This window comes from Chelon labrosus, assembly GCF_963514085.1.
Source record: "Chelon labrosus genome assembly, chromosome: 8".
NCBI classification, from domain to species: domain Eukaryota; kingdom Metazoa; phylum Chordata; class Actinopteri; order Mugiliformes; family Mugilidae; genus Chelon; species Chelon labrosus.
The window spans coordinates 18,314,391-18,522,788 of record NC_140358.1 but is presented as its reverse complement, the minus strand read 5'-3'; the positions used below and the strand labels follow the sequence as shown (position 1 = coordinate 18,522,788).

At 42.8% G+C, this 208,398-nt stretch overlaps 13 protein-coding genes across 17 annotated transcripts; 9 read left to right on the top strand and 4 right to left on the bottom strand.

Annotated features, from left to right (window-relative positions):
• Positions 1 to 2,493: 2,493 nt before the first annotated feature.
• clint1a (clathrin interactor 1a) lies at positions 2,494 to 15,978 on the top strand. 2 transcript variants are annotated; one of them, XM_084549704.1, is made up of 12 exons: positions 2,494 to 2,858; positions 6,205 to 6,309; positions 8,174 to 8,270; positions 8,685 to 8,793; positions 9,689 to 9,853; positions 10,026 to 10,212; positions 10,432 to 10,651; positions 10,770 to 10,860; positions 11,444 to 11,509; positions 11,999 to 12,300; positions 13,955 to 14,129; positions 14,262 to 15,978. In XM_084549704.1, exons 1-12 carry the CDS (start codon positions 2,818 to 2,820, stop codon positions 14,609 to 14,611), a joined length of 1,908 nt encoding a protein of 635 aa, XP_084405830.1. In that variant the 5' UTR covers positions 2,494 to 2,817; the 3' UTR covers positions 14,612 to 15,978. The 2 variants fall into 2 exon arrangements, with proteins under 2 accessions (XP_084405830.1, XP_084405829.1); XM_084549703.1 differs by having other exon boundaries at positions 2,495 to 2,858; positions 11,996 to 12,300.
• Positions 15,979 to 16,983: 1,005 nt separating this feature from the next.
• On the bottom strand, positions 16,984 to 22,461 carry lsm11 (LSM11, U7 small nuclear RNA associated). The gene is made up of 4 exons (XM_084549596.1): positions 21,962 to 22,461; positions 19,985 to 20,124; positions 19,808 to 19,891; positions 16,984 to 18,435 (listed from the first exon to the last, which is right to left on the bottom strand). The coding sequence occupies exons 1-4, from the start codon at positions 22,395 to 22,397 to the stop codon at positions 18,097 to 18,099; spliced, it is 999 nt and encodes a 332-aa protein (XP_084405722.1). The 5' UTR covers positions 22,398 to 22,461; the 3' UTR covers positions 16,984 to 18,096.
• A 739-nt stretch (positions 22,462 to 23,200) lies between these two features.
• thg1l (tRNA-histidine guanylyltransferase 1-like) lies at positions 23,201 to 27,745 on the top strand. The gene is made up of 6 exons (XM_084550250.1): positions 23,201 to 23,497; positions 23,580 to 23,756; positions 23,840 to 24,009; positions 24,102 to 24,190; positions 25,476 to 25,583; positions 27,378 to 27,745. The coding sequence occupies exons 1-6, from the start codon at positions 23,304 to 23,306 to the stop codon at positions 27,537 to 27,539; spliced, it is 900 nt and encodes a 299-aa protein (XP_084406376.1). The 5' UTR covers positions 23,201 to 23,303; the 3' UTR covers positions 27,540 to 27,745.
• Positions 27,746 to 30,044: 2,299 nt separating this feature from the next.
• On the top strand, positions 30,045 to 45,432 carry adam19b (ADAM metallopeptidase domain 19b; the record flags this gene model as incomplete). Its single annotated transcript, XM_084550249.1, has 22 exons — positions 30,045 to 30,405; positions 30,638 to 30,750; positions 31,076 to 31,146; positions 37,537 to 37,615; positions 37,710 to 37,786; positions 39,212 to 39,413; positions 39,524 to 39,589; positions 40,805 to 40,876; positions 40,984 to 41,150; positions 41,246 to 41,330; positions 41,458 to 41,597; positions 41,702 to 41,879; positions 41,968 to 42,057; positions 42,225 to 42,420; positions 43,064 to 43,172; positions 43,270 to 43,480; positions 43,704 to 43,781; positions 44,217 to 44,325; positions 44,438 to 44,567; positions 44,679 to 44,772; positions 44,871 to 45,242; positions 45,331 to 45,432. The coding sequence occupies exons 1-22, from the start codon at positions 30,288 to 30,290 to the stop codon at positions 45,430 to 45,432; spliced, it is 2,859 nt and encodes a 952-aa protein (XP_084406375.1). The 5' UTR covers positions 30,045 to 30,287.
• A 12,141-nt stretch (positions 45,433 to 57,573) lies between these two features.
• Positions 57,574 to 59,702, bottom strand: gpr151 (G protein-coupled receptor 151; the record flags this gene model as incomplete). The annotated part of the gene is made up of 1 exon (XM_084549707.1): positions 57,574 to 59,702. Exon 1 carries the CDS (start codon positions 58,903 to 58,905, stop codon positions 57,574 to 57,576), a length of 1,332 nt encoding a protein of 443 aa, XP_084405833.1. The 5' UTR covers positions 58,906 to 59,702.
• A 112-nt stretch (positions 59,703 to 59,814) lies between these two features.
• ppp2r2ba (protein phosphatase 2, regulatory subunit B, beta a) lies at positions 59,815 to 101,827 on the bottom strand. Of its 2 annotated transcripts, none has more exons than XM_084549706.1 (10): positions 101,141 to 101,827; positions 73,268 to 73,365; positions 71,579 to 71,744; positions 70,590 to 70,702; positions 67,405 to 67,582; positions 66,612 to 66,776; positions 63,741 to 63,910; positions 63,090 to 63,181; positions 62,874 to 62,997; positions 59,815 to 61,705 (listed from the first exon to the last, which is right to left on the bottom strand). In XM_084549706.1, the coding sequence occupies exons 1-10, from the start codon at positions 101,217 to 101,219 to the stop codon at positions 61,550 to 61,552; spliced, it is 1,341 nt and encodes a 446-aa protein (XP_084405832.1). In that variant the 5' UTR covers positions 101,220 to 101,827; the 3' UTR covers positions 59,815 to 61,549. The 2 variants fall into 2 exon arrangements, with proteins under 2 accessions (XP_084405832.1, XP_084405831.1); XM_084549705.1 differs by lacking the exon at positions 101,141 to 101,827 and adding an exon at positions 81,010 to 81,886.
• Positions 101,828 to 103,011: 1,184 nt separating this feature from the next.
• Positions 103,012 to 106,301, top strand: rpl26 (ribosomal protein L26). The gene is made up of 4 exons (XM_084549708.1): positions 103,012 to 103,048; positions 103,726 to 103,897; positions 103,996 to 104,136; positions 106,136 to 106,301. The coding sequence occupies exons 2-4, from the start codon at positions 103,730 to 103,732 to the stop codon at positions 106,262 to 106,264; spliced, it is 438 nt and encodes a 145-aa protein (XP_084405834.1). The 5' UTR covers positions 103,012 to 103,048; positions 103,726 to 103,729; the 3' UTR covers positions 106,265 to 106,301.
• A 2,363-nt stretch (positions 106,302 to 108,664) lies between these two features.
• Positions 108,665 to 110,670, top strand: atp6v0e1 (ATPase H+ transporting V0 subunit e1). Its single transcript, XM_084550161.1, has 4 exons — positions 108,665 to 108,949; positions 109,491 to 109,538; positions 110,067 to 110,190; positions 110,307 to 110,670. Exons 1-3 carry the CDS (start codon positions 108,846 to 108,848, stop codon positions 110,158 to 110,160), a joined length of 246 nt encoding a protein of 81 aa, XP_084406287.1. The 5' UTR covers positions 108,665 to 108,845; the 3' UTR covers positions 110,161 to 110,190; positions 110,307 to 110,670.
• Positions 110,671 to 111,051: 381 nt separating this feature from the next.
• LOC311492261 (vesicle transport protein SEC20-like) lies at positions 111,052 to 115,341 on the top strand. Its single transcript, XM_084550496.1, has 6 exons — positions 111,052 to 111,136; positions 111,802 to 111,894; positions 111,994 to 112,085; positions 112,230 to 112,331; positions 112,494 to 112,612; positions 113,607 to 115,341. Exons 1-6 carry the CDS (start codon positions 111,056 to 111,058, stop codon positions 113,801 to 113,803), a joined length of 684 nt encoding a protein of 227 aa, XP_084406622.1. The 5' UTR covers positions 111,052 to 111,055; the 3' UTR covers positions 113,804 to 115,341.
• Positions 115,342 to 116,750: 1,409 nt separating this feature from the next.
• nkx2.5 (NK2 homeobox 5) lies at positions 116,751 to 118,158 on the bottom strand (the record flags this gene model as incomplete). The annotated part of the gene is made up of 2 exons (XM_084550494.1): positions 116,751 to 117,367; positions 117,777 to 118,158. 2 exons carry the CDS (start codon positions 118,156 to 118,158, stop codon positions 116,751 to 116,753), a joined length of 999 nt encoding a protein of 332 aa, XP_084406620.1.
• Positions 118,159 to 160,603: 42,445 nt separating this feature from the next.
• On the top strand, positions 160,604 to 166,969 carry stc2a (stanniocalcin 2a). The gene is made up of 4 exons (XM_084549787.1): positions 160,604 to 160,870; positions 162,977 to 163,119; positions 163,700 to 163,911; positions 164,019 to 166,969. The coding sequence occupies exons 1-4, from the start codon at positions 160,732 to 160,734 to the stop codon at positions 164,392 to 164,394; spliced, it is 870 nt and encodes a 289-aa protein (XP_084405913.1). The 5' UTR covers positions 160,604 to 160,731; the 3' UTR covers positions 164,395 to 166,969.
• A 3,678-nt stretch (positions 166,970 to 170,647) lies between these two features.
• LOC311491801 (cytoplasmic polyadenylation element-binding protein 4-like) lies at positions 170,648 to 181,692 on the top strand. Of its 3 annotated transcripts, XM_084549834.1 has the most exons (13): positions 170,691 to 170,747; positions 171,730 to 171,755; positions 171,850 to 172,846; positions 172,928 to 173,026; positions 173,727 to 173,817; positions 174,959 to 175,009; positions 175,838 to 175,861; positions 176,237 to 176,413; positions 176,558 to 176,647; positions 176,740 to 176,858; positions 177,615 to 177,729; positions 177,820 to 178,001; positions 178,160 to 181,692. In XM_084549834.1, the coding sequence occupies exons 3-13, from the start codon at positions 171,986 to 171,988 to the stop codon at positions 178,385 to 178,387; spliced, it is 2,037 nt and encodes a 678-aa protein (XP_084405960.1). In that variant the 5' UTR covers positions 170,691 to 170,747; positions 171,730 to 171,755; positions 171,850 to 171,985; the 3' UTR covers positions 178,388 to 181,692. The 3 variants fall into 3 exon arrangements, with proteins under 3 accessions (XP_084405958.1, XP_084405959.1, XP_084405960.1); XM_084549832.1 differs by having other exon boundaries at positions 170,648 to 170,747; positions 171,730 to 172,846; XM_084549833.1 differs by lacking the exon at positions 175,838 to 175,861 and having other exon boundaries at positions 170,648 to 170,747; positions 171,730 to 172,846.
• Positions 181,693 to 192,725: 11,033 nt separating this feature from the next.
• LOC311491549 (homeobox protein MSX-2-like) lies at positions 192,726 to 194,246 on the top strand. The gene is made up of 2 exons (XM_084549484.1): positions 192,726 to 193,132; positions 193,596 to 194,246. Exons 1-2 carry the CDS (start codon positions 192,829 to 192,831, stop codon positions 194,042 to 194,044), a joined length of 753 nt encoding a protein of 250 aa, XP_084405610.1. The 5' UTR covers positions 192,726 to 192,828; the 3' UTR covers positions 194,045 to 194,246.
• The last annotated feature ends 14,152 nt before the right edge of the window (positions 194,247 to 208,398 follow it).

Here is a 208,398-nt window from a genome sequence, read left to right as displayed (position 1 = left end):
TTTCAACAATAAAGCCCTCTGCCAGGTCAGTTTTTCCCCCAGCCTGCAAGGCATTATTTAAAACAAAACACACAAGCATTCAGACTCACCCCTGCAAGCACACACATGCACCCGACATCAGCGTACAGAATTCTGATCTTTAAGGACACAAGGGTTTTTTTCAATCAAAGCTTTGATTGAATACTTTGCCATCCTCAGCACTCACACACTCACAAATACACACACGTTGTTGACAGAGAGTGTCTTGAGCAACATCATTTACCACTTAGGCCCCTCCCCGAGGACCGTGCCATTCCTAATGCGTGGCAGATAGGTTGATAGCTCTGGTTTCTGTCGAGAAGTGCATGTCAATCAACAGCTCGCGTCAACGTCACCAAGGCAAAGTGTTTCTGAAAGATCTTTTTACTGAGTGCCTTTCTATCCATCCTCTTCCTACCCACACACACAAACAAACATACTCACACATGCACACACACACACAGCCATTTCCATCTCAGCAATCACTTCTCTGAGTTCTCCTTTTCGGACGTGTAACAGTAATTGAGGTTGTTCCCCTGGGTGCAGTGCATTCTGGGCCGTTAAGTGCTGTTTCTTGTTGTTTTTTTCTCAAATGGGTTGTATTTTGGCTATTGTGTTGTTTCTTCCTGCTCGCCTATAGAAGTGTAAGCAGTGGGCCGTATTTACATGTATCATTAGAGAATAGAAACCCTGTCAAATGTAGGCCATCCGAGGGCTTATCCTGCCCCCTGGAATATCAATCAATACGACAAAGAGTCTAAATAGTTTTTGCACACGCCTAGTCACAAGAGGATCAAAAAACAGTTTCAAGGCGAAGGAAGCGACCACAGCCAATCATTTAATTCCTCCGCTACAGAAGTTAACCATAGAATTCCACCTCCTCTCACTCATAAGCCGACCGTGTCTATATTTAATATGACACTCAGTCAGTCAAGGGTGTTCACTTGCTACACTGACCTCTCTGCTCGCCACATCAGGCCTGGCTTGAGTACACCCTGTGACCTTTCTGCGCGTTGATGACGTTGTCCGTCCAGAAGAGGGAGTGATTGATCTGGATTGACACAAACAGGCAGTGGCCTGCCTGGCCTGTCACACAGCATCACTGGGTCATTGTAGCATGCCTGAATGCCAGATGAGGAGCGATGGTGAACACACAGGGTGGCGACCCGCTGACTATGATGTAGGCCACAGTTTTGAGGAAGCTGGAAAGCATTGGGACAAAAGGAACAGTTTTTGCAATACTGCAATAAGCTGTGTGAAGTAAATGGCAAAAAAGTAACTTCAAATTAGAATTAAATAACAAATTAAGAGATTTACATGGCAATGCAGATAGGGATACTGATATTTGACAGTTGAAAAATACCTGTAGATATATTTAACATTCATTCATTTTCTGTAACCGCTTGTCCTGCGAAGGGTCGCAGGGAGGCTGGAGCCCATCCCAGCTGTCATTGGGTGAAAGGCGGGGTACACCCTGGACAGGTCTCCACTCTATCGCAGGGCTAACACAGAGAGAGACAGACAACCATTCACACTCACATGCACACCTACACCCAATTTAGAATCACCAGTTAAAATAACGTGCATGTCTTTGGACGGTGGGAGGAAGCTGGAGTACCTGGAGAGAACCCACACAGACACAGGGAGAACATGCAAACTCCACACAGAAAGGACCCAGTCGGCCTATATATTTAACATTCTCTCACTGTTTTAAGGAAGCAACACCATTGCAACACCGCCAGTCTCAGAAATATATTTCTCCACTGCAGCTTCTTTCTATTGGCTGATATTTTCAATTATGTCAAAACACAGTGTCAGGCAATATACCAGCTGGCACCATGCTACACAAAAAGGGTTAGGGTCATGCATCATAATATCTATATACAACCAATGATAATAATAATACCTTTATTTATATAGCACCTTTAAAAACAGCGTTTACAAAGTGCTTTGACAATCAAGCATGAATAAAATACTCAGGCAAAATAAGAACAACCAACAATATTTGAGAAGACAATAAAAAGCAATTAAAAAATAAAATAAAATAATTACATAAACAACCACATAACAAAAATAAAATAAAGTAAAACACAGTAAAATAGAATGATTTAATTCAAGTTAAAAGTTTAAAAAAAGAAAGTTAAAAGACAAACCTCACATAAAAGCAAGTCTATAAAAATGAGTTTTAAGAAGTGATTTAAAAGAATTCACTGATCATAACACACTAGCATATTGATGTAACATTTCCACACTTGGGTCCTTGGAATTCATTTTATAATAGTTGAGTGCAGATATTGTCATGGGGACTCAGTATAAGAGTTTATTGTCATTAAAGGTTGTATAGCCGTGTAATCGATATATTTTAAAAATAAACATGTCAAAAGAGATAGTAACTAAACAGTGTTGTTATTGTTGTTTTTAATAATGTATGTTAAATGCAATGTTAACATGTCACTAACTGAGTCAAACCCAAGAGGTCATTGGATTAAGTTCTCAGAAAATAACATTTCGTCATCTGTTTATTTGGGAGGTTAAAGGTATACTTACACAATCAATGGCGGTGTCAGGACACGCATTAGAAACTACAACTCCAATGCTGCCTCACGCAGGTTCGATGACGTTACGCGGGCATTTCCCGTAATAACCTTTCCTGTCTGTCTGCTGCTGGTGCGTTTGCGCCTCCTGTCTTGAAAGAGAGGTGAAGAATAGTTTACTTTCCAGAGTTCAAGGTTTGGTTTCGGTGTTCGCCCGGAGTAAAGGGTTTTGCCGAGGCATTAAGCCCCTCTTCACAGAGCCAAGATGCTGAACATGTGGAAGGTTAGGGAGCTGGTTGACAAAGCGTGAGTATCTCCTCACTATATTACGACTATTTCGTGTTGTTTGTGGCTGTAGTATACCTGTTCGAAAGAGACACGTACCCAAAACTTTGACGTCACGTCCAACAAGTTAGCTAGCATGTATGCTACTAGCGAGTTAGTTAGCTGACTTTGACAAATAACTCTTTTGTCTCGAGAAAAATATACTTTTTCTTTGACACGCCTTCTCTGCCCCGTCGCCTCGTCGGTCGGCTGTGGTGTTTGCGATGTTACGATGTGTGTGAGCGTGTCGCCCGTACGTGTTTCACCGACAGTGCGAGCTAACTCGCTAAGCTAACAAGCTAATTATGTGGGCAGGTTAGCTAGCTGACTCGGCTAGCCTGCTAAGCTAGTTTGACAGCTCCCCCCACTGAATAATAAAGAGGGATTGTTTAGGTATTTTACTTTGTGGTACACATTGTCCAACCGCCGTTTTGCCTCTCACTGTCTTGAGATATTATCGAGGATTATTGTTCAGAAACGCTTTACTGTCCCGTGTGACCGTTATGACACTTGTAGCTAAGTTACACTTAGCTTTACAGCAGTTAAACTGTAAGTTGTGGTCAGTTGTTAAACTTATGTGAAGTTTCTCTCAGACACGTTTTCTGACGTCATAGCCTGCTTATCAAGTGAAACTAGATAGCACTATAAACTAACAATTAAACGTTTTCAAGCGTGTTTACGTCACTATATACAGTAAAGTTGTCGCTACACTGTAATTTATAGGAACCACTGCAGAGCACTTATTAATCAGTGACTAGTCATCTGCAGTGTTTTGCAACGTGTTGGTGGATATCTAGCTGCTAGCTTTAAATTAAAGAAGTTGCAGTCATGGCAAGTCACTGTTTACCTTTCCACCAAGGTTCAACTTATAATCGAGATTGGCAAATAACTGTGGGGCTAAAAAAACAAACAAACAAAAAAAATATGCGCAATGAAAGTTGTTGGTGTGTGTGAGCATCTGGAGAAACTTTTCACATTTTGATGCCGGCAGTAGTCCAAGACTGCATGGCCAGTAATTTAGTACCTGGACTTATATACCTGCCAGCACTGAACTAGGGCAACACCTTGGGGTATGTGTGTGCCTTTTGTTCTGCTTTGGACTCTGGTATAATTTCAGCAGCTGAAGAAACGTGCTGTCCTGGACTTATAAAGGCTGTAGTAAGCTATTACGCAATTGTTCTCCCTCTTCAAAGGTCTAGCGGCTAATTTTGCAAACCCAGACAAGAGTATGCTCATAAGTTTACTCAAGAACTTTCTCTGCGGAGTGTGACCTTTCGTAACACTGATCACTTTGGTGAGATGCTGTTAGTGACAGGAAAACGACAAGAGACAGAAAACATAAAAGGTGTGAATTCCTACGAAAGGGAAGGGAGTGGCCGTGTTTATTTTGTTTGCGAGTTTATATGAAATTGCGGTTGATGAAAGAGCTTTGACACTGAGGGTGTCATAATGCAACATTATGACACCATATATAATTAAGTTTCTGCTGAGACAAGAAATGAAAACATTACCTCAGTCCTGTGTGGATTGGCTCTTGTAATGAATGAAAGCAACATGCATTATAGAAAAAAATAAGATGAAACGGGGTTCATGTGTAACTGCAAGGGAATTTTTTTTGACACAGCACTATAGCAGCGGAAACCTGTGTGATAGTGTGTCACTGTGAGAGTATCACAGCTTCCGCTTTATCTGGCTGATATCTGGGGCAGCAGAGAAGAGATAAAAGTTCGTTTCACTACATCACATCCTGTTGTGTTTTTCTGTCAGCTTTGCAAAATAGCTTAGCAAAGTAATCCAATTCATAAAAAAACTAAATAAATCAAAATGAATCCTGAACTTAAACCGGTTGGCCACTTTTCATAACATGGATTTCAGTGGTCCAGCTTGGAAACTGATTTTAAAACACACCTGGCACAGTAACTTTCAAATACTTCTCATGGCACAGACCAAATTTTACAAAAGAGAGTATGTTGTTAACCATACCCTCCAGATAGTAATACAGCTTGTCTTTAGAACCACAGAGAGGGTGTATCTTGTTTAACCCTGCCATTAAATCAATTCCACTCTTTCAGGACCTATACATGTTATTGCTGATGTGGCAGTAGTGGGGCATGAGGAGGACGTGCACGCTTCACATTCCTTTTTCCACTTTGCTATATTTGACTAAAGCTGTGTGACAGGGCTTACTTAGTTAAATAGAACAAGATGCCTGTTTGGTTATTGATTATACTTGTGTGCTCCTGTATGAAACCATTTTATTGCAAGCTATGGACAAAAAGAAAAATGAATAATGCACCGTAACTGTGGAAAGTGGCTTGGCTATATGTTACGTATACTCTCAGGACAATGTATTGGAACTGGAGGCGCTGTTCCCTGTGACGCAGACATTGCTAAAATTGGCTAGACAACCAGTTTGTCAGGTTGTTGCTGAATAGATATCAGATATCATGTTGTAGTAAATCTCTATTCACAAATCATGGATAGTCAAGTTGAGATTCATAATCTCGTATACAGAGGTGTCTTCGCCAAACAGTGTCAAATAAATAAATAAAGACACTAAAGCAGCAATAATGGACACGCCTTCATATTTCAGTAATATTCTGTCCTCAGAAAATCCTTTTGTTTCTCTCAGCATCTTGGCACGCCTCTCATACAAGCTTGACATAGCATGGACATGTTTTCTCTTCTACAGCGTGTGGATTATAACGGAGAGCATGAGCACACACATTGTAAACCAAAAGACAAAAACTGCAGCAAGTCTTTTGTGGTCAGATTGAATAGATAAAGACCAATGGTTTTACTGAGTTTCTTTTCTTATCATCGTGATTCTGTATGTGTTTGCAGGCCTTGGTGAGTATGTATGTTGAGCATAGCTGTTGATTCTGGCATTCTTTACATAATCCCTCACTTCCCTTAATTTTGGAAACAAATTCTGATAGCCTGAAATTGTTAGAGCTACCATTTGTTGTGTCTTTATCTTCCAATTTGGGTTCATTTCTTCTTTCTGTAGTTCATTAGGAAGTCAGCAGACAAGAAGTCACCCTCAGTCAGCCTGACCCAGTTTTAGTCTGCCATTTCATACATGTGTTTATATTGGATGCAGATTGGCATTTACTTGTTTAGTCCCCTGTTTTTGGTTAGGACAAATAATTTCAGAAGACACGCGCAATCATTTACTGTTGCTTCTAAAGGGACAAGTGCACGGGCGTGACTGTCACCTCGATCTATTATCAGTCTCAGTGATGGCCACTAATTTTGAACTGACCTATCAAATATATGTAGAATACTTGATTTATTAAGTTTAAGTGTTTTTTATTTTATCATACAGAACCAATGTGGTGATGAACTACTCGGAGGTGGAGTCTAAAGTCAGAGAGGCCACCAATGACGACCCCTGGGGACCATCAGGACAGCTGATGACTGAAATTTCAAGGTAAGGACAACACACAGTGTACCATAACATGTCCTGCTGAGAATCGCCAAGGTTATTTGAACAAAAACAAACATCAGAAAGATTATCTGAAAGCCATATATTAATTTTTGTTTAGGTTTTTTTTTGTCACTTATTTTGAGTTGAGACCCTTCGCTTGAGTTTGGACCGACCTACAAAACTCCCTGTTTCCAAGGTGTTGTTGTTCTGCCAGCCAGAAGCTACTGTAATGCTTTTGGCAGTGCCGAGCACAAGCCACATGACTGCTGCAACATGTGTACAACATTCCTACGAAGCAAAAACACCACAGAAGTACAAAACACTGGTATTATCAGCATTAGGTAGTACATTGGAATTTTAAATTGGTGTGTTTCCATTGAGACAACTAATTAATATTGATACCTAAGAAGGTGTCCAGTGGTAGAAAATAAATTGAAGACTCAAACTTTACTTGTTAATTGTTTCATTCTGAGTAAATACCAAAAGCAGAAGGAACTCGCTATTTTAGAAATAGACCTAGGGCTCTATTCACAAGATTCTTATCTTACCAGTAGGGCTGCTTGTAAGCACTCAAGTAAATGCCACTAACATCTCTTCTACTAAGAATAGGTGTGGTGCTGTAGATATGGATAACATGTCCCAAAATGAACTAGTTTATTTTTTTAGGTCTCTGTCTCTCTGTCATTAACCAGCCAGCCACATTTTAATGACTTCCCTAGGTTATCATGTTGTTAAAGTAAAAGCAGTATCCTCTGCTCTGAATGTTGCAGATGTGTCTGCTGTGTTATGGTCCACCATAATACGTACTATAATTACATAAAAACGAGCAACTTGCATTACAACTCACTGGTTGGCATGTCCGCCGACATCTGGTGCCATCGTCTGCAGTATAGTAGGACGAAGACCAGAGAGGGAAATCATTAGTTTGGCCCAATTCACCAGTGACAGTGTGTGTCTGTGAATCCTAATTGTTTTCCAACTAAAGTGCATCAGGGCTGATGCATTTGCAGGACAAATACATAGCTACCCAGCAAGCTGTAAGATATGTGTAGTAACCACTGACGCTAATGCACTCTAGTCTAGCTGTTATAACTTGGTCAACATAACAGTGTTTGGGTCCAGTGTGTCATATGACTCATCGAATCATAATTTCTGGCAGTAATTGCATTGTAAAACCTATACATTGGTTTAAAACTGCTAAAATTTTAGGGTTCCCTGGCATTAAAAAAAAAATAAAAATAAAATAAATAAAAAATCATATGCTCTAAAAGCTTTAATTTACATTTTTGGATTAATACATTTGACAGACAAGTTCATGTGTACATTACATGATTTAGATTTGTTTTTGTGGTGCAGGGTTGTTAACTGGTGTGTAAGCTAGCCATTGTTTATGAACAAAATTATTTAATTCAAATATTCGTTATTGCTGTATATGTCCATGACTTCTGTGTCAACATACCATACAATTACCTGTTGTATTTGACTGACATTAGTGGATATCATAGTTTCAGCATTTAGGGATATGATTTACCTAATCCTTGCAATTGTGTTTATGCAGTTGATGCAAATGTGCTAACCTGTAGTTCCACAAACCAGTCTGAGGAGCTTTGTAAGCTAATAGGCAGTGAGCGTAGCTATCTGTGTTGGCAGTCTGAAGCTTAAAGTGATCTTGTTATCTCACAAGTATCACGAGAATCCAGCTTTCTCGCAAGGTAACCATACTTCAAGAAAGTCATTGGCCTTAAGCCGTCAAAGGACAAACGAGTCCAATTGTGGTTATGCATTGTAAATGAAAACTTCTGTAAAATGAGTGAAATTGTTCTTTTTTTTTTTGTTCTTCCTTTTTCCCCTTGTTCTTTGCAAACAGAGCCACCTTTATGTATGAGCAGTTCCCAGAGGTGATGAACATGCTGTGGGCCCGCATGCTACGGGACAACAAGAAGAACTGGAGGAGAGTTTATAAGGTCTGCCACAGTAGCAGGATGCATCATCCCACAATGACACATGCTTAATAGTGACACGAGGTTTAAAGGCCTAAGCGCTATGACTGGGGACGTAACCCGACTGAAAGTAATATGGATATGATCGTAGTGTGGTTTTAAGTTCCGCTTCAAACTATGCACATTCAGACAAGAATCAGATATCCACAAACGGGCCTTAACATTAGGTGAAGACATTCATTTTCTATAACAAACTTGCTTTTCACACAACTTAAGCAGTAAACCCTGAATATAAATATTTAGATGCCTCACATTTACCTCAGTCTGAATTTAAAGAAAACTATGCTGATCTCCTTTGGACAGAAGTTGCAACTTTAACAACTTCAAGATAAGAATCAGGCTTTTTGTTCTAACTACGGCTGTGTATCTTTTTCTCAGTCGCTGCTACTGCTGGCCCATCTAATCAGGAATGGATCAGAGAGGGTCGTAACCAGCACTAGAGAACATCTGTATGACCTGAGATCATTAGAAAGCTACCATTTTGTTGGTAAGATGTCATCCGTTTATTTTTTTCCCCCATCTGTATCTCTTGCATTTATACCGAAACAGACTTGTGAAACAAAAACAAGTAGGGTGCTTTACACCCATGTTCCGAAACCAGGAGCGTTTCCCTGCCAGGTTGGTTCATTTGGGCTGATGTGAACATTGCATTCTGTTTCGGAACAAATCAACTGAGCTGAGCTATAAAGAGTGGTTTCAGCTCATTTGCGATCGCTGTCCCATGGGCCGATACGGCTGCCTTATAATTACATAACCAGGTATAGTTTACCTGATGTGTCTTTGGAAGACTGTATACTGCTGCGCACCTGACAGGTGTGTGGCAGCAGCAGCGCACCTGCTCGTCATATATGCATTAACGTTGTTTTCTACACATAGCCTGGATGACTGATCAAGCTGAACATGTTGTTCATATATGAAACACTGGTACATGAAGCACAGAACAGCAATAAATGCCTCGAAGGCATGACAGCACTTTGTCTGAATTGTTTTGTCTCAATTTCCCAGTGAACACAAAGTGAACCAAGGTTAAAAGCAGCACTGAAACAATATTGTATCAATTGGTCCCTGAATCAGAATGAGATATAGGTGTTAAAGCACCCTACAATGTTACTTTGATAAGGTGAGGGCTGTATGCACATCAGGATTGTAGTGTTTAGCGTTTATTAACAATAGTTTCAGTGTTGGCTGTAATGAATGGGTGGAGGCCTTAAGGCCCGATTAGTCCACAAACGCTTAAACCTTCACACTGCCCTAAAGCTGCTTTCACTCTTCCCAACATTGTGTGTGTGTGTATATATAAGGTGCAAGCAGGGACAGTTGGTGTTCTCTGATGTTCATATATACATTTTTGTTTTTCACCGTTTTCAAATCTCCGTTTCTAGATGAGAATGGCAAGGACCAAGGTGTGAACGTGCGTCAGAAGGTGAAGGAGCTTGTCGATTTCGTCCAGGATGATGAAAGGCTCAGGGAAGAACGGAAAAAGGCAAAGAAGAACCGGGACAAATACATCGGCGTATCCTCTGACAGTATGGGATACAGAGGATATTGTAAGTCGTCAGTTAAAACAAGCATTAATTAATTCAACAAAGGCTTCTGGTTTTTTATTAAATTCATATCACTGTTCAGTACAGGCAGCTAGAATTAATGTGTTTAAACAGACAGGAAAAATCACATCCTTATGCTTCTTGCTCCTATCTCCTTTTCCACCTGCTTCTCTAGCGGGGGACAGGTACGACTCCAGTGGGGAAAGCCGGGGAAGGTGGGACGACGACTGGGACAAGAAACAAGGAAATTTCCCCTTCAGCGAAAAGTTGGGGGAGATCAGTGACAAAATTGGCAGCACCATTGATGATACCATAAGCAAATTTAGGAAAAAGGACAGAGATGATTCACCAGATCGATTCAGGTAGGAGACGGAACCCATATTATTTGGCACCATATGACATTTACCATTACAGCTTTCCATATATAAACAAAAGATAAATTTACTGATGCTTTTAAAGGTCCTTACATCAGCACTGCTTTTGATCACCCAGAAAACACAACAACTTTTAAAGGGTAGAACTAATCTATGTTTGTCCTCACACAACTAGTCTTCATACCTGACGTGAGATTTTCTCTGCAGTGACAACGAGGAGGACCGGGGTCGTCCTTCTCGCAATGGCCAGCAGCCAAAAGCGTTCAAAGATGAAGAGGAGACTGTTACCACCAAGAGTGTACAAATTGTCCAAGCGACTGAGACGACGGCAACACGGGTGAAGAGAGGAGGGGAGCCGTCCAAGAAAGTTGACCTGGGTGCTGCAGCCCACTACAAAGGAGACAGTCCAGCTTCTGCTGCCAAACAGGTAACAAAAGCACACGTGAGCACATAAAACAGACTTCATTCATAAAGGTCTTATGTTCGTGTGTTATGTTTGCACAGTGTCCTAATATTTTTTTTATTATTAATGCTGATAATTCCAGCCCCAGCCAGCAGCAGCACCCCAGCCCTCGAGTACTGGCCTAGCTGACTTACTCATGGTGGACACAGCACCCAGTCAGCCCGCTGGCACAGGTATAAACACCAACTTCTGGGAGCACCCTGACATTTTTTATAACACTCTTGTTAGCTGTCTTGCCACAAGATCGATGAGAATATTATAAGTTGCGCTTCTTTGGTTTCAGCAGATAAATTGGACTGGAATCCAATAGTCTGGGAGAAACCAATAGTCGCTGCCCGAAAAGAAAAAAATATGCCTACCAGTGGCAGCAGATTTGCCAGACGCCAATAGACAAATCCATTAGTTCAGTGTCACAGCATCACAAACAAGAAACTCCACAGTGACTACAAGCACACACTAGACTGTGTTGAATGTGACAGTGCCCAGCTGCTGAGACTAGCCGATTCCGATTTTGGGGACAGCAGGGGGAGGGAGTTGATGTATAGGAACTAAGTGCACCAGATGTTTTTGGAGGAGTCCCTAGTGCATGGAGAGGGCGGTAGTGCTGAACAGATGTTTGGTCTCCTCCACCTAGCCGCTGCTCACCCCTCCCCTCCCTCCAACACTTCTGACACTGAAGGAATGCTAACTACGGCAGAATGACACCTGGGCTCACTTGTTTAAATTTGACGTGTTTATTTCTGTTTCTTGACGCAGACCTGATCGGTGGATTTGCTGACTTCTCCTCGTCTGCTGCCTCCGCTGGACTGTCCGCTGGACCTGGTAGGTTTTAAGAGGGTTTTTTTTGTTAGTGTGTGCATGTTTATGCTTTCCTGTTGCAGCCACACTGCTAGAATATTCAGAGGGATGCTGAGAGGGAGCCCTGACCATATGGAGCCTGCTACCTGCTCTGCATAATAAGAACAGACACACATCAACTCCTGTTATGGATGACAAGGAGACAGGGACAGAGGAAGAAGTTGGTGGGGGTGGAGGAAGCTGAGGCAGAGACAACAAGCTGGGCCAGTTCAATGAAAATTTAAAGCGTGGCACCGGTGGTCACTGAGAATGTTCTGTATACAGCTGAACTGGCGTCATTGAAGATTCAGCTTTTTATTCGTTGTCGCTGTGACAGGTTCAAATTTGCTTGTGTGACTTCTGTTTGCCAGATCTTTTAATAATTTACACAGCTCACAATACAAACATCCCAGTTGGAATGGCAGGGACAGACATTCATGCAGTTACCTTTTTTTTTTTTTTTTATTGCAGCAGCACCAGCCTCTAGCACCAATGGAGAGTTTGGAGAATGGAACGCCTTTCCTGGAGGTCAGATGCCAGCATCTGCTCAGGCTGCCGGCATCAGTGGGAATGACCTTTTTGGAGCCATGACAGCGCCTCCTGCTCCAGCCCCCGCCCCCGCCCCAGCCTCTGCTCCAGGCTCTGGTCCCGCCTCAGCAGACCTGTTTGACTTGATGGGGCCGACTCAGTCTCTCACCTCCTCCCAGAGCCTCAACTTTAGCATGAGCAGCACGCAGAGTATGAGCAGCACCGCCCTGCCCCAGTCTAACTCACAGGTACGCATGATCACACTCATGCACACGCACAGATCCTTTTTTAATAATCCACAGATAAACAGATCACAACATGACTGGTGTATCCGGCTTACGTGGAATACAGGTAGCATTTCACCTGTGTGCCATACAAAATACTGTACTGTACACTTAAAGGGGAACTGCTGTTTTTTTACAACCTGGACCTTATTTCTGGCATAAAATACCATCGTTTACTCACCAATATCACTTTTGTTTTATTTGCACTTGTTCAGGAGATAATTAGATCAGCATATATCCATTTAGCGAGAGTGATCAGGGCACCGCAAGGCAGCCTCTAAATAACGCAATATCTGCCGCGAAACTCGTTCATTTCACCAATATTTTGTTATGATACGCTAGTGCTATTCCCCATTGAGTCCGGAGTTACCTGTTATCTTCTGTCTGTCTTCTGACCTGGATAATGTCATCTCTGAGCGGCGCGCGCACCCGCGACGGTCGGCTTGTTTACCTGTAATTTGCTAAACGACAGTAGTTCCCCTTTATCCGTTATCGGTGCAAATTTGTTTTCTACTATTACGGATTACTTTTTCGTTGATTCATTTATCACAAACAGTTGTTTTTCCTGTATTTTGGAGACATTCATTTGAATGTGCATTTATATAACTAGAGAAATTAAGTATTATCAGGCTTCAGTGTGTTTAAATACAAGTAATGGTTTAAAAAGTCTTTATTCTTATGTTTGAAAAGACTTTGCTTTGAACAAATGACAAGGTAATCAATACTTTTCAGTTGCAGAGCATGAATGCCATCTCCAGCAATGAAAATATATACCAGTTTGTGCACCAGATGGTTTATTCATTATTTATTGTTATATATAAATGGTTAGAGGCTCTAAATATCTTCCGCAGTGTTTCTGGCTTAAATATTTTTACAGCCAAATAACAGGATCGATCAACAAAAGAAACTGTCTGTCCGTTGTTTTTTGAGGTATTGTTTATTCCAACTGAAATGAGCAGTTTCAGTCAATTTAATTAGTTTACGTTATTCTAACCGCTTCGCTCCCAACATTTTTAATTCTTCACACATTCATCCTCTTGCTCACAGTTCACACTGTGGCCGCAGTCAGCAAGCTCGTGTAATAGAAACATACCCCATGTGATTGAAAGACGGGGGACAAGCACGATGGTGGAGGGTTAACACGCAGCCTCACCAGATGTTCATCCCCCCCTGAGACCGCCCGCTAACCACCCACTCCTCCTGTTACTGACAGAGAATGAGAAGAATGAGATTTGAGTTACAAAAACATTAAAGCCCCAACAAAAGCTTGCATATGTCGACTGTATTTCCGTGTTAAAAGGTTGTTGGCCTACTTAAAAAAAGAAGTAATTCTTTGTTTCGCTGAGAAGACACCCACTCTTACTCTGGTTACTTTAGATGGTATGTTTTTAATGAGTTCAGAATGAGATGCAGCAGATTCCTCTGACAGTGTCGGGGTTAAGTGGGTCAGGCTAAAGGTTTGGGGCCTTGAATTATGAAAAAAAACACACCACTATTCATCATGTCATCTGGTATTGAAGCTTTTATGCGTCTCATCACTGTATATATGTGTGATTTCGATATCAATCCTCCAACATCTTGTCTGTGCTTACATTTATCTTCTTCTCTGCAACCACAGCCTATGCAGCCCCTCCAGCCTTTTCAGCAGGGAGGGGCCCCTCAAGGTGTAGGAGCCAAAGCAGCCCTCCCACCCACCTGGTCAGATCCTTCAGTTAACATCAGCCTCGACTTCCTGTCCCCTGGCATGCAGCCCCCCAAGCCTAGCCAACCAACTCTCAACACCCTCCAACATGGTGAGTTAACCAGTAGATTTATACTGAATGGCAGCAGCACTGTGATCTGGCTTCCATTAAAGGATCCTGCCAATCAAATGAGACTTAAGATGTGATACTTTAATTCACTTAGTTTGTTTTTTTTACTTCCAGGCAACCAGGCACCTCCCAACATGCTCTCCCAGGGATTTTCCAATATGAGTCTTGGACCTACAGCAGTCCGACCACCTGCTAATCCCATGATGCACCCTGGTGCTGGCATGGGAATGAGCATGGGCATGGCTCCGGGCATGGGCATGGCCCCGGGCATGGGCATGGCCCCCCAACAGGGCATGATGGGGATGGGCATGAACATGGGGATGCCACAGGGAGGTATGACCATGGGGATGCCTGGTGCTATGGGGATGGGGATGGGGATGGGAATGGGCATGGGGATGAACCCTGCAATGGTCCAACAGCCCAAACACGATGCCTTCGCTGACTTCGGCAACTTCGGAAAGTGATGAAACTGGAGAGCAAAGATTTATCAGGAGGAGTGGTGGCAGTCTCTCCGTCCACTGGTGAAGGATTGTTAATGAGCTGCAAACAAAGAGTACTTGAATAATGTCAACTATCTAATACCAACACCCTGCAATCTTCCTTATTTTTTAAAGCAATGTAGTGATGGGGATCTAAATGAATGTGTGTATGCGTGTGCTTGTGTTGTTTGAACCAATGATCTGTCTGGTCTGGGCTTGTGGTCAGACAGACACACTGATGACAGTGTGTCGTGTTGGTTGGTTGTGAGTCAGGGAGGGGAAGGAAGAGAGTGCCACTGAGAGAACGTCAGAGGGATTCGCTTTATAACCTCAATCAAGTGGAATCACCAGAATAGCGAAAACATATATATACCAGTAGCTGTATACATTTTTTTTTTTTTTTGAGATGCGTTCTTAATAACTTTTCTGAATGATAAGTTTGAATGACATGATCAGCCATTTTAACTTTCTAACGTACATTGAAGAATGTCAAGTTACCTCTTTGTTTTTTTTGTTTTCGGTCCTCGCTCTTCCTTTCACCTGTAAATAGAAATCTGAAGCCCTGAAAATAAGTTATGAAGTTCACGTGAGTGGCAGTGTGAGGAGTTGTATTATGCAGACCAAATCTGATACAAATTAAGACCTTTATCTAAGCACACCTTCTCTTTGTACATAAGTGTCCACACTCCAGACGTGGCTGCGAGTGCTACAGCTGGAGCCTTTAATAATTGTTTGCAGTGAAACCTAATGATTCATTTTGAGGAATTTCTCCTTCAACAGACCATCATTTGTGGCCTTTCTTATTGGTATATATCTATATATTTTACTTATGAAGAATATTGTAATCTGTTTGCATCCAAATGAGATAATCAGTAGCTAGAATAAAAAGCCTCAAACAGGGGTTGTGGATTATTCATTACAGCACATAGTGCCTGAAAGACCTTTGCCTTTTCTCTTCAGTTAACCCCTTTGAAGGAGTCGGTGTGTTGAACATAGCTGCCAGGAGGGAGCTTCTGTACTGCGTACAAACATAATGTATGTTTGCTCTCGTGCCTCAAGCCAAGTGTACTCTCTGTACAGGTATCAGATGCAATTTTATAATTGTTTCATTCTGTTTTCTTCGTCCCATTCTCCTTTTTCTTTTATTTCCTAATCTGTTCAGGCTAGTGGTTACTTCAGACCTACAAAAAAAAAAAACACCAGGATGAAAAGACCTATCAAGTCAGCACCTTGTGTCGATCCAGACTGTTAATGATTGTTCAGTGCATTTGTCTTGTTAAATGCTGCCTTCCTTCCACTTCCACCTTCCACCTTCAGTAATGTTGAACATTAAAACAGAAATCTTGAAAACATTGTCACGGTCATACCTGTCATCAGTCCACGTCTGTTTTATAACTCATCAGGTACTTTAGGATTGTGTGAGAGGAAGCACTTTTACCAGCTGGGATTGTACACAACCCTGTGTGTGTGTTGTGGGGCGGCACGTCACCGGCAGTCCCACTCAGCTGGCCACCAGCTACGTTGCGCGTTGAGACGTACGCAACACTGCTCTTCAGTGGTTCAAGTGCCTGCCGACTGTTGCCTCCTGACCCTTGTTATAAGTGATTGATAATCATAATTGAATCTTGGCTGCCTGACATTTTTGGTATGTCAACGATGAGATAAATAATTCACTGAGCAGAGGAGAAGGCAGTGGATTCTGGCAGCCACAGGAGGATTGTGCTTTCTGCTCTCCCAGGGGCTCGAGAGGCTGAGCACACTAACACAGAGTAGCCTTGCATCAGTGTCTGAAGCATTAAAATGACCAAAATCTGTTTGTTTTTGTTTTCTAATATATAGATCAGTAGAAGCTGTTTTATGCATTTTGTTTTCTACTTCAAATCATTTTGGTTCTCTCTAAAACAGGATTGTTAAAATTGTTACTGAAACACTATTATATGCAAATGTGAAAAAAAAAAAAAAAATAGAAAATCCTTTGGAGCAAATGAATTTTTGCATTATTCCCGTTTTGATTTGATTTACACATCAAGATTCTTTACAACATTAAACAGCTGATTGAAATTTGTTAATGGTGTGTGTTATTTGGTGTGCTGTGTCATTAGCCTCATTCGAAAGTGCTTCGAGCAGCAAAAGTGAAGCCGCGGCACATGGCTGCGGAAGCACATTAGCTCGGCGCGAGTTTAACTTCACTGTTTGAGGTGATAGAGGCCTTCGTGGCATGAAACGCACAGATTAACAAGTGTGTCGGCTATTTCAGTGTATTTCAGAAACTGAAAGGCTGAACGCAACAGATGTTTCGAAATCTCAGATCTAAACTTCCACATATCAGTGTCCTTTGAAAAGCTTTCGGTGAAACTTCTATGCCCTTAATGCCTAAATAATTCTTTAAATGTACGGTTTCTCCTAGTGAGAGGCATGGCCTGATTACTGTGGTGTGATACACACAAGAGACAGGTTGCAAAGTCTAATTGCGGCTCGTCTCCTCACAATCAGCTCCGTGCCCTTCTCATATTGTATCAAGGTTTGTTGGAATAACACACTTATGTGACAAACACGACTAAAACAGCTTACATTAAACAATTGACCCCATTCTTCCTCTCTGGAGAGGACTGTTAAATAGGCTATACTAATAATATTCTGATACATTATATGAAAAGTAACAGTATATATACAGTGGATGAACCAAAAGCTCTGCTACTGATGGAGTATGCCCCACTTATGACATCAAATACATGGAAAGAGGGTCAGCTAATCTTTGCAGTCAAATTAAGAGAAACTAAAAACTCTGAAGCGGATCCAGAAACACTGCACGATCGTTCCGCGCCGCTTGTCATCCAAAACTATCCTCTGTCATTTAAAAAGAAAAGAGAAGAAAAAAACAAAAAAAAAAAACAAGAAACATCTTTACAACTTCCACGAGACGCAGTAAATTGTGCTTTTATGGGTAATGTGCCCATTAAAGAGTAAAAGCAATCTGAGACGTCAAGACAAATGACAGCTTTTGAGTGCCATCTGCAATCTCCAGCTTCACAAACTCAATTATTCATAATGCATTTATGAAGTCCGCTGAGACTGCGCTGTCATTCTTGTTCAAACTAACTGGGAAATGCAACATAAAGGGACAGGCTCTTTGAGATGACAATGGCCTGGTAAGATGGCTCTGGTGGGTTTATGCTGCCACCTGCTGGACAATAACCATGACACAGACTTCCCCTTTAGAGGGTGACACATAAAAAAGAAATAACACATGACTACAATCACAACTAAGAAGCTTTTATTCCTCTATAGCAATATCATTTCTCTAGTGGGCAGAGAGAAACCTCCATATCAATATGATACAAGAGTTGTCTGTGTCTGATTCATTCGAATCTAATTAAATCCAACCAATCTCTCTGGCCGCTTTTCACACCCGTTAAATACAGATGCTTTTTTTTTTCTGTCCTTGGCAAGTGTCAAACAGAAACCAAAAATCAGAGAGGCTGCGGGTTAACCAGGACCACGTTCTCACCACGGATGAAGAGCTGGTTTATGTGGCGTGTGTAAACCTTGCCGTACGTCTGGGAGTCCTTCTTCTGACGAGTCTGAGAACCTTGAGCCTTGACTGAGGCTTTGTGTTTATCCTGTTTGGTTTTAACAGCTTCTGACAGCTTGGACTCTGCTGTCCTGCCGTCCCCTCTCGCGCTGGTGGGCTGAGCAGAGCCAGTCTTCGGAGCGGTTTTGGGATCCGCGGGCGGATGATCGCCGGCTTTTTCCTTCTTTACTGGCTCATCACCTCCCGAGCTTCCCTGGAGACTCAGCTTCTCAAAGAGCTGCACAAAGAATTCAGTCGCATTAATATTTGGGGGTAAAACTTAAAGCATACAATTAAGACTTTGATTACATCTAATCACTTTTTTTAATAGCATGTGTGGTCATTTTTCTGCAAGCAGGTGACGTGACAAGTGGAATAAAACAAAACAGGAGCAAAACAATAAGTTGGTCCAACTAGTGTTTGAAAAGATGAATGAAATCAGAATTGATAATGTAAACTGTTAACTTAGACAATATAAATGTAGCCAATGTTACTGGGAGAGTCTGCCATTTACGTGCAAGATCCAAATTACCCTTCTGTGCGGCAAGAATTCAAAGAGGCCACGCATGCATGCCATCCAGTAATACTGCTTCTCCTGATGCCTTTCTTAGAGCAGTAATTCTTACTGCTGCTTGCTCACATTAACCCATTTGGACCAGATGCAACATATGCGTGTGCTCCTTTAAGAGCGGGTGCGAGGTTTGCGTGTTCCTCTTTTTGAGAGCCGGATACGATGTGAGAGAGTTTTATGTGATGGTGCTTTTAAGTTTTACAGAAAACCCTCAGGTTTTAGGTCGTTTTCAAATAATGCTTTTTTTTTTTTTTTTTTTTTTTTTTAAGAGAGTGCCTTAGGTCTTAATGATTTAAAAACATCCGATCTGCAAAAACAAGTCTGACTTTTATTGCGAAACCCGTAACGGGGCACGCAGCGTATTTGTTAGATTAGTGGTGACAGTGATCCTTCACTAAGAATGCATCTACAAAGAAGAAATAGAAATAGCTGAGAACTGATGAAGAGGTGGCAATAAAAATAAAAATAAAAATCGTCCCATCTGCAACCTCTCAACCAGGTAACCTTTTACTGAGGAGTATTGTCAGTGCTGTTTTCAGCATCCAATTATTTTGGACAAACTTCTTTAGCAAGCCAAGTGAATTCCTTTGTCCAAATCAACCGGATTTAAAAACTTGAGGATTATACATTTAACTATAAATTAGGAGGAAATATGCACTCGCTTGCCATAACATCAGGTACAACAGTGAAAACGAATGCATTCTAATATAACAGTCCTGAACTAAATGTTACTATATAATTTTCATGTTAAGAAAGGTGGTGATTCCTGTATGATCATTTTGGAGGATGTAGTTTGTGGTGCCGTTAATTTATTGAATAAAACACAGAAGCGTTTCTGTTATTTTGGCTAGCCCACTGACCACAATGGGGTTGTAAAAATAATGTGTCAGCACAACACATGTGCAATAGTACTACAAAATGAAAACACAGTTGAATCAACAGCTTTCTTAGTTATTTTAACCGAATGCTGAATCTAAGACTCAGTGCAAAAAGCTAGTCCACACTGGGCATGGACTAAAAACAAAAAACTAGTCCGTACCCGGGTAATAGTGAGGGCTTTCTCATGGTAGAATGCCTCTCCAAATAGAGGCTCTCTGTATGTCTCGTCCACATCCACCATTGCCTGTCAAAGAGAGAAAAAAAAAAACACAAAGTTGAGACGCCACTATGAAGAAATAAAGTTCATGGGCACAAGTACACAAGTGGGATTTCTCACCATGTTCCAGAACTTGTCGAAGGCCACGACAAAGCCGGAGCACACACCCCTCAGTCCTTTAAAGGTCCGGATGTGAACTTTGACTCTTATCCTCTCCTCAACGCAGCGGTACAGCTCCCCCAAAGGACTGCCTTTACACACTGAAGACACATGACAAGAAGGTTACACAGCGGTCTCTACGAATAATAAATCATACAAGAAAACTCATGCAACACAAAGACAGGAGTTTTTTTTTTTCTTTTTTCTCCAAGATAAAGCCTGGAAAAATGTATAAATAAATTAGAGAAACATAACATATGCAGATGCTTCCATTTGGGTCAAAATTATCTTTTGATTACTACAGAAATGATGCGACTCATAGACTGCTGCCTTCACAGCCACCAGAGCGCAAACCAATCGAAAACATAAGGAATATTTTGGAGAACAGCATCCTGCACCGCCATCAATAAATCACTCAATAGGGAAATATGTTTTTGTTTCATGTTTCATCTCCAGGAGAGCTCCAGAGACTTGGAGGATCAATGCGGAGGAGTACTGAAGCAAATCTGGAGGCTTGTAGTAGCTCGATACCTTACTAGAACAGTTTACTTTATTTTGTTCTCTCTTTCAGACTCACCATCTTGAGCTGTAATGTAATGCAATCGGTCAAGCTAAAACATCATTAGTATTTGGTTCCAAGGGCACAATTCCAGTTGTTATTTATTGCTGAAAAATGACAAACATTAAAGGATTCCAGCTGCTTTAATATGTCAGTTCACTACTCTCTGGTTTGGCATCATAAATGTTGAGTTTCTTTGGGATTTCAGATGGTTGGTTGGACAAAGTAAGTCATGCAAACGTATCACATCTGGCTCCAGGAATTGGCACTTAGGTTTTTTTTACATAAGTATCTCACTGTAGGGTTTTCTGACAAATATTGCGATTTAAATTGCAAAGTAAAAAGGTTTTTGTTAGTTCAATAATCCTCCCTTCTTAAAGAAACCTGCAATTCATGACCTTTACTGCAGCATAACAATCAGGGTTGTCACACCGTCTGAATAGTTTGCATGAAGCATTGCACAGTTAAATAATTTTAATCATTGTTTTGTTTTTTTAAGATTCTAACAGGCATAACTAGCATGTGCGTAATCTACTGTGTCAAGGCAGCAGAGAAAATTATTTTTCAGAATAAATTGAATAAATTCTCAATAGTCAGATATCTCCTATTTTTATTTTAGTAAATAACTTTTTTTTGGTGAAACAAAAATGAATTAAATCAGACTTCATCATACAAACTTCATGTCGCACGATTCAGAATATATTCTAATGTTTACTTAGACACACGGTTTCGGTTCAGTAGGCTTTCACAGAGGTTGTGATAGGTTAACTTTCAGTTTCTTCATTTTGAAAATGAATAATTCACCCTGCACGTGCATAAATAAGATAAAGAAATTGCAAAATGATGTTAAAGTACGACTTGTTGCAGTCTTCACCTGTTATGGGATCAGATGCAACATCTGACTGAAGTATTAATTGTGCACATTTTATCACATATATGCATGTTACAGCAGTTTGGGTAGGTAGCTGCCAGATTTGAGTCTTATCAAAATGACACGGTCTTTGAGAAATGCATCAATGAAAACTTAAGGATATGAGTTGCTTCCAATTGTGTATATGTTTAAAGTTTGCATTCTGTAATCATGTTAAACAAAGAGAGAATAAGTATAAATATATTTTTTAAATGTTTCAGACGTGCTGCATTTAAACAGATATTATAATTCTGGCGATTCCTTAATCAGAATTTCCATATGGCATCGATTAATCAGCCCTAGTGCGTCGAAGGTCTGACATTCGATTATTTGAAATGGATAGATCGATCGATCCTTACGATGGAGTTATAAATGATTGCATGGGACGTTTTCAGTGGCTCAGACACCCCCAGCTGAACCAATACAATGTAGCCGACCAGTATAACAGTGTTGTGGTTACTGAACCTACGGGGCATCCTGGTCAGGACATTTTTCTGAGGTTTCTGCCTCCTTCTTCTCGGTGCTCCGCTGCTCTCCCCCTCCTCGGACTCGGCCACCGGGTTGTTCACCATGAGCTTCCTCAGCCTCTCTATGCGCTCCGGGTCCGCCACTCCCTTCATCGCCTCTCGCCGCCTTTTCTCCACATTCTCCGGCTTGGCTCTGCCCCGGCCTCCCTTCAGAAAGCTCTCGTACTCTGCCACATTGTTGAAGCTCTTGATGTTTGGAACAGGAAGCTGGACGGCTGGAGAGTACAAGGCCAGCAGCGGGTCAAAGCTATCGGAGCAGACATTTAATTTATCCGCGTCATCGTCCCCTGCTTTGCTGTCTGCCTCCGGTTTATCCCCCGGTGCTGATACCTTCTCTTTAGTGCATGACTTCGCACACTTTCTTTCCCTCTCCTCCATGTTTTAAAACAGCCGCAGCAGAGCAGCGGTGAAGCGAGGAATGCTGGGAAATATGTGGTCCACTGCTAAGGCTGAACCATTGGCTGAACTTAGTGTGTCGATTAAGTTGCACATTTAAATCCTGAAAATGTTATCCTGTTGTGGTTTTCGTTTATTCCTGAAATAATTCAATAGCAGTGCTACACATTTTCCTCACAGTCTATGAACTCAACGGAAACGGCTTGTCCTTCAACTGGACTACAAGTCCCATAACCCCCTAGCGTTCTTGGATCGTACCGGTTGCACTCTAAGATTGTTCCACAAGATGGTGCTAAAACACAAATGATGCTTGAAATAATCTCAGACAATCAACGTGCCTCAATCGATTATCTTATTTAACAACACTAAAATATTTCTTTTTAACGATTGTGATTTTTTATAAGATGGCTTGAAGCAACGGACAGTGATTAACTGTCATTATTTCCTGCTTGCGCTCCGGAACTTTCTATTCGCAGAGCTTTAGTTACAACTCGGATATAATTCGGTGACGGACTGTACACAAACCAACGTGTGTAAGAGGCTTTTTTGGGTAAATTTAGATATTCATTAATAGAACACATTGTATGTCCAACTAAATCAAATACCAGTGTTCGTGTGAATAAAGAAAACGCACACTAAATCGGCATCCGAGAAGCTAACTTGCCTTTTACTGTCGAAAATTAACACCACACACGGATGACATCTATGTGTAAGTGTTACTGATGGATGTTTAACAGTAATTATTCCGTTGAGAGCAACGATTTGATGTGTGCTTCTTTGCAAATAGACTTTCATGTAAAAGTAGAGTTATTGTGGTCCAGTTTTTGCCAACATAATAGCCAGAGTAATGTGTTTGTGCTTGTTTCTTTTCTTTTCAGGCGCATCCTTATGGTGATTGGAACGGGCTGTAGATTTGGTGGGGTATTTAGGTCTTGTGTGCTCTCACCATCTGCCCGTCCCTTTACCAGTTCCGTCAGCATGGCCAAAAGCAAGTTTGAATATGTCCGCAACTTTGAAACAGATGACACTTGTCTACGAAACTGCTACATTGTCGTGAGACTGGATGGTCGCAACTTCCACAAGTGAGCTTTCATTTCATTCTGTGAGGTCATGCACCATACGTTTGATTTATTACTTTTAATTTCACCCTGTATTTAATTTCAGGTTTGCAGAGCAGCATTCATTTACAAAGCCCAACGATAACCGGGCTTTGGGGCTGATGGCCAGGAGTGCACGCTCTGTTATGGAAGAACTAGAGGATATTGCCATCGCTTACGGTCAAAGTGATGAGTTCAGCTTTGTTTTCAAGAGGACCTCCACCTGGTTCAAAAGGAGAGCCAGGTATGGATTCCTCACTTTCAGTCTCACACAAACTTCTTTTAGCGTTTGTCTGACTTTATTTTTTCTTTATGTTTCCCTGCCAGTAAGCTCATGACCCACGTGGCCTCCCAGTTCTCCTCCTCATACGTGTTTTTCTGGAAGGAGTTTTTTGGAGAACAGCCCCTCTCCTATCCCCCGAGCTTTGATGGACGCGTGGTCCTGTATCCCAGCAACCGTAACCTCAGAGACTACCTCAGCTGGAGGCAAGCAGACTGTGCGTGCATACTTTGCTCTGATTGGTTTACAAAGCCCACGTTTAGGATAACAGGTGTCGCTTCACTGTACGTGTGCTTTTGTTTCTTTCAGGTCACATAAATAATTTATACAACACGGTGTTCTGGACATTAGTACAGAAAGGAGGACTCACCACAACACAGGCAGAGGATCGCCTGAAGGTGAGAGTGAAACGTAGTCGGAAGTTAATTAATGTTTTCATTAGCAGAGGTATGTCAAGTCTGTGCAAATAACAGAATTAGACAAAGAATAAACAAAGCAGAGTTATAAGAACTCCTGCATATTTAGAGGTTATTAAGCATGAATAAAGACAATACTTTCAATTCGCATACAGAATTGTCCTCATGGTTCCAGGAACGATGCAGCGAGCAAAATCAGTGGTTCTGTCTCTCTGTGTGTACCCCAGTGAGCTAGAGAGTGCATGAAGAGAGGGAGCGGCGTGAATCTGAGAATTAAAACTATCATTTGTGATAGTTTTGTGGTGGTTAGATCATAAAGCATGCACGAACAAACACCGCCACACAACCCTGCGGCATTTGGACTTCCAAATGGCACGCTTCATACTCTCCACTGTCTTGTGACCTCTCTGCTTCACTCTGCTATGTGTGTGTTTACATGTTTATGTGTGTGTAGCTCCCCCCGGCCTCAGTCCAACAGACGCACAGACATGCATCTCTTTATATATCTATGACACAGTTAGAGAGCCCAGACAGACAGACAGGGACTGTGATGTCTGTTGGTTTTTTTAGAGTCCGGATCAAAATGTCTGGGGGCTACACACCCAGTGCCCAAAGGTTGCTGCTCAGAAATGTCTTCAGCATAAAAATATAGAAGAAAATAAGAAAATCTAAACAGAGGACACGGTCTCTGTGATAAATACCCCACCATACACTACTAGTAGGTCATCAGTGATGGTTGAAACAGACTGTATAAGCCTACGTATCCTGATTACTATAACTTTAATCCATTTATCAATTTTCAACCTGAATACTCAGATATTTTCAAACTCTCCGTTTCTTAACATGCCCTTATTATAATAGGTTTATTAATGGAAAGTCTAACAAAGTGTGTATAATAGATTTGACCAGTCGCTGTAGGAATTATTTATTGTTGTGTATGAAAATACTACACAGAATATATCATCAGGTCTGTCTCCGTTTGTGGCAGCTGCCAGGGATCGATGCAGCTGTTCTCTGGAAGTCACTTCACTCTCCAGTGGGCTGTGAGGAAAACAGCCGATGAGTTGTGGAAATGTGCATTATGGCTGCGTGTTTAGGAAACATGAGTTATTTGGAGCTCATCGGCCTGTTGTGGTTTCTAGTTGCTTCATCATGGGGGACAGAAAGAAGTGAGAAAGGAAGGTGGTTTTATTGGTGGAATTAGGCGGTAGAGGAATTTTGGTAATATTTAAATGCAGATGTCCTAACTGTGTTTCTCCTCTTTCAGGGGACATTAGCTGCAGATAAAAATGAGATTCTATTCTCAGATTTTGACATCAACTACAACAATGAATCTGCCCTCCACAGGAAAGGCACCACCCTCATTTGGGAAAAGGTAAGCCGACCAAGATGGGTTAAACCTGCGCAATTATTCCTCAGAAACTCCCTCAGATGTTGTTTTACTATCTTGGGTTTCCAGTGAAAAGTGTTAAATCTTTAAGGCACGCACTTATACATGTGTTCAGAATAACACAATTATTTATTAATACTTTAACGTGTGAATTTTCTTTGCAAAACAAAGCTTTCCAAACATATAGGATTATAGGATGTTTTCCAGAAATGTGAGCAACTTGCCCTTTTCAACATCAGGGTTGCCGCTGGTTGAGGGATTGTCTTTCGGCCTCTAATCAGGTTTCGTCCCATATTATTTAAAATTGCTGTGTCAATGACATCCCAGTCTGAAACGAAGATGATCATGACATCTGTCTTTTGACTCAAAGTTACGTCATTGTCAACAATGTCAAAACTTAACTACAATCACAGACACCGAGAATCTGACACATCGAGAATCTGTGAGCTTTGTGTCTTTGACAGTCTGTTAAGATAAGATAAGATAATTCATTCATTTATCCCACATTGGGGTAATTAAATCACTGTCTGGATGCATAAACACACGGTCCCTATGCAGTATGGACTTAGATGGCAGCAATATCCAGGTGTATCCAGGTGTATCCAAGTATAGAAAAAAAGAAAAGAAAAGTATTCCCGGTGATCCTGTGCAGCACTGCCTACAAGACAGCTCTGAGCCACATTATTGTGGAAGATAATGTAGCATGTCCCTGGATTGCTCGTAATACATCACAATACATCACAAGTAGTCAGTTATTAAGTTGAATATAAATGAGCGATGCGGTCACGCGGTTGTCAGAAGAGTTCACAGAGTATCTTTGTCATTGTCATGCACACAGCGAAGAAACATTTTTGCACAGCTGTTTTTTTTTTTTGTGTGGAGAAAACAACTATTGAAAAATGACTTGTGGAATATGTTGAGGGGAAATAATAATGTGTGTATAGAGCTGAGGTCCTCTTTGGCCAGACGAGTTGCTAACTGCCGTAGCATCGCAGTACTTTTCATTTAACTTACTGTGCAAGTTAACTGAAACGCAGCTTTGCATGAACTTAACCAAACTTATCTGGGGTTATTGTTAGTTGATTTGCATGAATTACAGCGATTAGAGCTATAATCTTCTGACAGTTATTTGAATACATCATAGAATACTGTACACAGGCAGAATGGAACTAACATGTTAACATTTTAAAACTGTTTAATCACATAAAAAACACGTTGCTATTTGGACTTAGACATCAAATGTGGAGAAGTCTGGGATACTTTTTAACATGTAGTTGCTTGGACTGCATAAATACTGATGTTGCTTGACAAAAATTAAAAGGTTATGAAACGTGCACTATGGAAGAACACATATTTAAAACAACCTCAATGTTTTAATCAGTGTATCTTCGTATCATAATGAAATGGATGGTGTGTAATCGCTGCTTGTCTGGTTTATAATAACACTTGAAGACTTTTTGCAGCAGTACGTTAATGTACACTAATCAGCCAGTTCATTAGGCACACTAGTTTGTTAAATATGACAGAGGTGGTTGACCTACGAGATTGTCTGGCTCTGTACAGCATCTAAAGTTCACTAATTAAAACATTAATTCATTCATTCATCTTCTGTAACCGCTTCTTCCTGTTAAGGGTCGCGGGTTATATCTTAATTAGTTCATACTGGAGTGGTGCATCTAGGTAGATAGGAGTTAGTACTCCCCAAAACGTTGAACTATTCCTCTAAGCCTTAGGTACCTTTTAACTCCATTAGTCAAAGTTTCCATTTATTTTATCCAGCGAGATGAAACGATCACTAAACGCATGAAGCTACCGAACGAAGAGGAGAAGGACGTGTCGGTTACACGGAGCAGGAGGAGGGTGGAGGCCTACCACTGCGACATCATAGGAGATCAGTTCTGGGAGGAGCACCCCGACATCCTGGAGGACGACAACTGCTAACGGCTCCCCTCCTGCTGTCGGAGAACTTCTCTGAAGTCATCTGACGAGAGTGGTGGATATGGATTCATTTGAGCATACAGCCCCTGCTTCATGTCAAGCAACATATTACCCTGAAGCATGAAGGGTTAAATGAGACTGACGACAACTGACTCACAACTGGAACATGTTCTTACATTGTATTAAACTCTGATCATATTTTTCACCGAGCTGGAACTTTCCTGTTTTATTTGCATGATGATATTGGTCAAACGGAAGCAGATCATTTAATAATCTTAGTATTAAGGGCATGCACAGCGGTGTGATTATAGTCTTGACGCAGGCATCTGCTTATTCCCCTGTAGCCTGGTCCAATACATGTAGCTCTCCTAAGGTTGCTCTTCCAAAAATACATCCCCGTATGATATTATGAATGGCATTTAGAGTACTATCAACCGTTCATCTCGCAGCCTGTTTAACATCTTTCCTCTTGGCCCCGTGCTGCTTTCTTCGCCGAGGGTTTTTCGACAGCGTGCGCCTATTTTCAATCTCGGCTATCCTCTTTTCTAATGCTTTAAAGTTAACTTTACAGGAAGCGTTTCCGCAAAGTGTTCAATATCACTTACAGCGTGTAGTAAGAGTAAGATTTATCGGAGGCGCAAATAAGCAGAAACCAATACCTCGACAGGAACACGCGGGCCTTGTCTCCGAGCCAGAGCACCATTTAGAGATGTGAATGGATTTGTCGGCCTGCACTGTCATCAGCGCTAAGAATACCTCACACACCCTGCATACACTCTATCCTCCTGACATGTGCTCTGTGGCATATTTATCATCGCACTTATAAATGACCGGCTCAGTATGAATGGCTGCTGGACGCTTGCAGAGGTAGAAGCCCGTACTGTATTTTGTTACTGTAGTAGGCTCGGTTACTGTCCGGAGTTCAAGCTGTATTTTTGGGTCTGTGACCTCGTTCAAAGCATGTAGCTGCTGCACTGTACTTTATGTAACTAGAAGTGATCTCTGCATTCGTCAATTTGGAATTTTATTCCTTTATAAAGGCCTGTTTGTTTTAATTTGACATCAGTAACTTTCTTTAATGAATGAATGAACGCCAATAATAATAATAAAAAAATCACATCATTGGCATTTTCTTGATTACATAAAAGCTCTTTGTGCTTAAATCAATTGGGTTGTTGACGTAGCCGGTGCATACTGTGACTCAACCTTCAGGAGTAAAGTATTCCTGGAAACCGCAACGTGTCGAGGCAAGTGGTGCAGATATTTAAAGACAGCATATGTTTACATGCCAGGTCTATACATAAGCCCACTGGGCTGCACCGGCTGGAGTCAAAGTCAAGGTTTTCAGCTGCAATATCTTCCTCTTGCTGGGAAGAACCGTTGCGAGACATGGCCAACATAACTGCACAGCCGCCATTTAGCAACCACAACTAAGCATCTTGGAAACATCCATGTCATGTACAGATGGACCAATGAGAAGTTCCACTGTTTCTGCAATCCCTGTGTGACTGCAACATCACAGGTACATTTCTAAGTCCATTTCACTCATAAAAATAAGCTAATTGGTAAAAGTAAGCTACAGCTCAGGTAGAAATTTGTGATAATAATGTCCTCAGGATTCTCTCAGATTGGGCCATAAGACTGGAAATGTGTAACCTGTTTGTAAAATCAGACTATGTTGGCTTTAAAGGATGGACTTCTAAGACCGGGAACCTTGCTGGGGGAAATGACTGAATTAAAGGAAATAAATGATCTAGGATTTTTTAGGTGACTAAAAGTTAGGATGTTCTTTTGCTTGTCATCCTTCCAACTTTATAGAAATTCTTCTGGAGTGTCCTTTTTAAGAAGTTATGCTCATCACAAACAGGCTACTCATTAAATACTCCATTTAAGAATGAGAAATATATCCTCCTGAGACCCGAGATTTTGTTTGCCATACATTTATTATTTGGGATTAGTAGAACCTAAGAATTATAAAAACTAAGCATCATCTTTAAACAGGAAGTCCTTTTTGAAGGAAAAAAATGATGTCCTCATATGTGGACATGGGGATATTACAATCATCAATGCATAACACAATGTAAAACTGTTCATTTTAATATCTGGACATGGCTGAGCAAAGACAGAATTTAAACAATGAAGTCCCAATGTCCTCAAACAAGTACTTGCAGAATTTGCGTCTCATATGATAGGCTGTAGAATTAATCTGCTATTATATTTTTATACCGACTAGTGTATTGACCCTTTGCTACCACTAGATGAAAGACAAAAGCGTCTTCCAAGTTTAAATGAAGCAGAATAAGTTGCCACAAACCTAAAACTTAATGTCCCCATATGAGGACACAGGGTCTATATGTTGTAGAGTCCTGTCCTCGGCATGTCATTGTGTTTCTGTCGCAATCGTGATTTCGTTTTGCTCACTCCTGCATCTTTTCATCACATCCTGGCGCGTCTTGCTTCAGCTCAACAGACAGTGCGTCCCTTTCTGTAACGAAGATGAAGGGGAGGGGTTGCGAGCGATACGGAGATGTGCGCCCCGCAGGCTTGCAGGCATCATCTCATTCAGAGAGAAGCCAGCAGCAGCAGCAGCAGCAGCGGCATCGGCGGCTCATCGCGATGTCACACCGGCGCCGTTCACTCCTCTGACGTGCAACACCCGGGTCGATTTTTTTTGTTTTGTTTTGTTTTTTCACCGCCGTTTACATTTATGCGTCAGTTTGGCGAGTCTGCTCGGAGCCGTGTGTTTTTAGAATGCGTCCAGGAGCGCGCAACCCTCCTCTCGATGCTGTGCAGTCCTCTCTGTGCCTGGTAGCTCTCCTCCACTGTGTCCATGCTGCTGCTGCTGTGTCTGAAGGCGGTGTTTACAGTGGTGAGTCTGGCTCTCCCTCGGAGCGATGGCTAACATTGAAATTCCTCTAGGAACAGATCGATATTGCATTGCATTTGGATGCGTTTATGTCTAAAACGCATGTGTTTTCTGGGTGTATGCACCATGTCAATAGCATTTTTTTTTTTTTTAAAGTGATACAACCAGAATCCCTTCCATGCCTTATGTGGTATTTTTGTCACATTTTCCTCACATTCCTTCTGTTTGCCATCAGGAGAAATCAGACCGCCTTCGGTGAAGAGCATCCTTGATCACGTACAGAGTTATGAGATTACTTATCCCATATGGCAGCATCCTCTCAGACACAAGAGGTCTGCCAACAAAGAGGTGAGTCCATCTGCCTGTCAGCTCCAAACCACAATGACAGTCATTTAATCTTTAGATCCAGTTAGTCATGTTTGCTTAATGATTTGCTCGGATGATAAGTAATCAATGGAGTAGACTGGGAATAGTGGTTAAAGAAGTGGACTTTGGGACTGAAGGGTTCAAATTCCCTCAACATCCATGGCTGCAAGGCTCCCTGGGTGCCTTGTAAGACTCCTGACTGCTCCAAGTCCTTGGCTTAAAAGAAAAGATTAGATTCTTCGTAGGCGTGCATAAAGCTGACCAATAAAGCTTTTACATCTAAATGTGTTTGATGTTTTCCTTGCAGCATCCTGCAGAGGCACAGGTCCTGATCTCGGCTGAGGGCCAGGAGCTCAGACTACATTTGGAGAAGAATGAGTGAGTAACCTAAATGCACTGCACCACAACATCTTTATGTTTAATGCACAGGATTAAAGCTGGTCCAAAGTCTGCAGGCTAGAGGAGCGCCTTGTTCGTATATATATATAAAAAAAAAAGTCAAGCATTTTAGACACCGGTATTGTCCTGCGTGTCCTTCACGAGACGCCCTGGCTAGTGCTGTTTATTTGACCAGATGTTAGCTGTCACATAGACGCATTTATAAGGTCAGTGCCCCCCTGGGTGCCGAGAGGGGGGTGAAGGGAGGAAAGAAGGACGGTGGTTATGGACGACAGAGGGTCGACACCCGATCTGTGTGCCTTGGGCAAACAGGAAGTGAGATTGTGCCTCATCCTGTAATCTGATGGAGCGGTTCCTGTCCAGTAACAATAGGATGGATATAGGAAAGGAGCTGAGTGTCTCACCAGTGAAGTAGATAGTCCAACAGCTCTTAGGGATAACAGGGGGGGGCTGCAGCTCTTGAGGTATGAGTGTGACAGCCGAGCCGCGGTTTATCACTTTTGGATTTGAGCCAGCGCACAAGTGGACTGGGAAGCTTTTATGAACATTAGAAATTAAGTCCATTTTTCCCCTTCGAGTCTACGCAGTCTCAGTCGTTCATTCACTCACGCTAACAAACCATGACTCCACTGTGTCTGACTGACTGCCCCCTGAGGGATTTGCCCCCTGCTCTCGCGGCCCGGCAGGTGGTCACGCTGCTAGATTTCCTCCTGGGCAAGGAATTTTCATCAATCACAAACTGTCTGGGTACATGTGTGGTACATTAGAGAAGGAGTGACAGGAAGTTAGATTTGATAGAACAGAAAAAAAAAGGGGCTAACTGGTAAAAGACATAACCACAAATTGTTCTTAAAAAAAAAAAAGAGGAATTACGATGCTGTGGGAATAAATTAAATTCCTCATAAGCATGAAAAATATATTTTGTAACAGTTTTCGTGAAACTTGTCATCTTCCTAGAACAGGAAAGATGTGAACATTTCTTCATTTGTGTCAAATCACTTCTGCTACAGTTACAGTTAGAGTGCACAGTTGTGAAACATTGCTTTGTTGAAACGGTAGTATTAAATTAAAGTAAATAAAAAAGTTTAAAACGGCTTATTAATATTGTTTGTTGTTTTTATTGACTATTAACTTAAGATTTTTCCATTAATCCACTAAGGGACTGTTAAAAATACGACCGTTTCTAATCTGCAAATTGGAGGATTGAGAGTTTTATTGTGAGTTTCAGCTCATTGTTCAAATTTCTGGCTTGCAGTTTGTCTTTTTTGGTCGACTATCAGCGCTTACAGAGCATCTCTAGTTGTTGCCTGCTCTGCGTTTCTTCACGACCCTGACGCAGGCTACGAGCCAAAGCGCGTCAGTCCATTAAGATAAAATATTTGTATATACTACATGTATAGCTGGAGTTTTGACCTCCTTAAAGAAATACCAATACAAGTTGCACCCCCTCCCCTCTCCTCCCCACCACAATCACTTGTCAACAGTCCCTTACTCTGTGGACTTAATCAGAGAATCCTCCCTTACTGCGTTGCTATTTTGATTTGGTCCTCTGTTGGTCTAATGTGGAGACGAAACTCTGTATGTGAGACAACGGGCCGGGCTGGGGAAGACAGCAGCTTGTGTCAGCCAAGATTAATGTCTGATTTTGGAGAGACGCCAGAGAGAATTCTGCCAGTGTCCAAGCCCTGTCTCCTGGCTACTCCCTTGTGTCCTTGTTGCACCCAAAACTGTGTTGCTCGGGCAGCAGATAAGGGTGAAGCCAAAGTAGCTGTGAGACGGTCTTGATCCTGTCTGTGTTTATCTCCCTGCAACGTTTCACATCTATTTTTCTCCAGCTGTCCTCCTTTTAATCCTCGTCCATCTCACGCACTCTTCTCTTAACGTACCACTTCGTGAAATCTTGGAGGAAGACAGACCTGTGGAGTTTTGCGAGTCCCCGTGGCCATCATTTATGTCCTCCCTGGTTGTGGTGGTCAGTGTGTGTGTGTGCGTGTGAGTCTTTTTTTGGTTCGTTCTTCACTGATGTGTGTACGAGTGTCTGCCTGAGCTTTTATCTTAATGAAAGGCTGCGGTGCACACGCAGAGTGCCGGGCGTTCTGCGTGCTGACTCAGAGAGCAGGAAAAGATGTAAAAACAGAGGGAGAGGGGGAGGAAGCGGTGCAAGAAAGTGAGTGATGGAGCAGGGGAAAGGGTTGAGGTGAGAAAAAGTCATGGACAGAGGAAAGCAGGCGACAGTCGGGGTCAGTCTGGGTGTGAGTTATATCCCTCTGGTTCAGACGTGAATCGTGTGGATATTCTTGCATCCTCCTCTGCATGACTTTCTCTGCTCTTCTGTTTAATGCCCTTCCTGCACACCCTTAAGTGCATGAACCTGAATTAAGCACTCCCTTGGGAGATGTACACAATAATGTTTCTCCTTTCTCCCTCTCCTGTAATCTTGTCCTCACCTCGTATGTCTTTCCGCTGTCCGGCTTAAAAACGAGCACCCCCGTTCTTTCCCATTCCCTTCGCTTCTCTCACCTCGGCTGACATTCCCCAGGGCTCCAGCACAAATATACGTCTCCCACAATCCCTCTGGGGGTCGGGCTCTGGGAGACCGCGGCCACACGCAGACAGATGACACAGAGACACACTTATGCGCGCACGAGCGCGCACACAGCACCCGAAATGAACACAAACAAGACTTAAAGCTCGGTGCTGATGGATTGCAGGTCTGAGCCGGGGGGACGCTTGTCCTTATTTCCCTTGTGTGTATGTTTAGTCTCACAGTGGCGCGGTGTCTGTCTGCTCAGATGTCTCAATCTAGGCCTCTGTGTTAGCCCGTGTTCACACGACGGAGCGTTAGCCTCCCTTTGCAATAAAAACCTCTTCATCATCCGTTGCTGAGCGGTGCTTTGACTTTGCATCAGCCGTCTCTCTCCCGCTCTCTGTCCGTGTGCGGTGATGTCATCTGATACTATGAGAGAATGCAACCCACTGACCCTAATGCATTACCCAGCCCCCCCCACCCCCCCTTCACTATCTTCCAAGTACATTAGTATTACTCCCCCACCCCGTCTTTCTCCTCCTGAGTCTGAACCAAGCCTTTGTCCAAGCCTCACGGCCAGACAGTCAGCATTGCGCTCCTCAATCACAGCATCTGTGTGGACGCTGGACAGCATCCAAACACTGAGTGCTCAACGCCGTCACACAGAGGTCTTCAGAGCCTTGATTTGAAAGCTGTCACAGTGTTTGCCAGAATACAATTAGGCATAAAGCTCTGACGTGCTCCGAAAGCGTTAGAAGTGTTTCACTCCGGTTGACTCGAGGCCTGGCAGTGAAATCAGGTCCATGCCACCCACCGCTGGACATGTTACGATGGAGATAAAGATCGCGAAAGAGTGTGTCTGTGTTTAACCGGGGGGTTTTCCCAACTGTCACTGATTAAAGGCTGCCCTTATGTTCAGTAATTGAGGTGAAATGACAAGTTGAACAATTGATTGTTTGCCCAAAATACAACTCATCAAAGGGTATTTTCTATTATCATTTATCCAGCAGGAATGTTAAACATTTTTTAGTTGCATTTTTTAAATTATAAGAATTGTCTGCTTTTATGAGCAGTAAAATGATTATGTTTTACTTTTGGTTGGATGCAAGAAGACATTTCAAGGTGACACCTTTGGTTCTTGGTGACTGCAATGGAGTACATGGATATTCACACACAACTTCAACTGGTCCTCTTGTTCCAGATAATGACAGGCACAGCTATCCTGCATTCAGAGGCAAATGCCAACAAAGTTTGTCGACCCAGTGAGGATATTTTAAGTTTAAATTAAGAATAGCAGACTCTCATGGGTTCAAAAAACACATACAAATACATACAAGCCCACCACTTTTACTGTATCACTCTTTCTTGTAACTGCGCACCACCCTACAAACAATCTGGGGCGTTTAAAATGAAACTCATCAGTTTGGTGATCACACCTGTTGGTGGTTCTTGTGGTGTTTTTCTTTATGTTCGCCTTATTCACCTTTCTTTCCGTTCAACCCATGGGTTAAATATGGAACGCAACATGCCCTGCCTCAATGATTTATGCAATTAGCTGATATTAAACGGTTACGTTATAGAAGTCAAATCAAATAATAGGGTGTTACGCAGTTAAGCCGTAAGCGTGCTAAACCATCAGTGTCCCAAGCTGTGGCAAATTCATGGCTAGCTTTAGACTTTTCATGTGAATTCATGGTGACGTGATTATCCGTTAAACGGCAACTATATAGCCTTGTTAATAGCATGTTGTGTCTGCATGTCACACGCTGGCAGGTTACCTAGCCATCAGTCTACTAGAGTACACACAGCGTTATCCCACAAGGAGCAGTAAATCAGCGCAGGAACAGAGCTGCTGACTGGCATGTGAGGATGAAGGAAGGATGGGGAGTCGTTACGTGTTTCCCTCATGGAAGAAGTGATTGCTCTTCTTGTATAACAACAGTGGAACAGCAACGGGGTGAAGTTCAGTCAGTCATCAGTTATTCTGCCTGCTAAAGCGACAGGGGTGGTAACGGAGATGAGAGGAGAGAGCGTGATGGGAATATTCAGGAAGCTGGCGAAGCTGGGAGACTAGAGGAAGGCCAGATATGAGTGAGGTTAGGGGGTCAAATGACAACACAGTGGGGGTCACCGCGTTTAGGGCGACATCAGAGCGGATACATTACCACCGACTGATCATTTTTAAGTCCCCTCTATGACTTATTTTGCTCCTCCCAGTGATCTGTTACAAGGATGAAGCAGCGGTATTCTGTCGTTGGCTAGAATCAACAGGCTGTCATTGTTTCAAGAGCCTTGTCTCCCTGAGGGCATCTGATGGGACAGAAAAGAAAAATCCCCATCTTCCCTTCATTTGTCTTCATTGTCCTTTAAAGGAAAGACATTTAACATTTTGGGAAATCTGCTGATTTGCCTTCTTAAAGATGACTGTATCATGTCTGTACGAAATATGAACCCTACAAATCCTCTGAAACTGAATTCTGAAGTCACGGCGACCAGCTAAGATTCATTTTGCACATCCGCCCCACCGCTATGAAACCAAAATTGTCAGAATGAAAGTACTGGCAGGCAGTTTTGGTGCGCCTTGACAGAATCAGCCTACAACTGTCAGTTTATAGGTTTTTCATGAGTTAGCCAGGTCCTGTCTGACTTTTTTGGCATAGCATTGTTTAACTTCAACTTAGTGTATTTCACAATTTTTAAAATATGAATTCAACCTGTGCATGGCAACCCGATGGCCAAGTGACTGGGGCAAATACAGATGACGGCAGAGACAGTTCAGATAAGAGACAACTTCTAAGAAAGGAAGTGTTTAAAACTTCCTACAGTTATAGTGGGTTATATTTGTGCATGTTTTTCCCCTGTCCTCTTCTGCATCTTCCTGTCTCTGTGCCTGTCCCTTTCAAAATAAAAGGAAACAGCATTTTTAAGAAAACACGTTAAATAAATGAAAGCACGCCTTTAATAATCAGCACCAGGAACCGTGAATGCACGCAGCTTCCTGTGCACCTTGATTTCACGGCAGCCGCTCCTGCTGCTGCTGCTGCGAGTTTGATGGATCTGAAGTCGACCCAGGGAGGAGTGATGAGAGGAGATTTTTGAAAGATGGCGTAAAAGAAAACCAGCTGCGAGGCGGACAAAGTTTATGAATGAAGACAGGAAGAAAGGATTGAGACAAAGCTGGAGGGAGAAAGGCAGGAACGCAAGCATTAATACTGGGTCCAAAGACACTCCCTCAGATACAGCGCATACAAACAAATGGAGAAGGAGAGGAAACGTATTACCCAAATAAAATTAATGCTCCTCCAGACATGTGCATGTTTCTGTGATTTATCAGCCTCTCCAGCGCAGTCGGCCTTGTGCACGAATTGAGAAATTTTGGTATAGTAAAGGAAAAAAAAACTGGAGCACAGTGGTAAATAATAGCCCTGTCAAACAAATGCGGTCTGGACATACCAATAACTCTCAGCATAGGGAACTTATCAACTCCTTCAGCTATACTCTCCAGGAAGTGCAAAGGATCAACTGGGAAAGGTACATATGGGTTTTATTACAACCATTTTCCCACAGTCTTCTTTGTGCTTTCTTATCTCTGAAAGAACCTTTGTCTAAACCTTTAAAGCAGTTTGGCTTTATAGAGTCTCCTTGAGAATGAATGTTTTATGAGCTGTGGGCTGCTGGAGAGAGTCTGTCTTCCTCTGTTTCCCCTTTTCCTTTAGCTTTTTTTACCATTTTATATATATATTTCTCCATTACGCCTCCATATTGTGGCTGTTTCCGTAGATTAAATGTCTAACACTATATATGTTCTTGTCCCTGACTGTTTTTTCTTTTGCTTTCACCAGGCAACTTTTGGCCCCTGGATATCAGGAAATATGGTACACCCCCGGTGGAGCTCGCAAGACCTCATCCCCTGGCAACACTGTGGGTCTATGACAGATTTTGATGATCTTTTAAGTTGAATTACTGTTTCCCTAGACTAGAGAGCTGTGCGTTGAGTCGTGATTTTGTCTTCCAGGGACACTGTTTCTACCACGGCGAGGTTCTGGGCGTGGAAGGTTCCAGCGTTGCAGTCAGCACTTGTTCGGGACTCAGGTATGGGAAAATATTTATAGCTGTTCCCTGTGGTGAAATAAATTTCAAACAAAACTCTCTTTGTGAAGACAACTCCTACAGTTAAGAAAACGGAGCAGGACTTTTTTTTCCGAGCTTTAAAGTTTCTTCAGCTGAGAGAGAATAAGACGGGCGGAAATGTTTTTGCGATACTCATAACAGGAAGTTAGCCGATAGAGATTTGATTGTGCAGTGATAATGTTTAGATAGTTCTCATCTGATGTGTTTGCATGGCTGTCTCTGCGAATCATCAAAGCTATTATGCCATTAATGCTAATTGTTCAGTCTCTGTTCATCTTCAGAGACGTGCAAACAAAATACAATTAATGGATACAAAGCACTTGCCTCACTGTTGTCAGACTCCCCGAGTCTGCAGTACGTGTAATAGGTGGTTAGCTGCTGCTGAGCATTTCTTATTTTGCTAAATCATCCTTGTGGATACCTTGAATTTCACACACACATGATGTCAGATAACTGAGGAAGTCTGTCTGTAACCCAGATACTAATGTTATATGCAAGTAGCTAATGCAATAGCTGATAAAAAGTCAGATTACAATCCAAACGAACAATGGCAAGTCTGTCATATTTCATAGAGTCTGCATAATCATTTGGCCTGATCTCAAACCCTGGATGAATAGATAAGCTGATAGGAAATAGTTGTGCATCTTGTATCTCATATAGTCCATTAGGTTAGTAGGTCATAGGCTCCGGAGTTGGTTCATCGAGTACAACTCAGTGTGGAGATCCTGTGTTTTCTCCTGCTGTGGCTCCAGAGCGGCTCCCTGCCAGAGACGCTCAGAACGGAGAGGCGGAGGAAGAAGCAGCTCGCACTGACAGAAATCGTAGCCATATGTGTGTTTTTGTTATCGGGGTCATTGCTCTGCTTGTGGAGGAGTGAGTGAGTGAATACATCTTCCCACTAATGTAGAATCTCTGCGAGAATGCAAACGCAGCATAAAGAGGCATTGACATGGTGGGCGCCCAGATGTTTTCTGCAGCTGCGTGACCTGCTGCTGCGTGTGCAGATCGGGTGTCGGCGTCTGTGCTCGGGAGCGGTTTTGCGAGGGGGCCAGAGGATTGTGTACTCCTCTGTCTGCTCCAGCGGATCTTCCTCTGTAAACAGCTGTAAATCACCTGAGACGGGCGTCCATCTGCTCCACCCTTTCATAAAATGAGCTAAATTAAAAGCAAAAAATAGAAGCGTTTCCCACGTTTTAGATTAAAATAGTGAGCTGTGATTATTTTTGAAAATTGCATTTAGTATTACAGTTACAAGAAATGACCGGGGTTATATAAGGACAACGTTTGCAAGAATGGTTGACAGAAAGACAGCAAGCACTAAGGCGCACGTTCATTTCTTTAAGCTGATTGGATGGAACCATCAGTCGTGCGTTGTTGTTTCCCCAGGGGACTGATATCTCTGAACACAAGCGTCAGCTACCTGATAGAGCCTCTTCCTGTCACCGCGGATGCTCAGCAGCACGCCGTGTTCAGAGCCGAGAGCCTCCGTCTGCCCAGGGGTCGCTGCCTGCATCACCATGGCGACGAGGAGCAGGAGGGCGGGCTTAATGAGTTCATCCACGGAATGATGTCACCACGGAACGTGAGGGTGAGTTCAGGCGGGGGGGAAAAACAACACCTTGATACCCTTTGCAAGCTTTGCAAAACAGTGATGTCTCTGATCATTCAATATTCAAACTGTTCTGTTTCCTTTTTCAGGTGAAAAGGGAAATGAGTCAGAATATGAAGTACGTAGAGCTTCTCTTAGTGGCAGATAAGGCCGAGGTGAGGAAGCTGGTGTGGATGTTCTCATACATGGTCATTTTATTTTTTTTTGTATTATACCACTGAATGTGGAAGTGGTTTATGTGGCTGTTCGAAGAAAGTTCAAAGGAACAGAGCATAATTTTTATGTCTGACGTACACCAATCAGCCACAACATTATGAGAAATAAATAACATTGACCATCTTGTGACAATACAATGTTCTGCTGGGAAACTTTTGGTCCTTAGACATGTACCACCCACCTAGACCAGACAAGGCACCCCCACTCCATTGCAATGACACTCCTTGATGACAGCAGCCGGGGTGCAGCCTGACACAGGCACACACACACAAAAACAGTTCGAAACAACTAAAAACAAAAAAACATGAAAAACAGCACAAGGTGTTGACCTGGCCTCCAAATTCACTAGATCCCAGACTAGATCCCTCAACCTAACAAAATCCTGTTGCCAGACACCATAGGACACCCTCAGAAGGTCCATGTCCATTCTCTAAAGCAGGGGTGTCAAACTCATTTTAGTTTGGGGGCCACATACAGCCCAATTTGATCTAAAGCGGGCCGGTCCAGTAAGATAATAGCATAATAACCTATGAGTCCATTTGTTTTAGTGCAAAGAAGATCAAGTAAATTAGGAGAATGTTTACATTTAATGAACTACCCTTCAAAAAAAACAATGAAATTTTGTAAGAAAAGTAAGTGCAATTTGAGCACATTGCGGTGTGCTGTTTAGTCCTGGGTCTCTGTGTTGTGTTCTGTCCACTTCTCCTACTAAAACAGTGGATACATTAGGGATAGCAGTTATTTTCATTAAAAAATTGCAGTCTTCTATGTAACGTGGCAAATTGGAGGCACAAAGGAGACCTACACAATATTAGGTCGTTATGCCTGATCGGTGTATATATAAATATATATATATATATATATATATATATATATATATATATAGAGAGAGAGAGAGAGAGAGAGAGAGAGAGAGAGAATGCATTTCTTTCACTAGTGTACCTAATAAAGTGGTGGGTGACTGTATATCATATGTTTTTACCTTATACAGTTGCTGATGGATCTAAAAAGTACCCATCACTATTTGCAGAACTAGCAAAAATAAAACTCTGATTCATGTCCTGTTCTTATTTTAAGTGTGGGTATTCACCATTTTACATATGAAAATGTGTAGCTGCAGATGTGGGTGACAGTGTGGTTTATTTTCCTTTCAGGTTGAGAAGCACGGGGGTAGCCTCGAGAAGACCAAAGAGAAATTACTGGAAGCGGCCAATCTGGTCGACAAGGTGTGAAGCATGACGACCTCAGACACACATCCATCACACCTATTTTTATTCACGACTAAAGCCGTTTTGTGTCCGTCACTCTTCCTGCCTCTGTCTACTGCCAACAGTACTATAAGGCTTTGAAGATCCGCGTGGCGTTAATCGGCCTGGAGGTGTGGAGCAGCGAGAACATGATCACCGTGTCTGATAACCCGCACAGCACTCTGGCAGCATTCCTGTCCTGGAGACGCAAACAGCTCCGCGTTCTCCCTAACGACAACGCTCAGCTCATCACGTCAGTGTCTCCCACTCTCTTTTTCATCTCCTGCTTAGTCTGTCCCCCGTGCCCCGTCCAGCTGAACTAATCGCCAGTGGCATTTTTGTCTCCAGGGGAAAGCCATTCCAGGGGACCACCATCGGGTTGGCACCTCTCAAAGCCATGTGCTCCGACTACCAATCTGGGGGAGTTAACACGGTGAGAGACAAGCGAGTAAACGCACATCAATCCTCTGCATGTCTTAGCTGTCCAAAATAAATATCAACTGAGACTCTTTTGCGTCGGTTCCAGTTATCTTATGTCAACTCCTTCCTCTGTTGAACAGGACCACTCAGAGTCCGCAGTCGGTGTCGCCGCCACCATGGCCCACGAGATGGGCCACAACTTCGGCATGAGTCACGACATTACCGGCTGCTGCCAGGCGAAAGCAGAAGACGGAGGCTGCATCATGGCCGCCGCTACTGGGTACGGTGCATAAATGCGACAACATTAAAATAAATTGCAGCCGTTGACCGAAAAAAGGGAAACGATGAACTGTGAAATTTGACTCTTCCTTCCCTCTCCCTCAGGCATCCATTTCCACGTGTGTTTAATGACTGTAACCTGAAGGAGCTGAAGCGCTACCTGAGCTCCGGAGGAGGGAAGTGCCTCTTCAACTTGCCAAACACCAAAGTGATGTATGGAGGGCGGCGGTGCGGCAACGGGTACTTGGAGGAAGGAGAAGAATGTGACTGTGGAGAAGAAGAGGTCAGTGGCTGTCTGTATACAGTTTATATGTTTCTCTTGATGTGTTTTCTTTTCTATTACTCCTGACTCTGCTTCATCTTCTGCGTAGGAGTGCACCAGTCCCTGCTGTAATGCCAGCAACTGCACCCTGAAAGCTGGAGCCGAGTGTGCCCACGGAGTCTGCTGTCATAATTGCAAGGTACTCACATTAATCAGATGATCATAATCGTGTTCATCTGGAAATAGCAAACCAAAATTAGTTTTGGCCTTGCACAAATTCACCCTGTATCATCCTCTAACACTTCAGAGTCAGATACAAGTTCTTGTTTTTCATTTCTCTCTTTCTCTTCGCCTCTCGCCGTGAAGCTGAAAAGCCCAGGCGACCTGTGCCGTGCTCCCTCCGGGCCGTGTGACCTGCCGGAGTACTGCGACGGAACAGCGGAGTCTTGTCCTGCTAATTTTTATTTAGTGGACGGTACATCGTGCGCAGGCGGGCAGGCCTACTGCTACACCGGCATGTGTCTGACCCTGGAGCAGCAGTGTCGCTCCCTCTGGGGGCGAGGTGAGTGAACTGGATGCTGCAGATGAGCGTAAATGATTTAATCACATACTGTATAACATATAGGCTTAGAAAGGTGACATGTGTTAAACGCATTCTGATAAAACAGCGGCACTAAATCACCCTTCATGACTTTTCTGATGTTCAGTTCATATTACAACAGTGTAGGAAAGGTGTACCTAATGAACTGGCAATAGAGTGTATATTCTGGGCAATTCTGAACATGGTTGCAGACAACAGGGCTACATTTGCAGATCACAGCAGAATCAGGTCCTTACTTTGTTATAAGAGTGCCTGAACCAAACAAGCTGTGGTTTCTTTCCTTTTCCGTGGTCCATAGAATTGGATGTACTGTATGCAAGGGGTTAAACATCAGGTGTTCGAAGCAGCTTGACGGAGTTAAAGGTGAGTCCTCAGTGGGCTGCAGGATTAGGGACTGTTATTGGACAGTGTCCATATTCATGTTGTGACAGAGCCTTCCTGGAGAGCCTTTGTAGTACCACAGGAGCCACGCAGAACAGTGAGGGAGGCCATCTGGTCTCCATCAGGTGGCCACGTAACACACTGTGCCTGCATGTTTGTGTGTTTTTGTGCGTGCACGAGTTTTCATATATTTTTATAAATTTTCTCCCTCTTCGAACCACAGATGGTCACGTGGCCCCTGACCTGTGTTTTAAGAAGGTGAACGTAGCTGGGGACATGTACGGGAACTGTGGCAGAGATCTGTTTGGGAAATACAGGAGCTGCAATGACAGGTGAAGAAGAAGAAGAAGATGCTCGGCTAGCACGCCCAGTACACTTTCCTTCACTTCTTTCTCAACTCAAGTGTATTTATATTTCCTCTTGTGCCAGGGATGCCATATGTGGGAAGATCCAGTGCACAGCTCCAGTCTTCAAGCCCATTGAGAACAACGCTGTTCGCATAGAAACCCACGTCGTTGTGGGCAACAGGAGAATTCAGTGTCTGGGAACGCACGTGTACAAGCTTGGGGACGAGGAGCCGCAGGGGGACACTCTGGACCCTGGCCTGGTCATGACGGGAACCAAATGTGGTGATGACTCGGTGAGGCTCTTAAACAGACGTGGCATTTAGCATGCACGTAGAGATCTACGTGAAAATATAAGAAAGCCGAGTCTTTATTTTTAATTTATTTCCATTAAGTAAATTCCACCTCTCCTTTCGAATCACTATGAAGAGCATCACATTAGTGAAAGTGGATGAGTTATTTTTACTCTAACAACTCCTGTGATGTTCCACCACTCACACCCACTTCTTATTATAACAGATATGCTTCAATGGAGAGTGCCGCAATGCATCTTTTCTCAGAGCCGACGAGTGCAACGCCAAGTGCCGCGGACATGGGGTAGGTTTCTATGCGCCACGGCCGGGATCGTGGTGTGATGGATTTCAGGACGTGCGGGGAGGATTTGGCTGCCTGCCTGTTATTATGGAAAGAGGGCAACCTTGGCAGCGGTGCAAGAACTATTCAGATCACCTAATTAAAAGCTGCAACACAGCAGTGTGAAATAATAGTGCAAGGTAAAAGTCTAGCATTCAAACGTAGCAGGTGGCAGGACGGTTCCTTCCTCTAAGTATTTACCTGAAAACTAATCATAGTTGGATAAATGTAGCAGGGTAAAGTGTACGCACATTTGTTCTGCAATGCAAGTACAAAATATAGTAGCAAAGGTAAAACTGTATTTTAATAAGCCTTTACATTGCTTGGAATCCTTCAGTCGTATGTCAGCTCACTTAATACAAACTGAAATATTGTCATTCGTCTCTGTTCTCTTCCCAGCTATGCAACAACAACCACAACTGCCACTGTGATCCAGGCTGGGCTCCACCTCTGTGTGACCAGAGGGGGTCAGGAGGGAGCCTGGACAGTGGACCTGTCATCAGCCACAGTGAGACGCAGGCTAATGTTTTATTTGCCTAAAAATGAAAGGAAACTGAAATATTTCTTTATGATCATTCTATTTTCTGACTCTTGCCTTTTGTTTTTTAATATTCCCAAAGACAGTCTCCTTCCAGTCCTGCTTGTTCTCCCCCTGGCTCTCTTTGTGGGTTTGGCTGCTGTTGGACTTTGGTGCCGCTACAAACATATACTCCGTCCGCTGAAAGCTTCCGCCCCACCACCAGTGCCAAAGTATGTAATTGTCGAGAAATGCTGATAGTTTGTTTTAGTTTGTAGCTAAAATGTTTTGATATCCAAGGCTTCGTGTTGGGTTTTTAATTTTTGTTTATTTTTCATCCTCAGTTTTCCAGTCCAAGTTGAGGAGAAATCTCCGTCTGCCAACAGTCACGTCAGCGGTCATTCCAACCCAACCTTCTTGCTAAAGAATAAGGATTTGGTAAAGAAGCCTACAAATATAATACAGAGATGATGTGGCTGTAATGTTTTGAATAAAAGGAAGTAATTCCGTTTAATTATGTGTGTGATCGTCCACAGGGGAAACCTTCTCCCCGTCCGAGCCCGTCTTGCCCGGCTCGGCCCAGACATGCTGGCGTGCGTCCAGCGGTGAAGCCTCCTCCCATACCAGCTTACGCCGCGGCGCAGAGAGAGCAGAGGCAGCAGCCCCAGATCCAGCCCGCGGTGTCTCCTCAGAGGCAACACTCTCCTCAGGACTACACTCCCCCTCCTTTTAAATCTGCCCAGCTCACTGCGCTCAGACCGAACCCGGCTTCTTCACCGCCTTCAGGACCTCCACCTTTACCTTCCCTGGATTCCAAAGACCAGTCACAGCCTTCAGCGACACCCAAACACCGACCGGACCCCCCAAACAGGCCTCCACCGCCTTGTCCTGTCAAAAAACCATCAGTGGTGAATGCATTTCATCTACATTTTCATGTAAAGCCATGTGTGTACTTTAGTGAATGTGAAATGTCTAACTTGTTATGTATGTATGTAGGAACAAAATCATGTGAAAGGCCTGCAGGTGACCACGAGCGCCCTGCAGAAAGGAAAAGCTGTTTTGGCTCCATCTGCTGGACAGAAAAAGCCAAACAGGTAAATTGATATGTGTTTTTTTTATTTAAATAATATCTGTCAATAGAAACTTCTCAATAACTTGACATTTTCTTACAATTCTTCTTTCTAGAGACTAAACTAAGAGCTCAGGGAGGCAATGGGGACCACCACTCACATCCAGGAATGGACTGCCTCTGTCTTTTTTGCAGCTAGCTATAAATAGTGGCACTGTGGGATAAGATTAATACTTGAAACTGTATGTACACTGATGTGCATTGAAGGGAAGTGAGATTATTACAGGCGGTTACACACACACACACACGCGCACACGCACACTGTATGCTTTAAGTTTACAGTTTAGGCTAATCAGTGAATCTTTCCTACATGTGTCTGTTTAATTCGCCTGATTTAAGTGCTTTTTATTTTATTTTATTGTCCCAGATGTTGATGGAAATGTGAACATTTTTCCATGAGTATTTATTCGCAAAGAGAAATGAATGTTTACAGTGCAGCCAATGTAACAAACATGGTGCCTCTTAAGCGCCTCAGCTATTAGGGGATATCTTATATTAAGAAAAGACGCCAATACTGAAGTTCTTGTGCTTCTTGTATGTGAATAATAATGGGACAATAATGGGTTGTAACTGGACGAAAGGGAACCAGTGAAAAGTCTACGTGCATGCTGTAAGTACACGCTTATGTTGAGAGATACATGTCCAATATGTAGCAGGAATTATGAGGGATTTTTCAATTTATAATATTTCTTTCATTATTATTATTTTTTATATATTGTTGTAGTGTTGCACTAACAATCATATTAGTGTTAAACACTCCCTTAAGACATTAAAGGTACTTATATCCTTCATCAAAGTACCAACTGGTAACATTCACCTTTCAATCCAACAAAATAAGAATATTTAAATGTTACTTTAAGGTGACTTTTTAAACTTTCTTTGTCCGGTCACTGACAATCAGTGATGAAGCTGCCTCAGATAATTTCAGATTATGAGCAAAAGATGAGCCATAATTTTGTTTACTTGTACAAGGTCAACATTGCACCATGAATTTGAATGATTCAGTGTGTTTGTCCAAACATGTTAGCTTAAACTGTTCAGTGGCATTTCCCTCTCTATTGGCCTGCTCTCGATGCTACTCCTCTTTTTGTGAGAAAGCTGTGTTATACAACTGCAGGCTATGTAACAGTGATGCATTTGGGATTGTTATTAGGTACTGATACATGTTAGGATCCACTTTGACTGCCTGGGGAACTGTAGTATGTAACCAGCTTCCACGTTTCACCTTATTACCAAACCTATGCAAACACAGGGGATGTGCAAAACCCTGCGTCTGAAACTGGAATTCAAATGAACGGAGAACAATAAAAGTTACACTTTTTAATTGGTCATGTTTTGTCAGATCTTGTTGATTCCAGCATTTGATACCTCTGCATTCGAGTTTTGTCATTCGTCGTAGGTTTGAGTTGGACACTATTGTGCATATCATTAATATATCTGCAAGAAACAGTTCCTGCGCACATAAAAGGTGTTTCTGACCACTGACTAAAATGAGGTTATAATAATAAAATCAATGTTAGTTCATTAATGAAAACACAGCTGAATCATAGTCTCTCTCAGTTATTTTAAATAAATACTGGCCATCATAACCTCCATGAAGCTAAGATTTAGTTTAGGACTATTGCATTTGTTTTAACTGTAACTTGTACTTAATGAACTGGCAAGTGTGTGTATATTCTGGGCAATCGTGAACCCGATCACAGACAACATTTTAGCAGTTACTGCCACATTGACAGCCAAATTAGCTAACCCATGTCCAGTAATGAACAAATGTGAAACTACAGTTGCCTGCATTATAATCAATAGTATTTATAAACCCCCTGCTTTTCATTCTCGTCTGGCAAAAAGACGTCACGCAGCATCTTGAGGCGCGCTTCTGGAATCCTGCTGGGACGGACAGGTGGAGCAGCAGCTGAGTTCGGCGTTTTAGAGTAGGAAAACAAAAGTGGAGGTAGTTAATCCCTCGTCATCCTTTGTGTTGGCTGAGTCCTGACTGGCACCCCACAAATAAAATAAAATAAAGTAAAAATAAAGTAAAAAATAAAGTAAAAGTAAAATAGAATAGAATAAAGTAAAAAAATAAAGTAAAAAAATAAAATGGAATAGAATAAAGTAAAAATAAAGTAAAAATAAAACAGAATAGAATAAAGTAAAATAAAATGGAATAGAATAAAGTAAAAATAAAGTAAAAATAAAATGGAATAGAATAAAGTAAAAATAAAACAGAATAGAATAAAGTAAAAATAAAGTAAAAATAAAACAGAATAGAATAAAATAAAGATAAAGTAAAAATAAAACAGAATAGAATAAAGTAAAAATAAAACGGAATAGAATAAAGTAAAAATAAAATGGAATAGAATAAACCTCTTTAACATTGGACCAGAATGTATTGGCAAAAAGAGTTTGATTTGATTCCCATTTTGGCCACTTGGTGGCAGTACAGTAACCTGTAGGTAGGGGCTCACGTCCACCACTGGCCTGGATGAGTTGACCCCTAAGCATTCAGTCATTCATTCATTCATTCATTCATTTTCTATAACTGCTTGTCCTCTGGAGAGTCAGGGCGGGCGACCCACCCCTAACCATGTTTCAGCAAAATCATCCTGGATGTACTGGCTCACAGCTGCTTTGACTAAATCGGTGTAGGCTGAGAAGAATGATTCAAGCTGTGACAATGCCCGATGCTTCCTCAGGCAGAAAGATTACAGTGGTGTTGACACAGATGATTCTCCAGTGTGCTGCCAAGATGCCAAATGTGTTCTCTGAAGTGATGATAGTTGAAGAGCCGCTGGTTCTTGGTCTTGTTCGTCTCTATTTGTAGAACATAAAACATGCAAAGTATTAAAAATAGGTAATCATTGTGCATTCACAAACATTTAGAGGAACTCAACCTACACACTGAGACGTTTGCAACCAATTGTGCTCTTTCTGAAGATGTCCTCGTCACTTTCCTGTCAGTACGCCCCCAAAATATCGGTACTTTCTAAAAAAAAAGTTGGTCGCAGATGTGGGTGACCAGACTTCTAATATCCTTCTCGAATCCACAGATGTAAGTGTTTCTAAGTACCTGGGGGTTGTGATAAGGTACTTTAGTGACACCAAACACACAATTGTCTCAACATTTCTGGGGCTTGTTGAGCTGGAGGGAGGAGATGCCAGATCTATAATATATCTGTATTTGTATTATGGAGTGTGAAATGTTGAAGTGTTGTGAAGATTGTGTGAAGTCTTTGATATCACAGATATGTGTGAAAAGTTAATTGCCTAATGTTTGATGAGCGGAAATTACTGATGTGAATACTTACTTGTTCCCAGAGGAAAGGGGGATCTTCCCTGCTGTTTGGTTGGTCCAGGTGGATTCGGTCTTCTTCTCACAGATGGCAAGGGGAAGTTCAGTTCAGTGTGGTGTGGCAGAGAGAGGAGCTGCCACAAGTGCAGGAGAGTAGTGATGGCCAATCAAGGCTTTGTTGAACTTCCACATGTGATTCAAGAAAAGGTTCATTACTCTAGGCTTCAGTGACTCTGTGATTTATTTTTTTTATTTTTTTCAGTCTTCATTGTATACTTCTTATATGATACGGTATTTGTTGAGAAGCTGCAGCACATTTTGCAATATATCACAAGAGCTGTAGGGCCTGAGTCGACCTAGTCAGGGCCTATGGAATCAGATGCGGCTGCAGTCAATGAATACAGTGATGCAAAGCACTTGAAGGAGTGGCATCCAATTTAATAAAATGCTTTTAATATGATTATAGCACCACCTTGTGGTTGACATGTATGAATGTTATCATAAATGTTATTTTTATTCATTCATTCATTCATTTTTCCATCCACTTAACCGAGGTCGGCTAAGGCTAAGTAAGGAACTCCAGACGTCCCTCTCCCCAGCAACACATTCCAGTTCTTTCCGGGGAATCCCAAGATGTTCCCAGGCCAGACGAGATAATCCCTCCAGAGAGTTGTGGGTCCGCCCCCAGGGTCTCCTCCCGGTAGACCTCTAAAGAGAGGCCTAAATTTAACATTTAGATTTAACATTGAAACACTTAACTTTTTTTTTTTAAATTTACCCTTACACTACCCCTAATTATAGTTTCTCATACATTAATGGTTGTATATTTTCCATTTGAAATGTTTCTGTTCATGAAATTCAGGAATTTCTATTATATGAAATAAAATAAAATGTGAATACTATTGTTGGCTGATACGCAAATATTTGCGTATTATTTTTATCAAACAAATATTATGCTCCCCTACGAAACATTTGAAGTAGGTCAAATTCGCCAAAGAAAACTAAACAATTTAACCAACTTTCTGTTTTTTGACATTTCATTGACAAGCTGTCAAGTCATCCTGCAGTTCCTGAAAGAAGCCAGCAGGCTGCGGTAGGGAGCCACCACTTTCTTCAGGATGAGCCGGGTTACCCTCTTCAGTGACAAGGTAACCCGGGTGATTCAGGAAGCAACCAGCTCTAGCATGAGTAGAGTAAATTGATCACTCAGCTGATGTCCTTACTGTTCTCACTGAAGATGATCCTCATCAGAGTACAGAGTCACTGCATCTCCAGTCCACTGCCATGATATTGCAGTCATGTATTCCGAAATGCAGTTGCCAGTGTAATGTCAGGGTGCAGTTTGTGTGAAGTAGTCGGCACTAAATGAAAGTTAAACAAAGTTAATGAATTAAAGTTAGTTAGCACTACATATTCAAGTAATAGTCGCATCATATCACATCATATGAAACTGCAGTACACTGCAAATTCTAACATGGTATTTAATCAAAGGAATTTAGTGGTCCTATATTAGTCTTTGGACATGCGCAAATAAGTGCACTTCTATTTGCCACCTTTTTACTTGTTTCATTTAAGCTTTGAGGAGAAAATGACAAATGTACTAGGTCAGTGGCAATTATCCGAGCTTGTCAAATCTTTTGAATGAAAAGTCTATTTAGATTATTTGAATGGGTATATATACAAACTGAGAGTGAATGAAGAGTACATCTGATGAAACATTTATTACATGGTCACAGTCGGCCTCAGTCAAGGCGGTGAAGACACTAGGGGCCTCTGTGCTTTGGTGTTCTTCAGGATCGTGTCTGTCCTTCTCAGGGACAATTTAAGTAATAGTGGCCCACCTCACTTTCAATGCAGCATCCACAGACATTTTGGAGACAGCAGTGAGGAAGCGTTCAGCGCAGCTCCTTCCTGCTGAGAAGATGTGAGCTGCTCCAGTGTTGTCCACTAGCTGGTGCAGGTATGCCATGCTCTCTCTTACAGTGACACAGTGATGACTGAGGAAAGACAAAGACAGAGGATTAAGAGACACACAAATCAAGTGATGACGTTTCACTACACTTCATTATTTTTACTGATAAGAAATGCAGCCACTCTCTACAGGTATGGTCAAAGTATTTTGTCTTCAGACTGCAGTCACTGTTATTATTTAGGTCTTATTTCCTTTTTCAGCAAAACATTTCTTACTCTCCTTTCCCCTTATTTAAAACATTAAATGCAATGTTGCAGCTTAAACTGTTCAAAAGTTCAAGAATACAATTAATGAATGTTCAGCTCTACAGCTTGTTCTACAACTATTCAGGAAAGACAGAAAAAAACTTACTTGCTCCACTGACAACCTTTGCAGGGTGCAAGAAAGTCCGGGGTTGTTTTATTTATTTATTTATCTATTAATCTTAGACCCAAGCAGAGCTTTAACTCATTTGAAACCCTTACTCTTATTCTTGCTCATCCAGACTGGAAAATACAAAAATAAATAAATAAATAAATAAATTATTTTTGCTCCTTATTCTGAATTTGTAGCTGAGTTTTTATGTGATTTAGTGCTTAGAACAGATAAAGTCGTTATAGTAGGTGACTAACATCCAGATTGATGTTGTCAGTGATCAACTCACTGTTTTAATCACACCTCAGATCTTGTCCTAATTTACGGCATAGAAACTGAAGGTCCGACCATTTCCTCCTTGAATTTACAATAATGGATTACACACAGAAATTGCAAATACACTTCATTACAGTAGACGCTTATCTGATGATGCTGTAACTAGATATTAGTTATTCCTTCATTATTTACCTCAGTGTCATGTGACAATGTTGTGGGCGACAGCAACCAAAATTTAACGAACCTTATTTTGTTGATAGCATCGCTTATGTAGCGACTTCGCAAATCCAAAGAGTCGCTGAGAGACAGAAGATTGGCCCATATTGTCTGACGCGCTACAAAAGAACCACTGAGACTTCGAGCCTAAATTTAACCGTTTATTAACAAACAAAAGATGATCAACTCATAACATGCTCTAAAATATAACCAAAATAATCCACTTCCGCGTTGTTTGGAATGCAAACTGCGATTAGAGACAAGAGCCAATTAATAACGTCACTCGCCACCAAGTGGTCAGGGGTGTGAATTGCAATCTGTCAAAATGACAGGACCTTCAGATATTTCCCTCACAGTTTTTTGTTTTGTTTTGTTTTGTTTTTAAAAACGGTCAATGGCGGAAAATATTTGGCTAACACGACCTCTTGGCACACATATATATTTTAAATTGTTTATATATTGTTTATGTTTATACTGTTTATCACTGTTAGATGCTCTGTCATCACAATACTGTATTTTGTCACCCATTCTACATACCTTGACAGATCAGTGTTCTACATGCTCTTGTAAAATCTAGCAAAAATAGCTGTGATGACAAGGACTGACAAAGAGTTCACAGTATACAAATGTGTGAATCTTTGCTTTCAGGCCCAACATCATTGTAGAGCTCCGGTAGCTGACGTCATCCTACACCGGAAATCACAACACCGCCATATTGTCAGGAAAGCGCGCGTTTCGATCGTTTGGAATGACTATTCAGTTGACAACTGCAAGCAACTAACTAACTTGTCCTTGTACCAGTTGCATCCAAAAACTGATCGACAGCTGTTGTGCCCGAGGATACCAGAATAGTCAGGGACAAGCAAAGGGGGAATCGTTTTATAGGATTCCCAAAGATCCCGCATGTGGATTACCGCAATAAAACACGTGACTTATTTTTTGTTGACACCGCCGTATTGACAGGGAAACTCTGAGGAAAAATGAATGGCGCTGGAGAGTCACTGAAAGCACACAATGAAGAACTTTTCTGAGGAGGTTCATGACAGTAACGTAAGTGTTTAATCTTGAATTTCTTTCTCATTGTGAGTAGTTTTACTGCTGAATGAACATAGTGTTAAAAACATGCTAAATAAACAAGACATTACACTTGGAAAAAGTGCAATGGCCATAGGTGTGAGTGTGGTTGTCTGTCTCTGTGTTAGCCCTGTGATAGACTGGTGACCTGTCCAGGGTGTAGCCTACCCTGCTTCTCGCCCAATGACGGCTCTGTTGAGTCTGTAACTGCTTGTCGTCCAGAGTACAAGGAAATTAATGAATGAATGAACACTACTCCAATGTAAAATAGCAGAATAAAATAAAACCCACACAAGACCATCTGAATTGCATTCGTTTATATATGACCCGAAGACACAATCACAGGTACATACTGTACAGTAGCCATGTTCTACCTGCACAGAACACACAAGATACACAGAAGCTCAATTTGGTCATGTCCCTTCAGTCTCCAGGTATCACTGTCCAGAATCTGATCCACCCTCAGTCATGTACCTTCAGTCTCCAGGCATCAATGTCCAGAAGTGTTCTACAGGGACATCTGTTTTTACCCAGTCTTCAGGTAAACAAATGAATTTTCCTTTTCAGCCCTGCTACACTGTTGTTACTATTGGTAGCCAACTAAGAACCTCACCCCCACTACAACCCGTTCTTAACATAAGGTAGGTTACATGACAAAATTGCCCAAATGCCACAAGATATAGAAGAAGGAAGCTAAGACAAATTGGTGTGTCCCTATTCAAAAATGGCTGTGGTGATGAAAACCTTATTAGGATATATTACTGGCCTGATCTACAATGTAGGCTCTTGACATGTAGGCTAAGTATAAACCAAGCTCTGTGTTGTTAACATTCATCAGCCTTGTTTTTGGGTGCCTAACAAATGTTAAATCCTTTGGTCACTCTCCTCTAAGTCTCATATTGGTAGCCCTTCCCCAGCAAAATATCTAGCTCTTTAACCGATAAATGATTTACTGTCGTTTTGTTCTCTAACTCGGTGGTTTGTCTGAGCTCATTTCACTGAAAACGGTCGCCTACTTTAATGTAATCAACATTAGATTGACCCTCAGTAATCTGAGAGTATAAGAACCACAACCATGGGCTAAAAGATGCCAAAATGCTTTGAGCAAAAAGTGATCACTTTCATATGATGTGTACATATTTGTTTTGGGTTGGAGCAGCTTTAACTGAACCTAACTGCATCTGTTGGACTGACAAAAGTCAACAGACATACTATGAACACAGAGGGAAAAACAGCATTTATCCACAAAGTGACCACAACGGTTGTAATATTCAATCGCCTGTAACAAATAAGCCCAATTGTGTTTTCTTTTCGGTTGTGTTGCTACCGAAGGCCACACATACCCTGCATCCCTCATTTACCTGTCAGCAGCTTATGTGTACATTTGAATGACACCTGCTCTTTGTACTGATGGCAGTGCTGAAAGGTGCCTGCCCTTTAGATCTCCACATCCTTCACTGAGATGAAAGCCCTCTGATTTATTCTAATCAAAAGACTGTTAAATACCAGGGCCAGACCCCCTGAACCAGCCCATCTCCAACACCAAAATAACCCACCCCCACACCACACACACACACACACACACACACACACACACACACACACACACACACACACACTCCCTGGTTGACTCTCTACAGACTTAAGAGCCAGGTGATCTTCCCCCAGGACCAAAGGGAGGTGAAGGTAACTGTGACTCAGAGGGAGTCGCGGCATTGCCAGGCAAAGGTTTTAGCATGTGGCTTAATTGCAGCCAGTCCCCTCCCGCTGAGCATAATTAGTGTTCGCTAGCATGTCACTTGCTGTGGAGTTTCATTTATAAGAGATGATGATTGGCTGAGGGATGAAACGCAGGGGTGACACCCCCGCCTCCCCACGCAGCGGGAGGAGGACACAGCCAGGAGGCCAGTAAAGAGAGGATCTCACCTGCTGAAAGCTCCCCTGCCATGCATAATGACCTAATTAAGGCCGAGTTGTTTATGACACTCATTTTTTTCATCAGGTTTCTCTCAATCGGTCCCTGCGTTGCGCTTTTAGTCCTTCTTTAGTCTAACTCCATTATCAGATTTCCTTATTACCGTGAAATATTCTGCAGCTGCTTTGTGTTTAACTATTATTTCAAATTACACTCATTGTCATGCAGTGTGCATTTCGGTAACTTATCCATTTGTATGAGCCATAACAGTGGGTGGGATATATTAGCCAGCTAGTCAACATCTTGTCCTGAAAGTTAATGTGTGATAAGCAGGGAAATATGGGAAGTGGAAGGATTTGAGCAACTAATTTTGATCTGCATCTCTTGTGGGGTGTTCCTGGTCTGTGGTGGTTCAACGTAGGAAAAGAGGTGAACCTGTGACAGGGTCATGGACCGTGTGTCACATCCAGCTCTGTGGCACCTGGTTTCGATTAACGGTTTCTCTGTGTTTTGGGCATTTCTTCATGTTAGAAACGTTCGAGTCTTTTCCTAGTGTGCTTTCTGCTTTTCTGTTCCCATGTTATTTTTTTGGACTTTGTCTTTGCCTGCTTTTGAAGTAAAGGCTTTCTATCCACCTCCTGATTCATGCCAGGATCATGCACCCTGTCACAAAAAATAAATGGTTCAGGGATGGTTTGAGGAACACAGTGAGTTCAAGGTGTTGTCTTGGCTTCCAAATTCACCAGATCTCAATCTAATCAAGCATCTGTGGGATTTTCTGGACAAACAAGTCCAATTCATTGAGGCCCCAGTGCACCTCTTGGTGCCAGATACTGCAGGGCACTTTCGGAGATATAGTTGGAGTTCATGTCTTGATGGGTCAGGGCTGCTTTGGCGGCAAAAGTGGGACATAAGTTGTCCTGTCTCAACAGATCCAACCGAACTAACAGAAGCATTAGTTCAAGTGCAAGTGATAACACCTGGGATGTGTTTTGGGTGTGTAGGTAACTTTAATTCTACAGTGTGATAATAATAAATACACTTCAATCAGCCAGTATAATGATGATGTATTTTTTTTTTAGAGAAGGATGCATGTTATTGTGCCACATTGCAACATGCAGAGAAAGACTATGAGCTCTTGGTGGTGGTGAGGACGATATATGATATAAAATAAGTTGTTGTTTTATATCTTTGTTTGTTCTTGTTAATTTAAAATGACTGTATTTCATCTCTTACCTCATTCCCCGTGTTGGAAATCGAAGGACAGTTTGTTCTTGTCTAAACATCCCTGGTCTAATCAGGCAGTGGAAACGTCTGGGCTGGTAAACCATGTTGGACTTTTTAACTGCATTTCATTTGTCTCATATATGGGCCAGCTGGGTTTGTACCACTTGTCTGCCAGCGATTTAGCTGCTCCAGGGCTCTCTGTTGAAACTGGATAAAATCCCACAGCAGATTTACTGGCTCACTTAGAATAAATGCCAGAGCACTGACAGAGGTGTCAACATTAAAGGCTGGAAACAATGGTCATATAGTGTATTTAAATATCAGTATTACAGCTATTGTGTGAATGCTGTACAGTAACATTTCATTAGTTCTCTGGTTAAACAGTGAAGCTTAAAATCTCAGTCCAATAATTAGCGAGTAGCTTTTTATTTTTGCCAGTGTTTACGGCCAGGTCACTACCCCAGGGACTGATGGTGGGTTATATAGTTAAGTGCTGCTATGATTGAGGTACTTGGCATTGGCAGTGAAAGGTCAACATAAATGATTAATGAGTGGGAAATGTCATATGGGAGGGGATGGAGAAAAAAGAGTGTTAGGAAACTATGGGATGACTACATCCTCAGTGGTCTTCTGCTCTCCTTCTGCTTTTTACAGACATTTTATGGTGCAAGACATTTTAAACATGTGTAAAATAGGGAGTTGAGGTCTTTCATCAGGTTGAAAATGAGCATTATTTACATGGGCTTTAGTGATCATCACAGCTGGATAGCTTTTACAGCAGACAGACAAATCGATCACAGCTCAGCTGTGGCACATTTCCTCTCGTGATGTTTATCCCTTTAACTGTGAGGTTTTGACCTATCTTGTGCATTCAGATCAATGAAGAGAGAATTCCTTATGAGACTCCCGCAGAGGTGAGTCCACTGAGAATACATCTGAGTCTTTCCCCCCTAATTAGAACCCGTGGCAATTCTAATGGTTGCCCTTATGAAAAATAATTTAATGACTCTGCGTCAGCAGGAAACATGTCTGATCTATCCCGTTAAGACTCTGCTGTACGTGTGGACACGGGATGACACTAAACACCTGCACCGCTGTTGTGCTTTTGCTGTTGTGATGTTTTTAATAATTAAATTATTTTTGACACCATGAGACACACACTCCAACTACGTTTAGACAGTTGTCTTTATTGTAAACACTTGTCATTCAGATGCACAATGATGACAAAATACTCTTTCACTGAAAGAGGGCAGTAAACACAGACTTTTTCACCAAAAAGAATGCCTACTTCCACATCACTTTCTAACAATCAAAAGGCATATACTGTACAAACAATGACTGAACTCCAAAATATAGTCATAGCACCAACCTCCAATTAAGATTCTCATGTTTAAACTCTAAGTGAAGGGTAGTCTTATATCAGAATACTACGATCTGCTGCTTATTATATTGATTTAATATGACACACTGAAGATATATATATAAAGACATCTACTGTGCTGTATACAATATACCATGTCATGCTTACCATAAGCTTTAATTTACAGCCACAAATAAACAACAACAATCCAGTTCTGCTTCAGTAAGCAACGAAAATACATGATTGCAAAGTTTATCATTTATGCAGATGATGCTACTCTATTTGTAGTCCGCACTCGCTCTGGTTGTACTTCTTACCTTTGAATAATATCATAAACACAGTTGACAGGATACCACAGGTTGACGGCGCAACTCTCAGCAGTCCGTTCAGCTGAGGTCTCTTGATTATCGGCTGTAAAGGAGGTTAGTTATTTTTTTTCCTCATTGTTCTGGTGCTCCCATGGCACGGGATCATTTTCGTCTGTGTGCAGTCCGGTCTCCCTCTCGTGCCAGAACTGCTCCACATCAGGCAAGACAATCCCATCTTTGAGGCTTACCGTGTCTGCCTCCTTCCCTCCTCCTCTCCCTCCACCTTGCTCCGACTGAGGCTGAGCCTCTCTGTTGGGTTCCTTGATGGAGCTTGATTGAATGCTACACTCCCTCCCCAGCTGGCCTGAGGTCTCCGGTCTGGGACAAGGGGACTTGAGAGTGGTTGGGTTGTGAGGTCCAGGCTTTGCTTTAGGTGGAGATTGTTTGCGTAGGGTGAGGCGCCTCCACAGGCCCCTGTAACCCTCCCTGAACTCCTCGGAGAGGGAGAGGACAATGAGGGGGTTCACCAGTGACAGAGAGAAGGTGAGCAGCTGAGCAGAGAGGGTTAGAAGAAGGGGAGGAGAGGAGGTAAAGGGCCGAGCCCCTTCTATTTCTTTCTCTGCCCTATGACGCTCCCAAACCCACACCACCCACTGAGGAAGCCAGAGGATAGCCATGGCCACAGTAAGGCTAAAAAGCATTAAAGTCAGCTTCCTGGATCTGATCTGGGCTCGTAGGTTCTGAGTCTTACTGGAGCGACGCTGGCATTGGCCGTAAGCCTTCCAGAAATACATCAGGGCAAAGCTGAGAGGTGCACAGTAGACCCCTAGAGGGTATGTTTTGACATACACAGACATGAAATCCCGGGCTTCAGGAGGAACCATCAGCACACACACCAACCCCCGGATCGCTCTGTGCAGCGTAGCAAAAAGCCAGTGAGGGATGGTGACGGAGCAGGCAGACAGCCAGATGAAGAAGAGCACCACCAGGATGGAGCCCAGGTGGACGCTCACCTGCTTGGTGGGGTTTGACACGTAGCGGTAGCAGGCTTTGGCCATTATTGCCACTGTGAAGCTCTTCGCTGCCATGCAAGATTGGAGGAACCAGTCAGCCGTCTTGCACACCACCCAGCCCAGGTTCCAGCTAGCCTTGGAGTAGGAGGCAGCCTTGAAAGGGACCGTGAACATCAGCACCAGCCCGTCTGCAAACATCAGGTTGAAGATGAGGGAGTTGATGAGAGATAGTTTGCCCTTATGTGCGTTTGAGAACAGGATGACCATTGCGGTGAGATTACAAGCCACACCCAAGACGCAGATGACTCCCAGAATAGCTGGCACCAGAACCCTGAGTTCTCCGGGGTCCAGGTGCTGGAAAGAGCCATACTCATTGAAAGGCCACTTGTCTATGGAGCTATTCAGCACAGTCACATTGTTCCCACTCAACTTATCCATCTTTTCCGAGACAGTTCTGATCTGATATGAGAGAAGAAGAAAAGTCCGAGGCAGCCTGGAGATGAAAAAGGGTTCCAAGAACTTCCACAAACAAAAGAGCTGTATTTGATAAAATGAGCCTTGGAGTCTAAACCTGTGAAAACAATCGCACCAGAGAAGGTAGTGATCAATGAGTGATCACAGTGACAATCAGCGATCACAGTGGAGCTCCTGTCTGTCCCCTGGTTTATCCTGAGACGCGATGATGCCAGCTTCTGTGGCTAGTTATAAAGATGGTGTTTGATTGACAGCTGATGTCCCCAGCTGGCAAAATGTGCGTAGATGGCTCCCTCGTGGGGCCAATTAGGAAAAACTCTGTGCGCGGACGAATATATTAGATTTCTAATTTGTCTAAGTGATTGTGAATTAATGCTGATTACAGTAAGGGTATGAGTAATTAGATGTTTTATATAAGTGCTTTTAATGCGTAATGAGGATCCAAGGACAACCCGTTGATGAGAGATTTTTGATTTTGATGCAAAAATCAATCAGTGCAGCGTTTTACAACATTAAATGTGACATCCACCAACAATCCGGATATATCCTGTCACTTGTTTTAAGCTGGGTGCAGCTACTACTCTCAAAATGACAGAGTAGTTACTTCTCTGTCATTTCAAGATTACACTACTCGATGGTTTATATTAATAAACACAAATAGTTCAACTAAATTAATAAATCTTTGACAGTAGTAAGTTTGAAATCAGCCACCAACCAACTCCAGTCGATGAAAATCTTGGTTTCCTTCGTCGTACTGTTTGTCCACACGAGGGCATCCTTATACCACAGGCAGCAATGATCATGGTCAGGACATGAAACTTGTGACACACATTTGATTATGCAGCAGTTAACACAGGAGGTCCAACCAGCGGCAGGATTTGAACTTGCACATCTTTATTCTTTTTTATTCAAAGAAAGTCCAGTAAGCATAAAGACTGCATGGTAATTCATTGCATTTCAATACATTCTGAGCTATAAAAGTTTTGTTTCAATTAGAAGTGTCACAAAGGAGGTTGTTTAGAAGACATTACCATTTAAATGAATCACACTTAATTATTCCCTGATTTCACAGAGTTCAGTTAGACCTTTGACTGCTTCGCGTTATGGGAGTAGGCTCATCTGAGACAAGCAACCATCTCCGAACTAATCCGAGCGCTGAGAGACGACCTGCGACTGCTGTTCCGTGTCGCCCGTCTTCCACGAGAGGGGAGACCTGAACAGGAACTGCAGCAATCTAAAACCAAACATTGTCAAACATTCTGGAGAGACAGCCAATTACTTTAAATTGAATAGTGCCTCAGATGATCTGTAGATGTTCAAATAACTATATGCAGGCTGTCAGTTTCATCAGATCCAACACATGCAAAAAGGAGCTATGCTAGCATCGTTACGCCAAAATAATCTCAAGTTTAAGTTCAGTATTTCAACACGATAAGCTTACGGGTTTGCCATCTGCAGATCATTTTCAGTACTATCCAAATCAGGTGAAAATGCCGCAAGGAGTTTTTTATTCAATTTATTTTTTCATCAAGAATTTTGCAAAAAAACAAAAGAACTAATGTGGCTTTGACTCATCTCTTGCAAAATGATGACGTCTGACTGACAACTGCAATGTGAGAGCAACAGATAATTTGTACATATCACAACGTCCTCTCCTGAGCTCACAAGCATGTAACCGGTGCTATAACTTAATCTTCACTACATTGCTTCAAGCAGTTTTTCCACTCGGGACCTTGCTTTTTTTGTTTATAGGGAAAGAAAGAAAAAGAAAGAAAATATCCTAAGTTAACATTTTATGTGAAACATTCACACTCCCGCCTTGTACTCAGTCCCCTCCCCCCACCCTCCCCTCCACTACATCGAACCCCCACATACCAAAAGAAGGCACCACAGCTTCTAAACAGACCGAGAGAATGACTCAACAAAAACAACAGCATTAAATTAAAACCATTGACACGGCCTGGACGGGCTTCATTCACATTACAGACTACAGCAGTCTCACACAGAGACACAAAATTGGTACTACAAATACTGACCGTGTTGTGTCACGGGCAGAGAAAACTCTCAGTCTGTGGGGTCAGAGATTAACAGTCTCTTCTTCTTCTGCAGTACGTTTGCACTGTCCGAAACCTCACCCCGGTTGGAGGCCGCAGGGTGGATCACATGCAACTGTAGCATGAGCATACTGAAACACAGGGGGCACTGTTGCTACATGACAACGAGCCACCATCATGTAAGGTTGGTTTCTGTCTGTGTGCTCTATTTTATGTACCCACATTTGGCCCTTTTCTTCGGGGTCCAGAGTGCTGCTACATCCTATTAATCATGCAGCAATTGTGCACAAGTGCACAGGATTCAATTCTCCAGGGGTCCGCGTGGCTAAATAAATTAAATTAGAAGTCAAATTGAAGAATGAAAGTTCATTCTTGATTTCAAGGAACCCTTTTCCTCGAGTTGTATCCAGGTTGTATCCCAAAATTCAAAACTGTCTACTTCCCCACTTCAGTCACTGGATACTCAACTCTGCACTTGCTCAGCAGAGTGGGGGGGGGGGGGGATCCAAGACAGCGGCCCCTCACATGTGCGGGGTCAGGGGTCAGACTGCCCTTTAGTTGACCTTGTCTTGGAAGATGTAGAGGTTGTTGGTGGCCGCTACAGCAATGATGTTCTCATGTGGGTGCCACGTAGTGTGGAGGATCTTCTTGCTGAAGTCCAGGCTGTCTACGCTGATCTCATCCTTACGGCGTTTCCCACCTACGCACACCTGGAGGACAACATCAGGGATGAAGAGGCGTTAAGATGAGGGAGTGTTTATGCAGTTTCAGCACATGTAGCACTGATTTCAGGGATTTAAAATAAGTGTTAACGGATTCTTTTCGCCACTTATGACATTTTCTCTTCTTTCAGTCCTGTCGTTACTAACGCCTTGTCTCATTGCTGTTTGGTAGAAGGCAGGTCATGAGTTTACGGGAATTTTGTTTTTGTGAAAACAGCTGCTGTGTCCATGCGGTGAACTGATACAGCTACATGCTCAACAACCAAAACAAAGAGCTGAAAGATGCTAAAATGCTCTAAGAAAAGATAAGTCAGGTAATAATTCTCTGTGACAAAAAAAAAGATTATGAACCAAACGGGTAATTTTGTTGTGATACAAAAACACAGAACACGAGCTAAACTACTAGCCTCAACTACAATTTTTTCTGCTAGAGGTCAAACCTAGAAGATGAAATCCACATTTGTCTTCTTTGTTGGTTCCCTACTTTGTTAGTCTTACAGTCACACAGGGTATTTTGTAATGCCATGTCTGGATTGTATCATAATTACAATGCTCGAGTTACAGGACATGTAACCTTCAATGAAAGGCAAGTGGATTTGCTGTATTTAGAGATGCAACAATTAGTTGATTAGCAGAAAATGAATTGGCAACTATGCTGACAGGTCAACAGCTGCCATGCACAGGTTTAAGCTGGTTGAAAGTGTCATCTCGACTGGGGGAAATCATAGCAAGCTTTTAGACTATTTTATAACATTTAATAGACAAATGATCAAAGATCAGATTAATCTAGTTTTCCAGCTTCATCCCTGAGCTACTGTTATCAGTTACCTGATGCCTCAAATACTTGGTGTATAACGCGCCAGAAAATAGTGAAATTGTCTACCACAAGTTCCTGGAGCACAAATTGAGATATTTAAATCGACTGATTAACAGTCCATATCCAAAGATATTCAGTTTTACTATCACAGATTTGACCTATTATAAAAGAGACCCAACAAATAATCACACTTTAGAAGAACCGGTGAGCGCTTGTGTCAGCTGCGGCCTCGTCTGTTCTGTTCTGTCGTCCTGATTGGTTCGGGAGTCGGGGATTACAAAACTAAATCCATTTTCTGTGAACTGATAGAATAACTTGTGTTCGTGAAAGGCGATTTACCTTGCGAGGCTTAAGAATAGCTCTGGGTTTGCTGTTCTCTCTGGACGCTTCCAGTGTGACGTCACGTTTGGTGTTGCGGTCAAACATTCGGAAGAAATTGTTGTAGGAGCCGGTCATTATGACGCTGAGGGGGAGAGGAAAGGAGAGTGGAAGGTTATGGAGAGGGATCAGTGGATGCATGTATTGATTTATGGATAGATTGAAGAGAAGTCTCACCTGTCTGATCCGTTCCAGACACACTCAAACTTGTCAAAGATGCAGTCATTCTCATAAAGAGAACAAAGCTTGCCCCGTAAGTAGTCGTGGACCTGAAAAACAATGAATATTTGAAGTGGTTGTTAGATTACGACCACTCTTCACCAGCGTCTTAGTGGACGCGGCCATAAGCTGCAACTCCATATGCTCCACTTTCAGTAATCCTTCCAGACCTGGTGACCTACACAAAGATGCTAGGTAGCAGGTGGAATTGGACAGAGAATCCCCTGAGCCAAGCTGATGGCCTTTATCAATCATGACCTGCCCTAAGATAGCTTCCCCTGATCAGGCAGTGCGGATCTGACCCCGATGACCACTCAGTGGGAGGTTTTACCCTTCACGTTGCATCACTACCAACACTATCTATCTTCTAATGGACGCTCGGCTCAATAAACCCTCCCGGGGTGGTTGCTGAAGATGACACGGTTACAGATTGTGTGGGGTGACAGTGAAACAGGATTATGTTGAGTGATTAGCCTGAAATCAATACCTTTTGATTTGATCTGGGCCAGGCTTTCATTTACTAACTTCACCAGCTGACAACAATCTTTGGAGGATTCAAAATGTCCAACAGGCAGGAAAAAAATAAAAAAAATCATGACAGAAGCGTACCTGGTAAGTCTCCAGCGGCTTGTTCTCCATTTGAAGGTCCCACACCTTGACAGTGAGGTAGTCCCTTGTCATCAGGTAGCGTCCATTGTGGCTGAACTTCACGTCGGAGATGGATGAAATGATTTCAGAGAAAAAGGACCGCGTGGATGGATCCTCCGGCTCCTCAAAGTCTACAAGTGAGAGGAAGACAAAAAGCAGTTATCTTGTGACAGAGATACTTTTACGCATTTTACACCATGGGACGTTACTCCCCCCTATCTTTAAATCATTTTACAGCAAAGACAAAAAAGCACAAAGCAGGATTGGTTTGAGTGGGGGGGGGGGTTGTCATTAGCAAACAATAACAGCCACAACAATGCCTGGATGCCGAGGCTTGACTGCCGCAGCTGCATCTCTTCACGGAATTACTTGTGTGTTTAGGGAGACAGTCGCGGGTCAGCATGGTGGGTAAATATTGGTTATGATTCATATTGATTCTGGCAGCTGCTGATCTGTGTGCAGGCCAGCACGCTGGGGATAAGAGCCAGGCATTCCATCGTTAGCTGTCAAGTTATTGTTCCCTCCCCCTCTTTTCCTCCCACCCTACTCCCCTCGCACTTCTCCATCTCTCCAAAAATGGCCCCCCCATCCCACCTCCACCCCCCTCCTGCACTCCTCAGCTGAGGCCTGGAGAATAGCTCTGTGATGTGTCAGTGGGGAGTCTAACAAGGGATGCAGCGTGAGAGATGAAAAAATGGGGGGATGAGGAAGGGATAAGAAAAACAAATCAATGTCAAAGTGCTGGGCCCATATGAGCCCCGCTGGATTTGTGTGTGTGTGTGTGAATACGAGTGTTTGTGAATAAGAAGGAGTGCGATGTGTGTGCATGTATATATGCATGTGTGTGCGTCCCTGCCCTCCCTCTCGTCCCGCTCCAGGGGTGCATAATAGGGTCCCTTGGGAGTTGGCAGGAGGGCTGTTTGGACCCTCTGTCTCTGTCCTGGGGCCTTGGCAATCCTCTCCTATCCCTCCAGCCATCTCTCTCTCTCTCTCTCTCACATCTATCTTTGCTATTACACTGATTGATACCAGCAGCCTCCTAGATTTACAGGTACGGAGGGCGATACAGTATGATTGGGGGTTTGGGATGTTGGGCATGTATAAGACTGATGTGTGTGTGTGCGTGGGAGGGAAGCTCTGAGTCATACTCATACATGGAAGAAGACAGTAGGTCAGTATTAACAGACCTGTCCTGAGGCTAACCGGAGCACCTGCCTGCTCTGTGTGTATAATGTGTGTGCGTGCAGCAGGTATGCCATGCCAATATCAGACAATCACAAGGCTTCAAATTCACTCCCAAATCGAACCATTTTTTTTTTTTTCTTTTTTTTACTCAACCCTCAAATCCTCATGTGAAATTCAACAGGCCGCGTTAGCGCTCGGTCCAGTGGTCGCATCGATACGTCTGAGGAAATGAGTGACATTATTGAACAACAAGGTGTGTCCGCGAGGGACTAATGCGATTGCTCTTAAGCCATTGATTTTCCGGCGAAAATGTCAATGTATTCATTATTCATTCGGCCGGAGCGTACGCGCGTGTTGTTAGGCTTTAGAGAAGGACGTTCATTGTTTGAGACGCGCCACGAGATCTATTGATGGGTTATCAATCGTGCCATATTGAGCAGGGGAAGCCGGCATGTCACGGCTACACAAAGGCGGAGCTGAAGCAGTGAAAATGTGTGAATTTACGACCGAGGTTTCCCCACGTTTTTTATGCATACACACTGATTTCTCATCTCTATCAGTGTTTGTTTTGTCTTGTATTTTGAATTTTACACAGACTTGCACCTCTGACCTTCCTTCTCTTTTGCTTGAAGCTAATTTCTATGTTGTTCTGCTTGTTTCTTGTGTCTTATAAGCCTTGTCTTGTCTTTCTTGTGTGCACCCAGGTACTGTCCTTTCCCCCCACTATGCATCAAGGGACTGGGTGCACCTGCTCTCACTTGCATATGTGGGGAAACCTGTACAAAGGCTGGGGGAGGAGGCACTACCAGCACCAGGGGTTATTTGTCTGGGTAGTTTGAGCCCTAATCATTGATTTTGGTTTTGGTTGACAATGATTTGGTCATAGTTTTAGTTATTATATCACAACACCACTGACAATTAAGTTCTTATGGTTAATTATTTGCAGGTTTTCTTTTGTTGTTACTCCACTCATACACTAATGCCCTACAGTGGCTTCGATCTGATAAGATGTATGGATTTACATGCCCCCAAAACATTAATCATAACTTTTCAGCTTGGTCTTGTCCACTCCACTGTGTGATGTAGAATCAGGTGGGAATATAACAGCGGAAGAAGGGGACTTTTATTGACTAAATTAAATAGAAAAAGATGACTGAGATGGATCCGAGTGTTCAACGACTGTATCGAGTTTTTCAAGGCTATTAGGTGCTAATATTTTCCGATTCAACGGGGCCAAGCTTAAGTGGTTACAAGAGGAATTGCGGTTTTGATTCCCGATAGTGTAACAAGTATTACTGCTCTGTTTCAGTTTGTGGTTGAGGAGTTTACATTTCAGCGACATTACAGTTAGACTCTGAACTTATATATCTTAATTTGACTGGTTTAAAGGAAAGGATTTAATATTTCACTTTGGTTCGTTACAGTTTTGTTCATGCTTATGACAGAAAACTTTGGATTTAAAAAAGCTGTAGAATATGTAACAGATAAACAAACAAAGGCGTCAATAGAAAATTCTACAAATGATATAGTTTTTAAATAGTAATTTGTTGTTTTTGTGTGGTGGGATCAGGAATGTTAATAAAAACAATAGCAGACATGACAAAAACCACAAGCATCCCCATCATTTTCCCCCCTCGTGACACTCACATTTGCAGTGCTTGTCGCAGAGCGCGGCCTGTCTCATGTCACAGAGGCGTATCGAGCCCTTGCTGCTACTGTAGGCAAAGGTATGACAGTGCTGGGGGTGAAACTCGGCGGAGGTGATCACTTCTGTCAGCTCCTCCATGTTAGCTGGCTTGATGTCCACGATGTCTGAGAGACGGGCGCTAAGGAGCGACCTCTTTGAGACGACTACAGTGGACATCCAGTGAAGGAGTGTGGAGCACGGCTAGCATCACTGGTGGAAGAAGTATTCGGATTATGTACTTAAATGAGGCGCATTAATATGAAACTGTGAAAATAAATCTATAAATCTTAATATACTGATCAGGCATAACATTATGACCATCTTCCTAATATTGTGTAGGCCTCCTTTGTGCCTCCAAAGCCGTTGTGACTCATCAGAGAATGGACAAGGGCCTTCTGAGGGTGTCCTGTGGTGTCTGGTAACAGAATGTTGTTAGTGGGGGCCTTTGGGTCCTATGGGTTGAGGGGAGGGGCCTCTGTGGATCAGGCTTGTTCAAGTGCATCCCACAGATACTTGATCAGTTCGGGATCTAGAAAATGTGGAGGCCAGGTCAACACCTTGTTCTGTTTTTCATGCTTTTTGAGTTGTTCCTTAAGCGTTTTTGTATGTGTGCCTGTGTCTGTGTCTGCTACCATCAAGGAGTGTCATTGCTATGGGGTCTGGGTGCCTGGCCTGGTCTTGGCGGGTGGATTTTTTATGTTTTCACATTTTTAAACGATGATAAATGCAGAAAAGACCCGAGTTAAAGGATACTGAAGCTGCGGTCAGTGATCTCCAGGTTCCACAGGTTCACCCGGAGGTCATCGGTGGAGATGAACGTCTGAAGGTCGGAGTTGACAGAGATGGAGTTGATGTGGTAGGTGTGGGCATTGCTGAACACACGTCTGGCTGTAGCCTCAACCATCAAATCCATAGGCTGCAGCACCGGCACCTGTAAGGGTCAATACAGGAAATCCAGAAAAATATTCATGAAAAGAAATCTAATCTTAAAGGCTTTGATGTGTCATACAATATTCGATGCACTTTGAAGCTGGCTCCATCGAGGCCTTCCTAGATATTTATCTGTGTGACTGTGCATGATTTGCTCGTCCGTGTCTAAGAATGTGTGTGAGAGGCGCAACTGTGTATGACTCCAGGGACTCGTTTGACATTTAGTCCACAAATCTTAATGAAACAGAGACAGCGTCTGAAGGGCTCCGGGGCTGTTTGATGGGCCGCTTCAATCAGACTGTGAATATCAGTTTGCTCCACAGCTACTCGGCGACTGATCATGCCTCCCTCACTCTGTTTCATGCAACTGCTGAATAAGTCACTCCCTTTCTGTTGTTTGTGTGTAAGCGTCGAAGAGAAAAAAAGACAGAAAGCGGAGGAGGTGGAAGAAGAGATGGCCCGGGGGCATCGCTGGGCCCTGCTGAGGAATGATAACTGCACAGAGCTACAGAATTAAGACGAGCTCTCACACACACACACACACACACACACACACACACACACACACACACACACACACACACACACACACACACACACACACACGGTCGCACAGTGCAGCTCGGGCTTCAAAGACGCCCAGCACCAGCCTGCATGCAGCCCCCCGTTGGCCAGATAAAACCCAGACAAAGAGGGAAGAGAGGGGAGGGAGCGAGGAGAACAAATCGACTGCTTCTTCCCTTTTTCGCTCGTCCGTTTCTGGCACTGACAGAGAGACATGGCAGCCCAGCAGGCTCCTGTATCTCCATGGGTGTCACTTCATTTCCATGTCTTTCACTGGCTGTCCAGAAATACATGGACCTTATTAACCCATAACCCCCAAAACACTGACAGACAGTGTTCAGCTTGCCCCTGCACCTTACAGTGATCTGACAGATTGTCTTCCTTATAGTGAGTTAATCAGAATATATTAAACTGAGATGCCTGTTTTCCATTTAAAAGCACATGCATCACAAATCACATAAAACACCCAAAAGTATGGGTTTTATTCTTATTTTCTGTCTAAGGATGGGACTAAACGATAAACCTTCCAACGTGAGGTTTGATTTTTCTGGCTCTGTTTCGGGCTAATATTCCTGAGGTCCTCCCTCTCCTCCCGCTTTCACCCCCTGCTCAGATTTCACAGCCTCTAAACAGGATTGCCACAGTCCCAGCCTGTCCTCCAGGTTGCTATGATCCCCTGGCCAGCCAGACAAAGAGGGACAGACACGCTGAACACAGCACTAATCTGCTGTGGCAGACACGCACACACACACACTGTCCTATGTGGGCCTTCCCTTGTGTGAAAATGAAATAGGTAGTGGAGTGATAAGAATGAGCGAGAGGCAGAGGATGATCCCTTCACGGTGTTCGTCTCAGTGCACGTATTGATCACTTTCTTCTTACACTTTAAGTTCAAAATGTCCAACGAAAGCATGTTGGACGGTGTCAGGCTTTCATTTATTAGAATTTAAACTGATCATATGACATTCACCCATTTTTAAAACAATGATTAAAAAAAAAAAAAAGTGCTGCTAAGGAGTTTATGGAGGATTAAAGACTACCATGGCATCAAGGCTGAATGCTAAATTTTGATTTAATCAGCTTATCTGAACTCTTCTTATTTAGACTCCAGGACACTCAGCGTGAAGGCCTTAACAGAAGCACTGGTTAATTCTAAAGTCTACCACCTACTGCCTTCGATTTATATGTTATATATTTATGAGCCCAAACTCTATTGTGGTTTGGGCTTAAGACTCATTTTTGACAGGCGGTGCGAAGTAGGACTCTACCAGGGGCGTCAAATAAAATCTGGTACTGAGGGGCAGTATGCTGGTAATGTAGGTTACAATGGAGGCAAGTACACGGCCTCTATTATTTCACTAATAGTTAAAAAATAGACCAAACAAAACAGAAATGCCCCATGTGTCCACCTCAGAAAAAAACAGATCAAAGGGAATTTACAATCCAATTGAGAGGGGTGGTGTAACCCATTGATCCGCAGAATCCGTAGAATAGAGAATAGTGTATTGTTTCTCTCTGGTTGGAATGACTTGGGGTAAACACGACACGGCGTGACGTGACAAGTTTCCGGGACAGAAGAATGGCGCCCCAGTTGCTCAGAAAAGCCAGAATCGATGTGGGGAACGCCTCCTGGACCTTAGTCTGTCTCATTCAATCTTAGTTATCGTTTCTTTTTTTCCCTTTAGTTATATTTCCAGCGATTTGATGCTGCACAGCGTGCAGAACCCCTTTGCACGTGTCAAAAAAAGTCTATTGTGCTGTCTCGTTTGGGGCTTGTCAACACCTACTGTGTATCTTATCAGATCATTTTATGTAGCATCCATGTAAGCTACTGAAGTTGAAAACAATCCTTTAAATGCTGACAGTTTTTCTTCTGTTGTATGATAAGTTTCTTTGGTGTTTTCGCTTTTATTTGACAGTTAATGTTGAAGAGGCAGAAAGGAAAGGAAATCATGGGGAGGAGAGGCGTTTGACACGAGGTTATCACACAGAAAGTTTGTTCAAAGTGATTCACAAGCCTTATTATTTTATTTACTACTGGTTTATTTGATAGGGACAGGTTTAGCATACATAGATAAGCTGTGAACAGCTTTCCAGTGCAAGTATCACAGCATTTGTAGCCAGGGCTAATGGCTAGAAGGGCTTTTATGAGACTACCAAGTTAAAAATGGTACGAGGTGTCTTGTAATGATTAATGATGATTAATCTGATCTGTGCCTGAAATCAGAGCATTGTTCATTCGGCATAATATATAGTGTAGTTTAGACTATTGTGAGCAGAAAATCCATAAAATGTGAAGCGTTGTATTTGTGTTCATATATGCCCGTGAGCCAACTGGTAAGATTTTAACACACCAGCAAGGCACATCATATCGCCACTCACCAGAATGTATGTGACATTTTGGGTGGCGTTAGACGTTTGTGTAGTTCTGCGCGACCTCTTACCCGTAGCGAGGTGATGGTCGACGGGTCTCGGATCCGTCCATCATCGTCCTTCAGGTTGTAGCCCTCCGGCCGCTTGTCCCGCTCACTGATCTTCCACAGCTTCACTGTCTTGTCTGAGATAGACGGAAAACACAACAAAATACAGTTAGCTCGCGGCTCACTCCAGCGAATCTCCGATACAAGATGGATGCGGGGGGTTGGGAAGCCAATCTGGCACGTAGCTGGGCAGGAGCCAGCGATGGATGATGAATGGCGGCTCCTGTGTAGATTCTGATGTCACTGATATCAGTCTACAAGTTGAGTACATTTCGCTGCTGCAGTGTGTGCTCCCCCTGATATAGCCATCTGGGCGCTTTTCGACTCTGCATCAAATAAGCACACACCAGTTACATTTCGTCGTCTCGGTCTAGTGAAGTGGATGGCAGCAGCAGTCAGGTTGTTGCTTTTTTCCTTTTTTTTTTTCTTTTAATTTCCGCTGTGAATATCGGTGTCAGAGCAACGAGGCCATCGCCACAGGACCCTCCACCATCTGCTCCAGCCACCGCTAGCACTTCTGTAGCAGCCATGCATGAAGCCCACAATCTGCAAGACGTCTCTCTGCTGATGTGTGTGTGTCTGTCTGAGCTATCGTGCATGATTGGTGTGTGGTGCCACATGCTTTGACATGTCTGCATGTGCGTGGGCGTGTGCGCTCGGGCTGTGGCAGCCATGCATGAAGTCCTTAATCTGAAAACTGCTGGTGGTGGCACTTGCTCAGTCAAGCAAAACACCAATAGGTTGACGCCAGTAGTCAAAAAGACATTTTAATGTCATATTAATATCACCTATCCATTCTGCAAAGTGAAGAATGACTCTTACCTTTAGCTGACGCTTTTATTGACTAACAACAACCTAACAGCCACATAAAACACACTCTGAGGATGATATTAGGATCCTTATGGGGAGCATTTTGCCATTTGTACCCGGGTTGACATAGCTAACTGACTGACCGTTGGTGGAAAGCAGGAAGTAGGCTGCATTCTGCTGAGGAAGCCATTTGATCTTGTTGATCTTCTCCTCAATCTCCAAACTCTTCAGGTAGTCAAACTCGGGCTCGTGGCTCTGGAATGTGCTGTAAACATTGTACTCCCCACGACGCTGGGGCTGGCTCTTACTCTGCCAGAGAAAGAAGGAGAGTCATGGTTAGACATTCATCTATTTGCTGTAAATTTCAAAAGATTACAATACTGTAACTCTCATAGCATGTATAAGATGACCCAATGGTTTAGAAAGGGTACAAATGTACATTCCAGTGAAGTCAGTTTCCCTTTAATTGGATTCATCAAATATTTTAGCCAAGATCACAGCATTCGTGGCTCTTTGCTCTTTGTGGATCCCCTGACTTTTGATCTAGCGTCAGCTTCAGATCAAACATTTAATCCTGAATGCATTTCCAATGACCGAATACTTAAAAATTTATGTAAGTAAGTTCAACCAGTATGGCTGCTGTGTCTGTGTTCTTTGGCCGGAACAACTCATGTAATCAACAGCATCGATTGCATAAAAACGTCGATTTGCCTGGAATACGTTCATCCCCAATTGCTCCCGATGCCAGACATACTGACAGTGACCAAAAAAAGCCTCCTCCAGATTATACGAAGTGTTGTCATCTTATGACAGAGACACAATAGTACAAGGCACATTCTGTAAAACATAAACCGGCCTGCTGCAGCAGCACAAATGCTATGCATGAGCTCCTTAACAGCGAACGTCAGTCGGATCACGGACATCAAGACAATGACACAGCAGCGTCAGTATTTGGGCTATTACAGCCGGTTCTCGGTTGGCGGTCAGGGCCTATGAGTCATCACTGTGTCCTTATCTTTTAAGTTTCACATAAGAAATCAGTGAAGACTCTCGCGGGCAGCTTTCCAGTGCATTTGAAGCAGTTTGTTTATGCGCATATAGACCTATAAAAGACCCATTCAGCTTTAACAATCTTCTGCGGATAAATAATTCGGGTGCATTTTTAATTAAATCAGCCTCAGCTTTTGAACTTAAATCATGCTCAGCATTATGTTTGCTAGTTAATACTAAAAATATAGTAAACAAGAATATCCTTTCTAATAAGGACCAAAAACTGTATAAAGCTTTACTTTTGTGACAAATACTATAATTAGATGAAGATTTGTGATGGTTAAAATATGTTAGTATGAGAAAATGTTTGAATAAAAGCTTAAAAGTGTTAAAAAATATGTAATTTATTATTTAAAAAGTTGACCAAATGAATAATCGACTACTCAGCAAATAATTGATAACCGACAGATTAATCGATTAATCGAAGAAATAATCAATATATGAATCTATTAAAAAAATAACCATTGGTAGCAGCCTTAAATACAACCTCACATTCGTGCCGCTGCTCTATTTAAAGAAAGCTTGATCTGCACATATTTCTCTGTTGTTTAGCATTTGGTAATATTTGGTTTTATTGGAAAGCTTGGAAAATTAAATAGAGTGGTGATAATGATGGTATAACGACGCTTGTTGGGTTTCTCCAGGTAGAGGTCCTTTTGAAATACTTTACCTTTTTGGTTATAAAAAACAAAAAAACAAAACAACCAATAATGGTTGGAGGCTGTCAAATCCTTTTAGCAGAAGGACGGTGTAATTAGTGTTGCATTGTTGGCATTTCCTACCTCCTGTTCCCTCTGGAAGACAACCACTCTGCCTCCTTTATCCCCGGTGGCCAACAGCTCCCCCGATGAGTTAAACTCAACCGTTGAGATAATGTCAGCTGCAACACAGGAAGCAGAGCAGAGAGGGGGAGAAAAATGTCAGTGTGGACTCGAACAAACCTGTCAAAGTACCATCCAGGTACAAGAAAGATCTTACAGGGAGCGGGGTGGAGTGACTTCTAGAAAACACATCAAGAGGAGGAGGAGAGGGAAATCTCTCGGCAAACCCGCAGAGGACTCCTCTTCGGCACAGATACCCCAATTTGGGGAAATATGGGTTAGGAGAAACCACAGGATGACTCGCCGCGTGATAATTCGAGCCTCTCGTCTGACTGAAGTGAGCCAATCTGTGTCATTTAATTGCACTTCTGATTATTTTTAGAGGCGCTGCCGCCACACTAGTAATGTCATTCATCTCGATGCTTCTGGCTCTAGTGACTCTCCTGCTCCATCAAAAAGCCGCATTCATAAACCTTTCAACCATTTTATTTTTGCAGCTGAAGTTCTTTAATATCATTATTCAGCTTAGAACAAAAGAATATTTAGAGAAATACTGCTAAGGCGTTTAAGTTAACGAGAAGCTCTGCATAACTACAGTTTCGCCAAAAAAGTAAATAATAGACACCTACCCTTAAGGTTGCTTTTCCTCTCCTCCTCAAAGGCATACATCTGCCTGGGTTTAGGAGAGGCTAATGGTGACTGTAATTATTATACAGCCCTGGGCTAAAAAGGCCTGGCATAATGTCTAATGTCTCCCTCTCTCGAACACCCATGCACACACACACACACACTCTCACACACACATATATATATACACCACGGCAGAGGCTAGCCCTCTTTTTAACAGTGACAATAATGTTAGAGAGAAAGAGAAAGAGAGAGAAAGAGAGAGAGCTTGTTGTTTTGTACCCCCACGCCCTCGGTGGACCTGCTACTGGCGGAGCTCTGAACAGGAGAGGGGAATGTTGCTATGGAGACCGTTTCCATCTCTAGCGGCAGTCGGAGTGTACGTGTGCGTGTGCCAATAGCTCTTCGACTTAGTTGCTGATGCTAGCTGTAATTCAGCAGACACAGAGAGAGAGAGAGTGCTGCAATGGAGTGAAAACCTGCTAGTGCATCTGGGGGAGTGAGTGCAGTTCAATGCAGCACACAACTCCAGACAATGGACTCCCTGTAGATGGGCTCATCTCGGCACATAAGGCTGTTGTTCACGGTGGAAGTGACGAAGCATCATGTCTGTGTATATGTGTGTGTGTGTGTGTGTTATTTGCGTCCTTGTTTCAAATAACTGTGACACAGAAAGTCACATTCACGGATGAGGCCAGAGGGATTCTCATTGCCATGCGTTGTTAATGACATGAGGTGGGGGCCTAATACTAATCATATTTGAATAAGGAATCTAATAACCTTTCACAGACAAGACAAAGTCTGACCTAATTACAGGCTGGGAGAGCCCCTCTGATACTGCCGCCGCATGCACTCTCACAAATGCACACACATGCAAAAAAAAAAAAAGATTTCTGTGTCGTTTGTAGACCTCATGCCTACACAGAGATGTGTCGCGCACCAGCCACCCCCACCCCAACAATTTCATACACTCACAAACACACACTAGTGTCCTCCCCGACACCATCAGACCAAAGCTACTGGTGTGAATCCAATAGAATCGGCTTAGCAGTCAGCATTCTTAAACCAAAGGCCTTTTCTCTCTTTTTCTGAGTCCCCCCCACTCCCACCCAGCTCTCTGCTCTATCCCTCCCTCCTCTCATCATGAACACATTAACTCAATGAGGAGAAACCGAAATTGATGGATGCCATTTAACCAGTTTACACACGGGTATGTCCCTCAATCATCTCTCTGAACGATCTGCCAGGCACGGCGAGGCAAGTCGAGACTCGCGGTAAAAACGTGATGGAATGCTTCCCCAAATGAGCTTTTCCTCATGCAAATGAATTCACGCCAGACAAGGCGAGCCATTCAACCTCACAGCCACTGACGGAATTGGGTTTAAATGCCGACATTTGCTTTAAATGAAATTGCATTGAAGGGAGCGCACTGGTTAGCGGTGCAGATGCAGGAGGGCGGGGCCTGCTGAACGATTTCCGCTTGCATCACAGCAGATTTTTATTACGGGAGCACCAGCGGGGTCAAGATGGACTTGAATTAGGAGCAGGCTGACTGATCAAATGTGTACTTACACACACAGTGTCTCTCTCTCTATCTCTCTCTGTCACAAACACACACACAGCTTCATCAGCAGACCATAACCAAGATGAAGCCCATAAATCCTGTGGCCAGCCAGGTCTGACAAAGACAGGTCAGCGCTTCAGAGGGATGTTCGAGATAACACACATCCATCACCAAGTAATAACACGGACAAGCCTGTTGGCCTGCTGCTGTGATGCGTGTATGTAGGCTACTGCTGAATTAAAGCAGGCACAGAGCAGTTCTTATCTGTTTCTGTTCACCAATCTGATCCTCAGTAACACCCCCCACCCCCCCCACCCCTTCAGCATGCAATATAGAATTGGCAGTCAAACAAATCGGATGGAAACATAGATATGCATTGATTCTGGAAACCGAGTACGAGAAGCCAGAAATACAGCAGCACCAGGAAGGGATATTGAATGTATTTATAGACGCCCGGAGCGATGACAGATCACGCACAACCGAAAGAGCAGCTAAAAGCAATAATAGCGAAGGGAGAAGTCTGGGCAAGGGAAGTTTGCTGCTCTAAATAAAAGATTGTGCTGCGAGACTTGTCGGTGCAACACTCAGGCAGAGACCGAAATAGATAGAAGCACCCTGGCTAACCTCTAGACAACACATAATCCTGTCAGGGGTAAAAAAAAAACAAAACCAAAAAAAAAAAAAAAAACTAACCGAGGCTTGATCTAGTGGCATTGGACCATTGGACGGTTGTGTAAGACACAAAAATGGTGTGCCTGCACGGAAAGCTAGTTGCGTAAGTGGAGTGCAGTAATTTCAGGTAGAGGGAGGGACGTGAGCAACATGGCGTGAACGCTTTGTTACCGTTAGACATGGACTGGAGAGGATTATAGCACTTGCGCTGAGCTGCCTGCGTCAAAGGATCAGGACGACGGATAATTCGAGTCCACTGAGTTTCCACCAGCCAGTCTTCGACGGTAATCAGCAAAATACATCATATGTCTGCGTTTCTTTCTTCCCAGGAACATAAAGTATCACAGATTGCGTACGTGGCGACGTAAAGACCCTTTCTGTGCTGAACAAGCAGCCTGATAACGACTTCATTTCACACCAGCAACAATGGAGATCAATCAAAATTGTGAATATGCCCTGCTACCTACGGGTCTGGTACCCAGCCGTATGATTAAGGCCTTATTAGGCTTTATTAGCGTTGCACACAAAGCAACAGAGCACAATGCAGCTCTCTTCATCTTAAGAGCATGACTCTTTGTAAGATCTGGAGTGAACAAGCTAATTAACCTGGTTTCTACAAGATCAGTCCCTTGAGATCGAGACTGCGTGTGTGTGCTGGGTGTGTGTTTTCCCCCCTGCATGCGGACGTGTGCGTGCATGCATCTTTGTGTGTTTGCGCGCGATTTTTCTGTATCCCCACACTCCGGGGAGTTGAGGGTGAAATGGGCGAGACGTGTTACTGCTTCACTTCTCACACTTCATTAACACATCGGCGTGGCCCACATCTGACTGCAGACACAACACGGGACAGGAAGGAGCCGAAATCGAGGTGAGGCGGCGAAGGGAGTGAAATCAATGTTGGACTCCCGCGAGCTGAATACCAAGAGGCGTCATTTCGAATGCTTGTTATTTGGTATTCTTTTAGAAATTGAAAACATGGAGCAGGGGGGGATGGGATGGTGGGGTGAAGCGAAGACGCACGCAATCATAATCCACCACCAAAACAAAAAGCTGACACTCCGTCTGTGGTGCTTTGGTTCACTCCCTTTCATCTTCCTGTCTTCAAGGCTGGAGTGAATCGAAGATTAGATGTCTGCTGCACAGACCCCAAAATCCTGTATTTACAGCGACCTTATCACAGAAACATGAAGGTTTTCCTGCGATGGCGAGTCCGCGGGACACAGGAATTAGCTATCAAAACTTACAAATGTGTCCCATTATGAAGTCCAGAAAGGTCAAACACTCCTTAGGCTTCAGGCTAGCGGCGCACCGAAGGACTCAGGCACAGTGCATCCATCACAGCATTAAGTCATCTACTGACCAGGAACCCATATCCCAGTTGAGAAATAGGATATTTTTGCAATCATCCTACAGTAGCAACACCGCGGGTATTTTTTAATAAATTCTCATTAAATTTTCATGGTGCTGCAGACTTAATAAGAAGCTAATCAGGGGATGAAAGCAGCTGCTGAACAAGGAGTGTGACTCGCCCCAACTTCACAGCTTGCCATTAAGCTCCCGCCACCCCCATACACATGCATACGCATTATCTTCCTTGCGCTGTGTGGCGAGGCGGGGCTCGGCGGTTTGAGTGTTTCATAGTGAATAATGGATGGGACCTGAGGGTACGGCGGGCTAAGTCGTTTTATGCCGGGGTCCTAAAGTGTGGCCCCGGGCCGTTTGCCTTGGCACAGGCAACCAGGCTCTGCTTTCATCAGCAGCAGCAGCAGCAGCAGCAGCAGCAATAAAGGCTGCGCGCTCTCTGTTTCGGGAGCTGCATCAGTATTCGCTGGGGCTGGAGAGGTCACAACACACGCACAAGCTTGCACTCGCATCAGACAGACGTGTAACAGCAAAGCAGAGAGCGAGACACGGAAGGCGAAGAAGAGGGGGTAGGGGAGAGAGGCAGGAAAGGATTACATGTCCTACCAATAGATCTTTAGGTCGTTGTTCCGGTGACTAAATTGTAAAAGACCAGAAATCAATACCAGAGCAGACGTTAGGTTAGGTCCTGCCTCACAGCGAAGAAAGCTATTTACATTTTACACCCAGTGTCGTGCTACTTGACAATTTCATCCATTATAGAAACAGCCAAGGTGTGGAGAGTACGAAAATGAACTGAGGCTGATGCTACAGGAGCCCAACAGTCCACTGAATCAACACACACACACAGCTACAGGGAGACACAAATCATGCATCCTATCACCATTAGCAATGTGTCATCTGCAGGCGGCTGCTGAATGCAAATCAGAATCTAATGTCATTTTCTTCCCTCTGGATAATAATGATGTCTGGGAACTTTGCTTTAAGCTTGAAGTGACTTTAAAGTGTCATACCTGAATGGCCGGCGCAGTTTTCTTTACTAACATTAGTGTGTATGTGTGTGTGTGCACACAGCGTCAATGTAACCGCCCACAGACCCACTGAGGCGTGGGATTGGTGCAAGGCAAAGGTCAGTAAGAGTGACATCATTAAAATGTGACATCATTAAAGTGTCCTGCTGCCGTGGGCAAGCACGGCCGGAGGGAAATCCTGCTCATCTCATGGTAGACCAAAGTGTGTGTGTGTGGTCTGAACGGACTGGGCCTCATGGAACACTTTGGTGAATTTATGAGGACGGGCGACAGACCCCAGCACCGGCCTGTGGGATCGTTAGCTGCTGACTTCACAGCACTTAGGAGACAAGGAGCGAGAGGGCACGCAACAAAACACAGACACGTACACTTATTCATGATATGTGAAGTGTGACGATCGCTCATAAATCACAGCAATAAAAAATAACAAAAGTAGACATCTGAAAAGCACAGATGGGCCTCAGACTAGACAACCCTTCGCTTTAAGGAGACACGTTTTACAATCTGTGTAACTCTCGTCCTCCTTCTCCTGATCCAATGAATGAGGCGGTGAAAGAGTGAGACGGAGGGGAAGGAAGAGAGACGGAGACAAGAAGATTCCCTCCTGTTTTTCATCTCGTCGCGCACATCAAACAAAGATATTCATCACGCCCACTCCCACCCCCACTACATCGCTTCCTCACGCTGCGAACCAGTGACTGTGTGTTTAGCGGTGACAGGGAATCATCACACAAAGTGCTGGAGCTGAGCAAATGATGGTGCTCTCCTGCATTTAAATGAAGAAAAACAACGACGACGTAGATGAAGGAAGCAGCAGAAAAGCACGAGAGACTGAGACTTTCTGCCTTTTGAGCCTTGACTTTGTCTTTCCTCCAGCCTGCAGTGGCATCCGTAACCTGAGATCTTGGCAAATGGAAGGAGCTGTGGTGGCTCTGACCCACCCTGCAGCCACATACACCCTCCAACAACCTCTATTCAATCCCAAGCTGGTATACCGTTCTATTCTACTCTATCCACCATTAGCATAAAACTCATTTTTCAGTTACGTGGAGCGACATCATATTTCAAAATTAAAAATGCGTCTGTTTTGTCCAATTTTGCTTCTTCCCAAACCTCATGGTAAGTGGGTGGTAAAAATGTGTCTGGTGAGAAAGAATTAGAGGCTTTCCCAGCCCTGCAGAGACTATTTATACCACTGTCTGCAAAAAAAAAAAAAACAGCGCTTCAAACTGAACAATAAAGACCACTAACTGTATTTATCCCTAGCGTCTGTACGAAGGTAGCAATTATTTGTTTAAGCAGGGAATAATTAATTGAGGGGATGGTAGATGTACTTGTGCACGCCGGAGTTGGTTCAAGGCCTATGTTAATCCGTAGTAAAACAGAATGATTGAAATGTAAATTTAGATATTTAAAGCCAAATACACTGCGTTAAAGATCACATGATGGCGTTATGATCGGCATAAAATAAAAACCTAAACGCCTCAACGCCTTTATTACCTCACTGATATCAGCGCAGCAGTTAATGTCCATGAGCAATCTGCATATAAATTAGTAAATGTAAACTGAGATGCAAATGAGCTAAACTGTAAATTGCTATTTTTTTTTTTTTTTTTATTTTGCCTGTAAATCAACGTCTCGTGTCGATTACAGGCGGTAGTGGAAGACAGGTGCATGTAACTGGGGGAACATAAGGGACTTATTAAGCATCAAACACTTAACAGGTTGATAATCAGGAGGCTGATGGGTGGTCAATGAGGAGGAAAACATGGAAGCACTTCAAGCTGAAGAAAACAGCTATTGTTCGGTGCTCGCTTATGAGCGTGTACAGTGAAAATGTGTGTGTCTGTGTGTGTGTGTGTGTGTGCGAGAAAGAGAGAGGGAGAGAGATCCATATTTCATTGTGCTGCCTCCTAAAATTAGGGCACCTTCCTCGTCCCTGTCTCATTCTTTCAACAAGTCAACCGCTGAATGATGAAGGAACATTTTCTCATCATTTTTTTATTTTTTTTCTTCCTTAACCAGCAGGATCATTACAGACTGCAAAAAGCAGATGAGCAGGAGGTTCTGTTCCCTTGTTGCATGTAGTCCATGCAGATTATAAAGCCCCTGATCTGGATGGTCTAGATGGAAACCACCCTGACACCTATACAAGCTGCACCTTCACCCCAGATGACTAGAATGTTCCTTGATTATCATAAATAGCATCTTATAATGCGTGTGAGGTGATTTAATGGCTTTAAATCACAATTACGCACTCAATAAAGACCAAATAGCACCATTATGAAGCCTATATATTTTTATTACCCAGGCCTTTTATAGTAGCCTCCTTCATATTTGCTGGAAGATTTTAAATGACTTTTTTTTTTTAACTGTGATATGAGGCTTCCTCCGGCTGGGGCCTGGAGGTTAATTGCATTTTTTTTTTTTTTTCCTATATCAAATACCTTCGGTTGCATAGTTGTGGTCGCGAAGGAAGCTGTTGTTGATTTTCCGGGTGTCACTCTCCTCCTCCATTGATAAATCGGCTGGTTCCGGATCCTGAAGCGGCAGACCTGCTCCCATCCTGCCCGGTGCCGTCAGCAGGCGGGCTGAGGGACCAGCGGGGGGCCTGTCATGGCTCCAAATCCTCCGGGCGTAATCGACACAATCAAATACCTGCGACTATGACGGCGACGACGACGACGACGCACGGGCAAGGTCCTGTCCTGTCCCCCACACGGACGCGGCACACCTCAGGACGCGTCCACCGAGCCCCACCAAGTCCGCGACGCAGTGACAGTGTCGATGCCAACGGTGCGTTCAGCAGCCTAGTTATTACAGCGCATTAGGTTCTCTCTCCATCAGGGCTCTCGCTCCGTGTGTCTGCCAAGAATGTTGAAATAAAATCGTGATCAGGAAAAAAAAAAAAAAGAAGCTAAAAATGAAACAAACGCGACGCCTTCTTGAAGGTTGGACCCGTAGCAGGAGCAGCAGCGGCGGCAGCGCACTCCGTAAATCTCTTTTGGAGGATTTGAGTTTAGGCAGGCTAGATTGTCTCCCCCCCTCCCAGTGCCAGCGGGGCGGGCGGGATTATGCGTCAACAAGCTTGCTCCGATCACCTCAGCGTTTCCATGTCAGAGCTGCATCTTCTCCTTTCTGTCTCCGGATCCTGCGGGGTTATCCTCGTATTCAATCTCTCTCCCTCTCTCTCTCATTCAATCATTCAGTCGGAGCGGACCGCGGCGCCTGCGATCCCGGCAGCTCAGCTGACTCACTGTTGCCGGATAGCGCAGAGCTGTGCTGTTGCTACACACTGTGCTGCTCCTGCCGCTGCTGCGCTTCAGCAGTGGGAGGAGGGCCCCTCCCTTTAAAAAAAAAAAAAAAAAACACCAGCAGCAAATGTGACGCTCGGTCGAACCAGCATCAACCAGAGGAAGACTTCAAAAATCCGTTCACTCACTGATCATCACCCAACCAGGTTCGTGCGTGTAAAGCCGACAGCTGCCCTCTGGCCTGGTAGCAGGTTGCCTCTTAAGCCTGGTAGATCACCATACCTCCATCCTGCTGCAGAGGCATCTATCTATACGTTACCCCAGCAGCAGATTGAGCAGTGACTTTTCTTTGCTCTCCTCTCTGCATCCGTGCCCATCCCTAGCAGCAGCGACAGTCATGCCAGGAGAAGACAACAGAGGCTTTTATAAGATATGTCGCAAGAAGCGCATGACATGGCAAGATTCTGTCCGAAGATGCACTTCACAGATGCATCAAGTTGAGTTCCAGAAAAATCTGGGAAGGGGGGGGACTCAAATGAGACAGAGGGGGGGGGGGGATAGGTAAAGCAGACCAGAGAGTGTAGGGGGCCAGAAAGAAGATGAAAATGAAAAAATAAATAAATAAAAGACAGACGCTGATTAATTAGATTAGTGAGGGCGCCGCCTGCGCCTCTTTCTGGGAAGATCTCATTTCCATGCTGAGTTTAATAACGCCACACACAATGGGCCTTCTCCTGGTCAAAGCTGTAATCTTTGATGAGTGTGTGCTGCATCGGCGTGCCGTGCATCTCTGCCCCTATCTACTCACTTTACCCTAAATCTCCCCGCTTACACAAAGGGACCGGGTATCGTCCCCGCACGAGCCTCAGCACACACAGCAGCAGCAGCAGCAGCAATAAAGGGATTGAGGAGCCCCCTCTCCTAAATGCATTAGCGCTCTAATCCACAGGACCATTTGCACACCCAATCCTCTGCTCCTCCACTAATGGGGATCTGGCTGTGAGGGAGGTAGGCTGCTCATACCAAAAAAAAAGAAAAAAAAGAAACAGGGCCTTCCTACACTTGCTATTTTACACCCCATCACCCTCCAACCTCCATCTCGATTGGAATACATTACGGGGCATTATCCATGCAGGGGGATAATGAAGGCTGCTGGAGCGTCGGCGAGCAGCCGCCATTCGGATGTTTCCATATTTACAGTCCTCTGCTCCTGTAATGAAATTTGCAGAGAAAAGCTGCCATCCTTAACCTTCTTAGATCTAACTGAGCGGTCAACTGTGTTCCTCCATCTCTATCAATATTTAAACAGGATCTGCGGGGACAAAAGAAACACGGAGCGTTCCTCATCCACGAAGACTTTGGCTGAGTTACAGATGAGCGGATGCAAGAAATTGAAACGGAATCGGCGAAACAACGGGTTTAGCGGAATGAACCGGCACGGATGAGAGGTTCGGTTTTGTCAGATTTCGTCGGGAGGTGAGCGGGTTAAAATTATGAGATGAAGGGCAGGAGTGACAGCTAAAGGCACAGAGAGATTTGACTGCATAATGAAGGAATAAGTGGAGAATGCTGCTCCGAGCCAGAGGCTGCGATCTATACAGCCTCTCCAACATCTAATATCATCCACCATCTCCCTCCCTGCCTCTGTCTCGACCCGTGTGCATGTTTGCACTCCCACCATTTCATTTTATCCCATTCCCCTCTCTTAAAAATATGACCCCGCATGACTTAGCAAGTGCTCACAGGTCGACACACACACACGTACTCTCAGACGCTCCTCCAGTTTCTGCACCCAACGGCTCATTTAATGCCGCCTTCCTCCTCCAGACCTCCGGCTACTAGTTCTCCTCTGCTACCTCACTTCTCTCGCTCATTACCCCCCATCTCCCACTCCACTGGGTAAGAGACCGGTGACAGCGCATCTACAGGCCAGCTGCCTGTGCGTCTGACTTGCAGGAAATGCTCGGGGGGCCCACCAGAATTGGAGAGCGTGTCCTCAATTCTCCACGATCGTATGGACAAAGTGGGTTAAATTAGGCTCTAGCAGCACCAAACATAGGGACACAATCACATGGCAATGATATTTTAGTCACGCCCAATTGCTTTCCTTGATGTGTGGTAATTGCCTGACCTGGGGATGCCGGTGTAGGGCTACGAGCGGCCAAGACGCCGCCTGCATACCAAGCGACACATACATACACTCACATGCAATATAGAGTGTAGATATTTGGCCACACAGCAGCAGTGCAGCACAGTTATACGTCTATACCTTCACTGCAATTACCTCATATTTCAAGACCACAGTCGATAGCATATTGATCACTGGATAAGGCCTGGTTTAAATAGGCTAAGATATTGACTATTTTCATGCAGCTAATCCAGCAAATATACGGTTATGACAAATAAATCCAAAACCCTATTTAAGGTCCATACTGGTAATCATATTTTGACATAAATAAATAATGCAGCAAGGAGCCTACAGATGAACGTACATCAATGTTTAATATCGTTTATTAGAGCGGTAAAGCAGAAATGTATTTGATTGTTAACCGTTTCCTGTCAAAACATGTTTCAACATTACAAATGTAAAACTGAAAATGAATAAAATTAATTGGTTTGGGATAATTAATGTATACAATCCTATAAAATATGTTTGGTATGCTGCTACCATGCCCCAAAGAGACTGTTTGTGAAAATCTTACATAAAAGTACATTCTACAGAGACTGGGGATTAGGTTATACTGCTATATAAACATGTGGATAAAATAACCAGAGAGGCATGTCTGTTTTAGCTCATTCCCTGAATAAAGTGCCTGCTAAGTTGGAGTGCGTCATCATATTGATGCAAAAATCATAAAATAATATACTAAACAATAGCTCTTTCACCTCGTCTACTGCAAGCATTTATATTTAGCATGTTCACCACTTTATATAAGTGTGTTAACACGGTAACATTTGTGAATTCATAGCAGACAACACAGGGTAGAGCAAAGGGTGGAGGGAATTGTTAGTTTTACAGCGTGTTGGTGCTAGAAGGAAAGGTGACTAAACCTGTAAGATGAAAAGTCATGAGATAATCATTAGGCCCCCGCCCTCTACCATTGAGTAGACTTAGGCCACGTCCACACGTACGAAAACGATCTTTTCCCTCTCCGTTTTCGATGGCATCGTTTCAAGAAATATCCGCGTCCACACAGATCCGTTTCAGCACGACCGAAAACGCTACTTCATATTCCAGGCCTATAGGTGGCGCTGTTTCAGTTTCAGAAATTCACCAAAAACGGAGAGGAAGAGGCGGAGCATGCGCACAAATCTTGAGCGCTGTTTACAAATCGCCTTTTTTGCTCAGCGTGGTGGCACAGGAGCATGATATTTTGCCCTAGTAACCCTTATAGGCTCAATATCTTCTCCAGCAGGAAAACTAGCATGTAGTCCGCCATTGTTGTTGATGTTGTTATGAGACGTCTCGCGGGAGGTGGAAGGCTGCTCGTGGGTGTGGCGATGACATCATCGTTTTCTCCGTTTCTGTCTGTCTACACAGAAACGCAAGAGGTGCGTTTGCGAATTTCTCCACCCTGGGACCCGTTTTCAGAAAAGTGCGTTTTAGGGCTATGCGTTTACAGGATACGTGTGGACGATCGGCCAAAACGATGCGAAACTTCTGCGTTTTTGCGTTTCTGTGTGTCCACAGGGACAGGCCCTTAGAGATATTTCATAGAATAAGTAAAACATGTTGGCGGCATCCATATTGGGGCCTTTCTGTGTGGAGTTTGCATGCTCTCCTTGTGTCTGCGTGGGTTCTCTCGGGGCTGCTCCGGCTTCCTGGTTGGTGATTCTAAATTGACCGTAGGCGTGCGCACGAGTGTGAATGGTTGTCTCTGTTTTAGCCCTGCGATAGACTGGCAACCTGTCCAGGGTGTACCCTACCTCTCGCCCAATGACAGCCCCCCTGTGACCCACCAGAGGACAAGCGGTTACAGAAAACGAATGAATAAATGAACTGCTTAATGTTGGTGGCACAATACTAAACGTTAGAGTATTAACAAAGCCAGTAATAGTAAAGTCTGTATATATCAACTAGGTACCATGAATATCCAGCCAAAAGTTGCCAACACGGAGGCAAAGAAATTATATTAAAATTGTGGAATAGTTTCACCTATAAGCACAGAAACTGCAACAGGATGGGAAAAATCTCCCTTTAGATGTTTATTATCACGCCAAGATGGGCAAACGTGTCATGTTGCTCCCAAATATACAAATTATTTAGTTCCAGATGCAGATATGACAAAAAAAGTGTAAAAAAAAAAAAATGTATTAAAAGGTTGTGATGGTAGTAAGGAAATCAAATGAGAGGGCCACTTTCTTCCTCTTTGCTGTACAAAGGTGAAGCTGCTTTTTGAAATGTATACAGCTAAGCCTGTTTAGTAGTTGAGCTGATTTGATATGACATCCCTCGGCGAGACAAGCTGTATCAGAGCGCACCAGCTGAGCGGCAAAGACGTCATGGTCATAATTTGCCCTGCGCGTTCTCTGCTTTCAGATCTCCTCCGTGTTATCAAACAAATCGGGATGATAGTCATTCAGTAGCATCAGATTCTCCCTCCAAACATTCATTGCCTCCCATTAGCAATGCAACCCACCCTGGCATTAAGAGCAGCTAAACACATGGGGGTAATAGGATTGCCCTGGCAGTCCATCTGTCAGGGGACTGAGCGGCAGCAGCAAACCCTGGGGAAGCAGCACCCTGGCCTGGATACACCTTCTCACTCTGCCCTTTCTTTGCACTCTTCTCTGGAGATATTTATTCAGTGCTAAAACACAACCTCCGCGAAAGCCGCTCAAGTGTGTAAATGCCACGAGGAGTAAGTAAAAACGCCGGAAAACCAACACTGCGGCGGGTGTTTATAACCCTTTGGCTTTAAATAATATAAAACGATGCCACTGTTCGCTTAATAGAGTACAGATGGAGATGCATGGCGGTGGCTGGTGAATGAATGGAGCGCGAGGCAGGGTGGGGGAGGGATACGGAGGAGAGCGGAGGGCCTGCGAGAGGGAAGGAAAGAAAGATAAAAAGATGGATGTATAGTTTTGGTAGAGGGCATTAAATCAAGCCTAGAGGCTGTCCCTAAATCAGCAGGCTTTACTCTTGGTGTCATTCCAATTACATCAGGATGAGACTAATGCTCCATTGCTCCGAGACTTCGGACCAGCACGATTGGATTTTCTGTTTCCCCCCCTGACTCTCCTTTCCCCTCCCCCAGCCTCCCCCCCTTTCCCTCTGCCTCCCTTGATAATAAATTAATTGAAAAGAATGCATGTACAATGATTAGCTCAGGACGGAGCATTTTGGGTGAAAATTAATCAACTGAAACAATTTGGTTTGCAGCTAATTCGGGAATACACCCGCAGGACACGCAGATACTACACAGTTACATGTCTACATAAGCTGGTACACAATCACATGTGTATGTGTATGAATGTTTCAGCTGAACTGCAATATTAGGAGCAATAAACAACATATATATATATATACTGGTGTAAAGGTGGAGAAGCATCCACACAGAGGATTCAGATTTGTTTCGTGAATACACAGCCTAGTGTTGCCGAGAGGAAACGATGCCACTTAACAGAAAATCATTGCATTGTACCTCTCTCGTTGCTAGGAAACTGCAATTGAGCTGGCATTGCAATGCAGCAAAACAGCTGTCCACGTAATTGGACAATTAAGATCTTAAAACGTCATTATTCTGGCCATATTCATCTCAATAAAGCTCCGAGCTCGTCCCAACACATCTTCCACCAGTTGGGTTAATGGGACGAACACGGAGGGCTCGTGTTCGGTGCGCGGCTGGGCTTCATTAGAGGAAAACGATCGGCGGACCATTAAGAGAAGGCACACGCAAGCGAAGCACTGTTTGTGTTGCTCGGAAAAGCTCGGACGGACGCCGGTTAAGTACGCTATATTTATCCTGCAGCACTTTCCTCCCCTGTGGACAGATGAAAGGCCCGGCCAGTAGAAAGTAGGTTAAGCAGGTTAGTGAGCGACTACAAAGCCACCTCCTCGTACTGTACATGACCAGGAATCCAGCTTATGTTCAGGACCGTGGACAGCTCTTCACAGAGCCCGACGCAGAGGCAGGCGGGGAGAAGTGCGTCTGGAAAGGGAGAAAATCCACCGTAAAAAATGGAATTCGTATGAGGTGCTCAGACTTTATAAGAAGCTGGAGTCTGGAGCTGATTTATGCAAAGGCCCGAATCTGGAGATATTTACTTTACGCTGATATAAAACAAAGAAAACCCTCACATTTGAGTAGATGCAATCAGAAGATTATTGTCATTTGGCTTGATGCACCAATCAAGCCAATAAATTATGTGTGGGCTAGGGTCTCTCATCTGTTGCCATAGTATCCATGCCTTCTGTGTAAGGAGCACCGCAGCCTAATGTGTTTCTAATCACTAAGAAAACTGACACACAGTGAAATCACCCTTGACTTGTACCAGCCACATGTAGGTAACCATTAGATTGGACAGCCATTGTTGCTTCAACTAGAGGCAATGTGCTAATAAGAACAGCAGCAGCAGCGTGGAGGAAAAAAAAAAAGAAGAAGAAGCCTGACCCGACGTATGAACACGTTCCCACCCCTGTTCTCCTTGCAGCTTGCCAGAGAGGTTTCCCTGCAGCCATTCAGTCATGTTTCAACCAGCCCCATGTGACTACAGAACATGGTCTCGGTGCACCTCGGCTCAAGGGCCCCCCCCCTCTCCCTCGCCAGCCCCCCCAAAAAAAACAAACCACGCATTGCTTTATTTCAATAGTCCACACACGCACTCCGTCAACAACAAAGACAAACACATGCAAGCGTGTCACACTTAGAGGCTGTAATCTCCAGGAAAATCCCATTTGGCAGAGCAGCTGCCAGCGTGGATCACAGATAGACCGTAGTTGTGGCGCCCACAGGGTGGCAAGCTGTCCATCCACACTTTTCTATCAACCAGAGATACACAAACCCACGCACACACACACACACACACACACACACACACATATACATACATACATAAGGGCGAGCTTAAGGTAAGGTGGGACCAGCATCAACCACTGTGATGATAAACGATTTGCCACTTGCTGCGTTCATAGAAACACGTCAATAAGCTCAACTGGCCAGTTTCTCATTTGGACAGGGCTTAATTTTTAGTGCTCAATGTATTGATCTGGTATGAGGGGAGCTGTAAAGTAGCCTCGGGGATTTGCCATTTCTAATGGAGCAGGGTGTGAGGAGACTTGCTGGCAATAGTGCCCTGTTTGTTCCATCTGTCTGTTTATCGTCCTGGCTGGTGGTCAAGGAGAGACACTTTCTTCCGGGGAAATGAAACGGGGCTTCACGAAATAAAAAATAAATTTAAAATCACAGAAAACAAACAATTTAAATACAGTATATAGTATTGTGTACATATTAAGAACATTATCTATCCGTCTATCTGCTTTACAGCATGGACACAGTCAGATGCGGAAATAAAACAGAGCGTGTCATGAGTCTCAGACGGAAAAAGCCTCATCATTAAAGGAGACAATCTTAGAGCACCACCAGCTGGGCAAAAAGAAATATTACACGGTTAAACCTGGGCCATATCATGAGCACACAGTTAAGATTTGTGTATGTGTTAGTCATGGTTTCATCATTCCAGTGTCACGGCTGCCAAGAGTTATTTGTCGGCCCCTACGACTTAAAGAAGCACACAGCTTTATATGTGTGTGTGTGTGTGTGTGTGTGTGTGGTCATAGATGACATTTAGGGACAGGGTTTTAGTATTTTTCCACACATGTGCGCACACACACATTGCAGCTACTTGAGGCTGGTTCCTGTCTTTGTTGGGAATTAGATCGAGATGTTGTTCCAAGGTTATACTCATGAGTGGATAAATCACTCAGAGTTAAAGGCAAAGTACAACTCCAACAATACTGGTGTTTTGAGCCAGATACCAACAGTGCATTGATATACAAAAATAGAAAATCTGATAACAATGTAATGTACTGTACACCATTGTGAGTAGTTCTGGCGATTATTGGAGTTTTTTCAAGCCTGTATGCACTGAAACATTTTCCATTTCATTCTGGCTGTGAGCAAAATCCTGTCTTATGTTCTCAGTCCCTTGGTGATTTGACAGGTACTGTTTCCTGTCAACTTTAAGTGCAAAATTACAAAAACACATCAAACACTCACACAGAATAAAATGAAGCGCGGCTAACTTCCACGTCTAAAATCTAAAAACTCCAGCCCACGAAAACCTTAAAGCGCCGCCGCTCCTTCTGACATTTGAAACATTTCCAAAACATTAGGTACACAAAATGAATGCATTTCTAACGCAACGGCCCTGCGCTAAATCCCCCTTCGTGACTGTTATCATGTTCAGCTGAAAAGCCGTCGGAAAGGTGGTGATTCAACTGGATGATCATTTTGGAGGATGTAGTCTGTGGTGATATTAAACTGTGAGGATAGCCTCCAAAATGAAAACACGGTTAGTGCAGGACTGCTATATTAAAATGTATTGGTTTTCACTAAGGTACCTAATGAACCTGAAAGTGGGCGTACATACACGGCAATGCACGTCTATCGGTGGTAAACAAATATCATGGTATTGGTTTGACTTAAATGGAATATCCCTAAAATAAGCTACGCTAAAGTGTGTGTGTGTGTGTGTGTGTGTGAGAGAGAGAGACTCAGTTCACATTTCAATCAATGCAGGAAGTGTTTTCTTTTTTCCCCCTCTGCATCCCAAGGCAATCTTTAATGATTATCTGAAGTCCTAGAAGAGGAAGATGTGACCAGGAGTTTATTTATATGTCAGGTCTGTGCATGTGTCCGGGCCGAGCACCGTAGATGTGCTCGTGACGCGACAGCAGCATCAATACGGGATCCATATTCCGTCCACCCCTGGCCTCAGACACCGAGCACGACTAATTACTCTGGCAACACGGAGAACGCGATCTGCCAGCTGAGGGCCTGCAGGAGAGCTCTGAGCCGAACAAGCTGCAAGAGGTAGAGACGCGGGAGTGTCCCCGGGACTTGAGTATTCAGCGCAGACATATGAGGTCGTGCACTTGAGTGAGCGAGAACGCAGATAAACACACTCGCACGCATTTGTGAGGGGAGCGGTGCTAAGAGGGCGCCCGTCTCCTCAGACAGATGAGCCGGTGAAGCCGAAAGAGGAGTGAGACAGGGAGTTGTGCTCTGCGGACACGCGTCAGTAATCATACAGCGAGCAAACGGATAGAGAAGAGGAGGGTTTTTTTCACAAAATTTCGACAACGCCAAGCCTCTTCCTGGTGCTGACCCAGCTCCTGGAACCGGACCGCGCCGCTTTACACTAAAAGCTTTTTCATCAGGCAATCACAAATTAAACACTTCTTCTATCTCTTGATGTTTTTATTCAACATTATCCCCATCTGAATGTAAAACAGCAACAGTCAGACTAAACTGTCTCACACACACATGCACAGACGCACTAATCTCACAGTGAATGGTTTAAGTTTGGGGTAAACAGTAAACAGACGGTGTGCCAGGACAGCTTGGCCTAGCTGCGCATCGTCAATACTAATGACATCAGGACACAAAGTATCGCTATGGAAACCAGGAGGCCCTGGTCCTATCCCATAGACCTCTGTACTACCGGAAGGATGGAGAAAAGAGAGAGTGAAGGTAAGAAAAAATCGAAAACAGAAAGCCAAAGGAAGGAGGCAGTGAATGAGAGCCTGAGGGACGAAGATGTGGAAGGGAGGGGGGTGAGCCAAAAAGTCGGGAGAGAAGAAAAGAGGAGGAGAGCGAGGCCGGTGGGTTCTTGGGCTCAGAGGCGTTGGTTGCTTGAAGCTGGTTAGGAGCCAGAGTCGAGTGCTTGGTATGAAAACAGGCAGAGCAGTGTGTCACAGCCAAGCCTGAGATTCAAACTCCGCCGGAAAAGAGCTCCCTTTTCCCCAAAATCTGCACTCTCATCTTCTCCCCTCCCCCCCCCCCGCCCGCGTCGCCCCCATCCATCACCCGCTCTATTCCACGGCCTGACCGCCTCTCTCATACTCAGCAACACTTTCGAGGCAGACCAGATGGGCTCGGTGAAATACACCCCACTGTCTGCAGCCACCGACATCAGCCTTATGCTACTGCTTTATTCCCCAGAACTCTGTTGCCAAAGAGGGGACTACAAACCCGACTTTGCACAATGTCACTTTGAGGAGCACAACACAAAGTGTAGGTCATTACATAGCAAAGAAAAATGTCTCTCAGAATAAATCGGTTTGGGCGTGTTGGTCCTTGGCCCTCAGAAATTATTTACTGTAAGTCATTTCCAAGCGTAAAATTGGCTGCTGGTGGGAAACCTAATTTAGGCTCGGCGTCGTACTTTGTCACACACCAGGCCTCTAAACACATTTTATGGTAGGTGGGTCACAGAGCCATTTGGTCAGATCAATGTGCCCTAATCACACTGAGCCGAGGTTAAGAACAAAGTGAACAAAGCTCATTTTAACATAATGGGGACAAAAGTCTGCCCTCTGGCACATTTTAAAGTCCGACTATGGCTGCTAGGTAGGACAAGAGGGCAATTTATTCAAAGGTTAATGTCAGGTTAAAAATGGAATCAAACGCCTAACCACGTCTGTGTCTTATTTGCTTTAACAACAGGATTCAGGGCAGAATCTCACATGTTTGAGTTTGAGATTACACGTTCTTTCTGTATTTTGTTCAGTTTTTAATATAGATATGTCAAAATATAGAGGCAGATGTGAAAGGCCTTTAATGTTGTAAACCAAACACTATTCAAAACAGATTCTTCAGAGTTGATCGGACTGTTACGGACAATGTCAAAATAGCGTCTTATTTTGTTTAGGCTTCTCTTACCTCGTCCTCTGACTCAAATCAGTTTGGGACACTTGCGTATCTCAAGGGAGACGCTTATCCCGGAGACTGTCACTGTGTCACGTCCACATAATCCCAGTGTATGGTGCTGGTGTCATGGTGGGATTTAAAATCTGGTTAAACTCCACCGGGACGTAGCCGGTTAAGTGGGGCACTTTGCCAAAACAGATTATTAGCAAGGAGCATTAATTCAAATTGAATTCAGGTGTAATGTATTCAAGTTACGAGAAGATGTGCTTTGTCAGGCTCCAGTTTGCACTTTGCGCAGTTTAAATTAAATATTATATTAGTTAATCTGGCAATAATGGTATTAAAAGACTTCAGCAAAACCCTAAATGGATTTATTATTTATTATGCTAGAAGCATGAACGTAATTCCAATTATGATTTAACTTCTCGATATATTTATTTCACAGTTCTGGTATAGAATCATTCTAATCTATAAAACGATTAAATTAAAATCCTTTTAAAGTAAAACCTTTGGCCATAAAGTGCAGGGAAGTTTCAGTAGCTCATCTGAAAGGAAGAGAAGAATAAAACTACACGATAAAAACATCATGGCAAAACTTTAAAAGAAAATACTGTGTTGTTGCACCACACAGATGACAATACATTCACATATAATATAGATTGGTTACTATGTTCACCAGTGAGTTGCATTTGCAGTTACACAGATCAGGCATAACATTATGACCACCTTCCTAATATTGTGTTGCCTCCAAAACAGTTGTGACTCATCAGAGAATGGACATGGGTCTTCTGAGGGTGTCCTGTGGTGTCTTGCAGCACAATGTTGTTAGTGGGGACCTTTGGGTCCTATGGGTTGAGGGGAGGAGCCTCTGTGGATCAGGCTTGTTCCAGTGCATCCCACAGATACTTGATCAGTTTGGGATCTAGTGAATTTGGAGGCCAGGTCAACACCTTGTGCTGTTTTTCATGTTTTATGAGTTGTTCCTAAACTGTTTGCGTGTGTGTGCCTGTGTCAGGCTGTATCCTGCTGGGAATGAAGCGTCATTGCTACGGAGTAGGGGTGTCTGGTCTGGTCTAGGTGGGCGGTACATGTCTAAGTAACAGTCACATGAACGCCAGGTCCGAAACTTTCCCAGCAGAACATTGTATTATTACAAGATGCTCAATGTTATTCACTTAACCTGTCAGTGGTTTTAATCTTGTGGCTGATCAGTGTATTTGGTTAGAAAAGAACTGGACAGTGAAATTTAGATTATTCCTAACTCATCTGAGACTATTTGATGTGACTAGAACACAAAACATCTGACCAAATATGGTGAAGGTGAATATTAAATACTAAATGTTGAATTCCAGCAGGATCTCAGGGTTGAGCTACTGATGTACGCACTTAATGATGCACTGTTTCCTGAATCTAACAAGTACTTCACAGGCTTAAACAGGCGGATGACTAATAAGGTTCACACAGGGGAACTTGGAACTTCCTTTTCTGCACAACAATAACAGTTATAAATAAGGTGCGTCCAGCTGCTAGTTCAAATGTGCAGCTGTATCGCAAATATCAGAGGTGAGCGAGAAAAAAAAAGACTGAAGCAGACCAGAGAGCTGGTTTGCTGATTGATGACTCATCGCGTGACATCATGTGCCGTCCATCCATTCATACAGTTGTGTGTTTTGTGAGTGTGCGTTCAGGGGGTTGAGGGAGCAAGTGAAAAGAGACAGCATGGAGACAGACTGGTACTTCATGTACTGGTGCTGTCTGCTGCCTCATACAGTAGCATTAAGATACATTATTTAACTAGTGCCATGTCTTGTGTGTAGAACACCATTCAGACAGAACAGTAAAAGCCTTCATTGGACTATGACATGGGGAGTGATGCAGTGTATTTTTCTTTTTCACACACACACACACACACTATACTCAAGGACGCAAGAAACGTCCCACAAACAGCTTTCTCTCTTTCCATCTGCTCTAGACTATGTTTTGGTTTTCATCCCTGCTTCGTATCGACCTTACATCCTGTACAAACAGGGCTGTGATGACTCTGCAACAATCAGAGGCTATTTTCAGCGGGACAATGAAAAACTATACTGGGGAAACTATAAAGGGGAACCTAAACCGAGATCTAATTGGATGAGAGCCATTACTCCTGCGGGTATGGCTGGGTTTGGGTTTCTACAGAGAGCTGAGATAAACACCAGGCCGTGTCTCACGCCATAAAATTCTTTCTCCACTATCCTAAGAGCAGATGACAGTATTTTTTTTATCCCCACTTGTTTTCCTGGGGCCTTTTGGGTTGGGTACATAATATGTATGTAATTACTATTATGTGTGCGTAAAGCTTGGAGAGGGGTGTTTGAAAAGATCAGAAAACTAAAGTCATGCGTTTCAATCTACTGCATACCATTACTGTTCTCACTATCTGGAGGGAAGTATTAGTCATTCTATTGCAAACTTGAAAGTTTTGTGGGTGTACTTCTTCAAGGCACACTTCTCTTTCTAGCTTTTACTTTCCACAGACTATAAACATATGCTGAAAGGCGGTGATTCTCAACCATTATCGTTTCGGTTCGTGGTGAATCAAACCAACTCCACCTGCCATTTACCAGATGTGTTCATTTCATTTTCTTTTTTCAGCCCTGTGTTATTTAAAGGAGCAGCGTGTAGGACTTAGGGGGGCGGCAAAAATCTAATATTTACAGTTGTGTTTTAATTACTGTAATTCCCTGTAAAAACAAATGATTGTGTTTTTAGTAGCTTAAAATAAATGAGCCTTACATAACTACAAGAAGTAGGCCCACGGAGTGTGTCATGTTGAGCCGCCATGTTTCAGTGGCCAGAACATCTCCCACATGCTTGGAAAGGGAGTGGTGTATTTTGTTTGTTGTAATCTCCAACTTCACCACTAGATGTCACTAACTCCTACACACTAGACCTTTAAACTAACCTGATGTGCCAGATGTGTTTGTGGAACAGAAATGTGGAGGAGGTCATCTATGGAAACTGTTTGAAAAGGGCAACTTCAATAAATAGTTTGCAAATGACTGGATGAACTATCGTTGTGACTGTTGCTAAACCTAAAACCATCACTTCCACTACTTTGTCACATGGATGCTGACTGGTCGAGCAATTGTAGTTCAGCCCAATGTATCCTGCTGCAGCTTGAAGCCCAGACAGATGGACTGCCGTGTGATTTTGTGAATCTTGTGAGAATTCAGATGCCTGGCAAGGTAATGCATGCATAAATAGAACAGTAGAAACTGCCTGAAAGTGGCCTAAAACAAAACATTGAAGAATTATGAACAATTTTTGGGTTTCCCCCCCATCCTAAAGAAAATATGTTATCCCTTTGCTGTTATAAATGCGCCTCTATATTGTCCAGAGAGTCTCTAACTTCATTTGCCTTTTGCTCCGGGGTTAGACAGTTTTCACTGAAGACTCTGCTGTGGTGGTGAGGCTGAGCTAAGCCAGATTATTGCAGCTATTTTAATAACAAGAAGATAAATACCACAAATTTACTCAAAGAGGAAATTGTGTTTATCATTTAGATATGTCTCCTAACCACTTTTCACTTACTATTTCACCATTTGCTTCGTTTTTATACACTCTTAATTGCAGCAGCATGTGTCATTAAATATCACTCAGACTCATAGGCTGGGACAGTCTTTCCGTGTACTCCCTAACTGCACAAGTACCCCGTGCATTTACTGTATGCCTCACTACCTATGTAAATAACAATTTAACGCCATGCACACACAGTTTTCTTACTTTTTCATCATTTCAAATACGAGTGTCTGCATTTATCTTATCATCTCCTGTACCAATTGTTCTTCTGATGAATTGCATATACTCTTCTCGGCTGCTGCACAATCTCATTAAAGTTTCATCTGAGCTAGTCTAACTTTACACAGCTTCAAAAGGCTAAAATGCAAACAAGAAAAGCCTGTCATCCGAGTGTGTCACCAGGGTACGCCTCACACTTGTTACTTCTTAGCCTGGGTACAACAAAGATTGTCTGTAATACATAGAGAAAAACAATATTGAAAACATTTTAATTACACGCTATCCAAATAACATTTCCTCTATAAGCTGGTTCACCACACTGAAGTATATATTACACTGAAACAATACACGGTCAGTTACTGATTGCACATTATTAATAGCTAAGAGAAGAAATAGATGAAGGGACCTTGCCATACATCAGAATATATTTAATTGATTTTATTACAGCACTGTCTGTAAGCTGTCTCACTCATCCCATCAGGACCTTTTATAAAACCACAGAGACAGATGGCAGTGAGGGAGACCTAGAGCAAGAGGAAGCCCATCCTGTGTTTCTATATATACCCCAATCCCAATAGTAGGTGTGTCTCTATTGGAGGTTGTCAGAGCAAAGGCCCAGCCGTCCAGCTTCATAAGAAGCCCCTTTGTCTGGCTACACGGCTCCCAACAGGGGCCGAGTCGATGCTGTTTAACCGAGAGGGTTAAAAACAGTGAGGCTCGAGTCAGAAGCCAGAGGTAAAACATTTAGTGTAGTTCTAAAATTTGTGAAACTGTGATAAAGAAAGAAGACAAAAAGGACTTGCGTCACTTTGCTGTAATGATACATTATCTCCTGGGAAGCTGGAAGAGTGAGGGGAGTCTCACTGATACTGTAACTGTCCACTTCTTTCCTTGTTTTCGTGTACGCTTACTGTGGAAACCTAGCAGGAAGTGTTTGTGGTAAATTGAGATCGAGGGAGGGTGCCGTGTGAGAAAGACACTGATATGTTATTGTGTTTTCATCTGACTGTGCAATGCGAACGTCATGTTCATTTCAGTTCCCAACTGGCTCCTGAGATCCACCTCTGTGGGAATAACAAGTCTTTGTCCTCTGTCCAAATGTGACTTATACTTTCACAGCATATTGCTGCTGAACTTTTCCCAAAGCGTTTGATCGATTTCTGTGTTGACTGTCTTCCTGGCAGGCACTCATTTCTTCCCCTTCAATTAATTCGGCATGAAATGATTGCTGCGTAGGGCCCATAAGTGTGTGCTTCCTCTGTATGAATGCTTTTTTGATTTTCTTGCATCATTGCTAAATGAAGGGGAGAAAGTGCAATGAGCCAAGATAATGTTCAAACATAAACATTTCTAAGCTTACACCCCACTTACCCTTTATTATGCTAAACTTGACATTTTGTTTGCATTTCTCCCCCATTTGTTACAGTTTGGAATATCTTCCCAGAGCACTGCATGTCATGGCGAACTCCCTCAGGAAGGTATACACTCTACTGCAACGGACTGATGAAGTACACATACGATCACAAGCGATGTGCTTTAACACAAGAGGATAACCAGGGTACAGAAACTATTTTACAACGTCATGACAACACAAAACCCCTATTTAATGTGGATTTAATCAGTTTATGGTGATCATTACATCATACGATACGATACGATACGATACGATACGATATGATGCATGCAACATATCCTTATTGATCACAAGTGGTCACATATCATATCAGTATTTAATCTGTTTATGATGGTCAGTACCATGACCGCTACGCTACGCTACGATACGATACGATGCCATATGATACGATACGATACGATATCCGCCAAGTATTTTCAAAATGCTATAATTGTTGAAGTTTTGGGAGCAACAAGCTAAGCTGATCCACCAAAATTTTAAGAATACAAGAATACAATACTGTGTACAATCAGCGCATACTGTCTGGCTTTAAAGCTACTAAATGTTCCTCTGTGATCACAACAAGGCGACAACAAGAAAGCCCACAAACTTCTTGTGTGGAACTTAAAGGACACCATGTTTTCTAATATGGAGTATTTTAAAAGCGGGTGTAGACTGTCTTTTTAAGGACAATTTCCTTTTTGAAAAGCTGACCAAACAGAAACAGAACGGTCACGTGTGAATTATGTGAGTTGTGTGTGCGGGGTGTTTGTCCCCTGCGGCATGCAAGGACAGGACGATTGCGTGATGCGCGTTCTGAGCTGTGAACTAGGTTTCTATGAGAGTAATTTCAACGCAGCAAGATGTATGATAATGGTGTAAATGCACAGAAGCATGCCCTGTGTCCCTATGGCTCCAACTCAGTGCCATGCTCTGGCAAGGAGCAGACAAAATTCTTCCAGCGGCACTGACATAAAGAACATAGAACATATATAACCCAAGACAAGTGTCAGCTATAGTCATTAATCATTAAGACAAAAACTTGTCACACATCAAATCAGAAAAGTCCACTTCTCTATTCTGATTTTTTTTTTCTGTCATACCCCTACAAATAATGTATCACAGTTTCATTCATACACTCAGAGGAGGAAGACGAGGAAGCTGATGCAGGACCGGCTCTGTTGATTGATGGCACCGTGAGATGCGGTGAGGTGTCAGTTGGGGACGCACATTTTTTTTTTTCCCTGACTCAAACACAAAACAGCGGCGGGGTGAGATGCACAGGCACACACCCATCAGAAACCTTTAAGACTTAATCCATCACACGAGAACTGACAGATTGATGTGAAATGGGAGAAAAATATAACACCAAGGGACGGTAAATAGATAAAAGCCACAGAGAAACTTAACACAGGGGGCGCAGACAGATAAAAGCTGGCTGTGTATCCCTCAGAGAATGGACCCAGGTGAATCCAAGAGATGCTGGCACACTATTCTGCACAATGGCCCAGATAAACAAACACACACACACACACACTATGGTCCAGTACAAGGCTTATATAATGTATTTTCCGCTTACATGGTAACTGCACACTCATCTTCCCTGGGGTGAACTCTGCTCAGCTGGAGCAGCCATGAAGGAGGACTAACAGCGATGCGCAGACTGACCGGCTGGCCTCCTCGAGACCAGCAGATCTAAAGGAAGGGCGAACCCCGGTGACAAGGTCATGACAGGATGTGAAAACACAAGCTTCCATTCAACGCTAACGTGCGTGTGCGCAGAGATTAACGCCGAAAAACATCCTTTTCTTACTTTTTTTGAAACGCGTACCGCGCGCGCAGCAGATAGCGCGCAGGGGAAATGACCTGTGTCTTATTCCACATCATCATTTCCAAGGTCATCTGCTGTGTCATCACACCCTGCCGACCTCCGGCACATGAGATTCAACATCTTTCGGCCTTGCTTCCTGCATGCAAGTGCTTCAGAGAGCAACACGGGATCATGTATCACGTTACTGTGGCTGAGCTCCATGTTTAGTGATCCATCACTTCCTCTACTACACCACTCCCTTATCTTGGGCATAGAGTCATGGGATTCAGAGTAAGAAAACGGCTTCTTAACATACAGGAACTTTAATTATGTTTTGATGTTGATGTACTTAAGCTGCTTTAGATGACACTTTGTTATGATGATGGTGACACCATGTAGATACAGTAATCTGTCACATCTGGCATGTACAAGTTCCTTTTATGAGTCTTGAACTCCAAATTACAGAGCTGTCATTTTATTTATTACTCTCATACTCCTCCATGTTCCGTTAAACATTTCTCTTCGCATGTTGTTTTGGCTGTACTTCCTGTTTATTAAGCCCAAACAGATTGTCTCTCTTCCTCTTCCTTTATGAATATACAGATATAGGTCATCTCGTTGGCTCTAGAGGCTGTGAAGGGCCCTGGCCATGACCACCACACACTGCACTGTACACTGTACCACACTATCTTCCTTCCTGTGCCAGAGGGCTGAGGGCAGAGCGCGCACAGGAAGGAGGGCAACCATGCAAAGCTAAATAATGCAATGCCTCAGACTCCACATTATGACCTAGTAAATGGCTGGTTATACAAACACTCTAACCCCATTGGACTGCCTCTGACAGCACAATCACCAGGATGAATTGACCAGCCCGTATATGAAGGCATTTATCGCTCTCATGGACGGCCCAATTCAGCCTTTTAACGCCAGGAAAATAGTGCATTTCTCTGTATGGGAAGAGGTGTTTGGCATTCTGGGGCGATTGCACGGTGAAGTGAAACAGTGAATTGAGCCAGGTGTTGTCTGAGGGCATCTAAGCAATGTGTGAATTGATCGAATGAATCAGGCGTGAGGAGGGTACTTGTCATGCAACTCCACAAACTGACTTTCTTTCTTGGCATGCTTAAAGGCCTGTGTGTTGACAGCTTTAAAGGAAGCAAAGTGAGTGAGACTATGAGTGCTCCCTCTTTACAAACGCTAGACACAAATCCCTCTCAGTCAGAAATCATTTCCTCTTGTTCATACCAAGATTTAAGAATGGCTCCAACAACTTCGCGCACTGTGAGAGATCTGCAGTGGGCTGTGTGTAGGCTAGCCCTGCAACTGGACCGTCTAACTTCTACACATGTAGCCTGTGCTGTACGAGTGTCAGCCCTAACATTAATGTCACACGCTCAAAGTAAGCAACTCACAGCACCGTGAAATCCCCCACTCACTCCCCCCCAAATCGGCGGCCCACCCTACCTTCGGTGTGGCAAGTGGAGGACAGGATGGTGCTCGGAGGGCGGAAGAGGTACGGCAGATAACGGGAAAAACATTTCATCTTCTTCTCCGGTGCTTGCCGACGGCTGAAGAGCGCTGCGTTGCGGGCTCCACATCCGCACTGCTGCCGCGACAGCCAGCCAGGCGAGCCAGAGAGAGAGAGAGAGAGAGAGAGAGAGAGAGGAGAGGAGATCCGGGGAGGTGCGGGAGGGGAAAGAGGCTCTATATGTCCGCGGCGCAGGGGGGCTATGACAGCATCACTTTTCGAAACGGCAGGCAGCAGGCTCCGGCACAACTGCGCGACGCCCGCGGAGCAAAACAGCGCACGGTGCGAGCGCGTCTCCGCCTCCCCTGTCCGTCGGTAGTTCACTCCGCGCGCCTAGTAGTTGTTTGACCAGGACAGGGGGTCGCTTCTGTCCTCACAGATGGGAGGTCAATGTAAACACCATTATTGCTTTGTCAGCTCACTTGAGCAAATTAGAGCAATATTGCATCCAATTAGAGATGATGATGAAGATGAAGTTGTTCCTGGGATGTTTACATATAAACTGGATATGTAGTAGCTAAATATTAAATTTGTCATTTGAATTGACTCGCCTGTTTCATGGTTAATCCTGTTTCTGATATGTGTTTTCGTCCCACCACCACCAGTTTTAGTTGTTTATCTTTAATGCCAGAAAAATATATATCAGCGTGGTGTGTTATGATAAGAGGCCCAAACTTGATGAATCATAGACAAAACTTGTTTGCCTGATGATGCTATGGAATAGTTATGTTTGGCGCCATCTAGTGGAATTTATTTCATCAAACTGAAGTTTTTAATGTCTCCTAATAAAAGCGGCAAACTACAGCTGTTTCATTTTTTGACTGTAAATGCTTTTAAACTTAGCCTATACTGTGCTTTAACTTGCGATAATAAAGGATGATAATATATTTTTTTTTAAAAATGCTCAAATTAACAAAAAAAAATTAAGCAATCTTAATTAATCGAGTTCAACTACTTGAAACACATGTAACTGGACTTAAATATCACTGCACTTTATTCATGTAGCTGCTAAATACTGGAAATTTATGTACATATACAACTACCCCCCCTCTAAGTTTACCAGTCTATATTTTTATTCAGTCTATATTTATTCATTCATTCATTCATTCATTCATCTTCTATACCCGTTTAGTCCTGTTAAGGGTCACGGGGGTCTGCTGGAGCCTATCCCAGCTGTCATCGGGCGAGAGGCAGGGGTACACCCTGGACAGGTCGCCAGTCCATCGCAGGGCCACACACAGAGAGACAGACAACCATTCACACTCACACGCACACCTACGGACAATTTAGAATCACCAATTAACCTAATAAGCATGTCTTTGGATGGTGGGAGGAAGCCGGAGTACCCGGAGAGAACCCACGCAGACACAGGGAGAACATGCAAACTCCACACAGAAAGGCCAGCCGGCCCATGGATTCGAACCGGTGACCTTCTTGCTGTGAGAGTCTATATTTATATTTTTATTTTTTATTTTATTTCTCTATCCGTGTACATTACACTTATATTGCTTACCTTGTGTGCAAACTACTGTTTACTATAGTACTTATATTTTTTTTACTACTGGCTGCAGGTACAACAATACATTTCACTCTGCATTGTACTATGTATAACTGTGCATGTGACAAATAAAACCTATCTATCTATCTATCTATCTGTAAGAGTGTTAAAAATGCCACCACGACTGAATATAAGCAATGTTGTCTTCTGTGTTTGCCGAAGAAGTGTGTATTTGTGTTTTTCTTCCTAGTCTCTCGATATCTCGCGAGACTTGGATGTGAACTAATGCCAGCGGAAGTACATTGCGAGTCTCTTTTCCGCCGGCCATAGAGGAGCAAACGGCAGGGTAAGAATTCCTGGCAGATAATTTCACCAAAGTTATCACCATCCATCCGGCATTTAGCGTTACTCTGTGTCCCCACGCAAGTGTAAACACCACGTAAACACATATACAATTAAAAAACCGTAAATATTGACTCCATGTTTGGGATAGATTAATAAATAAATGCTTCCAGTGTTGGGTCTCTTCTGTTAGGTGCTTCGGTATCCGCATGTCTGCTAACTACAGGGAAGCGGCTAAATTCACGATGCTAGCAGTTACTACTCGGCTTATTTTACAGCGAATGGGTTTCTTTTTATTCTGTAGCTTGTTCGATAATAATATTGGGTTAATGTCGTTACAGAAATTCTACCACAGCAGTATCTTTGCTCTATTATGCTAGCTTCGGGGCTCGTTTTGGTAGCTTAGCATGTAGCTTTGAAGAGCTAACCTAACCTAGACAGCTAGCTGGCTTTTAAAAAAGACATAAGCCTTTTTAGGTTTCTTTTTATCGCACATTGTGTAGTGTCTGTCATAATGCCGTATGTAGGAAACCCAAAATTGAAAGTATAGCTGCGCATATAGTTTCCATCTTTATCTGACTGAAGCTATCAGTGTTAGCACTGTACACGTTCAGCAGTTGTGATGTGTGTTTCACCTGTAGATTTCATCAGGTAATTTAATCTGTACGTGTTTCCTCACAGCATCATGAAGCTGAATCCATTTGTAACATCCTCTCGTCGCAAGAACCGCAAGAGGCACTTCAATGCCCCCTCACACATCAGGAGGAAGATCATGTCTTCCCCCCTGTCCAAGGAGCTCCGCCAAAAGTACAACGTGAGGTCCATGCCCATCCGCAAAGATGACGAAGTCCAGGTATGTTGCTTTGAATTGTTGCAAAGTTTATCTGGTAATTTAAAAATTTTTTGTATTTGTGCTGTATTTGCCTGACGTGCTTGTGCTTTCACCAAAAGGTGGTCCGTGGACACTACAAAGGCCAGCAGATTGGCAAAGTGGTGCAGGTCTACAGGAAGAAGTACGTCATCTACATTGAGCGTGTCCAGAGAGAGAAGGCCAACGGAACCACAGTCCATGTCGGCATCCACCCCAGCAAGGTGAGACAGTCGTGTAGATCTTCAAGTTGTGTGGCTGTGCCTGTCTCCCTGGAAACCATGCAGATGGCGGTGTTCAGTAATAGTGTCCCATAATGGGCAGAGGATGCACACTTGTGTTAAACTGTCAGACTGACGCCTAAGATGTGATCTTGTGACATTTTCTTAATGTTTAGTGAAAACTTAACGTCCAAAGCTCAGTCTAAAATCTTAAACACCACTTACATGATTATTATTTATACTCTACTGTAAGTATAGTGTTGTATTTGTTATGGTTCAGGAGTGGTATGACTGACCAGAGGAGTGTGGTTAAGGGAAAGATGTCTGACCACACTGAAGTTTTTCAACTCTGTATATCAGGTTAAAGACTTGTTATACAGCAAAGTTTGTAGTTTTTATTAATTCTGCGTCAGATGTTGATGAACTTTGTGGTAAACATTGAGCCTGTCACGGTATTGTTGTATTGAATTACATCATAGTGAAGGATTGGTGATAAGATTTTCATACAGATTTAAAAGATAGTTTCTTTGGATATTGGAAGTTTTCTGATGCACATCTTTTCAGTTGTAGACCATATTTTTACAAAGGGCTATCAAGGTTGAGTCCTTTATTGTTTTAAGTATGCTTAACTGGTAATTGATTGTAGCAGTTAGACTGCGTTTATGTTTTGACTCGCATTATAAAGGAAATTAAAATCCAGGAAGTAATATGTAAAATATGAAGGCAGAGTTGGTCTTAAAAGATAATGCAGTCTTAATTAAATAAATTTTGTAACTACAAAATGTTGATGCAGTATGTAACTAAAGATGATTTCAATTTGTCAAATACATTTCTATCAAAGTTAAATATCAAGTCAGAGTCTTTAAAAAGTTGCATGAAAGTTTCTAATTCTTGTGGAAGGTGACTGTATATGATGGTCAGAAAAGAACAGACTCCTTTACACTAAATAGTATTCCACTGGATGAGAGTGCCTGGAAAGAAATACTCTTATGTAAATTTTGTAATGTATAATTGTAAGGATCCCTGCCAGACATAAAGTGGTATAAATTAACTTAAATTAAATTTTTTCCACACAAACAACTAAGTCTTGACAAAACAGAACACATTTTAAATGAAAACGATATTGATTGCTTGGCTATTGTGCTTTTATGACCACCTGTGCTCATTTGTGTTACACTAGACCTTATTAGATCTCCTCAGGCCATTGTGTAGGTCATTACAGACTGTTTCACATCTACCTTGCTCTCTCGTTAGCTCTGTTACACTTGTATAGCTTTTATTATTATCAGTTTCCTATCAAGAAGCTGCACATCCTTTTTCTGTCAATTAATCGGCTAGTTGTTGCAGCTGGAGAAACAAAAGTCAGATTTAATGTATTCCTAGCTACATCCTGTGCACTCTGCAGATTTGTTTGTGTTTATGCAGTTCAAGTAGTGCTCGAATGTCATGAGGCTGTGTGAACTCTTGCCAACAGTCACCCAGATGTGACCATTGAAAAGTCTACACAGCAGCATTTTGCCATGCTCTCAGCTGCATCCAAACTGGCCAAAGCAAATTCCACTTTTGATGCTGCCAGCAGAGCATTGGATTCAGCTAGTAGGCCATATTCACAAATGTTTTGGCTTCTCACAGCAGAATACGCACTAGTATATGCGTCAAGTGTGTTCCAGTGACAGGGGTTGCAGACCCAGCATGCACCTGGAGCTGAGATTAGGCTAACCTGTATGGAATGTAACATTGCTTCTTATTACACCTGTGTGTTTTTGCTGTGTCATTTCTTTTCTGCTGTTAAAACCATTTTAATAGCAGTAGGTCATTAATCATTTGACAATATATTTTGTTCAATATAAAGAGACATACAGAGAGACATACAGGTCGCTGGTTACTAGTTTTGTCATTAATTTACATCAATGTGTGTATGTGTTTTTGTCTTTGTATGGTAGCAGTGCCAATGAAATATTTCATGGTTTACTAACAACTTATTTTGTGTGTGTGTGTGCAGGTGGTTATCACCAGGCTAAAGCTGGACAAGGACCGCAAGAAGATCCTTGAGCGCAAGGCCAAGTCTCGCGCTGATGGAAAGGAGAAGGGCAAATACAAGGAGGAAACCATTGAGAAGATGCAGGAGTGAAAATGACCTTTTGCCATCAATAAACTGTATAAATGGATCCAATGGTGTCTGTTGCCCTGTTTTTTACTGTGTGAACATTTGTATTTCAAACTGGCATGTATCGTTTGAGGTAATTCACCACAAAGATGCATATACTGTGTAAATCGAGTTAAAGATCCTGAAAAGAAACCATAAATACAACATTGCAGTGGCTCAATTTTTAATCTTTAGCTCAAAAAGGCCACTATAGAGCTACACATTTTTGATAGTGATTATCCATTGAACATTTCCTTGCGTATGGAGTCTTAAAAGACCTGTTAGTTAACTATGTTCATATTCTTTGAAGCTCAAACACTGATCTGCAATATGCTGATGATACAATAGAAGTCTGCATGAGTTTTTTTGGCTACCAAATAGAATTGCTAATAGGCACATCATTCATCTAAGATAAATTATACTTTATACACAGCCACATTTTAATAGTGAAAACCATTTGGTGTAAAACAGAAGAAAATCTCATTATACAACCCCCGGCAAAAATTATGGAATCACCAGTCTTGGAGGATGTCCATTCAGTTGTTTAATTTTGTAGAAAAAAAGCAGATCACAGACATGACGCAAAACTAAAGTCATTTCAAATGGCAACTTTCTGGCTTTAAGAAACACGAAAAGAAATCAAGAAAAAAAAATGTGGTAGTCAGTAACTGTTTTAGACCAAGCAGAGGGAAAAAATTATAGAATCACCCTGTAAATTTTGCATCAGGTCTGCAGTTAAAAAGGAGTGATCACACCTTGGAGAGCTGTTGCACCAAGTGGATTGACATGAATCATGGCTCTAACACGAGAGATGTCAATTGAAACAAAGGAGAGGATGCTGTCAGCTGTGTCTAAAATCTGGACCAAGTACAAACAACATGGGAAGGTTGTTAAAGGCAAGCATACTGGTAGACCAAGGAAGACATCAAAGCGTCAAGACAGAAAACTTAAGGCAATATGTATTGAAAACAGAAAATGCACAGCAAAACAAATGAGGAACAAATGGGAGGAAACTGGAGTCAACATTTGTGACCGAACTGTATTGGGCAAGGTATGTTTGGTGCCGTTCCAATGAGATTTATGAAGATGACTGCCTGAAGAAAACATGCACATTTCCACAGTCATTGATGATGTGGAGCTGCATGTCAGGTAAAGGCACTGGACATCCGAAACATTGACTCTTTCCCTCTCTTTAAATCCAGACTCAAAACCCACCTGTTCCAGAAAGCCTATCCACCGTGATTGCACTGTTCCATTTGTTTATTCTGTCTTGTTTTGTGTCTTTATGTTTTTGTACAGTGTCCTTGTGAGTCTTGAAAGGCGCTTATAAATAAAATGTATTATTATTATTATTACTGGGGAGTTGGCTGTCATTACATCTTCAATAAATGCACAAGTTTATGTTGACATTTTGGACACTTTTCTTATCCCATCAATTGAAAGGATGTTTGGGGAAGATTAAATCATTTTTCAAGATGATGGTGCATCTTGCCATAGAGCAAAAACTGTGAAAACATTCCTTGAAGAAAGACACATAAGGTCCATGTCATGGCCTGCAAATAGTCCGGATCTCAATCCAACTGAAAATCTGTGGTGGAAGTTGAAGAAAATAGTCCATGACAAGGCTCCAACCTGCAAAGCTGATCTGGCAACAACAGCAATCAGAGAAAGTTGGAGCCAGATCGATGAAGAGTACTGTTTGTCACTCATTAAGTCCATGCCTCAGAGACTGCAAGCTGTTATAAAAGCCAGAGGTGGTGCAACAAAGTACAAGTGGTGTGTTGAAGTGTTCTTTTGTTTGTTTGTTTTTCATAATTAATAATTTTTTCCTCAGAATTGAGTGATTCCATATTTTTTTTTCTCCCTCTGCTTGGTCTAAAAAAATAACTGTTACTGATTTCTTGATTTCTTTTAGTGTTTCTTAAAGCCAGAAAGTTGCCATTTGAAATTACTTTAGTTTTGTGTCATGTCTGTGATCTGCTTTTTTTCTACAAAATTAAACAACTGAATGAACATCCTCCAAGACTGGTGATTACATAAGTTTTGCCAGGGGTTGTATTGGTGTAACTTTACACAATGCACAGTAGGTGTCACACAATTACCTGAAAAAAAAAAATAGTTTACTTAGCTTTGCTGGTCCTGGCAGTGAAGAATTTGCACAAACTGCTTATGTTACTTATTGAAGATCCTCAGAATAAAAAGTGCATATAATCAACAACCTGTTTAGTTCATGGATATGTGAGGGTTTAAATTCATCTGCAGCTTTGTATAAAAAAATATTTGCAGTATATGTTGTATACAGTCAGCTAATCTAATATATACTGCTAATTGTATTACTGCTGTTGCTTACTCATTCATTAATAATATGCTTTCCATCGGTCCATTAGCACTAGCAGCACTCACTCACTTTACTTCCTCTCCAGTGAGAAGTCATGTGATGCGTGCTGCCTGCGTTGTGTCATCGACTGGCTCGTATATGTGTGTGTGCGGCAGCTGAACTCGTACTAAAGTTGCAACAAGTTAAAAGTTTCTACTTCTGAGGTATTGTTTCGACAACACCTGCACCATGGCGGAAATGAGCTTTGTGATCTCCATCTCAGTGATGACCCTGTTCTGGGGCATCGTTGGAGGAGTCGTACCTTGGTTTATCCCCAAAGGACCAAACAGAGGGTGAGTTTGTTAGCTTCGCTGTAGCCTTCAGCTGGCTAACAGTAGCTAAGTTAACGATCATGTTTTGTGCTCTCTTGTCTCTTTACCCTCTTTATTTATCCAGGAAGTTGTAGAAAGTCAATGGAAAAGTTTGTTTAGACGAGTTTTAGCGTAATTAAACTGATTAAATGAGTTTAAACATTGTTATGCTAACGTTACTGGGTTGCGAAGTAAAAGTTGGTGTTAGCTAGCTGAAGCTAACGTTACATCCCCTAGTTTCCCTTCTACCTGAAGCTTTATTCTCTTTAACATTTATTTAAGTTATTTGCAATACATCTGAAATAGATTTTAGTTTTGTATTTAGATATTAAACTCCAACATAAATACACTCCATCCCTGGAAAATGTGCGAAACCTGTTGCTACTTCCTTTTATTTGCCTGTTTGTCACTCGCATCACGAGATCAGCCTGCGCGTTGTTTTAAAACCATGTATTCAGTCTTTAATGGTTAAGTACAACATTTATAGACGTTGTCTCCTTTTTTTTTTTTTCTTCCCACACAGAGTGATCGTTGTAATGCTGGTGTTAACTGCAGTCTGCTGCTATCTCTTGTAAGTATTATCAGCTTACACCAAGGTTTCTGTTTCTCACGTACATCCACATTTACAACCATATTTGACCAAAATACTGGAGGCTCAGGAAGAATCAGGTCTGGGATGTACATTTTTGAAATGGAGAACATTTCCACAAGTGGGCACTCGTTTTTTTTTATTGCAGAGGCTGGAGATTGATGCAGATGGTATTCAGTTGTTCCTCCTTTTTTAATTCCACACTAATTCATTGCCATCACAATAAAACAATGCTTGTGGGGAGTGTATTAGTCCTCTGATCAATTATTTATATTCACAATTTGGCGTGCATCTGGTGTTATGTTACATGTCAGTGGGCAAAAGAGGGCAGTAGAGACAAAGTAGTGTTGCAGCTAAGTGAGGTTATTTCCCAAAGGCCTCTACTTTGAGATTATGTTGAGCAAACCTAACAACTGGATACAGTTTCATGCAAAATGTTGGAGTAGATTCAGAAATTAAGTGTTTTTAAGTAAAAACTCATGTGATCTTAATGTCTTCTACGTCCGTCAGCTGGTTAATAGCGATTCTGGCCCAGCTGAACCCACTACTTGGGCCTGCGCTGTCCAATGACACCATCTGGTACCTGTTCCATCACTGGCCTTAATCCGTCCTCCCAGCACTCTGAACATTGCAGGTAAACTCCTCCTGAAAACTAGAAACAATACATCCTCATTTGATCGGCCATCTTTTATCATCAGCTAGATTCTGCTCATACATTTTTCTAATTTATTGTGTTCCTTGTTCCCACAGTTTCTCTCAACAGCAGAGGACCCGACAGTGCTGCATACCAATGGATGTTTGCTACCGCAGAGATCATTCCTCCTGCTTTGCCTTAAAACTCAGATCCCTGCATGATTGCTGAGAGACGCCCACACTGGTGCCTTGTACAAAATGATTCCCAAAGGACTAAGAGATATCACCAGAAGTGCTTTACTTTAAATTAAAGCAACCTTTATTTGTTGATGTGGTTTATATATTATGTGACGAATGGTATTGTTAATATGACTGCTGTATGATTAAATAGTTGTTGTGTCGTGTGTTTGACTTCATCTTTGTGTCTGTTTGTTTGTGATGATGTAATCTGTTTAATAGTTATTAAATTAATATTAAGTTCCTTTGGCTCATAACTTTTTTTTTATTTTCGTTCATTTATGAATTATAATGGTAATTAATGACATTTAGATGTGCTTCTCTTTTACATGTAAGAAATGTGTGCATTTTATTTTTACTATATTTCCTTAAATAGGCTTTTATTTTGAAAGCTCTTTTTCATCTTCGCGCAATTTGTTTCATTTCAGAGCATTTAGGTAACGCGTATTTATTTATGTTTTCCTTTTTTAGGTTGTTTTTGTATAAATTACGTTATTGAAGTCATTTTTTTCATTAAATAACATTTTTATTCATTATTATTATTATTATAAAACGTCTCAGTGACGGACGGACGGGAATCCAGAACAGACTTCCTGCTTCCCGTAGCTCGAGCCAACTACGTTGGCAACATGGCGTCCACCGATGTCCACGTCCGAATATGCGAGCAAGAAATACTCAAATATGACTTGGAAATCAAGGCTCTCATCCAGGTGCGAATCTTAATGTGGTAAGAGTACTTCGTGCGGCTTTAGGACAAGCTGGTGTTTGAGCTTGTCACGCAAAGAATCCACGTTTGTGCCTGATAGCTTGTGTGCTACGTCAAGTGTTTCTAGTAGAAACCGGTGAAACACTGCGGCAGTTGGAGCCTCAAGAGATGAGCTGCCGGTGCCGGTGCAGTATACGTACTTTAACCTTTCACTTTAGTCCGACTCGACTGATTAATAGGCGACAAGCTGTAATAATTATACGAAAGTAGAATTTAAAAACCGTAATTAATCACGCTACATGAAGCTTGACTGTAATGAAATTGAACCATAGCCAGATTTCTGCAATATGACAAACTAGTTAAACCACCTTTTAGCAGCTCGTCTCCCCTTATTATTGTATTTTCTAATCTAAGTATATTTAAAAAAGTATTTGTAATATTATTAATTATATATTTATTTATTTATTCAGTAGTAATTAAATCATATTTTCCATTTTCACCTGTTTTTATTTTTGTAAAAATGTAAAAAAAATGAAACTATTTCGAGTTTGATTCAGACGCTTAGACACTATAATCCTAGTCTAGAGATGCTACTGTCAGAGAACTGATTGTCTTCAACATTGATACCAAAAAAAACTGGAGAAGATTTGTGTTTCTCTGTTTCACCAGGATATCACCGAGTGCCAAGGTCCTCAAAGCAAGCTGACGGAATTAAATACAGATGTGAAGAAGAGTTTCCACAACCTCAGGTCACGGATTGAGGTGAGAAATGTTACTCTGGGATGTCTTTGTGAACGCCACTTGAATCTCATTTGTTAGCATGATGCATATAAGGTGAATGTTGTTCTGCCTCCGTGTCAGGACTTGGAGCAGATGGCGATGGAACAGGACAAAATGTCGGACAAACAAGCTTTGATGAGCCAGGTAGAGGGACACAAGAAACAGATGCGCAGGTAATGTCTCTGTTAGTTTAGATGGTGAATATTTATAGGTGTGTCCTCGTGTCTGTGTTAATGTTGCTGGAAAAATCTGTGGGGGAAATGAATGAGACATTTAAAGATGCATAAAAATGTCAATTTTTTTTCTGTATTTTGCAGTAACCAGACAACCTGGAGAAAAGCCAACCTGGCAACCAAAATGTCTATCGATAATATGGAAAAGCAGGCGCTTCTTAGTGGAGCCAGTGATCTTAGGCAGAGGTGAGATGACAGTGTGTGCCAGTTTTTCCAGAGAGTCTTGTCATCTTGTAGTGTCACGTTCAGAAGAATACACTGATTCCGCGTCTTTCTAGTCCTCTTGCATGATTTATCTAATTTGCACGAGGACGTTTATAGAGGAATGTCTTATTTCGTTCGTATCAGGAAGATGACCAAAGAGGACCTGACCCAGACGACCAGCGACATCACAGAAAATCTTATGAACATCAGCCGGATGATGGCCCAGCAGGTTCAGCAGAGTGAGGAGACCGTAACGTCTCTAGGTAAGTGAAGGAAACACGATTATATCAGCTTCTAAATACTTGAAATATGCCATATGATGTAGTTTTGTTGAATATTAGAGACAGTCCACTCCCTAGACACTTCTTGTATCTGTGTCATGAGTGTTTGGCCACTTGCTCTGACCTTTAGGAAATGGCGGTAGGAGAAAATTCTGTATAATAAAGTGTGTTTAGATGTTTTTGGTGGCACCTGTGGTTAAAAGTGGTCTTTTCAGCAGTTTTTAGACTCACCTCTCAGAGATAAAATATTGTTGGTTTGAACTGGTGAGTCATGGGACTAGGAATGTGTAGGAATGTCACCACAAATACACAGTTTGTTGTACACTATGAAATATATAATGTCGTCAATAGCTCATCAGCTCAGTTAGTGCAGATTCTCATGTGTCGTCTTTGTGTTAGAGCGTCTTTTGGAAGCCGCTCCTGTGCTACTGAGACCAACTTAACTTTGATTTACGGTGTTGAATGCAGCCTGTCTAAAATTAATAACCATTTACATTCTCCTGCCAAAACATTAGGTATACAAGTGAAAGCATATGAATATAACAGTCCTGCACTAAATGCCCTTCATGACTGTTATAATGTTCAGTTTATGTTGAAACAGAATCAGAAAGGCGGTAATTCAACTGGATGATCATTTTGGAGGATCTAGTTTGTGGTGCCGTTAAACTGGATTGAATTAAACACTGAAGTGTTTCTGTTATGGGTTGTCAGATAATAGAAATGTATGTCGTTACAAGTCAATAGTACTAGAAACCACACCCTTCGAAATGAAAACCGGTCGCCGATTCAACAACTCCTTTAAACAAATGTTGCATACCTCAACCTTAAGATTTAGTGCAGGGCTGTTACATTAGAAGGCACTCCTTTTGACTGGTGTACGTATAATGAACTGGAAAGTGGGTGTATATTAATGATGTGTGTAACCCCATCCCCAAAGCGCTTTGTTGCTGAAAACCGTTTTCTCTCCTGTTTAAAGCAACCTCCTCGAGAACAGTCCAGGAGACAAATGAGGAGTTTAAGACCATGACGGGGACCATTCAGCTCGGGAGAAAACTCATCACCAAGTACAACCGCAGGGAGCTCACTGACAAACTGCTCATCTTCCTGGCCTTGGCTCTCTTCCTCGCCACTGTTCTCTACATCCTCAAGAAGAGACTTTTCCCCTTCCTGTAGACCAGGTACTTTTTTTTTTCGAGGAGCTCTCCCATAACCACATACTGTACTTTCCACAGCCAGCTCAAATGATTTAAACAACTCTGAATGCTGCGTATCATCTTACACACATTACACACGAGCGTCTGCTCAGTGGAATGCGGACTGCTCACTTGAATGAATTGTGATGCTGCTGAGAGTGAAATATTGTCCACGAAGAGCAAGATAAACCTCCACGCCTGTAGCTCCACACAGTGTTTAATTTACTGAGAAGTTTTTTAACTCATCATGCTAAAGGATAATTTATGAAGAGGATGTAGGTGATGCAATATGTGGTGTCCGAAGCTCGTCTTTAGTCGAGAGCAGTTAATTTAACAGTTTTTCTAAAGAGCAAAAACAAAACAGCAAATCAAAAATAGTACTGAAAATAATGTAAGGAATATCTGATCATTACGCAGGAGAGTCATTTTTCCTTTCAGTTCAACAAGCTTTAATTGCCTGTCTGTTATTAAATAGCATTATAGTTGCATACAATAATATTAATTACTGTTATTCAGTGTCAGTATAAAATAACACCAAGCTAAGGACATGCATTTTGAAAAGAGACTGTGGAGCAGAGTCCTATATTCCCCTCAAGTGGTTGTTTTAATCTAAATATTTTTTTTTAAATCACTCTATAATCACATAATCACTGTGTAAATGATGTGCAAACATTTTGTGTAAATTCTGTTTATAGCAATGCACTATACATTTATTGTAAAGTATAATTTATATCTGCTTAATAATGACTTTGAAATAGAATATTGAATTTCTTTTTAATTTTACTATGATTCAGGCCTAAATGCACTCTCAGTTTTAGCTTTTAGCCTCGCTAGCTGGACAGTACCGGTACTTCGCATCCAACTGCACTGGCATACAAGCCAGAAAGAAAAAAAAAAACACTTTATTAGGTGTGAGAGTCAGCACGCTCTGCCTCCATCTATGCGAGACTGCAGCAGAGCAGAAAAGCTCAGAAAAGTAGCAGCAGCAGCAGCACTGTTCACGCTGGCAGACATAGAGCAGCATGCATCCCTGCCTTTCTTCAGATAAGACCCGGAAAAGCAGATTATTCCGACCCGTTTCCCTCTCCCTCTCCCTCTCCAGCGCGGGCGGAGGGCGGGGGGGGGTGATATTTTTAGGTTTGTGTGGCGCTGTTATCTGACGTTGCCTTTTCAACACCACGGAGGAGAGTGTGGCCAGAGAAGCTACATGACCTTGCCACCCATTCTGCAATTGCCCGGCGTTGCTTATGTTGTTTCTCACATGTAAATGTCAGTGTTGATTATTAATAAACACAAAGGCTTCTTGCTCGGTGTTTAAAATGTGTCTCCAAAGTGCATTTGTGGAGTGTGTATCGTTTGAAATTAAGATGGCAGAGTATGTGTGGAGAGACACGAGAGATGCCTGAGCATCTCTTACTCGTGTAAAGTGGCGGCGGTTGGGCACAGCCGGTTTCTAGCCTGTTCGTATAACTGCGCACTTAGACAAAGCCCCTGCCTCTCTGTCGAGCAAATTGGACGATTCTCGCATTTAGCGCCGAGATACTGTCAATCAGGTGTTTTGGGTTCGTGTCTGGACAAGTGGACTGAGGTCTCGGGAGCACACACGGCACCGTACTGGATGTGTAAACACGAGACGGCGAGGCCACATTCATGTAGTACATTATGGAGCTTTGTTGGGGGTTATTTAACTTTAAACACAGAATTAAGTTTTAATACTGAAAGCCGGTTCAGGTAAACTAAGTCCGGTCAAAAATTTAAATGAACCAGTAATGGCTTAGCAAAGCAGAAAAGGTTTTTGGAAAGATAATCTCCCAGTGTTTGAGTCCCGGTGATGGTTAAGTAACTTGGATAAGGTCCCGCATTAAATGTGTCCCAGAGAAAAAGGTTCATAACTTTTTGTATCAGTTTTCTTTACAACAGTTTAAATCGATCTAAAAAAAATAAAATAAACTTAAAATACAGAATTTAAGAATCCATTTCAGCTTCATAAGCATTAACAGTGGTCAAGGTCATGGCTAACGGCCACCTCTGTCCCAGCCACATTTAAACACGCGCCTAGAGAGTACATGTGACTGACAGCGGGGCTGTAAAAAGTGTAAACTTTTTACAACCTTTTAACCTTGTTTAAGCATATTGAAGGAAGCCCCCTAATAGCCACTTGAACATTTTAACCAGACACAAGCCATGAGAGGGTTGTACAGAAGATGGGCTTTTTTTTTTTTTTATGTGGCTCTATAACAGTTCAGTCAGTGTGTGTGACCCAGAGGCATGATACATCACATTAGATTTATAGCGTGGGCTTCATGTTTTTCTAATATAGCTTTTTAATGTTTTTTTTTATACATAGCCACAAGTAAACTGGGCACAATAAGGTTGTATTCATACATGACAAATAAATTCTATTGTTGATAGTATTGATGGTTTTTTAATAATAATAATAATAATAATAGCCTTAATAAAATTTGATTTTCATACCTTCAATTCTTCTATTTGTATTGTCACCCACCAAAAATTACTTGTTTTCAAAGTAAAAATATATTTAACAATCCACAACATTTTTTTTTTATTATTTTTTGATTCATTTAAAATATATAAATATATATATATAACTTGTGGTTGCAGTTAGTTTTTTTTTTTATTATTAATAATATAATTATTGCTCATGTTACATGTGCGCTGAAAATATAAAGAAACTTCGGGCTATTCGTTCAAAAACTGGTGCTGACAACAAAAACAAACAAACAAAATAAGAGAGTCATTAAATATAAGAGAAGTTACACAAACTCTGCATTGTCTTTGGACACGTTTAAAAAAAAAAAATGCATGCAGTTGTAAAATAATCCCGTTAAAGCGAAATAGAAATTTGCCTCATTTTCTTTTTTCTTTCTTTTTTTTTTTTTTTTTTTTTTGTCTGTCCGTCGTTTCGTTTACCATGTCCTAATACCGTGTAAGGAAGACACCCCATTACTGGAAGGAAATGTGTTCTGGACATTATTCAGGTCTCCTACTCCAAAGTTCATGTAATTCCCGCTGTTTGAAGATCCCTGCATAGTCTGCATTGTGGCTGCGGGGTAATTGCATGCATAGTTTGTGTTGCAGCCGGGGTTGGTGTAGTTGCTGAAAGAGGGATAGTTGTTATAAGTGAAATGGTTGATGTGACCCATGCTGTAGGAGGGGTTGTAGGTGGCAGCGTCCGCCGCCAGACAGGGCTTCCCATCCCGCACCAGCACCGGCACCGACACCCTCCTGGGCGGCGGCAGGGACACCATCTCCAGGCTCTGGTCCTGCCTCTGCCGCTTGCACTTGTACCTCCGGTTCTGGAACCAGATCTTCACCTGGGTCGGGGTGAGTTTGAGCACCCCGGCCAGGTGGTCTCTCTCCGGGGCGGACAGGTATCTCTGCTGCTTGAAGCGACGCTCCAGCTCGTACACCTGCGCCTGAGAGAAGAGGACCCGCGGCTTCCTGCGTCTCCGGGGCTTGGGTCGTTCCGGGTCTTCGGCCTTTATGTCCTCGACAGGCTCGGCCGGAACACTAAACTCCTCTGCTTGAACCAAACACAATGAATCATAATTAAATAAATAAATAAGTCAATAACACGTATTAATACTTACTACAAAATATATTTTTAGTACTTTTTTTTACAACTCTTGAGCATAATAAAATTATGCAGTATTTACTGTGCGCTTTGGAAAATATGGCACCATTTACGCACTTTTATTATTGACTTTGCTTTATTTCAGAAATTCTGTCACCCCTACCAACCCAACTTTCAAATTTTCTTAAATAAGAAGTAAAAACAAAATCAAGTCCAGTAGAAATCAGCTTCTTATAATTGTTCGTTTTTGTTCCACGGAGTTGTTTTTGGAGAATCCGTTGCGTTTTGCACAAATCAGAGCACACACACGAATGTAGGCCTATTTTTTTTTCCACAGGCCTCCCTCTCATCCACTCACCTTTTCTTCGTTTCCCCTCAAACGCGTCTGATTTCCCGTCCTTATCTAGATCCATGTCTATGAGGGATTTGCCGTAAAAGGCAGAAGCAAAGCTGAGTGCATTATTGCCTCTGCTGGCTTTGGACTCGTGGGTGTCCTCTCCAAACAGAGAGGCGGCGGCGGCGGCGGCGGCGGACGACGACATATCCCGGAGAGGCTCCTGCTTCAGGCGGGCCAGCATGCAGGAAGAAGAGGAGGAGGAGGAGGAGGATGTCGGCGCGGTGCAGCAGTCCATGCGAGAAGTAACGTCCAGAGAAGACACCATAACGTCATGACTCTGCTCCAGGTTTAATATATCCTTTACAGAGAAGGGAGTGGTGGACGTGCTGGGGCTGGGAAACATTGCCAGGAACTTAAAAAAAAAAAAAAAAAAAAAACTATTAAACTGTCATATGGAGGCAAGAAAAAAGAAATCAACAAACCCTTTTCCTTCCTGGTGGTATTTACTGGATTTAAGTATTAGTTTGGTATACCAGACTGATCTTGAGTGAAGTGTGCATTTTGAATGTCAACTTTGAATGTCTCCTAACTTTTTTCTTGGCCTCTCTCTCCTCTCTGTGACGCAGGGAGGAGGAGGGAGAGGGGAACCAGTGGCCACTACTCCCATTAATGACGTAAAGTCATGTCTGGTACGTGTAAGGCCTGTAGGTGCGACCAGATCTACAGACTTACAACCTCAACCAGATCAGTCTCATTCTAAAGCAAATCAGATACTTCAATCAGCAACGTTTCTTCTTCCTGGTGTATGACATATATTTTATTATTCTTTAGTTTTAGATAGCATTGACTTGTGTAGTTTATAAATGAAGTGAAACTGACTTGTTGGATAGTTTTTAGTATTGCACTTAGTCATTACGCACAATGCAAACATGCATTTCAAGTCCAAGCATTTCGATGCATTTCGATGCTTGGACTCGATTTAGATGTTTATACGCGTCTTCAAGTACCAAGAGAGAAATCTCTTATCTAACCCTGTGCACATCAGATGCGTCTTAACAGCGAGTAAGGAGCCGAACTCGCAGTATTTAGCGCGGTGAGAAGAATTAACAGGGAGTTAATGTGTCTGATAAGTCAGGTCCCCGGGGGGAAACAGATCAGACAAGCGCCAGGAAAGACGGGAGCAGACAACAGGTTAGGTCCCTGAACACGGAACCTGAAACCATGAGTGACACACTCTGCCGCTGTCTGCCTCCGAGAGATTCTGGAGCCGCTGTCTGCCTTATCGGGACGTGATAACAGATGACAACGAATCCGCGCGCACACACATACGCGCTCCCACCCACGCTGCAGGCCAGGTTATCCTGAAGAAGTGTCATGCGTGACACTTTTGTCTCAGGCAATAAAATAGTCTCAATTAATAGGGCTAAGGGGTTTCATTGCGTTTACGGCGAGTTTCTTTGCGTTTATACCTTTTGGGCATTTTTGTGCTCTACATTCCAATACTGTGAAATTCAGATGTACCAACGTGTAGCACGCATACAGGTAATCCAATTAAGCCTACAATTAGCTATTTGTACTTTAACAATAATAATATATATGCATGGTTCCATTGGCCATCAGTAAAATAGAGTCAACTGCGCGTAATGACGCATAACCTCTCTGCGTTTCCCCTCGCACCGTTGGCACTAAACCTGCTATTAATGCCTGTGGAGACGGTCACAGGAGACAGACAGTATTATCGTTTGTTTTATCTTCAGCGTTTAGCGCAGCCACGGGGTAAATGGGTCCCCCTGTCTCCGACCCAGCGATTGTGTTTATAGTTTTAAAGACTATTTGTGCGCCTCGCGAGCTGATGAATGGCCGTAAAATCTTTCTCGGGCGCAGTGAGAATCAACACTGGCCCGACTCTCGCTGTAATAATTGGCGAAATAAAGTAAACGCTCGTCTAGGAAACACAAGACATGGGAAAATGCTTTCACCATGATTGATTTCCTCTACCGCTGCGCAGTTTGAGTGTAGTCTTTCACCAGTTTTCTGTCATTAATTGCAAAAGGAAATTCAGAGAAACGAGCCACGCAGGCTACTGATGGACTACAACTAAAATTAAATGCAGTCGTCAGTTCAACTGGATATTAACTTATTGTGTCAACTGTAAATTGGACATGACAGGTCTGGCATGTGTTTCACATCCCTAATGCTTCGTCCTGCAGCAGCCCTGCGGTCCCCTTTGACCTGTCTTTCTGCAGCACATCTCCAACTCAGATAAAGCTTCAGATAAGGCTGCTTAAAAACTTCCGCTGCACGAACATGTGGGTATTTTGAGGGTTGCGTGTTGGAGGGAGCTTCTCCCGAGTGAATGTGTGTGGGTGTGGGGGTGTGGGGGTGTGTGTGTGTGTGTGTGTGTGTGAGAGAGAGAGAGAGAGAGAGAGAGAGACGTAAATTAAGTTGTTTGTGTCTTGCCTAAGCGTTCCTGGTGGCGCACGACGCCATGGGCTTGTAGTCATGTCTTGGAGGCCTTTGGGTGATTTAGATCCACTAACTGTTTGATAATTAGACCGATTAGGAGAGAACGGGCTCGTTAGGACATAATCCGGCTAAGAATGACATAGCATGCCTTTTACACTTTCCCCACAAACTCATTGTTCAAAATCTCAGAGCCCTGAAGCAGACCCGCCAGTATCGCAGTTCATGGATTTAAATTTGTGCATGTGCGAAAGCAAGTTGTTAAACTTAGAGGCTACTAAAAGTGAAGAATGCTCTCATGTTGATTTATGGATGTTTGGGCTGCATGTCAACATGTGGCTGTATGCCATTATGTAATCCTGATTCGCATAGTAACTAATCTGTCAGACAAATATATAGCCTGACCAAAACAAATAAAATCAAGTTTCTGGAAACGTTCCATGTTCACTTGGTCCCTCAAAATTTCACAAAAGTATAACGTCTGAGAACACATAGTTACATATAATATACCTTAAGCCCTTGGTTTATGTTTGAGGAACTCAATTGAAAGCGATGAATCTTAATGGACCAATAATAAAAAAAGCAATTTACTAAAAACACTGTAAAATAGTTCAGTATCTAAAATATATTTTAATATTAAAACTACACACATAAACAGGAGCATGTTGATAGATTTATACTTTACAATATGCACACAGTGTATTACACAAATACAGTATAATTGTGAAAACAATAGTTTCTTCCCCAGAGCTGCGGCTGCTTTAGATCAGTTCAAGAAACTCTGCCTGACCACAACCACATCAACAGTCTACATGCTGCTGCTGTGTAAATAACTTGTACTGGATGACAAGTCGCACAACACCGTACATAATATCTGTATATTCCATAGTCAGATTTATATTTATATTTCCATTTATGTTCTTTTTCATGATTATATTCCATTCCCGTCTGATTCAGATTTAGATTATACTTGTTTCCTTCTGTTTTTAATGTTTACACAGGGCACCTTACAGAGTGGAAACAAATTCTCGTTGCACTGCACAACTTGTGTTCTGCATTTCTGTTCTGTATTCTTATTCTTCAAACCTATGTTCTGGTTGTGCACCTGAATTTAGTTTTACATACTGCTCTCAATAACAATCAATAATTTTATCCGTTCTACATAGAGAGATATATCCGCACATGATTTTTTAGCATTTAACAGCTTTCATGCACAGACTGCATACGCTTGCACATAAAAACGCCAGTGTGCAACAAACGTAGTCCTGCAAAAGTTTAAGGCCCTTTAGATGTTTAGGTTACCATCAGGGAGGCGTCTGATTGTCCCACATTCAGTCTGCAGCATGACAACAGCCCCAAACATACAGTCAGAGTCATAAAGAACTATTTTCTGCAACGACAAGAGCAAATAGAGACTTTATGGCCCATGTAGAGTCCTGACGGCAGCATTATGGAGTCAGTCTGGGATTAAAAGAGGGGAGAGAAGACGGCTGGAGACTGAATCCACAGAACGACTGTAAGTCACAGCATACCTGCTAAGAACCTGTGAATCGAATGTAGCAAGGAGAACTGAGGCTGTTTTATAAGTCTGCGCACACAAATTACTCATTCGGTGTAGTTTTATTTTCTGTTTACTGAACTTTGTATTTAGTCAACTGTTTTCTGAAATCTGAAATCATCCTCACTTTCATTTTAGTGTTTGAATGTTTTTCACAGTACTGTACATTGACATACAATATATATACATAGACGTGGTAAAATGTCTAAAACATAATAATTTAAGTCAAATCAAGTATTATTCAGAAAATGATAGTCTTAAGAAGTTGCTGAAATTAAGGTGATTCAACTCTTAATACTAGACCAGTCTATTCCAAAGACATATAAGGAAAAACCTTGTTCCTAATATCTTAATTGTTGAAGTCAGGACTGCCAGAAAGAGAACGCGAGAATCATTTCACCAATTCAAGTTATGAGATGTATGTTAAAATCTGAAAAAACTAAAACGCTGAAAGCAGTGATGTGGTCTTTTCCTTTGGATCTGCCCGGAGTCATGCTGCTGCCGTCGGATGAGTAGTTTTCTACACATTGTTTTTTGACCATTTCTACAGATAACAAAGGCTAATTTATTCCAAATAAAATAAAATAAAATGAAAAACATCCAGCTATTATCATTTCTAGACATAAAATTTTTTCCATGTGGTTTCAAGAAAGAAAGAAACAAACAAAAAAAATACCCTAGTCCCATCAGAACGAAATATAACATTGCTACTCTGAAACATAAAATTTAAACTTTAATTCAAGCAAATAAACTTTAAATGTAGACTATAATGAGGGGGTAGGTTTATAGGAGTTAGGGACCAACAAAATGCTTTAGACGGAATATTTCCCATGTCCCACGGTCCAAATGGGAACTGAAATGCAGCGTCTATAAAAAATAAAGTATCAACAGCTTAACCAGTGGTTTTGTAATAAAATTCAGAATACACACAGGTCAGACTGTCTGAGCAAGAGATTATTCACTCATTCAGTCATTCAGAAATGTATCTATGAAGCATCAAGACTGTGGAGATATTCAAAGAAACACATCACGTCAAGTTTTTACAGATTTCAACCTACAGTACATCTCATAACTCTGTATGAAATGTGTCTTTCTGATTTCAACAACAAAGATAAAAGAAAAAAACTGACTTTAGATTAAGTTTTTGCAGAAAGTGACTCGTCGTTGATACTGACATAAAATGTTTAAAAGGGTTTCCTCTCACCGTCAGGCAAGCAACTATATCTTGTATCTGTATATCCTCACAACAATGCAAGTTAACTTACCATAAATGATGACTAGATCTAAAATTAAAAGGGAATTAATCGTGTTTAGATTACAGGTAAACCTTGACCTGATCCCTGCCAGTCATATTATAACATCAGACGTGACAATTCCTGTGCGTCCCAGTAGACGTATTGCCTGATGCTGTGGAAATTCATTTCACCACCTGTTTCTCCATCTTTCTTTTCAAGGGTTCATTACATATTAAATTTCCCAGTACTTCCTTATCCTCACATCTATCAGTTAATGGGTGATGCAGTCCAATTTGCTTCCAGCCCAAGGTCAGATCTTGGCAACTGCGCTCTCACGCCGTGTCCCCATCTCTTCTGAACTCTGGATGTTTCTCACAGTATTAGTAACTGGAGTTAAATCTATAGCCCTTTACCACGGTTCTCCTGTCCACAGTTTTCTTTGGAGCTACAATACCCCCATGTGGCTGATGGAGGAAAACACCCAAAGCTTGACTTGATCTGTTGTGATTTCTTGCTTATGATATGATGGAAGTCATGTTGTGGTAAAGATCATCCAGGGGTCAGCTCTGTCTCATTTAACAAGCGACGTGACCGTAACCTTAAGTATCCGCTGGTCCGGAGTCGGGTTATTGAAACTGGAAACTCACTGACAATGGCAGCGAAAATGTCGAGTGCCATCTGTCGGTGCGTCATTTGTCTTGTCTGTGATGGAAGGAGCAGCATCGCCTCCATCCTCTTCATCCAGCCCCCCACACCACCTCCCCCATCCCTCACACACACTCCTCAGGTCATGTTCATAGGCTTGGCAGGGCTTCACACAGCCTTCTGCTCAGTTCAAGGTGATGTTAGGGGCCCCGGGGGACACGGGAGGATGGATCTTACTCTGCGGCTAATTTAGTTTTGTCTACCGCCCCTCACAGCTGATGTTTGAGGTCAGTAGCTGGATACTTTGTTGTAGCTCATGAGCTGATGAATGGATTTAACGGGACAGCCTGTGCTTTGCTGAAATATGTAGACAGTATACATTACAGTGATTTTAGTAGTGCACCCCCATAAACCTCGAAGACTTGCAAAAGACAATTACTAGAGCAAGTGGGACAGTGTAGGTTCAAAACCTCGTGCACAACAACCATTTCCACCTGTCTGCAAACACCTTTGCACCTCTGCAGTTCCTCAAGAGCATGAACTCTTACGTCAGCATGTTCTCAGACGTGTCCAACAAGTTTTCTTCAGCAAATCCTTTGTCGCACACATTGTTTTCCACAGTCTACAGTATGTTTTCTGCATGAGCACAACCCTAAGAACACACTGGACACACTGCATTTCATTATAACGTCTATAACCCCAACCCTAACCCTAACCCATCTATATGCGATAAATAAACCTTTAAACTCTGTCTACTCTCAGCTAAATGACAATATCGACTGGATTGTTTACTCAGACTCCCTTTCCAACTCCAGAAGACTCCTGCTGTTAAATCTACCAATGGTTTTCCCCACTGTGGGATAACTTAAAGGATTATCTTAAGTCTTCTAATGGTGTAAAACATGTGGAATGTCCCTAAAATGAGCCGTTGTAAACAAGACGTAATATTTCTACAGCCCTCTCTGCATCTCTGTGGGTGATCCCCAGCTGTTAACCCTTCGCATAATATACTTGCACTCTTCACCCATGTAGCAAGGCATCACTCACGCACTGTGACTTCCTGTATCAGTCAGCAAGCGACTTTGCATGTGCCAGCATGAAACTCGGCCACAGGGGTGCAGCATCACACAAGTCTTTCACTGACTCTCCTACATTTATCTCACAATCCCACCCTGTCTTTTTAGATAAATGATACACCATTAGGTATTTTATCTCACCCTCAAGCCATATTCCATTTGTTGAAAACATTTTCCATTTCCAACCCAAGTCGTCTTGAGTTCTGTGTACACGTTGGACCAGCCTACTCATACACAAATGATTCGGTCCCGACGGTGTGTTTATCTCATGTGTTCATTTCACTTTTACCACTCTAAATTATACTTGAGCTGTGTAATTTCCTCAATGCTTTGCCTATTTGTAAATATACACTATAACTCCGTGTCCTCCGCTGTCCCCTCTTTAAGTATTAGTTTTCATGATTTCTAGCTCATCGTACCAGAGTCCTGCAGTGACCCGGGACCGACTATGTGCCCTGAGGTTTGCATCGTCTCACTGCGAGCCCGCCTTGTGCTGTATCAGCTGCCGTTTCTTTATGGCCCTTAATTCACCCAGCCTTCCGCAAGCCCATTTCACATGCTGACTGCTCTGTTTTCCATGCAATTGGAGTTGACCAAGGAATGAGGTAAGAGGATTGCTAATAGGCTAAATGACCAACATTGTAATAAGGCTTGCCGGAGCAGCTTGATTTCCACACTTGGCTCGATGGATAATTCATGTGGAGACAAAGGCGGCGTAGAGAGAGCGTGCACGTCTGTGGTCAAGGATGAGTCTTCTGCTGCCCATGTGCACATAAACGCACACACACACTCTATCGGTTGTGACATATAGATATTGTCAGTGAGTCCTTGGCATCTTCACATCTGCTCCATCTGCTTCATCCATTTTCATGATTTCTAATTGCATTTAAACTTGAATCTTTGTGTCGTTATCTCGGCACCCCTTCCCCCCTCTTCTTGTGAGTATCTCTGGCCTGGAGTGGTGTGTTTCCTGTGGAGCTCTATACTACATCTGTTGTCGTGGTCTCATCAGCCTGCCTAGTCTTCATGGAATCCTGCAGTTATCCACTCCTACCTGAATGAACAATTCTCCAACCTGCCTATGATTCCTCTTACATTTTCAAACTGTCATGTAACATCATCAGTTTGTATCATAAGATTCCACATGTACACTTTAGTCAGATATGTGTATCTATGACAGACGTATGTTTATCTTGCTGTTCTCTTCTCTTCTCTCTTTGCTGTTCTCTTCTCTCTTTCTTCTGTCTGTACCCGGCTGGCCTTAGGCAGATGGGTCCCTCCATATGAGCTGGGTTCTGCTCGAGGTTTCTTCCTGTTAAAAGGGAGTTTTTCCTTGCCACCGTTGCCTTCAGGCTTGCTCTGGGGGTTTCAGGCCGGGTTTTTGTAAAGCGTCTTGAGACGATTTGTATTGTTATTGACGCTATATAAATAAAATTGAATTGAATTGAATTGAATCCTGGCCGGTCACAGCTATATCCAGCACTGGCCCACTGTGTTCAGGATGTGACAGTGGACTTCAGATGGTGTGACCCATATCTTAGACACTCAATAAGTGGTCTTTTGATCAGGTATATATACAAAAAAAAGCTGAAATGAAGTTATTATAACAAACTGCACGGTAAGTGCTTCTGTATGGGCTGAGGCACCAACTTACCTTAGCAAGTACACAGATCTGTAAGGTTACTATGCGGCCACTCTGTCTCTCTCTCTCTCTCTCTCTCTCTCTCTCTCTGTGTGTGTGAGGGAGAAAGAGAGAGAGAGGGAGAGAGAGAGACACTGTTATTGTGTGTCCTCTTCCTGCCTGTCCTCACTGCCTGTCTCTCCCTCTCTAATGGGGACAGTATGAGAAGAGAGCTTGTGCTCCGTCTGGACCTTTCTAATTGCCCCTGCCACAGAGGCCTGATACAGCAAGACCCTGTGTTCCCAGCAGGTCAGGCATGTGTGTGTGAGTGTGTGTGTGTCTGTGTGTGTGTGTGAGAGAGAGAGGTAGCGAGAGAGACTTGGGCAGACAGAATCATCACTCAGGTAGTGCTCCCTTGGGTCCACCACACATATTCAGGCCCCACATAGAGAACGCCATTCATTATAAATATCTGAGCTACGGGAGCAGAGCGGGAGTGGTTGGGGGAGGCATGAGAGGGGGGAGGAGAAGGTGAAGGAGGAGACAGTAGGACAGAAAGATGAGCAGAGGAAGAGAGTAGAGGAGTACAGGACAGATAGAAGTACATGTTTGTTAGATAGCTCAACGGATCCTGCAGAAGAAATCATTTGAGTTACAGTATCATCCTGAAACCCACTTTGTAGAGCTTTGTGTGATAAGACACATTGACACTCAGAAGTATGTGGCTCCATATTATCCTCGCTCATAATCTTCTCGCAGGCTCTCCGCTACTGCCAGGCCAGGTTATGAAATCCACCCAGGGCCAGGTTACAAAAATCCTCTCTGTGGCATCTGCCAGCGAAGGCAGCTCCGTGTTGACAGATGGGCACAGCATTCCTGGGCCGGGGCCTTGCCAGCACACTGCCAGGAGCTGGACTGAAGGAGCCACGGAGAGGCTGACTGGCATTTCTTTACACCTATGTGCTTAATTTCTGTGGCAACCTCGAGGCACGTACGACATGAGTTACATTCCCCGAATGCTGCTCCTTCAAACTGACACGTAGGGACATTGATGGGTGTGACTGGGAAATGAAAAAGGTAGTAATGGATATGGATTCAGGCATGTGTCTGTTGTTTATTAAAATTGCTCTAAAGTAATAGCTATGAACATCATCTTGATTTTATGACTGTCCCTTGTTATGTTGTCCTGAGTTAATGAGTCTTTTTTTGTTCCAAACACAGCACCACGCTGCATTTTCAAGAGGTTTATCTCCACAGCTTAGGGTGGCTTACGTCCCATGCTGGCCCAGTTATGTGATCTATGTCCAGGCAGGGAAGAAAAGTTTGACCCCTTCCCAGAAATCTTGCTGTTTCCACAGGGATAGTGTTTTATGTGCTCAAGGTGAGTGGAATACAAGCGCAGCTCCATTATCCAGGTGTTTTACTCTCTCAGTCTCCTACCTCTCTGACCTTTTCACCATTGACCACCAGTTTTTCAATTAACAGGTCATACTAATAAAACTTTTAACTTTTAAAGCAGTTATTAAGACGGCAGACACAAATACAGTACAATTCAAATTAGTGTTTTGCATTTTTGTTTCTGCTGTGTTTTCATGTGAACAATGTACAATAAATTGTTCTATGCATTTCAGCAGAGCATTTGGAACACAAATATAGCTTTGGCATGGCTGGACTTAATAGGCTGGCATTTTGCAAAACCATGCCACATTCTCCACAATCACCACTCTTTAACATTTAGCACTGCATGGACACAATGTTCCAAGAAGCAGCGTACGTATGGTGCCCTGCCAACTCCTCCGACAGTGAGAGATTACAGTGATTACTCCAAAAGCAGTCTCAGTATGGAATGATGTATGCATGGGGGTCAGAGAGAAAGACAGTGGGGAGGGTCGGCAGGAACATTGGCAAGTTTCACAGTTGAGCACAGAAAAGACCAGGAAACGTGAGCGAGTCGCTGACCTCAAAATCACTGTTAAAACACGGTGTCCCCATTTGGTAATTATCCTCCTCCAGAGATGAGGTCAGGCTGAAAATCAGTTGAAAACAAAGTGGGATGATAATGGCAGCGGTGACGACGGGAGCGAGAGAATGAAAAGCAGAGGAGAAGAGGACATGACAGGGAGAAAATGAAAGAGAGGAAGGGAGAGGAGTTAGAGAGAGTGGTGGAACTCACTGCTTGGTGTGAGCGAGCATGGGAAATGCGTGGGACTTATGGTCCATCATTGGCTCCGAGGGGATGTGTTTGGTGATGGACGCTCAAGGACATGCATATATGTACGTACACACACACACACACACACACGTACACACATATACAGCTGTGATTCCATTGCTTATCTTAAACAAAGTCTTCATACTGCCCCTTTAGTTTTACCTCAATGGGATTTGCTTTTTGAGAAGTCAGGTCCTCATAATGTCACCAACCGATTCAGGTCCCCACAACGTTAGTAATACAGGCCGACAACCAAGTCTAAAGTCATTTGTTTAGTCCTCTCTTTAATTCTTGGCTGCTGCAGATGTTCATCACCACCTCACACCTGTTTTTTTTTTTGTTTTTTTGCAAAACGCAAAGTAAAAGTAAAAGTTTTCATTTGGAACATATTTTCTTTTTAAACCTCATTATTCATACGTCGCCTCTTCTTGTTGGTGATGTTTCTCACTCGTCGAGAGGAGCGTCGAGAGGAGGGCGGCGATGGAAAGCCAGTGCTGCCTAAATTGCACCACCAGAGGGCAAAATCTGGTCAGAAACTATAATGGAGAGTCTCTGGAGCGCACATGCATGTACGCACAGACCCACGAAGACACACAGATGTGCGTTCATGTACACAATCCCCACCATTCGACACTTATATGTGCCTTACTGTATCGGCCAACTCATATCATATTGTATGCTGTGTTAAGCTTTCATATTACTATATTACACATCGTATAGAGTGTATTGCTCTTGATGTACCCACCCTCACATGAAACAGCTACACTAAGTTTAATAAAATATCAAGTTTATTGAGGACAGTGTGATTTATAGACACTTAATTTGACTGCTCACCACATCAAAACATTCACACAAGTAGCTGTCAGTTTTGAGCTGTGATGTCTTGAGGCTGAGCTCACCTCCGTGTAAATCATGGGCCACTCTGTGTCAATGTTCAAGCCAAACTTTGGCAGGCTTCAGCATGATGCAGCCTTTTCTCATGTCTAGGTTATTTTTATGGCTGAGGTGGTGGTGGAGCCATTGGGAGGTCTGATTACCCTTTCGAAATAAGCCAATATAATCACAGCTGCCAGGGGTGGTCGATACAGAGCGCTGCGCTGTGAATTCATCTTTCACGAAGCAGGGCTGCGAAAGGCGGCAGGGAGTAGGAGCTTGTTATTACATGGCATTTACTGTACGCTGCACATTCAGCTCCATCGATGCAAGCCTCGCGGCCCCATGCCCGCGCAGCTTTTTTTTCGTGCTACGTTTTATGTTTCCTATATGTCTGTGCAGGGATGTTAGCCATAGGTGGTTTAGGTCAGCTGTTGTCAAACCCATGCTGAGGGCTGAGGGAAACAGAGCCGCTGAGGGCCATGACGTGTGCTGTTACTGCATGCGTGTGCACTTTTATATGGCTTTAATTACAGACTGTGAACACAGACAGACTTGTTTATTCTGCTGCATAGTATACACTGAGGCCTGGTTGGCACCACAAACACACGTGCCACACACACTCGCACACACACTGCTTTGTAGTAGTAAAAGTATCTATCCTGGACGGCACAGTAGGTTGTACCTGCCAGCTGAGTGAGTCACTTCTATTTTATGTCCATTAATTCAGTCATTTATGGCTATCTGAGCACAGAGCGTCATCACAAACAGGCGTAGTCCTCTGACAGGAAAAAAAGTGTTGTTTTCATCATTTTCGATTTGAACACTTCGCATCTTTTTTTTTCCTAATTCACAGGCGTTGAGTGATTCCAATGTTAATAGAAATATAGTAAGCTATCACCACCATAGAGTTGTATTCTAATTCCCTCAGCTTGAAAAAACAGGCTATTTAAAGGGCATCAGCCTAACATAGACTGCTTTATTTTGAGTAGACGAAGATGGTATAAATAGACTTAGAGGAGTGCAACAAGCGAATGGTTCATATGAAATGGCTGGCGTTACATCATTGCCTGTGAGAGTGAAGTTCTGGAGAGGCGCTGGGCTCTCTGGGCCAGCCATTATGGTTTGTACTAATGTTCTGGTTTCACAATCCAAACATTCTAAGAGCTGTTATTTGCTCTCTTTTTCCCTTTTACTCAGTAATTCTGCTTCTTTTTTTCAACTGAGCAAAGCTGTCAACAGAAGAGGAGAAGCAGCTTTAAGTGGGAGACAGAAAACGGACAGATGAGGAAGAGGAGACGAGGAGAAATGGACGAAAGTGATCGAGACAAAGTTGGTAAACTCCATGACCCACGGGATGCGTTGACCACAAATATGCGGAAACAAAAATCTGTTTGATCGAAGCATGAAAACAACCGAACAGTAAGGTGTATCTCTGTGCAGACAGTCTGAGGTTTGAGGAGGCTGGTGGTGAGGCAGCGTCCACCATGTGGTTGGACTGCAACTCATCATTACTGTTGGCTTCAGTTGCAGCTACCGAAATGACTTGTATAAGTAAATCAGTGCCGCTGAGTGAAGTTCCAACTGGTAGCTAAATCACAGGACAAACCAGCGTCCCCCATCATGCATCTCTCCTCCATTTATGCTCCGACTGTAATAGATCCTGCTCTTTTTCAAACGTGGTATAATGAAGTGAAGCTGAATCAGCATTTCCGCACAGCAGACTTGTGTCTCTAAGTTGGCTCATGCATATGCCATTCTGCACAGTGTCTGGTGTTTTTGAAAAAAGTTTTAATTTTGAAGTGCACAGATAATGAGATGATGACATAATTTGTGGTGGCGGCATTTATGATGGCTGCCTCTGTGTGCTCTATGTATACTGTATGAAATAGGACTGGGATGTGTCCAAGTTTCACTGTATATCAGGGTTTTTTTTTCCTATATGGCTCCAGGGGCAACATGGCGGGGCTGAAAAATGAAGCCAATGCAAAGTTCATACAAAAAAAATCATACAATTTATTTTTATACCATATCCGAATGTGGATAGGCAGTATCATCCCACAATACAAAAGACAGCTGAAATATGTAAGTTAAATTACGTGAAATTAATAATTTATTGCTAACATTATCTGATACTAATTGAAATTTACAATTTCCTTCAGTCTTTGCCCTAATGTCATACTAGCCACCCAAACAGTCACTCCTATAGATGATGAATACCACCCATGTCTCTATATCAAAGCCTCTATGCTAAAAATGCTACATTTTAGCTTAGCATAATGACAGTAAAAAAGTCCTAAAGTTATAATTAGGGGTGTTACTTTAATGCATTAATTGCGATTAATTAATTACAAAAAATGAATGTGTTTAAAAAAAATTAGTGCATTTAATTGCAGTTTGCATTCCAAACAACGTGGAACTTGATTACACTGATGCACATGTCAGAGCTCGGAACTGGATGAAAGTACGTTGCTAGGACTGAGGGAAGGCACATTTTATTTAAAAAAAAACCTACCTCATGGAAACCTTGAAGAAAGCAGTGTTTTGTGAAAATTGTGCAAAAAAAAAAAAAAAAAAAAAAGGAGTTTGCATACCACCGAAGCACTTCAACCCTACGGTACCATCTACATGCAAAACATGTTGCAGTGAGCACAGAAACCGCCTGAGCTGTTAGCGCCAGCAGTCTGAGTACATTTGTGTTTTTTTACCATTTAAGTCAATACTGTTCTGAAAAAGTACCTAAAGTACTTACAGTGGCACTTTTCAGTTTTGGATAGGGATATTTTCTTTCTTTTTCTACTGTTATGAATTGTAATGCAATTAAATGCATTTTTCCAGACTTTAAAAGAGCTTGAGTTTACAATATTCATGTTTGTGTCTATTATTTGATTCAGTTGTAGGACAGTCCCATTGCATGCAGAGGTATTGTTTTCTTGGGATAGGTTTAAACACGCTCTGTAATGAAATCCTAATGGCGTGAACTGAGTCAGCTATGAAACCAGGGCAGCAGCTTCACTCCTTTGTCAATCTCTCTACTAGTCTAAGCTACATGCAAAAGAATGGGATTCCCAAAAAGTCAAACAACTGCTTTAAGAACTTTCCCTGCGCTGGTGATTTGCAATTGCACCTGTATAGTAGTCGCACAGATTTAATGCTGCTGAGTTCAGAAAAAACACGCGCGTACACACACACACACGCATGCACGCCCACACACGTGTGATAGGCTATTAAGTTGAGACCACTATCAGTCAAGTTGACAACTTAGCTGGACACTCGGATTGTACATGCAGTTCTCACAAAGCAAACAGAAATGTGATATTTTGACTAATAATGTGCAAGCTGAGGGAAAGTCAAATCACCTCTGGGTCACTGAAAAAGTTATTGGAACGTAATTAGTTTAAGCTTCATACAAATGGCAGGTCCTAAAGAAAAATGTTGGTTCATTACAAAGACAAATGTTGGAAAAATATAGCCAGTGTACCCACTGTGTTCTTTTCAAACTGGCATGCAGTTAAGCCTAACAACTGGTCTTTCACCAGGTGTTGGGCTGCTAAAGGCCTATTTGTCAATGGGCTGCCATTATTTCATTGACTCAAGTCATGTTTTCTTAATCTATAATTACTCTGCAATTGCAATGCAGCTGTAAAATCACAAGCGTGGCTCTTCTCTGAGCTGCTAAACTATCCCAGCATTTTCTTTTTTTAGATATAATTAAAGTGAAACTGCTGGAGGTCACTGAGAACATTCTCATTTCAGATGCACTTGAGAGTCTTTGTGTATAAATAGCCTTGCATGCAACCTTATGTAACGTTACAAATAAAATCAAGCAGCTTAACAAAGAATTTGCTTGACAACAATGGATATTTAGACTGTCTCAGCAGAAAACAGTAAACCTTCGGCTAAGAGCCTGATTGTGGATGGCTAAGTTTTCCAGGTGCTTGATTGCAGCTCCAGTGAAAACAGCTCTTTGGATAATTGTCCTGCCATCTAAATACCTCTCCAGTGATCCATTTTATGGGGGACAGAGGGGATAGCAAAGACTGTACTCTGGAAAAAAGCAGGTATCAGCCTGCCGTCTTCCATTTGCAGCACTTCTCACTCAAGTCGTGACCAGTTCATGAAAAAACAAGATAGAGATAAAGACCATGAGGAGATAGCTGAGTGTTTTCTCAAGCAAGGCATCAAAGTCTGACACATCCAACACAGGTTGCATGCTGCAAAACGCTTCGAAGGGGTGCTTGGCATGGTTGGCATGGTGCCGTGGCCTGTGCTGCCTGGTTCATGCCATTCATTTCTGTGTGAAGCTCGAGCTGTCGCCACATGGACAGCTGGTTGTGAGCTGCAGAGTCGTGAAATAGCACAATTCTCCACATCCTTTTAAAAAGTTATAACGCATAGATCTGCATCGGTTTACCCTCGCTAAATCACTACCAAAGAAATTTGTCTGGAAACCATGAAAATGACCTTAGACCAGCGACTGGAAACAAAATGACACCCTCCGGCGCTCAACAGCAGTGCAACAGGACCCTGTCCTGAGTTAGATGAGCCTGCTTTCAATCAGCACACATCAGGCTGCATATCAGGTCTAATTAGTGTATGTGGGCCTGCAGCGCAGAGCTTGGTGTGAGACACTAGCTTTCCGTGCACTGCGAGCTCTCCCCCGCACGGCACAACCAGACCTCGTGCCTATACAGCTTTCATTGCGTGGGATGTGACGCACAACTTTTATGGGCTCGCTATTTCTCATCTTAACAGCACATGTGTCGCAGTCCGAATAAGATTCCACAACAGCTGGATCAGAAACACAAAACACGGACATCCATATCCGTGCCGCCCTCGCACACACACACAAACACACATCAGTGCAGAACGTCTTACAGGTCTTCCAGGAGTGGATGGATTTAGACGGTAAAATGATAACAGAGGGCTGGAAAGAAGGATGACTGTGGGGAAAAGGTCAAATGATACCTTAGACTCTATGCCAGTCAGGGGCATGTGTGCAGATAAAACTATGAGTCTGCAGGAAAGCACTGTATGCAATATGTAAAGGTTTGTATGAACGGCAGATTTAATTTGTCGCGATTCATTTCAAAATAAATCCTTAAAGCTGCACTTGTCCTTATGTTTACATATGTCTGTGAAGGTTCTCAGTCATCCAGGTCATAGTATATCCAACAAAAGTTCAAAAAAGGCAACTGGACTTGTAGAGTTTTTTGAGAAGACGTTTCACCACTCATCCGAGTAGCTTCTTCAGTTCTAGGGGACTGGTGGGAAGTCTGAGGTTTAAATAGGAACTTCTCCTGAAAAAAATGTGCTTGTTATGCTAATAACCAGAAACTGGTGCAGCTAATTTCCATGAACGACTGGGTACTTACCTGTTTTGTCCCCCTCCTCTTCCCTATGAATGGTGCCCTAACGACTCTTGTCCGTCAGAGGCTCCAGTGTCAAGGTGTGAATTCACACCTTGACACTGGACACGGATGAGTGGTGAAACGTCTTCTCAAAAAACTCTACAAGTCCAGTTGCCTTTTTTGAACCTTTGTTGGATATTTATGTTTACATAAACAATTGGATTCAATGTAAGATGCTCGTGTCGCTCATATTGACAAATGCGAGCAAAATCAAAACTAGTACCCAACTATGCCATTCCCCTCAGCTCTAAAAAGCTGTGTAGTGTCTTTCAGCCCATTGTTATGTATTACTCTGCCATGATCTCCTTAGAAATGATTTTCTGAGGTTTGTGGAGATTGATTCTTAGACTAACATTCATCAAGCCAACGTAAACATGACTCCAGACGATGCACGGTAGTATTTCAGTGTTGTTTTAGCACATTATTTTGCTGCAACCAATCCGAGAATGTGACAGAAAAAATGTACTTTTTCATATTCAGATGTGAGCAGACTGTCCCCTGGTTTCTCTCCTCTCTCCGTTGGTCAAAGTAAGTGTGTTTGAATGAACCAATTGGGTTTGAGGCCACTTAGAACATCAATTGGATTAGCCACGCCCCCCCGGTTGGTTCAAACTCCTGTGTTTTCCTTACCTGCCATTTTGGTACTCTTACCTTGTGTATTTTAGGGTTTCCATGACACCAGCGGGGAAAGCATGGCCCAACTTAGAAATGGGCGTGGGCAACGGCATCTCATTAGCATTTAAAGGTGCAGACGCTGAATCGCTCACATGGAACGAGACTAAAACCAGGTGTATTACGGCATGGTAGATGGAAGGATTTACAGCTGAAATTCACAATATACATTCTGGGGATATGTCAGACTTATGTTAACTTCTTAAAAGTGTGGATAATATGGGGCCTTTAAAGTTGAATTATTGCTACCTTTATTGCTACCAATGTATTAGTGTGTAGAACTTTAATAAGCATGAAACCTTGGTTGTCACATTCATCTAATACAATAGCATGCTGGGATGAAGAGAGAGGGTGGCACGCTGCAAAGGTGTGTTTGTGTTTGTGTGCTAGGGTTTGTATTTTTGAACCGAGCCTCAGTCTGTGTACAGACTTCCCTGGCTAGATGTTGGCCTTGAGGGCAGAGATTGGCTGAGCTGTGTGACTTTACTGGGAAAATTAGGGTAAGTGGTGTGGTGGGGAGCATGTGGGCGAGGGTGGGTTACTGACAGGGGAATTTACTTACTGGCCTTCGGGAGACGTTCCTCAGTTACGTTGTGGCTGTTGAAAAACTAATCCTTGCAGTAAATCATGACATTATACATCCACACAGCTAAAATTATCCCGCGAAGGTCAGGCAGAAATTGTGACCAGGGTTTGGCTGCATTCTGACAAAGTGCTAGCAATCCAGAGGCAGACAAACATCCAGATAAACATAGTTCTATCACTCTGGAAACTTCACACAGCTCCCTGACAATGTCCAAACATTGCAATTTCAATTTGCACGCCCTGAATCATTACACAAAATGCAGGTATTTTAGGTAGGCCGAAATTGTTTTATTATTTTTAACGCAGTAATTGCAAGGCAAATGGTCTTAATTGTAACCCCAGCCTCTGAAATAAACAAGACTGAAAAATGAAAGTGGTGATTATGGTTTCCCTGGGCCTGATGTGGGATTTGTGAAGCTGCTGCCAACTCCGTTTTCATGTCACTGTTTCGAGTTCCTGCCCAATATAGACACACTGAATCACTCATCAGAGCACATGCCTTAATGGAGGACAGTTCGAAAGGCTCTGTCCAGCTCAGGAGGGATGCTGAATCTATCTGCCCCCATCATTACTCCCTCGGCGGAATGTTCCACATGCCCTCCACAATTACCCCTACCCCGGTGATGAATGACGGAAAAACTGGATTTGACAAATAATATCTATCACCGCCTGATTTTCCAGAAAACAGTTAAATAGTTGCAGTGCAACCAGAAGATCTGTACAAATGTCATTGCAGCATATACAAAGGATTTCAGTGCCTTGGTGTCCTGAGTTAGAGACTAACTGGGGATCTCTCATCTCTGCCTTTAACCTAAACTCCTCTCTTGTTATTTTTTTTCTTGAATGATTAGACTACACTGGACAATGTGAGATTAAATCATGTGTCATTAGATATCACCAGCTGCTGTAGGAGAGACTTTGATGCATGCATTTGTGTGTTGACAGCTCCTAGAATGAGATGCTAACCTGTCAGTCAAGCCCGCGTCGCGCAGCGCTGGGTTGTAGGGCAGAGGTGAGGGTGTGACCTTCTTCTGCATAGACTCGATTCTTGCTGCTCGGGCTTGGCGCTCTCCTCTTGGATGCCCCTGCCCTCGCCGTGGCCATTTCGCCGCTCTGCCAGTGTTATGTTTGGCGGGGACAACTGAGATGTTGGCAGCATGCAAACCTTCAAATGCACAACGCGTACAATAACCGCAAGAGGCCAAAGCCCGTCACACGCAGGTGCAATGATTTAAGAGCGAAATTAGTTTTTAATTTGGCTTCTGTCAATTTTGGGCAGTCTGTGGATTATTTGCTCACGTTAAGATCCAGGCTCGTACAAATACTCTTACAAATGCGCACACATAAAATCTTCATGATAGCTCTTTGTAATAAGACCTATTTTAAGTGAGTTAATGACTTTAGAAGGAATGAATTAACATTTTGGGGAATGTTCTTATTCACTTTCTTGCCAAGATGTGAGAAGCTCTGTCGCCTTCTTACAGTATTTGAAACCTAAGTCCTGCTGTTTTCTGTATCGATTTATTAAAGAATAATTTTGACTTTTTGTCAGCCTGGAGGTGTTCCCATTATTGAGGACATTGTGGCTCAGTGGACCATGCTAATTTTGCAATCTCCTCCTCCGTTGTAGAGATTCAGGGAAACAAGAGTCGTACACAGCATGCGACAAAAAGGTCAACTTTTGTTTTTGAGTGTCCAGAAGTAAACGGACAAATTATCCACCTGATAATGATGATTTTACCAACTGTAGTGCGGGTCTCCATATCAGCCAGCTTGCCGCCTTACCTAATCACTGGCGTATTCATCCGCACAGGAATAATAACGCGCATGCATCAGGAAATTGATGGTGCTCCTGTGGTCATTTCTCCGCTGCAGACTGAGGAGCTATTGCTGCGCGAGACCCGTTGATGCCAGACTTCTCCATGTGTCCATGGATGAGAGTAATCCTAGCTTTAGAACAACAATTAATGAGTCTGCAAGTTTTGATAAACACTGCAGAGGTGGCCTTACACCTCCCCAAAAATTAACTAGAGGAAAATACCAAGACTGGCTGGAATCCGTAAGGCAAGTAAAAGCTATTGCAACAAGAAAAAAAAATCTGCTTTATGAGCTGCTACGACCTCTCCACACCCAAACATATGCAAAACATAAAGATATTTACAGACTCACTCGCTCATTAGGTCAGTGTGTATAATGTTTCACTAATGCTGGTTTGCTTGTACCAAATGGCCTGATGCAGGGTGATAGGGTCAGCCAGCAAGTTGTGCCTAACACAGTTGGTAAAATGAAATTCCAGGCGGTATGTTCTTTGGATTCTTCCCATCATATGAAAGATGCATTAAAAATGACTGAAACGTTCTTCAGAAAGCAGCAGGGAGCTTGCATTAGATGACCCAGTGTAAGCTATACACACTGTTTTGTGCAACTCCTTGCTTACTTGAATCTCTACAACAGATGTCATGATTGCAAAATTAGCATTACCCACAGAGCCGCAATGATCACACTCATGGGAAATGCGCTATGAAATATAGCCGAGTTATCCTTTGAAGAGAATTAGATGGTTCCGCAAAACAGTCTCCAGAGGCTTCCTCAAACTTCCGTCAATTTTTCATCCAACAGACCATGATGATCACTCAGATTGATAACTTACTGAATTGATTCTGGTTTGAATGCTGGTCTGACTGCAACACAAACTGGAGGTCAAACCTAAATGTGTTCAAGGATAAACAACAAGCAAATGGAGTAGTCTCAACTACATATTACTGCTCTGGTTAAAAATCTTTATAGCCAGCAGTTCCACCAGTTACTCATTCACTTCAGATCTTAAAAATTCATTGCACATGTATGCGTATCTGCCGCGCCAGCCTTCCAAAGTCAATACTCCGCCGATGTTTTTCTTCCTAGAAGTAATTAACACTAACTCTGATAATAAAAAAAAATATATCTTGGCAAATCCCTGAATAGCTGGTGGCAGCTTATCTGCCACAACAGGAGCTACCTTGAGTAACCCTCTCTCAGCTTGTTCTCGCTATCAAGCGGACATATTTTCACATCCACATCCCTGCAGCTGCGAAAACACTGACTCCTGCATGCTTGCACACTTATTATTCAGCTAATTTGAGGCTTTCAGGAGATTGTAGTTGCTCCCCGAGCCGAAGGACGGGGTTCATCCTGTGGAGATATTTTAATGAGGGAACACTGATCTACATAAGCCAGTAAGCAGCAGGGCATTAAACGTTGCCTCGGTTCATCCCCCATACTTCCGCTAATTTCTCAACCCACGCATCCATCTTTCTTTCCCTCAGTATTTGTCAAAGCTCACTGTCCATGTTGTGGGAACTGATCAGAATTTTTTTGTCTCCCAGACTTTGTTATTTGTCAAAGATGCATCAAAGCAGAAGCAAGAGGGGAAAAAAATGTAGGATGAGCAGCATCTTGGCTCGTCCGCGTGAGAGGCCGCTAGCTAAATACCCCCCTGCGGGCACTTCTGCTTGGTCAGACCATATAAAGCTACCCTAATGACAGTTCTGGAGTCAGCTCAACCATCAACATCAGTCTTGCAGCTAATGGGTTGTGACTAGCCAAAGTGTAACCTAATTTTCACCACCGACCATACAACACCCTCTCAGTGCGGGGATCTTCGCAGCGCCGATTCACTGTGTCTCCGTGCATGCGTGTGCAGAAGAGCGAACTGGGCACCGCATCCACACCAATCAAACAAAAGTGTTTTGACAGCAGACATGAAGATTCAGCAAGACCTCGGTTTCCCCGACTGTCTGTTGTCACTTGAGGTTTTTAAACATGGATTTCGGGTTCCAGAACGATGGGAATAAATCCCGAGCTCGAACACAGAAGGCGTTTCAGCATTTTATGTACTGATAAGCCTGCTACCAAGGCATGGGCTGCTCGAGATTTGTGTTGGTGCCTCGTAGTATCTGGCTCCAAGACCTTAGCAGCAAGTCCTATTAGCTGCACCTTCAACTCACAGGGGTTGTTCCTGCTCCAATTCTACCAATGCATTGTTATTGTGCATGGTTGTCCTACCTTGGTCCCCTCGCCACTGCAGACCATGAGCACCCCAAATTCCTTGCTGTTTCAAAGATGCTCCCACCCACAATACCACTAAATGTTGCGCCTCTGCATACCGCAACTTGCAAATCTGAGTGAATCTGTTTAAAAGCGCCTGATGTATAAACCTTTGTCTTGTTTATTTAGCTCCATTAATAGTTCTTTAAACCCAAACATCCATTTCGACATAACTAATGTGGCCTGTAAAGTTTCTCATGTCAGAGTCAGCACGAAGACAACACGAGAGGCTGCTTTTAGAAACTTTAGAGACTGAAAATCTTAAAATATGTACGGGGGCAGTCACTCATTTCACTAACAACCCATGTCATGGTTGGCACTCTTTTCACTATTATGCAAAGAAAACAGCTCAAGTTGGCGTCACTAGCCAGCTCAAGTGCAAGCCACACTTTCTGCCGTCCCAAACCCCAATTTATGGATGACATTGTTTTATTAGTAGCTTGTCCAAGAAGAAAACCCACAAAAAGGTGGACAGTTCTTAGAAAAACCAGAAGGGAAAAGTCTCCCCTGGTTGCCTGGCAAGCTCATAGTGATGACAAGACTCCCAGAACAGCACCTGGATGTGAAATAATCCATGTTTTTTCTAAGATAACTCCCCCTGGTTCTAGCTTTATAAATTAGCATACAGCCATGAGAACAGCTGTATCATAATGTGCCACATGCCAAAGTGTCCTTGAGCAAGACACTGAAACCCCAGTTGCTCCCAGTGCATGACACTGGTGTGTAAATGTGTGTGAGGAAATGGGTAGATGACTGTCTGTGACTGTAAAGTGTTTTGCGTACCAATACATATAAAGACCATTTTACCTTTTTTTTTTAATATATCCCTAGAAATACTACACCTGCATTTTATCTCAGGACCTGTACCGCACTGCCCACCTGCCTCCAGTGTCCAGACGAACAGAAAAAGAGAGCCGTACAAAGAAAAGGCAACAGAAAGAGACAAAAAGGTGCCGTCATTGCTATCTGATGTGAACCGAGAGCTCCGATTCAGGTAGGAACCGATGAATGGAGTGAGGTAATCCTGGACCTCAGTGAGTACCAAACAGAAAAGGAGCGAGAGCATTCAAGGCCTGTCCGCTGACTGAACTTTAGTTGATCAATTAACTCCATTATGTTAATCTGGGATGCACTCCATGTACTGGGATGTTCCCTGTTGCTCTCTGTCTACCCAGGAACTTAGGGATGAGCCAAGACACAGAGACAACCGGGGAGACGAGTTCATTTCCTGCTGACCAGTGAATGAGGTCATCGTTCGAGGAGCCTGGGGGCCATCTGTCCTCCTGTGAGGTCGCGTCAGGGTTTGTCACAGCCTAGAAGTACAGCACATGCCTTATGAATGACCACTTAGAAGCCTTTAAAGAGGACATGCTAACACTGAGATTTATCAGAGACAATCTTGTTCGTTTTTATTTGTTTTCTCATTTACCAAAGCCTTAATAAGCTCCAGATTATTTTGTGCATGATACCGTTTAAAACTAATTCAGTGAGGGGAAAAATCACACACATGTAAATGCACGCCCAGGCACTCACACCAAAGAACAACAAACAAAGGTGAGTGGTATAATCTGCAACTTTTAAGGGCAACGCAAAAAAAACGGGTTTGTGTGTTGATCAGAAAGGTTGTGACTCCAGCGAAGCATTCATCCCAAAGGTGATTCATGACAATTTAGGAGCCAGGGTCCATTGCTTTGAGCGAACTCACCACATCAAGGCCATTTAAATGACCCAGAGAAGCAGCCCTGACTAAAAATAAAGAGGCAGAAAGGCCAAGAATAGCCTTGGCATGAGAGGACGGAGTGAATTACTGCCGCGATAAGCCATGATTCCTACACATGCAGTTGGATCACGATGTGGCGGGGGAACGCAAATTGGTACCAGCTGTGTGGCCTTGGAGTATGCCGCTGCAGACAGGAGACAGGGTCCAACTATGCGGATTAATCATTTACTCATATAACACAGCCACGTTGGAAACCTCAGGCACTCACTGCATTTATCTCCATTCATGTGTGGTGGCACTCAGGCTTGGCTTTGCGCAGCAGTTTGTGTGTGTGTGTGAGTGTGTTTGAGTGTGTGTGCATATGTGCATGACTCTGAAAACAAAGCCGGCCTCAGTGCCCACCATCTAGTCCATTAAGGTTGGAGAGGAAGAATGCTCACTCAGTGGATCAGTCTCCCCAGGACTCCAAATCATGATGTACGTTCGCGACACCCCCCTCCATGCCCCGCCCAATTCAATTTCCACCATAATGCTCTCTATTAAAATGGTTCAGAAAGTGTTTGTGTGAATCAGTTTCCAAGTTTGACTTTCGTAGAAGCCATTTGGCCTATATTTCAGTCTCAGAAGCATTCCTGCACCCAGTTTTCTAGGAACAACATATTCTGGGAACTCTGCACCATATGATATTTCAGGGAACTATATTTCAGTGTAATTTTGGACTTAGGGAAGTGTGTTTTTGAAAATCAAGCCAGCGGGAGATGCAGCCAACAAATCAAGTTTATTACCATGAGAAACACAAACCTTCAAGGAAAATCTGAGGTCGTCTCTGACTGCTGTGGCTAAATAGTCTGCATCACTGAACTCTGTGGACGTGCAGCACCTTCTGCCAGGTCTTATAAACTGTTGAGCGCACCTATGTAGAATCACGCAGCTAATTTTACAGATGAAGGTTAAACACTCTGCGTCATAATGACAAAATTTTAATAGCTGTGCTCGCATATACTAAGATCATTGCCTTGATGAGTTGTTGGTTTACAGGACAAGACCCCCATGTGTTACTCAGTGAAGCCTCTGTTTATGGTGCTGTTTTTACAGGTCTATAAAATATTAGTCTGAACCACTCTGCTCTTGTGTGTGTGAAAAACCCACATCTGAAGCCTTTTGGTTTGTCATGAGTGGCTGTGGGGAATAAGAGCTAATACCGTGGCTTGGGACCCTTCCTATAACAACACAAACTTCTTCGAGGGTCCTACTGTGACAGCCAAGACCACCGCCTGGTCCCAGCCTGCTGTATATACAGCAGGCAACTTCAAACACGCTACAGGGGACCCGTGCCGTGTTTACTGACCAACCTGTCTGGTCGTTTGCCAAGAGCAGCTCCCAGACATAAGTCGTTCCTCTGACATCACTGCACGTCTCAGCCTGCAAGGGAATGGAAGGTAGAGCTGTGTGAAGCTATAAGAAAGCTATAATCAAACCGGAGCAACTGCACATGCACGAGGCAGAGGAAGTTTAGGGAAACTTTCTGATCGTGTGTCTTGTATGAATTGTTCTGGACAGTTTTCTGTCTTATACAGTACCTTTCTTGTACATTATATTCTTCTACATTGTAATAATTTTACAGTTTCCTCAGCTCCTGGTAAAATTATATTTTTATTAGCTGCCTGGATTGTTATAATCCACCAAATCAGCACCAGCTCTGCATTCAGTGCTACCAAAGCTACTCCTTCCAAGGACTAGGACCCTGTTCCTTCATTGGGCACTTATCATGCAGCAGAGATAAAGTTACAATGCACAAGTCCTTATTCATCTTTATTCATTTAGTCATCTTTCCCTGCAGAGGTTAATCTGTTCAAACACTAACTTTTCAATCAATTTCTACAAGCTTTGGAACTCAACAGAAAAGTCAAATAAAATTCATCATCTATAACTGCTTGTCCTGTGAAGGGTCGTTGAGGGGCTGGAGCCTAACACCGAGAGACAGACAACCATTCACCCTCATATGCACACCTATGGTCAAACTAGAGTCACCAAACTCCACACAGAAAGGCCCCAGTCGACCTGGATTCAAACCTGGAACCTTCTTGCTGTGAGGCGTTAGTGCTAACCACCACTCCACTGTGCCGCACCCAGATAAAATTGTGAATTGTAAATACATTGTTTAAGCTGTCAACATAAAAGAAAAACTTAACCACTCCTGCAGGTGTGCTGTGGTATCTGGCACCAAGATGTTAGCAGCAGATCCTTTAAGTCCTGTAAGTTGCGAGGTGGGGCCTCCATAGATCAGACTTGTTTGTCCTACAATTGGACCGAGATCTAGGGAATTTGGAGGCTGAGTCACCACCTCAGCTTCGTTGTTGTGCTCCTCAAACCATTCCTGAACTATATTTTCTTCATGGCAGGCATCATTATCCCGTTAACAGAGGCCGCAGCCATCAAGGAATACCGTTTGAATGAAAGGGTGTACATGGTCTGCAGCAATGCTGAGGTAGGTGGTACGAGACAGGACTCAAGGTTTCCTAGCAGAACATTGCCCAAAGTATCACACTGCCTCTGCCGTCTTTGCCTTCTTCCCATTGTGCAACCTGGTGCCATGTGTTCCCCAGATAAGCGATGCACATGCACCTGGCCATCCACATAATGTAAAAGAAATTGTGATTCATCAGACCAGCCACATCCATTGCACCATGGTCCAGTTCTGATGCTCACGTGCCCATTGTTGGTACTTTCGGCGGTGGACGGAGTCAGCATGGGTACCCTAACTGGTCAAAAAGCAGCCCCATAGGCAACGAACTGTGATGCACTGTGTCTCTTCTGACACCTTTCTATCAGAACCAGCATTAACTTCTTCAACAATATGAGCTACAGTAGCTCGTCTGTTGGATCAGACCACACGGGCCAGCCTTCGCTCCCCACGTGCATCATGGCCGTCCATGACCCTGTCGCCGGTTCACCACTGATCCTTCCTTGGACAACTTTTGATAGACATAAACCATACACCGCACAAAAGCTGCAGTTGTCGAGACGCTCTGACCCAGTTATCTAGCCATCGCAATTTGGCCCTTGTCAAACTCACTCAAATCCTTACACTCGCCCATTTTTTCCAGCTTCAAACACATCAACTTTGAGGACAAAATGTTCCCTTACTGCCAATTATATCCCGCCCACTAACAGGTGCCGTAATGAAGAGATAATCAGTGTTATTTACTTTACCTGTCATAATGTTATGCCTGATCGGTGTATATAAACCCAAGATTGAAAAAGAGCTTTGTTTTTCTAATGAAAAGCATTCGTCCTCCTCTCTCTGCAGACAGGCACAACTAATGCATCTAATGCTTTACACATCATCACAGGAAGAATGTTCGGAATCCAACATACACACAACATATAAACAGACCGAGCTATATTTGTATATTTAATGAATAACTGCGTCTCGGAAAAATGTAAATAACTCAAAAAGACAAACTAAATCTGTAGAGGGGATGTAAACCACGAGAAAATAAGAAAGGAAAAAAAATCTGGAAGGGGGAGGAGGGGGGGAAGAATTGGACAATGAGGTATTATAATGGAAGATGGCCCAGGGCTTTGAATCTGGTGCACACACCATATGCACCACTTTGTGAACTGGATGCATGAATTTAACACACACACACACATACACACACACACACGTGCACGCAGTATAAAGTGCATCCCATCCACCAACTCAGGAGGAGGAATGTGGGTCCAGTAAATATCTAGAAGAAGAGAGTTGACAGATGGCAGTGCAGAACACAATAATTACCACATACTTCCCACCACTGTGCATGTCTGCTACATCCTCAGCTCCTCAGGCCAACTCCCTCTAACCCAAACCAACAACGCACTTTCAACCAGAAAATAGCCCACACAGCAACTTCATCCAGCTTAGGTCTCACAAACAAGCCAATCTTTCGGTTAGCAGTGCAACAAAACCCACCGCACATATAGACTGGCTAGCTATTAACTGAAGACATTAGCCCAAATACATATAGGTTTAACTTTACTGAAATCATGTGGTACTGCAGCAGAGATCAGCTCCTGACCGCGGAAGCCTACAACCACCAAAGTACCAAAGGAGCCATTGTCTGCCTCTCTCACTAAACCTACCGTGACGGACTCCACTAAGACTACGTTTAGACCCAGGGCTGCTTCTCACACCATAAACGCTCGGCTCAATTCACTAGCTGCCTGCATCTCCCACCCAACCCACAGGTATGACTGCAAACGCCAGAATGGCCAAGACTGCGTAATCATCAGATTGGGGGTTGGAATTCACAACCGTGAAGATGACTGGCGCCCGCCATCGCAACGTCATGAAGGCTAAGCTGGAGCTCCCTGGACCTTAAAAACGTCTCGCTCTGCTATGTGGTCTCCTGTGTGGACAGTTCAGAACCAAACAAGTGGTCCGCACTGAACAACATCAACATTGCAACAAGTACTTATGGGTCGAGTTAATTTAATCTTGTTGCATAAGAGCAGAACAGATTCAACTGTTTACACCAGACCCAACCTTGGGGTTGAGAAACTATTTGTGTTTGCTTAATACGCAAACAAGGTCACAGGAGATTTGTCAGGCTAATACATAAATGTCTGATGTATTTAGATTGAAAATGCCCAAGTGATTTATTTGGAGCATTCTCTTTGCTCCTGAAAACTAAATTACAACATATGGAATCTGGCAACCTGAAAACCGGGTCAGATTTTTGCAGAAACCTTGGCCCAGGCGTAAGAAATACTGTAAGTTAGTCTTTTTGCAGCATCACAGAGAATGGATTTATTACATGACTCCGTAAAAGGTGCTCACAGGCAATGGAAAAGTAAGGGTTTAAGGAATAGATAAGGGATCGCGAGCTGGATAAAAGTGTGTTCTGCTTGTGCACAAACAAATGAAGGCAGTCTGCTCCCTCTCCCTGACTGTGTCTTTCAGCACAAGGTAATGATGAAGGATGAACTGGCCTTCCAGGGTTCACTGAGTTGGTCTACAAGTACTCCACTGACGCCCCTCTGTGCACTCAGCTCTGATGCTTGCCCATGCTAGGAATGTTCACACATACGGATACAAACACAAGCACTAAGGCATGGCTTGCAGTCTGGTAGCAGGTTATCCAACATTCCTGACCTGAACGACATTGGCTAAATTTGGAGGTTTGTCCTCGCAAGAAAAAAACAACGGCGCTGATTGTTTGTTCGGACGACTTGAGTGACCTGTGTTTATGATTTTCTGAGAAGGGACTCGTGTGGCCGTGCGAAATATGACTGTTGTCTGTCAGAAGCAAAGGTGGAAGCAGCGTGATGTTGTTAAATTACCACAAAACCTCTGAGGGAAGACGACTCGGTGGATGCTTGAGTGACATCAGTGGCCACTGTTTGCGTCCCATTTACTACCAACTTTGAACATTGTTTTGTTGTACTATGACCACGGTCTTCCACTAAACTTAACCATGTATTTTTTTTAACATGAAACCACAGACTTTTTCTAACCTTAACCAAAAAACCATGCTGTGCAAACTGAAAGGTTCTAGGAATGGTAATGTCTGTTCACTGTCATTCAGTCCTCTACTATAGTCCAGAATAAAATATCTAAACAAATACTGAATTTTGCACAAACGTTCATGCTCCCTAGAAGATTAATCCTAATACATGACATTATCTCCTTTCCTCTAGCCCAGTTTGTAGTGTTGAGTAATATTTCTTGCCCGCTATTGGACAGTTTACACCAAATATTCTGACCGTCCAAAGGTTAAACCAAAATAACTTGCCCTATTATACTATGTGTTAGTATTAATTAACAAATGTTAGCATGCTAACGTGCTCAACTAATATGGTAAATGTGGTAAATACTATATAGTACCTGCCAAACATCAGGATATTAGACTGTGAGCATTTGATATTAGCATTTGACAAAGACCAACTGTGACATGTTGCCTGTGTCAGCGCCAAAAAGTTGAACTTGAACGCACCGCTAAGACTACAACAAACAGCTAGCTTGGCATGTAAATTCTATGATGTCTATTCAGATGAGATGATGATCAGTCTGTGTGTGCCCTCTTCGGTTTGCTGTTTGCTAACTTTCGTCACATCCGTTTCTCTGGTTTGGTCCAACAGTGGTCTGAGTGGTGGCAACAGTGCAGGACACACCACCCAAACAAAGGTCCAAACAGATGTTATATCCATTATCAAACTCAAACGATTAAATACTACATGTACACTTTAGTATGTATCTGTGACAGATGTATGTTTATCTCATTCCTCCCGGTGCTCTCTTCACTCTCTTGTACGGTTTATTTCAGTTAAAAGGGAGTTCTTTCTCGCCTTCATGCTTGCTCTGGGAGTTTCAGGCGTGATTTCAGGCCGGATGTTGTAAAGCATCATGAAACAATTTGTATTGTTTTTGTTACTATATAAATACAATTGGACTGGTTAGCACTGATGCCTCACGGCATGAAGGTTCTGGGATCGAATCCACCGGCCGACTGGGGCCTTTCTGTGTGGAGTTTGCATGTTCTCTCCAGGTTCTCCGGCTTCCTCCCAGTGTCTAAAGACATGCTTGTTAGGTTCATTAGTGATTTTAAATGGGTTGTAGGTGTGAGTGTGGTTGTCTGTCTTTCTTTGTTAGCCCTGCAATGGACTGGCGACCTGTCCAGAGTGTGTGGCCCAATGGGGTAGGCTCCAGTCCCTCCGTGGCCCCCCAGAAGACAAGTGGTTATAGAACACGAATGAATGAAGATGCTTATCAACTTGATAGGCCCAGAGGTGCAACTCCTGTAGCAGAGCAGTGTGGACAGTTCAGTTGTCCATGACCAAGTTGAGTATGAAGATTTTTACTTGGGCCTCCAATAAACTCTAGAGTCACCTCTTTCTCAGTCCTAGCTGATCTGTGATCTTTCTAAAACATCAAATAGTTTTAGTTTCCTAATTCTAATCCAACCTGAACCATTTAAGTTGGATAACAGAAAACCTTCACATGAATCATGTTTATAATTGTCACATCACCATTTTGAAAGGCACAGAACAAATTGCCATCCCACTAACAAGGGCACAGGATCAGTAAATGTTTAAATGGGTTATTTTAGTGTTGCTTTATGTAACAAGTAAAGTCAGCCAACACTAGTGATGCTGGCTAATATAGCACTGGCTAACAATGATTAGTAGCGTCTTTGTTTCGTCCAAAGCCTCCCTCAAGACTTTTATGTGAAGTCCATGGTGTTTATCCAACTGCTTCTGTGTGAATTTGGTCCAACATCACTCTTTCTTTCTTTCTTGGATCTGTGTCTGTCCTATATGTATGTTTTATGCTCCCTCACTTTGTCCCTGCTCATTGAAAGGCAGCAGAAAGAGGAGAGAAAGTGAGGGAGCCTTCCAGCCTCATTAGACTGGACTCTACCAGCCATGCAGAGTCAGTGATGGAACCACAAGCCTTTGGTAACCACACTCGCAAATGCTTATGTCAGATGTTATAAAGTGCCCACGTGGGCCTCATGAAGGACCCCTGTGTGCCATCTCTAATAAAGGGGCCTTTTATTCCCACGGCGACTCACAGAGAGGTCTGGCCAGGGGCCTCAGTCCTAAAAATAAAGGGACATACATATGCATTTTAGGCATCGGTGTATTTTTGTCATGGAGAATTCCTGCCCATTCACTGATGCTACACCAAAGATTTATTTAAGAGAGAAATTTATTTTAAAAAAATGTCGCCACTTCATGGGTTTTAATTTAAATGATTCATTACAGCTTCACAGTCTGACAAAAGCTCCAAAATAGGCAGTCTCCTGACCCTCTTTTTTTCAGACGACATCGGGATGAGGTTGGAAACATGTTGGTCAGCAAGGCTGTTTACAGAACTGCCAAGCACATAAATTCATCTTCACTCCGTGTGAGTTGACATATTATCAAAATAGTAGCACTTAATCAGTGAGATTTCCCCAAGGAACAAAATGTACAGAGCAAACAGAAACACCCATACACAGTTCATACCTCCCACGACTCACGCCAGAGAATTCGTGTCCAAAAGCATTTCTGGCACATGAAATGAAGAGGCTGTATATGGAGCCAGGCTTACAACACAGTTACTCAGCCCCATACGGGTTGAAGTGAAATGCGGAGACTAGATGCTGGTAAGCACGCTTTAGGAGGATTTAGAGTATGCTTGCTCTTACTGATGAGCCCAGTGAGGATCATTACTCAAAGCTGCAGCTCTTCTCAGCTCTACAGAGCATTTTAGCATCTTTCGGCTTATTGTTTTGGCGTTCCAGCTGCACCATTACACTTTGATTCAATCTGACTGCTCACATAAGGTCATTTTTGGGATGCAGAAGATAGCTGCTGTTAGTTAAAGGGGAACTACTGTTTTTTTACAACAGTAAAAACAGTAGTCACTCCCGCTATGTGGATATACGCTGATATAATTATCTCCTGAACCAGTGCAAATGACACAAAAGTTATATGAGTGAGTAAACAATCGTATTTTATGCTAGAAATAAGGTCCAGGTTGTAAAAAAAACAGTAGTTCCCCTTTAAGAAGGCCCAAAAATCTGACAAACAAAGACAGAGACAGTGGAACCTTTAGTAGAGAATTAGACTATTTATATTTCTTTCATGAGATAGAGGAAACCAAGCCCAAGCAAGTGAACATTTGACTTCGCTTACCTGACTAGAAACACATAAACTCAAAATAAAAGCTGAGGTTGTTTCTTATCAAGTTCATTGTGTCACAACATGTATAATTTTCTGCAGGAGGATAATGTCTTGTACCACAAAGTAGACAAAAGTTATTGTAGATTTAAATAAAGTAATATGCACTAGGGGTTGTACAGTCTACAGTAGTCAACTACTGGATTAGTCGACTTCTCTCCTGTGCCATGAAGCTTTAAGCATCATGTTGACTAGTCATTGATCACGTGACAATAACAACATGGACGCCCCCGACAAGACAGGTGAGAGGCCCAGTGGGCCATTGCAGCAAACTAGCAGCGGTTCATTGAGCATGTGAAAATACTTAACTAAATCGAAGTTATTGGACCTTTACCTGCTACACGCTGTGGAGTACTATTAAATGCTACTGACGGTGATGATTTAGGCTGCGCATATATGCAGTGCACAGTAGCCTATGTAGCGCATGAGCTGTCTGTTGTCAGCCTAACGGACTGTTGACATTTATTGTCAGTTCCGTTGTGTTCTATTAATTGACATTGTTGCTGTGGTTGTAGAGCGTGTGTTTTTTCCTTGATGTCAGTGAATGCACCATGACGAGAGATACAGAAGTTATGGTAGAGCCCATAGACTGTTTGGTAGAGCTGAGCGAGAGCCACATATTAGAAGTGCCACGCTGACGGTGTTTATGTTGTTTGCGTGGGCCGTGGCCGACAGTAGCCCGTGTTTAAGCTTCAGTAAACTTGCAGAAAAGCCTCCGTAGCTTCCTTTGTGTGAGACGCTACAATATATATTTAAATCAACAATATAAACCCAGTCAAGTGTCACTAGTGTCTCTGGGGCAAAGCATTTCTACAATGTTTATATTTGTGACTTCCTCTGAGACTAGTCATCGTCGACTCAACTTTCATTGCATAATAGTCGACTTTAAAAAAAAGTGAAGTCGTGCAACCCCTAATATGTACATATATGGGTCTTATTTTTTGTTGCTGCTGCATGTATTGACTGCTAAGATTAGTCTAGCTTAGCTGAACGTAGCTAGGTTAGCAGATATGTTTAGGTAGGGGAATGCAATTTACACTTCTCTATGGTTTGATTAATATAAGTTTGGTGTAGGTCCAATAAAATTATATTTATGTACATTCACCGAGGCAGATGAATACAGTTATGCATATTATTGCTCACCAACACATATGCATATATTTTTAAAAAATGGTTCCATCAAATTAAAAGCTGTCAGGAGTGGAAAACGTTTTATATAAAAAAATATTAAACCCTCAAATATTTAGATGAAGCATTTCCTTGCCATTACGAAGCTCTGTTACTTGAGCCCACAGACCTCCAGGAACTGGGCCAAGTTGAGGTATTCTCGCCATACCTTTCAAATGCCTGCAGAGACAGAGAGAAATACAGCAATCACTTCAAGTTATGTACACACAAACTTTTCCCCCTTCTTCGCGTTTTTGTTCTCTCTGCTCTGAGGCTCTCCATCCTCTCCCTCCATTTCCCTGTCACTTTCCGTCCCTAATCTGCGGTGATGCTACCAGAGTTGTAATTGGAATATGCGCACACGTTTGTGCGTGCGTGCATGCGTCCACGCAAGTCTGCCTTTGTAATTGGTATTGCAGTGGTGGCGGCGGTGGTGGAAGAGCTGTTGGGCCTCTGCTCCGCGGATGTCATAATTAGGAACTGGAATTCTGGGAATTCCTGGGAAGGTTAGACGGTCCTAGGCTGCTTTTCATCTGCTCCATCAGCCCAGCCCCTTCTCAGCCGCTGGCCTTACGGAAAAATACAACATGTTCCAACACACACCATCAGGCAATCAATTACCCCTAAGTGTAGAACACACATCGTAAACAACAAATATCCCAAAACATCCTTCAATTGTAACCTCATGGCACTGAGGTTCACAAGCATCTGTGACATGCTGGTTTGATCTGGACCCAACCACTAATCCATGAGCTGGCTAATTAACCTCAACTATTCTAAATATACCATGTACTTTATTTATACCACTATCAGAAAATAGTTCCTTCCTTGCTTGCTGTTTTTGTTTTCCAAACAAGAAAAAGGGCTAAAATGCATATGGTACTCCTCACCAGTACAATAAAATGCTTTATTTACAGAAATGTAGTCTTACATAAGCCTGTTATAGTATCACCCCAACAGTCGAATGCTGTTTTCTACAAACACAGGCGCCAGAATAGAAACAATGCTCTCCAATCAGGCCATGTCAAACAACACTTTTCTAATGAGCTACCTACCAGGGTTATTATTGCTCACCAACGCATAGTCTAGCAGGGTCCAAGATGTGTCTGAGGAGCACTGGCTAATCAAAGACAAATACAAGTCTGGATATTTCTCCTTCAGAATCTGACTGCTTTGTATCAGAGGCTCCTAAAAATCCCACATGAAACCAAGCTGACAAGCTGGTGAAATGGAAGTTAAATATTGTTACTTTAATTAGCTTTGGCACTAAATGCCAGAAGTGGGTTGGCTTTTGTAGCCATTTTTAGCAGCTGGTTCACGATTTAAATGGGGCTTTGGTTAAAAGCCTGAAATTCCGTTGGTGGTTAACACAAGTTTAACTCAATTTCTTGCTTCATTCTGACGTGAAACACTCTGTTTGTTCTGTGATTTTTGAGTTTTACTCAGTGGTCAGGGAGTGAACGATGGCTCTTCATGCTTATGAATGAATCTCAGTAACTTTATCATTTTAATTTTAGCGAAGCATTACTCAAAGTTCTTCAAACTAATTCTGATGTTTTGTGTTTGCAGTGGCAAAAAAGCGGCCTGCTAACAAAAACATTACATTTGGCTGCAATCACCCAATCTAGTCCTTCTTATTATTTACCATCCCACTACAGGTGCTCACCTGGAATTAGGTGGTGAAGTGGCGTGAAGGGCTACGTGCATATTCTAACAATCAGGCATTTAAGCCTTATGTTTTAGGTTCAATCAAGTTGTTTACTTGTTGCTTTGAGGAACTAAAGAGTTCAGCGTAGTTTGCCAGCCTCAGTGATGCTGGAGGCATGCAACCTATTACTTTTTCACAGGTTGGCCTAACATCAGCTTCCATCAGCCAGTGTTGCTTTGTGGAGATAATTGCACAATAAACACATTAAAAAGCATAAACAGATTTTCAGCATTAATGCAAAACTATATTCATAAAGTCATCAAAGTGTGGTTATAACCACCGAACAGTGGGGGAACTAAATTCTGGGAAGCCGACTGGACCACTGGGATGCTGCAGGATTCAAGATGAGGGCGAGTTTTTATATGTGTGTGCCTTTTTTTTTGTTTGTTTTGTTTTGTGATGGCAGGATTGCCACCGGGAGAAGTCGTGCTCTCACTTGGACAGGTGAAATGGATGGAGCTGAAGCCTTATGCGGATGAAAAATGTTATTACAGGTGAGTGAATAAACGAACGCATGGATTGCTGAACGAGGCTGCCATATGCCCCCTCAAACACATTTTCGCACCAGAGCCAACATTTTGGTCTTACAATGGAAAGCGGTATTGTTCCACTGCAAGAATACTGTGAGCCAGCTTGTCTTCTAACACAGTCTAATGAGGCAGGAACAAATGACTATCCACTCTAACGCTCTTTCTCTACGTGCACTTTTCTGAATATTGTCAATTATCCCCCATGTCTTGGCTGACCTGACTCTGAATATGGGTCACAGGCTACACAATCACCTGGTAATTACCAGAGAGTAAACAACCCAAGCAAGGAGAGAAGTTTTAATGATTGTCAGGCTGCCACAAAGGACCCTTCATCTCTAATGAGGGGTAAGTGTGTCATATTATGTTGCACAATTGTTGGACCTGGCCACCATGATAAATATAGCATCCCTGGATCCAATATTATTTGATCAAGGACAATTTGGGAGATCAGCGCGATCAAATAGACGTGTAGTCCAGAATGACTCCCTTTGCTTCTATGATGATGTCAAACCTGACCTTACGTAATAAGCACTTTGCCCAGTTCTTGAATCAGATGATTAATTGCTCACCAGTCTTTTCAGCAGCTATGACACTATGTGCCACCCACGGAGTCCACTCTGGTCTCACTCTCATTAAATGGGGCCTTTGTGTCCCAGCTGCTCTCTTTTGTCCTAGCGTGCCCACCTATCAGAGAGGTCGACCCCCGTGTCTCTAGCCATGATGACATCACCTCTGCCCTCATCGAGGTTGGGGCAGCCAAGGTGAGGGCTCTCTTGGGCAGCTACGGCCCATCTCTTTTCCCTTATCACTCAATAACTCCTTTGTCCTGGCGAGGCCTGTGGGCTTATATGGACAGTAATGAGAAGGGGCACTTTGTAATCCGCCAGCACTGTAGCAATATAACCCATACACAGACCAAACTCTATAATAGCACATTGTTTGAGGAGAGTTAAGTGAGGGTCTGAGATGTGGCGCTTTCACACCAATTGGAATCAGAGCCCAGAGCTGGCCTGCTGAGCTGGGCCAGTAAAACCTCTCTTTTCACGAGTCAGGTGAGTTAACACACCAAAGAGTGCATTAATGGTGGAGAAAAGCAGTTTGCTGCAACAAGATTGCACATTTTTCTCTGTGGCAGTGTCTAAACATGCCTTAATGAGATTTTCAAATTCTTAGGCTCATAAAACTCTCTTGGATAAATTCAAAAGTGTTAATACTTAAATGAGGCTTCCAAGAGCTTTGAGAGATGCAAGGTTTTCACTCGACAACATGATCACTCACACACACACACACACAGCCATAAACTGAGCCCAATTTAGAAACCAAGATATCCTCTTCAGGTTCCTCGGAGACTTTGATATTTGCTATTTCACGGCTTCTTCCTCTCCCAGCACCGACAGCGCTGCCTGCTCTTCCTCTGACTGATTTTCGAAGTTTCGATTTCACAGGGAGACTTAAAGCTTGGATTTGATTAATTCTCGAATTTATTTTTTCTCTAGATTGCTCCCATTCTGTTTTTGTGGCTTTGGCCAACACCACTTGAAAATAATTACCCTCTTATCCGAAACACAATATTTATAAAAGTCTAGCATGCATGAGTAGAAGTATATCAATGAAATGGAGGCCATGTGCCTTCACACAGCATCTCTAGCTCATTTGGTGGGTTGGTTGCACGTACAGTCTTGCTAGTGTAAAAACCGTCACCATCTCGGCACCCAACTCCCGGCTAATTCAAAAACGGGCAAAGAGGTGGAGCATGAATGTAACTGAGCAATCACCTACTTGTCGCTCAAAGCATCCTTGCCTTTAATTTTATACGAGTGGATTGTATTAGTGGAGCTGTAATGAATGACCAGAACTCTCTTGTTATAATGTTTATTTTTGCTTTATTTTTTCTTCCATAGCCTGGAAGCCAGCCCAACTTCCCTCACACACGGAAAGTTGGTCTCAAGTTGCTCTGTTGGGCACTGATTATGACATGGGCCATTTCTGGGCCAATCAAATCATTGTGGGCGGTGATGGACACAAGAGAAACAGCGACTCAGTCATACACATCTTCCAAGCCCAGTTGAGTTGAATTTGTTCGCAACAAAATGGAGCTTATTGGTTGTAGGCCAATCCAATTGCTTGCAGAAGTCTCCAAATCACTTGAAACAAGCCCCATAATGAAATCCTAATGGCGTGTTATCATATTGTGGTAAGAACTGAGTTTGTCCATAGGCCAGGGTAGGGGTTCAGTGGAGAGTGACTCACTTTTGGAGTCAGTCTCAAGTGGTCGATTGAAGAACTGCAGTTTGGTCAAGGATGGTTTTTAAACTGGTGTACTCTTGCAAATCAGCTTTGGGAAAAGCTCCTCATGTGGATTCTACAGTTTTAGTACAGAATAAACAACACAACACATTCAAAAGGCCAGTTAATGAGCTTTAGAGATACATATTGACAGAGAATAACCAAGCTAACATTTTACATGTATAAGCTACCTTGCACTTCTTACTCATTTAAACTCATATTAATGTGCAGATCAGATTATGAAGGTCCTCAAAGTGGCCCAGATCTTATCAACAACCGCATCTCTCTGTCTTTTGATAACACTTACGAAGTGTGTGAGGGGACGCTATAAGGTTTTGAATGGAGCTTCTATGGGGTCACTGAAAAGTTATTGTCCGGCAGCTTTTTACTACAAAGCCTCAACTTGTAACCAAATTACATCCACATGCTTCCCGTAAAGGACTATAAAGAGTCTGTAAACTAGTAACATTAATTGCTGTTACAGAAGCCTCCCTCCCAGTGAAGCGTCCCCCCCAACCCACCCCCAGTTCACACACAAACACGCACACACACACACACCCCAAACCTGGCCCCTCTGTTGTGGTTTCATTGGTCGGTCACTTGCCAGGGCCCCAGGGGTACCAACTCAGAACACATGTCTGCTTTCTGTATGTTTACAGTACAGCAGTCAGAGTGAATGTTACGGCTGTCAAAGCATACTTTCTTGTCTATGTCCTGCACAGTGTCACCACGAAGAGATAAAGCCTATAAGCGACGTAAACTTTAAAATATTCTTAACAGCTCTGAAACAAAACACATTTAAAAAGTGAAAATGAAAACCTCAAGCTCTGCGGCTGCTACACAGCCAACTCTGTAGGAAACGGACCGTGACAGTGCTCACACTTCGCATGTTTGTCATCACTGGCAACGATAGCTCCGCTTTGTGTGTGCAGATATTTAACCGACAGCAACAGCTGCAGTCAAGCTGTGACTGACAAGGGTTCGAGGGGGTGAACGTCTTCATGTGAACTGTTGCGTCACTGTTAAATCGCTCGGACAAATGACAGATAGAAAAGTGTGCGGTTGGCACACCACACCTGCCAGCTATTCTAAAGAACAGTCGTGGAAGGGGGTAAAAGTGAGATTTCGCTGACACGTTTGCAGACGTGTTTCTAACCCTAATTGTCTGCTCGTTATGGGCTGCTGTGGAAAACGAGAATTTAAAGATGATCGTAAATGTTGGGAATAAAGTTTTTGAATCAGGAGGCTCATTCATTTGGTTGGACAAACCACTGAATGCTCTTGTTCTCTGTGCCAGTGGTTGGCATTTTTGTGTTGCATTCAAGTGAAGTAGTAAATATGCATGTAAGATACTTTAAGGTTAAAAAAAAGAAAATCTCCACCTTTTAACAAGTTGCAATTAATTATTTTTGCAGGGAAGTACAATTTATACCCAAATCCGCTTAGGTAGCTTACAGTTTGAGGTATTAGGGACTTAGTTTTTGCTTCTAGTAATGACTCTGTCAAGGAGATGACTCGGGAATTATTGTGTGATGTGTGTTTGAAAGCTTCAGAAAAAAAAATAGCTCTTTGAGTGACACTTTTTCTTTTGCCACTAAGATTGACTTACTGAAATTAAGTTTGCTGAAATGATTCTTTTCTTTGTTTTGTGCTAAAATGCCTACAGTTATAACAGAAATACAAAAGTCATCCATAATCAACTATAAAACTTGAATGCCTTCCGATCTTCGGTCTTGGATTGAAGTTCTCCAGCAGTTTTTTTTTTAATTTTCCCACACAACCTGAATGCGGCATCAGTAGGCAGCAGTGACACACACTGCTGCAAGCCTGTGGTCCACTGCAGCCATCTGATTGGGCCAGATCGAGGGTGTGTGGACAGCGTGGGCGGCTTTAAACAGACGTGAATTGAGCAGGAGATTCCAGTTTGTGGTATAGACACAACTGGAAATGCACCAAGGCCATCTCCAGATGAGTGCCACGGTGCCCGATGGAAATCCAGCGGACTTTGAAAATACTGCTGCATTGTGATTTCCGCTCTGTGCACGCCAAGCAGACTTGTGACACAGAGACACGGCTCTTTATTCTAAAGTCTATAAATGGCGAATTAAATGTATTCGTTTGGACTGAAATACGCAGTGTTTTTAGCTCGCCAAAATGGCTCCTTTCAAAAGATTCATATCATAAGCACAGAAGAGTATGAGTAGATGATCATAAATTCATAGCAGAGAAAATAAATCACCACATCCACCATAAGAATATAATGAGAATATTGAAATGTTGAGGTTTTCTGTGCTGCACCATCTCCTGGCCAAAATACTTCCCATTTTCTCCTAAACTCATTCTGCTGACTATAAACCTCAATTAAAACAATAGATACTGCAGTCTCGAGATAATAATTATCTATATATTTAGAGCGATAAGTGATCATCATTTTGGTTAGGTCAGAGCAGGAGTCCAATTCCCGCTCTGGGCTAATTTCATTGATGGTCTAAATATAGCCTAGGTTTTAAAGTTTTTCCAGCAGACAGAGCCAGAGCTTCCCATGAAAAGGATTTCAGAAAAATAAATGAAATGTTATGATAAACAGATTTCAGAGTCACAGATCTATGAAATTCGGGCGGCCACATTCAGATGCCTGTTTGTCTGTCTCTGTCTTTCACACACACACACGCACAACCACCAATCGTTTCCCCATGTTCGTTTATGGGGTTCCTGAGCAGTGGCGTAATGTATTTGTCCTGGGGTCTGGGCTTTTAGCCCCCCGGTTCATCACACGCAGACACTAAACCACCTCATTGCTCCTCGTTATTCCGCTGCAAAGTGATGGAGGTCGAAGTTTGTGTCACACCTGAGAGTTTTAACAGTAAACCACCAGCTGTGGTTTTGGGAGTTGTCGAACTGGGTTTCCTTGAGGTGCTCACACAAGCCAAAGACGTGCAGGTTAGGTGGTGACGTTTACTGTCATTATGGCGAAGTTTGCGGTGGAGCTGCTCCAGTGCCGTGTTGCAATTAAGACAGAGAAGAAACAATAAGTATCAGTGGGCCCTCTGGAGGCTTGAGGCCTAAGTGCAGTTCCCCACCCTGCACCCTGACGGTCATTAACTGTCCACAGTTAATCCCTTTGGCGAGACGAGCGAAGCAGTGGCTTGCATCTAGCCACTGCCTCCTATAGAGGCCTTTACCTGAAATGCGGTAACGCCATTAGGTCATTGGAAACATTTAGACGACAGAGACTTTATGTTCCTTCTGCAGGCTCGGCCCGCTCGCAGTCCTTCCACATGGCATCCTCAAGTGTTGCTCTTGAAAAAGATTCCTCTAACGTCTCCAAACGTGTGGCCCTGCCAATGTTTGTCCTCTATTCTTAGATCACTCCCTGTAGTAGTGGTTAGCAGACCTCATTGTCACAGACTAAACTGGGCATTGTGCAACAGACTTCTTCATAATTACTTCCCCATAAAAACTTAGTTAAAGGCGTTCTATTTATAGGCGCTTTAAATTGTTTATAAACTGCTATTATGGGATGATATTGATATTGATAGATTATTATATAAAGCCCTGGCATCCTTTAATATGATTATCATTATCAGATTGTTTTTTCCAAGATTGTATAGTGTGTTACTTTAACTTAATGTTTATGTCATTGCAAATTTTGCTCGCACTTTCTGTGACAAACTTTGTAGATGCTCTAATGTAATCACTGCCTTGCTGTTGCACACACACTAACTTTGAGATTTTGTATAGCATACTCGGACATCATACACTTTTGTTCCCTACATTTTATCAGGCAAGCTTGGATTTGTAAATCCTCCCACTGCTCTCATACATAGCCTTGTATCCTAAATAGGTGCTCCAGTTTCATGGTTAAAGCAGCATTTCTGTTGAAATTATATTACTGCAACTGTTAAAACAACCAAGTATTGCACTTTATCTTGCAATATATACAAATGATAAGTTCTGGTGAAATGTTTTATAAGTATGTGGGGTATTTGAGGAGTTTGCTTTATGTCATATTATTAACTTTTTCAGACTGGGTTTGTGAATCCCTGCTTCATCCCCAAAAGCTGTCACAGTCGACTTACTCGTGAATATTGCTTTCCAGGGCCAGTTTTATGGCAAAAGGGGGACTTTCACTAGACACTCCCCTAAAACCTTGGACGTGGATTTCTGCGTCTCTGATTGGTCGTGAAGCCCCGACCGACAACACCTGCTTAACTCCTTCATCCAAATTGACACCCGGGGCTCAGAGAAATATAGGCAGCATCCCTTTCAGCTCATGCATTCAGTCCCACAGCTGCCCCGCAAGACACCAAGCCGCAGCTGCGCTGATCACTGATCCAAGGTGAACCCTCACACACACACATACACTCGCACCGCCGGATCTTTGGAGGGAATAGAGGCGCACTGTCGGGGGACGCAATGTTGGTGAAACTGGCCGTGGTGCTGCTGGTTTTTTCAGCGCTGGAGCAAGCAGTGGGATCGGATAATACTGACATTCACGACAGTCCTCCGGAGAAGCCTGCGAGCCAGAAAGGACGACTCTCCCTGCAGAACACAGGTAAGAAACAAGGGTCAGGAGAGATGAAGAACGAGAGGATTCTTGGTTGGGTGCTACGTGGGGTTTGTCCGGACACGTGTTTCTGTGGCTGCAAATTAAAGCGTGCAGGAGACGCGTTCTGGCGATTTTGTCAAATCCTCTGTTTGTTTTTTCAACTTAAACCATTTCACACGACTGGCGCTTTTCGATCTGCATTCAGAAAGGCGATATTTCGTAAATACTCTCAGACAGTAATTCAATATGTTAGTAAACTATTAATAGAACGGCACAAGGTAATAGGTAATGTATACGGCTGCACATCTAGGTGTGCGCGCGCGCTGGCGAACGCGTGTGCGCGCGTTATAGGTAAGTGTTTTCGCTGATAATCTGGATTAAATCCGGGTTTCGCATGTGCCGTGCGGGGTGTCTCTAGAAATGAACACTGGGTGATGTGTTCAAGGAGGTTAGTGGAGCAGTAATGAGTGAAGTAGTGTGGAGGATGGTGTGCGCTGAAGGCGAGCTGGAGTTTTATTGAGCCAATCCTTGGAGGAACTAGTGCTTAATTACCATAAAAAAAAAAAAAGACGAGAGCGTGTCGCCTGGTTGACACAGCGCACTCAGACCACGCTGGACTGCTGCGCTTTCCCCCGAAACTGGACGTTTATATCGGGCGTGATTCATGGACAGCGTGGTTTCCCGGCGACCATGTGAACCTGTGTCAAAATGTTAGTTATCTTTCCTACGCGCCGAAAGAAAAAAAAAATAAAAATGGGGACAAACTCCAGTGCGGTTTTCGCAGCGGAGACCCTGGTGACACTGCTGTGTAATTCAATGCACGTTGCGGCCGAGCTCGTACGATCCAAGCACATTCCCGTGATGCCAAAACAAGCACTGCTGACAGCGGCTCACTTTTCCTGCGCACTAAAGTTCAACTCGATGCCCACGTACCCCGTAGAATCTCTTCCCCCTTCCTCCTTCTGCTTACTGCAACCCCCCTCCCTTCCCCAAAAAAACAGAGGTTCTTTGTTGACAAGCGTGATTTCTAATAAGTCACATTTAATCCTCTGTTTGCTGTTGGTTCGGGACCGAGATCTCCTTTACGCAACTGGTGCGCAATTCGGAGCGTGACAAAAATGTTCTCACGCCCCTCGGTTATCAACTCCGGGACAAAGCATGCGTCTAGTTGTGCTTTGCTTAGGTCAACAGTTGGGGTTTTTGTGGCCAAACTGTAACTGTATATGCCCCGCTGGCTCACAGTCAACCCTGCTATTTAGTGCATTAACTTCAAATTAAAACGTCCCAGTGGATGTCACATAGGGTAAGCAGCAGTGGCAGGTTGACACAATACATGCTCAGAGGACAATCTATGCTTAAAAAAGAGGTCTTACTTGCTTTAGGTGATTTATGCCCTTAATTAAATGCTTCTGTATGTCTGTGTTTGATACTAATGCAGAGCCACGCTATAAAGAAAGAGGTACTCGAGAGCCAGTCCTGATTTGACAAGCTGATATTGTGCGTTCACATGACATGCACTACAATATTTCACAAGTTATTTTCCAGCCTGCATTGCTGCTGTTGCACCCCTCATGAAGTGGCCTTATTATTACCTTTTCTGTGTGCAGTGTCAGTCAGTAATGTGCGATAATGAAAGACTTGTTGATGCACATTTAGTCACTGACTGAAGAGACTGCATTTGTGTTTCCTCCACCAGTAGTTAAAGCCTGTATCTGCAATGCAGCATCCCATCTTAATGCTAGGCAGTGCAGATGGATTGTGGTGCAGAATGACACAGTAATATCTGTCACCAAGTGTTCCTCTGCAGGAGCCCTTCAGCTTGGGAAATTAGACTTCTCCCCCCCCCCCCCCCCCCTTCCTACCTCCCCCCTCTGCATCCTTGTTCTCTCTTTGACTCTAGGTCATGAGCACACGAACGGCCGCCCGCATCCGTGGAAATAGCCACACGCCACATCGGCTTCGCGACTCGCGCAGCAATCGGTGCTGGAGTGGAGTTGTGCCTTCGAGCCGTGTGGTCTTCACTGCCAACGTGCCTGCAACAATCTGTGTGCGCTGTCTCTATGCTGTGAACGGATGATAAGGTCCCTCCCCTAACCTGTTCTCTATTTCCAGCTGAGATCCAGCACTGCCTGGTGAGTGCAGGGGATGTCGGCTGTGGCGTGTTTGAGTGCTTTGAGAATAACTCCTGCGAGATACGAGGGCTACAGGAAATCTGCATGACGTTCCTGCACAACGCTGGCAAATTTGACTCTCAGGTACTAAACTGGTCTGTCTCTTTGCAAAACAATGATATAACCAGAAGAGATCATTTTCTTCGGTTCACTGCTCCACACTCGTCCTTTCTCTGCATACTTCAGAACATTTTTTATTTTAAAGTGCAATCAGACGTACACTTATCTAATAATCTCTTTTCCTTTCTTGGGTAGTTGACTTGCCTCTCAGCGGACTGATGTGTGTACAATTAGGACCAAGGGTTGGGAGCCAGCTGGCAAGTAGCCCAGTTAGCTCCCTTTTCATACATAGCGGAGGTTGAAGCTCTGCCAAGCCAGGCTTTGCTGGGGTGTTAATATGTCTGTAGAGTCACATACGAGGAACTTACATCTTTGCCAGCCAAAATACTTCACCAGAAGATTGGCACAATTTGACTATTCAAGTAGAATTTCATTTCCCCATTCATTTAAAGAAGAGATACGCATCTACTGTATATAACACAACCTGCTAAAATAGGTGCATGGCATCTCCAGAGTAACGAAACATAAGTAAGTACAATACAATGGTAGAAAGCATCAAATGGATCCAAAGTATTCAAGGGACTATGTCTCTGTGTTTACACAGGGGAAGTCCTTCATCAAGGATGCTTTGAAATGTATGGCGCACGGTCTACGGCACAAGTTCAGCTGCATCAGCAGGAAGTGTGTGTCCATTAAGGAGATGGTGTTCCAGCTCCAGCGAGAGTGCTACATCAAACACAACCTGTGCTCTGCCGCCAAGGAGAATGTGGCCGTCATGGTGGAGATGATCCATTTCCAGGATCTGTTCCCTAAAGGGTAGGTCTAGACCGTGTTTACATTGGTTTCTTCTACTCATTGTAATAGTGCTATCCCATTCTCCTTGGCGTTGGATTTGTGTGAATTGTCCGCCTCTCTCTGCCCAGTCCATACGTGGAGCTGGTGAATATTCTCCTGAGCTGCGGAGAGGAAGTGAAGGAGGCGCTGACTCGGAGCGTTCGGCTACAGTGCGAGCAGAACTGGGGGGCCCTGTGCGACAGCTTGAGCCTCTGCTCCTCCCTGGCCCCGTCTCCCGCCAGCGCTGCCGCCGCCGCCGTCGCCGAACACCACCGCCACCCCTTGCCTTCAAACCCTGAGCCGGAGCATCCTCGCCCTCCACGGCAGGGCGACAAGGACAAAGCCGGTAAGGGGGGCCTCAACTCTCACCCACGCAACCGCAGCCAGGGACCCCGCCGCCATAATCCAGAGGCCGCGGTGGTGGCCGAGCAGGAAGACCCCAAGGCCACCGACATCCGGAGGTGAAATCTCAGGAGACTGTACCAACCTTTGACTCCTTACACCATTTAAAAGCCACACTTGCAGACTTATGTACATCTCCTGACGCACACACACATACATACACACACACACACACACACCACAACCACAGACAGACTTCTCCACACATACACAAATTCCCAGACAGACAGACTGATCAGAAGGAAACAAGCCCCGACCTTTCCTATCCTTATTCCACCCTCTCCAGTCATTCCAGCAGTCCCACATGGTAAACTTGCAGGGTAATTGTGGTGTAGCTTAAGCCAGACTGTAGGCCACAATTTTATTTTATTTTTTAAATCGAATAACAAATGTTATTATCATGATTATTTCAACTGTTAGGACTATCTTGGCTCTAATATAGCATTTCTCAAATCATACTGACTGTAAGATTTGATTATATTTGTATTATTTATTTTATTCTTTATGCAATGTTGAAATATCAAAATGTACATAGAAATATACTTATCTATATTTATATAAACATGTATAAATATAGTTACAATATGCAATACTGATAGATGGCATAGTATATGGTGTGCTGTCCGTCGCTCTCTTTGCAGTATTGCACCCATCACACATTGGTCTGTAGATATGTAACATACACAGATTTGTTGTTTCAAAGTGGGAATATGTATTATAACTATAGATACTTGATGATTAAATACAAATTGTACAGGTTCTAAGTCCAGTTCTGGCACATATGAATTGTAGTGCATGATGGCCATAAAGCCAACAAACTTGTGCATTCTTAAAGTGAAAGTCCACTCTAAAAAGGATGCTAATGTAATACTATGAATATGAACAGTTATTTCACACTCGTACGTGTTGATAAGTCTCTTGCAAAGCTAGAAGTAATAGAGCCAAGACTGATCTTTTGATGTCATCCAGTGGGAACTAACATAGGTGACGCAGTTTTGTGGACTCTTTCAGAAATATTACTTATTCTCTGATACGTGTCTTATTTCTAACGCTAAAAGTGTCACATCACTCTCATTCGTTGTTAACGGAGCTTCGGAAACTGTGTCCAAGACACGTTACAGATCGATGTCGTGTGCGTATGGCTTCAGGGGACGTAGCTCAGCTCAAATAGCAAATAGCAGCAGAACTATCAAAAGTGTTCTCGGTGAGTTGGTTTCCCGTGTAAGTGTCGGCTACGAGTGAAGCGCAGCAAAGAGAGGATGTGGAGATCACACAAAACATCAAGGTGCCTAAACTTGTTAATGTCCACAGCGACCGCTTGTCTGTGATTTAAGTGAATGGATGACACTGTGTCACGGCGAGATTTAATGTTGAGCTATGTTTTGCAATGGTGTTGAGCCACAAAAGTCTTAGATTTTGCACTTTGGATGACTGTCAGTTTGTGTTGCAGCTTGAGAAATGAGACCGCGCTGCCAGAGTAGTCATATACTCTAATCAGAGGCTATTTCATTTGGCAAACCTGGTTTTCCTTATCAACGACAGCACCTAGTCCCTGCATCCCCACGTGCTCCCTAGGACCAGATTGAGCCCCTTCTGTAGTCGAGCCATGCTACTTTTCTCTGGTGTCCCAGTGGGAAGGAAAGAGGCTTGACAGAAACCCGTCCAGATCTCTGGCCTCTCTAAATTAGCCCTCATTCCTCCTCTCTGGTCCCGTACCTGGGTCAGACATGAAGGCCTGTTATTCTGCCCGTTAAGGCCGCAGGCAACACAGCGAGGACCCAGGAACTGGGTTAAGTCCACACACGGGGGCTCTGGCGCTGTTATTCTAAATGTTATATTTACCGAGGCCACCAGAGAATTCCTCTGGGCCACAGCCAAGAGCCTGCAACACAAGGAGGCAGAGAGGAGCGGAGCGCGAAGGAGAGAGACGTGCTCAACGCGTGTTTTTTATTTTTTTTATTTTTTTTTCGTCTTTTTTAATGTGATGATTCACTCAGACTTTACTTCTCCTCGCACTCTTCTTCTTTTCCTCCTTTAGGTCACAGACACAGGCTCTTGACCATTTCAGGCCAGTCACATGCTTCAGTCGTGGAAGTGCAGTTTGCGAGCACAGTGCAGCACATGCTGAGGAGTGCTTGGTTCAAAAAACATGCAAAGATTTTGTGGCTCACTTAAAGGTGTTTTCACTTTCCTGACATGCCTACAGTAAAGTTTTCCCTCCGAGTAATTTAGAGATTATCATATGTGACGCTTTTCTTTCTTCTTTTTTTTTATTCTGTTGTGGAAGTTGGGATTCCTATGAAATCCCAGCACAAGACATAAGCTAATCCTAATGAGAATGTACTGTATGTGTGTAAAGTGACAATCTGTTCAGCTCTCTGTCATTAGGTTTGATGTGGCTTTTTTTTTTTGTAACAATGTAGTGGCTTGAATGGCTTTTCTGTATGTGTTCAGAGGAAAATAAAGCTAACCATGTTTCCTGTATTGTCCGTGCTCCAACACCACGTCACTCGTTTTCCTCTGTCGAGCACAAGGACTTACGCTTTCACAGCTTCAAAACACAGGACATCGTCTAGAAGTTTGTAACTCACTTGTAAGACACCGGGAATATGACCCTGTAAATGTCTTTGGACTCCTGAAGTCAGATGTATCTTCTTATCATTAAAATATTTTTTTTTTTGTCTGTATTTTGTACACGTGTATGTGTGTCTTTCGCGATGAGCGGGTTAGCAGAGAAGGCATTGGTCGTCTCAGGTGTACACGCGGGTCAAAAGACACCCCATTCTCGTTTGACTTGCAGCCTCCTTTTCTGACAGTGAAATACGGGCTGAGTTTAAAGTTTCAAGGACTGGAAATATCCTCCCCATTGAAAGGCCTAAACATTTACGTCAGCAGCTCTGGATTGTGTGCAATGCAGGGGGTGGGTTTTGGGTGTCAGTTTTTATGAGTTGTCCCAACAGTGTACATTGCCTCACCAAACATTTAGACAGAGCTCTAATTTGAAAGGTAGCCATCCAACTGTTGTCTGGGGCGCGAAGTCATTCAACAGTCAAGCTAAGTATACTGAGGTGCACTTGCAGGCCATATAAGGAGGACTGTTACACAAATCCTACCCGCTGTTTTTCTCAGTTTGTCTGCAGCGTGACAGGGAAAACGGACAACTACGCGCAATGTCATTGCATACCATACAGCTTCTGTAATATCAGCACCTCTGGAGCTCAGAGGGGGACTGTGTCACAGAGTCAACAATTCATCTCAGAGCATGCAGTGAGGCTTAATAACCACCGGGAGGCGACATCCCCTTGCTCTTTGACATGAAAGCAGACGGTAGGAGGCAGGTGCAAGTTTTTAACAGCAGGCCAGTAAAGTTTCTAGATGGTAGCAGCAAATACTTACAAAGCCCATTTGAGCGAAGGCAAGGCAGTTCATGGTTCACACTGTGATATGAAATGTGAATTTAAAGTGTGCTGACGCTCAGATTGTGTCGTCAGGTTTAAAAGAAGCACACACAAAACAGTACGGCTCCTGACAATTTAATAGGGAACAACAGATGCAACGCTGCAGCTATTTCACACAAGACAGTTTGCTCAATGACATTCACAGTTGTGTAATGCCTTCCCTTTATGGCAGAGTGACTTAAAGTCATCTCAGTCGGGGCTTTTTTTTTTTAGCTTTACTAACGGGTTGTGGAGTGAGAAAGAAAGATGCAATGGCATTAAGAGAAAATAGAAGTTTTGAGCTATCATAACTAAAAAGATATGTTTATTCTCATTGTGCATCCAGTATCTGCCACAAAATCCATGTGCAGTAGCAGAAACGGCCTCAGTTGCTGTATTAAAAAGAATGAGAACGCAAAATAAAATAAAATCCTTGCAGTTGCTCACCTATAACCCACATCTGCATTTGAAACACACTCTGTGCAAAGGTATGCAGTGGGTTGAGACAACAGTGTCTCCATTGCTTTCGGTCAATATGGAAGTGAAATACTGGATTAACCCTTCATGTGATGTGATGTAGAAAATCCAAATATGTTTGCGCTGCTTTCAGGTATATTTTATGTTTATATTTAACCAAATTATAGTGTGTGTATGTACGTATGTACCAACATTTGTATGTGTGTTGATACTGCATACGTCAAATAGCATGTAGAGTATTTCTGTCCACACCGTGTGCTGACATTGTCTTCACCTTGTTGGTCAAGGAGCTGATAAGCAAGGCCGCAGTGTGCTGTGATACACTCTCAGTGGGATTACTGTGTGTGGGAGAAATTATGCTGTGTCACCCTCTGCTTTTTACAACAATACCTTGAGTCTGAGATGGATGACCTCCTGGCCAAACAATGGGCTACTGCCTGAACCAGTGATCTCCCAGCTTGCATGGTTGGTATGGCAACGGAGCTCTGTCAGTACGGAGGTTACCAGTGTCTCTTCTGAGAAGAGGCAGAGAGAGGCTGTGCCTCTGAGCTGAGAAACCTGAGATAGTTGGCCCCAGGCGCTTTGTGAACGTCTGCCCTGTGCTGCAGTGTGAACTAATGAATAAATGACTGGGTGCCTATAAGTTTCAAGGATGAATCATTTAAGAACCACTTGGGGTGAATGCGTGCACCCCACTTATGTCTTCTGTTGGGCGCTGAAAAGACACATGTCTTATATTTACCTAAATTACCAATAATATTATATGATGTGTATTGGATTATCATGTCTACCTACTAAGCAGCACAAATGAGTGGAACCTCTGCAGCGCAGCTTTTTTTCTCTGGGGAATACAGAGTGTGTTGCTCTCAGGGAACGCTGTGTGCTCGAGTTCTTGTCAGCTTGAGTTCTTGTCAGCACGGGGGGGGGGGGGGGGGGGAACATGTATTCAAATACACAAATATACCCATACAATAGCTTCCTCAGTCAGTTGCTAGTAGATGCTGACACAGAACTTCAAACTGTTAACACCTGGGCCAGCCGCCTGTTATTTTTCACAAAGAACCAGAAGCTCGAGACGCACCGTTGTGCTGTTAAACCACCCCAACAGGCCCTGCAGCACATGGGAGCGGGGTGGGGTGGTGTGAGCGACTGCTAATACAGGATACAAATGAAGGGTGGGTCTGCCTTGGGGGACTGGAACACTGTGTTAACAAGACTAACTCAACAAGCAAGCAGTAAATAATACTCTAAAGACTAGGGTGGAAAGTAAGTGAAACTGAGTGCAGCTTCTAAGCCACTTCTGCTTTATTTGAATACATTTAAAACCAGAAAGGCTGCTTCTATTTGTTTAGGCCACGTTCTTTTTAAAGGAAGACATCATGCAGCTAGTGTCCTTAATTATACAGCCATAAAGGTGTTTTATTTGAGCTTACTTTGAACCTCCTTTCCTTGATAAGGCAGCCTGTGCTGGTGCGGCTGCTAAGCTGCTGCTCATGTGCCTCAAAGGAAAGTTCCTTGATAGTTCTCTGCTTGAGTAGCTTTAAACACAAGTCATGTCACTAGCATTTTAGTGTACTGCGTTAAGGAGGAGTACCTCCATTAAACAGGGTCGCCTCCCAGTGAATTGTTTTAAAGCTGATAATGAAATAGCTTCAGTAAAGCGAAATAAATAGCTCTGTGACATTTGGAATGCACAAAGACAAACGACGGAGACTGCTGTACAAAGATGTCAGATATGATATGATGGTGTAATCAGAGCACAGCACAGATCTGGCCAAAGTGAAATTAATCAAGCTCTCAAGCTCGATTATGTTCTGAAAATAGCATCGGCTTATTTTAATGAGATTGCTGTTGCAGTACATTGCCGCAGATTCAGGTTATAGCTGCCCCAACAAGTCCATCTTTCTGTCTACCCTGGTAAAATACACGCTTTTCAGGAAATGTCTCATACACCAGGGAGGAACACTTGCTAGCCCATTGGCTGAGCTACATGAAGAGGAAAAAAAAAAATTTGCTTAGCCAAATGAACTCATCTGCATTCGGGGAAGATTGTTTCAAATACTAGGCCATGGCTTTGAAATCCACAGACTAACTTAAATAGAGAAATGGCCGACAATTATTTAGATTACCAATGTATTTTCCTTACAACAACTACTCCTCCCATTGATTTGAAGACATCCTTATTTGGGAGGAGAACGTCTTGAGTGCATCTGCCATTCATTGAGCAGGAGTGATGTGGGCGTGCACCAGCAGCAATTATCCAATCGCGTATGAGATTAGAGTTTAAGTGGGCGGGGCGTCGGAGGGAAATCCTGTCACTCAGTGGCTGGTGGCGAGCGGTGGGGGCGGGGCTTGTAGACGGAAGTGTCTCCCGACTGGCCCAGCTGTCATCTAGAAGAAGAGAAGAGACCATTTACACCGGCTGCCTAGGAAATGCAGAAAAAGGAAAAACGCTAAAATATGGCAACATCTAAACGATAAGGTCATGACGCCGAACTGAAGGTAGCTATGCCCGACGTAAAACCACAACACACGCGTTTCGTTGTACGCTAGAGTAGCGGTCGGGGTTGCGTTGGGTTATTTCGAGATGTGAAAAAATGATGACAAGGATTTGGTGCGCTGTGTGACATTGAACATACAGGACATGAAACATACGAGGTCGTTTAAAGAGCCACGCGCCGTTTCTAACTTGTCATGTCGCGGACAATTGTGCCGTTGCTAAGGACGTCGTGTGCGTCGGCGAAAATTCGAGGGACGTTGTAGCCGTTGGATTCGGTTACTTGCCTGCTAGCTCGTTTGCAAATATGCTACAACGTCTCTGCGGCTATTATCCTAGCCTAGCGGCTCGGTGAAGGGAACTACCCCAGATTCAGAACAGACAGGAGACGTCATCAACATTTTCCTGTATTTAAATGGTTGCGTGTAAGGAGGTCATTGCTGGAAAGGGGAGATTATTCGGTAGGTGTGCGTGCTGAAACCCAACCGCGGCGCCTGACATACGCTCGCGTTCGTCCAGAAATTGCTAACCGTACGTTGCAATTGACTGCTGGGATCTGCATGATTAATATGGGCACATGGAAGGTGGCGGAGCAGCTGTTAGCTCGCTGCTAGCTGCGTAACGACCTTTTGGAGAGACGTCAGCCTCATCGGCCCCGGCTGTTCGCTGCCTGCGCCGGTTAGGCTGGGTGTTTTCCGTGGTTGTCCGCCTGGCCGTAGTGTTATATTTCACCCAGGCCTCCCATGGCCAAGCGAGTCAATGATTTAATCTCATTGATTGCATCACAAGACCAGGCAGGGTGCAGCCCGAGCACGCTCACTGCGTTTGGCTAGGCGTGTGTGTGCGTTTTTTTTTTTTTTTCCACTTATTTTCACGAGTGGCCAAATCAACTTTGAGGTGTAAAATAGCCATATGCGTTTTTGTTCACCCCTCTCTCTCTCTCTCCCCCCCTTTCTTGTCTCCCCCCTCCCTCAATCTTCATTTTAGGATAAAGAAGAAGGCGAAAACCTAAAGTGAGCTGAAGATTTACTGGGTGTCCTAAATGGGGGACTACTTTGGAGTTCTGGTGAAGAACGGCAGTGGTAACAAATCTCCTTTCCCTGTTAGGATCCCTCCTCACCTTCAACCCCAGCACCCTCACCACCCCTCCAACCCCCCCAGCCCCCCCTCCTTCGTAAACAACACCTGCTCCACCAATGGGGGCAGTGCTTGGCTGTTCCCTGCCGTAGCCCAGCACAGTAACATGCAAGATGAGATTCTGGAGTCAGACAAGTCCAAGGCCTTGGACCTGCAGGACATGCAGGAAAAGTCCCAGGTCCAGGCTCAGCCCCAGGCCCTGTCTCCAGGCCAGCAAGAAGCTGGAGGAGGCCTAGGAGAGCTTGAGGGAGCCCTTCCTGAAGATGGCCCATTGGAGAAGGGTTCTTTAGAAAGTAGCAGTGGAAAAGAGAAGTTGAGGATGGAGTCCCCGGTCCTAAGCGGCTTTGACTACCAGGACAGCCTGGGAATGGGTACTAGCTGTGCACAGTCCACCTCCTCCTCATCTTCGCTTACCAGCTTCAACAACTGGTCCCCCGCAGTCCCCTCCACCCAGTCTCCAGTGGTCGGTGAAGACGTTGGTGGTTTCTTTGGTCCTGCAGGCTCCAACGCCAACGGACCCCCTCTACTGTTCCAGAACTTCTCCCACCACGCTGGCCCCGGCTTTGGGACGGGGGGCAGTTTCTCCCCACAGATTGGACCAGTCTCCCAGCACCACCCTCCCACACCTCACCCCCAGCACTACCATCCCCATGGTCAGGGGGTTCCACAGCAACATCGACGCTCCCCAGCTAGCCCCCATCCTCCACAGCCCTCCTTTCCGCCGCATCCCCATCGCACTGGACCGTTCACCCAGCTGCCACACCTGGCTCCTGCCCAGAGCAAACCCCCTTCACCTTGGGGAAGCTACCAGAGCCCCTCAACTCCCACGTCCACCTCTTGGAGCCCGGGTGGTTATGGCGGCTGGGGAGGCACACAGGGCGTTCGAGAGTACCGGCGGGGTGTTGGTGGAGGGATGACGGGCCTGAACTCAATCTCTCCCCTGAAGAAGTCATTCCCCAACAACCAGGTAGATGAAGCTTTTATGACTCAAAGTAAACACTACGTTTGATTAGAAGACTTGTATGAAACCTATCCGTTTGTTCCACAGGTTCCCTCACAGAAGTTCCCCAGAAATAGCTCTGGCATCAATCACAAGGGTTGGGTGGATGACAGCATGAGCCGCAATGACAACGTATATCCTTTCCAGGTGGGTATACAGGACGACCACTTAGGCTAATGAGAATACTAGATATCTAAAAGTTCATTTTTTTTTCCAACATCTCATGGGGGGAAAAAAGCAATTGACCAGAACAGCAGTCACTTAACTATAAATATGTATAAATGATGTTAATCCTGTTAAAACACGCTCATCTGTATCAAATGCGACAAATAAGCCATTGAGCAAAACAGGATACATGACAGTTCAGCCAAACTAAATGGATGAATTGAAACTCATTGTGTGCGCTTATGTCTGAGGTCTTATCTAGATCATTTGGTTAAAGCAGTCTTTTCATCTGCTGCGATCACATGGCCTTCCTCTTGTCCTGATTTGAGAAGTCTTGTGCTCGACTGCAGCATTTGCACGCTCTCAACAGTTTATATGCCCAGTACTCACCCGTGCTTGTTATATATATCGGGTTTTGCGTACAAAATACAACTAGAAGAATGTATTTTTATAGCATATCGTCCTCTCTGACGCTATAAAGAAATGAGAAGTGATTTCAGAGATATGCTAATTTCCTTTGTGTGTTTTCATTGCTTTCTGCCGAACGTCTCTACAGGTTTAGACTGCTCTGTTTTTATATATAATTATAGCAAGTACGTCGGGGATCTCGGTAGCTCGTGCTGAATTAGAAGATGACGTGGGATGTGAGGAAGCTAATTGTTGTCTTTCTCTCTTTGAGCAGGAGAGAACGCGGCCCTTTGATGGTTTCAGCATGCACTCTCTGGAGAACTCTCTGATTGACATTATGAGGGCTGAGCAGGATTCCTTAAAAGGTTGGTTCCCACACTAACAATAGCGAGGAGGGGATAGATTTTCTCACAGCTGGTTGCATTTAAATGACAACAAGTGGAAATGCATGGGTGTCATTTCAAAATGGTGACGGTCACGTTGAAACGAACGCTGCTAATTGGGCGAGTGTGTACATTTACACATGCCGTATATACTTTGATCCTAATGGGACCACCAAAAACCACATGTTAAGGAGTTTCAGCGAATTTGGATATACTCCCTGTGTGACATCTTTTTTTTATTTTTATCAAATTAAGTAAATTAAACTGAGATAGATATTCAGCGTCCATACATATATAGTACAGACGAGAATGTATCCATAGCCACATCTTGACTACTTTATTTAGATAAATGTGTATTTTGACTCAAGGAATTTAGTATTTGTAAAGAGTATTGCTTTATTATTAGCACAATTCTTATTCAATAAATGCGTTACCGTTAAATCATGGTTACGTATCGTGAAGGAGACCGACTCAGACCAGCCGTATTTCAGTCATACATTACAGTATATTTATGTCCAACTCTCCATAAGTCGTGAAATGAATCACCTGCAGCATTTTTGCAGTGGAGACGGTTTGATCTCGAAACCAGCGCTCTCATTAATAAAACATTCTTGTTCAGATTCTGTTTTAAAAAGAACCATCTACATCATAGCCAGCTCTGCTGATGCTAATTTGGGCCAGCTGATGCATGCACCTTCTTTTTTTGGAGCCTAGAAACTGATCATTTAGACGGTCGTTCTCATTTAGCGTTTCCAGTTTGACCAAACACATCATTTGTGTAGTTGTTAAGCAAATTGACATACATACCCGTACTTAATATTTCAATAATTTCGTAAACAAATGTGCATCTCGGATGTGCATTTGATTTGCATGTTCTTACAACCTCAAGTACATTTGATTCACTGCCAAATTCTTCTTAATTCCTGCAAAGGTGTGCTGTCATTTCCTTTTGCCTGTAGACACAGAACATAATATACCACCCTAAACCTTTCCAGAATACTGTCTGTGAGGGGTGGGTTGCTATTTATATGTGAGAAATGGGGATTTGATATAATTACTGCTCCAGTCGGGAATCCTTGCATGGCATCGTGTTCTTGAGTCCTCTCCTGTTTTTGTCATTTAGGACGCTACAGCTTCTCTCACCAGGGCGGAGACGGGCCTCTACCTATGAATGGTATGTAAATGACATGCATACAAATATGCTTTGCTGTAGCTGAGGTCAGGGCTTGAAATTAATGCCTGTTCTCGCGCAGATGGAGACGTGGCGATCTCTTAAAATGGAAGCCAGGTTCCAGTACCCCCATTGCCGTTTCAGTAGATGTTGATAGGGCTTTGGTGAACAACTAACCTAAAATGTCTGGATATGACAAAGCCACAGAAAGATAAATATAATATATGGTAGCAAACATAAAAAAGAATTACTTGTTAGGAAGTGAATGGGCATGTCGTCTCTATGGTAGTGTAAATTCTCAAAATGGTGGCTTCTTCATTCAAGGAGGAAAATGATGCTGTTTTCCGACATGTTTGGAGACGACAGGAACGCTGTTAAACGCAAACGTTGTGCATGCATGAAATTAATGTTTTTAGTCGTATTCAAATGAGTTATTTCTGCATAATGAGTATTTTTTTTAAGCTTCAAAGGCATCGATTCATATTAACTTATGTCTTGTTAGAAAAAATGCAGGAAGCCTTTAGTTTGTTTTAATTAAGTGATTAATGAAGCCATATTATATGATAATTATTTTAAATTCTCTCTTTTGCTAATACGTACAGTGCATTAAGTTATAAATACCGATTTGTTGCATTTTATGGTAAATTTGAGTAGTTTAAACTGAGTGACTGTCGCTTTAAACATTGCAGCCATTTTAGCTGGTGAGTGACCCAGAAAATTAATTTCAAGCCCTGATAGTGTTTTACATCATTCTTTTTTTTTTTTTTTTTTTAAACATGTGCGTTTTTTAAAAAGCCGTTTCAAGAGTGTTTTGTGTTGTCTTACATGCAGCGAGAAGTTATGGCAGAAGACGAGGTAAAGCTTGTTAATGTGTCTTGATCTCTGTGTTGATTACAAAGCAGCAATGGCCCCTGATATGATCCCTTTGTTTTGCCTCCGTGTTCGTCTGTTTGATTTCTGTCAGCGTCTCTGATTATTCTTCCCTAAATGTTGTGAAGGTTTCAAACTGTTCCTCTGCAACGAATAGAAGTCTTACCTCCCAAGAACTTGTAGTGATAATGCTTCTACTAAACTATCATCAGCACCACTATCATACCTCCTTTTTGTGTTTCTTGATATGTTTTAATTCATTTGTAATCAGTCAAATGCTCTTTTCCTTTACAAAATGGATAATTTTGATTGCGGCAGTGGTGAGGCGAGGTTTGTGATCCAGATCATTCTCTCTGTTAGGCCATTCGTCTCTGTTCCCCATGGAAGATGAGCGCTCTTTTGGAGAAGACGAGTCAGGTGACCAGGGGCTTGCTGGCCTCGGGTCCGCACACTGTTTCCCCCACCTCAACGGTGAACGCGTGGAGCGATATTCTCGCAAGGTGTTCGTTGGAGGGCTGCCCCCTGACATAGACGAAGGTACATTTTTAAAGCTGCAGAGGACACATCACTAACGTTCGGTTTTGTAGACCGTAATGAATCGAACCAAATATTTGAGAATTGATTGATTGTATCTACATCTCATATTTCAAATATATTTCCTTACCGTGTTCCCCTTTTCAGATGAAATCACTGCCAGTTTCCGTCGATTTGGCCATTTGTTCGTGGATTGGCCCCACAAGGCAGAGAGCAAGTCCTATTTTCCACCAAAAGGTGACTCAGATCAGTTCAACATTAAAAGCGTGCCAAAGTGTTTTATAGTTGTCGTTTGTATACTCATTGTTCCGGCTGTCCAACGTTTCCAGGATACGCATTCCTGCTATTTCAAGACGAGAGCTCTGTGCAGGCCCTGATTGATGCCTGCATTCAGGAGGATGGCAAGCTTTACCTGTGTGTCTCCAGCCCCACCATCAAAGACAAGCCTGTGAGTGTGTGTGTGTGTTTGTTCTGTTGCCTAATGTTCATGCTTGTTGCCTGTCTGAGCGAACAGTGAAAGCGCTGAAACAAAATGTTTCGAAATCAGGCTCGCACAAGTGGGCTTTGTTGTCGTGCATCAACCCACCACACAAAGGTGACAAACCTGAATATTCAGCACTACACCTACAGATGTACCACGGGCTTCTTGTAAAAAGCCCCCGCCACCGCTGACAACAGTAGCAGTCAAACTGAACCAGAATATGTGTCAATCCATAATACAGAAGCACCAAGTTGCTTTCATTTTTACATTACAAAATGTGTTTTCCCCAGAGAAGGGCGGCAAAATAGCACTTAAGCACTGATGCCTCACAGCAAGAAGGTTCCGGGTTCGAATCCATCGGCCGACTGGGGCTTTCTGTGTGGAGTTTGCATGTTCTCCCTGTGTCTGCGTGGGTTCTCTCCGGGTACTCCGGCTTCCACGTACTGTCCAAAGACATGCTCATTAGATTCATTGGTGATTCTAAATTGGCCGTAGGTGTGCGTGTGAGTGTGAATGGTTGTCTGTCTCTCTGTTAGCTCTACCCTACACTGGTGACCTGTCCAGGGTGTACCTGTCCAGGGTGTATCTCACCCGATGACAGCTGGGATAGGCTCCAGTCCCCCTGTCCTGTGACCCTTCACAGGACAAGTGGTTATAGAAAATGAATGAATGAACTGACTGAGAGGAAATAAATGTTTTTTTTTTTTTTTTTTTTTTTTCTAGGTCCAGATCCGGCCCTGGAACCTAAATGACAGTGACTTTGTAATGGACGGCTCTCAGCCATTGGACCCGAGGAAGACCATCTTTGTAGGGGGTGTCCCTCGTCCCCTACGTGCAGGTACACGTGTGCAGTGACTCCTAAATGTGCTGCATTCCTATGACTCAAACTCAAACTCACATCAACTCTCGTTGTGTATTGCCATTGCAGTCGAGCTTGCCATGATCATGGACCGTCTGTACGGTGGAGTGTGTTATGCTGGGATCGACACAGACCCTGAACTCAAGTATCCAAAAGGGGCAGGGCGGGTGGCCTTCTCCAATCAGCAAAGCTACATTGCAGCCATTAGTGCCCGATTTGTTCAACTGCAGCACGGGGAGATTGATAAACGGGTGAGTCAGCTCCATATTTAGATCCGAAAAACCAAGAGTGGATGTACATAAAATATTCATTTCTGTCTAACATGCAGCTACGGTGCAAGCAATTGAATTTCCCCCCTCAACCTCCATTTTAACAGCTTCCCTGTCGTCCATTTCATCTCTCCTCTCAGGTGGAAGTGAAGCCATATGTCCTGGATGACCAGCTGTGTGATGAGTGCCAGGGCACTCGCTGCGGGGGGAAGTTTGCTCCTTTCTTCTGCGCCAACGTGACCTGTCTGCAGTACTACTGTGAGTACTGTTGGGCAGCCATCCACTCCCGAGCCGGTCGCGAGTTCCACAAGCCGCTTGTGAAGGAGGGAGGCGACCGACCACGACACATCTCCTTCCGCTGGAACTGAGACGAGAGGGCGAGGGAGGGGGGGCCGCCGCAGGATTGGGGGAGGGAATGAAAGAAAGGGGTAGTTAGGGAAGGGGTGTGGGCTATGATATGAAAATAAATGCACTTTTCTTTTAAGTTAAAAAAACAAAAAATAATTTATTTTTTATTTTTACTTTTTTTTAATTGGGCCTTCTAAAAGAAGTAAATGCTAAGAAGAGTGAAATCCCATTTATGTTTTGACTTTAAGTGTGCATGAGCATATGGATGCATTAGATTTGGATTTAGGTGTTTTTTGACTTGACTGTACTTTCTTTTCGTGTTAGCTGGCAAAGCTGCTTACATTTGTTGTCGAGAGTAACATAAAATTTAAGTGAGGTTCATCATACCTAAATCAGTATACTAACTATGGAAGTTGTGTTTAAGAAGGGTGCATTTTCTTACTTTTCGCTTGCAGGATTTAGAGACCAACTGTACCATTTACCAAAGGTTGAGTGCAAATGGTTGGGTTGAACGGAGGAGGAAGTCTGTTTCAGATGGACGAATGATTGGGATTATCCAGCAGCTCAGTGTATAGCATCTGGCCACGTCACAAAACTAAATCTCCCCTCAGTTTGGCACACGTGTTTAGATTGTTGGCATGAGTTTTTAGGTCTCGGTTCAAAAGTCAACACTTTGTAACCAGAAAGGGCAAACCAAAGATTGGCCTAAATGCATCATCAAAAACAGTCGTTGATCTGAGGGTTTTCAGGATAACGTTGTGTCCTCTTTGTCATGCGACGGAGGAAAGGCTGGAGTTTGGGTTTGTGGGTTTCAGCAGATAAAGACACAGCCCTCAGGGCTCAGGTATTGGCAGTAGTATTTACTCACTTTATATTGTCAGGGATATTAGCACTGGAAGCTAACATACTAATGTAGTACAAACTAATGGGAATGCACAGTCCAGTCTCCCTGAGCTGTCCTCATGGTGTACCACTGCACGCTCTACCATGACTGGAGCTTCTATCACAAGTGTTGTGGTTAGATATGGTAGTAGCTAGAATTTGCTGTCACAGAGATAAAGATATTATTTTATACATGGCCTGCTGATTTTTGTACAGTGTTTTATAGCTGATTATTTTGTCATGAACATATATACATTTATTATGCACTACTTTTCTAAATATTTTTTTCAATAGTCATTTTAGGCACATTTTTCACAGATGGGAGAACTCCTTTTGCAATACCTCATTTTTTTCACTTGGTGAAAAATAATTTTGTACCTTTGTTACTAAGAGATCTGCATTTATGGTAAACTTAATTTAAAGAAAAGAATGATATTAATATAATTTTCAATTAGCTTTTATATATTTAATTGCTGGTAAATCTGAAAACTGTCTGGTGCATTGGTGTGATTCTGTAGATAAAATGAAAAAGAAAAAACAAACGACAAAAAAACATGGCTTTCGTTAGCCAGTCATATACGGATTCTCTTCTGTCCTAATAAACATAATTACAGGATCCTAAGGCATGACAAGACATTTCTAAACTGATTTTGATAGTCTTGAAAATATAATCTGATATTTCGCTCCTAGGTGTAGTCATTAAGATTATTATTAGGGTAAATGTTTTGGCTTTGGTCAATGTGAAATCTTCCCTTATATCACCGGAGTGGATATCAGCTGTTTGAATATATTTAGATCCTCTTTCTGGGACTGCCTGTAAGTTCTACTTATTCTTGGCATGCATACAAGATAACATGGCTAGTGATAATGCAGGACCTAATGTAATGCACTAGATCTCCTTTTTCCTTTTTATCGTTCTTTTCTCTTTGAGATCGCCTCTCTTGTAGCCTCTCTTTACATGATGGAGTCTGCCTTCCTTACACAGACGTGATGTTTATGCAATCTACACAGTGACAACACTTTGGATGTGTTTTGTAATGTAGAGGACACTCAGTAGGACATAGGTGAGGAGACTTGATCACTTGACCCCCTTTGTGATGTGGCATGCTTTGGGACATAACCTGAATGTGATTTAATGTTGCAAGTTAACTTTGAGCCATTATGTGCAATACTTATTCTTTCCAGAAACAGTTCTCCGCAGTGTAACTCATTCAATCCACATAAAACATGCAGTCATTTACACATTTGTTTTTTGTTTCCTATTGTTCATGCTGATGTCTGCAAAAAGAAAAAAAAAAAAAATAATTTATACCTGAATTTATTTTTAAACATTAGTTTTGTGCTTATTTACTTATTTTGCTACTACCATGCTACTGTGATTGAAAACATTGTATATACTAGGTCGATAATGTATTTAGCATTTGCTATATTTTCAATTGAAATGTATAACTATCATTTTGATCAGATTTTTTGTTATATTTTTGGGGTGATGTGTTAAACTCGTTGACGTGTCTAGTTTTTCTAATTGCTGTATTGTGCTCCATATTTTCACATGAAAAGAAAATTGATTATGTCTGTTAGTATTACTTGATTGCAAAAATTTCAATAGTTTTAAATTGAATGCTGGGAAGGTTATATTTATTAACTTTTTTTTTTTTTTTTTTTTTTTTTTACCTGATTTTGAATTTTTTTTTTTTAAGTCATTTCACATTTATATGTAAGTTCCAATTTTTATATTTTCTTCCTGATTGATTTACGCTACAATACAGACGTCAGTTTTTATAGTTGGTTTGTAGTATTGAAGTAAAACAAAGATCTAATGTCATATATTCATTTGCTGCCAACTGTTTGTAACTGTATGCATACATTTGAAGTATTTGTAATGTGAGATGTTGAACGAATAAAACAGCTGTGAGGAAGAATATTTTTTTTTTCCATGTATTTAACTAATTGATTTGCAAACTGAAGGTTTTCTAGTGATTGTACCTGATTCGACTGTTGTGCGGCAGCAGTTTTCAGCACATCTGGCGGGCCGAATCAGGTCAGAGGTATTTATAGGCTGAGGCTTACTTCAGGCCTTACTCATGTCTTTTGTCCCAACACTTCTACTCCAAAAACGCTGTGTTTATCCTGAATGAAGATATCAAAATTGCAATGTGCATAGAGATGATTCCAGTTATCGTTTTATAGTGTACATACTCCGATCAGGCAAAACATTATGACCACCTTCCTAATATTGTGTAGGTCTCTCTTGTGCCTCCACAACAGTTCTGACTCATCAGAGAATGGACTTGTGTCTTCTGAGGGTGTCCTGTGGTGTCTGGCAACAGGATGTTGTTGGTGGGGGGGCTTTTAGGTCCTATGGGTTGAGGGGAGGGGCCCTCTGTGAATCATCCCACAGACACTTGATCAGTTTGGGATCTAGGGGATTCTGAGGCCAGGTCAACCTCTTGTGCTGTTTTTTTGAGTTGTTCCTAAATCGTTTTTGTCCGCGTGCCTGTGTCAGGCCGTATCCTGCTGGGGACGGCTGCTGCCATCAAGGAGTCGTGTCACCGCTATGGGGTGGGGGTGCATGTCTAAGTAACAACCGAACGAATGCCAGGTTCAAAAGTTTACCAGCAGAACATTGCATTGTCACAAGATGGTCAATGTTGTTTACTTCTCCTGTCAGTGGTTTTAATGTTGTGGCTGATCTGAGTAAATGATTGTTAGAATAATTAATGGAGGAAATTGGTGTCTATATAATTCTGATAAAGGAATGTTTTCTTGACCTGCAATACTTATTTTGTACACCTTTACTTACTGTATGTGAATACTTCCTCCACCACTGTTTCTTGACAAAATGATCTTTAGGTTTATCAGGCTGAAAACTAACTTAAAGAAATTATGGAAATCACATGTCGGGACAACAGTGCCACCTGCTGGCGGACAGCGCCACAACAAGCACAGGACCAACCGTTGAAGCTTAGTCCAGGCAGAAAGGCCTTAGCAAACATTTAGTGTGTGGACGGTCTGTAAAGAGAAAAGATGCCGCCTGTTAAAACCGTGTACGTACCAAGATTTGGTTCGCAGCAAAGCTCCAGTCAAAGAAGTGAGGCACAGTCAGAACGGAGAGACACGGTGGACCAGGCCCCGACGCCCTCCCGTCGCCATGGGGACAAGCGCGGGAAAAGGCGTGGAAATGGAAGGCCTGAAAAAAATGTCTTGAAAGTAAAATTACCAAAACACAACAGCCGTACTTTGCTTGGGAAGTTGAGCAAGGACGACGAAATACCAACAGTCTGGATAGTGGAGCCCGGCCCAAATAAAACCAAGACAACTGTGACCCAAGAAGAAGAAAGACGCGGTAATATTGCAGATAATATTAGCTAAGAGATGAGCCCACTAATTTAGCTGGGTTAGCTAATGCTAACTGGTTAGCTTACTTTTTAGGTGTATCATTCTATGGTAACTTTAGACTTAGCTAAATTAGCACTAGCTTAGCGCTGTCCTGTGTCCTGCTAGCACCAAAACAGTACAGTAACTCCCAATATTAGAGGTTATTCATAACACTATGAAGTCACAAGATGGTGAATACATAAAGAAATATTATCTGCTTGTTATTTTTAATGGCTAATTTAGTGGTTGAAACAACAGTCCATAATGTGCCTTTGCTAATATATGTGTCCCAGTAAATATAAACACAAAACTTTATTTATATATTTTCTAGTTCTTGTACAGTGTTGCTCTCAGTTTTAATAAACTGTTATGGGGTGCTGCCCTGACAGCTAAAGTTGACCTGCTTTATACAAAGCTGACAAAACAGAGCCTATACAAGCCATGAACTACTTCTGTGTATTTTATAGACTAAACAGGAGCAGATCATATATTCACATTGTTATTGTTGCTGTTGTCAGGTACCGATGCTGACTCTGCCCCTGCCCCTGCCCCTGCCGACAGAGATGTTTTCTTTTTCTCCCAAAGGTCAGACATTAAAGCAACGGAAGAGAAGGAAAAGGTGGGTGTTATGCAACGTACAGTATGTGCAGTGACAGAGAAATTGGAGAGCGTGCTGAACAATGGTGAAACAGTATACACTTTTTGTTGTTACATTGTGTTTCACTCAAAACAATTTGATGTTTAAAGGAGGATCTAGATGCATCTGTTGGCAGAAATTTAATATGTTATTATATTATTTAATTATATTATTTTGTTAGCATCTACATAAAGAGCAGGTCCCCTTCCACTGAGCCACAGAGGCTTTAGAGATGGCCTTTTGTACTTTTACACCATTACCCAAACTGTGCATTACAAACATCCATTTATTCACAGTAAATGTGTCTGTGTTGGATAAAAAGTAGTGAAAAAATAAGACATTTTAGCACGAGGCGGTTGGAAAAGGTGTAAATAATAAAATAAATGATGCCTGACTTCCATTTACTGCACAGTCACAGCTTGATTGGGAGTCACAGTTGTTACTGGTGGTGTTTTTTTTTTGTTTTTTTTGCTATATCAAGTCAGAGATGCTGAATCTGCTCTGTGTCATCCATCGCACATACAATTTGTATCCTGTGTACATATGAACCAGACTACCAAGCACTCTTTCCTTTATTGGGATGTGTCCCCTGTTCTGGTTAGGTCAAGATTTCGGTTCTTAGGACCATCTCCAAGATGCTAGAGGAGAACCACCTAATCAGACAGAGACTGGCTGCCCTCAGGCAGGCCAGCTGAGTCTGGATGGATCGAAATGACCCACAGCCGTAGCAGTGATCATCATCTGCGTTTCTTTACATCAGTGTTTCAGTTAGTGGATATATTTAATTTATTAAGTATGGGGCGTTTAAGCTAGTGTTACAACAAGGCATAGGTGGCCTGTTCTTAAAGCAACCTACATAGAAATATTTGTCAAGGAAAACACTTTTTTTTACACAGTGTTCAATGGACAGTGTTAGTCCACTTGAGTACAGAGACTCTGTAGTTCATATTGCCTTTGAAAGCTTTTACTGTTCAGTGTAGGTTAAGACTTTTACAGCACTGCGGTGCATTGGAATGTTTTATGTTGTCCTCATCATCAAAGCAACGGATGAGAAGAAAAAGGTAAGCGCCCACTCCATCGTTCTGCTGTTATGTACATAACTATTAACTTATTAATAACATGACAACTTACTCCTAAAACACCCACAAAAAACAGAAACAACAAAGTTGTGCTGCATAAGATTTTGCAGGTTTTTTTTTTTATGAAATTTGTGCATGTTGCAGCTCAGATGAAATTATATCCACCAGAGGGCACCAACACCCTGTTGTGCTAGTAATGTGTGTTGGTACCCATTTTTTATTATCCAGATTTAAACGTTTTATTTATTGCTGTCCTTTCCATTTTAAATATAACCTATTCTGAATGAGAATAGTGCTGAAGATTTATTTATTCATATTAAGATTTCATTGTGCAATAAAGTCAGCTGGCTTCATTGTTCAGTAAGGTATAGCATTTTTCATTCATTCTTATTTTGAATAATATTAAAAAAAATTGTATTGGTCTAAAGTTTTTCACAGAATGTTTGAATTTTATTCTTTTTAACAGGATTTATATAAATCACCCTGAGCGCGGCATATGGCTGTGATTATTTTAAGTGTAAAATAATAGCTGTTAAACCACGGAGCCGGACAATTTAGTGTAAATTGCTCAACGGTTTCTTAATGTTTTGATTGGTGAGCCTCATTGCTTCTGTGTTCAGAGACCAGTTGTGTTACTCTCCTCAGCCCTGAACATAACATGGCAGCCTGATCAGAGTTCTCAGTAAAAGTTCAGAGAAGTGCTCAGAGAGTACGTGCTAAAGTAAACAGCTTCTAGTGTTGTGTATGATTTAAGTTTACTGCGAAGAGCCAGTGACTATTTCACACCGAGCTCAATTTAATTACCAGATATATTATTACGTTTAAGTGAAATCTGCTGTATTAATTAATGTCTTAGTGTACCTGCTGTCACCAATGTGATTATTTCTCTCATTACCTGTAAACCACCGTGTCATCAGACGTGTTTCACTTGCCCCAGCAGCCTGCAATTTAAAACAAGTTTGATTAATAGCTATTCTCTCAAACTAATTGCTCTCTAGAGCAAACTGCACAGCTGGTTTGAACAACTTGCGCTTTAAAAATACGATTTGGGCAGTTCCACACATTATCACACACAACTTCAAGCAGCTTAGACGTACAGAGTAATGTTATCATGCCTCGCTAGATTCAGCTCGTGTAAACACCGAACTGAAGATGCTTTAATTCTAGTTTTACAAACAAACTGATGCATTCTGCAGCAAATAGAGCTTGTGGTTTTGAACTGTAAACACTGGTGTTTTCACAGCACTGTATAGTAGCTGAGCAGGCCTTCGGCCCATCAGAGCTGCTGTCTTCGAGGAGACTGTCAGACTGTGAACGCTGGACTTTCAGACCTCACTCTCAAGTGTTTTGATTGGTGGTTTGCTGCATCGTTGGTGTAGTCAGGGGCCCAGCTTGTTTTGTTGTGTGGGGGCCTGTAGTTAGCAGAAACACAATAGCTAATGAAAGGCAGCGAGCTCTAGATGAGTAAGCTTTGCTCCCAACTGTGGATTCTTGTACGTTATCTTCTGTTGCATCTATAAAATGCAACGTCTCCGTTTCTTTTACACTAAGCAGCTGCAGTAGACAGTATTGTGGGAGTTGCTTTTGATGATGATGTGTGATTCATTATGTTTTAACACCAGCTGCACCACTTCCTGACAGAAAGGGCTCAGTGTGAGAAACAGGACCTGGTAATGTCAGCAAATGAAAGTGCTGAGTTGTTACAGTGCTGTTTCTGGATGGACACAAAAAAAAAAAAATTATAATCAAAATTCAATCCACCTGTCGACCAAGAGCAGCTTAACTAGCAGGTGAACCAGCTCATACTACAACTTGCGACACTTTTCATACACAGACACATGAAGTGCGGTGATGTTTAGTTCACATTTGTCATGTTAGCGATTATACGCACTGTATTGTTAAAAAACAAAACAAAACAAAAAAAAATGTATCAATCTTTAAACTGGCAGTGAAGTTGCTGAAACGTTCAAACCTGTTCTTTGACCAGTTAGAGGTAATAACCAGTAGACCAGTAGAGCTATTAACACAATAGTTTTTACTTTCCTTTAAGATAGTTTCCACCGTTTAGTTTCCTGACTTATGGTTACTTTCTGCCTACAGACATTTCATCCATTTTTAGTATAGCAAAACTTAAAATCTTCTGTCGTCCTGCTTATAACTCAAAGTACAAGTCATACGTTATTTAATGAGCAAAGTTTTAAAATCCTCAGGACTGTTACACTTTGAGTAATAAAGTTTGGTCATGGCTAATAAGTAAAACTGGATCCAACATAGTGACTGGAGACACCTTAAATGCAAACCTTTCTTATTAAGTATCATTAAAATTCAACATGACGTGTTTGACATTTTGCTTAACTTCACCCCTGATGAACCGAAGAACATACGTAGAAGAACCATCACCGTAAAATGTGTTAAACCACAATGGCCTAAGGGCGCCTTGTGTGCTGTGAATAGATACCGCCTCCTTAAAAGCTTTTAATCATATTCAGTTCAGGATGTTGGAATTTGCGGGAACACAAACGCTGTCACAGAGTTTCATCAGCCGTGACCGAGTCAACAGACTGCTGAAGTGCCAGACTAATGTTTCTCTTTTACCTCTACAACGGAAAAGATACATTTACCACCTAGGATTTCTGACGTAATAGCGCCAGACAGTCACAATGGAAAAAAACAAAAACCTAATGGAAAGAAAAAATACAAAAAACAAGAAGATTAATGCGTTCTTCTCTTTCTTGGCACTATCTGTCAGTTGGTTTGCCCCGGAATGAAATCTATGACGACAAACGAAAGATAACAGCCGATACCGTCCTAAGATAACATCAGAAAACACCACAGATTCACTTGGAATGATATTTAAAGATGTAAGAGTCAAGGTCAAGTGGTTCATGTCATGCCGTGACTAATGATAGGTGTTACTTTGTCAAGGTGTTATTTTACCTGTGAATCGCCTGCACAACTATGTAATCATTCTGACAGATGGAGCTGGCAAAGACACATGAGCCCCACCCTCCATACATGATGACATTTTTTTATGAGCTAACTATGGCTAATTTGTGCCAGCTGGACGGGAATCAAAAGTTATGAACTTTATGATTAACGTCATGACTCATCAGGTTCTGTCACATGGAAAGAATCACAACTTAATTAAACACAACTTAATTAAATGAAATAGTGAGCCCTTGTGTACTTCATTAATAATCACAACACCTATTTTATTTTATTTTTTAGTAGGTGGCTTCCACTTGTACACCGATCAGGCGTAACATTAAAACCACTAACACAATATTAGTCATAATGTTATGCTTGGAATTTGCAGTGTCTTCAGTGTTTTAGCTTTATCTGTGTGTAACATAAACTAGGGTTGAGCAAGCTGTTACATCCGCGTTATAGTTTGTGGTGCTCAATTTACCAATACTTACGCACTTGTCTGCCACTTGTGATCTTAATTATATGATGACTAATATTTTCCGTAGCTCATTTTCAGGAATACAGTTTGAATAATATATTCGTGACGTCAAATTGCTAGGTGAGGTTTTCTTGTCAGTCAAATTGTTTGTCATTTGTTTTGTCGACATGGACCAGTCAACAGTGTGTGGAAACATAAACATATACTCTGACATTTCTCTTTGCCCTTTCACAATAAGTCAACTTAATAAACAACACACATAATATATTTTGCATTGATTTGCATTTAATACCCAATGTAATGAAGAATTACTTTCAAAAACACTTTAAATCTTGTAGAAAACAATACTGGTTGTACATCAATGTAAGTGTGAAAGCGCGCCATGGGCTCTTTTCAGAGCTCAGAGTGCACTTTCCACTCTCAAGCAGAACAGCGCTTGTACCATGCTTTAGTAAATAAACAGTTTTGGGAGGGGTGGGTGGCAGCTTTATAACACACGACTAATCTGGAGGCATGCAGGCCAAAGTGCAACAAATATAAACTCCTCTCCTTAAGAGTTGGGAAACATTTTTAGAGCTCATTTTGCTTCTAGCTGTGATCTGGCCTGCCCTGTACTTATGACATTAAACATGAGTTATCTTAACGCAGCACATGATTGCGCCTTTCTTACTTTCTGACTTGTTTATTTTCGACTTTCTGCAGATGAGATATTGATTTGGTCTTGATTGGGCCATGATGGCTACAGTCAATCAGTCTGTGGGTTGTTATGTGCAGCATGTGTTTAACTTTGAACCTTTTGAGCATGATGCTGCGTGTCCTGGAAGCAAAGCCATGACTTAAGTAGATGCAAAACTCTTTGAAATTTTGTCAAAGGTCTATGGCTAGGAATATGGAAAGGATGCTTCATCTCATAATCACAGCCGTCTTCTATAGGGGCCCGTAGGGTATCAGGCTCTTCTATGTTTGCACGCAAGCTTTCTTATGGACTATCTATCTTAGGTCTTATTCCATCATTGTCAGCTGTCCGTATTATTATTCTGTCACTGCTCTGGCTGGCATTGTTTGTGAGACAGGAGACGAAGCTCATATCTTTATTTTGCACTCTAGGCAAAACATTTTACTTGGTATATTGTCCAAGTTATGGTCAGATTTTTTTATTCAGTAGCATTGAGAGCACGACCTGTGATTTATAATTACGAGCACCCTGTAAAGATACAAATTACAGCGTTTGGTAAAACGAAATGTGTTGATGTTGACAATTTTACAGCTGCAGAATTCCATGTGATCCATTTACGTATACGAATGTGTGTGCATCCATACATTACAATGTTACCAACAGATCTAATGCAAGTGAAGCAGAAGTAGAAGAAATACTGTTAAGTGGTGCTTGGGTAGGTTAGTGTGAGCTGAGAACGTTAGCCCTGCCTGGATGGTCAAGTTTCACCAGCTCCATCAGTAATTTAGGCCGGGTTACTGGAGAAAAGTAGTCGAGAAGTTTAAATTACCCTGGTGGCAGATTTCAAGGATCATCTCCTTTAAAAAAAAAAAAAAAAAGAGGACTGAACATCTTTGTGTTGCTCTCGCACCAGCAGTAAACAGCAGTAGACAGCAGCAGTAAATGCTGGTAACACACCTCCACGCTGATTTGCCAGCTGCTAAATTTTGGAGATTAAGCTGCAGTGGGACGTAATAATAGCCGACAGTGTGTAGCTGGTACACAGCTCTGACAAAAAGTGACAATGGTGCATCCTGTCAGGGTTTAGTTTCTTGGGTTTCTTTTCTCTTTTGTATTTTGTTAAGTTCTTGGTTTTTAGTTTTTCTGTTTCCTGTTTTATTTTGTTAAGTTCTTGATTTCCTGTTATGTGTTACTCCGTGTGTTTTCCCTTTTGATTAGGTCATCGGTTTCTCCTTGTCTTGTTTCTTGATTTGCTTCACCTGTGTCTCGTCACCCCTCTGTTCCTCGTGTGTATATATAGCCCTGCCTTCCCCTTTGTTCCTTGTTGTGTCATACTGTTTGTCTGCCATGTCCATGTTCCATGTCGTACATTTCCATGCCAAGTTGTAGTTTTGATAGTGTTTTGTTTTTTCTTGGATTTCCTGCGACCTCAGCACCGCTCTTAGTTTTTGTAAGTTTTGTCTTTTTGTATTAAATATCTTTTTTTTTGCCAACTCCTACCTCTTAAGTTCTGCATTTGGGTCCTAAACCTCCATTCCCCGATACCCGTCCTGACACATCCCAAATCAACATTCCTAGGGACAATTTAGTCATTTCCAGTTTGGCATCATGGTGGCAGGGTTGTCTCACTGCTGCAATGCCTAAACCCAGACACGAAGACAAAGAAGTACTTCAATCAGTAACATAGTGGAGCTGCAGCGCGTGGCAGGTTTAGTTCAGATCAGTTTGTGGAGTGTTTTGATCACAGCTCTGCAAATGAAAATTTACTGGAGCATGAAAACGAATAAGCCTTTAACAGTTTCAGAGTGGAATGTCACATAAGTTACCTGAGCTGCCTCGACCATAGCTGCTCCTGTAACAGCACAAGTTGTTTTCTAGGCCAACACGGGGAGCCTGCACACCTGACTCAAGTACAGTCTTGGAAAATTCCATCCAGTTGCCACTGAATACAAAAAAAAAAATAATGTGCTGCTACATCTTCCTTTAATCTAATATATCCCCTTTAAATGTTCAACGCTCTATCCTCCTGTCCCCGTACTTAGTGGTAACGTGCAGTGATGCAGTGTGCTCTACTTTGAGGTACAGACACACCAGAGAGTCCTCAAAAAACAACCGGAAACAAAGTCCTACTGTGACGTTGCCAAAAAGTAGTACTGGAACAAAGACTCATACTATACAGTATACACCTGCATGAAAGGAAATGTGTCTTCACACCAGCAGGTGGCAGGAGTCTGTTTTCTTTACAGAGTTATTACTAGAAACTACAAACAAGTCACACAAAGCAGACCTCTGCTGAATCGTGTTGCACACCGGTTTACAGTTTATTTATCCTAAATAATCATGCCGTTGTGAAAATAATAGTGTACTGGAAATGTTCAGATAAGTCAAAGTATGTCTGTGTGCCCTTGGAAATAATATGTCACCAATGCACTCAACATCCTGAATTGGCTAATAGGCTGCAGACTGTTGGCAGCAATATGAAATATGATCCAAAAACTAGAGCCACAGAGGCTCACAGACCCGGGTCTGACACTGGAGACTGTCGACTTGGTGTGTCACAGCCTTTTACATGCACGCCAGATACTGATTTAAGATTTTAAATGTGAGTAGAAGTGTAAATGTGTCTTATTTTCAAGAACATAATAACCAACATGGTGGTATCATGTTTACCATCATTATCCACCCCACTCTACCTGAACTATGTTTTTTCAGCTAACTGATTTGTACTGAAATGTAGTTGTTAGCGTGTAGCTAAGTGTTTCCAGTGAGCCTTGATCCCTTTGACTCTTCATTTGTGTTTGAATTTCAATCAGTCACGTAAACACTCTCGTGTCTGTCTGTCTCGTGTCCGTAAACCTGTAGGGAGAGAATCATATTGATGTACCATGGAAGTGCCTTATTTGATTTGCATGTGTTTATTAGAGGAGAGTGAGCTCATGCTGTGAGAGCACTCTGTTTCATATGGGGCTAATGACGTGGAGGTTGCTGGGGAGTTGAGACCCTGATGCCGCTGTAATCCCGATGATTACAGAGAGCACTCGTTCTGTCTGAGGACTGATCACAGAGCTCTGGACAGGCTGCCTTTGTACGTATGGACATCTGTCTGTGAGTGAGACGCACAAGACAAGGAGACACACAGCAGTGTAAAAAAGCATACGAGGAGCAAACTACAGGACACATCATGCCATAGGCACATTAATCATGCATCAACTTCTGTGCATGTCTGTTCTTGGATGGATGAACACTATATCTCAAGCAGAATCGCCCCAGACATTGTTCTCTCCAGCTCTTTATGCTAGTTTTAACATCAGTGTGCTGGTTTTCGGAACGCTGCGTTGCTTTGTCCCTGCAGCGAGTCCTCGGAGGCAGCGTTTAGGAAGGCGAGAGCTGCAGCTATACTTCTCATGATGTTTCCTAATACTCCGGAGCCCCACAGGTATGAGCTTCAAACAGGCACGAGACACCGCTGTCTCCTCCGACAGAGCAGAGACTGGGACTAATCGCAGCGGGCGCCACACACCTCAGGAAGGTAGCAATTTACCGTCATTACCGTTAAATCCTGCTTAAAAGAACCGGATTCCACAGACCTAATTACAAGGTGTTAATAATAACAATGTAATGACAGTCATTTTAAAGCCTGCCCAAAACCATAATCCATCTGCAAACTGACTCTCGCAGTTAAGTGTGTAGTTGCTGTAAGAGCACCGTGATTCCTATTGATTACCATTGTGATCACTCCTACAATTGCTGTGTTAGGGCCTGCAAGTTCGGGCTTGAATTGTCAGCTCTGTCAGCTTTTGTGAAGTAGAAATACGGCTTTTAAGATAGATCCCACCCTGATGCTTTCTATCCAGGTACTGCTGATGCTCGGAGACGCAGCCAGACGAATCTGGCAAGCCTAATTGCAGGATGGGATAGAGTTTAGCAGACAGGGGATTGATTTACATATATATTCGTAGGTTTTTGTACCAGGGTTCAGTCCAGGATTCTTGTTTATTAATTCAAGATATCAAGCAGGGCTGTGTTTCTGTGTTCTCACTGTCAGCTCGCAGTAAAAGAAAAAAATGCTGTCAGTAATTATGATAAAACACTGTGAGCTATTTTCAAGAAACAATCTTCTCCTTGGTAATTACTGCTAAATGAGGCTCATGTGTAGCTGTGTTTAGGGGTGTGGTAGACTGCCCCAAACACGCCGTCCAATCACAAGTCTTCTCCAGACCCCAGGATCAGGACGCATCGTTGGCTCAAGGTTCGTGTCTGCCAAAGTTTTCCCAACTTTGGGACAACTTGGGAAGAGTTGCTGCGACTGGACGCTTTATGTTTGGACAGGAAAAAAAAAGAAAAAAAAAAGGTATGTGGTTTATGGATTGAAATTAAATATTGATCGCGGTCCAAAAGAAAGCATGTCTGCCTCCGGAGACTCGAGAGATGAGTTTTCTGCGGACGAAGATGTGCAGCGATCGCGACCTAAGAAGCGCACGGCGCAGGTGTCCTCCTGTCTGCCCTTCAGCGTGGAGGCTCTGATGTCGGACAGGGGCCCGCTGCCTGCGACCAAAAGACCGAGTGGAAATGACGATCCGGAGGAGGATGAGACGCACAGGCCCGACGGGTTTAATCAACATCTAGCATCCGTTAAATCAGAGTCATCGGAAGCAGAGGAAAGTCCGTCTTGGACATCCAGCTCCATTAAGATCTCCACAACATCCGGTGAGTGGATTATTTTCAGTAGAGTTTTAGTGATTCATGTAATCATTTTACATCTCTAGGTGAAGTGGTGAAAAATTGTTGTTGTTTCTTTTTGCACATAGTTATTTTTGAATATTTATGATTATTTCCCTTTTGGTTTGTTTAGTGCTACTCTGACTGAATTTAAACAATGAGCCAATAACCAATTTAAATATGACAATCTCTTAGGATAAACAAATTAACCACTAAGTCAAATAAAGTGCATAAATAAATAAATCTGAAATCCTTAGAGCCTAAGCTGTCCAAAGGTAACTAGTTTACGTTGATGCAAAATAGTAGCAGGAGATGTTCTTTATAAATATTGGCGTCCATTATTTTATTTTATTTTTTGTTTCTTTTGTCTAATTGAATAACTAGAAAGTTCTATATCGTATTTATCTACCAGTGTTTATATTAAGTCTCATGTTTTCCTCCTGTCTTCTAGGACAGCTCAGTCCAGCAGTCTGCTCCCTGAGGAAGCACAAAACCAACCGCAAGCCTCGCACTCCCTTCACCACGATGCAGCTCCTGGCCCTGGAGAGAAAATTCCGCCAGAAGCAGTACCTGTCCATCGCGGAGCGGGCCGAGTTCTCCTCTTCCCTGACGCTGTCCGAGACGCAGGTCAAGATCTGGTTCCAGAATCGACGAGCCAAGGCCAAGAGGCTTCAGGAGGCCGAGGCGGAGAAGCTCAAGATGTCGACTGCCGTGGGGTCCAAAGCTGTCTTCTATCCAGGCTTCTCGTCTTTAGGCTTTCCCCTCGGTGTTAACCTGCAGGCTGGTTCATCAGCGCTCTACGGACTGGGCGGCTCGTACAGCCGCAACCCCGCTTTCCCTCCCGCACATCTGGCCATGTACGCCTCACGGCTCGGCTACAGCCTGTTCCACCTCTCCTGAGAGAGGAAGCAGAACTACAGACCTATACAGACAGAGTGTTTTTTAACGAGGAATGACAAGAGTGTATCATTAAATGATGCACCTTATAAAAAAAGAACTTGTTTGCAAAGGATCGGAAGTGGATTTTTTTCTCTTGAGTTATAAGGAGAATTTATGAATGGCCTACTTGATGGAGGGAAAAGGAAACGGCATCTAGAGTCTCCTTTACTGTTTGAAAGCTTCATTGTAAACTTTTTTTATATATATATAATATTTTTCACTTGTCATCCTTGAATATGGTGAGAAATTTGATAATTAAAGTGTTTCCAAATACACATATTTATTTGTTATAGCCTTTAGATTATTTTATGATGCATGTCTACTTTCATAAAGGTTTGTATTTTATGTGTCTGATATTAAATTGAAGCCTTTAGTTCATCTTCTCCTTTGCTCTCTTTAGTTGTTTGAGCAATACATACAAAATGAAAAAGTTGCTTACTTAAATGCAGTTGCCTTGTAATACACAACTTTAAATGGGTGTTTCTGAAGTGAATCTCAGTTCTTCAGTTGAGTCTGGGAGCCCATCTGCTTCTGTCATCCAGTTTCTTTTGTTTACTGCACATCCAGCATGCTCTCATCTAGCTCTCATCCCAGTCTACGTGCTGTGTTTTTCTCCAGAAAAGTTTCCCCTCTTCGTTCTTCGCAGAACTTCTATAGTGCACAGACGTCCGTACCCTCCCCTCTGAGCCACGCCATTAGTGTTACTCATAACTAACGACGGCTCTGCCCTATACAAGTATACGCGACGATGTGACATTCATTTTCTTATTTGTTTTCTTGTTTTCTGCTGTTGCATATCCAAATGTCTGCACTGACCTTTACAGCCTGATGGATTTTAACTCCTGATCATAAATGGTTTAGTTCCATCCTGAACAAAAGTGACAGCCGTGCTCGCCGCTGCGCAGACTGCTCACTTCTTCTGCCAGTCTGGATTTATTACTGAAGGAAGAATGCTTAACGTCACAGTTTTTGAGTTTAGAGTCTCACTAATTCATACTCAAACCAAGCTGATTAGTCACTCACAGTACGAGAGTAAATCATCCGGGCCTAACAACAGTGTGGTGGTCTTAACTGAGTTTGAACTATTATGTACCAAAGACGCTGGTGTTCCAACTTTACATTGTTTTTCTGCATTTTTTAGGAACCTTTAAAGACGGAAAGCTGTGGGTGACGAACCAAAACATATTAGTCAAACCACTGAACTACTCAGTTTACCAATCTGTTTTAGAGCTTTAAACTAGCGTGGTGTAATACTGTGTGACTGTTGGCTGCTCTCGTGTGCTAAGAAAAATGAGTTGGGATCCACTACGTATGGGTGGGTTACACAACTGGGTGGCCCGAGTGCAGAGGTGTTGCGCTCTTTAATGAATATCAAATTTCCCCTGAAGATGTGAAATTACGCTTAGAGAAAAGGGAATGATTTCTGCAAATTGCACGTCTCACGCTGTCTTAATCGTAAACACGTGTTTTCGTATTGCTCTTGGATGTGGCAGAGGTAGAGATTTATTTGTTTGACGTGAGCTTTATTTTCAAACGGTATACTTTAGCTGAACTCGGCCTGTCTCTGTGAACTTTGTAACGCGGCATTACACCAGCCTGTCTCTTTGCAGTTCCTGGTTTAATTGTGCTTGTCTCAGAATTCTGACTCCAAAACTCTGTGAAATTATATGTGCAGACTCTCCCTCTCTCTTTCCATTTCTCCTCCCGTAAACTTGGGGAAATCTTGTTGCCATTAGCGCATATTTCACAGTCCATTTGCTCCTCTCCATTTTGAAATTTAACCCAGCATTAGGCTGATAATAAGGTCTTTAATGGCTATGATTGACCAATAACCGCAGTCTCCAGTATCAGATGTTTTCGGTGTAAATCACGGACCATCTAACATCTGATAAATAGAAAAGAGAGGTTAATGATCACATATGTGAATAATAATAAATATAAACACGTACAGTAAAAAAAAAAATCAAAATGATGGACATGCTAATATGACTACAGGAATGACGATAATGTTGCGATAGAGCTAATCTGAGTTTCTCAGGCAGAATAGTCAATGAGGCTTCATGTTAGGCAAGCTTTAATATTTCATCAGCCAAGCGAGTTTTGAATCCAACAGAGCTCATAGCGGATTAAAGGATAAGTTCACATTTTTCAACTTATCTTAATACAGTAATCAGATGCCCATGTGTACAGTTAAACAGCTTCCCTTTGCAGTAATTGTTCCTCCCTTTCATGCTGGCCGTCAAGACATACAGAAATTTTATAAAAGAGAAAGATGAATATTTAAATTGTAGTGTTTTTGTACAGAGCAGTGACTGCGGATTGCATCCCTCGTGTCATACACCGTTTTAGGAGGCTACTTTTGATGAGGCATCCTCTGCTTTGAGGTTGTCACATTCAGATACGCACAGCGTAAGTAAGCCACACCTCTGTGACCTCTCGACCTCTGTGACACAGCGCTGTCAGTTTCGTTGGGTCAGCGCCAGCGCGCAGCCAGCTGACAAGCTCCCTCCGGCTCATCCTGGATTTCCCTGCAGTCGAAACTGTTTATGAATAAAGCAGTTTGTGGAGCATAAAAATGCACATGACTCATAGGTATTACCTAAACTTAACTCATTGAAGGACAGGGCTAGTTTTGGCCAGGATGGTACCATTTGTGGCAAAAATAACATACTGAACAAGAAGAACACCTCAGCCAGCAACTCTGACAATGCACATGTGAACGTGAATATAATTCTTAGATAGACTTCCTTTTTGTGGTTAGTTTTACAATCGTATTGCGCAACACTAGTCTGTTTTATACTCCATTCATTCATTCATCCATTCATTCATAAAGATATTAAAGAGCTACTATCAGCATGTCACTGCGTACGCCTGGTTCCTGACCTGAAGTTCTGCCTGAAGTCCACTAGATGTAGCAGCTTCCCGTCTGTTGCCGGTCCCCTGATATCACCAAGGCCATCCAGTCCTCGCCGCTCTCATATTAATAGACTTATTCTTGGCGTTTAAAAAGACATCTCAGAACACTTCAGGTAACACCATCATCTTAGATAGAGATTTACATGTTACCTAAGTTGCAACTTACAGGCTTTTAGATAATGTCTGTTGAATTCATCATGAGTAACCTGCTGAATAAAAGATGAAACTCCTAGGCGTCGTTCCGTTGCGCCGACGGTAAATGGCACGAGTTTGGGGATTGGGGATTGTTAAAGTTCAGTGTTGCAGGAACAGAAGCCTTTAGGTTCTTATACATGCATCGTTGCCAAGCAGTGTTGCATCTGCTCAGATTGAGAATGAGATTTAATCTGATTTAGACTAAAGTGACTGTTTTCTACTCTTAGTTATAATGATATGTATATTCCAAGGAATTGACAGTCCTCTAATTGCCTTTGTCTGAGTGGCATTTCATTAAACACGACTGCACATAATGTACGAATTCGTTTAATCCTGTTAAAAATCAGTTTAAGGTACAAGAAAGCCGCCAGAGCCAGCGCACTGATAGAAAACAAAAGACACTTTGGGATCTCTCGCTGTCCTTCTCCTCTCCTGTCCTAGCCTGTTAGACGCAACTGAGATTCACTGAGATTCACATTTTAAATTCTAACTGCACGCAGGAGCAAAGCCGAGATACAATATTCGCTTCAGCGCACACCAGTGAAAAAAAAAAATGTGAGGATCACTTCTCACAAAGCACATCTGTAATGTGAGATATGACAAATATGAGCGATGAGAGGGGTGGAGTTTTTTTTTTTTTAACCTGGACACACCTTACAAGTAACCGAAGCACTAAAGAAAAAATGCAAAAGGTAGATAAAACGAGCACATCTCCTCCACTTTGACAGCATTTAGAAACAAAATGCTGCAAAGAGAGAAACCCTGAAACGCTCTTACAAGACTCTTGCATTGGAAACTTGAAAACATGGCTGGAAAACCCTCACTGTCATAGTGACTGCATGCACGATGATGTTTTTTGCTGTACTTGCAGTGCCTTTCAGTATTTGCTTTATTTTATTTATTTTTTTAATTTACAGCTTTGTCCCCAAATACTGGGCAGGGGTTGTCAGATTGGCAAATACGTTTTTGTCTATTTGCATGTGTTGTCTTAAGCTGGAGTGGAAGCACTCAGAGCCACCACTGACATTTGTGTTGTTCAAAGTGCAATAATAAGAAAGAGGGGCCTGCTTTCATCTAGTCTTCAAAGCTGTGGAGCAGGTGTGTTTCCCCGAACAACCCCTGCACTATCCACCATCTTTGTTGTGGATTTTCAGGTTCTGCATCTTTGAACACCTTTTTTTTTCTCTCTCTCTCTCTCTCGCTCTCTCACTGTGTCCTCATGTTTCATGTTGTGTTAAAGGCATAAAGGGCTGTCAGCAATCATAACATAATTAGACACACAGTTAACCTTCTTCACGTTTCTCCACAGTCAATTTGTGCGCTTGTTATCATGGCAGTGGTGACTTAGACACAGGAACAAGTTGACAGATTCCTCACCGAGGGAACTTGATCTTAGCGCTAACACGCATGCTCAAACACACACACGCACAGAGGCAGACCTTGTCCTCTATCCTGAGAGTAATCCCACCTCTAGCAGTTTCTGTCTTTTGTTTCGCTCTTTCAAGTGGTTTTCAAGAGACATTTCCCCCAAGCAGGTTGGCCAAACTACATGACCTATTTAAACATAAAGACACACCTAAAAGCTTTAGCTTTGAGATCTTAAGACAGAAAGCTTCTCTTGGGTTATGACTTTTTTTTATTATTATATTTTTGTTATGAGTATCTGGGGCACTGAACAACCTAAAGAAGTCATCACAGACATGAGAACAACACAAACTAGGGATATTACCCTTTTCTTTAAAGTTTTTAGAAATGTTTTTTTGGAACATGCAGACGTACAGAATGTACAGAAAGCCACTGTGTTTTTATTTCCCGTGGCGTTATTGTTGGAAAACTGTTCCAACCCCCTAGAACGCAACAGCCGGGTGTTGTGTGCTCTGACCTAATATGTGTGTCTTCTCCCGCGGAGCCTCAGTGCTCTTTAGAAAGACTGGAGATGAAGACATCTGGGCTCAATATTGCTGTTTGCCTCAGAGACTTAAGAACAGCGTGATGTTTGTATGTCTGTACATGCAGCGTGCTTTCTCCTAAGCCTGCTAAACACCATACCTTTTAGATTAGATGTTTTTGTATGCTTTGAAGTGGCTCTTTTCCACATAGGACACGTCAGTATTAGCTGAATTAGCGTCTGGCGGTGACATCCATACATTGCCCTGTGGGAGGTTTATTCACCCTGTCCGAGCCTTCTGAGAGCGGTGCCATCTATAGCCTTTACTATTGTGCGTCCGCACTGTCTCCTGAGAGCCCATGACTCATCAGTCTCCCCCCATAGCTTCTGTTGTACCGAAGGAGATCTATCCAGTCAACTCTCTCTGGTAACTTAATAACACACAAGGTGACATGAGATATGCGCTCAACATAAACAGAAACACAAAAACCAGTTCACCCAGAGAGCAACTGTGCTGTGTGTTTCCTCTTTGGCTGGAGGGCGAACATATGATGACATGTCTTTATCTCTGGTTCCCACCAGAAAACCGCAGTTACAAATCCGGATAAGACAGTTCAGCACAATAAAATTATGCAGAATCAAGCAACTACACACAGAGAGAAAGGATAAAATACCCAACAGTAAAATTATATAGGTATGATGGCAGCGTTGAAAGAAGACTAAGACGTTCTAGACATCGGAAAAGGCCTTTTTTAAAAGTAAAGTTTTAAGAAGTAATTAAATAGATGTCACTGTCTCTGCAAGTCTCAGAAGTAGCGATTCTGCTATTTTTATCCACGCTTTTATGGTTTTACTTGAAGTTAGTCTTCTGAATTCAGTTTGAAGAAGTAATGTGGCCCGTGTAGAACATGATGAAAGGTCTACGTGTGAGCGTTATGTGTTTGTTTTTCGTTCTCGTTAGACGTGCGCATGTAATTTGCCGTCTTTTATAAATCTGGACAGATGCAATGCTAAAAAATCTGTCTTGTAAAGCAGCAACATTGGCTTGGTGCCCTGTTGGGTCACATATTGAATTATTGAAGAACAGCAGGTGTCCTGGGCTGGAGAGCGGGCTTCCAGTCGGGACAATTAAAGTAGATGAGCATAGACATCAGAAAAACCGTCCACCTCCACTTCCGCTGCTGCACTCTCCCCTCAGTGTTCATATAAATCCTTTTAAACAAATGACATGGATTTTGTTCATGGCATTCATGTCCCTCTGGTTGTCTTTTTTTCTTTATAGTGCAAGTGTGTTTGCGATCACGTACATGGATGCTACATGCTATAAAAGCTTACAGTGCCGTGTGAACGGCCACATGACCACCAGGCTTGTAGGATCACTTTGGAAACAATTACCCGGCAGCTGACAACAAATTCACGATTCATGATTTGATATTGTTCATATCAGATGCTGGCGTTTGTTGCTACCTAGCTAGCTCAGAGTATTCCAGGCTTAGCTCTAAATGTGTACTCTCCCTTTACACCTTTATTTCCTTTATTCAGTGAGACATCATTAAGGTGTCTTTGTGTATGTAATTCATCTCATCCTACTTAATACTTTTAGTTAGAATCAGTGTGACTGCAGCAGACAGACCTCTCCTGTCATGTCAAACTTGACTACTCCCTGTTTCCCACCAGTTTACTGCCTTAACTTTCACGCCTCGCTGCTTACCTACTTACATTTCCCTAATCAGCTCAGTATTTATACCCACAGTTCATCAGGCATCAATTGCCGGATTATCTCTGTACCTTTGGTTTTAAGTGTTTCCTCTAACCTGATAAGCCTGCCTGAAAGTCTTGTTCCAGCATTTACACTTTGCTGTTTATGACTTACTCGTGGGTGCTCTGAAGCTGAGTCAACAAATCCTTCCGTTTCAGTTGAAGCTGTACTCATTTAAACACCTTGTAGGCCGTGTTAGAGGTTTGGCTCTGTAATACTGGTTCTTCTAAAATATCTCAACATGAGTAGTTGTGATTGTTGTGTGCTTGTTAGCGTCCTGACGTTAGCATTTAAACTAAAAGAACTTCTGTCTGTGTGAAAGTATTCCCTCACAGACCTGCTAGTTTGGCTGTAGCCTCTTAGGCATCGACTGCATCACCAAACAGCCGAGCGTGGCCAGCTATATTGTCGTCTGCTTTCTGTTGAAGTGTTCCTTCCTTGATGTAGTTGGTTATTGTCATCCGTTCAACAGCTACAGTAAAAAAGCCACTTCAGCTCTGACTTGTAAGATATTACGTCAGTTACACAGCAACGAGCGTTTGGCATCGGGTCGTAGCTTCATATCACTAACTTCTCGTGAAAATGACCTGTTTCCTAACAGCATTAGGCGTATATGCTTATATTTCTTGCTGATATGTATTGAAGTAACGTGTAAACCTCCTAGATGACACCTAGTATCATCGCATCAACACATCACGCACAGCCGCACAATCATGTAATCAAAAACCAAAGACAGAAGCAGCTTTTAAAGGCATTGTCACCGGTATTCGATGCCAGTTTTCTAGTCATGGGAGGAACTATGTTAGTCTGCAGAGGAACACTGATATGTCCGCCAAATACGCAGACTCAGCTGAAAAGTCCTAGGAACTTGTTGTGTTCGAGGGCCGCCAGGGGTAAATTGCAGCAGGCTGGTGTGATGAGCTAGAGAGAGACTGGGTTCAAGCCCCCAAGCACCTGCCCTGCTGTGGTGTCCTCGAGCAACACTCGAGCCGCAGGGTGGCTGCTCCGTAGCCGACCCCGACATTTGAACTCTTTCTGGAGGAGGCAGCCGGAGGGATTTTTATTTCCAGTTGGGAGTCGTATTACATTGTTACATGCACAATGAGCCCTGAAGTGGCTCACAGCAGATTGTGTGGGTTAGAGCTAGATTTGGTCAGCTGGTGTATTGTTAGAGTTGATGTTTTCCAGCTATACTTTATTTCCTGTAAATCTAAGAAAGAACACAGATGGATGGATCAGTGAGGATTTCTTCTTTTTTGTGTGCTATTGGTCATTCAACGTTTTAGCTATAACAAGATCAGCCTGTGAGTTAGAAAGCTAACCTGTCCGTTGGCTCCGGCATCGCTTGTATGGAGTTCGATTCTCAATCAAAGAGTAATGCGGGCGTGATTCCTTATATCTTTTGGTTCTCAATGACCAAATAAAGGATTAAAATCCTTGTACGCACAGTCTCCCAGCTGTGTGTTATGTCTGCGTCTGCTCTTGTGGTCCCATCTGAACTTTCCAGAGGCTAAAAGAGGCTCCTGCTGTGTTCCCGTTTGATGGGTCCCTTCCTAAAAATAGACCAAATTGTCTTCCCTTCTATGGAATTGAAAAAAGAAAAAGAAAAAAAACCCACCACAAATGCACAGACACAGTCCCATCTTGCTTCAACAATGATTGTTTGAGTTATTTCTATTCCTGGACCTGGAGCCTGTGATTGAGGCTGTGTTTTGCTGACTTTTTGTCCTCTTTGTCCACACCCCTTTCTCATTCCTTCCTGATATAATTATTTGTAAATCTCCCAGACGGTCAGTCTTATTGTTTTTGTTTTTTTTTAAAGCAGCATGGTATTATTTTTTCCTCGTACTTAATATAAATTGCATGCAAACATGTCTTAATTGTCCAAATTATAATGAATAAAATCTACAGTAACATCACCATTGAACCGGAGTCCCAGCCCTAATTATAATAATAATTATTTTTATTCAAATAAAAATGTTAAGCTTGTCTGATACCTCATTTAAGCTGAAAATAATTGCCGTGACCACTCCTCTCTATCTGTCCCATGCCTGTCCCACACCTCAGCGCTAGAAAAGACCATGGGAAATACTTACAGCGGCGTTGCGTTCGTCCTAAATATAAATTCTAAATACCTGTAAACAACGTTAAGCCCTAATAACCAGCACGTGGATCCAAATCAAATCAGCACAAATAAACAGAAACAATAGAGTCTTTCAAAGATTCAGAGCCCTTCAAAGAGAGTGAGAGGACTGCTTTTTATTATCGTGGCCTTGTCACAGTCTGCTCTCAGGCCGTCTTTCCATCCCGCCGTCCTTATCTCCCTCCCCACTCCTCCTCCCTGTTCTTTCCGTCTCTCTGTTGGGGATGTTTGTTCAGCTTGTCACCGTGCCATCGCTCGAGTGGGATTGTGTGTTGCTGAGTGGTCTTCTGTACTATCCTCCTGCTCTGTTAATCCCCTTTTTCAGATGCACAGAGCAGAACCTTAAAAAATTGCCAAAGGATTTATATTCTCCTGGGAGATCCCAGCAATGGTTTTAGTTGGTATTTATCTTCCCTGACCTTCTACTGCAACCGCTTACATTCTAATCAGTGATTTACTTTACAAACATAAATTATGAATGATTTGAAATTAAGTACGTAATGTCACCATCATTTATAGTTTTTATTTTGATCAAGTAATAAAGTCACTGTTGACAGATAAAATGCCCCGCACTTTGCCTTGGGTAACGCATGAGGGAGCAACGATGTTAAGCACCTATTGACCTGTTTGAGTTTACTTAAAGTTCAGCATTGCACTTACGATGGGCTGGGAAACTCACAAGAGTCTAAATTAAATCGTAAAAGAGGTCAACATAAGAATGTTTAAATTCAAAGCCAAGGATGTGATATCCTGTCTTGCATTGGCTTCCAGACTCCACGTCCTATGTTCGTATACCACTGACTTTCTGCTAATAATTTGAATCTCAGCATTTAAAACTCTGATTTTAAAACTCTTTTTTTTTTTTTTTTTTTTACATAATTAATACCTAAAAACATATGGTAAACAGTTCTGCTCTGGAGAAAGACAAGAGTTGATAAGAAATCGGTTGATAAGATCTTTTACTCACAAAGAACAGAAACTGATTTTTCTAATTTGGTGGGATTATAACCACTTCAAACAGTGAACAGTTGAATCAGACAATTTTTCACTAAATTTATGTGGGCGTTTCACAGGAATACGAAACTTTGCTTTTTAGTAGCACGTTACTTGAATGTCTTGCAAATGATGACAGTAGTATTTTCCGTGAGACTTTTGTCAAAGGAGCTCCTGTCACATGCCTCGTTTGTCCTTTTCTTTCAATAACAGTAAATGACTAAGCAGCCCTTTTTAAAGGAGGGCAGTGACATGGCTCAGCACACATGCTCATCAGCTCCAGTCCTCTCGCAGTCAGCACTGTTTACTGGCACACTCAGACAGCAGCCATCACCCAAAGTGCCGTGCATTTATTTTGAGCCCAGGTGGAAGAGACAACTGTCTTTCCAGGTTCTCTGCATAGTAGTCAGTTGCTCTGTCACTGTCACTTCCAGCTGCTGATGTTGGGCTCTTAAAGAGATAAGACACATCTGCCCCCCACCCCCCCTACAAGCTAGCTCATTTGCATTAGCATTGTTGCCATTCACCTACAGGGCATCCTACCAGCATGAGCATTAACACGGGCATCATTAATATCATGCTCTCCCCTCGGAGCCGTCTCCGCCAGACAGCACCTCTCTCAAGCTTAAGCTCCGGAGCGTGGCTGGAATGGACATCACCCCTGTTGAGAACACTAATCAACCACAAACCTCATTTGCACCCGGCTTATTATTCATGGCATAATTTGATCAGTGCTCACTGTCTTGGCTTATTAGTCATTTAGCATGCTTCAGAGATGTTTTCTACTCTGCCTGGCTGACAATTAGTGATAGGCCAGAGATGAGGGTGGCAACGGAGCCAATGCATCAAACCTGTCTTTATTCCTCTGGTGGACTTGATCGAGGAAAATTCAGCCAGAGGTTGACTCATCTCCACTTTCAACTCATATCCAGTGGAGTGCGTTCCAGTACAGTATGACAGTGCAAACTGTGTCAGTCCATGAAAGATTATACTCTATTATGATAGTTAGATTTAGGCAACAATACACACACACTCTAAGATGTGATAGCTTACCAGGAACCTAGAAACATAACACAACAAAAATAAAGATGTGGAAGGATTAAGAAGGACGTGGGAGTGCATTGTAGCTGTATAAAAAGTGTTTATGAGCCAACGACTCTGGTCTTCTGACACAAAATCCTGTTGCTTCTCTATTTAGGCTCTCACTCAGACGCACTTCCTGACACATACACATACCTAACAGTAAAAAGTATAATATATATATATATGTATGGGTCTGCACATTTTTATTTCTGGATTACTAGAGTTTTCTATTCTTAATCTTTTCCATCCACGATTCCACCGCCTGCAGGCCACATTGTCTGCAGAGCAGGCCATACAGATGTAGGTCACTGTTTGTGAAACAGGAGTCCTTGGCAGGGCAGAAGTTGGCGCCCTCTACTGTGCCCGGTCAGTGGCCAAAAAATATTCCCAAGCCCTTGCTCAGCTTGGCACGACATGTACCGTATTAGACAACGCTCTCCACCACCGGCATGAAAACATGTCTTTTAGAGATAAGTGTTCAGTCCTCCAGCTCAAGAGAAATTAAACCGCTGGCCTCATAGTGGCTCAGCGTTTTATGATGGTGTGCAGTGGTTCTTTCAGACGGATAAGTTTGTGCTTTGTACTTTAAGTCTCAGTATGGTTTTTATTAGACTGAGTATTGCCACCAGTTACGGGAACGGTCTGATATCTTCTGCAATAGGCTTAGTTACTGTCTTGGTGGAAGTAACATAAGATAATTAATACCATTCTCATATCTGTCTCCTAAATATGCAGCTTAACTGCTAGCTTAACTTAACACCATACGCCCATGGCTATATATATATATATTTTTCTTTTTAATTTCCACCTGACAAAACACATCCCCAAATTTAGTCAGTCTGCTGCAACAATGTAGAACCACATGGGATAAGAGACATTGGGCTAAATGCTGAAATACAGTAAGACGCTAACCTGTTAACATCACTAGACTGGCGTTAGATTTCATCAACCCCAGCTGAAAAAAAAGGTCACATACTGTACACAAAAGAACCACAACCAATGCCACATCCGTTTTAGTCGAAGTCAAGTGAAGTGGCTTCTTCAGTCTCGCTTTGCAACCTTTTGCAGATACAAAACCTTGAGGGTGCAAAGGGTCAAAAAAAAAAAATGGAAGTTGGGACAAACAGCTGGCCTGGCTTTGTGTAAAGATGAACAAAAATTAACCTTCAAACCTTTCTGAAGCTCAAAGCTAAAGAAAAAGAATAAGTGTATTTATCAAGATTACCAGCGTCTCCAGTTGCTGTGCCCCTCCCTTGAATAATTATTTTCCCCTCCGCTCTCGTCGCTCGCTGAACAGCCCCCTGTGATTCTTCCTTTCCCCTCATTCCCTTGCTCCCTTCCCAGTGGTGGGGTCAGAGGGCCTGTCCTCTCCACTGCAGCCAGTTGGAGTGACGAATGGCAACACAGCGCTGCCAGGGGCCCGCAGCGCAAACAGTAAACAGAGCGAGGGTGGTGGAAGAGAGCGGAGGAGGGTGATAAGAAAGAGAAGCGAGCGTAAATGGGGAAGTGGAATGAAGGGGGCTTGCCGCAAAGGACGGACACTAAAGGTCAAAAGATTTGCAGGGCAATCTCTGACTGGGGCTTATGCATCTATTTTTGAAGCGCCGGATGAAATAGCCCGTTGCTGAGATCAGATATGTGTTCACACGCTGTTTAAATTTACTCTGTGGTTTCAACCCTGAAATGAAGAGATCTCCCTTAAGAAATATGTGTTGTGCACTTGTGGTTGTTGATGACGTCTTGATGTTTCCCCCTCCGAACCGGTTGAAGTGGAGCATATTATTTCACCAGCGAAAGCCCAACGAATGAGAAAAGGCGGCCGTCGTTTCTTTAACATGCGATGTGCGTTCTTGTCGTCAGCATGTAACTGTATTGACGCACTTTGGCTGGAGTCACACACAACACGTTCACTCTCAATTATGCTTATCTCTGTGTCGTGTGAGGTATTAAAAAATGCATTAGGCTCGAGCGCAATTATGATAGCTCTGCCAGTCGTGAATAATACATATTTAATGGAGAGCGATACAGATTATTGCAAACCTTTTAATTGCATTTTAACTCCCACGATCTACCCCGAAGAGAGAGGGTGACAAGGAAATCATCAACTACATTAAAAATCCACTTTCACATGGCCAGGTGTGCAAGCTAACAGCATGTGGCCGCGTTGGAGACTTTAATATGCACCAGTCGGACACTTTCTGGTGGGTTATGTGATGTTTACAGAGCGCCCTTCTCTTTTTTAAGCTTTGCTTGATTATTACATAAGACTCTGTCTGTCTCCTTTGCCCCTCTCTTTCTCCCTCCCTGTCTCAGTAAATCATTTCCCCAGGGCCAGTCATTAGCATCATCTGAAGTTGTCACATCCAGCATCCCTTTTTCTGATGTGCCAATCTAAAGACAGTATCGCTTTGAGAATCTCACAAGCTCCACTGGGGGAGGAAGGGAGGGGTGGAGAACGAATTGTCTGTTTAAAGAGTGCCGTTGACATTGCAAGGACTCTGGATTGGACGCTGGAGCAGGTGATAGCAGCGCAGCACTGCTCCGCACACACATTCACCCACGCGCACACACGCGCACTCTGTCTTGTCGCCACCTCAGCCATCACTCTGAATGATGTCAGTCAAATTAATTGCTGTTCCCTTCCCGTGGCACGCTTGAGGAGGTTTCACAGAGGCAAGGACAGTCCAGGGCCCAGAGAAAGCGGACTTTAAAGGACAACCCGATGTTTGTGCGTGTCTGAGAGAAAGAGCACAAACTTAATGTGATTATACAAGAAAAAAAAATTAAAATCTCGTCTTTCTTGGTAACGGAAGACCATTAATGAACAAGACTTCATGACAAACCAGAGTTAGGGTTTGGTTTATCTCTTAAGCTACAGAAGATTAATGACGAGAACGAGTGTTTAACTCGGTCTTGCCAAATAAAATCCATCACATGTCCTTGTAGCTGCTCTGCTCTGCTTACATCAACTGCCTCAATGGCCCTCTTGCACCCTGCTCAAGCATCTGAACTGATTAGGGCATGCACGTTCTTGTGACAGGTGCATCCTTTATGTATAAATTTACTGAAGCACTGAAAACAGTAATTTATTTTCACCTCCTTGTTGACAGAGGCGACAAAGGTGTGCCCAGAATTCATTAAAGGGTTATCTAATCTTATTTTAAGATTGAGAAGACGAAAAAAAATTGCTGTAATGCAATTATTGAAATAAAATAGTGATTTCACTACTTCACCGCTTCAGATCGGACGCTTCCCTTTGCTAACGGTGGCGGTACATCGCCAAGCGGCACGGACACATGACTTTTCGGATGTGAAACACAGCTGGTCCCATTTGGTGA

Bases quoted from the DNA above. Each gene is read 5' to 3' on its own strand.
- clint1a (XM_084549703.1), top strand. From the start codon at position 2,818: ATGCTGAACATGTGGAAGGTTAGGGAGCTGGTTGACAAAGC. The intron at 2,859-6,204 runs GTGAGTATCTCC...TTTATCATACAG, and splicing joins AGGGAGCTGGTTGACAAAGC to AACCAATGTGGTGATGAACT. The intron at 8,271-8,684 runs GTCTGCCACAGT...TCTTTTTCTCAG, and splicing joins ACTGGAGGAGAGTTTATAAG to TCGCTGCTACTGCTGGCCCA.
- lsm11 (XM_084549596.1), bottom strand. From the start codon at position 22,397: ATGGAGGAGAGGGAAAGAAAGTGTGCGAAGTCATGCACTAAAGAGAAG. The intron at 19,892-19,984 runs GTGAGAAATCCC...TCTCTTTGACAG, and splicing joins TCGACAAGTTCTGGAACATG to GCAATGGTGGATGTGGACGA. The intron at 18,436-19,807 runs GTACGGACTAGT...TTCTTTGTGCAG, and splicing joins AAGCCCTCACTATTACCCGG to CTCTTTGAGAAGCTGAGTCT.
- thg1l (XM_084550250.1), top strand. From the start codon at position 23,304: ATGGTGATTGGAACGGGCTGTAGATTTGGTGGGGTATTTAGGTCTTGT. The intron at 23,498-23,579 runs GTGAGCTTTCAT...ATTTAATTTCAG, and splicing joins GATGGTCGCAACTTCCACAA to GTTTGCAGAGCAGCATTCAT. The intron at 24,010-24,101 runs GTGCGTGCATAC...TGTTTCTTTCAG, and splicing joins CAGCTGGAGGCAAGCAGACT to GTCACATAAATAATTTATAC.
- ppp2r2ba (XM_084549705.1), bottom strand. From the start codon at position 81,127: ATGGGAGCAGGTCTGCCGCTTCAGGATCCGGAACCAGCCGATTTATCA. The intron at 73,366-81,009 runs GTATTTGATATA...CCTGTGTTGCAG, and splicing joins CCACAACTATGCAACCGAAG to CTGACATTATCTCAACGGTT. The intron at 67,583-70,589 runs GTAAGAGGTCGC...TGACCCTTACAG, and splicing joins CGACCATCACCTCGCTACGG to GTGCCGGTGCTGCAGCCTAT.
- rpl26 (XM_084549708.1), top strand. From the start codon at position 103,730: ATGAAGCTGAATCCATTTGTAACATCCTCTCGTCGCAAGAACCGCAAG. The intron at 103,898-103,995 runs GTATGTTGCTTT...TTTCACCAAAAG, and splicing joins GCAAAGATGACGAAGTCCAG to GTGGTCCGTGGACACTACAA. The intron at 104,137-106,135 runs GTGAGACAGTCG...GTGTGTGTGCAG, and splicing joins TCGGCATCCACCCCAGCAAG to GTGGTTATCACCAGGCTAAA.
- atp6v0e1 (XM_084550161.1), top strand. From the start codon at position 108,846: ATGGCGGAAATGAGCTTTGTGATCTCCATCTCAGTGATGACCCTGTTC. The intron at 108,950-109,490 runs GTGAGTTTGTTA...CTTCCCACACAG, and splicing joins CCCAAAGGACCAAACAGAGG to AGTGATCGTTGTAATGCTGG. The intron at 109,539-110,066 runs GTAAGTATTATC...TACGTCCGTCAG, and splicing joins GCAGTCTGCTGCTATCTCTT to CTGGTTAATAGCGATTCTGG.
- LOC311492261 (XM_084550496.1), top strand. From the start codon at position 111,056: ATGGCGTCCACCGATGTCCACGTCCGAATATGCGAGCAAGAAATACTC. The intron at 112,086-112,229 runs GTAATGTCTCTG...TGTATTTTGCAG, and splicing joins CACAAGAAACAGATGCGCAG to TAACCAGACAACCTGGAGAA. The intron at 112,613-113,606 runs GTAAGTGAAGGA...TCCTGTTTAAAG, and splicing joins GGAGACCGTAACGTCTCTAG to CAACCTCCTCGAGAACAGTC.
- stc2a (XM_084549787.1), top strand. From the start codon at position 160,732: ATGTTGGTGAAACTGGCCGTGGTGCTGCTGGTTTTTTCAGCGCTGGAG. The intron at 163,120-163,699 runs GTACTAAACTGG...GTGTTTACACAG, and splicing joins CTGGCAAATTTGACTCTCAG to GGGAAGTCCTTCATCAAGGA. The intron at 163,912-164,018 runs GTAGGTCTAGAC...CTCTCTGCCCAG, and splicing joins CAGGATCTGTTCCCTAAAGG to TCCATACGTGGAGCTGGTGA.
- LOC311491801 (XM_084549832.1), top strand. From the start codon at position 171,785: ATGGGGGACTACTTTGGAGTTCTGGTGAAGAACGGCAGTGGTAACAAA. The intron at 172,847-172,927 runs GTAGATGAAGCT...TTTGTTCCACAG, and splicing joins AGTCATTCCCCAACAACCAG to GTTCCCTCACAGAAGTTCCC. The intron at 176,414-176,557 runs GTACATTTTTAA...TCCCCTTTTCAG, and splicing joins GCCCCCTGACATAGACGAAG to ATGAAATCACTGCCAGTTTC.
- LOC311491549 (XM_084549484.1), top strand. From the start codon at position 192,829: ATGTCTGCCTCCGGAGACTCGAGAGATGAGTTTTCTGCGGACGAAGAT. The intron at 193,133-193,595 runs GTGAGTGGATTA...CCTGTCTTCTAG, and splicing joins TAAGATCTCCACAACATCCG to GACAGCTCAGTCCAGCAGTC.